Genomic DNA, 288,358 nt, shown 5'->3' on the forward strand with positions numbered 1-288,358 from the left:
GAAGATGTTCTTCAGTGGTGCAGTCAGTGACAACAATGTCGTCCATGTAATTTATACATCCTGGGACAGGGAGCAGTAATTGTTCCAAGAATCACTGAAAGTGAGCAGGGGGCTGGCAACCCTGAATGGAATTGTTGGTATTAATAGAGGCCAAAAGGCTTGTTAAGGACCAGCAACTGCTGGGAAGCAGCGTCAAGAGGAAGTTGATGATAAGCTTCTGGCAGGTCAAGTTTAGAAAAATACTGGCAAGTTTAGTGAACAATTCTTCAGGTCAGGGCATAGGGTAAGTGTCGATGAGGCATTGGGCATTTACAGTGGCCTTGAAATTGCCACAGAGATGAATATCACCATTGGGCTTAGCAATGACAATGACAGAAGAATACCACTCACTTGAAGTGACAGGAAGCAAGACCCCTGAAGCAGTGAGACGATCCAGCTCCCATCTGACCCGATCATGAAGGGCCGCAGGAATGGGCCAAGCCCGAAAAAACTTAGGCCGAGCAGTGGGTTTGAGCGTGATGTGAGCTTCTAAGTCATTTGCATGGCATAACCCAGGAGAGAAAAGGGACAAAAATGTTATCAACAAGGAATCCAATTGAGCATAAGGAATGGCATCAGAGACGATATTGACAGTGTCATCTATGGAGAACCAAAAATGTGAAAGGCATCAAAACCAAAAAGATTCTCTGCGTTTATATGGTCAACCACAAATATGGGAACAGTGTGAATGACGGATTTGTAAGAGACCTCATCATCAAATTGTCCCAAGAGAGAAATCTTCTGTTTGTTGTACGTCCGTAATTGCCTAGTGACAGGTGATAGGGTTGGAGAACCCAAATGAAGATACGTCTGAGAATTGATGATATTGGCAGCAGAACCTGTATCCACCTGCATGCAAACATCCCAACCAAGTATTTGGACAGTGAGGAATAACTTCCCTGAAAGGGAAGAGGTACCATTGACAGACAACACAGAAGCAGAATCAGCATTGTGGTCATGAACATCAGGTATGCGGTCGGATTTGCAAACGGATGACACATGACCCTTCTTTTTGCAATTGTGACACATGGCCCAACATTAGGGACAATCCTCCCGTGAATGTTTCATAAAACACCGTGGACATGAAGGAAGTTGCTGGGTATTTTGCTGCAGTTTCTTAGAGGTTTGTTTACGGTTAGGCCGAGGCTGTGCTTGGGAGCGTACTGTGGCCACGTCAGCCGGCGGGGACACACCACATGCGTCTTCAACAGCGCACAGAGGTTGTATTTCCCCGACGTCACCCCATGCCTCTATTTGCGCACTAGCGGCGCGAGAAATTTCAAAAGACTCTGCGATGGATAGGACTTCATCTAGAGTCAGATTTGCCAACTGAAGGGCATGTTGCCTAACTTCTTTGTCGGGGGCCGACCGGATAGTAGCATCCCGTACCATGGACTCAGCATAGGATTCTTTGTGAACTTCAGTAACATATTGACACTTCCTACAGATGCTGTGAAGTTCAGCAGCCCAAGCACGATAGGATTGATGCGGTTGTTTTTGACAACAATAAAAGGCAACACGAGAGGCTACCGTATGCATATGCTTTTGAAAATATACGGACAGAAGTGAGCACATTTCAGCAGAGAACAAAGACGCAGGATCTTTCAAAGGAGCCAATAACTGATGATGGTCGAAGTAGAGAGGATATAAAATGTAGACTGGCAATGGCAAGGAAAGCGTTTCTGAAGAAGAGAAATTTGTTAACATCGAGTATAGATTTAAGTGTCAGGAAGTCGTTTCTGAAAGTATTTGTATGGAGTGTAGCCATGCATGGAAGTGAAACATGGATGATAAATAGTTTGGACAAGAAGAGTATAGAAGCTTTTCAAATGTGGTGCTACAGAAGAATGCTGAAGATTAGATGGGTAGATCACATAACTAATGAGGAGATATTGATTAGGACTGGGGAGAAGAGAAGTTTGTGGCACAACTTGACTAGAAGAAGGGATTGGTTGGTAGGACATGTTCTGAGGCATCAAGGGCTCACCAATTTAGTATTGGAGGGCAGCGCGGAGGGTAAAAATTGTAGAGTGAGACCAAGAGATGAATACACTAAGTAGATTCAGAAAGATGTAGGTTGCAGTGGTTACTGGGAGATGAAGAAGCTTGCACAGAATAGAGTAGCATGGAGAGCTGCATCAAACCAGTCTCAGGACTGAAGACCACAACAACAACAGATGTTCAACAGTAAACTATTGTAGCAGTATATTGATGTTTGCTTGCAACCTATTAATGAGACTTATCAAATGTTAAACAATAGTGCACTGGCCATATAACTGTGTATTATTGGGAGGGAGAGGGGGGGGGGGGGAGGGAAACTTGTGAGCAGTCAAAGTAAAGAACTGTGAAACACAAATGTGCACCTGTCAGCTACATCACTTAAAGTAGCCAGTGGTGTACTCCCCCTCCACAATTTTTCACCCAGTGTAACAACGCAGTACGTTGACACTGAGGACAACTAACGAAGAAATAAAGCAGTCGAATGCCACAAGCTCACTCATTGTACGGTTAAGCTCTGAATTTTTTCTTCTCTTTTGATAATTTTGAAGGTGTGACTTTATAGCTATAAACCTGCAATTTGTAATTCTAGCATTTTACATTGCTTCTGCACTTATTTCTACTGTTTAGTGTTGTAATGTTGTAGTTTTCACTTTGCATCATTTGTGTCAGGACAGAATGTTCCACAGAAGCGAAAATTTGAATGCCATGTCCTCATATATTTATAGATTATGATTTATATAGCAGATATTTTTCTTATGTTTCCTGTAAAATATTAAGATTTTGGTTTTGGGATCACTGTAATTATGTTCTGTAATACATTAATCTAAACCTCTATAGAACTAAAACTATACGTGATTCTTAAGTTGCAGATTTGAAGCAGTGTTTCTAGCATAACTTCATTTTCAATTAACAGGCTGTTACTCACACTCATAAAGATCATTCAGTTTTAAGTATGTTGGATAATGAGGTCTATAAGCTGGTGTAATCAATATTCTTGTAGTTAATATGATATGTATCAGATACTTCTAGACATCTGAATTCTTCTTTGTGATGGTTAATGTGCTTACACTTGTGGTGTTTACTACATTTGTAGGAATAATGTTTCACTTTTGTGTTATGTTCACTTACATTGAGTTATGGTAAAATTTTTCTATAATATTTTAGTATTATTTTTACATAACATTAACAGACACTTAAACCTCATTCATTGCAATTTAAAGATTACACTACATTAGACTGTGGTGACTATTGACCAAGTCACATATTCAACATCTTTGTCCTCTAAGCTCTTTGGGGACAGTCTGTGGTCTCTCATGAAACTGTAAACATGTGTGTATACAGGGTGTTACAAAAAGGTACAGCCAAACTTTCAGCAAACATTCCTCACACACAAAGAAAGAAAATATGTTAAGTGGACATGTGTCTGGAAACACTTACTTTCCATGTTAGAGCTAATTTTATTACTTCTCTTCAAATCACATTAATCATGGAATGGAAACACACAGCAACAGAACGTACCAGCATGACTTCAAACACTTTGTTACTGGAAATGTTCAAAATGTCTTCCGTTAGTGAGGATACATGCATTCACCCTCCACTGCATGGAATCCCTGATGCGCTGATGCAGCCCTGGAGAATGGCGTATTGTATCACAGCCGTCCACAATACAAGCACGAAGAGTCTCTACATTTGGTACCAGGGTTGCGTAGACAAGAGCTTTCAAATTCTCCCATAAATGAAAGTCAAGAGGGTTGAGATCAGGAGAGCGTGGAGGCCATGGAATTGGTCTGCCTCTACCAATCCATCGGTCACTGAATTGTTGTTGAGAAGTGTACGAACACTTCGACTGAAATGTGCAGGAGCTCCATCATGCATGAACCACATGTTGTGTCGTACTTGTAAAGGCACATGTTCTAGCAGCACAGGTAGAGTATCCCGTATGAAATCATGATAACGTGCTCCATTGAGCATAGGTTGAAGAACATGGGGCCCAATCAAGACATCACCAACAATGCCTGCCCAAACGTTCACAGAAAATCTGTGTTGATGACGTGATTGCACAATTGTGTGCGGATTCTCGTCAGCCCACACATGTTGATTGTGAAAATTTACAATTTGATCACGTTGGAATTAAGCCTCATCGGTAAAGAGAACATTTGCACTGAAATGAGGATTGACACATTGTTGGATGAACCATTTGCAGAAGTGTACCCGTGGAGGCCAATCAGCTGCTGATAGTGGCTGCACACGCTGTACATGGTACCACTACTGCACCCAAGGAAGTTACGCTGCAGTGCTACAGACAGAGAGTGGCAGACTCTGACATACCGTTATGCCAAGACTCCTCCATCCATTAGGCTAAACTACTACTTCTTTGCAAAGACCACCCATGCACACGGTTTGCCTCAGTTGACCACATCCTGCAACTGCAGCATGTCACTGATGACAACTCTAAATTTCTTTGCTTACTGTGTCACCTCCATGGTGAACCGGGCCTGATCTGTGATTTTGTGGCTTCGCCTCCTGCTATAGACAAATATGCATTCACCCAATGCATCATCCTCGAGCACCTATCCAGATCTACAGAGGAAGCTATCTGCCTTATCATCAGTAACGAGTCACTGGGTTCCAGATCCCCATCGCAGCTCCGGCGTCATCTCCACGCTCCGATTGACACACATCAAATGCCGGATGCTACGTTTTGGACCACCTGGTTGTTCGAGCAGTCTCCGGAAGTTCAAATTTCCCTTCTCCATCTAGCTTTGGTCCCACTGGATGCTAAACTGAAGATCAAAGACCAGGTTAACAACATCCTGCCACCCCTGCTAACCACCATGGGAGGCTCTCAGGCCTCAGGGGTTGGCACACCTGCACTGCAGTTTCCATCATCCAGTACAGAGTGCTCACAACTTGCTCCGTGAATGCAAGCAGACCCAACACCGCCTGGCAGCAATGACCATTACTCCTCACCTACCAACTCTACTGCAGCACTGCCGTTGGAGGTACCTACAAACACAACACCCTCCACTGCCACTTCGGCCTCAGGCAGCTCGATGGATGATGCTACGTGCCACTCTGCTTGGTATTATTTCCATTCCCACTTTGTCGTTCCCCATGCTCATTCCCAAACTAATAGCGCAACCCCACGCAGGCGCTAAGGTCTAACGAGTGTTTGAGCTAAGGGGAGGGATATGTAGTGCACCCAGAATTTTATGAAAGTCTGGAGACACTTGTGTTCCAGCCATTTCGAACACGCATTGTTTTAAAGCAGGGCGTAAGGATGAGCATGGGATACTGCATCCATTTATTTTTTGAGCAGGCGAAACTGGAAGGGAGATAATTTGTCGGCACTGGCAAGTGTTCAGTGCGACCTGCCAAGAATAATTAAATATGGCCTGGAAGCTCCATGGCCGGCTGCAAAGAGTAATGTAGCTTTGTATTGTTGAAAACCAAATGGAGGGACTCGAGATAGTGACTGTTTTATTAGACATTGAACTGCTGTTGAGAGTACGTGGACTGGATGTGGGTGTCTGGTGCTAGCAGAAGACATCGGCGCTGCAAGAAAGCAGAACCAGCATTCTTCAACAAGTAAGTCCACAAAAACGCTTAAGCTGTATAGAGAGAGCTTAACATTACACCGGGCCAGCACAAGAACGTGGCGACCGTAAAGAAAGTAACTGAGAAAGAGGGGGAAATATTAAAGAAGAAGCTATAAAATAAAAAAAAACAGTTGGGAGTTGCCATAGCAACTGATAACAGCAAGGCTGAAGAGCGATTCCACAATACTTATCCAGAAATATCATGTTGATAAATGGTGAAATGATTAAGGGAATCAAGAAAATTGCACAATGCTGCAGTTAGTCTCAATTCGCTGCAGCCACCGCACACCAATGCCGACGCTGCCGTACACCAATGCCAACGTCGCATCACACCAACGCTGACGCAGCTGTCCAGAAAAGCCGACGCCGTCACCCACCTATGCCGATGCTGCCGTCCATAGATGCTGATGCCGTCATACACCAGTGCCGACGCCGCCTTCCACCGACACCGGGCGAGCTACTACTGACCTTTGATTGTTTGTGAAGTGTGGGTGGTCGTGGAAATAAGTGAGTGTACTTTTAATGATAACTAGATTAAAGGCAAAACAAAACACAATGGAAAAGGAACATCAATTCATAGAGTCTGTTGGGACTATGGGAATTGAAAAACAGGGGCCAGATTTAGGCGAATTAATGAGGTTTATCAAAGCACAGTTTGAATCACAGAACACAAAACAGAACGAACTGAAGACAGAATTAAACTCTAAGTTAGATTTGCAAAACACAAAACTAGAGGCTCAAGTTAATATCCTAAGTAATCAGATGCAAGAATGGGAAAAAGAATTGAGAAAAGAATTGTCCGATTCCCTGAGTGAACAGGGAAATATTTTATTTAAGGTTTTAGAACAAAGAAATGAAGCTAATCTAAAAGGTTTAGTTCAAAAATCAGAATATAATGTAGACTGTAAATGTAGTAATTTGGAAACACAATTTAACGAAAAATACAACTCTTTGAAAAATGTATGTAATGTTACATTTGAGGTGGTTGAACGAGAATTAACTATGCTAAAAACCAATGTCCAGAAACAAGAGAAGTTGCTCCCCCTAGTACAGGCACAAATTTCAGGGGTCAAGTCACGGGTGGAAACTGTAGAACAGAGCTTCAAAGAAAAGTTAATGACTGCAGAGCTTATAAATTTGAATGGCTTAGAAGAACAAGTAGAAGAATTACTAGGACGAAAGGTTGAAGAGAAAGTAAGTGTTGATATCTCTTTGCCTATAGTAACTTCTGATTTAGATAACACCAAGAAAGACTTAGAAACGTTGAGGAAAGAATTCAAGCTTATGCAGGAAAAATTAGAGAAAGGCACAGTTTCCCAAAATATTATATTAAATAAGGACATGATAACTGATTTGCAATGGGGATCAAATTAAGCCTTGTCAAGACAGTTTCCTAAATTCAAACCAGATGGGGAGGTACACCCCACCCATTTCTTAAAACGGTTTAACCAAGCCATACCTAAAAGTTGGGAGTATACTAAGAAAATAGAGTTTGCGGTAGGTTATTTGGAGGGTGAAGCTTCAGAATGGGGCACAGTAAATATTGAAAACTTCACATCCTGGGAAGATTTTCAGAGAAAGTTTAAGGAAAAATATGGTCTTCAAGTGCACAAGAGAAGTTGATCTCAGATTTGTGGGATCCTAAATACCTGGGGAACAATACGCAAATATTTTGACTAGCATTTGACAAGGGTGAAATATTTATAAGATCCTGTGATGGGAGAGGAAAAGGGAATGTATAATGTTAAGGATATAAAACGATATGTACAAAACCCCCAGGGACGTTGATGTTCTGTGTCAATGGGTGGAGTGACATCCGCCGGTTCCCGAGTTGGGTTCGGTGTTGCTTCCACATTAGTTTTCCTACACCGAACTCTCTTCAAATCTTTGACTATCCTGTAATCTATTTATAGCCCTTAAGCTATCCTATCATATTAGTATTAAAAGAGACCAATTATGACTACACGATTATGACTAATTTAAGGAGTCACAATAAACATGAGATAAAACTAACAGGGTCACATTCTAACAGGAGATATAATATGATGGTACTGTTTAGGAAGAATGATACCTAGATGACATAAACTGAACATGTGTATGAAATATATAGTGAAGTGACTAACTGAATAACTATTTGATTATAGTGTATATAATTTCTATTTTTATAGAATGTTTTATATTTTTTGTAAAGTGTGATGTGATTGGGGAGGGTTTATATCTAATTTTGAAAGGGGTGGGTAGCATAGGCACAGACACGACCTACACACCACGCCCTTCATACAACCCTCGCAAACAAGTGTGACTGGTTCTTCATCATTTGCCATTCCATAGGAGTTGCTAAGATCTTCTCTTCGTGAACATCAAAGGTGACGGTGAGAATGTCCATTCTGCAGGAGACACCGAATGTCATACCTCCTCCGGCTTCTCACTTAAGTACCGGCGAAGTGGGAATCCTGGGGAAGGGGTTGGGAAGGGTTTCCTGTCTTTGGGACTGTCTTCTTTCTTTCTTCGATCTTAGCAACCAGTTCTTTTATTTCCTTTCTTACTTCTCTTAAGAGTACCAATCTATCTTTCCCTCTGTCCACATTCATATACTTCTATTGCTGAAGTTCTTCTCTTTTCTGTGGTTTCTAAAAATCTTTAACAAAGAACCTTATTGGGCCGAAGAATCAGGACACACAATCACAATTCCACACTCAAACAATTAAATACAAAGACGCAGACAAGTAATACACAGGGAGATGTAACAACCGTCACAGATAGGGGGGGAGGTACTGCTCAAGTAGGGCTCGAGGACATGTGCTAAGTAATGACGGCTGCACATCTCAAGTGAAATGGTATAGTAAGCTTAAGCTAAAGGAACAATGGGGGATGAAGTGTATATCCACCTGTGTTCATAGCTATAGTACAAAGTAATACGAATGGAGATAAAAAGAAATAGATATTAAGCCAGAGACATCGAGTCAAATAAGTTTCTGATTAATAATAGGATTGTGCAGACCGAATAGCCCAAAGAAAAGAAATAAAGTTACAACCATGGACGAAACATATTTAGTTATTAAGGCTATATAAGTCAGCTGTAAGCAATGAACAAGCAAAGAATTTAAGCAGGTAGGCTGAAGGACTCAGGAGGAGGAAAGGAGAGGTAGATAGAAATGTTACCAGGAAATTTAAATAAATAGTGTGCAGAGGAGTTTGAAAGAGGCAAGACTATGAATATTGTTAGAGAACATAGGGAGGGCGCATCCGATATAGATGAAATGAGAGAAAGAGAGGCAGGTAGGCAGACCCAGAGAAGGCTGACCTGAACTGTGCGGGCAGGGGCAGCAAAAAGGGGATTGACCTGTACCAAAGTTTAGTATAAATGGAAGGGGCGTACCTACCCAAAGATGAGGAAGAAGATGTTTCCATAGTATCAACCCTTACGTAGATTGGAACCCAAAGGGAAAGGGTGGTATAGTGACCTCAGATTGTAGTGGAAAGCTTCTCCTGGTAAATTTGAATTCTAAAATTTTTTAATTAGAAAAGACGGGTCCTGTGTGAGGAGATAGAAAAATGTGAAAACCCCCAGTACAACTAATTTTTTTTTCAGACCCGGAAAACCGGTGGAAGAGTAGATAAATCTATTGGAAATAGCTAATACTTGTTGTACTATTAGTTTATCATACTACTATGTCTATGGAAGATATTACCAACAGCTTAATTGTTATAACTTCAAGTTGAACAAATATATTTCAAGGACGACACAATACATGAAAGTCACAGATCAAGTCAACAGAGTCAGACATGTGTCACTTTAACAGTCAAATCATAACTGAGTACGAGTCTAGCGGGCGCTAGCTGGCTGGCCGCTTAGGTGGCGCTGCTGCTGCCTGACTGGCAGACAGCACCGCATGTAGAGGACGCACGTAACTGCGCAGCGGCACTTTGAAAGATCGGCGAGTCACAACACATTTCCCCCTTTTGAACTTTTTGCACAGGTCTTGATGGAGGTGGCCTGTAGATTGCTAACATCCATAGGTGTTGTTTGACTGGCCGTAAAGTCTCGAGGAGGAGGCTTCCTGTAAGGACGGAAGTGACCCCGATGATAACGCATCGAGATGACAGGAGACGTAGGGGTCGAATCTGCTGGGGCCCTGTGCACCAATCTGCCCATTGTGGCAAGTCCAGTTGTTATAACAGGAGACATGGGTGATGTGTCTGCGTCTGTAGGAGAACGAGGCGAGTAGATTTGCTCCGACAGATGATGGTCATCTGGTTCCTGCATGGGCACGTCTCCTGTTGCGTCTGTTCTTGTGCTGGCACCGATATGATGGTGAGAGGACTGCGTTGTGAGTGATGAGAGATTCCAGGATCCCGTGCATCAGGTAGAGCCGCATGTGGTGTAGCGGCATCCGGAACAGGTGTTGCCGGCACACGAGGCTGAAGCTGGTTCGAATGACGCACTGCAACACCCGTGTCCATCTGGATTTCATACAGGCGTCGGCCACGGTGTTGTAAGATGCGGCCAGGACTCCATTTTGGCCTCCTGCCACATCCCCGTACCCATACAAGGTCGCCGACGGTGAACCGGCCAAGCAAAGGCACCTGCTGCCGTGAGGTGGAAGGCCGCAGAAGATGAAGTAGCGTGCGGGGCTGTCGGCCATGTAAGAGCTCAGTCGGGCTGTGGTCGCCCATGGGGGTGAAACAGTAAGAAGCCAGAAATTGGAGAAGTGCATAATCAGCAGCAGAAGAAGTCAGGAGTTTCCTCATCTGAGCCTTAAATGTGCGGACCAGTCGTTCAGCCTCATCGTTTGACTGTGGATGGAACGGAGGGGCCGTGACATGCATGACGCCGTGACGGGCATAAAAATCCACAAAATCGGAAGAGGCAAATTGCGGACCATTATCAGTAACAAGAGTAGAGGGAAGTCCTTCCAAAGAGAAAATATGAGCTAGAGCATTGGTGGTTGCCGCGGTGGTAGGCGACGTGCAATGGACAATGAAAGGAAATTTAGAGTAGGCATCAATAGCGATAAGCCAATAAGTACCTAAAAAAGGTCCCACGAAGTCAGCAAGAATATGCTCCCCAGGCTTCTCAGGCGTAGGCCACGGTGACGAAAGATGACTTCAGGGCGGCGGCCTGAGATGCACAAGGGTCGCAGGCAGTGACCATGTGTGCGATTTCAGTCGATGCTGGGCCAGTACACATGACGGCGCGCCAGGGATTTTGTGCGAGAAATACCCCAGTGTCCTTGGTGAAGGAGGCACAAGACCAAAGCACGCAAAGACACAGGTACCACAAGACATGGCGAAGCATTTTCAGTGGAAAGGAGGATAACACCATCCCTAGCCGTGAGGCAGTAACGTAAAGCATAGTAGTTCCGCAACGGGTTAGAAGTTTTAGCAGATGGACGATCTGGCCAACCCTTCTTAATTCAGCGTAAAACCCAGGAGAGGGTAAGGTCAGAACCTGTAGCAGCTGCCAGCCGGTCCCCGGTGATGGGGATCCCATCGACAACCCACTGCTCAGCAACATCCACGTGGAAACACAAAAGTTCTTCCCCATCGAATGCCAGATCAGGACCCATGGGAAGGCGAGACAGTGCATCAGCATTCGCATGTTGAGCTGTCAGCCGGGAATGAATCTCATAATTGAAATGAGACAAGTAAAGAGCCCAACGTTGGATGTGGTGTGCTGCCTTATCAGGAAGCAACGTTGATAAATGAAATAAGGAAACAGGTGGTTTGTGGTCCATAACAAGGTGAAATTTGGATCCATAAAGAAAAACATCAAACTTATGAAGAGCATAAATAATGGCCAAAGCTTCTTTTTCAATTTGAGAATACTTTTGTTGGGCATCCATGAGAGTTTTGGAGGCATAAGCAATGGGTTGTTCACAACCGTTAGAAAAACGGTGCGCAAGGACTGCACCAACCCCATATTGAGAGGTGTCCGTGGCAAGAACAAGATGTTGGCCAGATCGATAAGAAGCCAGGCACGGGGCCTGTTTCACCATAGTATTCAATTTCTGGAAAGCCGCATCGCATGATGCGGACCAGTGAAAAGCCACGTTTTTATGCAACAGGCGATGCAATGGCTGAGGCACCGAAGCAGCAGATGGTAAAAACCTGTGGTAGTATGCTATTTTCCCCAAGAAGGCCTGCAGTTCCGTAACAGGTGTAGGGCAAAGAAGGGCATCGATCACAATGACAGTTTGCTGAAGCAGACAAATACCATCCTGAGAGAGTTGAAACCCCAAGTACGTGATGGATGCCTGAAAAAATTTTGATTTCTTAAGGTTACACTTAAGACCGGCAGTCTGTAAGACATGAAAAAGTGTGCAGAGATTCTGAAGATGTTCTTCAGTGGTGGAGCTAGTGACAACAATGTTGTCCATGTAATTTATACACCCAGGGACAGGGAGCAATAATTGTTCCAAGACTTCCTGAAAGAGAGCAGGGGCATTGGCAGCCCCGGATGGCAATCGTTGGTATTGATAGAGGCCGAAAGGCATGTTAAGGACCAGAGACTGCTGGGAAGCAGCGTCAAGAGGAAGTTGATGATAAGCTTCTGACGGGTCAAGTTTAGAAAATACTGGCCTCCAGCAAGTTTAGTGAACAATTCTTCAGGTTGAGGCATAGGGTAAGTGTCGATAAGGCATTGAGCATTTACAGTGGCTTTGAAATTGCCACAGAGACGAATATCACCATTTGGCTTAGCAACGACAATGACAGGAGAGGACCACTCACTGGAAGTGACAGGAAGCAAGACCCCTGAAGCAGTGAGACGATCCAGCTCCCATTTGACCTGATCACAAAGGGCCACAGGAATGGGCCAAGCCCGAAAAAACTTAGGCTGAGCAGTGGGTTTGAGCATGATATGTGCTTCAAAGTTGTTTGTACAGCCTAACCCAGGAGAAAAAAGGGACGAAAATGTCATCAAAAAGGAATCCAATTGAGCATAAGGAATGGCATCAGAGACGATATTGACAGAGTCATCTATGGAGAACCCAAAAACGAGCAAGGCATCAAAACCAAAAAGATTCTCCGGGTTACTATGGTCGTCCACAAATATGGGAACAGTGTGGATGACGGATTTGTAAGATACCTCAGCATCAAATTGTCCCAAGAGAGAAATCTTCTGTTTATTGTAAGTCCGTAATTGCCTAGTGACAGGTAACAGGATTGGAGAACCCAACTGAAGATACGTCTGAGAATTGATGATAGTGGCAGCAGAACCAGTATCCACCTGCATGCGATCATCTCGACCAAGTATTTGGTCAGTGAGGAATAATTTTCCTGAAAAGGAAGAGGTACAATTGACAGACAACACAGAATCAGAATCAGCATCATGTTCATGAACATCATGTATGCGGTCAGATTTGCAAACGGATGACACATGACCCTTTTTTTTTGCATTTGTGACACACGGCCCAACGTTTCTGGACAATCTTCTCGTGAATGTTTAGTAAAACACCGCGGACATGAAGGAAGTTGCCGGGGGTTTTGCTGCAGTTTCTTGGAGGTTTGTTTACGGTTAGGCGGAGGCTGCGCTTAGGAGTGTACTGCGGCTACATCGGCCGGTAGGGACACGCCACACGCTTCATCAACATCGCACAGAGATTGTATTTCCCCAATGTTGCCCCATGCTTCTATTTGCGTTCCAGTGGTGCGAGAAATTTCAAAAGACTGAGCGATGGATAGGACTTCATCTAGAGCCAGATTTGCCAATTGAAGGGCATGTTGCCTAACTTCTTTGTCGGACACCGACCGGGTAATAGCATCCCGTACCATGGAATCAGCGTAGGATTCGTTGTGAACTTCAGTAACAAATTGACACTTTTTACTGAGGCTGTGAACTTCAGCAGCCCAAGCGCGATTGGATTGATGCGGTTGTTTTTGACAACAATAAAAGGCAACATGAGAGGCTACTACATTCATATGCTTTTGAAAATATACGGACAGAAGTGAGCACATTTCAGCAAAGGGTAAAGACGCAGGATCTTTCAAAGGAGCCAATTGCAACAACAACCAATACATTTGAGGTGAAATCCATGAAAGGAACAGAGACTTACATGTTTGGTCATCCGTGACATGAAATGCCAAGAAGTGCTGCCGAAAACGTTTTTCGTAATCAGACCAGTCTTCCACCATCTCGTCGTAAGGAGGAAAAGGAAGTATAGACGATGACGAGAGACGCCTCGCATTTGAAGCCGCGACAAAATCACAAATGAGAAGCGTTTGCTGTTCTATGAGACTTTACAATAGTTGGTCTAAAGTAGCCATGGAGACACGTGGGTCAACAATGAAAAATAAAAATTCACTACCTCATCGCCAATTGTTATAACTTCAAGTTGAACAAATATATTTCAAGGATGACACAATACATGAAAGTCACAGATCAAGTGAACAGAGTCAGACGTGTGTCACTTTAACAGTCAAATCATAACTGAGTCCGAGTCTAGCGTCCACTGGCTGGCTGGCCACTTAGGTGGCACTGCTGCTGCATGGCTGGCAGACAGCGCCGCATGTAGAGGATGCACGTAACTGCGTGGCGGCACTTCGAAAGATCGGTGAGTCACAACATTAATGAAATACCGGAGATGGAAGAGAGTTTTTGTACCTAATGTTTTTATGTAGTACAAAGTAAAAAGATAAGTGTTAAGAAAAAAATTATTAAAATATATGTTGTGTGCAAAATAATGAGTGTTTGAGCTAAGAGGAGGGATATGTAGTGCCCCCAGAATTTTGCGAAAGTCTGGAGACACTTGTGTTCCAGCCGTTTCGAATAAGCGTTATTTTGAAGTAGGGCGTAAGGATGAGCATGGGATACTGCATCCATTTATTGTTTGTGCAGGTGAAACTGGAAGGGAGATAATTCGTTGGCACTGGCAAGTGTTCAGCGCGACCTGCCAAGAATAATTAAATTCGGCCCAGAAGCTCTGTGGCTGGCTGCAAAGAGTAATGTAGCTTTGTATTGTTGAAAAACAAATAGAGTGACTCGAGATAGTGACTGTTTTATTAGACGTTGAACTGCTGTTGAGAGTACGTGGACTGGACGTGGATAGTCAGCCACGATAAAAGCTTATGTTTTAATTGTGTTAAAAAATGTGTAATTAATTGTTTTTGGGTGCCCGGTAATGTGTGGGCTTACATCATAAAGTTTAGTTGTTTTTTTGTACAAATTGGAAATAAATATGTTCTGGTGCATTGAATGATATTCCAAGAGTAGCGTATTGTTTAAATAAGAAGAGAGAGAGCGAGAGAGCGTAAATTTCCCCTTCCTAGCAGTGAAATCTTCGGAGAAGGGTCTGGTGCTAGCAGAAGACATCGGCGCTGCAAGAAAGCAGAACCAGCATTCTTCAACAAGTAAGTCCACGAAAACGGTTAAGTTGTATAGAGAAAACTTAACATTACACTGGGCCACTGTGCTGTATAGAGAGAGCTTAACATTACATCGGGTGTCCGCAGTCTTCGTTGCAACTCACAGACTCCTGTCTCTTAATACTTCTTCATCTCATACTCCAGGATGCTTATACGTGAAAGTCATAGTGTCTTGTCTTTCATTTTTAGTCAACACGGGAGCTGAGGTCAGTGCCATATCTTTGGCTGCAGGTATTAAATTTGAGCTGCCAATAATTCTTTGCTCCAATCTCATGTCATAACTAATTTAAATCTTAAACTGCAGGACATAAACACTCCCTTACTGTGGACTTTCATTATCGCCGAAGTGGATGTACCCGTGCTCGGGGTAGATTTTCCCTTAGCCAATGCTCTTTCATCTAACCCACAATGAGGTAAACTAATCTTTAACTCGCTCTCTCTTAAATCACAAAATGATGAGCTTTGGGACAACAACAAAGCCCTCCACTTATACACTATCACTATGCAAGCCAAGCTCACGGATGCTCGTAAAGTCGCCCAGCTGTCACACATGGTCATTCCCACAGCCCCCAAGCCACCTCCTTGCACTTGCCGCTGATGCCACATGACTTTTCTACTGCTGGACAGAGGCTGTGTTCCTGACACCACAAAGTATCCCACCGAGTTCCATAACAGGGACTATCAGTGGATTACCGTCACTGCTGCTCATCCGCCATTGTGGGAGGTTTGTCGTATGCCATCAGGTGTGGGTCCATCATCCCAGTCGGTGTTTGTGATCAACAATGATACTGTCCATAGAATCAATACTATCGGAGGACTACCGGTGTGTGCAAAAGCTAGGCGTTTAAACACTAAACATGCCTAAGCTATTATTCAGGAACTTCCAGACAGTAAGACTATTTGCCCTTCCTCTAGTAGTTGGTTCTCACCCACTCATTTAGTGCCTAAGAAAGATGACGCCTTCTGTCTCTGCAGAGACTATCGAGCACCTATCATCAGAACAATTTTGAATAAGTATCCCATCCCTAATATTCAAGATTTTGCTTCCCAACTGCATGGGGCACAAATTTTCAGTGTAATCAACTGTCACAGGGCGTGCCACCAACAACCAATGGCATTTGAGGACATTGAAAAAACTGCTATCATCACCCCATTTGGACTGTTCGAGTATCTGTGTATGCCATTCGGTCTTAAAAACGTCACACAGACATGGCAATGGCTCATTGACTCATTGGCTGGAAAACTGGACTTTGTGTATACATACCTGGATGACTTGTTAATTTTTTCTTCCTCACTCAACGAACATGAACTCCAGTTAAATACAGTGTTACAACTCTTAAAGCATATGGTGTTGCGGTGAACAAAGCTAAGTCCCAGTTCCACTATACTAGTCTATACTAGTGTCACTTTTCTCACTTTTCTGGGCCACGTGATTTCTGCTGACAGCATCCACCCCTACCCAAATGGGGAATGAGGCTATTAGTACGGTACCTTTGCCCAAAGACTTTCAGGGCCTCCACCACTTCCTAGGAACTGTAAATTACTACCACAAACACATTCTCCAGCTGCCAACATAGATGCCCCACTAACAGACCCTCTCGCAGACAAAAACACTTCAGGGTCTTGGGCGGTCACGTGGACTCCCGACTTGCAACATGCATTCGATAACCTCTAGTCAGCCTTACAGATGGTCATTATGCTCACTCACTCCATCCCTGATGCTTCAATCTCGCTTACTACAGACACGAGTGATACAGAAGTGCGGGCGGTACTGTTGTACAGCCGCTCAGATGTTTCTCCCACAAACTGTCCGCTTCTCAATGTTCGACCTTCAACTGGGAACTATTTGCTATTTACACCACTATCAAACATTTCCAAGGCGATATCAAAGGTCGCCATCTCGTGGTATTGACCAACTATGAACTGCCCATAAATGCTTTCCACAACCCAGGCAAGGACTCGTCCCCGAGATATTTCCATCATATGGACCTCATATGCCAGTTTATGAATGACATACATTACATCAGTGGGGCAACAGCATCATTGCCAATTTTTTAACTCATATGTCGGTATTATCTTATAACCGGACCTCAGCAAACTCCCTAGATTGCAAACGGGTGATACTGAACTTGCCGCATAGTGCTCCAATACTAAAACAGGACTCAAACTCGAGTTACAGACACTTCCCAGGTTCTTGTCACCCATCTGGTGCAACATTTCAACAGGACGCATATGTCTGATGATTCCCGCACCCCCTCCACTGGGACATTTTTAATAGTACTAATGACCTGGCACACACTGGCATACACACCACTGCACGTCTGGCATCCAAGTGTTTTGTTTGACCTGGGGTAATAAAACAATGTCACAGTTGGGCACGAGTGTGTATGGCTTATCTGTGTACAAAAGTAGGATGTCATGCACAGCTCCCCATGGGTACATTCAACATGGCAAGATTTCAACACATACACATTCATATCCTTTGGCCCTTACCCTGCTTGGCCCCCTTTTGTTACATACTGTCTGCCATCAACAGGTTTACCTGCTGGGTAGAGGCAATTCCCCTCACTACTATCACAGCTGACACAGTGGCCAGAGCCCTTTTATTAATGAGGGTCTTGCACTTCAGCTGCCCAGCTTCTATCACCACTGACCAGGGCTGCCAGTTTGAGTCGGCCCTCTTCCAGCAGCTTGGTGAACTGTGCGAGGTGAAACAATTTAGGACAACAGCAAACCACCCCCAGAGTAACAGGCTTGTAGAATGCTGGAACCGAATGCTTAAAGCTTCACTGATCTGCCACGGAGACAAGTGGGCTGATGCCCTACCAGGGGTTATATTAGGCATTCGGGGCATGTATAGAGAGAGCCTTGGTGCATCTGTGGCAGAAGTACTGTGCAGAGAACCCCTCACACTCCCAGCAGTTAGTCGAGCCTTCCCTCCCTCCAGATCAAATCTGTGAGTTGACTTTCATTGGTCTTGTTAAGCAGATAATCACTAACATTCGTGTGTCCCCACCTCGGCCACACTCACTTGCCCCTGTGTTCCTGCACAGGACTTAGCATCATGCACTCATGTCATGGTGCATGATGACACCATCTGACGGACGCTCAGCCCTCCATACTCAGGCCCACACAGAGTCACCCATAACAACATGTTCGAAGTGCTCATTAAAGGCACACCTCAAACTATATCTGTCTGCCGCCTCAAACGGGCATGGTCTCTAAGAGAACTGCTCAATACTCCACCCAGTCAGCTCCCACCTCCTGCTAGACCCGCCTTGCATGAGGTATCTATTGACGGTCCACGGGTGAGTGATGACCATTCCTGCACGTTTGTTGTTACCTACTCCCAATTATGTGACAGTGCTACAGGTTTGTGTGACATCACCCTACAGAGTGATGTGCGTGATGACTCCCTCTCCTACAGGAAACCCCCCGCCTCTCCCACGTATTCAGTGACGTATCAGGGGCCAGCCTCAGAATGTGTGACGTTGTCGATGATGATTTGTGTGGAGATTCTGTCACCCCCTCTATGAAAGTGGAAAGTGGTAGTTAATGTCAACACTGATTTCATTTGTAGCTCTAAAGTATTTTTTGCTGTGCATCCTGATAATGTGTTTGTATTCTATGAATGAGCTAGCATCCACAATGACAACTTGACCCAGATTCACCTTCCCCAGTCTGTCCCCTTGCCTGTTTGTTCTAACCTGACAATGGTCAAAGTCCTCTGTACTGCAAAAGGCATTCAGGTCCACTACCCAGCTCCTCACAATCCACTGGTGCTCCCCGAATTCCTCCACTGCTGTATGATGATTTGCCCATTTGGGCAGGACCATCTGCCCCCCCCCCCCCCCCCCCCGCCCTGCTGGCTCAAGGACTTCACTTACTTATGTCATGTATTGTTTCTGTTTAAACATCCCCCTCTCCCCCAGGTGCTTCCTTTACATGTATATGCACTTTGGACCAATAAAATCATACTTATTACACAGTGTATAGTGTACATCATTGGATCTGGCAATCCTACCACACTGAACCCCATAAGACCATTTTGTATGAAGCTAGATATGTTAGAGCAACTTCATGTGAATTTGTCCATAATTTTGGAAATTGTCACCATATGTTAATTTTGCCATTTCACTACTCAGGTTTACACTTATTTGGACTGTAGACAAGTTGTAAGCAAGAACTCTTGTTTGTTGTAATCAGAAATTTGTCAGATGCTATGTATTTCCTTCTATACCTTTTGCAGTTTTCTGTAAGCAAACCTATACTTTTGTTCATAGGGAAGTGATGACCTTGCAACCTAAAATTTTCTTGTAATTCTATCTTTTGGTATCATTTTGTACACTATTTCACAAACCTTATAGTAGGTCACAGAATATTGTAAGCACATTATTTCCTGTTACATGAGTGGGATGTTGTAATGGGACTTCCTCGTCTAGCATTACCTTTGGTCAACAGTAGTTGTTGATACCAGTATTATTTTTTGAGAGGTCATCATCTCAGTTGCTTTTCTGGAAACTGTCACATAATTTTATACGCAGTATGTTATACTTAAAGGTAAAAATTATGAAAAGGAATTACTTTATACAACATTTTAGTTTCAATGTTATAATCGATAAGTACTAGTTCTGTACATACAGTTAAAATTATTTTTTGTTGTTTTAGAAACATTTGAAACTATAAATTATTTACACACTTTAAGTTTTTATTATTAATTATGTTATCCTGTACTGTTTGCTATCTTTATTTCTGAATTCATTTATGAAATAATACTCAAAATTAATAATGTAACGAAAAATAGTAGGAATTCATTTGTTAAGAAAAATTGTAAACCCTATGGAATACTGTTATTTTTGCAGAGAGTGAGGGTCATAAGCTTGCCTCTGATGTGATCGGACATATTTTTGTATAATAGATGTAAAACAATGTAATTTCAGCTTTGTTAATGTGAAAAATCAAACTACTGTATGATATACTAAAATGTGAGAATGTCAGTGGAAAATATATTTATGTAAAAAATTCTGCAACAACAATCTTCCAATTTATTTAGTTCAAATCAACCATGAGGACCTGATGTTAGATTTTCAGCTTCAAGAATCAGACCCATAAACAAGAACTGGAGTCATCTCAACATGACCAGCTGAGTCATCTTACAAAACTTACCATTATATAAAAAGTAGATGACCTTCACAATATGGCATAATAGTTTGTTAGTTTCAGGAGGAAAGTGGTACCGAGAAGCTAATAACTTTAATGTGCCTGCAATAATGTGAATCTTACCATGTCCGTACTGCACTTTGGAATATGTTGCATAACTGTAAAATTATGCTTTGTTACCTTAATGCTATTTGGTGACTGAAAGGAATTGCTGAAAGCTAGATTGTGATTCCAGTCACAAGGTGTCAATTCTGACACTTTACTAAGTACTTATTTACATAATTGTAGACAGAGATAATTTTTTTGGCATGACACTAACTTTTCACTTACATACCAAATGACTCACGACCTATGCTGTGGAACAAATGAATTCAGAATGGGAATATTTCTGTCTTATGTCGGTTACTGAACCTTTTGGGCTGTGGTGACAGAAGCTGTAAGAAGATGCAAGTTTAACTGCTTTTAACTCCTCAGACTATCGTGCCACCTGACGTGGGAGTAAATAAGTAGGGTGTTTCCAGAGCCAAGGTCACTGGTACTGTTGGTGTTGGGGGTATACACAGCAAGTTTTCAGTGCTTGTGGCAACACAGCTCGAAGTCTTGTCCACTCATTATGATTTAGCTGCACATGCAAATATATCTGTTCATCTTGTAGATGCATGCGATAAAGCTTCAGTTTTCTGCTAACCTACGAAAAAACTTTTAGTGGTAACTGGCTTCACTCTTGCAAACCATATTTTACTAGTGGCCTGATCCAGCTTCACATTGGTAATATTATGTATCTAATGCCAAAAAAAAATATGTGGTGTAGCATATTTTGTTTGCTGGCCATCACGGAGAGTTATGAATAAATTTCAGAGACAAACATTAAGTAACTGAGTATCATTACCTTCATATAACTTACATGATGTGAGCAGCACACTTCAGACAGGTTGTTTGGAGGTGACTGTTAGGTGTTCCATATTGAATTGGTATTTGGAGTGACATCTCATGGCAATGTTTGGAGCACGTCATGTTGTAAATAATATGTTTGAAACAAATGTAAATATTGTTTGCAAATCATGGGTGTATGTGTGTGTGAGTGATTCAATATGTACTGGAGACTGGCTGAGATGGTACAAACAAAAGAAAAAATAAGAAAAGAATACGAATGATGTACATGTTTAGCTTGAGTTAAGCAATCCTCTTGTGACTTTTAGTGCAACCTGTGATACATCTTTGAGACTCACTACCACAATTCTTTGTCCTGGACTCTTAATGACAGAATTCTTTGCCAAGGCATACAAAGAAGTGTGTCCACATCTAGGTGTGATTCAAGGAAGCCAGAAAGCTGATTGCTAAGTCATCTGCTGCACTGCTGAAAGAATGTACTGTATGTAAACAAAGCAAAGTTGCTGAAATTCCTAAAGTAGATTTTCAGAAAATACTTTCCTTGTAGCATAAAAAATAAAACACAGCCTATTTGGGATACAAATGTTTTACGCTATGCAATTGTTCTCAAATGATTGCAAGGAAACTATTGGTTAACAATATTTGATTATTTCAAACTGTAAGTCTCACATCACATTCTGATAATGAGGTGGTTATCTTTTCATTATTAGTCATGTCTGTTACGATAATCCAAAGTTGAGTAATTCACTCCCCATTGTTTGAAAGTTTTTCACTGAATTAAAAATGCGAGTTGTGATTGATAATCTGAGGCAAGCAGAAATTAACAGTCTGATACTGTTGTGATATTTCTTCTCTTCATTGACAGATGAATGCCAGGTTTGTGGCAGAGCAAAAAAAAAAAAAAAGTTTTTTCCTACTTCAAAGGAACCTCCCTGTCATCCAAAAGGAGGGGTAGGAGCAAAGGGGAGAGGTCATAACCCAAGGCCTGGTCACCGTGTCCTGTTTGCTCCTCCAGAAACCAAAGAAAACACACGGTACATGGAGTAGAGGCACAAAGGACATCAATGGTTTTTTTTAAATTTTTGTTTTATTTTGTCTTTTTATTTATTTTTGTTATTGTAATACCACCAAGCATAGCAGGAAAACAACATAGCAAGGAGGAGGGTGTTGCAAATCACCACACTTGGTGAGGTTTTATGATGACCAGAGAATAACTGATATTAAGAGTGGAAAATGTGTGGATCAACTCCTAATTGCAGTAATTGCAATAATTCCCCAACTTTGAGGTGAGTTAAGAAAGACACTATAAAGAAAACTAAAGCAAAAATTGTCTGTATTTTGGATTGCGGACAACTGCACAGAGTCAGGACATTTTTCTCGCCATCAGCAAACAAGTAGTGAACTGCATGTCCACAAACCCATGTCATGGTGTGTGTCTTCATATGTGAGAAGTATCATGAGTCTGGTAAGAGGAGCAGACAAGGAGGTATCTCATGAGGAGTCATACTGGTAATTGAGACCAGCATCTGTTGCACCAATTACCAGACACCTATCACTGATCCTAACACCAGGCAATGCTCGTCCATGTCCAAAACATTACAAGCAGGATGATGAATCCTGGAAACTTGCTTCTCATTGACCGTAAGGTCCCACGCAGACTGGACATCAGTGGCTAGATAAGGAGTGCACACCAGTTCCCAGACAGAATACCAGTCAACATGGGGATGCTTCGCCTCAACCTGCCCCGCTGAAGAAAGCCACAGACTGCCTTTGTTGATATCAAGTACACTGGCAAGACCACAGTACAGACATAGCCCAGATTGAGGAAAAAAATGGCAGAAGTAAAAGAAGGGCGATGGGATGTCCAAAAGCTGGACAGGGACTGAGAGAAAGCATGGTGCTAGGGACTCCAGCAACAGCTTGGTAAGGCACATGAGACAACAGTGCAGCAGCACCATTTGGGAGCTGACAAAAAGGGCTATTGAAGAGATAGAGGGGCTGGCCAGTACTTACCTCAGCTCAGTACAGCCGATAGATACACATAAAACAGAACCGAAAATTTACATTCCTAGCTTTCGGAACAAATGTTCCTTCATCAGGGAGGAGAGAGGGGAAAGAAAGGGAAGAAGGGAAAGGAGATTCAGTTACTCACAACCCAGGCTATGAAGCAACAGGGAAAGGAAAATAGGGAGGGTAGCAAGGATGGAGGCATGGTTGTCAGAGGGAAGCAAAAGATATTCTACTGTAAGTACTGTGCCAGCTTCAAACCAAAGAGGATGCATACAGAAGTAAAGAGGTATATAGTATAAAGATAAACACAACTATGTAGGATGAAAAGATGCGTGAATGGCTAAAGAGGAAAGGGAAAGAGGAGAAGACTGAAGAGTAAATGGGAGTGAGGTTGTTTAACGTAGGTTCAGTCCAGGGGGATGGCGGAATGAAAGGATGTGTTGGAGTGCAAGTTCCCATCTCCGCAGTTCAGAGGGACTGGTGTTGGGTGGGAGAAGCCAAATGGCACATATGGTGTAGCAGGTTCCTAGGTCCCTAGAATTATGCTGGAGGGCATGCTCCGCTACTGGGTATTGGGCATCTCCTAGGCGGACAGTTCGTCTGTGTCCGTTCATGCGCTCAGCCAGTTTAGTTGTTGTCATACCAACGTAAAAGGCTGTGCAGTGCAGGCATGTCAGTTGATAAATGACATGTGTAGTTTCACACGTGGCCCTGCCTTGAATTGTGTATGTTTTACCAGTAGCAGGGCTGGAGTAGGTGACTGTGGGGGGATGCATGGGACAGGTTTTGCAGCGGGGTCGGTTACAGGGGTAGGAACCGCTGGGTAGAGAAGGTAGTCTGGGAATATTGTAGGGTTTAACAAGGATGTTACGGAGGTTAGGGGGGTGACGAAAGGCAACTCTGGGTGGTGTGGGGAGAATTTTGTCAAGGGATGATCTCATTTCGGGGGTTGACTTGAGAAAGTCATATCCCTGGCGGAGTAATTTGTTGATGTTTTCGAGGCCAGGATAATACTGGGTTACAAGGGGGATGCTTCTGTGTGGTCTGGGGGTAGGAACATTGTTGTTGGATGGGGAGGAATGTATTGCTCGGGAGATCTGTTTGTGGACAAGGTCTGCAGGATAGTTGCGGGAGAGGAAAGCACTGGTCAGGTTATTGGTGTAATTGTTGAAGGATTCATCACTGGAGCAGATGCGTTTGCCACGAATACCTAGGCTGTAGGGAAGGGAGCGTTTGATGTAGAATGGATGGCAGCTATCAAAGTGAAGGTACTGTTGTTTGTTTGTGGGTTTGATATGGACAGAGGTGTGGATGTGAGCTTCAACAAGATGAAGGTCAACATCCAGGAAGGTGGCTTGGGTTTTGGAGAAGGACCAGGTGAAATTCAGATTCGAAAAGGAGTTGAGGTTATGGAGGAAATTAAGGAGTGTTTCTTCACCATGAGTCCAGACCACAAAGATGTCATCTATAAACCTACACCAGGCCAGGCGAAGCAGCTGTTGGGTCTTCAGGAAAGCTTCCTCCATGCGGCCCATGAAGAGGTTGGCATAGGACGGAGCCATCCTGGTTCCCATGGCCGTTCCCCTGATTTGTTTGTAGGTCTGGCCTTCAAAAGTGAAGTAGTTATGGGTGAGGATGAAGTTGGTAAGTGTGTTAAGGAACGAGGTTTTTGGAAGATCTTCGGGTGGGCGTTGGGAGAGGTAGTGCTCAAGGGCAGAGAGACCATGGGTATGTGGGATGTTTGTGTAAAGGGATGTAGCATCTATGGTGACAAGAAAGGTTTCAGGTGGGAGAGGAGTGGGAATGGATTTGAGGCGTTCTAGGAAGTGGTTTGTGTCTTTGATGTAGGATGGGAGTCTGCGGGTGATAGGTTGGAGGTGCTGGTCTACCAGAGCTGAGATACGTTCGGTTGGGGCTTTGAAGCCTGCTACAATGGGACGGCCAGGATGGTTCTCTTTGTGGATTTTGGGTAATAGGTACAAGGTAGGGGTACGTGGCTCAGGTGGAATGAGTAAGTCTATGGAAGCCGTTGTGAGGGACCTTGGATTTTTAGGATTTTTTGCAGCTCAGTCTGGATGGAGGGAATGGGATCCTGGGTAACAGCTTTGTAGGTTGAGGTGTCGGAGAGTTGACGCAGTCCTTCTGCCACATACTCCACACGGTCAAGTACGACAGTTGTGGAGCCTTTATCCGCCGGGAGGATGACAATAGAGCGGTCTATTTTCAGCTCCTTGATGGCACGGGATTCAGCTGGGGTGATGTTGGGGGTTGTCGGGATGTTCTTCAAGAAGGACTGGGAGGCAACACTGGATGTGAGGAATTCCTGAAATGTCTGCAAGGGATGGTTTTGGGGGAGGGGAGGAGGATCCCTTTGGGAAGGCAGTCGGAACTGTTCTAGACAGGGTTCAACACTGGGTCTAGTATTTGGGGGCTGTGTTTGGGTAGTGAAGTGATATTCCCAGTTGAGGTTCCGGGTGAATGAGAGGAGATCTTTAACCAGGGCAGTGTGGTTGAATTTAGGCTTGGGGCTAAAGGTTAAGCTTTTTGATAGAACAGATGTCTCTGGAGGAGAGAGGGATCTGGATGAGAGGTTTAGGACTGAATTGGGACTAGTGATATGTGGCATTTGACTGTGGTTATAGTTGAGATTTGGTCTGTGTGGGGTATGTGCTGGGATGGGGAGATTGAGTAGGGTGGCTAGGCTAGGTTTGTTGGCTATGAGGGGGGTTTGTTGAAGGTTCTGTTGTGGTTGGTGTTTGTGAGGGATAGGGAGAGGGACCCCACTTCTTAGGTGTTGCACTAGCACTGTGGATAGTTTTTTCAGGTGGTGTGTGGCATGGAACTCAAGTTTGCAGCTGGCTTCTAGGATGATGTTCCTGAGTGTGTTCTCCAAGCAAGGGTTTGAGAGGTGAAGGACTTTGAAGAGAGGTAGGAGCTGTTGGGAGTGGTGGTTACATGAAGTAGTGTAGAGATTCAGGACAAGTTGGGTAAGGGCTAAGGATTGAAGGTTCTGGAAGTCCAGGAGAGACTGGTGGAAGGAGGAATTGCACCCGGAGATGGGAACTTTTAAGGTAAGCCCTTTAGGGATAATTCCAAAGGTTAAGCAGGACCGGAGGAAAAGTATGTGGGATTGCAGTTTGGCTACGGTGAATGCATGTTTCCGGAATGAATGTAAATAATGTGGTATAGGATTAGGGTACATAGTGGGTAACTGGTGGGTAGGGAAATTAAATAACTAAAGTTGAAATAGTAATCATAAGAAGGAATAAAACGGAATAAAACGGGGAGGGAGGACGAGAAAGAAAGAAATTGTGTTGGTAATGTTCAATACCAAAGGAAGACCACTAAATAAGAAAAATACGGAAAAAGTTGACCAGACCAAGCAAGTATGTCCAGATCAGGGGAAAAGAACACACGTTGCCCAAAAACAGAGATAGCGAGTGGCGAAAAAAGGTCGCGCGTGCCGCAAAAGCGATCCCGCGTGCCGCAAAAGCGATCGCGCGTGCCGCAAAAAAGATCGCGCGTGCCGCAAAAAAGATCGCGATTGCCGCAAAAAAGATCGCGAGTGCCGCAAAAAAGATCGCGGGTGGCGCAGAAATGTCCCAAAAAATTTTCTTGTGGCAGAGAAAGATAGCCAATGGCACAAAAATATCGCCAGCAACAAGAAATCGATGGAAATGGATGATACTGGCCTCGAAAACATCAACAAATTACTCCGCCAGGGATATGACTTTCTCAAGTCAACCCCTGAAATGAGATCATCCCTTGACAAAATTCTCCCCACACCACCCAGAGTTGCCTTTCGTCGCCCCCCCTAACTTCCGTAACATCCTTGTTAAACCCTACAATATTCCCAGACTACCTTCTCTACCCAGCGGTTCCTACCCCTGTAACCGACCCCGCTGCAAAACCTGTCCCATGCATCCCCCCACAGTCACCTACTCCAGCCCCGCTACTGGTAAAACATACACAATTCAAGGCAGGGCCACGTGTGAAACTACACATGTCATTTATCAACTGACATGCCTGCACTGTACAGCCTTTTACATCGGCATGACAACAACTAAACTGGCTGAGCGCATGAACGGACACAGACGAACTGTCCGCCTAGGAGATGCCCAATACCCAGTAGCGGAGCATGCGCTCCAGCATAATTCTAGGGACCTAGGAACCTGCTACACCGTATGTGCCATTTGGCTTCTCCCACCCAACACCAGTCCCTCTGAACTGCGGAGATGGGAACTTGCACTCCAACACATCCTTTCATCCCGCCATCCCCCTGGACTGAACCTACGTTAAACAACCTCACTCCCATTTACTCTTCAGTCTTCTCCTCTTTCCCTTTCCTCTTTAGCCATTCACGCATCTTTTCATCCTACATAGTTGTGTTTATCTTTATACTATATACCTCTTTACTTCTGTATGCATCCTCTTTGGTTTGAAGCTGGCACAGTACTTACAGTAGAATATCTTTTGCTTCCCTCTGACAACCATGCCTCCATCCTTGCTACCCTCCCTATTTTCCTTTCCCTGTTGCTTCATAGCCTGGGTTGTGAGTAACTGAATCTCCTTTCCCTTCTTCCCTTTCTTTCCCCTCTCTCCTCCCTGATGAAGGAACATTTGTTCCGAAAGCTAGGAATGTGTATCTATCAGCTGTACTGAGCTGAGGTAAGTACTGTCCAGCCCCTCTATCTCTTTGTTAGTATTTGTTTCACATCTTTATATGAGATTTTCCATTAATCATTTAAAAAGGGCTATTGCTTTGTCAGAGAGATGATACAGGTGTAAATCATCCCTACACTGCAAGAGGGTGAGGGTCTCATACCATGACTTGAAAAGCAAGCCACGGCAAACATTTGAACCCAATGCCACTAGCATGTGGCAATCCATGGATGGTGGAAAGCAGAGTGTCTGTGTCTACTGATTAATTAATAATTTTAGGAATAATAATTACAATGGTGATTTCCTGGCTCCACACAAGAGGTGCAACAGTAGTGAGCTTGCTTGGGAGTGTGTGTCTCAGCTAATTTACACACAGTGACACTCACTCAAAACAGTCAGGCTTATGATTTTTTGTATATGCAAAAAAATCTGTAACATACAATATTCTATTATTTGCTGATAGTTGATCAAGCCTTGAAATTATTTATCCTTTCAATTTCTTTCCCCATAGCCTCTGTTTTTGCCCAAGGACTTGTATATGGAGAAAAGCAAAATGTCTCATGTGGGTAAATGTCTATTTTATGCACTTAACCCTTTATTACCATGGGGCACCTTATAAATAGTTGTGCATACCAAAGAATTACTTCTGGTAACTCCTCCTTCCAATCCTCTGATGCACATGCAGATTCACTTACCTTGGTTTGGACAGTCTCCAGGTTCATGTCTTCTTCAGACAGTTGCTCATCCTTTTGTGTATCAAGAAACAGTACATTTGGATATGACAAGTGTACTCTGAGTTTTGTACTTGGTTTGAGTGTATTTTCAGTTGTGCTGGTTTTATTTAAATTGACTGATAACCTCTGTTCATTGATTGTAAAGAAACATTTACCTAGTCTCCCAATCTGTAATTTGTATTATCTAAAGGTACCCATTCAACCAATCAGTTTTCTACAAATTTTTCCACTACCAGAAAAATACACTTTGGAGAAAAATTGCTGATGGTAATGGGTATTAATGCTTGAAGTTTAACCCCTTTTGACTGGCTTCCCACTGTGGTCAGAATATGAAAATTCTGTACCGGAAAAGGTGGTACATAACATCATCTTTGCAGCTTGTTAAGCTGACCTTGTGATACTACATTTGTTGCCGCACCCATGTCAAGTACCACAGGTACACTTAGATCACATATCTGGGCATTAATTATAGCTTGCACTAACTCCTCATTATCCTTGTTTAAGTTGTTTACATCTTCCCAACACAGTTCTTCTTTCATTTCCAACACTTGGTCGTATCTGAGAAAGTAATTTGGAATAAACTGCATGCCCCCATCCCTTTTATTGATCTGTGAATGGACGCTTATTGCAACCTGTTTGAGCTTTCCTGATTGGTTGAGCGTTAGCCTTTTCATTGCTAGTAACTTGAACTATCTGGTGTCGTGGGTTTGACCTTGCCAATTTGTGTCCTGTATTTCACTGGAATAAAATTCTCTTTGACCTTGATCCCCACTGGATACATATTTGTTATTCCTTTGATTGTAGCTGCCAGGTGGAGGACTGCCAGATGACCATCCATTTTATCATACACATGGTATAGGAATTGTCATATAGAAAGAAAAAGAGAGAGAATGATTTATATTTTTAACAATTAATGGAAATAACATTTTCTTAATTACACCTTACATATTTTGTCTTCTTTTTACATGCAAGATGAAAAAAAAATTACAAGGTTTATAAAAAAAAAAATCCATGAAGGGAAATAACATTTTCTTAGTTACACTTTAATATTTTCTTAATTACACTTTACATACTTTGTCTTCTTTTTATATACAATTTGTAAAAAAATGAAGGTTTATGCAGAAAAATCAAAAGGTGAGCAGTATCTGTTTAGATACCAAAGAAATTAATCAACATTATAGAAACTTTGACCTAATAGTAGCCTCTTTAACTTTTTTTTTAAATATATATGTAAGTTTTGTATGCTTTTTATTCCTTTTGGTAAGGCATTGAACATTATTTTGGGTAGATATATCACACTATTTTGGTACAGGGATTTTGAATGCATGTTTCTATGGAAATCATACCTGTTTCTGGTTTGATAGTTGTGTACTTCACTGTTTAGAGAATAGAATTCTTTACTTGACTTCAAGAAACATACGGATTCATAGATGAATAAACTAGAGAGGGTCAAAATTTTCAACTCCTTAAAGAGTCCTCTACGTGGATCTCTGTAGGTGACACCCTTCAGAGTATTAATAGCTCTCTTTTGGAGCTTAAAACAACTTTTTGCGAAATCTGTATTCCCCCCAAATATAATACCATATCTTAGATCACTATATATGTAAGAGTAGTAGGCACATACCGGCAGTACTGTTTCAAAATTGCAGTTTTCTTTAAGTTTTCTTAATATACAACAGTATTTACTAAGTTTTTATTCAATAGTTCAACATGTTTGTCCCATCTCAACCAGTTGTCCAGAATACACCTAAAATTTTTGCAAAAGAAGTTTGTTCTATCAGACATTTCCCAATCTCTATTCTTATGTTATTTTTTACTTTGTTCCTTATGTACCTAAAATTCATCCAAGTGGTTTTTTGTCATTTATAATGAAGTAATTGTCCTTGAGCCCTTCAGCTGCCTCATTCATTGTTGAAGTTATTTTTTCTCGTAGGTCAGCTTCACTAATTCTCTTGATAAAAAGGCTCATATCGTCTGCAAAAAGTACTGATTCTGCTCTTGTTAGATGGTTAGGAAAGTGTTTAATAAAAACTAAGAAGAGCAGAGGACCTAGAACAGAACCCTGGGGTACACCACAGTTGACTTTCAGATTTGTTGAGTAATACTTTGTGTCATTATGTATTATTTCAACACTTTGATATCTGTTGCACAGACACAATTGAAACCAGCTGTATGCTTTTCCACGTACTCCATAGCAAGAGATCCTCTAGCAAAATATCATGGCTGATGAGGTCAAATGCCTTGGATCGATCTAAAAATATTCCACAGTTTAAGTCCTCATTATCCATTGCAGTTAAAACCTGTTCCAATAAGTGATATACATCTGTTTCTGTAGACCTGTTTTTCCTGATCCCATTCTGTACATGGGTTAGAATTTTGCATTTGTTTAGGAAACTCAACAGTCTCTCATACTTAACCCCCTGAATTACTTTAGCAAAACCTGACAGTTGTGACAATGGTCTATAATTTTGTATGATATATGGACAGTCTTTTTTATAAAGTGACGTTATTATAGATTTTTTTAAGTGCAGAAGGGAATTCACCAGTTTTAAATGATGTATTAATAATATCAACTAGTTGAGTTATTATTTTGTTTGCACTATGTTTTATGACCTAGTTAGGAATACCATCACATACACAGGACATTTTATTTTTCAGCTTATTAATTGCATTTCTTACTTCTGAAAGCGTAACTGGGTATAAAAACATTGTTTTTTTCATTTGCTGGAACTTTTCACTTACTACCTTTTGAGTTCCCCAGGTTCTAAATAAGATTTCAAGCACTGTTAATGTAGTAGTCATTGAACATATTGGCAACACACTGAGTGTCTTCAACAATTTTTCCTTCCTTTTTATGATAAGATTATTGTTTGTCACTTTACTAATGTTATGGTTTATGATCTTCCAAACTAATTTGGTTTTATTGCTGCCTTTATTGATAGTTAAATCATTGTTCAGTTTTTTGCTGCATGAATAACTTTTCTGTAGACTTTCCTGTAGCATCTAAGATATGGCTTTAATGCTGCATTAAGCTTTGAATGCCAAGCCAGATTTCTAAGAGTATCTGCAGATTTCTTAATTCCTGCAGTTAACCACAAATTAGATTTGAGAGAGATTTTTAATTTTTTGAGGAGGAAAGCAAAATCAAAGCAGTATTTATAATCAGAGGAAAATGACTCATAGTTAGAGTCTACAGTTTTGTTTAGTTCTCTGTCCCATGGTGGCAGGAAGTTGCAAACATCCGGCAGTTCACTCGAAATGTTGTGGAACAATATGTATGCTGGAAAAGTTTCAAATCTCACATCAAGCATCTCTATGGGAAGGAACTGATGCAGTGTATTCGAAGGTTCAATAAGTTATGGGAAAAAAGAGCAAGGCTACTGAGCTCTCTGATATTTTTATTAAGTTGGAGACAAGGGTAGTATTCCAAAGTTTGCAAAAATTGTGCATTTTAGTAATAGCACTGCTGCAAATAACATCAAACATAAGGCAAGTATGGCATTAGTGAGAGAAAGGAATCATTTCAGTCGGCATGAACTGGATTCCATATTGAAGGACATGTATTACCTTCATTTAGAATTGGCAGCAAGACTTTCTATGTTGTCTTGGGGCTGGGTGGATGGTGTGACATGGGCCAAGGTGAAGTGGAGCCATGACAAAGCTACGACGAAACAAATAGCAAAGTTCAACTGACTTTCGACACAGATGCTGGAGAAAGTTTCTACTCGATGATCTGTTATTAACTTGATGGGAAAACCTATAGATGATGTGACTATGTCTGTGCTAGCAAGAGGTCTCAATTTTGCCCCTACACCTGTTTCACCACCACTACTGGACTTCATCAGTTCCATCGAAGAAGCTGTGCATTGTCTTGCTACAGGTGAAGCTCAGGAAGTGTGCCGGGAGTCTTGTCATGTGTTGACAAAAGCTACACCACCGAAGAGCAACATCTCGCCTATGGAGAGGGCAGCCCTATGGAACTTGCAAGCAGATCTGGATACAGTGGTACTTAAATTGAACAAAGGTAATGCTACTCTACATCATATAAATAATTCTAGTGATTTTATCAGCAGACTTACGTTACTGCAGCTGCAAAGTCATGACTTGTTGGTCAGTTTTGATGTAGTTTCACTTTTTACAAATATACCTCTTGTGGACTCACTACATCTCATTGGCAATAGGTTTGGAGCTGACATTACAGCGCTGTTTGAGCACACTCTCTCCTCTTCATATTTTTTATATAACAATGAGTTTTATGAGCAATCAGACGGTGTTGCCATGGGGGGTCCTTTATCTCCCCTGGTGGCCAATCTTTTTATGGAAGATTTTGAGGAGCAAGCACTCGCCTCAGCCACTTTTAAACCAACAGTATTTTGGCCATATGTTGATGATACTTTTATAGTTTGGCCTCATGGTTTGGATCATCTGCAAGAGTTCCTACAACATCTGAATTCCATGCACAAAAATATAAAATTTACTATGGAGTTAGAGAATGAGGGTTGCCTGTCATTTTTAGATGTATTGGTGCGACGTAAGAACGATGGCATGCTTGGTCATTTGGTATATAGAAAGCCCACTCACACAGATCTTTACTTGCAAGCTGCTAGTTGCTACCATCCTGCACAAATGATGGGTGTTTTGAAGACATTGGTTCACTGAGCCCATGTTATCTCTGACACTGATAGTTTGCAAACGTAAATGGAACACCTGCAGACTGTATTTCTGAAGAATGGGTACTCATCCCAGTAAGTGGAGAGATCGCTGTAGACCTGTAAATGACGGAACAAAGAAGAGGAAGAGCCTTTTAAAATGACTGCCTATTTACCTTATACTGGTAATATTTCAGTGAAAATAGGCAGAATACTAAGAAAATATAAAGTGAAAGATATCTTTCGTCCCTCATGCAGAAATTTTGTTGCTGTTGGGATCTGTCAAAGATGACCTAGAGCTGCGCAGTTTACAGGATTCCGTGTGAATGCGGCAAATCTTATACAGGGCAAATGACACGTACTGTGCAGGATCACATTGTAGAACATCAGTGGCATACTCGTCTTCTTCAGACTTGTAAGTCTGCCATCGCCGAACGCTGTATTTCCACTGGTCATGCCATGAATTACAGTGAAACAAAAATTGTGGCCCATAGTCTAACTTTTGGAGTTCTATTCTTAATGAATCTGTGGAAATATGGCTGTCTGACAATGAGTCTCTTATTAATTGTGACAGCGGTTACCAATTGCATTCAGCATGGAACCCAATAGTCGAAAAACTTCGTATCCTCTGTAGCTGGCATAGGTCTGTGATGGAACCACATGGAGACAATTGAATTAATATTGAGGCGACGAGTTTTCGCCATGGAGGGCGTGTGACGTAGCAGAATCGAACGCGCTCAAGTAGCGCATGTGTAACGCCAAGTGAATCCACCATGCATGTGCCAGAGGAGCCTTAAATAACAGAGCTTAGGGAGTTTTCGCCAGTATCACCTGAAGATGGCCAGAAGACTCTGTACTGAAATATTCTTGCTGGAAGTTGCAAACATCTGGCATTTTGCACAAAATTTTGTGGAACAATATGTATCTACATCTACACCTACATCTACATCCATACTCCGCAAGCCACCTGACGGTGTGTGGCGGAGGGTACTTTCAGTACCTATCGGTTCTCCCTTCTATTCCAGTCTCGTATTGTTCGTGGAAAGAAGGATTGTCGGTATGCCTCTGTGTGGGCTCTAATCTCTCTGATTTTATCCTCATGGTCTCTTCGCGAGATATACGTAGGAGGGAGCAATATACTGCTTGACTCTTCGGTGAAGGTATGTTCTCGAAACTTTGACAAAAGCCCGTACCGAGCTACTGAGCGTCTCTCCTGCAGAGTCTTCCACTGGAGTTTATCTATCATCTCCGTAATGCTTTCGCGATTACTAAATGATCCTGTAACGAAGCGCGCTGCTCTCCGTTGGATCTTCTCTATGTCTTGTATCAACCCTATCTGGTACGGATCCCACACTGCTGAGCAGTATTCAAGCAGTGGGCGAACAAGCGTACTGTAACCTACTTCCTTTGTTTTCGGATTGCATTTCCTTAGGATTCTTCCAATGAATCTCAGTCTGGCATCTGCTTTACCGACAATCAACATTATATGATCATTCCATTTTAAATCACTCCTAATGCGTACTCCCAGATAATTTATGGTATTAACTGCTTCCAGTTGCTGACCTGCTATTTTGTAGCTAAATGATAAAGGATCTATCTTTCTGTGTATTCGCAGCACATTACACTTGTCTACATTGAGATTCAGTTGCCATTTCCTGCACCATGCGTCAATTCGCTGCAGATCCTCCTGCATTTCAGTACAATTTTCCATTGTTACAACCTCTCGATACACCACAGCATCATCTGCAAAAAGCCTCAGTAAACTTCCGATGTCATCCACCAGGTCATTTATGTATATTGTGAATAGCAACGGTCCTATGACACTCCCCAGCGGCACACCTGAAATTACTCTTACTTCGGAAGACTTCTCTCATTGAGAATAACATGCTGCGTCCTGTTATCTAGGAACTCCTCAATCCTATCACACAATTGGTCTGATAGTCCATATGCTCTTACTTTGTTCATTAAACGACTGTGGGGAACTGTATCGAACGCCTTGCGGAAGTCAAGAAACACGGCATCTACCTGTGAACCCGTGTCTATGGTCTTTTATGTATGCAGGGAAAGTTTTAAATCTCACTCGGTTGCAGTGTTGTTTGGGCTTCTGCTGTTGTTGCTAAGACTGTTGCCTAAGACTGTTGTGGTGGTTCCTGGATTACTCATTGCTGACACTGTTGGTGGTGCTGTAGATGAAGCTGGTTGCAGTGTTGGTTGGGTTCTGCTGTTTGTGCTGTTACTGGACTGGGTACTGCTGCTGATGTTGGAGTACCCACTACAGCAATGGTCTCTCTATTCTTTTTTTTGTCTAGCAATTGTACAATTTTGTGACCAAAGAGTGACTTTCCACTTGCATGCAAATGCAAATCGTGTTTAGTAAAGTCTTCCCTCTGCAAGAAATCAACAGATAAGAAATTTGTGTTGAGGAATGCTTTACATATATTTTTGAACTGTCTGTTTGCCTTAGCAATTTCTACATTCAAACAAGAACTTTCTATCAGGTCATGTCTGTGTGGAATTCCAATGACAACTACTGATGCATTCTTGTTGCAACTCAAGGTTTCTTTCAAGTTATTTGTGTCTTTAATTAATTCATTTTTATGTACGTCATTGGCACCCCCAATTATTACAGTACAGAATTAGATGTTTTTGCATCTTTTATGTTTCTTGTTGCCTCAGCCATTGGTGCACTCAGCTTTACAGAAGAAGTAGCATTTATTCCATGTTCAGTACATAAAATGTCTATTTGTGGTCGGTTCCTGCCAATTGCTGTATTGGTTATTACCACCTGCTGGTGATGCATTGTGAATTTATTGACCATCTGTTCGGCACAACCTTTTCACCTTGTTACATTTTGTAAATCTTTTTTAAAGTTAGAAATATGAAATAAAATTTAATTTTTATCTTAAAATTGATTGTGACGATTTTCCCGATCAGTACATAATGTATTCTACGCCAGTATTCCAGCTTATTGTTGTCAGTCAATAGACCTATTGCAATTCGGTTTGTGATTTCCTTTGAAACCTTGTTTGTACTTTTGGTTTCCCCCATTACCATAATTATTTCTTGTCTTATTGTTGTTGCACGGAGCATACAGTTGCCAACTGTGTTGGATATCACCACTATTGCCATTCTGCTGTTGTCTATTTTGCAGAGGCACACACTGCTTATTAATTGTCTCTGGTTATGACAGCCCCTCTTCATATATTAGGTCAATCGAGTTGAGTGTGGATAAGAAATACTCTTATACCATTTTCAGTTGTTGTGTCAGCTTTTCCCTAGTATGGGCAGGCAGGCAACTTGGCAGTACTTTCAATACGTTCATGTGGGAAACTGGGTTTTTCCAATAGCTGGTGTTGTTTAACTATTTTTTGAAATACTTCCTCAGTCCCCCTTGTTTACTATTGAATGGTGACAGGTTGAAAACCTCTCAATGTGGCCTCTCTTGGACTGCTGTGGACCAATATTTGTCCAAGAAAGCCCATTCAAATTGCTCATAGGTATGGCATCTCTCAGCCATATCTGTTGCCCACAATAAAACCTCGCTCTGTGTGTACCCCACAATGAACTGGATCTTCTGTGCAGTTGTGGGGTGAATTGTTGTGAAAAGCTCTTATAAACGCTACATGACTCATTCTCTTACCCTCTGTTGAAAAAATCCAAAACTGCCTATGACAAAGCAGACTATCATCCACTAATAATGTAGACAAACATGCAGTATTGGCTGTTGCTGTCATGGTGTTGTTCAGGTGCAGATGATTATACTCTGGATATGTTTGTGCAATTGGTATTGAATTTGGCAGTGCCTGTTGCATTCCTTTCTTCTCCATCTGAAGGGCTGGTAGCAAATCGTTCATAAATATTACCACTATCTGTCCTGCCCGACTGCAATTGATTGCTTACTACAGGCGTCTCTGTAGTGACATCCGCAACATTAATTAGCTGCTCTGCAACTTTGCTTTCATTGCCTTTAAGCCTAGCTCACTCCTAGCAATCAATTCATTCTCCCTTTCCTTTACTACTTCTTCAGCTGCTTCAACATAGGTTTTCTGCTCTTGTATGACCTGTGCATTCCCACTTTGGCTCTGTCCTTTAAATTCTTTACCTCCTTTTTGATTTTTTCTTATGCTTTCTTTAAGAGCTTAGTGCCTAAATTTAAATAACTCAATTTTACCGACAGCTCCTATACTTCTTCTGGCAAATCTTTATATTAAGATTGCAGCTCATTAACAGTACCTGTCATAGTTTCTAAATTTTTACAAATTTCCAACTAAGACTCTTGCATCTGAGTTTGCACATCACTCACAATCTTTAGATTACCCACCATTTCCTCTTGTGCCTTGTCTATGGACACTTGATCTAGGTGGTTTATCTCCTGAGACAAATTGGCAAATAATTCCACCTTTAATTTCTTCCCCATACCTGCCAATTGGCATCTTAAATCATTAAAAAAGTCAGTGTGTATATTTTGACTTAAATTTTGGACCTTTGTGATAGGCTATTCTTAAAACCAACAAATTTTTGCTTTCGTTCATTTTTAAAAATCACAAAATTTTTCATCAAGTTTTTCAGTTTGTTGTGTAAAAAAATTATTAGATAAATTCTTCATTAGATCAGTAAGGTCTTTGTACATGTCCTGCACTGAATGTATTAATGACAAATTAATGTCTTGTGTAACTACGTCTTTTTCCATCATATTTGGAAAAAAGTCTCATGACTTGGAGAATTTGAAATTTACTGATTCCACTCTAGAGCATCTTTCACTGGCTTCAAGTGACAAAATACTTCTTGATGTGATTTGTGAACTAATTTTGTCTACTGTGAGCATGGTAGCATCATGAGATAAGACATTATTGCCATTAGCATAAACTGAATTTGTGTAATATTCCCGGCTGCCTCCAATATGATCAACATTTTAGGTGTCACTATCATTTGTCATCACACCCACTGTGGTATCTCTACACTATTTCCATGAGTCAGCACAACCTTTTCACCTTGTTCCATTTTGTAAATCTTTTTTAAAGTTAGAAATATGAAATAAAATTTAATTTTTATCTTAAAATTGATTGTGACAATTTTCCCGATCAGTAAATAATGTATTCTATGCCAGTATTGCAGCATATTGTTGTTATTTACAGTTTTTACATTTGCAACCAAAAAATAAAAATATTGATAACTCACATCTCTATTGCTTAAAAAATACTTCAAATTTATGACTGGATAGGGTAAGGTACTGATAACCCGGTTAACTGAGACATTTCCAAGCACAGTCATACGAGCTGTAAGTTGGAGTTCTTTCCTACTTTACAGATGATCTTCTTAAATGCCGTTGGTACAATTTCTGAGGTTAACCATTTGTAATTTATGCATACCATGTGGTGCTTGACCTTGATTTTCTCTTAGCAATATTACAGCCATGAAGCAAAGTAAATATAAAACCAATTAGTGCAATAGAATGCTACATAAAATGTTTTATATTATTTAATTATTGGACCTGTCTGATCTACCTAGCACCATCCTAGGAACAGTGACCAGTTCTCTTGATTAATAGTACTTTTAAGAATAATAATTATGATGGAAATTTGCTGGCACAGCACACACAGAGACACACTTTCCTGATAGTCAAGTTTATGAGTTTTCATACACCCAAAAAATCTGTAACATACATATTGCATTATTAACTGATACATGTCTGAGGCTTGAAGTTACACTGAAGCGCCAAAGAAAGACATGCATATTCAAATACAGATATATGAAAACAGATAGAATATGGCGCTGTGGTCGGCAACTTACATATAAGACAATAAGTGTCTGGTGCAGTTGTTAGATCAGTTAGTGCTGCTACAATGTGCATTATCAAGATTTAAGTGAGTCTGAACATGGTGTTATAGTCAGCACATGAGCAATCTCCGAGGTAGCAATGAAGTGTGGATTTTCCTGTACACCCATTTTCCAGGTGTACTGTGAATATCAGGAATTCCATAAAACATCAAATCTCTGACATCAGAGCGGCCAGAAAAAGATCCTGCAAGAATAGGACCAATGACAACTAAAGAGAATCGTTCAATGTGACAGAAGCACAACCCTTTTGCTAATTGGTGCAGATTTCAATGCTAGGTTGGTTGATTGGTTTAAAAGAGGGGAGGGGGGGGGGGGGGGGGGGAAGGGACCAAACTGCATGGCCATTGGTCTCAATGGTAGGCCATCAACAAGTGTCATCATGTAAATCACTCAATGAAACATCTACATATACATGGATACTCTGCAAATGACATTTAAGTGCCTGGCAGAGGGTTCATCAAATGACCTTCACATTTCTATATTGTTCCAATCTCATATAGCGGGGGAAGAACGAACAACTATATCTCTCTGTACGGGCTCTGACTTCCCTTATTTTATCATGGTGATCATTTCTCCCAATGTAGGTTGGTGTCAACAAAATATTTATACATTCAGAGGGGAAAGTTGGTGATTGGACTTTCGTGAGAAGACTCTGCCACAACAAAAAATGCCTTTGTTTTAATGATGTATCATTTCAGTGACACTCTTTCCCCTGTTTCATGATAACATCAAACATTCTGCCCTTCTCTGAACTTTTTCGATATACTCTGTCAATCCTATCTGGTAAAGATTCGGCATTGTGCAGCAGTATTCTAAAAGAGGACAGACAAGTATAGTGTAGGCAGTCTCCTTAGTAGATCTGTTACATTTTCTAAGACAATGCAGTCTTTGGTTAGCTTTCCCCACAACATTTTCTATGTGTTCCTTCCAGTTTAAGTTGTTAATAATTGTAATTCCTAGGTATTAAGTTGAATTTACAGCCTTTATATTTCACTAATTTATCATGTAACTGATGTTCAGTGGATTCCTTTTAGCAGTCATGTGAATGACTTCACACTTTTCATTATTTAGGGTCAATTGCCAATTTTCGACCATACAGATATCTGCAAGTTTTTTGATCTTCTGATGACTTTATTAGTCAATAAACGATAGTGTCATCTGCAAACAACCTAAGACAGCTACTCAGATTGTCTCCCAGATCATTTATATAGATAAGGAACAGCAAAGGGTCTATAACACTACGTTGGGGAATGCCAGAAATCACTTCTGTTTTACTCGAAGACTTTCTGTCACTTGCTATAAACTGTGACCTGTCTGACAGGAAATCACAAATCCTGTCAAATAACTGAGATGATATTCCATAAGCATGCAATTTCACTACAAGTCGCCTGTGTGGTACAGTGTCAAAAGCATTGTGGATATGGCTTTCAAAGCCAAAGGGCCACTCACGTATCCTTGATGACTGCACAACACTATGCTTCATGCCTCCCCTGGGCCCGTCAACACTGACATTGGGCTGTTGCCTGGTCAGACAAGTCTTGTTTCAAATTGGGTATTGAGTGGATTGACATTTATAGTTATGGAGACAAGCTCATGAATCCATGGATATGGCTTTCAAAGCCAAAGGGCCACTCACGTATCCTTGATGACTGCACAACACTATGCTTCATGCCTCCCCTGGGCCCGTCAACACTGACATTGGGCTGTTGCCTGGTCAGACAAGTCTTGTTTCAAATTGGGTATTGAGTGGATTGACATTTATGGTTATGGAGACAAGCTCATGAATCCATGGGCCCTGCATGTCAGCAGGGAACTGTTCAAGCTGGTGGAGGCTCTGTAATGGTGTGGGCCTGTGCAGTTGGAGTAATATGGCAACCCTAGATACGTCTCTGACAGGTGATTCATACATAAGCATCCTGTCTGGTCAACTGAATCTATTCATGTCCATTGTGAATTACCATGGACTTGGGCAATTCCAGCAGCACTGCTGCAATGCTAGCACTTGATGTCTTCTGTGGTTTGTCTAAAGCGTTTGACTGTGTTGATCACCTGATTCTCTTGCAAAAAAGCAAAATTAGTAGGAATAAGTAGTGTTGCAGGCTATTGGCTACTGTCGTATCTCCAAGAGAGAAAACAAAAAGTTGTCTTGAATAGCTCAGGTGGAGTATGTGAGGTTTCCTCACATTCTGAATGGAGTTCCATTACATGTGGAATGCCTCAGGGCTCAATTCTTAGCCCACTATTATTCCTAATTTTTATAAATGATCTACCATCATGCACAAGCCTGCCCTGTAAATTTACATTATTTGCTGATGATACCACAATTTTTATGAGCAGTAGAACATATAGAAATTCTAACACTTTCTTGGATGACAAGATACAGAGCAGTGTTGGGTTGCATGACTCACATGTCTCTTCCAGTTGACTTACACATTGTGCGTACAGTCGATCCTCTTCTTTGGGTTATCAGATACATTGCTCTTAAATATTATTAACCAGCTCTATATTCTTGCAATAAATTATGTACTCATTGGCTCTCATCAGTTAAACAACAATATATTTTCGACTCTCATCCCAAAGTAACGATTACTATGTACAAACTCCAGCAAACCCACTGGTTCCAAGATAAATGTTAGAATCTACTATACATTCATACAGTTACATATGTTCTGCCACGTGCAGAGCCAAGACATAAAGTAAAAGTTCGTTTCGCCAATAATTATCTGATAATTTCACCCGATGTTGGAGTGAGTACTTTTACATCTAGGGATCATGCAGACCACATTTTGGATTTCCAATCACAAACTCCAGGTGTCATAGACCCTTAATTATGTTGTTCTTTACTCTACACCTCCGTACTGTTTTTTCTTTAGTATGTATCAACTTCACTAACCACCATTTCTTGTAGTCTGTAGGAACTCTGGGCAAATGAAAAGGTTCTCTCTGACACTTATGAAGATGAAACTTGACAATGCTAGTGGAATAGAGAGTTTAATCTTACCAGAATAATCTCTCCAAAATGTGTGACTTTTGTCATGATACTGCCCTTTTCCTTTTAGGCCCAGTACCTGTACCTTACATATGGGTTGATGCTCTTCCTTCTTCTGTTTTGGTGGGTACGCCCCTTTAAACTTTCTAATCTACTATGGTACAGGTCAATCCCCTTCTTGGTGCCCCTGCCCACACAGTATAGGTCAGCCTCTCGTGGGTCTGCCTATCTGCCCTTTTCATCCAATAAATGCTTGGTGCACCCTCCTTCTCCTTCCTGAGCATGCTTCATAGTTCCTTGCCCTAATATACCTCTCTATGTATACTATAATTCAAAACTACTTGGAAATATTAAAATCCACCTCACTCTCCACTCGTGCTTCTTAATACATCCTAGAGTCCTCCATTACGCTTCCATTCCTACACTTCCAGTGGACGCCACACATATATACGTAGATTTAAATATATAATATTCTTACATATGCTGTACTTGTCCCACTATCCTACAATTCATCAGAATAGTTATTGTGCTGACATTCCTTGATTGATTATCACAATCCATTCTCCTCTGGCTTGCTCTACTTATGTATGCAATGTAGCATGTCCATAAAGACCCACAACGTGTACCACCTCCTCCAATGTACACATACCCATGTAATACTGTCATAATAAACATTAACCTTCATAGTTCTTACATATATAAGCATATCCCTGTACATGCCTATATGCAATGTGGAACCATCACCAAAACTAACTACACTCCTGGAAATGGAAAAAAGAACACATTGACACCGGTGTGCCAGACCCACCATACTTGCTCCAGACACTGCGAGAGGGCTGTACGAGCAATGATCACACGCACGGCACAGCGGACACACCAGGAACCACGGTGTTGGCCGTCGAATGGCGCTAGCTGCGCAGCATTTGTGCACCGCCGCCGTCAGTGTCAGCCAGTTTGCCATGGCATACGGAGCTCCATCACAGTCTTTAACACTGGTAGCATGCCGCGACAGCGTGGACGTGAACCGTATGTGCAGTTGACGGACTTTGAGCGAGGGCGTATAGTGGGCATGCGGGAGGCCGGGTGGACGTACCGCCGAATTGCTCAACACGTGGGGCGTGAGGTCTCCACAGTACATTGATGTTGTCGCCAGTGGTCGGCGGAAGGTGCACATGCCCGTCGACCTGGGACCGGTCCGCAGCGACGCACGGATGCACGCCAAGACCGTAGGATCCTACGCAGTGCCATAGGGGACCGCACCGCCACTTCCCAGCAAATTAAGGACACTGTTGCTCCTGGGGTATCGGCGAGGACCATTCGCAACCGTCTCCATGAAGCTGGGCTACGGTCCCGCACACCGTTAGGCCGTCTTCCGCTCACGCCCCAACATCGTGCAGCCCGCCTCCAGTGGTGTCGCGACAGGCGTGAATGGAGGGACGAATGGAGACGTGTCGTCTTCAGCGATGAGAGTCGCTTCTGCCTTGGTGCCAATGATGGTCGTATGCGTGTTTGGCGCCGTGCAGGTGAGAGCCACAATCAGGACTGCATACGACTGAGGCACACAGGGCCAACACCCGGCATCATGGTGTGGGGAGCGATCTCCTACACTGGCCGTACACCACTGGTGATCGTTGAGGGGACACTGAATAGTGCACGGTACATCCAAACCGTCATCGAACCCATCGTTCTACCATTCCTAGACCGGCAAGGGAACTTGCTGTTCCAACAGGACAATGCACGTCCGCATGTATCCCGTGCCACCCAACGTGCTCTAGAAGGTGTAAGTCAACTACCCTGGCCAGCAAGATCTCCGGATCTGTCCCCCATTGAGCATGTTTGGGACTGGATGAAGCGTCGTCTCACGCAGTCTGCACGTCCAGCACGAACGCTGGTCCAACTGAGGCGCCAGGTGGAAATGGCATGGCAAGCCGTTCCACAGGACTACATCCAGCATCTCTATGATCGTCTCCATGGGAGAATAGCAGTCTGCATTGCTGCGAAAGGTGGATATACACTGTACTAGTGCCGACATTGTGCATGCTCTGTTGCCTGTGTCTATGTGCCTGTGGTTCTGTCAGTGTGATCATGTGATGTATCTGACCACAGGAATGTGTCAATAAAGTTTCCCCTTCCTGGGACAATGAATTCACGGTGTTCTTATTTCAATTTCCAGGAGTGTATATGACATTAATCCTCATAGTTCTAACATATATAACCATATTCCTGTACATGCCTAACCATGTGCTTATACTTCCTTATATGCATGTACTTCCCCCTACAACACCTCATGATTCTCACATCATCTCAAACTGACCTTTTCTTGTTTGTGTCTTTGTGTGTATGCATATGGGTAGTTGTGTAGCCTGATTCTTTGGCCTACTTATGTAAAATAAGTTAAAGGTCACAGAAAACCATGGAAACTGAGAAGGACTTCAACAGTAGAAGTGAATGCATATGGAAAGAGGAAAAGATAGACTGGTACTCAGACGAGAAGTAAGAAAGGAAAAAATAGAAACGGTTGCTAAGATCAAAGAAGTGAAAGATAAAAACCACAAAGACAGGAAACCCTTCCCCCCCACCCCTTCCCCAGGATTCCTACTTCGCTGGTACTTGAGTGAGAAGCCGGAGGGGGTATGATGTTAAATGTCTCCTGCAGAACAGACATTCTCACTTTCACCTATGAAGCCCCTGGAGAAAGATCTTAGCAACTGCTATGGAATGGCAAATGGTGAAGAATCTTGTCTGCAAGGGTTGTCTGAAAGGTGGGGTGTGTGATTAGTGTTAGTTATGCTTGTACTTACACTTCCCACCCTTTTCAAAATCGATATAAACCCTCCCTGTCTACATCACATCTCATAAAAGGTATAATATTCAATACTAAATAGAAAACTATACACTATAATCAAATAGTTAATTCATCAGTCTCTTCATATTATATTATTCTTAAATATAATACCCTATTCTGATCACTTGAAGATCAAGGCTGAGTTTTAATATAGCAAATCCTGGCAGTATCCATCCACAATCCAACATTCCTCCACCACATGCCAACATCTACATTTGGCAGTGACAGCTAAGTATCTAAAAAGTGTTATCTTTCTAGTTTGGGACTCACATGTAATTCTTGTTGGAAAGTTTAGTACCAATATCTGATTATATAAGGTCATCACAATGTCAAAGTCAATTTTATTCTTATTTTCTGTCATGAAGTTTATATTGAAATCATCTAAAACTACAATATTGTTTGCTTTTCCATGTAACCCTGCCAGCAGCAGTTCCATTATATGTAGAAAAGTTTTTATGTCACTTGAAGGTGCCCTGTCAACAGGCAGCACTATTATTGTGTACGAATTAGTTATTATTTCAGTTGCACGTGCCACAAATTGTTGTTCCATACAATATTTCTTAATATCTATAGCTTTGTATGCTACACTATTCTTAACATAAATTGCTACTCCACCTTGTCTTTACTTTCCCTACAGTAGTATGTTACTAAACTATAACTTACTATGGATGGCAAGGCACATTTATCCATAACATGGTGCTCAGTTAAGCACAAAATCTAAGCATTACTTAAATAATCCTTTTCATTAATGTTAATAAGAAGTTGATCTGTTTTGCTTAAGATGCCTCTTATATTTTGATGGAAGAAAGAGATGCCTTCCCTTGGTTTTTGAACTGTCATTACCTGACTGAGATACCACTGGAGTCTGCCTTGAGACAGGAGGGAGGAGACTCTTGACACTACCTTCTGTTTTTCCTTCTTTTTCTTCAGGCCAACACATTAAAATATCGTTGAGATGTGAAGGAGGCTCAGCATTTCTTCTGCCCAACAACCTTTTATTTGGATTGCTTGATGAAGATTTCTTACCATTTGTTGAATGTGGAATTTCCATTTTTCCTGTAGATGCCACATCTTCTTCTTCTGCAAGTGATGACACAGCTTCTTCTGCTGGTGATGACACTGCTTCTTTTCTGCTGGTGATGACACTGCTTTTCCCCCCTTGCAGGGCAAAGTGATGTTTCCTCTTCTGTTCTTTCATCTTGTGGTTGTTTTGGGTCTGTTACTGGATACAGTATTGTATCTTCTATTTCTTCCCTCATTGACAGTGGTATAGGTCTACATACCTGTTCTTGTCTGCCGCTAATTTTTTCTAATATGTCTTTGCACAGAATTTGTTTACCATGGTTGTTCCTGTCATAAGGAAGATATGGATCTGACATGGAAAATTACAATAGCCGTATGGGAGATGAAGGATTTTTTCACGTGGGAAATTGTGTCCATTCATAAGAATGATACAGAAATTTATATTTCCAGAGCTACATTGTCAGGAGAGGGTATTTCTAATACTTCGCTCATTGTCAGTTGTCAGACTGAGGCTGCAATTGCAATATTTAATTGTAAGTACAGTGATAAAATATATGCTGCTGATTTCTTAGGACGATTCTGCCTATGAGGTGTGGGGCACGTGGCAGCTGTAGCCTGTGGCCAGAATGATTGACATTTCCAGTTTGCAGCAGGAGCTGTCTGAACTGGACAAGAATGCAACTGATCTAACCATGTCACCATCTGGGTGGGTGAGTAGTGAACTGATACTCAGTATGTGTTCCCCCCTTCTGCCATGCACTATGCAGTGTCGCTTTCTGCACCGACAATGACCGTGGACTTCATTGTGCCTGATATCCAGTATGGTAGCCAGTTCGTTGTGGTGGGGCCGCTGTGTACCCTGTTAGTTGTAGCCCCCTGACAACACAGGGATCACTCTGCTGATGCCTGCGCCATTAACTCCCCATGTATGCCAAGGAGTAGATGCTTGTCTCCCTGGGGCATTGGGACTCCTGGCAATGGCCATCCTGCCAGGTGGCCCTTGCTATGGCTGGGTGGCACCTGTGGGGAGCATCCATGGTCAGAGTGGGTGGCATCAGGGTGGATGACACACAGTGAAGTGCGGCACATCTTCTTATGTTGGTCGCCAACCACCAGCAGTCTCTAAGTGTTCGAGGGCTCGGTTCAGTGCCCAGAAGTATGACCCCAAATTGTTTCCCTCCCTGGCCACACCATGGGAGGAATGTAAGGCTAAGGTTGGCAGTGAAGCTTACTAGCCCTTGTACATAGTATGTACGAGAGCGGATGGTGAGTCTTTCATGATGATGAAGCCTCAGTTCTTTGTAGAGCATTTAGAGGACAATTTTGGGGAGGTGGTGGGCTTGTCCAAAATTCGCTCTGGGTCAGTTTTGATAAAAACAATATCCTCTTCCCAGTCACAGGCATTACTTGCTTGTGATAAGTTGGGCGATGTTTCTGTTACCATCACGTCCCTATTATATCCCACAGGGAGCTTCTTTTACAGTCTGATGATGAACTGTCTGCCAGTTTGAGCGGAGCAGTGTTCATTTCATCTGGTGCATTCATCAGGGTCTGAGGGATAATCAGGTTGCCACCGGTGCCTTCATCTTGGCCTTCGATGGTGATACATTGCCTGAGAAGGTCAATGTGATGGTCTATCATTGTGATGTCAAGCTCTATACCCCTCCCTGATGTGGTGCTTTAAGTGCTGGAAGTTTGGCCATATGTCTTCCCACTGTACTTCCAGCCTCACATTTCGATATTGCAAACGCCCATCGCATCCCAATATTCCATGCACCCTACCTCCCATTTGTATCAACTGCAGAGAGCATCATTCACCTTGCTTGCCAGACTGCAGGATTTTAAAAAAAGAGAGGAAAATTATAGAATATAAAACCCTGGACTGACTGTCCTACACTGAGGCTAAGCGGAAGTTTGAACGCCGCGATCCTGTTCGTATGACCTGTGCCCCCTTGATGGTGGGGGGCAATTCCCTCCCTGTTGCTTTTGCACCACCTGCTTTGGGAGGAACACCCCCAACCATCAGGAACATCCGTCCTCACTTCTAAGACAGAGAAGTGTCCACCTTCTTTGGCTCCTCTCACTCGGAAGGGGTCCCTCCCTTCCCAGGTACCCACCAGTGGAAAAGATGACGTCCGCCAGTTTCTGAAGTGCCCAAAAACATCTGGTCATAGGGCTTCACCATCCTCCTCTGTTCTAGAGTCTGACTCACTGAAGCCTTCCCAGCCAGGGAAACCCAAGGAGCAGCAAGACAAGTCCAAGAAGAAGGCCCCTGAGACCAAGGACCTTGCAGTGGCACCCACCCCACCGCTACCTACAAGCTCTGCATCTAAGGATTAGGTGGACATTCTGGCATCTGCTGAGGACCTGGATCTCACCGGGCCCTCAGACACAATGGATATCATCTCCTCAGGAAATCAGTCAGTGGCAGCAGGTGACCCTGATGCATAAGCCGTCTCATTGAATGTTCAGTGCCTTCCCAGCCTCACGATCATAGCATCCACCAGTGGCATTGTGGCTGTTTTTTCCACCACCTTGCTGAGCTCCAACAACTTATCAGTGTTCACCCGTTCTTCTGCACTGCTCTCCAGGAAACTTGGTTTCCGATGATGCAAACCCCCACCCCCCATGGCTATTGGTGTTATTATAAGAATCGGGAAGCTTATCTGAGGATATCTGGTGGAGTCTGCATCTACATTCTTAATTCTCTTTACAATGAGTGTGTACCTTTTCAAACACCTTTAGAGGCTGTTGCTGTTTGGGTGTGGATGCCTCAGGCTGTTATTGTCTGCAGTATCTATCTTCAACCAGATGGTGATGTCCCACAGCATGTATTGGCTCTGCTGATAGCCTAACTGCCGCCACCTTTTCTGTTACTGTGCGACTTTAATGCCCATAACACTTTGTGGGGTGGATTGGTTGCAACAGGCCTAGACTCTATTGTTGAGCAAGTGGTGGCATAGCTAGACCTTTCTCTCTTAAATAATTGTGCCTCCACACATTTCAGTATGGCGCATGGCATGTACTCTGCCATTGACCTTTCGGTCTGCAGCCCTAGCCTTCTACCATCTGTCCAATGGAGTGTACATGACGACTTGTGTGGTAGTGGCCAGTTTGTGATGTTTCTGTCACTGCCACAGCAGCACTCTTCTTGGCACCTCCCCAAATGGGATTTGAATAAGGCTGACTGGGACTCGTTCATCTCCATTGCCACTATTAAGCCTCTTTCTCGTGACACCATTGATGTGGTGGTTCATGCAATAACCACCAGCAGAATCTGCAATTCACTGTTCTTCTGGGTTCCCTTGGCGGAGGACCGTGCCATGGTGGTCACCAGAGATCGCTGAGGTGATTAGAGATTGCAGGCAGGCCCTCCAATGACATAAGTAGCATCCATCACTGGAACACCTTATTACCTTTAAGTGACTCTGTGCCCGAGCCCGACGCCTTATTCGTCGGACGGAAGCAGGCATTCTAGGAATGGTATGTCTCCACCATTGTCATCCATCCCTCTCCATCGCAGGTTCGGACCAAGATTAGGCGACTCTATGGGTATTAGACCCCCATCAGCGTACCTGGGCTTTCCCTGAATGGAGCAGCCTGTACTGAATCAGACACGATTGCAGAACTCTTAGCAGAGTGTTATGTTCAGAGTTCCAGAGTTCCGCTTCTATAAATTACCCGCTGGCCTTCCGCTCCCTGAAAGAGCGATTGGAAAGTTGGAGCCTTTCATTCCATATGCACCAGCCCGAATCGTACAATGCTCCATTCAGTGAGTGGGAATTCTGAAGTGCCCTAGCTGCTTGCCCTGATACAGCTCCCAGGTCGGATCGCACCACTATCAAATGCTCGAACACCTCTCGGTGGACTGCCAAAGACACCTCCTAGACCTTTTCGACCATATCTGGGTTGAGGATGAGTTCCCATCTCAGTGGCAGGAAAGCATTACCATACCAGTGTTGAAGCCTGCCTAGAACCCTCACCAACATTCTGTGCAAGTTGTTCAAATGAGTGGTGAGCCAGACGTTGAGTTGGCTACTTGAGTCTCAGGGCCTTCTGGCTCCATCTCAGGGTGGGTTCCATAAGGGCCGCTCTGCCATGGATAATCTGGTCTGCCTGGAGTCTGCCATCTGTATGGCCTTTTCCCACTGTCAGCATCTGGTTGCCATCTTTTTTGACATGCGGAAGGCATACAATATGGCATGCCAACATCACATCCTCACCATGCTTCATTGGGGTCTTAGGGGCCCGCTCTCGACTTTTATTCAAAATTTTCTATCACTTCGTTCCTTCTGCATGCAAGTTGGTCCCTCCCATTGTTCCTCCCAAGTCCAGGAGAATGGGGTCCCGCAAGGCTCTGTCTTGAGTGTCTGCCTCTTTTTAGTTGCTATCAATAGGCTCGCTACAGCTGTAGGAATGTCAGTATCAGCTACCTTGTATGCTGATGACTTTTGCCTGTACTACAGCTTCGCTGTCATTGCAGTTGCAAGGTGCAGTCTTGGGCCGTAGCACGCGGCTTCCAGTTTTCAGCCCTCAAGACTTGCGTCATGTATTTCTGCCTACGCCGCACTGTTCATCCTGAGCCATGGCTTTATCTAGCTGGCGAACCTCTTGCTGTGGTGGAGACGCATAGGTTTTTGGGATTGCTTTTTGATACCCAGTTGACTTGGCTCCCTCATATTCGGCAGCTTAAACAAACATGCTGGCGCATCTTAACGCTCTTCTTTCCTTGAATCACACCGGCTGGGGTGCCGATCGGTGTACCCTTCTCCAACTGTATCAGATGTTGAATCAGTCTCATCTTGATTATGGGAGCCTGGCTTACGGTTCGGCATCACCCTCTGCATTGCGGTTGCTTGATCCCATACTTCACTGCAGGATCCAACTCCAAACTGGAGCTTTCCGCACAAGCCCTGTAAACAGCATACTTGTGGAGGCTGGTGTCCCTCCATTACAGATCCGGCTCCAACTACTGGCCGCTTATGCTGCACATATTTGTAGCTTACCCAGGCATTCAAATTACCATGTTCTGTTCCCCAACTCGGTCATCCATCTCCTCGAACTGCAGCCCCAGTCAGTTTGTCTGATTGCGGTTCGTGTGCTATCTCTTCTCTCTGGGCTTGAGTTTTTCCCTCTCCTACCTCTTTTCCGGGCCCATATACGTATACCCCATGGTGTGTGCCCCACCCATGCCTTCAGCTGGATGTGGCACAAGGCTCAAAAGACTCAGTCCCTCTTGAGGCCCTCTGCCAACGCTTTCTTTCCATCCTTGCTTCGTTTCCCGGTTCTGCCATAGTCTATACCGACAGTTTGATGGTTGCTGGTCGAGTTGGGTATGCTTTTACTCTTGGGGATCAATCTGAAGAACGCTCATTGTCAGATGAATGCAGTGTTTTTACTGCAGAGCTCGTAGCCATCTCTCGTGCCCTAGAGTATATCCACTCCTGCTCAGGTGAGTCCTTCGTTATCTGTAGTGACTCCCTGAGCGGTTTACAAGCTATCGACCAGTGTTTTCCTCACTCTCGTCTGGTGATGGCTGTCCAGGAGTCTATCCACACTCTTGCCCGTTGCGGCACTCCACGGTTTTTGTGTGGACCCCGGGCGATGTCGGCATCCTGGGTAATGAACGTGTTGACAGGTTGGCCAAACAGGCTATTGGTGAACTGGCCCTGGAGTCTGGCCATCCAGAATGTGATCTCCAGTCAGCATTGTGGTAGAAAGTCCTTGGTACCTGGGATGCTGAATGGCGCACCCTGTCTTCACCCAACAAACTTCGGGTCATCAAGGAGATTACAGATGTTTGGCACTCTACCATGTGAACTCCTCACAGGGACCCATTTGTTCTCTGCCGGCTATGCATTGACCTTACCTGGCTGAGGTACGGTCATATATTGCTCTGTGAGGACCCACCTTATGTCGCTGTGGATCAGCAGTGACAGTGGTCCACATCGTGTTGGACTGTCCGCTTTTAACTGCGCTCAGACAGATGTTTGCGCTGCCTGATACGCGCCCTGCTCTTTTAACAGATGACACTGCCATGGCAGGCTTATTTTTGAGTTTTATTCGCGCAGAGGGATTTTATCGCTCAATCTGAGCGTTTGTCTCTTTTCTGTGTTGCGTCTGGCCTTTGGTCTATGGTCTTAGATTGGGGCTCTTAGTGTGTCTCTTGGTGGTTGGCTTTTCCTTTCTTTGTTTCCATGGTCGGCCAACCACTGTAACACTCTGTGTGCTTTTAACTCCTTTTTTCTGGTCTTTGTCTGTGTCTTTCTTGTTCTGTGTTGTCCCTTGTCATCACCGTTGCGTGTTTTCATTCCCAGTGGGTGTTTCATGGTTATGGAAAAAGAGACCGATGGCATTTGTAGTCTGGTCCCTTCAACCCCCACAAACCAACGAATTATCAGTATGTGTTGGACAACCTTCATTATCGTGAGTATTCTCCATGGAAATTTGAGAAGATTCAATATGGGCATGTGTTTGCGCTGGACAATTATTCTCTCACATATGAATTGTGCAGTTGACTGCTTCTATATATTTCCTGTCTTTATTTGGTTGGGGAAACATCAGTTTTCGTCAGTGTTACATGTGTCTATATGGTAAAAGGCAGGCGGAAGAGACGTTTCCTGGTTCACTAGATATGAGATACACCTTAGTGACTTTATAAAGTAGAAGGATGATTTGAAATCTGTTGTATCATTGATATCAGTATTCGTGAAAAAAATACTAGCAGAACTACCAGTTTCCTTTACTTTCTAGCTTTTGCTCAAAGATCTTTACAGACGAGATAAATGTCGAATTACTCAGTGGTTTGCAGCATGTTCCACCTCGCTGCACCTTGCTAACGTTTAGGGTTTCTAGGGAAATAATTTCCATTCTTTATCTTCAGAATTATATTGTGCAAGCAATCAGTAGCATACTGTTATGTGCTTGATATGGAAAACTATCATGTAAATGATATGATAACCTGGTGAAAATACTGATGTTGTTGTTATCGCAGAGTCAGTAGATGGCTGTAGAAAGCATGGCAGCAAGCAAGCAAGCAGGTTTTGGGCTGAAAACAGTAATGGCTTTGTGCTGGGGGGGGGGGGGGGGGGGAGACCAGCCCAGCCTTTGTACACCAGTTCGTTGAGTGACTCTGGTCCACTGAGGGCACTCACATCGCGTGTCAGGGCAGCATATCAGCATATGTGGGGGCAGTTGAGTTGTGACCACTGGCCGTGGTGGATGACCAACTGATATCACAGGAAATATCTAGTGCTGTGAGGACTGTATACAGTGCATCTGCTTATGTTATTTTGGGATCTGTCTGTCTTCATGGTATATGTACAAGTGTTTGGTGGCTGATAGCTATGAGGGTTGAAATTAAATAGTGGCTACTATTTATTCACAACCGATACAAAAGAGTTACATGTTTGTACCTGTTACTGTCACCAGCGTTGTGTAGAACCCATTGAAATGATGTTGAAGACATACCGTTAGCAGTGCCTGTTCTGTTGATGATCTGAATGGAATGGTCTACTGCCTGTCGAATCTCTGGAACAGTTCTGAAGCGAATGCCTCGAAGTGATTCCTTCATCTTTGGAATCAAATCAAAGTCACAAGGGCTGAAGACTGGGCAGTATAGTGGATGGTACAATACTTCCCACTCCCATCGATCACAGCCACAGCTTGCGCTGTATGCGCCAGCGCATTGTTGTGCAAAATGATGGGGGGGGGGGGGTTTACGCAGAGAGTGTCGTCACTTCTTTCACAAAGCTGGTCGCAGGTGATGCTCCAAAAATGAACAGTATATTTCTGTGTTTGCTTGAATTTCATTTCATTTTGTTTCAAGTGGAGCATAAGCCAAGCTGTGACCAGCACAGTCAAGTACGGTCATAAGGATACATTTTATGCTGTGTTACACGCACATAGACTGAGAGATAATGCGGGACAACAGCATCAGTGGCGCATTAAACTTGGACAGCACTGGCCAGCCAGCAGTCCAACTACGGTACCCTGCAATGATGTGATCAATTGTAAAAATGGTTCAAATTGCTCTGAGCGCTATGGGACCTAACATCTGAGGTCATCAGTCCCCTAGACTTAGAACTACTTAACCCTCCGTTACACACACCGCTGTGAGTCCGCAGTTTTATCTTTCCATCAACAATCACTTATAAATTCAAGATTTCCATTAGCGGCTTTTTCTACCTTCCCCTCCTTCCGTAACGAATTATTGGCAACAATTGAAGTTAGTCATTACTGCCACTTCTCGTGAGGTGCAGAATGACAGTCCGCGTGTATGCATTCGTGTGGCGCTGTTCTATCATCAGTTCTTTTACGATGTATTGCAGGTAAGGAGGTTTCTTCCCTTATAATATTACAAAACATAGACAATTATGTTTAGAAACTTTATTTATTTATTTATTATCCAAACTGTCATACAATTATGAGCCTTTTCATTGACCAAAACTAATTAGTGAAATAAGTTATACACTTTTTTTTTAGAAGAACGGTGGATGACGATCATGTTTTGCAGTGGTTGGACGAAGAGCTTGGTAATGAAGAATGTAGTGATTTGGAGTCAATATTCGAAAGTGATCACTATTCAGATAGTGAACAGTCGCTGGACGAAAGTTATTCTATCGAAAAATTTGACTTGTATTTTGGGAAAGATGGTATGCAATGGAGCCATCGACCTCTAATCCAAAACAGAAGAGTAAGAAGACCTCAACACAATATTGTCAAGCGTTTACCGGGAGTCATAGGCGAAGCAAAAAATGCCAAGCGTCCAGTTGATTGTTTACAACTTTTCTTCACAGATGACATTTTAGAAGAAATTGTTCGCTGCACTAATATTTACATTGCTACCATCCGTTATAAATATTCCAGAGAAAGAGATGCTGCAGACACTAACATTACAGAAATCAAAGCTTGTTTAGGACTCCTTTTCTAGGCGGGTGTGCTACGAACATCACACACAAAATTTACTAGATGTCTGGGCTGCAGGTGGTACTGGAGTGGAGTACTTCAGACTTTCAATGGGCATAAACCGTTTTGTTTCTTGCTGACATGTCTGAGATTTGATGAGTCAGAAAAAGAGCTCATCGGAAGGAAACAGACAAATTAGCTGCTGTCCGATTATTGATAGATCAGTTCAATGAAAACTGCAAGAAAAATTTTAGTTTATCAGAACTAGTTACAGTAGATGAAATGCTGGATGCATTCAGGGGCAGATGTGGATTTATACGATACATTCCATCAAAACTGGCAAAATATGGTATAAAAATGTTTGTACTTACAGATGCAAGAATGTTCTATAGTAGCCATTTAGAAATATACTGTGGAAAGCAAGTGGATGGGCCTTATCTCTGTGATAACACCTCATGCTATTGTCAAAGGAATGGTGAAATGCATATCCAAATCTGGCAGAAATGTAACATGTGATAATTGGTTAACATCAATTCCACTTGCGGCTGACTTGTTGGAAAATGACAAGCTGACAATGGTTGGAACAATTCGAAAAAATAAACGTGAAATTCCTCCATTTTTGACAGTAGCAAAAGATCGTCCTGTGGAATCCAGCATTTTTGCATTTAGGAAGAATAGGACACTGGTTTCATATAAACCTAAGAAAGACAAGGTTGTTCTGGTACTGTCTACTTTCTATGATGATGACAGTATTGACAGTGATTCGGACAAGTGCAAGCCGGAAATAATAACATTTTACAACGAGACTAAATCTGATGTGGATAAAGTTGATTAGATGGAATGTACATACTCTGTGACAAGAATTACCAGAAGATGGCCATTTATAATTTTTTCCTCTTTTCTAAATATTGCTGGAATCAATGGGTACATAATTTACAAGAGCAATTCGGATTCAACAATTCCCAGAGAAGACACTCTAAAAGTTCTTGCTAAAGAACTGTTGCATGATTATATGACAATGAAGGTCAATCATCTAAGTTCACCGGTGAACATCAAGAACCGTATCAAGGAAATTTTGGGATTACCAACAGCTGAAGCTCTTCCTAGACCTCCACAAAAAACAGCTTAAGGAATATGCAACTTCTGTGATCGGAAAAAAAACAGACCGACGAGATCTTCCTGCAATGTATGCAATAAATTTGTATGCCTGGAACATGTCGGTGCATACCTGTGCAGTGAAAATGCCAACCACCACGAGTGATTTACTCGAATTGACAGTGAGGCTGTAAACTATATTTTCTGAAAAAGTTTCTGAACTAATTTACTTAAGATAAGTATTGGTTAATATTCATTTGGGAAAACAATGAAAAAACAGAATGAACGTAAATTTCAGCGAGTACAATAAATGTTCTTATTGGTTTACAGGTAAATTATGAGTTAAAATATTTTATGTATACTACTGACGCTGAAATACATTGTGTTTACGAATTCATTGTTTTATTTATGTTATCCAGATTCGAATACATTATATTTGCCAACTGTAATGTCAGAATTGTTCATGAAAATGGTATAAAAAGCAATGTGGACACTCAGTCCGCGCGCGTGTAGCGGAGGTAAAAAAAATTGCGCGTGTAGCGGAGGGTTAAATATAACTACCTAAGGACATCACACACATCCATGCCCGAGGCAGGATTCGAACCTGCGATCGTAGCAGCAGCACGGTTCCAGACTGAAGCGCTTAGATCCGCTCGGCCACAACAGCCGGCGATCAATTGCAGTTCAGACGTAAAAAGAGACAAGCAAAGAAACAATACAGCTTCGAATGTCATTTAATTTATAAAGAAAATGGAATTATATTCGGAAAAACTCCAGTACTATCACACGCTTCTTAGGTGACCAGACGGAAAGCATAAAATGCACTCGTTCTCACTTGACATAGTATTCTAATTACAAACAAGAGTGATGAAAATTTCAAAACTTAAACCTAGGGTAATTTTTCTTAGCAAGCTGTGTGTAATGCAATAGCATACTGGTATTGCAAGGATTTCACCGCACCGTTGAATACTGAAGCCACTGTAGGTATTAACAGTCTAATAATCCCTTAGCTCCTTCCTTATACGAATCCGAGAAATACATTTCAGTTCTGTAAGTGTCAGCTGCTACGTTGATAACGAGCTTATCGACAACAAAACCCATGAAGCCAACCAGGCGCCATATTTTCTCTTCTTCTTTTCTAACGAGTGTTCTATATACCGCCAGTGTTCGGCAGTGACATGTGAAAAAGCTGCATGCGTTAAGCCGAGTTCACACAGGCAACAAAATTATCGCCACTGCTAATGGCGAACTGCAGTTGCTTTGTAGTTGCATATGTGAAATCCTAGTTTTCGGTGGCGCCATTTAAGAAGCGCAACTTTTGTCACGCCACAAAATGTTGAACTTGGTTCTACTTTGTTGCGCCATTTTGCCTTCTCCACAATCGAATACTGTCATTCGATTGCTACCTCGCGGCTGGATTCAAACCCTTCTAGTGTGTATTCGGTCGCAGATAGTGCTTTTGTTTGTGCGTTTGCTATTAATATGTCGAAAAAGTGGTCAACAGCGACAATTATGAGATTCTTGGAGGTGTATCAAGAACGAGAATGCCTTTGGAACCACAAAAGCGAATCATACAAAGACAGAAATTTGAGAGATGCTGCATTAATTGAAATAGTAAACAGTATGCGTGAATATGTACCTGGAATTGATGTAGCTACAACAAAATTAAAAATTCGAAGCATTCGAAATGCTTACATGAATGAACATAAAAAAGTACTGAAATCACTTTAGAGTGGTGCGTCTACAGACGGTATTTATAAACCCAGCCTTGCTTGATTTGAAGCTGCAGACCAGTTCTTAAAACATGTAGTCGAGACAAGAGAGACGGGAAACACTTGGTAAGTAATACGAGGGCAGTTCAATAAGTAATGCAACACATTTTTTTTTCTGAAGCAGGGGTTGTTTTATTCAGCATTGAAATACACCAGGTTATTCCCCAATCTTTTAGCTACACAACACTATTTTTCAACGTAATCTCCATTCAATGCTACGGCCTTACGCCACCTTGAAATGAGGGCCTGTATGCCTGCACGGTACCATTCCACTGGTCGATGTCGGAGCCAATGTCGTACTGCATCAATAACTTCTTCATCATCCGCGTAGTGCCTCCCACAGATTGCGTCCTTCATTGGGCCAAACATATGGAAATCCGACGGTGCGAGATCGGGGCTGTTGGGTGCATGAGGAAGAACAGTCCACTGAAGTTTTGTGAACTCCTCTCGGGTGCGAAGACTTGTGTGAGGTCTTGCGTTGTCATGAAGAAGGAGAAGTTCGTTCAGATTTTTGTGCCTACGAACATGCTGAAGTCGTTTCTTCAATTTCTGAAGAGTAGCACAATACACTTCAGAGTTGATCGTTTGACCATGGGGAAGGACATCGAACAGAATAACCCCTTCAGCGTCCCAGAAGACTGTAACCATGACTTTACCGGCTGAGGGTATGGCTTTAAGCTTTTTCTTGGTAGGGGAGTGGGTGTGGCGCCATTCCATTGATTTCAGGTTCGAAGTGATGAACCCATGTTTCATCGCCTGTAACAATCTTTGACAAGAAATTGTCACCCTCAGCCACATGACGAGCAAGCAATTCCGCACAGATGGTTCTCCTTTGCTCTTTATGGTGTTCGGTTAGACAACGAGGGACCCAGCGGGAACAAACCTTTGAATATCCCAACTGGTGAACAATTGTGACAGCACTACCAACAGAGATGTCAAGTTGAGCACTGAGTTGTTTGATGGTGATCCGTCGATCATCTCGAACGAGTGTGTTCGCACGCTCCGCCATTGCAGGAGTCACAGCTGTGCACGGCCGGCCCGCACGCAGGAGATCAGACAGTCTTGCTTGATCTTGCGGCGATGATGACACACGCTTTGCCCAACGACTCACCATGCTTTTGTTCACTGCCAGATCACCGTAGACATTCTGCAAGCGCCTATGAATATCTGAGATGCCCTGGTTTTCCGCCAAAAGAAACTCGATCACTGCCCGTTTTTTGCAACGCACATCCGTTACAGACGCCATTTTAACAGCTCCACCTGTCGGAAGTCAATGAAACTATACGAGACGAAGCGGGAATGTTTGAAAATATTCCACAAGAAATTTCCGGTTTTTTCAACCAAAATTGGCCGTGAAAAAAAATGTGTTGCATTACTTATTGAACTGCCCTCGTATTTTACATTTATTATCTTTCCAAAACATCTTTTTTAGTCATATGTACAGTCGTTTAATCAGCTGAGACAGGTGACGCCATTTTGCAAACTGCGCAATTACGAAGAATTTGTGGCGTCCTGTGTGAACGGTAGTACACAGCGCCACTCCAGAATGACTTGACTTGTGGCGATACTTTCGTTGCGTGTGTGAACCCGGCATTAGTTCCAGTATGTGTGGCAGGTTTACAGTCTTGTTACTTATCGGGCCAAATCCCGCAAGTTGGCTCCAGATCAGTTCTGTTGGGTTCATATTGTAATGGTACAGTAGCAAATGTAAAAATGCAGCATCTGTATGATGTGTTCGATGCTGTGAAAATGATACTTGTCTACCTCTGTGGTATAAAACGACGAACATAGCCCAGATGAAGAGAATTTGGTTTTTCATTTTTGCCTTAAAAATTAAATTGTTATGTTTTCTTAATTTAAAGCAACTTTTATGAACAGTCTTTCATAAAACATCGATAACTAAGAATTTGTATTTGAAATGGAAAGATGAACTTCGAGTCCAACAAGTAATTAGAAACAAGAAGAAGTGTATTACTCATAAAAATGATGATGAGTTTTATAATTACGAGATGCAGGTATTTCAAATTGAACGAGGAAAAAAAATGACACTGGGAAGATCTGAACTCATGAACCATTAGCTATGACGTAGAATTATGTTGTAACTGTAATATATTCAGAGAATGGGGAAACTTCAAAGCCGATTATCTCCGTAAATTTATGAAAAACACTAAGAACAACGTATTTCTCGGCATTTTTTAACCGTATTCCCATACGCCTGTTTCACTACGGAACAGAAAGCAGCTTCGACCATTTTCATACTGCGCAATAACATTGCGACAATCAGAGCACAAAGCTGCATAGGCTGTGACTGTACATGATTTTTTAAAGTAAAAACTGTGTAGCTAAAGGGTATTAAGAAAAGCGTTGATGGCTGTTAACACATTTGAATACCTGAAAGTTTCATTTAATGGAACTTAGTAATAACATATCTAATACGTAAGTAGGAGATACTTCCAAGAGTGTAACGAGACCAGTGTGCGTGTGCTACAACTTCTGACCAGTCACTGCGTTTGCGGTTGTCAGGTTTATTCTTATGATGAATGGATTATAGATATTTTTATTGTGTGAGGAATGGATAAACTTGTGTGTGAGTAAGCAAGAATTATTTAATTAACAGAAAGTAGATTTGCAGTTTTACAGCAACTGACTTTATCCTAGAAATGGTGTGTATTAATGTGATGTTGGCAGTAGGTACCGGTATATTCAGATAATCAGCTTTCAGTACTAAAAGTTTCATGGCTCTTTGATCACTTGCCCAAGGAATTTGAGAAAGGATGTATTAATAAAGAAAATTAAGTGTATTACAACGTCTTTTGCGGCACTTGCACGAAGCATAGCTCCAAAATTCGATATGGAATAAATTAAAAAATTCGTAGTATGTGTGTTGCAAGAGTGAAAATATTAGCTTTGTAATTAGTGTTTTGGGCGTGGTAAATAACATCCAATACATTACACAAAAACTTCGAAACTTTGCTTTTCAGAGCGCGGTATAGGCCTAATCATTGGAAAGATGTAATTGCCAGATGATGATGATGTCCCATACTCCGAGGAGCGTAGGGGACGATGCGGGGAAACCGCACTGCTGTACTAGGCAAGGTCCTAGCGGAGGTGGTTTGCCATTGCCTTCCTCCGACCATAATGGGGATGAATGATGATGATGAAGACGACACAACACCCAGTCATCTCGAGGCAGAGAAAATCTCTGACCCCACCAGGAATCGAACCCAGGACCCCGTGCGTGGGAGGCGAAAACGCTACCACGCAAGACCACGAGCTGCGGACAAAATGTCAGATATCAAATTGTCACTTCTACTTGTACTAAGGCCAGAATTTCATCTTCAACTGAGAATCGGATTTTTTAATAGAGCTCAAATCACACCTCCAGATTAGAAATCTGTTTTGCTGATTTATGTGAAGTTGTGCAGATGTATATCTGTTAACCTTCAGTGACTGTCACTCAGCATATGTGTAAAGACAAACACGAAATCTGGAATAAGATATTCTGAAACGTAAAGCACTGTGAACTGGAAAAATATACATGTACCACATTTGCAAACCACTTCATGGAACAGAATAACCAGCCTACCGCCATAAAATCGCCAGTTATGAGTAACAGTAATTTGAAGACAGCTAATGACCACCTACCACAACCCAAAAAGACCCACTACAGGAACTTTAATCGTAAAATACCCCATACTTTTCACTTGAACAAATTATTTTTCGAGGTTATAATCTACACTTAGTATTTCTGATAAAGATTTTACCTACTTGTGATTTCCAATAAACCTGCAATTACAAATCCTAGATTCCGAGTTATATCCCGACTATGATGTTTTTCATCCTCAGGATGCACGAACTACTCCTGTGACTAAACTTATTAGTTTCGTGCCGTGTCGTCCATTATTACCCGAAAAAGCAAATTGATTTGAATTTCACCGATTATCGTCCGAAATCCGTACGTTTGGTCGATGAGGTCGGTTATACTGAGATCACATATGTGGTGGCGTTCTGATTTGAAAAAATCGACTGTCTTCGGATGATGTCGGTCATCAGCGGAATTCACTGATATCGGTGCTACTGTGACGGCAGCCTAATTCGCGGCCGGACACGACGGGACGGAGCGAACAATCGACATATCTTCAGATTCGCGAAAGGTTACGTGGGGGACGCGTATTGTACTCGGCCGACTGGCGCGCCGCCGCCTATGCAATTCTGTGGTACAGCTAGGACAAGCAAAGTACGTCGGTCTGTTCGAACTGGCGCCAGAGACAGCCGAATACATAAACTAAGCTTGTGGTATTTTGATCTCCTGTACTTTCCGATCGACTAGGAAATACTGAGACTCAAAAGAACACTACTGAGACAGAAATTGGGGAAGAAGTGCTCTAGAAAATGGAATACAAGAGTTATAAGCTTTGGTGTATATCTGAAAGTCTCCATGTCCATTCACAAATAATTTCGCCGGTCATTGTGTTCGCCCGGTAACTAACTCGAGAGGTAAATTAATATGTGAAAACTATCGTTCCCGTTTTGACCGTTCTTTCTGCCTCTCACATGTTACTTACATTTCATTTATTTTGCAATATTTGTTGTGAGTACAGACGACAGATGAATTTCCATCGAATATATTAGCAGTTGCATTCGCCGTAACGTAATACAGAATAACAAAGGCACTGCAACATCGTATTTATCCGCCGACAACGGTCAAACGACTTTCAATTAAAATGTCTCCCCTATTTAGGAATATACATAATGTATGTGCGAATACAAATTGTAGACACGTGGTTGACGACGTATGGAGGTTTGTGTCTGAACCTCAGTCGTGCTCGGGTAGTCAAATTGTAAGGCGACCACTCGCGATAAGCAGAAAATCAGGGTTCGAATCCCAATGCAGCACAAATTTTCAATTTCGTCGTTCCCTTATACAGCTGATGGTTGTCCACATTCGCAACTGCGAATCTATTTCAGGTATTTCATATCAGCTGTAGTCGCCGCAGTGCGTTTTCCTTCAGACAAGCATGCATCTTAAGTCGGAGTAACACAGGAACTGCAGTATCACACCATGAATTTCCTACTTTACGAGTCAACTTGTCGAACTGAAATATCACTTATTACTAAACCTGCGTCGTTTACCAGTCTTGACTGGACATATTGTGTCAAAGTTATATTATTTACCATATTACATATAAGTTATTTACGATTATTCGTGTAGCATGTAAGAAAAGTTGTTCACAATCAGTACACAAGCATAAAGCCGGGTTCACACACGCAACGAAAGTATCGCCACAAATCAAGTCATTCTGGAGTGGCGCTGTATGCTACCGTTCACACAGGACGCCACAAATTCTTCGTAATTGCGCAGTTTGCAAAATGGCGTCACCTGTCTCAGCTGATTAAACGGCTGTACATATGACTAAATAAGATGTTTTGAAAGATAGTAAATGTAAAATATTACTTACCAAGTGTTTCTCGTCTCTCTTGTCTCGACTACATGTTTTAAGAACTGGTCTGCAGCTTCAAATCAAGCAAGGCTGGGTTTATAAATACCGTCTGTAGACGCACCACTCTAAAGTGATTTCAGTACTTTTTTATGTTCATTCATGTAAGCATTTCGAATGCTTCGAATTTTTAATTTTGTTGTAGCTACATCAATTCCAGGTACATATTCACGCATACTGTTTACTATTTCAATTAATGCAGCATCTCTCAAATTTCTGTCTTTGTATGATTCGCTTTTGTGGTTCCAAAGGCATTCTCGTTCTTGATACACCTCCAAGAATCTCATAATTGTCGCTGTTGACCACTTTTTCGACATATTAATAGCAAACGCACAAACAAAAGCACTATCTGCGACCGAATACACACTAGAAAGGTTTGAATCCAGCCGCGAGGTAGCAATCGAATGACAGTATTCGATTGTGGAGAATGCAAAATGGCGCAACAAAGTAGAACCAAGTTCAACTTTTTGTGGCGTGACAAAAGTTGCGCTTCTTAAATGGCGCCACCGAAAACTAGGAGTTCACAACTGCAGTTGCTTTGTAGTTGTACAAAGCAACTGCAGTTCGCCATTAGCAGTGGTGTTACTTTTGTTGCCTGTGTGAACCCGGCTTAACAGATGAAAACAATATTATTTTGTCCAAACACTTCAACCACTTTGCGAGGGCGTAGCCGCTTGTCGTTGAAATTTCATTCGTAGACGGATAGATAGCGCACCAGAAGTAGGTTGGAACTGTGTTCTTTGTACACTACAGATTTTCGCATATATCTGCATTAATAAATTGTTGCATCTGGACCAGCCTTAACGAGAACCGTTGACCAGAAAAGCCGGATTTGAGGTGTTTTTCAATCCACATGCTGCTATTTTTCTGGCCAGATGTAAGCTGTGCACTCACATTTGATTAATTTTGTTCGCAGTTCTCTGCTCAAATTCCCTGTCCATGCACTATGATCTGTCAGCGCAGATGTTTTTTTTTGCAGAGAAAATACTATCATGTTGCCTTGCCTTAGGCAGAGTGTCAAATGGTAATGAAAACTTGCGCAAACATTCCCTCTCACCGGTGTTTCCAACAAGTGTTGAGATGGAAACACAATTTGGCTCAATGTCATTCTACCTGTCGTAACAATCAGGTAAGTATTGAATCATAGACGGTATTTTTAATGGCGCTTCGACTCGTTGTCGGTATCATCTCTGATATGTTTGATTTGTGTCGTAGCCGTAATGGCGTATCGTGGGATCAAAGTTCCTGATCCTTTCACCTCTAAAACGACGCGAAATGAAAGGTTTGCCCAAATGTCAAAACAAGAGCAACTCATTGAACAGAAGAAACGTGAGATACAAGCTAAACTGGAAGAGCAAAAGAAGAAGGAAGCAGATGAAGCACTGAAAAAATTGCATGGCGTCTCGGGCAGTGGAAAAGCAGGAACAAACAATAAAGTGTCTGCTGCCGCATCACTAAACAAAAGCAGTCAGAAGCAGAGTGCAAAGAGGTACGGTGTTTATGCATTTTTTGTTGTGCTTATGTAAATAACCCGTAGTTGCTGTTTGGTGTGGAGCCAAACATTTTGAGTTCTTATGTTTATTTGTAACATATATCCAGTTTTAGTCTTCAGATACAGGCGTAGGAACATTAACCTTTGTAATCCAACATGGGTTGGTCATAATGTGTGAAGAATTCATGCGAACCCTCCACATAACGCGGTACAAATGTCACATTCTTGTGTTTCTTTGAATGTTACCTATCAACAGAGCTTGTTCTCGTCGTGTTTATGCCACCAGCACCTTTATTATTGGGGGTCGACAGAAGCGTCCGATCCCACGCGTCGGCTTTGACCCGTGACGTAAGGGTGTTGGGAAATACGGAAGCGTCCGATCCCGCCCGTCTGTTTTGACCCATCACGTCACAAATATGGCGGAAACAAAAACAAACACACACACTTTCCACAAGAAGCCTAATGACACTAACGGGACAAGCGCGGGAAATGGGGTGTTTTGGGTGGGGTGGGGGGGGGGGGCAAACTAAATATAAACAAATTTAGACGTCTTGCGTAGCTACAACATGTAAGTGAAGACAGCCATGCATGAATACCCACCCACCTCCCCAGGGGTCGTAACCCCTGCAACCCATAGAAGATAAAGATGCTTCAGTAGCTGATTAGTGTTTTTTATCTTTTTTTTAAAAAAAAATCTACGGGATACAACGAACAGATCAGAAAGATAAATATAATAAACTAAAACAGAAATTGGAGGAAACAGATGATTAAAATAAGTAATAAGCGTTTTTAAATTAAAAAAAAAATCTCACGAGATAGAACGAACAGATCAGAAAAGTAAACAAAATAAGATAAAACAGAACGGGTCGAAAGAAGCGTCCGATCCCACGCGTCGGCTTTGACCCGTGATGTAAGGGTGTTGTCGTGTGTGACGTCATGACGGCGCGGAGTTTGGTTTGAGTGTGGCAGTCTCCAGTTCTGTTTTATCTTATTTTGTTTACTTTTCTGATCTGTTCGTTCTATCTCGTGAGATTTTTTTTTTTTAATTTAAAAACGCTTATTGCTTATTTTAATTATCTGTTTCCTCCGATTTCTGTTTTAGTTTATTATATTTATCTTTCTGATCTGTTCGTTGTATCCCATAGATTTTTTTTTTTTTAAAAAGACAAAAAACACTAATCAGCTACTGAAGCATCTTTATCTTCTATGGGTTGCAGGGGTTACGACCCCTGGGGAGATGGGTGGGTATTCATGCATGGCTGTCTTCACTTACACGTTGTAGCTACGCAAGACGTCTAAATTTGTTTATATTTAGTTTGCCCCCCCCCCCCCCACCCAAAACACCCCATTTCTCGCACTTGTCCCGTTAGTGTCATTAGGCTTCTTGTGGAAAGTGTGTGTGTTTGTTTTTGTTTTCGCCATATTTGTGACGTCATGGGTCAAAGCAGACAGGCGGGATTGGACGCTTCCGTATTTCCATTATTGGAAATGTAAACCCCATTGAAGGATTTGACTTAGTGGCTGGATTTAATTCTGTTAAAGCTATGTTGAATTGATTAAAGATTTTTGACACCATCTCTTGTAAATATTTCACAAACCATTGCTGCTTTGTCAGCCTATGATGTATGGTAGTTATGTAGTGCTATCAAAGTAATGTAAATCAACACATCGGAAGTAATGTTCAACATATCATGCGTATTTAGTAAATAATGCACATGGCATATGTATCTCTATTATATTAGGACATTATGTTACACACTGTCTTATTTTATTCATTTATTTGTCTTTATTCATCCAAAATCACCTCACATTGGGGGAGGATTTGGCAAGGTAATACAGTGCAAATCAGTAAGCCAAAATATACAATACACCGCATACATAATATTCTTAATGAGGAAAGGGCAGATAGCCTATGGGAATAAGACTGGTGGTCAGTGTGGCATTAATTAAGAAACCTTACTGTGATTTGCCTTAGGGAACCAGAAGAACCCAAATCAGGATTGCCGGATAGAAACTCCATCCTCCCAAATGTGATGTCAGTATCTTAACAGCTGCATTGCTTCATTCAGTAATCCTCATTGTATAATTTTCCTTGATTTATACACAGTTTGCTTCAGATAATTTGCTTCATGGATAACTTTGACTTGATTTTTATAGATAACATTGACTTGTTTTGTAATCATTTCCCTCAGTTAATGCAATACATCAACTATCTGAAATTTAACTTGTAATAAATCTCATTATTGTCTTCATTGATGTGCATAACTACATAATAGAATGGGTTGATAATTAGCTAAACAGTAAATCTGCAGTGCCATATAATCAACTGCTCTGTGAGTAGCAGCCTTACATATTCCCTCAACTATCCCAAATCTCCAAAATTATTCCATTACACATTTACTTGTCAGCCAGTGTTCAGTAAAGGAGTCTGTGGCTATCTCAGTGCATTCAAATAGCTTGTGTTTGTGAATTTAGGAAATTTGGTAGTGCAAATTCTTGTGTAAAAGACGACAAATGTCATATTTGTTGTTTTCATTCTTTATAGGATTTAGTTTTTGTAGTGTAGCTTCGCACCAGGAGCACCTCAGTTGTGCAATTTTGAAGAAGGGTCAGTGGAAGTGTCCAATTCCAACTGTTTGCTTTGACCCGTGATGCAAGGACATTGTGGTGTGTGACGTCATTATGGCGTCAAGTTTATTAGTTGGTTGTGTTTGAAGATGTCTGTTGTATTTGATGGTGCTCTCTGGAGGTGTGTTTGTATTAGGTTCATTCAAATGGAACCTGGTCAGTGCGTCTACCGTTGCCTTACACATAAGGTGGCACCATCTGTTGGTAGAGAGACTGAGCCATGCACACCGTGTGATGTTGCGTAGTGCCCCAGTGTGGTTTCATGTCGAAGAGAAGGTGATCACACAAGTTATCATCCACTATTGAACCACAAGGTCTCACTGCTTGTCAAGTTCCTAAAACGGGGAACTACCATTAGTACCCAGCATTATCAAGCCACTTTACAGAACCTTAGACAAGCTATCAAGTCGAAACACTGAGGATGTTGTCCAGTGGCATTATCCTCCTGCATAATAATGCCCGCCCACACACAGCCAATGTGGTGAAGACAACATTGCATCAGTTTCAGTGAAAAACTCTGGAACATCTGCCATACAGTCCTGACCTTGCACCGTGTGACTTTAATGTGTTTGGACCTCTAAAACAAGCTATTCGCAGACATCGATTCACAATGGATGACAAATTGTGTTACTGAGTTCAGGCCTGGATCCGACAGCAGCCTGCTAGCTTCCTCAAGGATGGAATCGACCGACTGCTGTCACAATAGGGTAAATGTACCAACAATTGCTGTGTTGTATTGGGTTCATTTGAGCCTTGGTGTTGGATGTGAATTCTTTGGCAGTGTTAGTAGTTCGACATGTGAGGTTTGGAAGTTTATTCAGTGAGTTATGTATTAATATTTTTTATGTATGTGTTTGGTGTTTTCATTAGGTATTAATGGTTTGCTGTTTGTGGTGTGGTAAGACTGTTAATTTATTGTGTGGCTATACATATGACAATGAAATATAACAGTGCTATGTTGCATTCAGAGATGGGGAGGACATGTCCATTCTTAAATTCTTCCAGTTACTTGGACTGATCGCTGAGATTGTGAAGGGTAGTTTTTGTCGCGAGAACATGAGGTTCACCAGAGTTCTGTCAGACCAGGGATGTATACATGTGGCTTAGTGTGTGTGTGGGGGGGGGGGGGGGGTTGGTTGGGGTTGCCAACCTAGTTTGCAGCACTCGAATTTGTTGGTGGTAAGATATTTTTTTTTTTTTATCTATTCGTCTCAATTTGTGATGTTTTATGTATTTATGGTGTATTGAGTGTGTTTTAATTTATGTAGGGATGTTTGATTATTAGATTTTTGAGATGGTGGTGTTTTGGGTTTGTTTTTCGTAGTTGTAGGTGTTGGTTTTTTGGTATCTGTAGTTGTCGTTGACCAGTATAGGTCACGGGAAATTACTGATTCCAGTTTTCGTAGTTTTAGCTGTAGGTATTGGTGTTTTGGTATCGTCAGCTGTGGTTGACCTATATAGGTCAAGGGAAGTGCCAGACTCCTGTGGATTTTGTTGGTTTAGTGGAATGTTGTAATTTCGTTTTTTCATCATTTTGTGTGATTTGGGATCGTGGTATTTTTTACTGTTAATTTAGCTTTTCCCCACCCTAAAACCCCAAATTTCCCGTAGTTGTCCCTTTAGTTTGAGTGTATTTTTGGAGGGAGATGTTATTGTTTTATCTATATGTATTTTCATGTTTGCTGCTGTGTGTATGTAATGATGTCATAGGCTCCATATTGGAGATGATTAGAATAGCCATTTCCGCTGTATTGATGTTGTCATGGGTCAAAGCAGACAGATGGAATCGGACACTTCTGTAATCCTGTTTTGAACATAGTAACGTAACCACCCACACTCACATTTCCTTGAGAGGTGCCAGTGTCCATTTGTGAACTGCCACGAGAGCAGATTCGTTCTCTCTGCTAGTGTGCAGTAAACTAGTGTCAGTGACAGACTTATTTTTGTCTAATGGCATGTGTTTCTTTTTAACTAGTTTGATAGTGCAAATCCTTGTCTAAAAGACAGGAGGGTTGAGTTTTATCTTTTTTATATCTATGGTTTTCATTTGAATTTTAACAGTAGGCTGTATAGGGAGTGTGGATGCTGTCTGTGGCAGGAGGAGCTGGCCTAGTTCACACAAACACCCAGAAGACTATTGGCTGCAATCAGCAGGCTGAAGTTTCTGGGTGTAGTGGTGATACAGAAACTGGTGTGTCACAAGCGACACTTCAATTGTTGCTTATTTCACCCATGGGCTCTGCTCGCAATGAACCTTCCAGCATAACCGATGCAGGCCAATCGTGCTCATTGCAGAGTGATTGGCTTATTGTAGCATGTTTGCTTTGTATTGGGTGGAGAGTCAATGTGGTGCTTGGCCTTGCCCACATACTCTGTGAATGACAGGGGATCACTGTTTCAGCAGGGTCCGAACATACTCATGGGGAGGAGTTTGCTAGTTGTTATGAGCTCCATTGTTAGGTGCACTACCAATTCCCATCGGAAAATAGCATCCAGGTTTGGAAAGAAGTCAGTTGTGCACTCGGTTTGTCTGTATCAGGGCCTTTCGTCTGAGACTTAGAGGATGCCTGCCTGTGGCTATCCAGGTGCAGTCATATCCAAGTTGTGAACTATCTTGGCACCAATGATGATTGTTGGTTTGGTTCTGGGGAGGAGGAGATCAGTGTTTAACGTTACAATGACAACAAATTATTAGAGATAAAGCACAAACTCAGATTAGGGAGGGATGTAGAAGGAAATCAGCCATGCCCTTTTGAAGGAACCATCCTGTCATTTGCCTTAGGCGATTTAGGGAAATCGTGGAAAACCTGAATCGGGATGGTCGGACATGGGTTTCAACTATCGTCATCCTGATTGTGTGTCCGATGTGCTAAACACTGTGCTGTACCGCTCAGTGATTGGGAACTGAGACCTTCCATAATTTGTACAGGCAGCTGGTAGAAGTGGCAAAGTCTACTGGGCTCAGTCTGGAATGCAAGCAGAGCTTATAGTTCGCAGTGTAGTACCTAAAGTTGATTGAGGCTTTTTTTGGAGCCGACTGGAGGGCCTCAACCAAAGACTCAGTCGGTGCTGTTAAAGTCTTGGTTACAGATTTGTGTTGTGGGGTGTTGGATTGTAGAACTACTCTTGATAGTAGGTCAGACATACAGTACACAGAGGAAGCAGCTACTCTGCTAGCAGAGTACTTCAGACCATTCACAGAAAACCAGTCAGTGATGCTTTTAAGAACATTGTTTACCATATCTTCTGTTTCTGTATGCATGATTAGGTAATGCTAGTGTTATCTGCTGAAAGAACTACTTCTGCACCTGAGCACAAGTTGTCAGGTCTTTGAAGTAAACGCTCCAAAAAAGAATTCACAGAATACACATATTGATGGCTCCAGTTATGCAAGTATCAATGTATTTGATTGTCTTTTCATGGAGTGCATAGGGGCCTGAAGGTGGAATTAATGAGATGCTGAAACTGGTTGTCTAAATAAAATAACTTCTTGAAAAATACAGCTGTTTGGCGATTTTCCTTGGTAGCTATTTGACCGACCGCTGTCCCTTATCCACAATGAATGAACAGAGATTGAATTTGTTTGGTGTGATGAATGGTAGCTTGCTGTAGATGCAGAAAAATGTAGTTTAATACAAATGAGTAGAAAAAAACAAGCCTGTGGTACAGTGCCAGTATACAGGTCCAAAGGGCTTGAGTTTGATTTCCAGTTAGTCCTGAGATTTTTCTTGCTTATCAGTTATTTCACCTTTGCAGTGTTTGTTGTTGTGAGAAATGCTCGGATTGGAATCCATGTTAAGCCGTAGGTCCCCATATAACTGGCCGGGTAAGTCGGTTCAAAGGTGGGTGGAAGGCAATGGCAATGTCGTCTAATAGCTCGTATTTGTTTTTAACAGGTTTGAGAGTGCAGATCCTTTCCTAAAAGACAACAGGGTTCAGTTTTATCTTTTTTGTGTCTATTGTTTTCATTCAAATTTCAACAGTAAGCTGGGTAGGCAGTGTGCATGCTATGTGTGAACACAGTAGGAGTTGGCCTAGTTCACACAAACAGTTGAAGACTGTTGACCGCAATCAGCTGGCTGAAGTCAGTGGGTGTAGTGGTGGCATATAAACAGGTACATGACACACTTCAATTGTCACTTATTTCACCCATGAACTCTGTTACCAAGGCACCTGTTTGTGGTCCAGCAGGATCACACCTAGTACAGCACTGTGGTGTTCAAAACTATCTCCAGATTGCTGAATGCTTTACGAGGTGCATTCAAGTTCTAAGGCCTCCGATTTTTTTTCTAATTAACTACTCACCCGAAATCGATGAAACTGGCGTTACTTCTCGATGTAATCGCCCTGCAGACGTACACATTTTTCACAACGCTGACGCCATGATTCCATGGCAGCGGCGAAGGCTTCTTTAGGAGTCTGTTTTGACCACTGGAAAATCGCTGAGGCAATAGCAGCACGGCTAGTGAATGTGCGGCCACGGAGAGTGTCTTTCATTGTTGGAAAAAGCCAAAAGTCACTAGGAGCCAGGTCAGGTGAGTAGGGAGCATGAGGAATCACTTCAAAGTTGTTATCACGAAGAAACTGTTGTGTAACGTTAGCTCAATGTGCTGGTGCGTTGTCTTGGTGAAACAGCACACGTGCAGCCCTTCCTGGACGTTTTTGTTGCAATGCAGGAAGGAATTTGTTCTTCAAAACATTTTCGTAGGATGCACCTGTTACCGTAGTGCCCTTTGGAACGCAATGGGTAAGGATTATGCCCTCGCTGTCCCAGAACATGGACACCATCATTTTTTCAGCACTGGCGGTTAGCCGAAATTTTTTTGGTGGCAGTGAATCTGTGTGCTTCCATTGAGCTGACTGGCGCTTTGTTTCTGGATTGAAAAATGGCATCCACGTCTCATCCATTGTCACAACCGATGAAAAGAAAGTCCCATTCATGCTGTCGTTGCTTGGCAACATGCCACACGGGCAGCCATGTGGTCGTCCGTCAGCATTCGTGGCACCCACCTGGATGACACTTTCCGCATTTTCAGGTCGTCATGCAGGATTGTGTGCACAGAACCCACAGAAATGCCAACTCTGGAGGCGATTCCCGAGGTTGTTTCGGTTTGTTGTCACACGATGTTCTGCCTTCATTAAACTGTCGCACCCACGAACGCACTTTCGACAAATCCATAACTCCATCACCACGTCTCCTTCAACTGTCGATGAATTTCAATTGGTTTCACACCACGCAAATTCAGAAAACGAATGATTGCACGCTGTTCACGTAAGGAAAACGTCGCCATTTTAAGTATTTAAAACGGTTCTCATTCTTGCTGCTGGCGGTAAAATTCCATCTGCCGTACGGTGCTGCCATCTCTGGGACGTATTGACAATGAATGCGGCCTCATTTTAAAACAATGCGCATGTTTCTATCTCTTTCCAGTCCGGAGAAAAAAAAATCGGAGGCCTTAGAACTTGAATGCACCTCGTACTAACAGTGTTTGATGCTGTACTGGTGACGTGCTATGTAATACAGTCAAGCTAATTAAATATGTAGGTGAAACATTGCAATACTATATGTAATGGAACGAACATGTAATGTTGGTTGTAGGCAGTGCGAATGGTAAACTTTGGTTTATTGGCAGAGTTTTAGTTTAGTGTAGCTCGTCTATTAAGGAGATTCTGTATAGGAAACTAGTGTGATCTGTTCTTGAGTACTGCATGAGTGTAAAGTGTATCCACCAGATCGGATTAAAGGAAAACACTGAAGCAGTTCAGAGGCATGTTGCTAGATTTATTACTGAGACGTTTGATTAACATCCGAGTATCACAGAGATGTTTTTTGAGCTCAAATAGAGATTTTTGGAGGGAAGACAACATTCATTTTTCGAAGCAGTATGTTGAGAAAATTTAGAGAACCAGCATTTCCAGCCAACTGAAAATTATTGTACTGCTGCCAGTTTACATTTAGTGTAAGGACCATGCAGATAACACAAATTAAGGCTCTTACAGAGGCATATAGATAGTTGTTTCTCCCTCACTATTTGTGAATGGAACAGGAAGGGGACTGGCGAGTAGTGATAAGAGTACCCTCTGCCATGCACCGTATGGGTGCTTGTGAAGTATGGTTGTAGGGCGTAGCAGATGACAAACAGAAGGTATATGATCATTAACCAATGTACACTTCCATCCAAATGTATCCAAAGTAATCGGAAAAAAATTGTGTACACACACTCTTTTTAAAAGTAACTTCTTACTGACAGAACAGCAGTTCTGCTTTCAAAGAAATAAATCCCTCCCTAAAATGCTTTTTGTTTGCTGGCCAGATAATAAATACATGTAATGAAAATCAGGTAGAAGTTATGTGTGGACCCCTTTCATTTTTCATAGTTTATCTATGGTATTTGTTCATCAAATGCATCAAAATACTTGTCAGTGGACCCCAGGGGCTCATAACTCTTTGTGTATGTGTGTGTGTGTGTGTGTGTGTGTGTGTGTGTGTGTGTGTGTGTGTGTGTGTGTCCCCTCCCCTCACCATACTCATCTCTTTTCCATGCTACATGTCTTATCCTCCTCCTATTCTTTCTCCTGTCCTCCTCCTCCTCCTTTGGTGTTTGTGGTCTACCTTTTTGTCTTTCTTCCTCCCTGTACATGCCTGAATGCTGGCTCACACATTTGATGCGTAAGGGTGACTGGGTAATGCGTAACTCCCAGCATATGGGTCAACAGGTAGGGCTCGCACATACCCCCTGATATAGGCCAGGCCCAGGGGGAGGGGTGATTGCCTGAGGTGTTACCTTCCCAACTGCCAACTGGTCCCTCTGTCTGGAGCTGGGGAGGTGTGGCCTGAGGTGTGAACAATCACCTAAGGTATGTTTGCTCTCCTCTTTGGGGACTACCAGTAGGAAGGAGTGCACCACTGGAGAGACGCTGCCAGTCATGGGGGATTCATCTGCGATGAGTACATCAACTCCATCAATGCAACCTACACCTAATAAACAGAAATGGAATGAGGATAAAGACATGATGAATCTTCCAGTTGCACTGTGCTGCCTCATGATGTCGCACACAGAAGGAGGTAAAATTTTTTCTACAGTGAACTTGTTTGTAATTCAAAAAGATGAGGACATAGTTACAGGCCCCCTAAAGTCCTGCACTTGCTTATGCAGTGGAACTTTGCTTCTAGAGACAGGCAGCACCTTTCAAGCCCAAAAATGTTTAAAGCTTCACTCCTCCACAGGTACCATGTTCATGCAGAGGCTCATCGAACACTGAATTCTTCACATGGTGTCATGTACATTTTGCTGCATGTTGGTATGACTGAGGTAGATGTACAACATTATCTGTCCAATCAGGGCATAACTGCAATCCATCGGGTCATGAAGATGGTTTATCCGGAATTCATGCCTATTCACACACTTTTCTTAGCTCTGAAGTCATCAATGCCGGACTGTACATACCAATCCCAATGCATTGCTACCAACGTAAGTGTTATAACCATACTTGCATGTCCTGTAAAAACGCTTCCAAATGTGTTACTTATTGCAAGGATGTTGATGAGGGAGGTTGCCTCTCCCCTTCTTCCCACTGCATTAACTGCACTGGCAACCATGCCGCAATGCCCTGTGTACTTAGATGAGCGAGCCATTCAAGAGATAAAGGTAAAGGTACCCCTCAATGTTACTTGCAAAATGTTAGCTAGCCAAAGCCTTGCACACCACTATCTGACAGATACAGTACCGTTGTTGTTATGTCATGGCCCACGAAAGATACGGCCACATAGACCAGTCTTCCAGTACAGTGCTACAATTATGAAATCGCCTAGCTCTGAGGTGACATCCTTACTTCCATCCACTACAGTTGCTCAACCTACCAAAAAACAACTTCACCCACACCAGTGAAGTCACTTGTGATACACTCAGAAAAACAGAAATTTAAAAAGAAATACTTCTGAGCTGACTTTTTTTTGCACTCCTCAAGTCAGAAAACGTCTGGCTCCACATCTGACAAATGAAAAGGTGCTAAGAAGTCGAACAAAAACATACTCTCTTCCATTTCTCCAACTTGGAGATTCTCTACAACAGTGACACTGTACGACACCTCTATCCGGTTGACCTCCATTTCGCCAGTGTGAATCACCAATGGATTTTCCAGCCTCAGAACCTTGTAGTAGTATGCAGTTAATACCTTGCACTTGAAAGCCACCGAATTAATTGTCTTGTGTAAGGGAAACATCTCCTATCTTCTACAACAACTGTTCTCGAATGGAACATTTGTGGCATCAGACCATAGAGGACAGACTTACAGCTGCAATTGCAATCACAATGCCCAGTTGTTTTATACCTCCAAGAAATGAAATAATGGCCTCTCAAGATCACTTTGGCTTCTTACACTTCACTCCAATATGTTTCAACCAACCCTTCAAGGATAGAACTCCAGCTCATAGCGGAGTCACAATGCTCATTTGGGATGTCATCCATAGCCAATTCATTTCATTGAACACCCAGCTACAAGCTGTTGCTGTCTGTCTTCCTCTCCCCAGTTACACCTTTTCTCTTTACAGTGTATCTACTTATCCCCGTCACCTGACCTGACCAGGGCAGTCATACTGCAGCTCACCACTCAGCTTCCTCAACCCTTTTTGCTACTCAGTGACTTCAGTGCCCACCATCCCATTTGGGACTGTCTGAAAACCTGCATGAGAGGCTCTCTCTTCACAGATATCCTCAGCTTGCACTGGTGAACCCACATTTCTTTCAGCTTCCACACACACCCTTTCTCGCACCTGGATCTCTTATTCTGTAATGCACAGCTTGCCCACCATCTAGAGTGGTCCATCCTCTGAGACACGCAATTGAGCGACCATTTTCTGCGTGTAATTCATATGCCAACTCCTGTCCTATCTGTGTGCAAGACCAATTGGCACCTATCTAAAGCTGACTAGTGGCTCTGCTTCGATGAACAACATATCCACAGCAGTGATGATAAGACGGAATACCTTATGAATGATATCCTTAGTGCCACAGAATGTACCATCCTCCAAACCTCTTGCTTACTGCGATGTATCCCAGTTACCGAGTGGTCGGAGGAATGCCACAATGCGATTCGTGCATGAAGACATGTTCTCCATTTCTTTGAACACCATCTCACAAAGCAGTGCTATATTAATTATAAACAGTTGCATTCAAAGTGTCATCGCATTATCAGGGATAGCAAAAAAGCTAGTTGGTTCTCTCTTACTAATTCTGTTAACTGTTTCACTCACTCTTCTGTCGTTTGGGGTAACCTATGTCAGATTTCTGGAAACGAGGTATATCTCCCGATTCATTGCCTGACTGTAGCGAACAATGTCTGTGTGAACCCTAGTGATATTTCCGACACCTTGTGTTGGTACTTTGATGAGATCTCGAGCTCTGCCTGCTACCATCCCTCCATCCTATCTCGGAAACAAGCAGAGTAGACTTGGTAGATATCTGTCCCCCCCAGAATCTTGAATGTTACAATACTGTTTCTACTATGTGGGAGTTTGAACATGCTCTCAGCTCATCATGATCCTCTGTTCCAGGACTGGACGATTGGTGCCTTCAGTCTCAGTATTTGCTAACAAATACACAATGTGGATTTTGTAATCACCACTCCCCAGTTGATCATCTCGTCACTCTCAACCCACATTATGAACAATTTTCTGCAGAAATGCCAGGTTGTAGCTGTGTTTTTAGATTTGGAGAAGGTTTAGGATATCTGTTGGAGGACAAGCATCCTCCCTACAATTCACATGTGGGGCTTCTGAGGTCACCTGCGTCATACCATTCAAGAGTTTTTAAAAGACTGGGTTTTTAAGGTATTTGTGGGTTTGACTTTGACGAACACTTTTATTCAGGAGAATGTGGTGCCTCAGGCCTCTGTGCTGGGTGTAGCTCTACTTGCCATAGCAATTAACCCTATAATAGACAGTCTCACAAGAGTCATCTCAGGGTCTCTCTTTGTCAGTGACTTTGCAGTCTATTGCAGCTCTTAGCTGAACTGTTTACTTGAGCAACAATTTCAGTGATGACTCGGCCATCTTTACTCATAGAGCATCAACAACAGCTTCCCTTTCGGCACAGTCCACCATCTGGGCATACATTTGGCCACTGGAGTTTTGTACACTATCTCAGTTGTGAGTGTCTGTGAAGATGCTACCAAGCTGTCGTCATACTGGCATGGTGTTCTCCTCAGCAGACAAGCAAGCTGTCTGTCCTCTATGCTTAATCATCCGTCTTATGCATCCTCTTTTGATGACTCCCTTGACTGCCAATACAAGATAAGCCCAACTTTTATGTTGCATCCTAGAGTTTGCTTTCCTATTCTGCTTTGGAAACTTAACCTTACATTACCTGCCACTTTCCCAAAGGGTGAGAGCCCTTCACAACCTTGGCTTTGTGCAGAGATCTGCATTCATCTTGGACTTAGTTGGCTTCGCAAGTACACTACTATAGATTTGATCTATCACTGTAAGTTTCTCGAAGTTTGCATGCAACTTGGAGATAGCACCTTTGTCTACAGTGATGGCTCAAAGACCGATCATGGTGTCAGTTGTGCCTTTGTTGTTAGCAAAAAAAACACTTGTTACCGGATTTGAGACCAGTGCTTGATTTTCACTGCAGGGCTTTCCTCCCTCTATTAGGCCACCCAGTACACCTGACGGCACAGGCTTCTGAAGTGTGTATTATGTTCAGATTCGCTTACTGCCCTCCATAGCGTCTGTGTACTGTATACATACTATCCCTTAATACAATGAATCAATGAATGCCTCCACTCACTTGCTGATGTTGGAGCCAATGTGATGTTTATGTAGGTCCCTGGTCACATCGTAGTGTCAAGGAATGAACCTGCTGATGCTGCTGTCAAGGCTACAGTCCGACTACCTAGCCCTTTTAGCTATTCTGTCCCTTCAGATGATATCTGTGTTTCTGCACTTGGGAACATTGTTCCTTTCTGGCATGAACACTGATCTTTGCTAAATGGGAGCAACCCTCCAGGGTGCTCACTGTTTTTTCGTGAGTTTGTGCATGGTGTACATGTGGCCCAAGCTATTGCAGACTGTTTTTCCTTCCCAGGTTGAATTTCCTTCCCTGTGCCCCTCCCTCCCGGTCCTTGCTTCTCCCCCTCTGCCATCTCCTTCCCCTCAATCGGTGTTCTTACTAACATTGACCTGGCTATCTACCTGGTTTTCCTGTACTCATTTCAGTTTTGTTCCCCTTGCATTTTCTCTGTCTCCATTTGGGGTTTGACCTCCACTTCTAAATTTTCTCTTCATAGTGTGAGCCATTTAGGAAGAACTCACTCCCTAGCATCTACAGTGTGGATTCTTCTCCCTCTCTTCCTTCCTTCCCCTCTTCCTTCTCTGATGTAGCCCGCTCACACCTCACTATGTCACCAGCATTTGTAGCAGTCCATTGGTGGAACTGTTATCGGCCACCATGCCAGACACCTCTTGTTGTAGCGGGAAGGCACCCGTGGGGAGAGCCCCTGATTGAAGTGGGTCGTATTCGGGTGGATGCTTTGCACATGAAGGGTATCAAGCTCCAAAAATCTGGCCATTCTCCTATGGCTGTCTCTTTGAGTAATAACAGATCATTGAATGCTGCTTTCTTTTAACCCTGTGGCGTTCTCTTCCCTGGTTACACCCTTGGAGGAGGGCCGGGCTCTTCGGCTTGGGGTTAAACACTTACCACTACCTGGTCTGTACTAGGACAGACAGGGACACATTCACTACCACAAAACCGTTATTTTTTGTGTAAAATAGCAAAGACAAGTTTGGGGAAGTGGAGTCTCACAGCAAGGTGCAGTGGGTTCCCTGTTGATCAAAATGTCTTCTGCCACCCAATCTGCAGCTCATCATGCTTATGATCATCTTGGTGATGTCTTCATGTCCATTACACCTCACCAGTGTTTGGATATGGTCCATGGAGTCATTTATCATAAGGATCTCAGCCTTCAAACTGATGAGGGGGAACCCTTTGCCAATCTGGAATAATGGGGTGTTCATTTTGTGCGGCATGTGCAGAAAGGTCGTAAGTACAACCACACCAACACCAGTGCTTGTATTCTCGCTTTCGAAGGAGATACCCTCCTAGAGAAGGCCAAGGTTATGTGTTGTCAGTATGATGTGAAGCCGTTTGTTCCACCACCCATGAGATGCTTTAGGTGCTTGCGTTTCTAGCATGTCTTCGCGGTGTATGGGGGACGCTCTTTGTGGTGACTGTGGACAACCATTCCATGAGGAGAGTGCCAGTGCTCCACCACCCATGTGTAAATTGTCACAACCCTCACGCTCCAACGCTCATCAGTTTGCCCGGCTTATAAGAAGATGCAAGAGTAGAAGACACTGGATCATTTATCTTACACTGAGGCTTGTCAGAAATTTGAGCAACTTCATCCGTATCAATGACTTTTACTTTTGCCTCTGTAGCATTGTTTCCCCCTCTTTCCTCTTCCTTACCCAGGTCTCGCCCCCCTCTTCTCTCCCTCTCCCCTGTGGTTCCCTGCCCTCCCCTCTGCATGCCTCTCCCCTTCTCCATCCAAAGAAGTTGCTCCATTCTTTGGCACCTGCCAGTGGTGGGGCTCCCTTCCAGGACCCCTCCCACCTGCGTTTCTCAGATTCTCAGACTGGAGGCCTGCTACAACTCGGCCATGAGACACATAGTCTTTGCACCCAAAGTTTGTCAGATTTCTTTTGGTTCATGATCTTGCAGAAGTCTGCTCTCCCTCTGTGCCCTGCCCTCCTCTACATATGAAAGAGAAGAAAAAGAAACATAAGTCACAGGACAAGGCCCCTGCTAGCCCCCCCCCCCCCCCCCCCTACCGAGTGCCATCTCCGCCCTAGCAATCTGAGTCCGACATCTTATTTATGAGTGTCACTGTGTCATTGGTGATAATGGATGGTGACCTGGCAGTGTAGTTAGCTCCAGCCCATTCGCCTCCCATTTGGATACCTGCTCCACGCTTATTCAGTGGAACTGTAATGGATACCAGTGTCACCTCCCAGAGTTGCAATCCCTTACTGCCTTTTACTCGGCAGCTTTCATTCTCCAGGAATCTCATTTTACTGATGATCACTCACTGACACTTCGTGAGTTCCGTGCTTTCTGTTGGGAACGTGTCGGCCCTTTGAGTGCTTCTGGTGGCATCTGCATATTGGTCCTTAAGGATATTGTTAGTACATGTGTCCCACCTCGTATCCCATTGGAAGCAGTTGGACTCTGCCATTACAGTTTGAAATCTCTATCTCCTTCCTGACAGACCACCTACATCTGTTGCCCCAACTGCCCTCCTTCAGCAGCTTCCCCCTTCCTCCCTTCTTCCTCTTTGGAGATTTTGGTATGCATCATCCTTTGTGGGGCAATGCTTCGTCATCTAGTCGTGGGCTTGTCATTGACCAATTACTTGTGGACCACGATGGGTGCCTTCTTAATGATGGTTTCCCTTCTTATTTTAGTGCTGCATATGGCTCTTTTTCTGCCATTGATCTTTCACTCTCTTCCCCTCTCCTTGTTCCTTCCTTACACTGGTTGCCTTACAGTGACATCTGTGATAGTTACCACATCCCATTGATTCTCTTGTTCCCTTCCCACCTGTGCTAACCAGGTTACCCCACTGGATTTTCCATCATGCTGATTGGTCTCTATATAGATGCCAGGTCATGTTTCCACCCTCTTTGTCAGATTGTATTGATGAAGTTGTTCGTGATCTGTCCAATAAGATAATCTGTGCTGCCAGTATTGCTGTTCCCCACTTGACAGGCCTCTTTCTCTGTCAGCCAGCTCCGTGGTGGAACATGGCCATTGCGACTGCTACCCATTATCGTCATCGTGCCTTGCAACATCTTAAGTGACACCAATCCTCCACCGGTCTTATTACCTTTAAATGTCTGTGTGCCAAATCAAACAGAGCAAACAGGTGTTATGGGAATGCTTTGTTTCCTCTCTAGTTACTCCTGTTCCTTCGTCATGGGTGTGGGCTACACCCCCTACCTTCCAAGGTTCTAAGCAGTAGTCTTCCATTCTAGGCCTTGCCCTTCCAGTTGGCCTTTGTTCAGATCCATCCTTTCTCATGGAACACCTCATGACCCATTTTGCAATGGCATTGGTATCAGCCTCCTATCCAGCTGCCTTCCTCCTCTGGAAACAGTGAGCTGTAGCTTCCCACTTATGTTTTACCTCTTGTCAGATGGAATCGTACAATGAACCTTTCACTGAATGTGAGTTTCTTCTGACACACTCTTCTTCCCACAATTCAGCTCCTGCTCCTGACTCCAGTCATAATGAATTGCTTCAACACCTCAGTCCTCCATAATGCCAATATCTCCTCCAGGTGTTTAACTGTGTGTGGCGCCAAGATATTTTCCCCTCTCGGCGGAGGGGACTGTATTGTGGTTCCTGTCCTTAAGCTTGTCAAGGATCCATTGTCCCTTGATAGTTACCAGTCCATTAGCATGACCAGTGTTCCCTGCTCATTGGCGCAGTTAGGACTTGTTATCTCGGGACCTTTTATCTCCTTATGAGTGCGACTTTTGAGAGGGACGGTATCTGATTGACCATCTGCTTTGATTGGAAACCACAGTTCGGTAGGCATTTTCTTATTGCCATCTTGTTGCAATCTTGTTGCAGTCTTCTTCCATCTTCGTAAGGCCTACGACACACTTGGTACCATCACTTCCTACTTACACGTTCCATGAGTGGGGTCTTCAGGACACCATCCTTATTTTTGTTTGTCACTTCCTGTCCCACCAGTTCTTTGGAACTGTTCTCAGCTGTCTGCAGATCCAGGAGAATGGCTTTTCACAGGGCTCCATATTACATGTCCTTTTCTAATCGCTATTCATAGACTTGTGGTTTCTGCTGGACTGTTGGTCACCCCTGCTCTGTATGTGGATGACTTCTGCATTTGGGCTAGCTCCCACGCAGTGCCCTCTACAGAACGACAGCTCCAAGGTGCCATCCAGTGTGCTTCCATGTGGACACACTCGCACAGTTTTCATTTCTCTCTCCTTCAGTCTAGGGTGGCACATTTCTATTGCTGTACTATTCTCTGTCCTGATCGAGAGCTCTACCTTGATGCACAACACCTGACCGTGATTCCCCAGTTTCATTTCTTGGGTCTTCTTTTTGGCAACAAGCTTACTTGGTTGCCTCATATCCATCATTTGAAGCCCTTCCATGCTGCTCCTCTTGGAATTGGTTCACCAATTTGGTATCTGTTTAGCCACCAATGCCTTTCTCACCAGTCCTGTTGATAGTCTTCTGGTTGAACTTGGGATCCCTCCCCTTTAGATTTGGTGGTCCCAGCTCCTGGTTTCCGATGCCATTACTATTCGCGCCTCCCCTGATTACCCTCCTATTCTATTTTTTTTGCAGCTTTGAGCCATTGCCCACCTGCTTCCTGCCCTCGGGTGGGTTTATCAGTTGGGCTTCACCTCACTTCTCTCCCCTGTGACTTCCATCCTCTCTCCGACCCCCACCCCCTCACCCCCCTCCCTTGATTAGTTCCTCAGCCACAGATTCATATGGGCCTCTTCTGGGTATGAAAGCCTCCATCACTCCAGTGGTGTTCCGTTGTTTGTTCTGAATGCTGTTATGGCGTTTTATTATGGAGCTGTTTTTTACACTGATGGCTCTAAATTCGCTGATCAGATGGGATGTGCCTTCACATCTTCCGTTGGCACGGAACATTAGCTGTTGCCTGCCACACATGGGGTATTTACTGCAGAATTCATGGCTATCTATAGGGCCCTCTGTTTTATTAAATGGTCCTCCCTGACCCGCATTTTGTTATGTACAGACTCAATGAGCAGCCTTCAGGCTATTGCTTGGTGTTTTTCGTGCCATCACTTGATGTGTGCCATCAATGACCTTCTCACTGATCTTGGTGATGCTGCATATTTGGTCGACTTCCTTTGGGTTCCTGGCCATGTGAGTGTCCCGGGTAATGAACGTGATGATCATCATGCGGGGGTGGGGATCCCAGTGGCAGCCACCTACTCCCCGTTCTCCCTCACCCCTCTGTGGCAGATTTGCGGCTTTACATTAAATCCCTTTTTGCTCAATCATGGGCTGACTCTTGGGCAGCTACCCCCATGTCTAATGAAGTTCGCCCCATCACGGAGATTCCCACCGTGTGGTGCTCTTCCCTCTGCCTCTCCCAGCGGGAATCTACCATCCTTTACCATCTTTCTATTGGACGTCGAGCCACCCCCACCCCCACCCCCCTCCCGTGTTGTAGTTGTGGGTCTCAGTTCATGGTGATCCATATTTTGATGGACTGCCCCACCCTTTGGCCCTTCACACTAAGTGTGCCATCCCACCTTTCTTGTTTCGGGTGTTAGCCGACAACCCTCACCAGGTTACATCTGTTCTCAATTTGTTTCTTCTTTTTAAGTGATTTACACTTACAGGTGTAAGTCCTTGAATTTTTTCCTGGAATTTGAGTCTCTGTTAGTATAGGCATTGTTTATGGAGGCCTTGACCTTTCCTCCCCATCGGCCAGGTTCTCGTCTCCTTTTCAATACTTTTTTTCCAGTCTGTTGTGCTGTTTTGTTTCCCCCTTTTATTGTGTCTTCTTCTCCTGGTGTTGTCCCCGTTGTATCATGATAGTGGTATGGTACAGTGTGGGTGTCGTGCCACACTGCGTGTAGCTTTTCTGGGGCATCCCTGCTCTCCCCATTTCCACCCACCCCCTCCTGTTCTTTTCTCTTCTTGCTGCCCTGATGTCCCTCTTCCCCCTTTGTTTGCACGTTATCCCTTCCCCATGACTGGACTGTGCTGTTTGTGCTGTTTTCCCTTGATTTCTTCCATCCTAGATCATGGGATTGCCGACCTTGCTGTTTGGTCCCCTCCCCTCAATCAACCACCCAACCTATATGGGAAAAGTCTCCGGGAAATTAAACCCCTTCCACTGGCTTGGATGACTTCCTCTTGCCCCTCTCGTTGTGAGGAGAAACTTTTAGTTCAGCTGCATATTGGGCACTGTCACTTCAGTCACTGTTATTTGTTAAGTGAGACCCCCCACCACTCTGTGCCTACTGCAAACAACCATTGACAGTACACCTTTTTCTGAACCAATGCCGATTTTATAACCATTTACGTTTTAATGTATGTTTGCCATCTGAATTATCAGATATTCTAGCAGGTACAGCTTGAGCTGTACATTATGTTTTTCTATTTATTCTTCGTGGTAGGATGGCGAAGGAAATTTAATTTTCTATCATTTGAACATCCACCTCAAAGGGGAAGTGATCATTTTTGGCTGTCTCCCTATTCCACTCAGTTAGGCGCTGAGTATTATCGACTTCAGTTTCATCTGGGAATTGACCATTTTAAGTGATGACATCAACTCTCAACCAAACTGTCACCTGTCAGTGCATCCTAGTCGTCGGACTACAGTACAGATCATTGTGTCGCCACAATCTAGATTTCAGTTGATGGGGGAGGGAGGGGGGTTAAATATTTCACTTTAGCCAAAAATCACAGCTTTTGCTGTTTCTGGTAACCTCACCAAGACATTTGATAGTCAGTTATTTCTGCTCATACAAAAACAGGATGCTTACGGCATAAGAGGGATTACCATGACTGATTTATGCCAGAGAGCAACTGGTAGACTCTCTCTCTCTCTCTCTCTCTCTCTCTCTCTCTCTCTCTCTCTCTCATATATAAGGACTTACCTTGGGGAGAAAAAGGACAGGTATACACTCGCGCGCGCACACACACACATATCCATCTGCACATATACAGACACAAGCAGACATATGTAAAGGCAAAGAGTTTGGGTAGAGATGTCAGTCGAGGCGGAAATACAGAGGCAAAGATGTTATTGAATGACAGGTGAGGTATGAGCGGCGGCGGAGGTTGAGGCCTGGTGGGTAACGGGAAGAGAGGATATATTGAAGGGCAAGTTCCCATTTTGTAATAGAGGGAACCATTCCACGTGGGAAAAATATATCTAAAAACAAAGATTTTGAGATTTACCAAACAAAAGTGCTGGCAGGTCGATAGACACACAAACAAACACAAACATAAACACAAAATTCAAGCTTTCGCAACAAACGGTTGCTTCATCAGGAAAGAGGGAAGGAGAGGGAAAGACGAAAGGATGTGGGTTTTAAGGGAGAGGGTAAGGAGTCATTCCAATCCCGGGAGCGGAAAGACTTACCTTAGGGGGAAAAAAGGACAGGTATACACTCGCGCGCACACACACACACACACACACACACACACACACACACACACACACACATATCCATCCACACATATACAGGCACAAGCAGACATTTGTAAAGGCAAAGAGTTTGGGCCGGATGGATATATATATACAGGGTGTTTCAAAAATGACCGGTATATTTGAAACGGCAATAAAAACTAAACGAGCAGCGATAGAAATACACCATTTGTTGCAATATGCTTGGGACAACAGTACATTTTCAGGTGGACAAACTTTCGAAATTACAGTAGTTACAATTTTCAACAATAGATGGCGCTGCAAGTGATGTGAAAGATATAGAAGACAACGCAGTCTGTGGGTGCGCCATTCTGTACGTCGTCTTTCTGCTGTAAGCGTGTGCTGTTCACAACGTGCAAGTGTGCTGTAGACAACATGGTTTATTCCTTAGAACAGAGGATTTTTCCGGTGTTGGAATTCCACCGCCTAGAACACAGTGTTGTTGCAACAAGACGAAGTTTTCAACGGAGGTTTAATGTAACCAAAGGACCGAAAAGCGATACAATAAAGGATCTGCTTGAAAAATTTCAACGGACTGGGAACGTGACGGATGAACGTGCTGGAAAGGTAGGGCGACCGCGTACGGCAACCACAGAGGGCAACGCGCAGCTAGTGCAGCAGGTGATCCAACAGCGGCCTCGGGTTTCCGTTCGCCGTGTTGCAGCTGCGGTCCAAATGACGCCAACGTCCACGTATCGTCTCATGCGCCAGAGTTTACACCTCTATCCATACAAAATTCAAACGCGGCAACCCCTCAGCGCCGCTACCATTGCTGCACGAGAGACATTCGCTAATGATATAGTGCACAGGATTGATGACGGCGATATGCATGTGGGCAGCATTTGGTTTACTGACGAAGCTTATTTTTACCTGGACGGCTTCGCCAATAAACAGAACTGGCGCATATGGGGAACCGAAAAGCCCCATGTTGCAGTCCCATCGTCCCTGCATCCTCAAAAAGTACTGGTCTGGGCCGCCATTACTTCCAAAGGAATCATTGGCCCATTTTTCAGATCCGAAACGATTACTGCAACACGCTATCTGGACATTCTTCGTGAATTTGTGGCGGTACAAACTGCCTTAGACGACACTGTGAACACCTCGTGGTTTATGCAAGATGGTGCCCGGCCACATCGCACGGCCGACGTCTGTAATTTCCTGAATGAATATTTCGATGATCGTGTGATTGCTTTGGGCTATCCGAAACATACAGGAGGCGGCGTGGATTGGCCTCCCTATTCGCCAGACATGAACCCCTGTGACTTCTTTCTGTGGGGACACTTGAAAGACCAGGTGTACTGCCAGAATCCAGAAACAATTGAACAGCTGAAGCAGTACATCTCATCTGCATGTGAAGCCATTCCGCCAGACACGTTGTCAAAGGTTTCGGGTAATTTCATTCAGAGACTACGCCATATTATTGCTACGCATGGTGGATATGTGGAAAATATCGTACTATAGAGTTTCCCAGACCGCAGCGCCATCTGTTGTTGAAAATTGTAACTACTGTAATTTCGAAAGTTTGTCCGACTGAAAATGTACTGTTGTCCCAAGCATATTGCAACAAATGGTGTATTTCTATCGCTGCTCGTTTAGTTTTTATTGCCGTTTCAAATATACCGGTCATTTTTGAAACACCCTGTATATATATATATATATATATATATATATATATATATATATATATATATATATATATATATAGTTATAATAGAAGGAAACATTCCACGAAGGAAAAATATATCTAAAAACAAAGATGATGTGACTTACCAAATGAAAGTGCTGGCAGGTCGACAGACACACAAACGAACACAAACATACACACAAAATTCAAGCTTTCGCAACAAACTGTTGCCTCATCAGGAAAGAGGGAAGGAGAGGGAAAGACGAAAGGATGTGGGTTTTAAGGGAGAGGGTAAGGAGTCATTCCAGTCCCGGGAGCGGAAAGACTTACCTTAGGGGGAAAAAGGACAGGTATACACTCGCGCGCGCGCGCGCGCGCACACACACACACACACACACACACACACACACACACACACACATACACACAAGCAGACATATTTAAAGGCCTTTCCCGTTTGGTAAGTCATGGAATCTTTGTTTTTAATATATTTTTCCCATGTGGAATGTTTCTTTAAGCTTTCGCAACCCAAAGTTGCTTCATCAGGAAAGAGGGAAGGAGAGGGAAAGACGAAAGGATGTGGGTTTTAAGGGAAAGGGTAAGGAGTCATTCCCAGTGGAAAAAGTCATTTGTCGGTGCATTGTCCATCTACCTGTCAGTAAGTTATTATCTATTCCTCCATATTACCGAAATTGACAAATTGTGCATTATGTTACATTGCATGTTGTAAAATTGATGTCTTTGATTTTGCAATATTTTACTCCACTTAAAAGAGCACATTTAAATTTATCAGAAATACTTATTTCATTTTGGTGCCATTTAAGTTAAGATGCAAAAATTTGACTTAAATTTTTTATTGTTTCAGCAGTGCATTTAAATTCTGTTTCCCATTTTGCAAAACATGTTTGAACTATTGTAATTCTACAGATCCTATGTTTTATTGAATATATGAAACAAGGAGTTAATGATTCCAAGACAGACTGCTGCCCTTCATTGTAGTGACTGAAACTAGCAGCAGTGAATTTGTTGTATGAAATTGAAAGAATTGAATCATTGCGGGTTTGAAAATGTTAATTAATCTCTATGCCTTTTAACTGTGTGTTAGGTTTACAGAGGCCTAAAAGCTGAGAGACTTTTCTTCAGAACATGTACTACATAATGCTGGGATGAAGATATACTTTCACCATGAAGCACTAATCTTAACATTACGTCAGGAACAGTGACTTGTCAAAATTGATATTTTTGTATGTTTCTAGTTCTGAAGAAAGTGGCCTATGTGAAAACAAATCTAGTACCTATATCAAGTTTCAGATGGAACTGAAACTTGGTTAAGTTCATATTCGTCCATTAGGTACATTCTGTATAAATTTCAACAGAATTGAAGGTGGATGACCTGGAAGAATCTTTCACTGTGTGCATGTGTATGGAAAGGGGAGTGTAATACTGAGTAATGTTATGGCTGCTCCTTCAGTGGACTCTATATTCACTGTGGCCTTTTCTAATAGAATTGCCCCCATAGCTTGGTACAAGTTGCATAAAGAGAATGCTTCTTGCATATGAGGGTTAAATCGTTGAACACACCAGTAACTTCTACCATCAAAGAAAAATGCAGTTTAATTTGACAACTCCGTAGCCAAAGGCACTTGATAATATTCCACAGTAAGAGCCATGGTGCTCTTGTATTTCTCCCCAGAAAATTGTTGTAATAATTATTACCATTTTGTTGTTGAGCTCTGTGCCTCGTTAATTAGCTATTATCCTTTGATACAATTCACAGTATTTTGTCAGCTTTTCTAACTGCCTAAACTTAACCTGCCCTCACCCAAAAGTTTAATTTGAACACCACAAAGCTGTACTCTGCATGATCCTGTTGTAGTTGATATGCACATGCCTTTTTCTGACCTTTCGAACTAACACCCACCCAGTTTTAGAGGGACCTGTAGTTTAATGTGGGCTCCAAACCATTTGAGCAACTTAAGTGACTTGAGTCATTTCACATGTACATTTCATTGGTAGAGATGAAATACATCTTTGGACTAACAGGGAAATTTCAGATTTGTTGTGTGACACTGAACCAATCCGTTTCTCACAACTGTCAAGGTGGTATTATAATTTTGGGAGCTTGGAGAAGTGGAGGGAAAGGAGGCTGAAGGCTGAGAGGGAGATCCAGCAAGTGAGTGGGATATGAATGTGGCACCAATGAGCATGCCTTGGTGCAGACGGGGGGAGGAGCTTGTATCATGTAATGGCTGATTCAACTGCAATTCAAACTGTTCAAAAATTGCAGCATAGTGCTCAATATTGATAGTTTCTTGCATGGAAAAGTGCCAGTAATGCCTTTGCTCTATACCTCAGCCCAAACTGTAGCTTTGGGAGAACACATCGGTTTTGCTTCACAGAAATGGTGGTATCGAGAACCCCAAAATAGCCAGTTTTGTTGTTCACGACTGTATTCAGGTGGAAGTGTGCTTTGTCTGTGAACCAGATGCAGCCAGCATCAAGTCCTTCATTATCAATTGCTTTGAGACAATGGTGTACAAATTCAGCCCTTTGTTGCACAGTTCATATAGGTATGGCCTGGTGGCTTTGTAATTTGAATAGAACCATGTAGGCTCTGTCTTAGTATTTTCTTCATGCTGGAATGCTTCAAACCAGTCTGTGCTACACTTCATCAGATGGATTCCTTTGGGTTTTGTTAAATAATTCCAGAAACCGTGGCGACATTCTCAGGAGTAAATAAAGTCGGCCTTGGGCCAAAATTCTCCACTAGGTCAATAGCAAAGCTGCCAGTCCATTGGAATTTGGTGAAGAGCTTGCAGATCCTTTTGGATATTAAATAATGTTTGAAAACTACACCTTGTTGTTGTAGGACAGTGTTTTAACTTGTGGCATTCCAGTACCAGAAAAACACTTTCAGTGGAATACATGATTTCAACCTTTTCCTTCGGTACGCTAACCTTATTTCAAGTTTAAACAGTGGAACTGATTGCTCTGAGATGCACCACACTATGAATGTGGCATCAATGAGCATGCCTTGGTGCAGACGGGGGGAGGAGCTTGTATCATGTAATGGCTGATTCAACTGCAATTCAAACTGTTCAAAAATTGCAGCATAGTTTTAAAGGCAGTGTGTATTCCGACTGCAATTCAAACTGTTCAAAAATTGCAGCATAGTTTTAAAGGCAGTGTGTATTCCGACTTCAGTACCATCTGTTAACAGCTTTCTGTATTAAATTTTTAAAGCCTTCACAATAAATGTACCTCTTGTGGCACCTGTCTGTTGGTCAAGTTGTCGAGATATTTAACTTTGACTGGACATTGTGTATGTAATTCAGAAAAGCTGCTATTTTGTGTAGGATTTAGATGATAAAGGTTGTGAAGTGGGACTGCATTCTCCAGTCAGGTTGTATTCTTTTAATGCATATAAAAATGATGATGTGCACGTCTAAGGTTACTGTTTAAAAAATGTAAGACATTAGTTCTGATAACACCAGTATCTGTAACGTTCTCATAATTTGGTGGATACTGTAACTGTTGTTCTGTGAGATCACAGATGTCGCATTGTGCAATTCACATGTATTTCCAACTTAACATGGAAGCACGGAATTCTTAATTGCATCAGTGGTTCTATTCCATTTTTGCTTTATGGGGTCTTGTTCGCTTTTGACCGCAGTCTTCCAACCAAACTCTAAACTTACTTTTTCCGTTTGAACAAGAATTATGGTACCTCTTTGACTGATTTACTAATTACACGGCAATACCAGCGTATCATACTTAGAAACTTCCCTGTTTAAAACACCATCTTACTGAAAAATGGCGTATTTCAGTATAACTCTTAAAAATCTTGTATACTGAAGTATGTCAACTTTTAAAATATTTTGGATGTGTAAGTATTAAAATAATTTCACTCATGAAAGGGAATAATTGAAATTTACATTATTGAGAACAGGAAAAAATTCCAGCTTCACAGAAAAGTTTAAATAAACAATGTTCTAATATTGTGAGATTCTAAATAGTATCCTGTTGGTAATTTTTAAAGGTGAACTACAATTAATGTACACAGTTTTATTGTGAACTAGTTACAGCCACTGTAATTCTGTCAAACAGTTATTTGCTTGCTAATTCAAGTCATGCTGCTCAGAATGGTAGGTCTACAACTATATAATATTGTGGAAAATTTGGTAAATTTCTATTTTGTCCCTCTCAGTTGCATGACTATACAATTTATTGATGCAGTGGTTACCAGTTTCGGGCTGACTCGCCCATTCTCAAACCACACACTTTGTTAGTAATTGTAAATAGCTGCACAACATGGTGCCAAAAGGTCTGAACTGCTGCATACAAGAAAGTGAAACTGTGAGCAGCAAATACGCTCATTGATATGACAAACTGAAGTTTGGTTGTGTCATTTAGGTGAAAAAGCAGACACACAGGCCATCACATATTAGTGAGCATATTTGTTGCTCACAGTGTGACTTTCTTGTATGAAGCAGTGCATGCCTTTTGGCCTCATGTTGTGTAACTAGTTATGGCTAATAACAAGACATGTGATTTGAGAATGGGCAAGTCAATCCAAAGCCAGTAACCATTGCAGCAATAAATTGTATATTTGTGCAACTGAGATGGATGAAATAAAAATTTATCATGTTTTCCTCATGCATATTATACAGCATTTTCATCACTACCACCACCACCACCACCACCACCACCACCACCACCACCACCACCAGCATTCACACCACCACCACCACCAACAACAACAACACACCACTACTTCTCTGCCAATGGTAGGGTCTGCTTGGAACGCAATCATTTTCACATTCTTCAGTCTTCCTCAACCTCTGTTGTCACTCTGATCCAGTCTTCTCCTCACTTCCAAATGCTTTCTTCCCTTTTTTTTAGCCACTTGGCATGAAGCAAGGGGCTGCCTGTATGGGTAAAGTACAACAAAGGCCTGTGTGCTTTGACTGCTTTACTAACTGTGCAGGCCCTACAGGAACCCTGAAAAATGCCAATAAATGGGAGCACTGGTGAAGCTGTGTTAGGCCCATCAGGCCCACAGTGGATAAAAATGAAAAGTCAACATTTCCCAAATTCTAAAATTGCCTACATATTTTGCCCATAATAATGATCCAGTGGAATTTATCTTCCATTATTGTGTAACAGCATCTATTTTATTTATTTAACACATTGCACATGGCAAATGTAAATATCATAAACATTCATTAGTGAAACAGTTTTATACACTCTGTAGATGTATTTCTTTTGTAAATAAAAATAACTTATTGCAAGGTCTATTTACAGCAACCTTGATAGCAGATGGAAGAAAGAACAATCACATACAGAGCGTAACTCTTCTCAGCAGAAAACCTCTGGTGCTTTGAACATTTTCTCAAATGATGGAAGCTTCTTGGATCAGTTCAAGAAGATGTCTGGTGTTAAAGGTAAAATAATAGTACTAAGAAATGTTTTGAAGCATATTTCTTTTGGTTTTTGAAATGACTGTTTTTCTTTCAGAAGGTAAACAGAGAAGAGAGGATGCCGTCAGCAGTATTATTGACATAAAGAATACTCCTCAAGCCACTGATACTCATGCATCTGACAAAAGGGATAGAGGTGAGAATGTACATACTTATGGTCTTCTGTGCCAAATGTCTTCACAAAGAATTTGGGGTTGTGCTTTGCAGCTGACACACAGTTTGCTGAATTATGTATATGGTCTAAAATTTTGGAATGTCACAACTACAGGCTAGAACATTTCAGAGTGAAGATATGCAAGAAAAGAAAAAAAGAAAAAAAATGTAAGTAATGTAAGTAAATGATTATTATTAATAATGTACACAATTTATTATTAATAATAATAATTTGTTTACATCACTTAAATCGTCATGAGGCACAATTGCAATTAAAAAGACGTTGTCTCACATCTTGTTTTGGTTGTAGGGCATCACCACCCCAGGGAAGTTTTGTCAGGTGGGGAAACAAAACACGAAATCTAATGTAAAATGTGAACTAGCCACCTGAAGATGAACCTATCGATTTGAAACCGGTTATGGCACTGTTTAATATTAATAGATAGCTATGTAAAAAGTGGCAGGTTGCTGTAACATTTTGTGTAATATTCAACCTATATTAAATAAATCAGATTCAGTAGAGGGTGGGATGTTATGGTTTATTTTGTCAGATTTGAAATAAAAGTTCACTTTAATCAGCATTGCATTTACTCCCAGGCCCTCAGTCTGTAGTATGTAAGGCAAGTTCAAGCTTTTGCATCCTTGTACTAGTCAGCACTACAACTCCTCTGTGACTAGAAGTTCTATAAGATCTTTAGCAACCAATGTTAGGTGCTGTGCATTGCACATATGAGTGTGGAGGACTTCACTTAATTACTGGATTTTGAATAAGTTTGAATCTTCTACTAAGAAGTGAATCTCTAGGTGTGCATCTAGTTTATGGGGTAGATATGAGGGTTGGAACTTAAATAGTGGCAACTATTTATTCACAACCGATACAAAAGGGTTACATGTTTGCACCTGTTACTGTCCTTCAAAGTAGTCACCAGCATTGTGTAGAACCTGTTGCCAGTGATGTGAAAGGCATTGTATACCATTAGTAGTGCCTGTTCTGTTGATGGTCCGAATTGAGCCGTCTAATGCCTGTCGAATCTCTGGAACAGTTCTGAAGTGAATGCCACGAAGCCAAAACTGAAATGCCAATCAAGCAAATGGCTTCATTATGGGTTGCCACGAAAGTCAGTGCGTCAGAGCCCCAGTATGGTGAAAGTTATGGTGATTCTCGTGTACGACTGTGATGGCGTTATCCTAATGCATTACATTCCTCCACGGCAGACCAGTGATGCACAGTATTACTGTTTGTTTTTGGGGCATCACCTGTGACCAGCTTTGCGCAAGAAGCAGTGACGCTTTCTGTGCAACCCACCCTTCATTTTGCATGACAATGCGTGGGTGCATACAGTGCAAGCTGTGGCTGCTCTGTTCACTCGATGGGACTGTGAAGTGCTGTACTGTCCACCATACTCCATGGACTTAAGTCCTTGTGACTTTGATTTGATTCCGAAGATGGAGGAACCACTTTGTGGCATTCGCTTCAGAGCTGTGGTGCCAGTTCAGTTCTCTCCAGTGACCTACCAAGGCCTCATTGCTTCCATGCCACAACGTGTCGCTGTTGTTATTCATGCCAAATGTGGACATACTGCATATTAGACAGATGGTCATAATGTTCTGCCTGATAAGAGTGTGCTGTAGGTATCTAGAAGCATGGCAGTATGCACTACTTTTGAATGACGTCAGTTCTTGCTGTTTTATGAAAGGATGTATTTTATTACGGGTAAGTAGAATAATGAGGATCATGTGTGAATACATGATACTTGAGCACATTGTAATTTGTATAATTATACTTTCAGTATTGTGCACTGTAGTTTTCTGCTGCCACAACCAAACTTTGATCATCTCAAGAAATGCATGTCATAATGTATAAGGGTACCTTTTGTTTGACACATCATATTATTGCTTTTCATAGTTTTTACTGTATTGAGTTTATGTATGGTTTATTTTATTTGTTTTGAGGATATATTTAGTGTATGTAGATTTTTAATGGTCATTGCAGAATGATTTTAGATTTTTCCATTTACATGTTATCGATGGACAGGACTGCTGGCCACATGGATGTTCCATTGCCTTTAGAAAACCAGTGCTAGTATGCAATTGACTGCCTCCTTAGGCAATGCACGTGGTTCACTCCCAACTCCTTTCTTACCTGAGGTTAACCCCCGTCCCCTCTCCCTCCTCCTTTCAGTTTCTGTGCTAAACGACAACTACTCTTACCCACACTGTTACTGTCTGTGTCTGGTGCATAGTATTCGCCTACCTGAAAATTCTGTCATCTAAAGGAAGCTTCCAGGTGAAAATCAGCAGGGTGATCTGGATAGTGTGCAGCTGATTGGCTACATTTAAGGCCGGTAACGCATGAGGCAGCCAGGCTGTGGCAGCCGATAAAACAATGACAGTTGATTGCGGGCTGCACACTAGGCAGCGAGGATTTTGTGGCCGCGGCAGCTGACAGAACACGGGTGACTGCACGGCAGCCAGGCAGCTGTGCGCAGCCAGTGGCGAGCTGTGGGTCCCACAAAGAGTGTGTGTGGCTGCCTCAGTCTCCGCGCACATTTGTCCGAGCAGCTACACCTTTTTTGCACCTCGAGCCAAAAGTTACAATGGCTTTCAACACTGAGAAATTTATTCAAGAAATTGAAAGATAAAGAGCAATCTGGGACTTATCTTGTGAGGAGTACAGTGACCGTGACGTGAAGAGGAGGAGATGGGAGGAAATCACAAATATAATGTATGAGGAGAATATGACGAAAAATGAAAAGAATGAATTCGGTAAGTCATTTATTATTTATTACATAATAAAAATGGTTATGCATACAGTAATCAAGAAGAGGGTATCATTGTACACTTAACAATAATTCACGTGAAAGCAGTAATAGTCACGTCCACAATTCAATTAACACATATAATTATTACCCCAATGGAATTCTGTTTTGCCATTCCAGCAGATTTCCATCTGTAAAATAATCCACAAATAAATCTCTGTATGCTGATGCTGATGCTGATGAACGGCACCCTGCTTTTGTAGGACCTGGGGAAATTTCCAGTTCTGGAGGGATGTACAGTGTGTCTTCAAATTTGTAGCCATCTCTTTCTCACACATAATTATGTAAAACACAGCATGCTTTTATCATGGCAATTGCAAATTCTTCCCGAACATCCATAGGGTGATGAAAAATGTCTCCATTTATTTGCCAGAATGCCAAACGTGCATTCTATAAATCGCCTAGCCCGAGACAGTCAGTAGTTAAAGATACTTTTTTTGTCTGTTAAACGCCTTCCTCCATAAGGACGCATTAAATTTTCAGACATACCAAACGCCTCATCTCCAACAATGACGTATGGCATCAGTATTCCATTGTTTGATATTGAGCTTTTCTCTGGTATTTGTAAATTTTTATTTAGGAGTTTTTCATACAGAACCGATTTCTTAAAAATAGATGAGTCACTACATTTTCCATATTCTCAAACATCAATGTAAGTGAATTTCTAATCTGCAGCACATAAAGCAAGTAAAATGATCGAAAAATAATTTTTGTAATAATAGTAAGGTGAACCTGAATGACAGGGTTTTATTACTCTGATATGTTGCACGTCGATAGCACCGATGCAATTGGGAAAGTTTGCATATCTATTAAATCCATTTGCTATTTCAATACATCTTGCCTCATTTAATTCTGGAAACACAGTCTGTCTCATTTTGTCCCAAATCGCCAAGCAAGTTTCATATATGACTTCTCGGACAGTAGTACGTCCGATCCGAAAATTGTGACTCAGTGCTGCTGTAGATATCTGAAATGAAATATATGTTCATATCAAAAAATGAAACCCACGCACTTCTGCCCGGAATTTTATTAAATTATTATAATAGATTAGTCATATAAAATATAAACATCCCTAATTTCATCCCATCGGCGCCGCTAACACAGACTTTTTTGCAGGCAAATCTCTACAGCAGAAGTGGAAGACTATTCGGACAAGTTTCAGCAAGGAATTAAAACGCATAGCAGGTGCCAAAAGTGGATCAGCAGCTTTGCGTAAAAGCCCTAATGTGTATTTCGAGCAATTACAGTTTCTTAAGGAAACTGTTGTAGACAATATAACTCAAGGTAGCCTGGATGAAACTGACATTGCTGAAAGTAACTATGGGAGCTGTGGCATACAAAGTCCTTCAATGCCCAGAAAGAAGCAGAAAAGTAATGACGACAGATTGATTGATGTACTACAACAGAGTATCGCACTGAAGGAGGAGTGTGAAAGGCATCCAGAATCTGATTCAGATAGACTATTTCTGCTTTCATTACTAGAAGACATGAAAAAGATTCCGGTACATTGCAAGCTTACTACCAAAATGGAGGTTATTGACATCATAAAAAGAGTACAAATGCTTCCACTGCGGGCTTATCACCCAAGGCAATTTTGATCATGCGTCAGAAACAACAGAGGCTGGAGCATATAGCCGTAGGTATGAACCAGAAGCCTCGAGTAGACAGCCGTTTCAGCATGGATGCATACTACAGCCAAATGATGGTCGAGCAGACTTCAGCAGAGGGCAGAAGGAAAGTCGCCGTGATTATTCTACGCCTATTACATACAGACAGGACACTGCCGCCAAGTACAGTGAGCTGTCATTGCCCACTAACTCAACTGTGTCAACTCAGAATTCTGAAATACTTGATCTATTCCAGTCATCAGTACAACTACTACTTTAATATTAATATTCTTTCCAAATGTTGTTATAATTTAGCATATAAAATTAAAATAATAATGTCAAATCATCAAACATGTTGTATTATTTTCAAACTATCACTTCTGTTTTCTGATTTCGTCCCTTTTCAGTTCCTTCAAATTCGTAACTTTAGAATCGAAGGGCCAGGGGAGAAACCGATGATAATTCAATAATTCAATAATTTTTCATGCAAATTTGGCGTTTTACTGCTTTGAAGTTTTTTAATTGTACATTTTCTAACACGAGCGACCATTGTTAGTCAGCAACATAAATCTTTGGTGTTGATGGTTGCTGCAGAATTTGGAAAGGGCAATTTTTTTTTTCTCTAAAAAGAAATAAATAAATTGTGACTTATCATTTTAACTGCTGGCCAATTATTTTCAAATATTATTAAAATGAACTATCATATTTGTTTTTGAACTCACCTCAAAGTAATCAACAATTTTTCTTCCGAAGTTACACAAGCTCGCATACAAGTATCAGTACCCATTATGGAAATTCTTATATTTTCCACAAGGTTATCAAAAGATTCCATTGATATTCTTGCCTTCCACATCCATCTCGCTCAGCCCATACGTCACGGATAGCCGTCGTCTGGCTGCTCAAAATTGCGGCTGCCGCAGCTTGGCTGCTTAGTGCGTTACTGGCCTAACACTGTGACCTGACCGGTGCTAACATGATCAGCTACATTACTAGTGTGATTCACCAAGTAATTGAAACAGTCAACCCTAAAGTTGTCTAGTCAGCTTAGAAGACACACTGTGGAGTGAGGAATGTGACTCTGCAGCTTTGGATAGGCAGGCAACTCTGTAAAGATTTGGACATCATGATGGCAGGCTTTAATGAATTCAGTCAATTGTGCATCTTCAAAATCATAATATGGTTATTAGTCAGCAGTATGTCTAGTAAAGATTGATCATTGCTACTTCATGATACACTGAAAGAGGAGAATACTTTAATTTCTTCAAATGAAGCGACCAAGGAATGGTAGGCTGTTTTTCCCCACATAGCATCTAGTGATACATAGGATCACACTTCCTGGTGTGAGAATGTGTTACAGGGAGCAGTCTGACTTCAATTCCACAAACTTTAACTTAATCAAAGGAGACAGTCATGACCACTACAGTTTAACATAAAAAGAAATATTTGTCAGTTATGTAGGGAATCGCAATTGTCAGACATGGAAGAGTCAGTAGGTATGAAAAAGTTTCAAGTATTAACTGCATAGCAAAATAATCATCCTTTAGCTTATTATCATTTGCCAAACAACTTATTTTGATATTTGAAACTGATTAGGAAATATTTAGGATGTTGTGACTTCTATGACTTATAATGTAGATAAATATGCCACTTGAATTGTAATTGACTCTTAATCAGAGTGCAGAATGAAAACAACTATTACTGCAAAGTAAACTTATGTCTCTTGGTTGATCAGCCAACTGATAGCCTGAGTGACTTGATGGACCATATACAACAGAGAAATACTGAACACACAGATGAATTCAGAGATTTGTACAAGGGTTTCAAACATGATGCAACACAGTATTTTGCTACTATATTAAAAATATTTTCAACATTTGTGTGAGATGTTTCTGTTTTTGCAGCTCTGTACACAAGCTGCGATGTGTGTGTATGATGTGAAAGATTCAAATTTTTGACTGAATTGTTTGACTTGTTTGAAAAAGACTATGTAGTGAAAAATGTGACTAAAAATACTATTTTCTACAGAAAGGAAAAATTTATAGCAACAAAGACTTAAATTGGAAGTGGGTGTAGATTTGCTTCATTTACTTTAAAATGTATCTGTAGGGGCAAAAGAGGGCACTCAGATTCCATTAGTATTTTGCTTTTTGTCCTCCAACCAAGCAGCTTTCCGAGTTTTGTAAGATGCTGCATGGACAAGTGAAATGAGACAATGAGCATATGGCATATGAGAAAGAATTATACTTCGGTGATGTTTGTAAACCACCACACATTTCACAGAAACATCAAAATGACGAAGTTACTTTAATCTATATACAAGGTGGGCAGAATGGACTTCCTAGTTTCAAACAATCACTGAAGAGCATGCAGGTGCGGTAGCAGAGTGAAAGTAGCGGCGTTAGGTGGAGGAAATGGTGCCATTTTCAAAAGTTGCCTTGCTGTGGTTAGTGAGCATCGGGGCTTTGTCGTAGAAACATTTGTTAAAAACAATGGCGGCGCAGAGGGCTCTTCACAGTTGGTTTGGTTTGAATTGTCGTGACAGGGTTTCTGATGCTAAAACCATTAGGAAATGGATTACTAGTGTTACGGTGACAGGATGTGCACTTCCTTGAAAACCAGTTGGCTGACCGAAAACTGTGAGGACACCGGAAAACATGGCAGTTGGAGTGTCCATTGAATAGCCTGCATCACACTCTATGTGGAGACATGCTGCTGCTCTTGGAATATCGTCCGGAGTGGTAAGGCAAATTTTACACTATGACCTTCACTTACATCCCTACAAGTTGATGGTTGTTCAAGTTCTTAGTCCAGAAGACTAGGTGAAACATACAGATGCTTGCAGTGCAATCTTAGCATCTGTGGAACTCTACACTATTCTGTGGTCTAGCGATGAAGCACATTTTGACCTTTCCAGATCAGTAAAAAAAAAAAGGAAAAATTTCGTCACTGGCCAACTGAAACCCATGTGAACTTCACCAAATACCTCTACACAGTCTCAAAATGATAGGTTGGTGCACTGTATCCTCCATAGGCATTATTGTACCTTACTTTTTTGAATCTCAAGGTGCAACTGTTACTGTGAAATCTCCGCGCTATTATGAGATGCTGGAGAAATTTTTACTCCCCAAAATGGAAGAGTATGGTGAGGAATATGACATAGAAACCTTTTGGTTTCAACATGATGGTGCCACAGCTCATACTGCCGATCGTTCATGCCAAATTTTGCAAGAACAGTTTCCTGGCAGCCTGATCTCCTTATGAGGGGATGTTCCATGGTCCCCTCACTCCCCGGATTTGAGACCAAGTGATTTTTTTATTGGGGGGGGGGGGGATACCTCAAAGCAAAAGTTCAACCAAGGATCTTGGAAGCTCATAAGAGGGCAATTACAGATGTCATCACTGGAACAACACAAGATATGCTGAGAAGAGTTTTCGGAAACTTTTGTGAGTGACTCAATATGTGTGTCGTTCACTAAGGTCGTCACCTGGCTGGTATAAGTTTCAAAACCTAATGAAAATAAAATGGGACTGAATGTAGTTTTCAAAAATAAAACCTTTTTTAATTATCTTTGTTGGTTTTTTTACAGTTGATCTGTCAAATCAGGGAGTCCATTCTACCTCACTTTGTATAACGATTAATTCCTAAGGCTGTAAATGCCTAGTTGCCTTGAAATGTTTCCACTCCTTGTGTGGGTTAATTTGTGAATAACTTATCAGTCACCATTGTAATTAATAGTTTTGAACCTGCTGTACTTCCAATGCAGATCCAAAAGAACCGTGTAGCTCAGCATAGATAGGAATTTCTTACCCTCTGCACCGTCTTCTGTGCTGTAAACTGTAAATTCAAATAGTTTTGCAACTTTCTACAGAGTGATGTAAAACACATCTTCAATAATCAGAGTATACTGAACTTCGCTTGTGACACAGTGGAAACACTTCACACAGAGATGAACTGAAACATTGTATTTGCTCAGTACATAAAGCTTAAACAGTTTGTGACAGATGATGTATGTCAAAATGACCAAAAGTTGCAGAATGATGCCCAAGACTCTACAGATATTGATGACATCATTATGTTTGTCACCTATGTCCTTCTATGAAGCGCACCTTATCTCCAAGGCAGAACCTGATGACAAAGAATGAACCACTGACCACTGACCAGCCCCAAAACTTATCAGTACAACTCTTGTTGTTTCCGCTTGCAGATACGTGCATCCATTCCACAGCAGATCGCATATAAAAAAAAAAAAAAAAAAAAAAAAAACCACACACACACACACACACACACACACACACACACACACACACACACACACAGCATACCCTTTTAAATTCATTAAAAAAATTTGTTGGTTTGAGAGATGCCGTGTGACATGTCGTTTCACCAAATGATATGCTACACTATATATCTCTCTCCTTAGACGAATGAGACTGTCACTATTACAAAATTCAAATAAACAATGGACATTTGAAGTTTAGAACCAACATCTACATTTTTAAAGTAGTTTATTCACAACTTGTGCATTTTGTTCTCCCTTTTCAGGCTTCATGACAAACACTATTTCATTTCAGTGACTGCTTCACAGCCTGTGCCATCTGGGCCGTTCCTAACAACACCAGCCTTTCTAAGCTGAGAAGGTGGGAACTCACCCATCAATATATCCTACATTCATGTAACCCTCGTGGCCTCAACCTTCATTAGTCACTGTCCTTCACCCACGTATCCCTACCCTTATTCCCATTCCGGCACTACACAGCCTTCTATTCCACCAATGCACCTGTAGTCTTTTTACTTCTCTTCTTCTCCCCCCCCCCCCCCCCTCCCTCTCCACTCTCTGTCTAACCTCCGGCCTGCTGCACCTAGCTTCCCTACCTTCTCTCCACCTCATCCCCTGTATGCTCCCAAAAGCAGCACTTTACCACCTCCCACTCATACCCTGCAATCCCTCCCATTCCCCACCCCAGTCTTCTCCTTACCCCACCACCCAGATTGCTTCTCCTGTGCTGTTGCTTGAAGTCTGGCTACAGCAGCCAGGGAAAGTGGTCATGTGAATGTGTGTTGCATTTGTGTGAGTGCGTGCGTGCGTGTTGTCTAATTCAGAAGAAAGCCTTTTGGCCAAAAGCATACATGTTAACAGTCTCTTTTGTTGTGCCGGTCTGTGACTGAACTTCACTATATGGTGAGTAGCAATCCATCCTTTTCATAATATTGTCATCATTCCATTCTGGATTTTCCATTGTTTGATTTTAAAACTATTGACGTATGTCCTTCGCCGAAGTGATATGTTGTGCAAGAGTGTCAGAGATTTTAGTGTCTACACCACATAGTACTGTAATATTTGAGTATTTGAGCATTTGAGCAGTTATGGAAATCGTGATAGGTATCAGTGTACATTCAAGATTTTTTTTTTAACCAATAAATTATTCTTTTTTCAATAAATGTGTTTCTGAGATTGTTTTACATCTACACCTGTACGCTGCAAACCACTTTATGGTGGAGGGTAGTTTAGTGTACTATGGTTTCCTCCTCCCTTTCTCCTGTTCTGTTTGTGAATGGTGCATGGGAAGACCTGTTGGCAAGCTTCTGTGCTTCTGTATGAGCTATAATTTTCTAATTACAGTAATTTTGGGAGACATATGTGGGAAGAATGTATCGTCAAATGATTTTAACACTAAGTCTGTTTGATATTCAATGCTTCTTGTTGCATCTACCATGGGTGTTGAATGAGCATTCCTATGATGTATGACACTTATTAAATGAACCTCTGATGAAACACACTGCTCTTTTTTGTTTTTTGACCTTTCGTTGGGCTCAGGCTGATATGCAGTACTCAAGAATCAATTGAATGAATATTTTACAAACCTTATTGTGCATGTTTTGCATCTTCTCTGGATGCTACCAGTGAATCTCAACCTGCATCTCCTCTTGGTAGTCCAGTGTTAGTTTTATGTGGTTGATCCACTTTGCTCTCTGGATGGATACTCTTAGGTATTGCATAACTGTTACTGTTACTAGTGATTTATGGCCAATAATGTAATCAAAGAATAATAGACCTTTCCACCTAATTGCATGCAGTATGTTTCATGTATTTATGTTGAGGGTCAAGTGCCAGTTCCTAAGTGTTGATTTTCTGGAGGTCTTCCTGCAGTTTATGATAATTTTCTGCCATTGAAACCCTCCTATATAAAACCACCTCAAAGAACATCTTACATTATCCACGTATCTTTTATATATGTCCTGAACAATAGTGGCACTTTATAACTCTTTCATGTGATACACCAGAAGTTACTTTTAGAGCTTACAATTTTGCCTTGCCAAGGATGACATCTTCAGTTCCATCTGTTAGGAAATCTCAAATTCCATTACAAAACCAGCATAACGTTCCATGAGCAGTTCTTCATTCTTTCTCTTGGGACACTGTGAAGATTTATCTGATATCTCCAGAAGTTAGTGAACATGGCATTAACCTGGGAGCCATTATCAACTGCCTTCTGAATCTCACGGAGAGGCAGAGCAAACTGAGCTTCTCAAGACTGCCATTTATGGGAGCCATATTGATTGTTACAATGGAGATATCCATTCTCATAAGTCATGTTTTTGAATGACTTCAAACACTATTCGATGACCTATGATGATGGTTTGCTAGAAGGGGTGCAATGTGTTTTACAGATTCATACTTCACCAGTTTTATGTTGGAATGATTTTCTGTTCATAAATCAGAGATTTCTCAGTATGTCATTTCAGTGTTTGTGTGGCAAGAGTTGGTTTTCTACACGGTACCATGAGGTAGGCTGTTGACAGCCACATAAGTATTCTCCCCCTTGAATATTATTCTTTCTGACTGCTTCAAAATTTCATCATTCTTAATTATGCAACAGTTTGTGTACTGAACTGCTTTAAACTTAGCTATTTGTTAATATCACTTCAAGGAAAGTAGGTATAATTCTGTAGTAGTGTTTTGGTTGCTTCCTTCTTTGTTCATGTAAGCCTTGAAGTGCCTGTGACTTTTAATTATGAGCTCACTTCATTTTGTTTTCTGTAAATATTTATCTGTAACTAGGTTCTATTTAGTAGGTTTCTTAGCTCCAGGAATTGAAGATATTGTGACTGCTGTTCATTTTGTGCTCCAGCAAATTAAATATCTTTTGTTTGAAGATCTTTTGTTTACTTGAACTATTGTCATGTCGACTAGTTGAAATTGGAACTTTGATGTGTGTGATTCAAGTATTTAGGATAAGGTGCCCTGAAACTGATGTAGCCAAAATTTTCCAAAAAATGATATACTCAGTGTATTTATAAGAAAATCGTGAATGTTCCTACTGTTATTTATGCTGCCATTGTGTAGGAACAGTTAAGTCATAATTTGTTTTTCCATTACAAATTTCATTTTTAAATAAGTAAACAATTTTGACAAACAACGTTTTTGGATTGAACATAATTGTGTACATGGTTCTAGAATTGTTGCCATATTCTTGAAATTAATGACTTTGTTTCTACCAAATACCCGAATGCAGAAAATGGTGCTCTGTCTGCTGAGTTATTCATTATCATCATATTTATTATATGGAGATAATTATCAAGCAGTCAATATAATCCTTAAATACCTCACACTCTGCCCCAAAATGTGAAACAGGTAGTTTCCAAAAGTGATGGCCAAAAGTTTTTTTATCGTGTGGTCCTATACACTGAAATATGTATTTCTTGCTGCTTTTGGCAATAATGCACCAGGTAATATAGACTGTGCTCTAAGCCTTGTTGCTGTTGGCATTAATGTGCCAGAAAATATAGACTGTTAGGTTTTAAAGCTTCAGCTACATAGCACATTTTATTCCAATGCAGTTTACGGTGCCATGATGTGATCCATCTTTTCAATCTACTTTAGTCATTCCTGTGATACTATAGAAGTATGACTTTACCTTTATCACTGTACGGTCGCCTTACTTATTTCGATCCCAAATTCACTGAAAAAATAAGGAAGGGAAAAGTTACAATTGCAAAACTGCCGCTACTCACACCTAACCAGCTGCAATTTTTATTTAAGTGTTGCTGCAAGTCATTCACGGTCACTTGGAATACTGTGTTGATCCAGTGGCAAAGAAGCAATCATAGAACACCATCTAAATCAGAGTTTGATGATATGGTCTGCAGAGCACAACTACATGCTTTGAAGTCTAAAAAATATAATTTCATAATTAAAGAAAACAATAATCTGACCCTTTTATAGGTCACAGTATCATCCTATTCTACTGGATAACAATATGTCCCTACAACGGATCATAGTAACCTCTTCTACTGGATCCTGAAAAAGTTCAGAGATAAATTATGTAAGACGAAACAGAATGAGCTCATAAACGTCACTTGTGGTAGGTGTGAGTCATTTCACAACATTTCTGAAGATGCCTTGTGTTGATGGAAATAAAGTTGAAACTAATGATTTTGAAAGAAAAAATGTAACCTCTGTTTGCAGCAGTGAAACTTCAGCAAGTTTTTAGAATTTACTCCTTGAGGGGAAAGGGAGACTGATAAACATGTGACCAAATGTAGGATATATCCTTTGTCATAGATCAGATAAGAACAGAAGAATACGGCAAACTCCTTGCTGAAAAAGAAAAACCTCCAAACAAGAGAGGGGGAGGGGGGGGGGGGGGAGCAGAAGTAGCAGAGCTTGTGCCTGTGACCAAAGCTGTGGCAAGATAAGGGAAACTGAGAAGTCCGATTCCAGTGTCTCACTGAAGAGTGATAGCAGCATGTATGGTGTCAATCCCTTTGAAGAATTCACACCAGGTTCTATTTAAATGACTGATCCAGCAGCTGTAGGTGGAGGAGCTTATATCTTGGCTAAATTTCAAAGGGGAAAGAGGAATTCATACAGCCACAGATGTCTGCACCATGCAAAAAGTACTTTGTCAGTCTGTCTGTGTCTAGAGTCTGCAGGCAAGGACAAAATATATTTTGGATCTGCTATGTCATATTTAAAATTTTCAGTCCAAAAATTTTTCCTAGTCTACATTTGTAACTTTAAAGAAATAGATGCAGTGTCATTTTAGAGGATCTATACTCCCTTACATACCCAATTTTATCTCAAAAAATACTCTTTTTCTTTAAAAAACTTCGAAAAATTTGGTGATTTTTTTTTTTTATCGTATTTAATTCTGCTCACCCTATTTTTAATTATAGTATCATTTTTAAAATTATTTTTAACAGTTTGTAAATAGGGACACTATGATTATGATCTGGCAAAATGAACTGATTATCTGGCCATGGTGGCAGCACCATCATGTTTGCATCTGAGAAGTATGGAGGAGAGGTAGTAATAGCATACAGCTGTGTGAAGACCTACCTGCAAACCTTTATTCTGCCCTCAGCCTCTCATCGAAGAACGTTCGTAGTGTAGCTGTGAAATTGGTGATACGAAAAGTATTCCAATAATGTGCCCCACACAACTTTTAGTGTGACTTATCCAACATTTATTGCCACTATAACATAGATGACCAAACTTTGTGGCAGATTAAAACTGTGTGGCAGACCAATACTCGAACTTGTGACCATTGCTTTTCACAGGCAAGTGCTCTACCAACTGAGTTGCCATGTATGACTCACGACTCTTCCTCACAGCTTTACTTCCCCCGTACTTTATATCCTATTCCGCACTTCACAAAAAATTGTGGGGCTAGCACTCCTGGAAGAAAGATATTGCAGAGACATGGACTAGCCACAACTTGGGGATGTTTCCAGAGTATCCTTCCTTCCAAAAATCCTAGTCCCACAAGTTTCAGGTGAGAACTTCTGTGAAGTTTGGAAGGTAGGAAATGAGCTACTGGTGGAAGCAAAGCTGTGGGGATGGGCTGGGAGTCATGCTAGTGTAGCACAGTTGTAGAGTACTTGTCTGCGAAAGGCAGAGGTCCCAAGTTTGAGTCTTGGTCTAGCATACAGTTTGAATCTGCCAGGAAGTTTTATATCAGCGCACACTCCACTGCAGAGTGAAAATTTCATTCTAGTACGATGACCTGTTCTAGTTTTCAGGTGAAAAGTTTGTTTACAGGCAGAGATTTTCACATAGGAAACAGTTTGACAATTGCAAATACAGTGCACTCTCATGCTTGAAGTCTGAAACATGGACATTCTGAAGTTGGTATCAGAATAAACAGTTGTGGGCATTAAGTTTGATGATGGCTGGTAATAATGTACAGAAATGGATATTGTTGAAACTGAGATGTTAGTTGTGTGATTACCATGATTACCAGCTGCAAAATTTAACATAACATTGACTAACTGTGAGTTTTCAAACTTCTGCATAGATGTTGTCTCTAAGATTTACAACACACTACTTTATAAAGACTGGTAAATGAACATATTGCGATTTCAGAAACTGAGAGGATCATTTCAAAAGTCCTGCATACTGCACGTTTGCAACTGTTTTGGCGATGTGATCAAGTTGAAATTCATGTCAGTTGTGAACGAGACTTGAGGTGTGACAGTCGTATATATGTTTGCTGGTTTGCATGTCTATCATGAGTAATTCAGTGTAAAATGGAAGCTGAAACAGTCAGGTTGGATTACATGCAGCGAGCAGCAGTCCTACATCAAAATCTAATCCATACAAGAACACAACAGAAATCCACAATGCTTTGAGAGAGGTATGTGGGAATAATGTACTGGATCATAGCACAGTATCACAGTGGTCTGCTCATTTCTGTGAAGGTCAGATAAGCACTGAGGACAGTCCAAGAAGTGGAAAGCCATCAACTGCAACAGACTACATCTCTCAGGTTATTGTTAATGACATTTTGAGAGAGGATCAGTGAAAAATGTGGGGAAATTGCATACGAGGCCAGAATGTCTTGTCACTTTAGTTTACAGAATCATAAATTAAAAAGTTAAAAAATGAAAAAATTTGCTGCCAGATGAATTCCTCATGATCTGAGTGAAGAGCAGAAGGCAGGTCGCAGAATAATCGCAGGAGTATTGCCTCATCATTATCAAACAGAAGAACAGTTTCTGAAAAGGATTATTGCACTTGATGAAGTCTGCATATGAGATCTTGAGCCAGAACTCAAGTCTGTTCTCACAGTGGAGAAATTCAGGTTCGCAGTGCCTGAAAAAATTTTGCTGCCAAGAATCAAAGGTGAAACTACTGATGATCTTTGCATATGGCATGAATGGAGTTGTAGCTTCAAGTATTGCACCAGGGGACATCTGTAACAGGCACGTACTACAAGCTGTTCTGCAAAATGTTTTGCTGCCGATAATTTGTGAAAGAAGCCCTGACATGCTTGCAACTGGTGTCCTCATTTTGCACAACAACCCAAGACCTTGTAGGCCCTACAAGTGAGAGAAAAGCTCAACAAATATGGATGGCTAATACTTCCCCACCCACTGAATGGTCGTGATATGAGCCCAGCAGACTTCAATCTTTCTCTCCATGGAAAATGTTTTGAGACAATTGATGAAGCTTCCAGGGAGGTAAACAGAGTAATCAGACAGCTCAACAATGAAGGTGCCCTATAAGGTATATGGAAGACACCAGAATGTTGGGAAGGTGTCATAAGCAAGAATAGACATTATACTGAAGGCTTGTAAAGGTATTTTGTAAAATAAATTATTTTCTTCAGTTCTGTCTTACAGTGTGTAGGACTTTGAAATGATCCTCATACATAGAAGTTTGAAAAATGGCTAGGTTAGATTTTAATTTGTATGAGTTCTGTGTTATAGCAGTAACTTGGTTTACAAAACATGTAGTCATTTAGGAAAACACAAAAGATCATGTAACCATTTGATACATTTGCATTGCGAATGACATGTTTTCGAGTATAGGAACCACTTTAGATCTAATCATTGATACAAATTTATAAGAAACCTTACTCACTACCTACTTAATTTGTGAAAGGTGTTACTACCTTAATAAAAAGTGGAGCAACAAAAGTATAGCGATAAAGTCTGAAATCTAACAAATACAATGACTAAACCTGAGCTGAAAAATATAGGTACTTCTCACGTTGTTGAATGTGCCGTCCCCCTCCATGCTGTTACCTCCCTCCTGCGTTTTTGTGTTATGCGTCAGTGGGAAGAGGAGTGGCTGGCAGTCGGTGAAAATAAGCTGCGTCTGGTCAAGGCCACCACGCGGCCATGGCGTACGTCCTACCAGTCATGCAGGCGGGATGAGGTTCTCCTCACTCGCCTCCGCATCAGGCACAGTCCCTTAACGCATGGTTTTTTACTCCGGCGGGAATCCCCCCCAATGTGCAGTGCTTGTGGCATCCAGATTACTGTCCGCCACATTTACTTGACTGTCTTTTATTCTCTGACCAGAGGGCGGTGGTTTCTTTGCCACCGGATTTGCCCTCTATTTTGCAAGATGATGCAACGACTGTGGTTAAGGTCTTACGCTTTTGTGTCCTGTCCAATTTGTTGCCTCGGATTTTAGGGAGAGGGTTTTAAAGTGCTGCTGGGTGACTGGCTCACCCAGGTTTTAGGTAAGAGGTCCACCAGTCACGATTACCTCCTTGTTTCCCTTCGGTTTCTGTTCTCTTTTCCTTGTGTTTCCTTTCCTTTTTTAGTGCGTTCCTTCTCCTCTTGTTTTGCCTGTGTATGAGGATTTGGAACTGCGTCAGGTCTGTGTCTTTTAGCTGTTCTCCTTGTTCGCTGTTTATCTTAGTCCCTTCACTGCATGTGTTCCTGTTTTTATGTGTTTGGGCGCTGATGACCACGCTGTTTAGCGCCCGTAAACCTCAAACGCACACAAATATAGGTACTTCCCCACTTTAACATTAATTACAGTATCTGATATGTTAGTTAGTTTCAGGATAATCAAACTATTAGGTTGGCGCATAAGTTCATAGCATTTTTCTATAAGTTTAAAAAAACAACAGAGGCACATAAAAGAGACTTCAGTCATCAAAAATATATTCCCCTTCACTATTTACAACAGTCTGCCTATGCTGGTGCAACTGTTCGATTCCACAACTTTAAAAAACATGGTTTTGAAGTGAAGAATGCAACAAGCCTTGTTTGGAGCATATTTTCATCAGGAAAGGAAGTTTCTTGAAGGTTGTGTAATAGAGTGTAGAGAAGGTGAAAATCTGAGTGTGCAATATCAGCTGAGTAAGTTGGGTGCAGAATGACTTTCCAACCCGACTTCTGAGTATTGTTTCTTGTTAGTGTAGCAGAATGCGGATGGGCATTATCATGGAGTAGCACAACTTCACACCGTCTTCCTGGTGGTGGATTGTGTCTGCAAGATGTCTCAGTTTTTGACAGTTAATGTCAGCTGTGATGGTTACACCTGAGGGAAGCACTTCAATATGCACCACCCTGTTGGTGTTCCATCAGGCGCAAACAGTTATATATTATGGATGTGTGCAGATCTTTGTATGAGAAGTTGCTGCTTTCTTTTCCATATTTTAGAATAACACCACCATTTCTCGTCACCAATAACGATACAGAATACGGATGGTCGGTGTTGTTTATGAGCCAATTGTTGATCAGCAAGCAGAGATGCACATATAGCCACTCACAGATTTTTGTGAGTTTGCCTTAGTGCACGAAGTACCCATATACCTGATTTTTGAACCTTCCTCATTGCATGCAAGATACTCCTTAAAACAAGAAAACTATTTGCTGCCATTCTCTACTCAGTGGCATTATTCTCATATATGACACAATTTTTCTAGCTGCCATTGCTCCTCTCCCACCTCTGTTAAACTCAAACAGAAGAATATGTCAAAAATGTTCAGATTTTTCAACTTTGGTTTCCATTTTTTAGTGTCTATAGCTCCACTGTCTCCAAATGACAGTACATAAACAAATAGCAACAGTGAACTACGAATAAAAAATATCAGTCGATAAATAAAGCCACGACTGCCAGAATACCAATATGCGAAACAAAATGCTATGAACTTATCACCAATCTAATACAATACTATAACATCTGGATGCCACTGTTTCTAGTGAATGACATCAGTTTCCACCTTGTATTATTGTAAAATTTTCCGTTGTTAATCATTTTTAATTAATGTGGTTTCCAGCAAAACTAATTACACTAATGGAATCAGCACATTGAAAAGGAAAGCCCGAATAATAAATCTAAATGAGGTACAAACTGATCGAAGTTTGGATAGATCCAGGCGTATGTTACACATGCACATAGGACATACGTAAGTGAAAAGATTAGATGGAAGACCCAGCTTGCTCTGTATTACACTCTGGTACTCTTACAAGTGGAGTGATGTCATAAGTGCCACTGAATGAAGTGCCCATTGAAAACCAGAACAGAAAGAGGAGATGCACATTTTGGCTGCTTACGATCCTTTGTTGGCCATAGGAGCTTAGCTATGAAATTTCTTTCGCTGGTGATGTTGCTCTTTCCCACAGGTGTGCCTATTGATTTGTCATCTTCCATCCGTCTAAATTGAGCAATCTTATCACATTTTCAGTTCCATTGTCTCTTCCAGTAATCGTGTACTTCTTTGGCATGATACACAGCACTTCTAGTCTTCTAATATCACAGCATAAAAATTAAACTGACAATGTAATCTAGTGGTTAGTGTTACTACCCAGTAATGATGAGGGTCCAGGTTTAAACTCCTGATGACTACCTTAAATTTTTTCTCTTGTGGAAAGATCTGCAGTGACGTTCACTCAGCCCTGTGAGGCCAACTGAAAAGTTGCTTGGGGAGGGAAAAAAAGAGCAAAATTACTCGCAAATCGCTGAAGTAGCATTATGTCAAAAAGGCTTGCACCATGCTAGGCACCTCACAGAGGTTATTTACTATCAATAAAAGCATTCACTGTTATTTTTTCTGGTTAGAAAATGTGATGATTGCTTTGTTATGATTATGGATGTTGTTATTTGTGAGACTCTCAATCAGTTCTGTAAGTTGAAGGACTAGATGGCATGGATACAGTAGAAAAGTAAACATTTTGTTCAAAAATGTTGTGGATAGATTAAAGAGGAGAAGGTTGGCACTCCTTAATTAATGCCAAATTTTGACTTGCCTTCTCTCTACAAATTTTTAACTTTATTCTGTCCATTTCTACACGATACTCTGAAGTTTTCCTATTATAGAGGAGAAGTGAACATGAAACAGAACTTTGCATTTACAACAATGAAAAATTGCCTGGCATTGTTCTTTTTTTGCATAAAAAACCCAATGTAGATGCTCTTTTCACAATGATTTCTTCTTGTCCACACGTAACTCATTTCATTTTGGCACTTTTAAAATCAAATACTGTAGATGAAGCAGAATTTCTCAGTTTCTTTGCTAGCATGGAAATCTACTCATTTGTGATGAAAACTGTGAAGTTTGTGCAAAGATGATATTTTCTTGTAATGTTCATAATGTTGCATGAATGTTGTCTAATAACACATTTATCTAAATTGTCAGTTAAATATTTGTTGTGTGTATTTTACTCTTTTGCTTCGAGGCAAATATTTTAATTCTATTCCATACTGATTTACTTAACCATTGCTTGTCTACGTTTTGGCTCTGTCACACCGTTCTCTTCCTCATTGTCAGTAAAATTAGTGACTTCATGGAAAGTTGTTGTTGCTTTCTGTGAAGGTATTTTCCATGGTTACTTTTGTGATCACTTTTTGCACTCACACTGTGAGGTAACAATACTCTCTACTTTGAATTGGAAAGCTACTGTTTCTAGTGACCATTATGGCTGAGTAACCAATTTGCCGTGCTAAGTAATGCGTCTTTCTGAATTAACAATACTATATTGCTAACTGAGATCGTAGAGAATGCAAATATATTCTGTGGTCTCTAAATATTGCCTAAATTATCGCTTTATCTATTAGTTTTTATTTATTAGTCAGAAATATTTGTGGAGAGTTTCAAAGCAAGCTGTTAAATCTGAGAATGTTACTTTTTTTTTTAACAGAAACAATAGATCGACACGAGAGGAGTGAACGCAGCAGGAATAACAGCGGTTGGGAAAGCTGGCAGTCTCATCAAGTTCGACCATCATCCCCTTATTCTCCCACCAGAGGCACTTCACCTGTCAGTGATTTTTCACAGCCACCTCCACCACCAGTTCAACAGGCACAGCCTCTGCAGCAAATGCAGATTCCAACACTTCCTCTAACAATGGCTCACTGCCTGACTGCTGTGGAACACCCTCCTCAATTAGTACAAACTCCAGCACCACCTCTGGTTTCACCTGAAGCCGCTCCAGCATTGGTGCTGGCTCCACAGTCACATTCAGTAACCTCAGTGGCTGCCCCAGTCAGTGGAGCCCCTAATATTGCTCCTCTGGGCATCACACCTTCTGTTCCTCCTCCAACTGTGGTTCTGTCACATCCTCCTCCCATGGCACCACAGTACATGCAGTACCCTCCACCACCGCCAGCACCGGTCCAACTCCAGACACTGCCACCGACAGTACAGACTCCGGCAGCTGCGTCCTTGCCAGTGCAGGGCCCTCCCCCTCCTCAGACTTTGCTTGTACCACCACCTCAGCTGGTCTCCCTCCAGCAGCAGCCTCCGCCGACCTCAGCCCCGATGCCGCATCTCGTGGCCGCCGCTCAGCCGCCCCCGACTGGAGGTAACTACTCCACACAGCTGCAGTTGCTACTGCTACAGGTGTAATCAAAACACGGTGCTCATAAGAGTTTCCTAGTCTCCTCAGCTGCAGAGCCCCATGTACCATCGACAGAAGAGTCTATGAGGGAAGTTGCACGGATGGTGGCGCAGTGTGGGGATGATATTGAAGAAATCATAAAGATACGAAATCCTGATGACCAGTCCGTATGGTAAGTTTCTGTTGAGATGTCGTCAATTTGATTTTGGTAATAATGCATGAGAGTAGCTAGTATGTTTGACATTCAGTTGTAAAACTGCCAAACAGATATGTTTATATATACGTCTTACTTTTGGAATGTTGGCTAGCTGTTGCTTTATTGATTTACTAAACAAATCAGGGTAAGCAGAATGCAGAGGAGCTGGAAAAGGTGACTTTTTGTTTTGTTTCGACTTCATCAATATTTTGGAGAACATAACTTTAAATGACTCATTTAAATAGCATAGCAGTCGAAGTAAGCAAAATTGTTGCTATGCCTGTATGCAGCTGTTCTGATAGTGTAGAACACAGGGCATCTGGATAGTTGAAATTTCGTGTTGCATTAATTGAACTATAGTGGTGTATCTACTGTGGACTGAAACTGAATTTATCATCTTGTGAGATCATATACTGGATTTGTATGAATTCTTCGCTTATGGTGCAGGTGTGCAGGAATCCGTTGAGAACTTTCTCAGTTAGCAGAATTTGTTTACTTTTGTCTCGATATCTTTGAGACCGTGGCAGTTTCTCACACTTTCTTTACACTTTAATGGAGAAAGCAATCCCTACACCATAGCTGCTACAGTTATATTATTGAAATCAGAAAATCACAGTTATTGGAGTTTGGTTATATTTTTTATACTACCAGAGTAACTCATGGCACTTTGTTGTACTCAGTGAGCTGTAAGCTGTATTTGAAACTTACGAAAACTTCAATTATTGGAGGTCTTTTGACAGTTCAGATTTTTAAAGCTGGTCTCTCTCTCTCTCTCTCTCTCTCTCTCTCTCTCTCTCTCTGTGTGTGTGTGTGTGTGTGTGTGTGTGTGTGTGTGTGTAATATTCTTTGCATAAAGATTTGTGTATTATCCTACGCATTTGACCTAAGGCTGTAGAAAATTTTATATTGTTGAATTGTTGAGGATTAACAATTTGCTTTGATGTCAATCTCAGTTTTACGTAATACTTTTTGCCCTTCGCTTTTTGGTGAAACTTAATGCCATGGAATGACTTCTTGTTTTTATTATTGCAAATGGGATAGTAACAACTAGCAATGTATCAGACATATTGTTATATCACCCCTTATTAACTAAATATCCATATGCAATTTACGTTGGTAAACACACAACATAGTGTGGTAAACACATAACATAGTGTGATAAAAATATACAGTTGAAAAATTGGTGAACTGGGAACCTGACTGACAAGCAGGTTTGAAGTATAGTGATCGATGCAGACCTAACATCGGGAATGAAGAAGCCTACATGCAGTTTGTTCAGAAAATACAAGGGGTGATAACTTACTGGATGTTTTTCTGATAAAACCTGGTGACATATGGTAGAAAATATATGTCATTAATGAGTAAATGGCCGAAAGGCAGTAGTGTTGAAGTACACTTGGAGAGCAAAAAGCAGACAAACACAGTAGTTGCTTTTTTTTTAAAGGATGGGGCCCCTCCACGCCCGCACCAACGTGGTGACCAAACCAAAAGTTCTACTGTCACCTCCGTAAACATGTTAGTTTTTGAATCAGGCGTCACAGGATGCAGGCTGTGATGTTATCCATGCGTCTGGGTAAGATTACTCATTAACATGGTCGATCAGGAGATAGAAGTGGTCGAAAACGATTGAAGGGTAGCGGTTGTAAGGGCAGAGGAAAAAAAGTGCCAAGGCCAGCGCCAAGGGAAAAAAACCTCTGCGACAGTAGGACGGGTAGTAAGGGCAGTAGCGGCTTGCTAGCTGTGACAGAGCATGCAAGTTGAGGGAAGGTTAGCGTGAGGTGTCATGCAACGTTACCTATGTGCTGCGTAGTCTTTAGCTGGGTCAGTCCGGGTGCTGTGGCTGGGCTCGCTTGTAGTCTCCTGGGCCGGCCGCAGTGGCTTCCTCCCTGTAACATAAGAGTCCGGCACGGCAACGCATGCGTTGCTGTTAGGCCCTCTGCTACGCCTTGTCGTCAGTGACTTGGTGCAGCTTCATCAGGCTGGTGCAGAACGGCGGCAGCGATAGGCTACCGTTCAGCGTCCTCCTCTACTGCACGGCGCAGGACTTCTGCAGCGTAGCTTCGAGCAGCTCCGCATGTTCAGTGAGCTGCGCCGCTTGAGCGTCGGAGAGATGCACGCCGTTCGCTCGCGCTTCCGCTGTGATGGCTGCATTTTTGTCTTCATGGGTCCTTGGAGGGGCCGCTCCCGCAGCGGTCGGCGTCGCCACTGGTTCCGCTGTGGTGGCGATTTTCTTCTTTGCGCCCTTCACCTGAGATGCTGCTGGGGCGACCACTGGGATAGGCGCGCGAACGTCCTTCTGTGAGGTCGCAGGAGTGTTCGCAGGCACGACTGCGCTGAGGCCTTGGGCGAAGACTGCTCGCAGTTGCCTCAAGGCCTCTTCCTTCTCTGCAGCCACGGCGGCTGCGAAGGCAGCCCTCTCCGCCGCCATGATGGCTTTGAGGGCCGCTGTGGCCTCCTTCACAGCGGTGCCGAGTTCAAGGTCACACTTCTTCACGGGAGAGCGAGCTGCGTCCTGGCTGCCCGTTTCCGAGCGGTCGTCCCTGCCCCTTCGCGAGCTCTCAATGGCCGAGTAAGCGAAGTGCGCAACGGCAGCGATGCGCTCGCCTCGCCAGCTCAGGCCGCTCTGGTGCAGTTGCTGAATATCACATAATTAATACGGGTGCAAATAGAAAAGTATCTAGCTGAAACATTCAGTCAGTGATTGACTACAGTAGATGATGCTAACAATATGTTATCAGACTGTAGCAGATTATATCAGAGTAGGAAGCAAAACATATTCCACTAAAAGTAATGAAGCACATCACCAGATCTGTTTCATTACTATAGAGCAGTGATGACAGAAAAAAGGATTATGCTTCCTGGAACAGCTAGCATTACCAAGAGAAAAGGAGAATCGTGTATGGGTATATAAGAAGTCATACAGGAGCATTAAGGATTATTCCTATGTTCAAGCAGGTAACAAAATAATACCAAGAGATCCAGAAAAAGCAAGCTACTTAATTAGAAATACAGCAGCGTAGCGGATACAGCTGGGAAGTGTGTTGGGAGAAGTCGAGGGATAAGAGGGATGTAGTCAACAGATTCACATATAACAACAGGGAAATATATCCTACCATAAAGGGGATAGATGAAAAGAATTGTTGTGATGTTTGTTGCTACCTCTGGTGCATGATAATTTGTCATGCAGCTATGAATTTATCATTCACACAAAAGCAAAAGTGCCGTTTTCACTTTCATAAAAAATGTAAACATAGATCTGTATTTGAATGTGCAGGTTTTATGTATTAGCAATGAATATTCACGCTTCAGTTCTTTATCCACCTTTATCCACCACATCCAATGGGATGTAATACTTCCCCAACTTACAGTGTCAAGTTTCCTCAGTAACTGCGAAAAGTGGCAGGTTTGAAACAACATGTTGTTGCAATCAAACTTTCAATATCACAGCCCATTGGCAACGTTTCAAAGTGTATTCATGTAAGCATTCCTTGTTTACTTGAATTTATCCCAGAATCACATGGCATGGCATGGCATGGCATGGCACGGCACAAAATGGTGGTGATGGACAACAGTAAAGAATGAATTTCCAGGTGTGGCCAACTTATAAAACACGGAATTGTTGACAAAACTGTAAGTCCTAGCCGAATTTGGGATAAGTGTAGTGGCCACTAAAAAAGTGGCCATAAAAATTGCTAAAATAGTACCTGCTCTTAAATAAAAACAAAGAAAATCTTTTGATGAAAGAAAGTCACCAAAGTGTATAGGGTATTGGCTTGTCTTGATGAGGTATATAAAGCAAGAAATGACAATCAACACCAAATAAGTGCGAAATCATGGAACAGTGAAGTTGAATATTCTTGTTTTGGTAGAGGGTTAAAAGGGTGAAACAGTTAACAAAATATCTTCACTCAGTTTCCAGAAAGTATCACTAAATTTAAATATCTGGTACAATAGTGGCAAAACACACAAGATTATGGAAAATAGGATAAGTGTAAATTAAGTATCATCTATTGCATGGTATATTATTGTTTAATAACATTAGGGATTTAATGTAATTGTGTGATGTAAAATGTCAAGTTCACCACCTTGATTACATTAAGTTACTAGCTGTTCAAGAAACAAGAGAAAATTTTAATTGTGGATAGTTATTGAGTACTGAAGGAAGAACGTACCATCAAAGTAAACAATTCAGGGAATATGCACCAGCCTTCTGTGTCTGAATAAACTTTTCTAGGTGTACAAGTTGTTGCATCATTTTAAATAAAACACTGGAGCTTTTGACAGCTGTCACTGCCATCATCGTCAAGTGCAAAAAACCACTGACTGCCAGTGCTAGCACGGTATTCCACTTACAAGAGGACGATTGCAAAATCTGGGAGGTGATGTGTGTGTGGACGGCGAGTTGTGAATTTGCAGCCAATTGATCTATGATGGAACCAATTATGTAAGGTGCCCGAAGGTACCAGTGCCACATTTGAAACTGCCACTTTCATCTTTCTTAGAGTGTTGAGCATCAGTTCAGTTACAGAATCTATAGTAGATTTCACATCTCCATCTCTCTGACTCTTTGTACTGACCCTAAAATATGGAGAATTTAGAGGGAATACACAATTTCGATTGTAACATGTAGAATTGTTTAGGACTCTTGCTAAGTATGTAAGACTTCTAAGAAGAGTTTTCAGAGATCAGTTTTGAAATGAAAAGAAGTTAAGGAAAGTGATATGAAACTTTTCAGCTCACAAAATAAAGATTTACAGATGTCCAATTTGTAAATTATGTCCACACAGTACAAGACGACCTAAAGTATATGAAGATATGATGGTTGCCAAACTCTGTGTTAGGAATGTTTCATGTTAATTATGTAGCAACCATCAGCCCAAGAGACATAATGTATGACTGAAGAGTATCCAAGCTTAACTCAGAGCATCATCCAACAAGAATTGAAATGAAATCAGACTTATATCAAATCTTTTCTGTTAAAACTTTGAGGCTATCCACCGATGAACATCTCTTATGAAATTGGTTGTGGTAAATTACTTTTGAGCAACAAACAGAAATGTAACTATATGGCGAAATGTTTTAAATATTTCATCAGCTGTGAGACTGCACAGAATTGTGACCTTTTAAGATCTGCTGATTAAACGTCGTGACTTGACCCTGCCAGTTAAAAAGGAAAGAAAAAGATCATAAAAACATCATCATTAACAAAACATCAGGCAAAGAATGTATCCAGTAAAAAGAAATGTCATTGGGGAAAGACACGATTAGTCAGGGAAGTTCACATGATTTGCAGTTGTGTTTAAAGTGATGCCTAGCTTACTATACACTGTGTTTTGTATCATACTTTACAGAGAGGGAACAATGCTCACTGTATTTGAATTTTTAAAGAGAGGGAACAATGCTCACAGTATTTGAATTTTTAATCAGCTTTGTCAGCTTGAATTGCAGAATCATCTGATATGATATTACAGACCTTCACAGCTTATTCTATACAGAGCAACACATTAGTTCTTATCCAAATGCTACCTTTTAAGTGGAAAGTACATTTCACATTTGAAGATACAAAAGTGTAGAACAGTCCACAGATCTATGTAAGATGAAACTCACTATGGTTGGACTGCAGTAAAATCTGGCAGTGTTTTACGTTATTGCTTTAAATTGGAAGTGAAAAACTGCTGATGCAAAATATACAATTAAGTTTGTAGTTATTTCTACATATAAAGCACTAATAATTTGGGTGTTCCTTCTTTCAATTTTTGATTTCATACTTCTGGGGGAATGCACTACCACAAGCTGAAAAAAGTTCGTGTTTTATATCACCACCATCTCTAGCTCCACAGAATTGTGCATACCTATTAAGAATCAAATTTCTGTTAGGTAATCCATATATAGTGAAACCAGTAGCTGTGTTTTGAAGGATCTTTCCTTGGACCACCCGATCTCTCTCTGTCAAGCTTTTAAAGTTCTTCTATATAACAGTGTGTAATATTTATAGTTTCATTTTGCTATTTAAACTGAAAGAACAATAAAAGGATACAAGAAAATGTGGATTCTTAGTTCCCTGTTACTACAGATTACTACAGACCAACGAAAAGAGGTGGACTAAGGGAAAACACACTCACGAAAATGCAACTCACACACATGAGTCGTGTGTGTGTGTGTGTGTGTGTGTGTGTGTGTGTTGTTGACAAAGGCCATTGGCCAAAAGCTTTAATTGTGAAAATCTTTATGTTGTGCCTATCTGCGACTCAGCATCTCTGCTATATGGTGAGTAGCAACTTTCCTTCTGATAATATTGTTACATTCCATCCTGGATTTTCCATTGTTGGACTACGGGAATGTATTTATCATGCATCAGTTTGCTTACCAATGGTGACGTTTTTCTTGATTTAAATACGTCATTAGTGAAAAATATGTGAAAGGGGTTCGTAAAACTAAGTAGTTTGTCTAGCTGAAAGGACGTGTATACAGTGTTCTAAAAATTCTCTTGGGATGCTCTAATAAAATCACAAACAATATTAATCTGTCATATTCCAAGCAGTTGCTGACATCTACTATTAGTTCTGGGTGCTGGTTCCTGTGGCAAAAAACATGGTAGGGGTGTGTTCACACAACATACGTTGTACAGAAAACTGAAAAATACTGAATTTGCTACGAGCGCATACTATATTTCTAAGTATGCAAAATAAAATGCCATGTGTCACTTTGGGAGGTACTTACCTCCTTGTTATATAACTTAATAGACAGCCTTCTGTTCAGAAAAGTTTGGACTGTGGGAAAAGTTAATACAGTTGTATGCCCTTGAGAAAAAGATTTGTTAAATAAACATTTGGGATAACGGCAAATAAAGGGAGACCATACTCTTCAGAGTGCCTCATTTCCTAATCTAATTCTCTCAGCATCACCTGATTTTATTCGACTACATTCCATTACCCTTATTTTACTTCTGTTGATATTCAACTTACAATCATTTTTAAAGACACTGTCCATCCCATTCAGTTGCTCTTCCATGGCCTGTGTCATCTCTGACTTAATTACAATGTCATTGGCAAACCTCAAAAGTTCGTATTTCTTGTTTTAGAACATTATTTCCTACGCCAAATTTCTCCTTGCTGAGTGTAAAAAACAAATAACATTGGGAGTAGGCTACAGTCCTTTCTCACTTTCTTCTCAACCACTGCTTTCCTTTCAGGCCTTTCAACTGTTAGAACTGCAGACTGGTTTCTGTACAAGTAATAAATAACCTTTTGCTCCTGTGTTTTATCCCTGTTACCTTCAAAATTTCAAAGACTGTGGTCCAGACAACATTGTCAAAACCGTTTCTCTAAATATATAAAAGCTATAAATATAGAGTGTAGTTTCAGCTCTCTGAGACTGCAGATGTGTGTGTAAGTTGCACTTGCGTGAGAGAGAGAGAGAATGTGTGTGTGTGTGTGTGTGTGTGTGTGTGTGTGTGTACTGCTGACAAAGGCCTTAACTATGATGTATTAAACTGATGGTTTAGTGGTATCATTTAAATCTTTCAGCACCTGTCTTCTTTTGATCTGGAATTATTCCTTAAACCTTTCAACACCCGCCTTCTTTTGATCTGGAATTATTCCATTCTTTTTGAAGTCTAGGAGTATTTAACACATTTTTTACATCTTGCACACCAAGCGTAGCAGCTGTTCCAGTGGCGTTGTTTCCACCTAGGTCTTTCAGTGCTCTGTCAGATTCTTAAACAAAGTGTTAGCAATGATTAAATTACACTGTGCAGAAAATTCTACCAGCTCGCTTCCTCTTTCAATCCTTTCCCTCAGTCCATGTTCTACTATGGTTCCTTCTCTGCCTTTTCTGACTACCAAATTCCAGTCACCTAACACAAATAAATTTCCATATCCATTAACAATGTGAATAATTTCCTCTGTCTCATAAATTCTTTCAATCTTTTCATCTGTGGAGCTAGAGGGCATGTAGACTGGTAATAGTCCAGTGAATACTGGATTTGTGCTTATCAATCCATTCATGTTTTTGTTCATAGTAGCTTTCCTGCATTTTTATTTTCTTATTTGTTATTAGGCCTATTCCTGCATTACCCCTATTTAATTTTGTGTTGATAACCGTAAAAAAATTGAGGATGTGTTAGACGATGATCAATTTGGCTTTAGGAAAGCTAAAGGTACCAGAGAGGCAATTCTGACATTTCGGTTGATAATGGAAGTAAGACTAAACAAAAATCAAGACACATTCATAGGATTTGTTGAGCTTAGAAAAAGCATTCAACAGTGAAAAAGGTGCAAGATATTCAACATTCTGAGAAAAATAGGAATAAACTGTAGGGAAAGACAGGTGATATACAATTTGTACAAGGACTAAGAGGGAACAATGAGAGTATGAGGTACAGAATGAATTGCTTGGATTAAAAAGGGCATAAGACAGGGGTGTAGTCTTTTGCCTCTGCTGTTCAATGACTACATAGAAGAAGCAATTAGGGAAATAAAAGAAAGGTCGAATTAAAATTCAAGATGAAAGGATATTAATAAAAATAATCACTGATTACATTTCTATCCTTAGTGAAAGTGAAGAAGAATTGCAGAATCTGGTGAATGGAATAAGCAGTCTAATGATTATAGAATAATAATTGAAAGTAAACTGAAGAAAAATGAAAGTAATGAGAAGTGGCAGAGATGAGAACAGCAAGAAACTTAGCATCTGGATTAATGATCACGAAGTAGGTCAAACTAAGGAATTCTGCTGCCTAGGCAGCAAAATAACCCATGACGGATGGAGAAAATAGGACGTAAGAAGCAGACGAGCAATTGTGAAAAGGGCGTTGTTGGCCAAGAGAAGTCTACTAGTATCAAACATAAGACCTTAATTTGAGGAAGAAATTTCTGAGCATGTGTGTTTGGATGACAGCATTGTGTAATAGTGAAACATGGACAGTGAGAAAACCAGAAAAGATGAGAATCAAAGCATTTGAGATGTGGTATTACAGAAGAGTGTTGAAAATTAGGTGGCCTGATGTGATAAGGAATGAGGAGGTTCTCCAAAGAATCGTTGAGGAAAGGAATATATGGAAAGCACTGACAAAAGGAGGTGACAGTATGGTAGGACATCTGTTTAAAAAACCTATACTGACGTGTTCTTCTTGCCACCATAATGCCCCAATTCCCATTATATCTAGGGCTACCTCAAATCTATCTATTTCCCCATTTTAAATTGTCTAATCGACCTATCCACTAAAGGAATCTAACGTTTCACTTTTGGTCCCTTGGAGTGATAGTTTTTTCCCCCTAATGACAAGATTCTGCTGATTAGTACCCTCCTAGAGATCTGAATGGGGACTATTTTATCCCCAGAATATTTTATCCCCAGAATATTTTATCCCCAGAATATTTTATCCAACTTTTGGTCAGGTGAATACAGGGTTATAAATACAAAATCAAATATAGGTAATGCAGGTGTAGGTTTAATAATGAATAAAAAAATAGGAGTGCAGGTAAGCTACTACAAACAGAATAGTGACGCATTATTGTGGCCAAGATACACACGAAGCCCACGGCTACTACAGTAGTACAAGTTTTTTATGCCAACTAGCTCTGCAGATGATGAAGAAATTGATGAAATGTATGATGAGATAAAAGAAATTATTCAGGTAGTGAAGGGAGACGGAAATTTACTAGTCATGGGTGACTGGAATTCGAGAGTAGGAAAAGGGAGAGAAGGAAACATAGTAGGTGAATATCGATTGGGGGTAGGAAATGAAAGAGGAAGTTGTCTGGTAGAATTTTGCACAGAACATAACTTAATCTTAGCTAACACTTGGTTCAAGAATCATAAAAGAAGGTTGTATACATGGAAGAATCCTGGAGATACTATAAGGTATCAGATAGATTATATAATGGTAATGCAGAGATTTAGGAACCAGGTTTTAAATTGTAAGACATTTCCAGGCAGATGTGGACTCTGACCACCATCTATTGGTTATGAACTGTAGATTAAAACTGAAGAAACTGCAAAAAGGTGGGAATTTAAGGAGATAGGACCTGGATCCCCCCATGAACCATGGACCTTGCCGTTGGTGGGGAGGCTTGCGTGCCTCAGCGATACAGATGGCCGTACCGTAGGTGCAACCACAACGGAGGGGTATCTGTTGAGAGGCCAGACAAACATGTGGTTCCTGAAGAGGGGCAGCAGCCTTTTCAGTAGTTGCAGGGGCAACAGTCTGGATGATTGACTGATCTGGCCTTGTAACATTAACCAAAACGGCCTTGCTGTGCTGGTACTGCGAACGGCTGAAAGCAAGGGGAAACTACAGCCGTAATTTTTCCCGAGGACATGCAGCTCTACTGTATGATTAAATGATGATGGCGTCCTCTTGGGTAAAATATTCCGGAGGTAAAATAGTCCCCTATTCGGATCTCCGGGCGGGGACTACTCAGGAGGACGTCGTTATCAGGAGAAAGAAAACTGGCGTTCTACGGATCGGAGCGTGGAATGTCAGATCCCTTAATCGGGCAGGTAGGTTAGAAAATTTATAAAGGGAAATGGATAGGTTAAAGTTAGATATAGTGGGAATTAGTGAAGTTCGGTGGCAGGAGGAACAAGACTTTTGGACAGGTGATTACAGGGTTATAAATACAAAATCAAATAGGGGTAATGCAGGAGTAGGTTTAATAATGAATAAAAAAATAGGAGTGCGGGTTAGCTACTACAAACAGCATAGTGAACGCATTATTGTGGCCAAGATAGACACAAAGCCCATGCCTACTACAGTAGTACAAGTTTATATGCCAACTACCTCTGCAGATGACGAAGAAATCGATGAAATGTATGATGAAATAAAAGAAATTATTCAGGTAGTGAAGGGAGACGAAAATTTAATAGTTCTGGGTGACTGGAATTCGTCAGTAGGAAAAGGGAGAGAAGGAAACATAGTAGGTGAATATGGATTGGGGGGAAGGAATGAAAGAGGAAGCCGCCTTGTAGAATTTTTCACAGAGCATAACTTAATCATAGCCAACACTTGGTTCAAGAATCATAAAAGAAGGTTGTATACCTGGAAGAATCCTGGAGATACTAAAAGGTATCAGATAGATTATATAATGGTAAGACAGAGATTTAGGAACCAGGTTTTAAATTGTAAGACATTTCCTGGGGCAGATGTGGATTTTGACCGCAATCTATTGGTTATGAACTGCAGATTGAAACTAAAGAAACTGCAAAAAGGTGGGAATTTAAGGAGATGGGACCTGGATAAACTGAAAGAACCAGAGGTTGTAGAGAGTTTCAGGGAGAGCATAAGGGAACAATTGACAGGAATGGGGGAAAGAAATACAGTAGAAGAAGAATGGGTAGCTCTGAGGGATGAAGTAGTGAAGGCAGCGGAGGATCAAGTAGGTAAAAAGACGAGGGCTAATAGAAATCCTTGGGTAACAGAAGAAATATTGAATTTAATTGATGAAAGGAGAAAATATAAAAATGCAGTAAATGAAGCAGGAAAAAAGGAATACAAACGTCTCAAAAATGATGTCGACAGGAAGTGCAAAATGGCTAAGCAGGGATGGCTAGAGGACAAATGCAAGGCTGTAGAGGCATATATCATTTGGGGTAAGATAGATACTGCCTACAGGAAAATTAAAGAGACCCCTGGAGAAAAGAGAACCACTTGTATCAATATCAAGAGCTCAGATGGCAACCCAGTTCTAAGCAAAGAAGGGAAGGCAGAAAGGTGGAAGGAGTATATAGAGGGTTTATACAAGGGCGATGTACTTGAGGACAATATTATGGAAATGGAAGAGGATGTAGATGAAGACGAAATGGGAGATAAGATACTGCGTGAAGAGTTTGACAGAGCACTGAAAGACCTGAGTCGAAACAAGGCCCCGGGAGTAGACAACATTCCATTTGAACTACTGATGGCCTCGGGAGAGCCAGTCATGACAAAACTCTACCACCTGGTGAGCACGATGTATGAGACAGGCGAAATACCCTCAGACTTCAAGAAGAATATAATAATCCCAATCCCAAAGAAAGCAGATGTTGACAGATGTGAAAATTACCGAACTATCAGTTTAATAAGTCACAGCTGCAAAATACTAACGCGAATTCTTTACAGACGAATGGAAAAACTGGTAGAAGCCGACCTCGGGGAAGATCAGTTTGGATTCCGTAGAAATGTTGGAACACGTGAGGCAATACTGACCTTACGACTTATCTTAGAAGAAAGATTAAGAAAAGGCAAACCTACGTTTCTAGCATTTGTAGATTTAGAGAAAGCTTTTGACAATGTTAACTGGAATACTCTCTTTCAAATTCTGAAGGTGGCAGGAGTAAAATACAGGGAGCGAAAGGCTATTTACAGTTTGTACAGAAACCAGATGGGAGTTATAAGAGTCGAGGGGCATGAAAGGGAAGCAGTGGTTGGGAAAGGAGTAAGACAGGGTTGTAGCCTCTCCCCGATGTTATTCAATCTGTATATTGAGCAAGCAGTAAAGGAAACAAAAGAAAAATTCGGAGTTGGAATTAAAATCTATGGAGAAGAAATAAAAACTTTGAGGTTCGCCGATGACATTGTAATTCTGTCAGAGACAGCAAAGGACTTGGAAGAGCAGTTGAACGGAATGGACAGTGTCTTGAAAGGAGGATATAAGATGAACATCAACAAAAGTAAAACGAGGATAATGGAACGTAGTCAAATTAAGTCGGGTGATGCTGAGGGAATTAGATTAGGAAATGAGAAACTTAAAGTAGTAAAGGAGTTTTGCTATTTAGGGAGTAAAATAACCGATTATGGTCGAAGTAGAGAGGATATAAAATGTAGACTGGCAATGGCAAGGAAAGCGTTTCTCAAGAAGAGGAATTTGTTAACATCGAGTATAGATTTAAGTGTCAGGAAGTCGTTTCTGAAAGTATTTGTATGGAGTGTAGCCATGTATGGAAGTGAAACATGGACGATAACTAGTTTGGACAAGAAGAGAATAGAAGCTTTCGAAATGTGGTGCTACAGAAGAACGCTGAAGATAAGGTGGGTAGATCACATAACTAATGAGAAGGTATTGAATAGGATTGGGGAGAAGAGAAGTTTGTGGCACAACTTGACTAGAAGAAGGGATCGGTTGGTAGGACATGTTTTGAGACATCAAGGGATCACAAATTTAGCATTGGAGGGCAGTGTGGAGGGTAAAAATCGTAGAGGGAGACCAAGAGATGAATACACTAAGCAGATTCAGAAGGATGTAGGTTGCAGTAGATACTGGGAGATGAAGAAGCTTGCACAGGATAGAGTAGCATGGAGAGCTGCATCAAACCAGCCTCAGGACTGAAGACCACAACAACAACAACAACAGGACCTGGATAAACTGACTAAACCAGAGGTTGTACAGAGTTTCAGGGAGAGCATAAGGGAACAATTGACAGGAATGGAGGAAAGAAATACAATAGAAGAAGAATGGGTAGCTCTGAGGGACGAAGTAGTGAAGGCAGCAGAGGATCTTATAGGTAAAAAGACGAGGGCTAGTAGAAACCGTTGGATAACAGAAGAAATATTGAATTTAATTGATGAAAGGAGAAAATATAAAAATGCAGTAAATGAGGCAGGAAAAAAGGAATACAAACGTCTCAAAAATGAGATCGACAGGAAGTGCAAAATGGCTAAGCAGGGATGGCTAGAGGACAAATGTAAGGATGTAGAGGCTTATCTCACTAGGGGTAAGATAGATACTGCCTGCAGCAAAATTAGAGAGACCTTTGGAGAAAAGAGAACCACTTGTATGAATATCAAGAGCTCAGATGGAAAGCCAGTTCTAAGCAAAAAAGGGAAAGCAGAAAGGTGGAAGGAGTGTATAGAGGGCCCATACAAGGGCAATATACTTGAGGACAATATTATGGAAATGGAAGAGGATGTAGATGAAGATGAAAAAGGAGATACGATACTGCGTGAAGAGTTTGACAGAGCACTGAAAGACCTGACAACATTCCATTAGAACTACTGACGGCCTTGGGAGAGCTAGTCCTGACAAAACTCTACCATCTGGTGAGCAAGATGTATGAGACAGCCAAAATACCCTTAGACTTCAAGAAGAATATAATAATTCCAATCCCAAAGAAAGCAGGTGTTGACAGATGTGAAAATTACCGAACTATCAGTTTAATAAGTCACAGCTGCAAAATACTAATGCGAATTCTTTACAGTCAAATGGAAAAACTGGTAGAAACTGACCTCGGGGAAGATCAGTTTGGATCCGTAGAAATGTTGGAACACGTGAGGCATTACTGACCTTACGACTTATCGTAGAAGAAAGATTAAGGAAAGGCAAACCTACATTTCTAGCATTTGTAGATTTAGAGAAAGCTTTTGACAATGTTGACTGGAATACTCTTTTTCAAATTCTAAAGATGGCAGGGGTAAAATACAGGGAGCGAAAGGCTATTTACAATTTGTACAGAAATCAGATGGCAGTTATAAGAGTTGAGGGGCATGAAAGGGAAGCAGTGGTTGGGATGGGAGTGAGACAGGGTTGCAGCCTCTCCCCGATGTTATTAAATCTGTATATTGAGCAAGTAGTAAAGGAAACAAAAGAAAAGTTCAGAGTAGGTATTAAAATCCATGGATGACATTGTAATTCTGTCAGAGACAGCAAAGGACTTGGAAGAGCAGTTGAACGCAATGGACAGTGTCTTGAAAGGAGGATATAAGATGAACATCAACACAAGCAAAACGAGGATAATGGAATGTAGTCGAATTAAGTCGGGTGATGCTGAGGGAATTAGATTAGGAAATGAGACGCTTAAAGTAGTAAAGGAGTTTTGCTATTTGGGGAGCAAAATAACTGATTATGGTCGCAGTAGAGAGGATATAAAATGTAGACTGGCAATGGCAAAGAAAGCGTTTCTGAAGAAGAGAAATTTGTTAACATTGAGTGGAGATTGAAGCGTCAGGAGGTCGTTTCTGAAAGTATTTGTATGGAGTGTAGCCATGTATGGAAGTGAAACATGGACGATAAATAGTTTGGACGAGAAGAGAATAGAAGCTTTCGAAATGTGGTGTGCTATAGAAGAATGCTGAAGATTAGATGGGTAGATCACATAACTAATGAGGAGGTATTGAATAGAATTAGGGAGAAGAGGAGTTTGTGGCACAACTTGACAAGAAGAAGGGACCGGTTGGTATGACATGTTCTGAAGCATCAAGGGATCACAAATTTAGCATTGGAGGACAGCGTGGAGGGTAAAAATTGTAGAGGGAGACCAAGAGATGAATACATTAAGCAGATTCAGAAGAATGTAGGTTGCAGTAGGTACTGGGAGATGAAGAAGCTTGCACAGGATAGAGTAGCATGGAGAGCTGCATCAAACCAGTCTCTGGACTGAAGACCACAAAAACAACAACATTTTATCCAAGAGGAGGCTCTCACCATTAAGCCATACAGTAGATCTACATTGGAAATGTTAGTGTCACTCTCTTGGCCATGGGATTCCTGTACAAGATCAGTCAAGGGAAATGTTTTTGCATGTTATGTGCCTACTTTGAGAAAATAAAACATAATGGTGGGCCAGTTCTCTCCATTGATCAAAATAACTGCTGCATATCTGAACGTAAACAAAAACACTGCTATGAAGATTGCCGAGCAAATGGGCTGGGAAGAAGATAAGCTAGAACATCTATGGAAAAAGATTGTATGGCCAGGTGGATTACTATCATAGATTTGTTTGTGAAGTATACAGTAAGTTGTCATGTTTACTATTAATATTACAGAAAGGAACAGCAACACACAAAATTATTGAGCTCTTAATGTAGCTGTTCCTTTTCCAGGGAGGCATGAATTGCTCTTTTACTGTTCTACAGAACAGTGTATTCACTGTGGACACTTTTGTTGCTGAAAGCCATTTATCAAGAAGTTCCAACCTGTATTTGGGTGACGATGGCAACATACTTGATTTAGGACCAAATTGTTACATTGACAGGAATAATAATAAAATCCACTCTTTCTGCAGTTGAAGTGCTCACCCATGAAGCTGTTGGTAGTGCCACCTCTTCTGACAGGAAGAAAGCCACCAGTCATATATAATGCATCATGAAAAATGGCAGAATTAAGCTCTTTTGAAAAATTTGTTGAATGAAATAATCACATCATTAAATAAAGATACTTGACAGTGTCACTTCAAGGATTTGAGTTAGTGATGATTTTAATATCAGTACTTTCCCCATTTTCACCACAAAAAAGATGCATACACAGATTGAGCTTAATATTTTTTTTAGTGCATGGGTTAAGGAACTGCATTGAAAAAGTATATTTTTGTCAGCTCTAATACAAAAGTTATTGTGAGCAATTAAGTCAGAGTGAAGTTAATCACAGGAATTCAGTCATTACCATGCAAAAGTACTCACTCTTATTATTTACATTATAATTGCTACAGTACACAAGATGTGTCATTTGTAATGCTACTCATTGTTCTTCCAAACCAATAAGATAAGTATTATCATGTCAGTTAATATGTATAAATTTTGTTGTTTAAGGAATAAGTACAGAGGCTGATCCGAAAAGTAATAAGTTTATATAAACTTAGCCTTATGTTTATTGTAATGAAACCAAACTGGTGACTGCTTAGCATTTGATGTGCATGCAGAGTGTTATGCGTAACACTTGACTGAAATTGCCTCTGGATCATGGGATCCTGGGTTAGATTCCATGCCAGGTAGGGGACCAGGTGTTTGTATTGTCCTCATCATTTCAAGATCATTCATATAGGTTAAGAAGAACAGACCTACTAATTGTCATTGTGGGACACCATGTGTTACATAGCTTATCTTGAGGGTAGTTTAAAGCCTCTGACACGATTTCAGTGACTTTACTAGTCTCATACAGATATGATGTTATCTACACTACTGGAAATTGAAATAAGAACACCGTGAATTCATTGGCCCAGGAAGGGGAAACTTTATTGACACATTCCTGGGGTCAGATACATCACATGATCACACAGACAGAACCACAGGCACATAGACACAGGCAACAGAGCATGCACAATGTCGGCACTAGTACAGTGTATATCCACCTTTCGCAGCAATGCAGGCTGCTATTCTCCCATGGAGACGATCGTAGAGATGCTGGATGTAGTCCTGTGGAACGGCTTGCCATGCCATTTCCACCTGGCGCCTCAGTTGGACTAGTGTTCGTGCTGGACGTGCAGACCGCGTGAGACGACGCTTCATCCAGTCCCAAACATGCTCAATGGGGGACAGATTCGGAGATCTTGCTGGCCAGGGTAGTTGACTTACACCTTCTAGAGCACGTTGGGTGGCACGGGATACATGCGGACGTGCATTGTCCTGTTGGAACAGCAAGTTCCCTTGCCGGTCTAGGAATGGTAGAACGATGGGTTCGATGACAGTTTGGATGTACCGTGCACTATTCAGTGTCCCCTCGACGATCACCAGTGGTGTACGGCCAGTGTAGGAGATCGCTCCCCACACCATGATGCCGGGTGTTGGCCCTGTGTGCCTCGGTCGTATGCAGTCCTGATTGTGGCGCTCACCTGCACGGCGCCAAACACGCATACGACCATCATTGGCACCAAGGCAGAAGCGACTCTCATCGCTGAAGACGACACGTCTCCATTCGTCCCTCCATTCACGCCTGTCGCGACACCACTGGAGGCGGGCTGCACGATGTTGGGGCATGAGTGGAAGACGGCCTAACGGTGTGCGGGACCGTAGCCCAGCTTCATGGAGATGGTTGCGAATGGTCCTCGCCGATACCCCAGGAGCAACAGTGTCCCTAATTTGCTGGGAAGTGGCGGTGCGGTCCCCTACGGCACTGCGTAGGATCCTACGGTCTTGGCGTGCATCCGTGCGTCGCTTCGGTTTGGTCCCAGGTCGACGGGCACGTGCACCTTCCGCCGACCACTGGCGACAACATCGATGTACTGTGGAGACCTCACGCCCCATGTGTTGAGCAATTCGGCGGTACGTCCACCCGGCCTCCCGCATGCCCACTATACGCCCTCGCTCAAAGTCCGTCAACTGCACATACGGTTCACGTCCACGCTGTCGCGGCATGCTACCAGTGTTGAAGACTGCGATGGAGCTCCGTATGCCACGGCAAACTGGCTGACACTGACGGCGGCGGTGCACAAATGCTGCGCAGCTAGCGCCATTCGACGGCCAACACCGCGGTTCCTGGTGTGTCCGCTGTGCCGTGCGTGTGATCATTGCTTGTACAGCCCTCTCGCAGTGTCCGGAGCAAGTATGGTGGGTCTGACACACCGGTGTCAATGTGTTCTTTTTTCCATTTCCAGGAGTGTATATAGATTGTGTATATGTAAACTATATGAAACCAGAAAAGTCTCTGAAATTGTGTCATTTCATTTGTATGGGTACCCTTCCCTGGGTTTCAGGCTGGATCACCCATTTATGTTCGACGCTATTCCAGAACGTGGAGCGCAACAGCAATTTTGTTCCTGTGTAAGGGGGTTAAAGTAGACTGGGGTGGCAGTGAGAATTTGAATCGAGGAGGGAGGCATGCTAGGGTAATCTGTGCAGTTGTGTGAACCACTGTACCAAGATGGTTCAGTGGCTAATGCACCTGCCTAGTAAGCAGGAGACCCAGGTTTGGATTTTTGCAGATCTTATAACCTGATATCTTTGCTTCATAAATGACTGAATTTCTTTTGATTATATGATATAGTCATTGTGTTGCATGAAGTTAAGTAAAACATTGTGCAAAATTTTAAAATATCTCGCAGGGTTAAAACGCACGGCAGGTAGATTGATTTTTGCTCATACATTGCAGTGAATGAAATATAGATAAGGTATTGAAACTTCATTTACAATTGAGAGCACCTATTGGGTTTCGTATCCAAAGACACACCCTTTCACATCCTTGTGCATTGCGAATCATGTGGTCATGACAATCATCATGTCATGAATGATTCAACATAGGGTCATTCCATGTCAAATCAAAACACTTTAAATAAAAATTTGACCTCACCCTCTCAGATTTTACTGAAAGTTGGTACACTTATAGTGGGTACTGAAACTAAGAAAAGTACCAAATTTCAATTTTTTACCTCAAATCATTCCTGAAAATGGCTATGTAAACTTTTCAAAAACTGGCCAAAAATGTGTGAACGGACTTTTTTTTTTTTTTAATTGCCCTAGGAGCTGCCCTAATTGAGCTATAGAGCTGTGAAAGGTGTAATTTTTCATGCTCTTTTCAGTGATATACAAAAAAATGTAGCTTCTAAGTAATAACCTTTTTCAAAATACTAATTAATATTTTGATTTAATTTTTTTACAAAAAGTACATAATTGAAAATTTTCAAAATATTTCCATAACTACTTCATACTGTTGTAAATCACATGGCAAAATATAAATGTGGGATGATGATGGGTTCATTGTTAAAAGAAAATTATCCCGGACTCTTGTTTTTCACTAACAGCTGTAGTTTGACCAAACTGATCTTTAACAAACAGGAATTTCATTAAAATATACCAAAAGGTAAGTAAAAAAGTACTAGAAATATCAAAATATCACCTTCTTGAAACAAAACTAAACAATATTTTCTATAATTGATTGCTTATTTTTTTAGTTTCTTACAAAACTAATAGTCTATTAACTGGCAAAACGAAATGTTGAGTGTGGGACCTATAGCTAAGATTTAAATAAGGTGTGATGTAATACTTCTGGTCAAAAAATTCACATTTCATTAGCACAGATTTTAGCCACTGTATGAAGGCTGAGCATGCTTGTGTTCCTGTCTATGTAGGCAGCAGGCTGTGAACAAGTTGAAACAAACACAGCTCTTGATGTCTGTGCATTCATTCAGAGACTGGAGCCATTGTTGAGAGGATACAAGACTGTTACCTTCTAAGGCTTAGTGTGCCTATAGCATTATTGTGCACTGTGGTTTTAGTGCAAATCAATTGTTACCTCTGCGTTGACCAGTTTGTATCTAGTATATTTAATAGTTCATTTACAAGTAAATCTATAAATTGAAGGAGAGTTTATAAGTGGTTTTTGTAACAATATGCAACCAAGTAAAAAGTGCAGTGCTCTTAAGAGTGCAGTGTTGTAATCCATTGAAGAAGTCAAATCATTTTACTAGAGACAGGAAAAAAAAAAGAGAGATGTCACAGCATGGATTCCCAAATTATTTCCACAAATACCTAGTGGTGGCAGGATTTGTGATAAATGTAGTAAACATGTAACCACATCGAAAAATACATCAGAGCCCATCAGTGATAAAAGTGTTGAAGATTCTTCTGGATCAGAGATAATCATCCCGGACCAAGACCCTGACTTCACTGCAACTTCAGTGGTTGTTCAAACACTTAACTCATCACTTCAAGAACTAGGTGAGTCCCCAACTGATAAGAAAAAATTAACACCTAGGCGTTACGCCAAATCAAAAGTGAACAAAATCTCCTCATCAGTGACACGTAAACTTTTTGTTGCTGTTGAAACTTCTTCGTCAGATGCTGATGCTGATGAATCCGTTCTTCTAAATCTCAAAACAAACTTTAATAATTCTATAAATAGAGCAAAAAAACTAACAATTCTTACAAGTTTACCTGAAAAGTGGAGTGTCAGGAAAATAATGAGGGAATTTAATGCTCCTAATTACATTGTTTGGCAGTCCAAAAAACTTTTGAAAGAGAAAGGATTCATGGAAGGTCCAAACCTAAAACCAGGGACGTATTTACGAACAGAAACTGTCAAAACTTTACATTCATTTTATGAAAATGATGAAGTTAGCTGGGCAATGCCAGGTATTAAAGATTTTGTGACAATTACAGAAACAAGTGGAAGTAAAACAAAAATATCAAAAAGATTTATTTTCTGTAACCTTAAAGAAGCTTACAAACATTTTAAAGACAAGTTTCCTAACATAAAAATAGGTTTCTCTACATTTACTAAGTTGAGACCGAAACCTTGTGTATTTGCTAGGTGGAGTGGCACACACACTGTCTGTGTGTGCACAACTCACCAAAACATAAAATTAATGATAGAAAATGCCAAACTAAATACAGTAACACACAGCAGTTTAAACAATTATAAGCAGTGCATTGCAAAAATGCTTTACAACCCATCATCAGTTGATTACAGCATGGGAAACTGTGAATATTGTCCAGGAGAAATTGTCATGTGTAAAATTTTACAAGACTATTGATGAAAACTTATTTGAAAGAGTTCAGTTCCGACATTGGATGTCAGTTGACCACTGTATTCTAAATATTGTTCAGAAAACTTCTGAAGAAGTCATAGATTTATTTTGTAATAGGATGTCTACTTTGATTCGGCATGACTTCATTGCCAAGCAGCAATGAAAATTCCTTAACTCCACAAGAGTAAATCTTATGGAATCTGAATTTGTTGTCATATGTGATTTTCCAGAAAATTATAGTATAGTTCTACAGGATGAAGCTCAGAGTTACCACTGGACAAGACAACAGATTACCATTCATCCTTTTGTTATCTATTACAAACAGGAAGACAAAATTGAGCATATGAGCTTTGTCATTGTTTCCAATTGTCTGGAGCACAGTACAGTTGTGGTTTACACCTTTCAAAAGCAGCTTATTTTTTATCTAACAAATAAATTTCAAAAGCTTCCGAAAAAGATATACTATTATTCTGACGGTTCTGCTGCTCAGTAGAAAAATAAGAAAAACTTCCTGAACCTTTGCCTTCATGAGGAAGAGTTCAACATAAAAGCTGAGTGGCACTTTTCAGCCACAGCACATGGGAAAGGGCCTTGTGGTGGAGTAGAGGGTTCAGTTAAGAGACTGGCAGCTCGTGCAAGTTTGCAAAGGCCATACCAAAATCAGATCCAAACTCCACGAGATCTATTTGAGTGGGCAGTAGATAATATCAAAATGTTGATTTTGCGTTTTCCACTCAAGAAGACTATGCTGCTTCAGAAATATTTTTAAAAAGCCGGCTTGAAGAGGCATTGACAATCATAGGAACACAGCAATTTCATGCTTTCATTCCCAACACTAAATCAAAATTAATAGTCAAATACTTTTCAGGTGATATGCAAATTTGGGAGATGGAAGTAACTATATCACCAGACAAACTGAAGTTACAAGATGTATCAGGCTATGTCACCACTGTATATGGCAGAAACTGGTGGCTTGGGTACATTTTAGAAAAAACAAAGAACTTGATGAACTGAAAATAACTTTTCTTCGTCCAATTGGACCAGCTAAGTCATTCTCCTATCCTGCACATGCAGATGTCCTGTGGGTGTCATTTGTGGATGTTCTCACAAAAGTAAATCCATTTACTCCGACAGGGAGAACATACATTCTTAATGAAAGTGATGTAAACAAAACCCAGTCGGCTTTATTAAGATGTAATCTGTGAAGTTTCAAGACAATTTTTTGGGAAACTGTTTTCAACCCAAAACTTAATTTTTGTCTCAGGTTAGTGCTAATGTACATTTTATAGAAAGTTGCTTCAAAATTACTGCTAGTACCTATTGTGTTAAATAGATACCTGTTATGCAAAAACAAGCGTTATGTATTTAATTTTTTTAAGAGTTTCATTCCAAACATCATGGACCAGAACTATTATGTAAATACTTGTACTTTTTCATACTTTATTTCAGTTTGTAGTTAAATGCTCAAACTTTTTGTTTTATTAGTTAATATACTGTTAGTTAAGTTGTATGAAATTAAAATAAGCAATCAATTATAAAATATGCTGATTAGTTTTGTTTTAATAAGGTGATGTTCTGATATTTCTAATACCTTTTTTTTTACTTACCTTTCAGTATATTTTAATGAAATTCCTGTTTTTTAAAGGTCACTTTGGTCAAACTATGGCTGTTAGTGAAAAACAAGAGCCCGGAATAATTTTTTTTGTCAATGAACCCATCATCATCCCACATTTATATTCTACCATGTGATTTACAACATTGTGAAGTAGTTGTGCAAATGTTTTGAAAATTTTCAATTATGTACTTTTTGTAAAAAAGTTAAATCAAAATATTAATTAGTATTTTGAAAAAGGTTATTAATTAGAAGCTATGTTTTGTTGTATATCCCTGGGAAGAGCATGCAAAAGGCTGTAAAGTGACACCTTTCTCAGCTCTCTAGCTCAATTAGAGCAGCTCCTAGGGCGGTTTAAAAAAAAAAGTCCGTTCACACGTTTTTGGCTGGTTTTTGAAAAGTTTACATAGCCATATTTCAGGAATGGTTTGAGATAAAAAAAATTGATATTTGGAATTTTTCGTAGTCTCGGCACTCACTATAAGTATACTCAATTTTAGCAAAATCTAAAATGGTGAGGTGAAATAGGTGTGCTGATTTGAGATGGAATGACCTCGTATCAAAATAAAGTTTTTTCGCAAATTTTTTGTATTCATCAAGATATGCAAGTACTCATCTGCAGCAGTGAGGTCTGTGGCTCAGAGCACTGTCTGACATCCATAGCACTGTAGGAAAACCCAAACATGCATGTATACATGCCCACAACACCTGGGAAATGGTGTATCAGGACCTGTATACATGCCCACAGCACCAAAAGGGTTAATCTTTGTAAGAGTTGTATTATCGAAACTAGTGTCGGTTCGTGGTGAAAACAGTGCCTGCATGACTAAAACTAATGCAGCTGTATTTGGTTGTTTAATAATGGGTGCAGTGAACTGGCAGGTGTTAAACAGACCATTAAAATCAGAAAATTTTTCATGTTATACAAGTATTCCTGCACAGTTGCCCTCTGAACTGCAGAAAAGTAAAGATGTTGCGTGTTGTTATTTAGTAATTTGCAGAACTCTTTTAATTACCAATGAGGACAAATATTAGTCCTGAAAGGTGAAACTTCAAAGCCGCACCAAATGTGCCTTCCCTAGTCACCTAAAGCAGTGGCATTCAACCTGTATGCCATGGCTCCCTGGCGAATCATGAATGACGATCTGTGACATCATGGATTTGTTTTGTCGTTGGTGGCAAGGAAGACAGTTGTTATTTCTTGTGTCAAACTGAGTGGTCTCTCACCATTTTAGATGATGGTTAGCATCAGCACTGAGTGTTGTGTTTTCAACCAGTCTTTTTTTATATTGTGACTTTGTTATAAATTTGATAAAGGTGATGAACTATGGGAAAGTTTTTAAATTTGTCAAGTGGAAGTAAAAAGTGAGAACTTGCTGAGGACGGCAAGAAAAGTGGCAATGAAGAGAGGAAATGCAAGTGTAGAAAATACGCCGATACCTACTTGGATTCTGGTTTCGTGTGCTTTGTTGTGAAAAAATGAAAACTGTGTAAAGTGTGTTTTGTGTTGGAAAGTACTTTCTGTTGAATATATGCTACCTAGAAAATTAAAATGTCTTTCAGAATGTGTCCATAAGAATGACACAGTGAAACCAGTGGCATATGTTTATATAAAAGTTTATCAAATGAACGAACAAAAATCATCATTTTCTAAGCAGGCAGAATTCTCAAGTAAAGCATTTCTAGCTTCTTGCAGTGTAGCTTACTGTGTAGCAAAATGCAAGAAAGCCCATACGATCGCAGAAGAATTAATTCTATTGTGTGTTGTTGCCACAGCAAAATTTTAAAAACAGAATCTGTGCAAATACTGAAAGAAGTATGCCAGGGCTATATACAATGTTCAGTTTGTATCTGGACAAGATTTTTCAATCCAGTCAAGACTCAGAATTATTTGGTATAAAAGTAAATGGCGTGAAGATCTGGAACTTGTCGTATGCCGACGAAAGCTGGTCAGCATTTTGCTGTCAGAATAAATGGCAAGAAAACTAAGTAGATATCAATTGAAAGAACCCCTGGTCAAATCGAGTGCCTAGTCATTAATGGTAGTAAAATTGAGAAAGTAACCAAATTTAAATGCCTAGAATCTGTGATAAACTCAAAACTTGATTGTTATGAGAAAATTAAGATTCGCAGTGGGATTGCCAAAGAAACATTCTGAAAGATACGAAATGTGCTGATATACACAGACATGTCGCTCCATCTGAGAATAGGGGTGGTACAGTGCTACATTATCCCCACCCTACTCTGTGGAGTGGAAACTTGGTCAATTAAAGCAGCTTCTGTAAAGAGATTAGAAGCAACAGAAATGTGGTTCTTGCACCGATTACTAAAAATACCATGGATTGAGAAAGGGAGCAATGCTGAAGTGCTGCATAGAGCCGGGGTGAATAGATAGCCATCTGTGAGCAGCCAATGCACTAAAAGTGTGTGACACCAAGAAGAAGAAGAAGAAGAAGAAGAAGAAGTGTGCTGTTGCCATGGTGCCCATAGCAAAACAGCTTTTGCTCATTCCGTTGTCATCAAATTCAAGATTTATGAGAGCATATTCCTGAACTAATTATAGAACAATTAGAGGGATGAATATTGTTATGCAGTTTGATGAAGCCTTTGATAGCAATAGGGATGCTCATTTAATTTGCTCTGTGTAATTTGTTGATGAAAAAGTAACAAAACAATGGAATAGCTTACTTTTTGTAAGGAAATAAATGCATAAATGACAGTCAAGGATCTGTTTGAGATGTGGACAATGTCATAACAGAAAATCAAATTAACTGGTCTCATTGTGTTGGTGTATGTACTGATGGTGCGCAATCCATGTTGGGATATTACTGTGGTCTATTAGCACTTATCCTTGACAAAACTCCTAATATTATTTGGACCCATTTCATTATCCATAGAGAAGTGCTTGCTTTGGAACATTTGAGTGTTGATTTGAATCAAGTACTGCAAACTGTCTTAATGTGGAGAACTTTATAACAACTCATTCTCAGAAAGCTAGATTTTTTTTTTAGACAGACATGTTAAGATATAGGGGCTGAACATAAATCTCTCTTATTTTATAGCAGCACTCATTTGTTTTCTAACAGAGAGTTTCAATTTGCTTGTAAGTTTCTAAATGGCACACACTCCACTGTAAATTAATTCAACTTGGAATACAAACTGTTTGTATGACTTTGGTATAGGCACATTCATAAGCATGATAAGGGAAGGAAGTCCCCCACCCACACCTCTTTTTTCCCCTTCAAGCCAGTGAGAAGATCCTGGTAACATACTTAATTTTAAAGGTTTGTGTCTTCACAAGAAAACATGTGAGCCATAACATATTATTCTTACACTTGAATGTAATTGATTTAAGGAACTAGCTTACTCTATATTCATTGAAAATGTTTTACATCAGTGCTTTGTCTTCAGAATGACTGGTTAGTTCTGGATTCTTCTGGTGTAATACCCTAACAGAATCTTGTGGTATGATGTGAAAGTTACTCATTACTGACTATTTGCACTATTCCATTCTAGCGTGAGCCAATTTGAACATCAAGTTACTTTTAAAAATAAAAATAAAAAGTCAGAATGGGTACGGTAGTGAAAGTAATCAATCAAGTATCCATGGTATGGTTATTACAGATAATGTCCCTCATCAGCAAATGCTAAATTCAAGACTGCTGATGTTTGTGCTCTAGGAACTTCAGCAAGCACTGTCTTACATTGGAACTACACCTCAATGCCTGGAGTCATTTGAAATAATTGATGTCTCACTGTTGCATTAAGAAGTATGAATTTTGATTATATGTTCATGAATAGCGAAGGCTGAAACAATCAGTTCAGTATTCTGAAATTGTTTCACTGCAGAGGGCAGGAAATATGGTTCCTTCTTTCATCTACATCTACATTTATACTCCGCAAGCCCCCCAACGGTGTGTGGCGGAGAGCACTTTACATGCCACTGTCATTACCTCCCTTTTCTGTTCCAGTTGCGTATGGTTCGCGGGAAGAACGACTGTCTGAAAGCCTCTGTGCGCGCTCGAATCTCTCTAATTTTACATTCGTGATCTCCTCGGGAGGTATAAGTAGGGGGAAGCAATATATTCGATACCTCATCCAGAAACCCTCCCTCTCGAAACCTGGCGAGCAAGCTACATCTCGATGCAGAGCGCCTCTCTTGCAGAGTCTGCCACTTGAGTTTGCTAAACATCTCCGTAACGCTATCACGGTTACCAAATAACCCTGTGACGAAATGCGCCGCTCTTCTTTGGATCTTCTCTATCTCCTCCGTCAACCCGATCTGGTACAGATCCCACACTGATCAAGTATAGGTCGAACGAGTGTTTTGTAAGCCACCTCCTTTGTTGATGGACTACATTTTCTAAGGACTCTCCCAATGAATCTCAACCTGGTACCTGCCTTACCAACAATTAATTTTATGTGATCATTCCACTTCAATTCGTTCTGCACGCATACTCCCAGATATTTTACAGAAGTAACTGCTACCAGTGTTTGTTCCGCTATCATATAATCATACAATAAAGGATCCTTCTTTCTATGTATTCGCAATACATTACATTTGTCTATGTTAAGGGTCAGTTGCCACTCGCTGCACCAAGTGCCTATCCCCTGCAGATATTCCTGCATTTCGCTACAATTTTCTAATGCTGCAACTTCTCTGTATACTACAGCATCATCTGTGAAAAGCCGCATGGAACTTCCAACACTATCTACTAGGTCATTTAAATATATTGTGAAAAGCAATGGTCCCATAACACTCCCCTGTGGCACGCCAAAGGTTACTTTAACGTCTGTAGACGTCTCTCCATTGGTAACAACATGCTGTGTTCTGTTTGCTAAAAACGCTTCAATCCAGCCACACAGCTGGTCTGATATTCTGTAGGCTCTTACTTTGTTTATCAGGCAACCGTGCGGAACTGTATCGAATGCCTTCCGGAAGTCAAGGAAAATAGAATCTACCTGGGAGCCTGTATCTAATATTTTCTGGGTCTCATGAACAAATAAAGCGAGTTGGGTCTCACACAATCGCTGTTTCCAGAATCCATGTTGATTCCCACAGAGTAGATTCTGGGTTTCCAAAAACGACATGATACGCCAGCAAAAAACATGTTCTAAAATTCTACAACAGATCGACGTCAGAGATATAGTTTTGCGCATCTGCTCGACGACCTTTCTTGAAGACTGGGACTACCTGTGCTCTTTTCCAATCATTTGGAACCTTCCGTTCCTCTAGAGACTTGTGGTACATGGCTGTTAGAAGGGGGGGGCAAGTTCTTTTGCGTACTCCGTGTAGAATCGAATTGGTATCCCGTCAGGTCCAGTGGACTTTCCTCTGTTGAGTGATTCCAGTTGCTTTTCTATTCCTTGGACACTTATTTTGATGTTAGCCATTTTTTCGTTTGTGCGAGGATTTAGAGAAGGAACTGCAGTGCGGTCCTCCTCTGTGAAACAGCTTTGGAAAAAGGTGTTTAGTATTTCAGCTTTACGCGTGTCATCCTCTGTTTCAATGCCTTCATCATCCCGGAGTGTCTGGATATGCTGTTTCCAGCCACTTACTGATTTAACGTAGGACCAGAACTTCCTAGGATTTTCTGTCAAGTCAGTACATAGAATTTTACTTTCGAATTCACGACGCATAGCCCTCCTTACGCTAACTTTGACATTGTTTAGCTTCTGTTTGTCTGAGAGGTTATGGCTGCGTGTACACTTGGACTGAAGCTCTCTTTGCTTTCGCAGTAGTTTCCTAACTTTGTTGTTGAACCACGGTGGGTTTTTCCCGTCCCTCACAGTTTTACTCGGCACGTACCTGTCTAAAACGCATTTTACGATTGCCTTGAACTTTTTCCATAAACACTCAACATTGTCAGTGTCTGAACAGAAATTTTCGTTTTGATGTGTTAGGTAGTCTGAAATCTGCCTTCTATTACTCTTGCTAAACAGATAAACCTTCCTCCCTTTTTTTATATTCCTATTAACTTCCATATTCAGGGGTGCTGCAATGGCCTTATGATCACTGATTCCCTGTTCTGCACTTACAGAGTCGAAAAGTTCGGGTCTGTTTGTTATCAGTAGGTCCAAGATGTTATTTCCACGAGTCGGTTCTCTGTTTAATTGCTCGAGGTAATTTTCGGATAGTGCACTCAGTATAAAGTCACTCGATGCTCTGTCCCTACCACCCGTCCTAAACATCTGAGTGTCCCAGTCTATATCTGGTAAATTGAAATCTCCACCTAAGACTATAACATGCTGAGAAAATTTATGTGAAATGTATTCCAAATTTTCTCTCAGTTTTTCTGCCACTAATGCTGCTGAGTCGGGAGGTCGGTAAAAGGAGCCAACTATTAACCTAGCTCGGTTGTTGAGTGTAACCTCCACCCATAATAATTGACAGGAACTATCCACTTCTACTGCACTACAACATAAACTACTACTAACAGCGACAAACAAGCCACCACCAGTTGCATGCAATCTATCCTTTCTAAACACCGTCTGTACCTTTGTAAAAATTTCGGCAGAATTTATCTCTGGCTTCAGCCAGTTTTCTGTACCTATAATGATTTCAGCTTCGGTGCTTTCTATCAGTGCTTGAAGTTCCGGTACTTTACCAATGCAGCTTTGACAGTTTACAATTACAATACCAATTGCTGCTTGGCCCCCGCATGTCCTGACTTTGCCCCGCACCCTTTGAGGCTGCTGCCCTTTCTGTACTTGCCCGAGGCCATATAACCTAAAAAACCGCCCAGTCCACGCCACACAACCCCTGCTACCCGTGTAGCCGCTCTGATTCAGACCCTCCACTCAGCTCTGTACTAAAGGTCCGCAGTCAGTCCTGTCGACGATGCTGCAGATGGTGAGCTCTGCTTTCATCCCGCTAGCGAGATTGGCAGTCTTCACCAGATCAGATAGCCGCCGGAAGCCAGAGAGGATTTCCTCCGATCCATAGCGACACACATCATTGGTGCCGACATAAGCGACCACCTGCAGATGGGTGCACCCTGTACCCTTCATGGCATCCAGAAGGGCCCTTTCCACATCTAGAATGTCTCCCCCCGGTATGCACACGGAGTGCACATTGGTTTTCTTCCCCTCTCTTGCTGCCATATCCCTAAGGGGCCCCATTACGCGCCTGACGTTGGAGCTCCCAACTACCAGTAAGCCCACACTTGTGACCGCCCGGATCTTGCAGACTGAGGGGCAACCTCTGGAACAGGACAAGCAGCCATGTCCGGCCGAAGCTCAGTATCAGCCTGAAACCGGTTCGTCAGACAAACTGGAGAGGCCTTCCGTTTCAGTCACCGTAGGAGCTCCGAAACGGCAGATATTAAAAAAATTGACTGCGAAACAGAGCACTAAAAGCACAATGGAGGATAGGCAGTGGGAACTAATGATATACCTGTAAGATTCTGTACAGATGATTCTAAATAACTTTTCTCCATTTCTAGCAGCAGTGTAATGCATGTTACTCAAATAACGAGTGATTCTAAGTGATTGGAAAAAGATACATTTCATTCTAGTTTTCAGGTGGAGTAGTTTGACAGTTTATCATAATTATAGGCATATAACACTGATGGCAGTCAGTGTACATTGTGCCATGGTCAGACCTTATATTCCTCATGCCTCAAAATCCATTCACAAAAGAACAGCTGAACATCAAGTACCGCAGTTAACAGTGCATGATCACATTAAAAAAATATTAGAAAAAGATTTATTGAAAAAGTTCACGATGCCTTCAGGTGCCGTTCTTTTTATTTAAGTACAATTGTACAATTTTGGCCTTAGACCACCTTCAAGTATCTAAAAAGACAACATTAAATGTTGGATATATTAGTGACACTTGTGGTTTTGTTGTTGGAACAAGTCATATCAGATATACTAAGTGCATTATAACTTACTTTATGGATTATTTTTTGTGCCATGTAAGTTGCTGCTCTTATGATTCCATTTTGTACTCATAAAGTAAATCTGAGATGTTTTACGCTATTGTAGGAGCACATTACTTTCGAGCAGTTGTTGAAAAACTCTTATATATAAAAGACCCATGTATTAACTAGAAAGATCATAATTATTTTAAAGAAATTTGTTAATTCATCTGCATATGCTTTTGTTCTCAATTATATTTAATTACCACTCATCATTGGTGGAAATATGGCTGTATGTAATTTCTTTAAAATAATTTGTAAATAATCATTCTTGATTGTGGGAGAACAACATTTTTGAATAGTTGGTACAAAGATCTTATATACAAAATCTATAGTAGTACTCTAATGAAACAGTACTGAAAACTGAGAGTCGACTAAAAACTGTTGTATGGATGCATGGTGTTTGGTTTGCAATGATATTTATTAATGAATGTAGCAGTTTTACATTCTATGGTTCTGTAATGCTCTGTCGTAGAACTGGTAAAAAGTTGTCTAAGAATTTCTCATTTCACAGGTCTTTTTGCTCATTTAAAACTCTGACTGACTGTTACGTTAGATGGATGTAAATTTCAATTTCTTCCATTACATCCACGATTTTTCCATTCTGTAACTTTGTAATATAAAGAATAATATACGGAAAGGAAAAATCGCAGATTCTATGGAAGGAATTGAAATTTGCATCCATCTAAAAGATCGGTCAGAATTTTAAATGAGCAAAAAGACCTGCAAAGTGGGAAATTCGTAGAAAACTTTTTACCAAATCTATGACAAAGCATTTCATAACCATAGAATGTAAAATTATCACTACATTCATTAATAAATATGACTGTAATGCAAAACACCATGCAACCATACAACAATTTTTATTCGCCTATCATATTACATCAATGATGAGCGATAATTAAATATGATTGAGAACAAAAGCATATGCAGGTTAATTAACAAATTTCTGTAAATTAATTATAATCTTCCTAGTTCATACATGGGTCTTATATATGAGAGCTTTCCAACAACTGCTCGAAAGTAACATGCTCCTATAATAGTGGAAAACATCTCTGATTTATTTTATGAGCATAACATGGAGTCATAGGAATGACATACATGGCATAAAAAATAATCCATAAAGTAATTCCTACATCAAAATCACAAGTGTCACTAATGTATCCAATGTATAATACTGTCTTTTAGATACTTGAAGATGGCCTAGGGCCAAAATTGTACAATTGTACTTAAATAAAAAGAACGGCAGCTGAAGGCATCATGAACTCTTTCAAAAAGTTCGTTGCAGCTGCAGACCCTATTGTATTGAAAATTACGAAAAGATTTAGACCGACATTTGTGAATGAATTATCTGAGGACAACACGGAGCAATAAATACCTGTTTGTCTTGCATTGTTGTCACTATTTCCAAATTCTGTCTCTCGCTTAAGCATATTATTTACTGGTGAATGTGTGATGTATTTCAATTCACATGGGGGAATGCTCACATCGTCCATGAGATCCAGAGGACTGTACATAGTGATGTCTGGATTGGTACTGTAAATTCTAGGAGGTACTCACTAGTTTTCCACTGTTGCCTAATGAAGAAAATATGAGTTTATGGAAAATCAAATGAGTTGTGTGACTGGATTTGGAACTTCCTAACAGATGGAATTCAATGTATCACTCTTTAACAGGAACAACCATCAGAAGTAGTAGAGGGTAATGCATGCTGCAGCCATGGTATTTTTGATAAAGCCATATGTGGCCCCTGGTTGTTCTAAATGGGAGACACCTCAAGGAGTTCAGCTGTTGTTTGCTGGGTATGGGCTAGGTGAAAACCTGGGTTTCCTGAGCTGCGGGGGCCTGGGGCTGGGAAGTGCCACCAGTCCTCTTTAACCGTAAGCTGTGTGGGTGCTCCAGCAAGAACTGTGTAGTGTGGTGGTGGAACGTTGTGTCCTACAGGGAATAGGGATTTTGGCTTAATATATAATAATATTTATCCCTATCTCATCACAGCAGAAGGAGTGTGCCATACATCACGTGTATTCTCAAAGAGGAACTGAAGACAAGTGGGCTCAACTATCTGTGCAAAATATCAAAAAATGAGTAGTATACAAACTGGTAAAATCAGAAGCCTCGCTTCTTGCATTTATTAGCACAACACTTCTACATCAAAATAGGCACTTCTAAAGCCACCACATGGTTAGTGGAGGGTACCTTATACAAGGATGCAAAATTCTCATTCTATTGTCACTAGCCACTCTAAAAACTTTATCCCCCCCCTCCCTCCTCCCCTTCCCCCCTCTCTCCTCCCCTTCCCCCATCTCTCCTCCCCTTCCCCCCTCTCTCCTCCCGTTCCCCCCTCTCTCCTCCCCTTCCCCCCTCTCTCCTCCCCTTCCCCCCTCTCTCCTCCCCTTCCCCCCTCTCTCCTCCCCTTCCCCCCTCTCTCCTCCCCTTCCCCCCTCTCTACTCTCCCTCTCCCTCCCCCTCTCTCCACAGAGACTGTTTGACAGACAAACTGTTTGAATGGTATCTTCGCACATAACACAAAATCAAATTGTTTAACAGAGTACTATGGTACAACATAATAATTGCAAACATATATAAATACCGGTACCGTAGTCTAGTGGTTTAGCACTTCATGTTTGTGTAGTTTTGTCTTTCTGCAGAGAAGTACTGCTTATCAATGGCAGCTCTTGGGTCAGACTCACAGAGAAGGTCCATTTACAGATGTTGTTGTTGTGGTCTCCAGTCCTGAGACTGGTTTGATGCAGCTTTCCATGCTACTCTATCCTGTGCAAGCTTCTTCATCTTCCAGTACTTACTGCAACCTACATCCTTCTGAATCTGTTTAGTGTATTCATCTCTTGGTCTCCTTCTACGATTTTTACCCTCCACGCTGCCCTCCAATGCTAAATTTGTGATCCCTTGATGCCTCAGAACATGCCCTACCAACCGGTCCCTTCTTCTTGTCAAGTTGTGCCACAAACTCCTCTTCTCCCTAATTCTATTCAATACCTCCTCATTAGTTATGTGATCTACCCATCTATAATCTTCAGCATTCTTCTGTAGCACCACATTTCGAAAGCTTCTATTCTCTTCTTGTCCAAACTATTTATCATCCATGTTTCACTTCCATACATGGCTACACTCCATACAAATACTTTCAGAAACGACTTCCTGACACTTATATCTATACTCGATGTTAACAAATTCCTCTTCTTCAGAAACGCTTTCCTTGCCATTGCCAGTCTACATTTTATATCCTCTCTACTTCGACCATCATCAGTAATTTTGCTCCCCAAATAATAAAACTCCTTTACTACTTTAAGTGTGTCATTTCCTAATCTAATTTCCTCAGCATCACCCGACTTAATTCGACTACATTCCATTATCCTCGTTTTGCTTTTGTTGATGTTCATCTTATATCCTCCTTTCAAGACACAATCAATTCCGTTCAACTGCTCTTCCAAGTCCTTTGCTGTCTCTGACAGAATTACAATGTCATCGGCAAACCTCAAAGTTTTTATTTCTTCTCCATGGATTTTAATACCTACTCCGAATTTTTCTTTTGTTTCCTTCACTGCTTGCTCAATATACAGATTGAATAACATTGGGGATAGGCTACAACCCTGTCTCACTCCCTTCCCAACAATGTCAGATATCAACATCAAGTCCTCCTGTATGCCTGTCTTGAGCCAAGTTCTGTATAGGGTACACAGTTTTTAGTCTGTTGTGACAACTGAAACGTCTCTGACATGAAGCTCTGCTTATTGACAGAACAGCACAGAATGTGAGAACCTGAAGCAAGTTTGACAGTCTTGTAGAAAAATTTTCATTGTAAATTTTCTAAAGCATCTGATTCAGTGTTTGTGAGGGAAAAAAAGTTTGTATTCTACCACACTGCCAATAGAACATCCACTTTCTCATCAAAGAGAGTAGGATTCAAATACATGAAGAGAATTTTTATTTCGTTATTTCTAAACTGAAGAATTTGTCTTTGTGAGGCCAGCCTAAAGAGTGCAAAGTGTGAAAAACATGCCGAGAGGTAATAACATTTGATGAGACAGACTGCAAAATTTTTGTGATGTTCACCTTTGCATTTTTATCGAGTTTCTTTCACAGTCTGGTACTCTTACTCCCCAGTTTGAGTGTTTGTCAGCTAAACATGGTTCATTTTTCCTGAAATGGATACTTGTTCCCAGAAACCTTTGTTCATTTGCTCCAACAGTAGAATGCAGGTCCTCAAAACCTGAGATGCAATGTTCAGTTTTCATTTTCATGGATGAAAAAAGGAGTTCCTTTGTTTGTAGTGCCACACTCAGTGGTTTCAATTTCTGGTAGACGTCGAAGAGTAAGTTGAGAGGCCTGACAAATTTAAATTGCTTTAGACTTTTCAGCAAACGCTTCTCTTTAGCAGCATTTTCGTTATAGCCGTGGGCTACCGGTTCAAGGTAGGTCACAACAACTTTCCATGATTGCAGGAGAGCTCGAATGGCACTTTATTTGCTGGCTAACCACATGATGGTGTGAATATTGCTCAATTTATGAATTTCTTCACCTACAGCTTGTGTTGTTGATACATTGTAGAATTTGAAAATATTTCTAACCACAGAGTCAAATGTTTTGGGATTTTCACATTCCCAATAGGCATGCAACACAGCTAACTGCAAGTGATGTGCAAGGCAATTAATGCGTATCAGTTTTGGGCAAAGAGCTTTCATTTGCACATGTAATCCTGATTTGTGCCCAACCGTATTTGCAACACTGTTAGTACCTAAGCCTATAGTAAACATTTTTCTCTTTATTCACTTGGGCCTACAGTCTTATCTAAATAATCAGTCAAAGCTGTGAAGTAACCAGAGAAAGTGGAGTTTGGTAGTTTTATTACACTTTAACTGTCCTTCTTTATGTGACTGTCATTTGTATCCATGTGTCTAACATACACATTTGCATGATCAATTGCAGATTGATCAGTGGAACCATCAGTTCAAATTGTGTGCGAGATCCTGCTTCACAGTACTCACTATAAAATAAATGAATTCTCTGTATTGTTGTTCATTGCCCTACTGTGCTAATGTAGTCACATTTAATTTTCCTGCCAAACACAGAAGGTGCCCGAAGTCTTCAAATGGAAGACACAATATAGGTAACCATAAAAGTTGAATACCAGAGGGTGCCACATTATCAAGAAATGGATCATATGGTACCAGCTTTTTTTAATGGGTGGTGGTGCTTTCTTGTTTCACAAACTAGGACATTTTTTTGTTGTTGCCGACACTTGGCATGGCTTACATACTATAGTGTACTATAGTACTATAGTACACTAACTGTGCCCAGGTTTGTGTTGTCTGTACTATTCTGAGCCTAGCCCTAGTGTTTTTAGAAAACAAAATAAAATTTGCATGTAAGCCTGAGTTGTGAGCTGCCAATTTTCGGTTGCCAGTGGTGAGCTGGCGACCGTAAATTACGCACCCTGCATTATACTTCTACTAGTAGTTTCCTATCCTTTTCCATTTTCAAATAGAGCAAGGGAAAACTGCTGTCCGTATGCTTCCGTACAAGCCCTAATTTCACTTATCTTACCTTTGTGAGCTTCCAGAGCATAACTATGCAGATTTCATTTGCTTAAACATGAGACCTTATATCGCTGACTCAGTGCCAGCACTTTTTGGGCACACCACTGTAGCGTGTAAGAGAGAAGCTACTTGGGGCAAATGTGGTAGCCATCCATGGTGTTTGTTTCCTCCAAAATGTGTTAATTAGCTGGGTTCACTCCATCTAGAATAGAGACTGTGCTGTGAAAGTAAGATGCAGGAGCTAAAAACGACCAAATGTACCCCATAGGTGAGGCCAAAAAGATCTGCAAGGCCTTGCAACATCCCACTTTCACTACTTTGTTTGCTTCAGGTGTCACAAAGCCTGTTCAATGTACACTCCTGGAAATTGAAATAAGAACACCGTGAATTCATTGTCCCAGGAAGGGGAAACTTTATTGACACATTCCTGGGGTCAGATACATCACATGATCACACTGACAGAACCACAGGAACATAGACACAGGCAACAGAGCATGCACAATGTCGGCACTAGTACAGTGTATATCCACCTTTCGCAGCAATGCAGGCTGCTATTCTCCCATGGAGACGATCGTAGAGATGCTGGATGTAGTCCTGTGGAACGGCTTGCCATGCCATTTCCACCTGGCGCCTCAGTTGGACCAGCGTTCGTGCTGGACGTGCAGACCGCGTGAGACGACGCTTCATCCAGTCCCAAACATGCTCAATGGGGGACAGATCCGGAGATCTTGCTGGCCAGGGTAGTTGACTTACACCTTCTAGAGCACGTTGGGTGGCACGGGATCCATGCGGACGTGCATTGTCCTGTTGGAACAGCAAGTTCCCTTGCCGGTCTAGGAATGGTAGAACGATGGGTTCGATGACGGTTTGGATGTACCGTGCACTATTCAGTGTCCCCTCGATGATCACCAGTGGTGTACGGCCAGTGTAGGAGATCGCTCCCCACACCATGATGCCGGGTGTTGGCCCTGTGTGCCTCGGTCGTATGCAGTCCTGATTGTGGCGCTCACCTGCACGGCGCCAAACACGCATACGACCATCATTGGCACCAAGGCAGAAGCGACTCTCATCTCTGAAGACGACACGTCTCCATTCGTCCCTCCATTCACGCCTGTCGCGACAACACTGGAGGCGGGCTGCACGATGTTGGGGCGTGAGCGGAAGACGGCCTAACGGTGTGCGGGACCGTAGCCCAGCTTCATGCAGACGGTTGCGAATGGTCCTCGCCGATACCCCAGGAGCAACAGTGTCCCTAATTTGCTGGGAAGTGGCGGTGCGGTCCCCTACGGCACTGCGTTGGATCCTACGGTCTCGGCGTGCATCCGTGCGTCGCTGCGGTCCGGTCCCAGGTCGACGGGCACGTGCACCTTCCGCCGACCACTGGCGACAACATCGATGTACTGTGGAGACCTCACGCCCCACGTGTTGAGCAATTCGGCGGTACGTCCACCCGGCCTCCCGCATGCCCACTATACGCCCTCGCTCAAAGTCCGTCAACTGCACATACGGTTCACGTCCACGCTGTCGCGGCATGCTACCAGTGTTAAAGACTGCGATGGAGCTCCATATGCCACGGCAAACTGGCTGACACTGACGGCGGCGGTGCACAAATGCTGCGCAGCTAGCGCCATTAGACGGCCAACACCGCGGTTCCTGGTGTGTCCGCTGTGCCGTGCGTGTGATCATTGCTTGTACAGCCCTCTCGCAGTGTCCGGAGCAAGTATGGTGGGTCTGACACACCGGTGTCAATGTGTTCTTTTTTCCATTTCCAGGAGTGTATTTGCAAAGATGCTGTTATTATGAAGCCTGTAGCTCCCTCTAACAAATCAAAAAAGGCCATGATTGCCCACATTTTAGAGTTTCTGGCACCTCAACAGGCAGACTTCAGTAAACAGGCCAGCACTGATGCTGCGGCTACTACGAAGTCTTCTCTGACAAACAAGACAATTGTAAAATGTTAGACCATGTAGATGTCATTCTCTCTGACAGTTCTAATGTTCTCACTTCTGAGACAGTGGAATACAAACTATGCCTGAAACAAACATCTAGCCCATCGACTAAACCTCCCACCATCATGGGATCCACGCAACAACAGAGGAACAAGGCGAGAGAATAATCTTACCAATCAAATGGCTCCCACACTACAGCAGAACAGAATTTAGGGCAGTTATGGAGGAAGTGAAACTCCTATCACAAGAATGTTCCTTTGCTTGTGTTTACAAGAGATACATTTTAAACTTGCTGATTCCCCTGTATTATAGGGCTATACCTGACTAAAGAAAGGGCTGTGGTTGTCAGTAATACACACTACTCATTTACTCTATTCCTAATTACTGACTTGCTAGCAGTTTCAGTTGAAGTTCATATGGGTTAAAGGATCACTATATGCTCTGTGCGTGTACCATTCTGAGGTTCTTATAGAACAACTCCTGACCCATGACCTTTTCTCGTACTGGAAGACTTCAATGTTCGTTATGTACCATGGGGCTCAAGCCCTACTTGCTCAGTAACAGGGTTTTAGAGAGCCTTGTGATGTCTCAAGAGATGTACACCCTCAGCAACGGCAGTCTCACTCATTTCAACATTCCTACTGGAAAATCTCCAGCAGGAGACCTCTCTTTCTGCTCCCTAGCCTTCACAGATTCTGCTGAGTGTGAAGTACCTATTGACCTACATTCCGGTGACCATTTCCAATTCTGGATTCACCTGCCAGGCAGAGAAGTCCTTGAATGGAAGCCACCAAGATGGCTGATTAGGAGTGCTAACTGGACACTCTTCAGTCAGCTGCATGTGTTTGTTTTGATCTTTCATTTGCTTATTTGAGCTGTTTTCAATCAAGATGATGTCTCAGAGTGCCTCTCCTCACTTTGCTACTTTTTCTCAGGAATGTGATAACATAACTGAATCATTTTTAATCGTTTGCAATCTTCTCATGAAGGTCAGTGCACACGTTTCTTTAATTGTCAGTGCACACGTTTCTTTAATTGTCATTCTGCCCAGTTGTGAAGATTTCCAGCACCATTTTGGCACAGACTTTTTGCATATGCAAATCTTCAGTCAAAATTTGATGTACGGAGAAAGTATTTTTTTTAGGGCACCCATCATCCTTATTGTTAGACATCGGCCTGATCTCACAAGAGTACCCACACATTCAACATTTTCACTAGTTTTTGAAGTTGGAGAGAGGGGTTCATCTTCAACATGTTCTTGGTCTTCCAAAAATGATTTGTGCCAGTGAAAAACTTGTGCTCTTGATAAGGAATGTTCTCCATAGACCTGTTTTCAACTTTTCAGAGGTCACACACACATTTTTCCCAAGTTTAAGGGATGAATAGATCGCTATACGCAGCATTGCCAGATCATTTGCAGTGTTGTCAGTCGCATCACTTTTATCACACACATTGTACATTCTGAGAAGTTTCTTTCTCAGGTTAAGACCTATATTTTGTACTGAGACACTTCTTTTAGTGCGCAATGGTCTCCTGTGCTAGATTACGTATTATAGGCTTCTTGCTTTGCCTATATGTTATTTTGCTTCAGATGTAACAGAATTCCTTCACTTTATCTGCTGCATGGTCCCTATATTTGGTGTTTAAGTTTATTACAAATATTCCTGCTGCTGCTCACTACTTCAGTCTTTCTTCAGTTTACTCACGACCTGTATTTTGTGCTCAGTAGATGGTTGTGATCCCTTTCAGCAGTTGCTATATTCTTCCCCTTTTTCACAGAGGACAGAAATGTCATTAACTAATATCACTGGGGACCTTTCATGCTGAAGTTTAATCTCACTTCTGGAGCTTTCTTTGAATTCCTTCGTTGCTTCTTTGGTGTTCATGCTGAACAGTCGAGAGCAAAGACTGTATCCTTGCCGTATGCACTTCTTAATCTGAATGTTTCTGTACCTTTGTCTTTCATCCTTATTGCCTTCATCCCCCCCCTCTGGAACACCTTGGTTTTTGTAGATATTATATATTATGCATCTTTCTCTATAGTGTATACATTTTTTTCTGAAGATTTCAAACATTTTACACCTCTTTCTGTTGCCAAACACATTTTCCATATTGACAAATCCTGGGTTATTCTCTGACAGTTCAAACAGGGAAAAAAAATCCTCACTTACTATCTCAGATTTAGATGAAGTACGGTTTACTTGTTCTCTTTATGAAGACAAGTAACTATAGCAAATTTTAGCAATTTGTCTCTCTCTGTTTCCATTTTATGGTACTTCAAAGTCCATAAGTTTTTTCATTTTTTAAAATTACGATAGCAGAAGATGACACTTGCTAACATTTTGAAAATAAATTACCATTGCTTGTATTCATCACATAATCAATGTGAAATTTAGAGGTTTTACACCATCCATCCAAAAACGTAAGAGACTGATTTTGTTCCTGGCACATATGGAACATCAGTGCAATAACCATTGTGGCACTTTGAACTGAAATATGTAAACAGTAGGTGTGAGTTTGACTAGTCAACTGTGTGCAGGCAGTGTTAAGTAGTGTATGTTCGACCATTGTTGTGTCTCAAACCACAGTGGAGCAACATATCTACATCAGAAGTTTCGAAGAAGAAAGAAGTTTGTGGAAAAGGTGACCGTCCCCCTCCCTGACTCCTGAAGAAAAATGACGATGTGTGGATACCTGCCATGACTTGAGTGAAATGCAAGATGCAGACAATTCTTTTCTGCAAAAAATTGTCATGAGTGACGAGACTTGGCCTTATCAATATGAACCTACCACGAAATGACAAAATGCAGAAATTCAAATGAAGCTTCAGCATGATGACATAAAAGACATTCAAGCCAATGTGATGCATGAGGTGAGATGAACAACATCTCAAAAAAAAAAAAAAGGACCAGTATCACATAGTTGTATGAATGTTCCATTTGTTGTACTCAAGTGGGAGGAGACTGTAAAACACCTGATGGACCAAGAAGCCCCATCGTAACTTTTCTCATTATGTTCGCCAAGCACCAATGAAAAATTCAGTTAATGTTTTCTCTTTCTCTTAGTAATCCAGTCCCAAAATTTTTTACCTGACAGGGTATACTCTGTAGTATAAGGAGAGTAGAAAAAATATCTTATATATTTAAGTGTAACCACCTGGACAGGAAAAGATTTGTATACTTACATTTTTGTATTTCATTCTGTAAAAGACACAGTTCTAATGGAGTGTTTGCTCTTTTTTTTATAACAAAAAATAGTATTTTCATTCCTTGAAAAATTACAGCAAACTATTGAAATTTGAACGGTCTTGAATAACATACTTTCGACTATATTGAAAAGTTGAGTGATGAAATAAAACAGCCTCATCCAACAGTATTTTTAAAAGCTCAAGCTGATTCAATTTTTTTAACATCAGTACATGTATTAGATATTATAAATAATAGTAATTTTTTTCTGAATAGAGCATGCACACGTGCATGAGCATGCACAGCGATGCCCATGCCCATATGTGGCTGCGTGCCCCCCCCCCCCCCCCCCCCCCCCCCCCCCCACACACACACACACACACCTCTGAAAATTTGTAAGTTCTTGTACAAAGTTTTCTGTTTTAGGACATTCAAAAACAGGAAGCACATGAGGTAGGGGAACAGGGTGAATATTATTTCATGTGGCCAATGGAATGACAGTGAAGGTCCTGAATAATGTATAAACGATATGCAAACACCATTTTCTGTCAGCTTTATTTCAAAGATTGTCCCAAAGTACCACATATTGGAATATTTACAAGCTAAATATCTTGAGAGTCAATTTTTTTTTCCTCACAAAGAATGCCAAATTATTCCTTAAAATGTTATTCAAGGTGGTCTCTATATCACTACTGATCCTCGTTTCTTCCAGTTTCCCTGAACGATATAATGACTTAAACTTATTTAAACTCTGAAGTTCTGCAAATCATTGTTAGGTCAGAATGTGTATGATCTATAGACTCTTCAGAAATAAAATAAAACTGGACTTCGCTGATGTTAACATTTCAAGACTGAAACAAATCTGATGCAGTTAGTATTTGATTTATTAGGAGTCTTTGTAAAATTTCCTTTTGTACTAATCCTTTAACTGATATTCCTGTGCCATCACACTCAGATTTCCCATGGATTGTTGCAAAGAGTGATCACTCAGCACTGATTTTAAAGTAGTTTTGATAAAGACAGGTTAATAAAAGTTTGTTTTTATTTGTCTGTACACCTCCACAAAAATGACGGATTCATTTGACATTTGAACATGTTTCTTTGATGAATTTAGTCAGAGTTTCTTGCATTTTTACACCATACAGACACGTTTCATGTTGTCAGATATGGAACAGATATTTAACTAATCTTTCAGCTTCAGCATTTTTTAAATTAACCATAATAGCATGCACAGAGTCAAATATCCAAGGGCATCATTAGGCTTCATTGTGGATAATAAAAGAGTAATTTCACGTACATCCATTGATACTGTGGCAATATTTACCTCAGATGTAAGTCTATAAATCAGATGAAAGTCTATAAATGTTATCCAGTGGGCAACCACACAAAAGGGGGTCATTGCATGAATATTTGAAGTTATGTACACCCACTGCTAGAGCTCCAGATAGGGGATGCTTGCATCTTATCGGCAGTGCTTGCATCTTATCAGCAGTGGCATAATTGTTCGTGGCAGTGCCCTCGTGCCACGGTGGCAGCTGTAGGAAACTCAGTGGCACAACTGGCGGCATGCTTATTTGAAAGTGCGGCAGAACAGATAGCAGCCGATACCGCAGTACCAACCAGACAAACAAACCTGTCAGAAACTTCACAGCACCATTCTGAACATTTTAGTTTCTTTAGTCAGTCCAACATGTTGTGGATATTAGATAGACAAATGATGGTGAAGAGTGGATAGCTTGGGCATTTAGTAAGCAATTTTGTTTGTGAGGAAGCAACGCTTCTCAAGAATTCTCCCAATGAAACACACCGGTGCTGATAACTTTGTTCTGAATGACCACCATATTGAGGTATTTGTATAAGGTTACTCATTTCAGATTTATTTTTATGCTGTATTCCATAAGAAGAGATGACTTTCGTCTACTTATATACATTATTTTCAATTTACTCATGTTTAAAGATCTTTTTTCCTTTATCTTCATTTTAGAATACTGATCTCCAAATTCTCATGCTCATATAAGAGTTTACTGCTTTATAAGTAACAGGATTGTCCACAATCAATGTTAGAGGCTGTTGATTTCAACTAAACCTATTGTGGCTGTATCTCTAAGGCACACTGTGTTAACTTTCATGTTTTATGATGTATCTATCCAGAACTTATTATTAAACAATGAAAAGTCCAGGATGGAATATAACAACTACTTTGCCCGCATCTCGTGGTCGTGCGGTAGCGTTCTCGCTTCCCACGCCCGGGTTCCCGGGTTCGATTCCCGGCGGGGTCAGGGATTTTCTCTGCCTCGTGATGGCTGGGTGTTGTGTGCTGTCCTTAGGTTAGTTAGGTTTAAGTAGTTCTAAGTTCTAGGGGACTTATGACCACAGCAGTTGAGTCCCATAGTGCTCAGAGCCATTTTTGAACAACTACTTTATGAAAGGGATGGATTGCTATGCACCGTATAGAGGAACTGTTGAGTCGCAGACAGGCACAACAAAAAGACTGCTGTACATTTAAGCCTTGCGCCATGGTTTCTCTCTCTCTCTCTCTCTCTCTCTCTCTCTCTCTCTCTCTCTCTCACTGTGTGTGTGTGTATGTGTGTGTGTGTGTGAGAGAGAGAGAGAGAGAGAGAGAGAGAGAGAGAGAGAGTGCTTTCTACTTCAGAAGGAGGTCTTTTAACAGAAAGCTTAAATGTATAGCAATCTTTCCATTGTGGCTGTCTGTGACTCAGTGTCTCCTCTACATGGTGAGTAGCAATCTATCCTTTTAATAACATTGTCATCAGAGCTCATTATAGAGTTCTGCCTCGTGAGTTACATATGTTAATGGATATTCTGCAAGTGCACATGGTATGGGTTAATGAATAGGAGTATTGGCTAATGAATAGTGCAGCACAGATTCAAAGAACATTGATAGTGTACTATAGCAATCAACCATAATTTCATTGCAAACTGTTGATGAAATACAGCTAATGTGCTGGAACATTTGTTTTCATTTTCATTCCCCAACAATATTTTCACATTGACTCCGTGTTCTTCATTATTATTAAAGTTCGCTCAGAAACAACACAGTATCAAAATGCACAAGTCTCTGTTCTAACTTCCACAATGGTATAAATCATCTGGTACTGGGTCAGTTGGATCCATAAGCAAGTGGACCAACAATTTCAGTTCACTCACCAGTTGTACAACTTAATGTTATTTGATGGGTTTATGGATAGTTTGGTCTTCAACTTTCTCAAAGACATCTTCTGAGCTTAACTGTGGTTCTTATGCTGCAATTTTAAGGGTTCTATTGAACCTAGAATAACCTCTTTAGTAGTTTCATGAAGTAATTTGCAGTCTTGAGAGTCTTTTATTGTATCTCTTTGTCGTGATTGTTATATATTCATTAGTTACCTGTTGAATGACACACTTTGACATAAAAACAAGATTCCTGTAGCCTTTTTTTTTTCTTCTGAAATTGGGTGTCTGGATTAGCTACTTTGATTTGGGTTTGTAAACAAGAAAACATTTCTTATCATTAATAGTTTCATTAATCATTTGTATTGTCTCTTGTTGCTGATAACTGCACCTATGCTAATTATATTGAGAATGTCAAGTGGCTAATTACTGCAAAGTCAGAAATCTTACCTCCATAGTGTTTGTGAAACATGCTGTTACAGATAATGTTCTTTTTTCCTCCTGAGCGCAATATTCCATTAGCCTCTGTTTCCCTGTTATGAACACATTCATCTATATAAATAAAAATATAAATGTTCATTTGTTCAAAATCATGTATCTCTGAATGTTCTTAACTGATTGCTTTGAAATTTTGACACAATGCACGTTTTTATTTACCTGAGTTTTAAATATATTTAATACGTGAGCTTAATAACATGAAAACATTATGAAATACTATAGTGAATTGTCATTAGCAAACAGGAAAGTTGTATTTATGGCTTATTGTTTTTTGATTAGAATACTACTACAGAATCTGAATTTAAAATAAAAATAAACAAGGCTCAAGGTTGTGGTGGGAAAAGGGGGAAGGGGGGGGGGAGAGAGGATATGGGCAGAGGGTGTGAAGAATTGGATGTGGAAAACAGGCAGGAGAAGATAGACAGAGGGGGGGAGCAGGAGGAGATGGAGAGAGAGGGGGGGGGGAGAAGGTGATGGACAGAGAGAGTGGGAGAGAGGGGAGGGAGGAGAAGATGGAGAGAGAGAGGGGGGGAAGGTTGGCACACAGAGAGGGGGTGAGGAGAAGGAGATGGACAAAAAAATGGTGGAGGGGGGAAGATGGACAGAGACAGGGGAGAGAAGGAAATTAGGACAGATATCCAATTCCCGTACATATTATAAATGTGTGCTTTCTCTTGCCTTTCTTTTCCATTTAAGCAGACTGAACCACAGCCAAGTGTGGCTGGGTACAGCTAGTTGATAATATTTTCTCAGTTTTCTTGCTCCATTGGGTTTGAATGATACAACAATCTTTCAGTTATCTTCTTCATAATTATCAGGAGCTGATCATTGTGGTGAAATTTCGGATTTAACATTCAGCTTAATTATGTGATAGTAGCAGTCTTTAAGAAATGGAACTGCTCATATACCATAACCTGCAGCTAGCTGTCTTGCAAGGCAGGGATGTGAGCCAAACTTGGATCAAGTTCGCAAGGTGGATTAGTGACCGTGGGCTGGTACACTGGCCGGTGTTCAGGCAGTTTCCCGTACTAGTTTTGGCAAATGCTGGGCTGGTCCCTAAATTGGAAGTCAGAGAATACAGCAGACTGACAGTTAAAATACAGGGTGAGTCAGTGTAGTGGAGGGTCATACTTGGGCTCATTGTTTTGCACTACTGCAGCAGTTTTGTTGCAATGGACAGGTGGACTGCACCATACCGAGCCTGCATCGTAGATACATTCCTTAAAAATGCATAATCTGTGACCACCACTCAGAGGAAGTTCCATCTCCAACTCAATGTTACATGTAATGGTGCAGTTCTGATCCACAGTACCATTCTGCTGTGGGTTAAGAACTGTCATGAGGCAGGTTTTGAATTGAAGAAAAAGCAGGGAGGCAGTGCAAAGATGGCCACGTCATCTGAAAACATTGAAATTGTGCATCATGTAGTTCAACAGAGCCCCAGCCAATCTGCAGGATGGCATCATAGTCTCTCAGATTATCAGAGTCATCCATTTGACACATTTTACACCATCTAAATTTTCATCACTACAAAACTGCGACTGTTTGGGAGTTGAAGTCTCTCAAGATTTTGTGAGGAGACATTTTGCTGAAATAATGAAAGAGCTGCTGGAGGAAGAACTTGGAATTGTGATTTTAATGTCAGATGAGGCTCATTTTTACCTAAACAGCACTGTTAATAAACAAAACTGTCGTTAGTGGTCTCCAAACTGCCCTCAGCAACTGCACGAATGCCCACTGCATTGTAACAGGGTAACAGTGTGGGCTGGATTATGGAAATTTGGTGTCTAGGGCCTTTTTTTCTTTGAAGGAAGTCGGAATGTTATTTGACCATGTTACGCGAATTTCTCATCCCAGACCTTCGTTGCCATGGCACATATTGTTTAAATATTTGGTTTCAGAAAGGCGGTGTGACGGCTCTCACTTCCAATATGTGAATGTCTGAAGTAAGTCAGCTGTTTCCAGGGAAAGTGGTATCCAACAGAGATGTTGTCTGGCTGCACTGCTCTCCAGACATTACTCCATGTGATTTTTTCTTGTGGGGCTTCCTCAATACCCCATAACATGTTGGAGAGTGTGATGACAAACTTCATTCAGAGGGTCAATGGGTGTGCCAAAAAAGAGGGCCAGTAGTTGAGGGACATTATCTTTCACAAATAATTAATTTCTGTAAAAATTAACATGAGACATTAATTATTATTCATTGTGTATCTTTTGAAATAAAATAAGTTGTTACATCTTTAAACAACAGTTTGTACTATAAAGTCAAAACCCATCAGACAACACTGACTTACCCTATATGATGACGCACAGAACAAAGTTTACACAAGTCACATACAGAAGGAAAACAACATCCCTCCCTTAGGTTACCTTGATTATTGTGTCGTCAGGACGGGTGTCTATCCACAAAATTTAATAATAAAATAAAGTGTTCCAAGTCCTGAAAAAGTGGACCCACTAGTGAAAAGAGGAGGAAACACTCTTTAAGAAGAAAAAAAGTCGTAGGTATAAACTCACTGCAAAATAATTCACCACATTATTTTCTTTCTGAGAGGGACTGCACATACCAAAATAGACCTAGTATTTTTTCCCCCCTCACGATTCATTTAAAATATTTTTTAACCACACAAGGGGGAAAAATTCTCTCTCTCTCTCTCTCTCTCTCTCTCTCTCTCTCTCACCCTCTCGCCCGTCCGTCCGGTGTGTGTGTGTGTGTGTGTGTGTGTGTGTGTGTGTGTGTGTGTGTGCTCTCAAATAGGTATTGAATTATATTTCATGAAACAGAAGTATTTGCCGTGCACAGACCATCAGAAATTCTGTCGTCAAGGAAGCCATTGAGATCGGAAATTGCAACAAGTTTAATATGGGTAGCAGCTATACCCGTAAGTGGTACTTGGAAGTGTGAACTCGGTGCTTAGAGACTGTAGAGAAAAGTGTCAATTTCTTTACTTCATGGGTCATGTGATGGAGCAGTGGCACCACTACTAACTTGTCATCACAGACATCATCATCATCTCTGTAGCATATGTAAACTCCTTGACAGTTGCATGACATCACAACAAAATAAGCTAGCTGGCTGATAAATGCATGTGTGTCAAACCTTTTAGATCAAATTGAAACAAGTGGTAGTGGGTCCACAACCGATTATACTGAAGTAAGGAACCAGCTGTTGGAAATGCATATTTATTTTGTTAAGGACATGCATAGCTTACACTTCATAACAGTAACGTAGTTCATAGTAATTGTTCAGAGTGACAACTGCCAGTCTCAATGCATGCGTAGCCATGGTGTTTGAAGTCTGTCACACTCTCTCAGAGATCCTTGGTACCTAATTTTACCAGGAGATAAGCAGCTTTTACCCAAGCGAGCAGGTCTTCATCCAGTTCTACTGTGGTTTCATACACCAGCATCTTGATGTAACCCCATAGGACTGAGGTGTGAGATCCAGCAGTCTTGCTGGCCACGGGACAGGAATTCCCCTTCCAATCTGGTGATGAGGGTATGTGTTCAGGTGCTCAAACATATTAACAGAGAAGTGTGCTGGTGTACTGTCATATTGAAACCACATACTTTTGTGGACAACGAAGGATGCAGTCTTCAAAAATTGTGGTAACACATCTTGGAGGAACACCAGGTAACATAGTCAAATGGGGAGTTAGCAAAAAGGTTGTGTTATGTGATCTTGGACAACGCATGTCCGTACGCTATTTATTACCTGCTGCCTCTTCCATTGTTCAACAGACACCCGGGATCTTTGTGAGAGTGTGGCAGAACTGCATGCATTATTGCAGTGTATGCATTGAGACTGCCGGTTGTTGTTTTGACACTTGTTATGAGCTACTTTGTTATTACGTAGTGCTCACTGTGTATATCCATAACACAATAAATATACATTTCTGGCCATTTGTTACTTGTCTCAGTATAATCGGCTGTGGACCTGCTATCACTGTTTCAGTTTGACCCAAAAGTTTTGATACACACTGTATAAGATATTGCCACAGTTCCATTCAAACCTTGAATTATCACTGAAACCGGATGCTGAAAGAAACTGAAGAAAATTTTGTTCATCATCTAATCTCAGAGGGTAATCACAAAATTTGCGTGCTAGGTTTTCCAAGATCTTACAGAAACAGTTCACAACTTTTGATGATAAATCATATGGGAAACCATTTCCTGTTGACAAGTCTTGAGCAGTCTTTAAGTTGTTACTGTGAAGGCTAAATTATTGTTTCCTTTTTTAGTTAATAAACTTGCTTATTTGTCAAACATAGGTTAATTCATGAGCACTCCATGCTTTAAATTTTATGTGGCTGTTGTATCCCAATTGCTAGCTACCTTAACTTTGGATTACATTTTGTTAATATGTCAACTAAGTATACTTGTAAAACTTGGAACTTCATCCCTTGAATCTTGGTTGTTTACAATCATTTACTGAAATAATGTGGTGCAGTTTGGTCTTTTATAAAATTCATCACAAACTGTTCGAAATTACTGAAATCAGATTACTATTTACAGTTCAGACATGTCACTGCCATGGTGTCATTATTTGGCTTGCTGGTCATTCGTAGAGAAATAACTTGCACTGTTCTTGTAATTTAGACTATACATAATTGTATATTGAAAGTGTATAGCAGGGTGTGTAGTTAGTTTGTAACTGTATTATAATTGGAATTTGATCACATAATGTATAAAAAGTGCAGGCTTTAGGTAAGTTACCTTATTTCATATCAAGTGTAACATTACAAAATATAATGCTTCCATCTGCTTTTTTAAACTTAAAGTAACTTATTTTGTTTGCAAGGTTCTTACGAGATAAGACAGACACTGCATATATGCAGTATCGTTGCTTGGTGGAGAAGTTCAAATCTGAAATGGAAGAAGAGAGAAAACGCGAAAACAATGAACCTAAAGTAAAGACAGAAGTAGATACTGACAATAGTAGGGATAGTGTGAAAACAGAACCTTCAGAGACTGATAACAGGGTGGCGGAGAGTACAGTAAAGCAGGAGCAACTTGATGACGAGAACTCTTGTGCTAGTGAAGGTAAGAAATTTGTGCCAGATGTTTCAGTATACTTGTCTGTTGTGATGTCTTGTATGTGTGAAGTAGATTAGCAGAGGATTGTTGAATAGAGTGTTGACTTCACTATGTTTAAGTGTGTGCAAGAGGGAGGGGGGGGGGGGGGAGAGTCATATTAGAGTCAAGAATTCGTTACTGCGTACTTAAAATATTCAGAGGGAAAACACCATTGAATGCTGCAGAGTATAAAGTAACACAATTGGACAATTTGATGTTTTTTTGGTGTCAAAATTTTGAAGTGAAATAAGAAAAAATTACAGCATACAAAATTTTTATGAAAAAAATTGGTCACCAAAATGATAGCAGAATTAAATATAAATAGAAAAAGCTTTCTGCTTACAAAGTGACAGCAGTGACAAGCATGAATAGGAGTCTTCTGAACATTAAACTAAAAACCAGTTTCCAAAAAAAAAAAATAGGAAATGATTGGAACAAACAGTACTAATAAAAGATTAATATAAACATCATCAAGAAACTTCAGTCCATTGATCAAGAGAAGTGATGCAGTAATGAAGACACTCAACAAGTATAGCTGAAATAACCATTCATCTAATCTGAAAAATTTTGTTACCAATTATCTTTTTCATTTTTACCAAACTGATCCACTGGTCCCAACTCTGATGCCATTGATGCTAATGAGATATTAAAATCTAACCCTCCCCCCATGGTACTCTGGTTCAGCAGAGTACAGCAACACAAAAGTAGAGTGAATCTATGATAAAATGCTGCCAGTGTATGAGGGTTGAAAATTTGGGAAATTGAAGTAATTGGAGAGTGAAGATCGATAAGAACCCAAAAGGATAAAGTCAGGCAAGAAAAAAATTGGCAATAACAGAGTAAATGAGACCAATAGGCAATAATTGACGAAGGAAGGACAAAGGTGGGGAGCCTGACTTACAAGAGATATATGAAAGAAATATGTAACTGCAAAATAATGGTAGAAATGGTGAGGTTAACATAAATTGAAAAAAGACCATGACAGGAATAAGAAATTGCTTCTTGTACCATATGTCTGTGCAGTTGCTGTGATGTTTACTTAGATTTGGAGTCATGAGTAATTTGACTGAATAACCTATGATTTCCAGAATGAATGCTTCATTCTCCAGTGGAATGTTTGCAATTTGTAGCGTCTGGCAAAATTAAATAAGTCCCCCAGCCTGGATGTTCACGTGGAGCCTTGCCATCTCTGGGCAATGCTTTACCAACTGAGCTGTCCAGACATAATTCATGACATGTCCTCACAGCTTCAACTCTGCCAGCACCTCGATCTTGCTTTCTAAATTTCACTCCTGGAAGAAAGGATATTGTGAAAATATCTCAGTAAGACCATTATACATGAAAGACATCTGAATTTGCTCCTAGTCAGCACAGTTTTAGCCATAAAGTTCGAAAATGGTGCACAATCTGCTGCAGGGTGAAAGATTTGTTCTGGAAATTGTGAACTATGTAGGTTGGTCACTCAGGAGACCAAATAAAGGTAGACATCACAGCAGTTGCTGAAGATAGGAAAGATAAGAGAAACCAGAACTATAAGCATTTGCGTCATTGTCTTTTCTGGATGCAGTCCCATAGGCTGTGATTAAGCCATTTCTCTGAATCATTATTTTTCCATGAGTGATAGTTTTGCAAGCAGAGCTTCTGTGAAGTTTGAGAAGTATGAGAGATTGTCTGGTGAAGCCATACATTTTAAATAACCTTTGTGTGTGTTCCTATTTATACATGTCTTCTGATTTTTAGAAATAGAAAGTATTTGAATTCAGTGTTAAACACTTAACCAGATAATAAAATTTAGAGATTTCTTTGGTACTGATTTGAAACTGTAAAATATGTAAAGTACCTGTCTGACTGTTGTAACTTCTGTCATGGAAGTCATCAGGGTTGGGAGTGACTTACATCATACTTTAAATTCAGAATTGTATTTCTGTTGTATTCGTGTTTGTCAAAGTTTTTGTAAGTAATTGCAGCATCCAATATATTTCATAAGAAAGTAAGTTTGAACTGTGTGTGGTCAGTTGTACATAGAATGTCATTGTTCCTGCAACTTTTCCATATTTGCATATAACAATAGGTATTTTAAATATGAGGGACTACCTTGTGCCATTCTGTGGCATCAGCAGTGAGTGTAGTGTTTATTTAGAGATTATCAATGCTCATAGAATATTTTGTTTATCTTTTTTAGACAAGTGGTTTTCCTATTTGTTTGTCTTACCTGTTACATTACAGTCTGGTGTGAAGATACTGGGTAGTAATAATTAAAGTGCAGCTACTAACAGGAAGTCAGTGTGGGCTGTAATTTCTAAGACAACTTAACTTGTTAGATAATCCAATATATTAATGCAGAACCGATTTATGCTGGTGAAAAAAACTTTAGTGTCAATTTTGCCTACCAGTTGCAAGTCTGGTGTTGTGAATGCAAGAAAAAGTATATAAATGTTTCCGTGTGTAATGGATTAGGAACAGGACATGGGCAGGAAAGGTTATAGAATTGAAAAAGGTATAATGTTGATTTCATTATTAATGACTGCTTACACAATTTGTTCAATATGAGCACCAGAGACTTCGATGAGATGCTACATCTGTAAAACAACATGAACAACAGCTGCTCGGAGCAGTTTTGGTGGAATCCAAGCAACGTGTTCTTGTAAACTGCTCTTGAGATCACATAGAGATCGACATGCCCTTGGTAAACACATTCTATTAGATATCCTGAGAGCCAAAAGTCACATGGATTCAGATCAAGTGGTCTTGCAGCGCATGCATCTGGAAACCCTCTGGAGAAAACATGTTTGTGGAAGGTTGCATTAAGCAGATATTTCATTGGGTGAGCAACGTAAAGTGTTGTCCCATCTTGCATGAAAGCAGTGGTTTCCACACAGTTGTACTCTACTGAACCAGGAATCAAATGCTGTATAAGATTGTTTCAATAACGTGCAAGTGGTACGGTACACCTGGCATGCCCTCTGAGTGTATTCTCTTCAAAGAAGAACGGACTGAGAATAAAGGTGCTTGTAAATCCACACCACACAGTCACATACAGCAAGTGCAGTGGCTCTTCATGCACAACGTGCAGTTTAACAATACCCCAGATTCAGCAATTCTTTGTATTCACTGCACCTTTATTGTAAAATGTACCTTGCCACTCCATGGAATATTGCCTGGTCACATGTCATCAACTTTGCTCTTGCCAGTTACAGAAGAGTAAAATCCGAATGTTGTTGTGGATCAAGAGGTTTCAGTTGCTGCGCGATCTGGATCTTGTATGGGTACCAGTGGAAAATAGATCACAAAACTTTTCGTTTTATTGACCATGGGATGGACAATTCCCATGACACTGTGTGAACACTAGCACTATCCATGGCACGTGCTGCATGGTCAGATACAATAACAGCAACCTCTTCAATAACTTTCACTGGGATAGGACTCCTTCCTCTACCAGATGCCACACCAAGCTCACACCTGTTATCAAATTTCAGTATGATCTTTTTTAAACCATTAAATGATGTTGGGTCTCTCCTCAGACGTGTCAGTTGGCGACAGCCTCTAAGTGCGGTACTGTAATTGGTGCAGTTCCAATAAAACAGTTTCATTAACAGCGCATTGTTTCTCTTTTCGATAGCTGTATTATCCACTTGCATTATGACTTGTCAAATGAAAGCATGAATGTCATACCATCATACAAACAATTTATAGAACCAGATTTGCAGGTGATGTCCACAATTGGAACTAATTCCTCCTTCCCATGTAAATTGGTTCTGCATTAATGTACTAGCATGTCTACAGAGTTTCACTGCCATATGATAATTGCAGCCCATACTGGACCTCCCTGAGTAGCTGCACTGCGATTAAAACCACCTGGTATTTTCCCGATTCATAATTTTCGTGTGTATAGCAACAATGTGGAAAAAAGAAGATACAAGTAGGGAAAACTCTTAAACTTGTACTAAACTCAAACATCAAAAAATTACTAGAGTTAATGCAAAAATATGCAAATGGAAAAGAAGTTGATAATGTGAGAATAAATAATGAAAATTCAGTGATAATGCTACAGTATTAAAAGAAAAGGTTTGGATGAACATAAACAGAACAGTATTTGCATAATGCAGAACCAGTATTCAAAATACAGGGTGTACATAAATTATCTTTATAACTTACGACTTTAATACCTTTAAATTATATTGGATATTGACAAATGGTGTTCAGTATGTGATAACTCAAAAGTTTTGTTTCCTCATTTATACGCATCAATGTGTGCATCCTTAGTGGCACAGATAAGTCCAGTTGGAATTACATTTCCCTCCACATACGATTCAGAAGCTCCACGGTGACATGTTCAAATGCATTACCAGTGTGTGTCTTAAAGTCCTGTAGGTTTCTAACTTCGTTTGATGCATCAGGTCCTTTAGGAAACCTCACAGGAAGAAGTCCATTAGTGTGAGGTCAGGGGTTCGTGGTCTCCTCACACATGCCTGCTGTACCTTGCCCAACTCAGCATTTGAAACAGATGGGTGGCCCATCCCCCTTTTATGGAGAACAGTATCTGTTTCCATAAATGACGTACACCCAGTCTGAGTAGTTGGTCAAGACAGTGGTTGCCTTCCATACCGTGTTTGAAAGTTTCATTGCATTTGAGTATCAGATATTGTCTGTATGAACCAGGCCACACTTTGAGCTTCCTCCTGTGGCATCCACATTTTATCAGGTTTTCAAATTCAATTTTGCATTAAAATTGCATTGACTGGAAGGTAAAAAACTGTTTGAGTTATTTTTTCACATGTTGAAAACCATTAGTTAATATCTAGCATAGTTTTAAAATTATTAAAGTCTTAATTTGTAAAGATAATTTATGGACACTCTGTATTATGTTCTTCAGTTTCCAAAAATTTAGATGTTGTACACAGCTTGCTAGAAACTTCAAGCTAGGATGAAAAGCTGAAGTAATTATTTTAATTGACTGTTCATTGATTTGCTGTTGGGTTTCTTTTTACCAGTTTAAAAAATATTGAAGTTTTTTCTACCTTTATAAGCAGCAGTGGTGGCACTTCTAATTTTACAGAATACCAATAGCTTTAATTACTACAGAGACAAAAACAATGACTTTTATTTTGTTTTTTTCATAACAGGAAGAAAGTCTGGAGATGAAAGTGATAGTAGTCGTCGTAAAAGGAAGAGACGTAGTCGCTGGGCCCCAGAAACTGAAAAAGTGGAAATTGCTCCTCCTGTTACTCAAGGTATTCTGGAAACATATTGGATGAAGTTCATTTTTGTTTTATCGCACAGAACTGCAGGTGAAGTTATTTGAAAACTATACGAGCAGCAACAGAAAAATATTATTTTTGTGGCTTAAGTAATTAATACTAATTTAGATAGTACTGTAAAAGTATTGTCAAAAAGTACATATTTCCAGAAACAGCTGTAGGCATTTAGAGACACGGACTTAACTTACATGGAGGAGAGAGACTAGGTAAGTGCGAGAAGTCAGGAAACAGAAAGGGGAGGGGGATAAAATAATATTGCAAGAAATGTAATACAATCAGAGAAATTTGTGAAAGAAAAAAAGTAACTTTGATGAACACATCAAATCCTGAGTTGTAGTTGTCAAGCTGAAACAGAAAATTGAGTAGTGTGTTTTTATATTTTGCAATTTGCAAATAAATGTGCTGATGCTTTTATCATATAAGAAATATGTCAGCTTGAGCTTATTTTTTTAAGTAAAGGATGTTTTAGAAAATGTGCTGTACTTCATAGCATTTCAATCATTTTAATTTAAATAGAAAAGAAACCTGTCATCATTTAATGTTTGTCATTTACTATGTTCAGATGTGGAAAACAATATCTGGTATGCACTGTAATACATCTAGAAGCTCTCACTACATCTGTGAAATTCACACTCTTATACATTGATTTGTTTTATCTTGCTTCTTCTGCTAAAGCCAAGTCATAGTTTGATCTTTGTTACTGTAAACTAGTGATTTAATATACCACTTAGAAAAATCACAAATAATTAAATCGCAGTGCTGAGCGAACTTTTGTTAACTATGAAGAGAACTTTTCCGTGCAGCAGAGCAAGTGTCTGGACAGCTTGTGATGAGTGCCGTTGTACTGCTAGTATATACAGGGAGGGCAAAATGAAACTAACCGCCAGTATATTTATAAAACATGATACTGACCCTTGCTAATAAACACAACATCTGCCCATCAGAGAAAATGCTGAAAGGCATGATTTCAATGCAACAATCAGTTGCTGTAATATGCGTATCTTGTGCTTGCTGTCACCATATCACTTCTCGTTGTCATTACGTTTGAGTGAGAAGTGCAGATGTGTTTGGACACCAATTGAATACAATACAAAATGATGATTTGTTAGTGATAAAATGGTATTTGCGATTCTTCATAGTCTCCTGGTATAATTCATGACAAAATAGTTCATAGTTGAATAGCCAGATATCAGTGTCCAATGGGCATGATATTTCGGTAAGCAATGACATTGGCATCAGGTAAGCTGATGAACTGAGTGCTTAGGGGCTGGTGCAATGCTTTCATCTCTTCCCCTGTCCTTCCCTCCAATAACCCACTCACTCCGTGGTCCATACCCAGCACCTTCTTCCACTCCTCTCGTTGACTCATTGCTCTGTACTCATTTTGCACCCAGAGATGCCTGCTTGCAGCGTCTCTGCTCTTGCTCAATCTGCCCCCAAAGTGAGTTCAGTGTGTGATAGCTCTTTCTCTTTTAATCAGACTAAGCGTTGTGCTAAGGGTGTAGCCAGTATCATGATTGGTCAGTGGTTCCCTTACTCGAATCCATTTAGATTCTTTAATTACACAGTCCCACATGTTAGACATCTGTGTCAGAATTGTAGTGAACCCGTAATCAATTCTATGTAATTCTGAAAGGCTGCCAACTTGTTAAACTGTTGCAATCTAATGTGCCATCAATGTTCTCAGCAAAGGTCTTAGACAGTATGCACTATCTGACCTATATGTGTCTTGCACATTGGCTTTGTATCTGGTAGATGCCAGATTTCCGTAGTCCAAGGTCATTTTGGACACTACCAAGCAAATGCCTGCGTTTTAATTGGTTGGTGGAAGACTGTCTTCAATTTATATTTCCGGACCATTTATCCTATCTTCCCAGATAATGCACCACAAAATGGAATAAACACAGTAGCCACATCCTCCTGAAGTTCTCCTGTTTCTGCTGGTTGTACAATGGGTGCAGGACCGAGGGCTCTCCAAATTTGTCACCCGAAGAATCCAAATTTGTCACCCGAAGAAGCTGTCACTGCAGAACACTGTCTTCAAATGTTGAAGTTCTTATTTGAGACTTACAGTGTCTGAGAGGGTGCAAGCACTGTGTACCAATGTTTTTAGCACCCCATTCCTCTATGTCAGATGTTGCCAGCTGTCAGCTTGTAGGTATATGTCAGTGTGCACCTTCATCCTGTACAGGCTGTGGCCCAATGTGCTGTCTGCCCTTTTTACCAGGAAAGGGAATCAATTGATCCACATTGACTCCCATGGTAAAACTGATTTTCTGTTGCATGAAATTATTCAGCTTGTCTCTTCCATGTGGCCAGACAACGAAGGTGTTGCCTATGTACTGGAAAAAAACAGGTAGGTTTCCACTGGGCTCATTAGAATGCTTCCTTCTCAAAACGTCCGGTATACACGTCGGCGACAGCAGTTGAAAGTTGAATCCCCACAGCTATTCTTTCCGTCAGCTCATAGTAACCATCATTGAAATAAAAGTGTGTAGTTGTCAAAACATGCCTGTAAAGGTTTCTCATCACTGTCAAATTTCTGGCAAATAAGTTCTAAGGATTCTTATAAAGGCACGCTAGTGAAAAGAGAGGTAACATTGAAGCTCACAAGGATATCGCTATTCTTAAGCTTAAAGTTGTTAAGGTGTCCAACAAAATTCAGAGAGTTATACTTATAATCACCTACCGACATTAGGGCTAAGCAAATCGTGGAGGTACTTGGCAGGTGAGTATGTCGGGTCACCAATGTTTTGGCAACAATTGGGTGTAAAGGCACCCCATCTTTGTGAACTTTTGGAAGTCCATGTAGGTTTGGGGAACTGGTGCTCTCTGTCATAGATTCTTAACAACTTTGTCTGGCGAGCTGGATTCTTTGAGAAGCACATAGTCTTCCTCTCCACCCTCTTGGTGGTACCAGTGTGGATCTTCCATTATGCACAGTCTTCTAGCGTGCCATGCATCTTCACAGTCTAATCCTGGTGAGACAGGGCCACAGGTGCATTGCCTTTATCAGCTAATAAGACAACAATGTCTATATCTCCTCTTAGTTCTTGTATGGCTGCCCTCTCTCTGCTGGAGATGTTTGGTTTCACAGGTTTTGTTCGTATGAAAACGACAGGTTTCACAATGTATTCTACGGCTGCTTCAGGTGGTAGTCGTGCAGCTGCCTGTTTCATGTCCCTGATGATGTCTGTGATATGTGCAGATTTAGGAGTGGCTGCAAAATGTAGTCCTTTCTAAAAACTGAAACTATATCCTCATGCAACTGCTTGACTGAGGGACTGAAGATAGTTTTGCAGGCAGCATCTTTGATATACTCTTGAATTTTGCTGTTTGCTGTCTGATGGCCTGCCTTTGTGCTGAACCCATGCACCATGTGACACCATCAGTCCATTACCACATCAAGAAATTTAACTGGTTGGCCAGTCGTAGATGTAATTTCAATAGTTTTTTGTTAGTGGATTCCAGGCACCAATGCATGAAATGTACTCTTTTCCCCTACCAGGGATGGGCTGGCAAATTTCTTGATTCTTCAGGCCGCTGCTGACTCTGTAATGCATTACATGGCAAAGTTTGATGCCACATGTTCTTCATACCATTTCATAAGGAATGCAGAGGCACTCAGCAAACAGCTCCTGTGTGGTGCAGCTTGTCAAGTCTTTCCATGCTGCTGAAGGAATAACTTCATTTTCTTCACAATTGTTGTCATTATTATTAGTATTATAATTAATTATTATTATTATTACTACTATTATTAGCGACTAGCACTATGGAAATCAGATGTGCAACCTACCAGTGTAAGCACACTTTTAAGTGAACAAAAATTTAAACAAATAACATATAATAATACAAAACACTGAGAGTAACACATACGCCATTTTGTGTGATCTCATGGGCATAGAGGTGAAACATACAGTTGCTTTTGATGAAAGTAATCTCAGCTTTATTCTAAAGAACTAGTTTCCACCACACAACTGGAAGGTTAGAAGAAAATATATTTAATTTGCGGAATTAAATAGAGTCTTGGCTCGTATCCTGTAGTTCAGAAACGGGTAGATTTTAGCAACAGATTACAGTGTTTGATGAGACAGTGCCTCACACTCTAAGTCTCTCTCTAAGGCAATGTACATCAATAGATGCTGATTAAAACCATCAAGAAGATATCATTGGAGAAATGTTCATGTTCCAAAATTAAACGCTAAGAAACATTAAAGAAATCATTGTACAGGAAACCTATTATGTTAGCACAGATAGGAGATTCTTCGGGTAGCATCCGTTCCTTGCGTCCAACAGCAGGGTATAAACGACGGATAATGAAAAGAGGAGATATCCAAGTTATCAAGTGAAATTGACTCGTCTGACAGTGAAGGGAGCCAGCACAGTCAGAAAAGGATTTCTCTCTGGGCACAGTTGGCAGTAAAGGTGTGCAGTAAAGGTGTGGACAAATGGCCAGACGTGAAATGGGTAAAAGAGTCATTTGCTACTTCTGGTACTTGCTTGTAATTAAATTGAACAAATGCTCACTGCACTCGCTTATTAATCCAGTGCAGATAAAGCGGCATTAGACTGTACTGCAGAACTGTGAAGCCTACTGAGAAAGTGTAGTTCAAAACTGGGGCAAGGAAGATGGGACTGAATGTCTGTGAGAATCTATGGTAAACTGGTTCCAAATATGAAACTTCACTGATAAAAAAAAATCTCTGGGCGAAGTGTGTTAGCGAAGCTCCCAAGCCACATTACGTTGTGCAATTTCAGCTGCCAAGAATGCAATCAGGAGCTGTTTACTGAAGCAGGAGCAAAGACTAGGTCTCATGGTGGTTAAGAGTGCATGCGCCTTCCTGAAGGTATGGGGTTCAAAGTTACCAGCATGGATGCACTGGAGTAAGATGATGGTACACTTGCTGACGGGAGCTTTGCTGGCCACCGATGTATGGTGAGTGCAGCACGTCTGTGGAGACAAATGAAAGGAGTTGCCACACCGAGAGACAACTTCTCCTTGTAGAGGCATGAGATGCAATTCTTCAGCTTCTACCATCGTAATTCGTAACAGAATAGTTCACAGGTGAATGCTGATTTCAGTGTCTAAATGGCACAGTATTTCAGCGAGCATTCATGTTGCCATTATCAGGTGTGCTGTTGAACTGACTGCTCAGGGGACGGTGTGACGTTTTTCTCTCTCCTCCCTCCAACCACCTGTTCTCTACTCAGTCTGTGCCCACTATCTTCTCCCCCATCATGTGATTTGCTGGAAGTCCCTTTGATCCCCACATCCGCTCCCCCTTTGGCAACAGTGTCAAGCTGCATGACCGAAGTCAGCACCACCTCAAGCTGTGGTGGAGGATAACCAAATCAGCTCACATCCAAACACATCAATCAGTGTCCCTATACATACTAAAGCCGGCTGAATTATATACTAGGCAATTATTAAAAATGGGACTGTGCTTATAAACACACAAACGTGCAAGAAATTTAAGAATTTAAACTAAAAACCATACAGAAAAATCAAAATAAGTTGCTTCTGGTTAAAAGCTCATAACAGTTCACAAGCAAAATGGTGTGCTCTGTTATGGTGCTACATGGACGGAAGTAGCTGCCTAATGCTGTGCAAAACAAATTTGATCCACAGGAAGTAGGTAACTGCAAGAAAAATAATACTGAACAATAATTGCATAAAGGTGTTAATGAATGTGTTTATCTGGAGCATATAATGGATATAAAGGACATTTGGAAAGACTATGGGAAGGTTGTTCGTAGATCTCACTAAGAATGATTGGGAAAGAAATGAAGAATAGGAGTCATAAAGGAGTTCAGGATGTTGTGGAAAGGGCAGAGGCTCTAAAACAGAAATGAGCAGAATATATTACACAAAAAATGACAGCAGAGGGACAAAGACTGTACTAAAATGGAGTCAGAGAGAGAGAGAGAGAGAGAGAGAGAGAGAGAGAGAGAGAGAGAGAGAGAGAGACCACAAGGGAGACCACCTGACCACTGGGATAGAGCACTGAAGAAAATCTTAGGCTTCAGCTGGCAGAGGACAGCAGGAGACAGAGAGGCATGGAAACAACGATCAAAATTGTATTTGTTAGTGTCCACAATTTATTATCAAAAATAAGAAGTGTATTAGCATTCCCTCAGTAGCTTGTGCTGGATATGCTTCTACTCATTCACCATAGTTCTGAGACTGTATATCTCAAATAAACACTTTTCCCACAAATAATGTTTGAATATTTGCAACAAGAGAAATAGTAGTAAGAAAATCCTGTGAAACCACAGACAATGATTGTCCCACTACAATCATGCTCAATAATGTTGCATACCAATCATAACAAATATATGCAAATTGAATGCATCCCACTGAATGGAAATAAAGTTTAATCTCACCTATCCCAAAGAGTAATAATCACAACAATCTTATGATTACCAGCCAATCACAATACACCTTTCACCCGCTGTATCCAAAGGGTTGGAATATAATGGCTACAAAGAACTGACTGATTGCAAAGGCACTTTCAGCATATATGACAGAGCGTCTCATTTGTGTAAATGTTAATGGACTGAATACTGCACTATCTAAGGTAAGTGATAGCCTGAAATACACAATAGACTATCGACATCTGTAAGCTACACTTTAGAAAAGTTTTGGAAACACCAACTTTGACTTCCTGCTTGCAGAATTGTTACTCCTAGAATTTTCAGACAGAGAGGTGAAATGGTTTTAAATCTGCTTGAGGAACAGAAAGTAGTTTGCTGTCTGGACTGCCATAGGACACACTCTTAGGTCTGCTGTAGTTCCCCCTTGTATGTCAATGACATCTTAGTACTGTTTTCCTGTACAAAATTTATGACTGTAATGACGACTTCCAGCTCTACTGTAATGGCAGATCTGAGAATACCAGTACAGGCATCATGTGTTAATGATATATTCATTGTTCTGATGAGCACAGAATCTGAGTCCAAATAGTGCACAGATATTCACAGCCATTTAAGTTTACCACTGTACACTTATTGGTACTTTCCACTCAGATGGACAATCCAATTTTCTCTTGGCCACAGTTGAATGGTGAGTGTTCATTTGGTTAGTTGATCCATGCTGTTGCTCTATTTACAACTCAGAGCTGTGGTCACAGTGAAGTGTTTAGTTGGGGGACGAAACTTTAGTTACAGTGGTGTAGTAGGAGATGGAAGGCAGATGTGTGGAAAATGTATTTCAGCTGTTTAATCATAATTTTCTAAATACTTATCTCTTGCAACATTTTCTTCCTATTTTATGATCAGCTTAACATGAATCATTTCATTGAGCTGCAAACTTGATTCTAAAGTTTTATATTTTTTGCCAACAGCAATCACAGGTACCAGCCCATTACTTACAAAAATATCACGCAATCATCCTGCTCTTATTCAGTATGCAGTTCAAGCGTTTGGAACTAGCAGTCTATCAGAAGAGGACTGGAAGAAGGCAGAGGACCATTACAAGGTAGTATATGTTATCATATAATTATGAGAGTGAGGTGATCATGTATTTATTTTTGCTTCTAATTGTTGATTACTGCACTGCCACATTGATTCATTGCCCATTTATGCAGCATACTGATATTCACTTTTTTTTTTATAAAGTGCTTGAGCAACATCATTTCTACTTTTTTCCTTCCCCCCCCCCCCCCCCCCCCCCCCCCCCCACCCCCCAAATAGTTTTACACAATGATCGGTAAGTAAAAAGTGTTGTCAGGAATTAATGCAAGAAATGCAGTAGAAGGTGTACAATTTTGCTTTTGCCGATAGGCGGTGACAATGGTAAGTAGCGGTCGAAGGAAACAGATCCCATACGTTGAGCAGTTAGCTTGGAGCTCGTTCAACATAACCTCATTCAAACATAGTTGATTTTTGTCTGCATCATAAAGTTGTTCTTGATTGAAAATTACAGTTTACGAGCCTAATTCTTGTCATTTGCTGGAGGTGTTACTGTTTTGTTTCAGTATGAAGAAAACAGCGGCTGAGTCACATCGAATGCTCTCAAGTACGTATGATAAGGACACTAATAGTGAAAGAACGTGTTGTGAGTGGTTTCAATGCTTCAAGAACAGTGATTTTAATGCCGAAGACCAGCATAGTGGTGGAAGAGAGAATATGCAGAATTGGAGACATTGCAGAGTGAAGACTCGTGCCAAACTCGAGAAGAATTGACATGATTAGTGGGAGTGACACAGCAAGCATTTCAAAGCGTCTCAAGGCTATGGGCATGATTCGGGAAGAAGGAGCTTGGGTCGCGTATGAGCTGAAACCAAGAGACGTTGAACGGCATTTGCGTGTTTGTGAACAGTTGCTTCAGAGGCAGAACGGAGGGATTTGTGCATCGCATTGTGTCCGGGGACGAAAAAATGGGTTCATTACGATAACCATAAACGCAAAAATCATGGGGATATCCCGGCCATGCTTCCATGTCGACAGCCAAACCGAATATTCACAGCTTCAAGATCATGCTCTGCATTTGGTGGGACCAGCTCATCGTCATGTACTATGAGGTGTTTAAAACCAAGTGAAACAGACACAGGTGCTCATCGAATGCAATTAATGCATTTGAGCAGAGCGTTAAAAGACAAACGGCCGCAATACAGCGAGAGGCACAATAAAGTGATGTGTAATAATTACGAAACATGGGACATGCAGGCAAGAAAATGTGTGCTGAATGGGTGTCTCCTAGAGTTTCAGAAAGTCGCCATTAGAAGTCAGTGAATGTGTCTTCTCATCTGCAACAAAACTCAGCGCCACATTGCGAAAAGAGGTCAAAACGTACTTGGAAACGTTAAAATGGGAAGTCCTACCCCACCCGCCGTTTTCTCCAGACATTGCTCCCTCTATCACCTTTTGAGATCAATCGTGCATGGCCTGGCTGACCAACACTTCCGATCCTCATGAAGAAGTCACAAACTGGATCGATTCGTGGATCTCTTCAAAAGATGAACAATTTTTTTGACATGGGATTCGTACACTGCCCAAAAGATGGGAGAAAGTAGTGGCCAGTGATTCAAAATATGTTGAATGATACATGTGTAACCAGTTTGTTTCATTAAAACCTCAAATGTAGGGGGGGAAATGGTGGAGGCAAAGTTGTACACCTTGTAGAATTTATGGTAATTAAGTGATGATAATTGTGGAAGACTCACTTTTAGTGAAATATTTCGGTTTAATAGTGTGTAGCTTATACCTGCAGGCAAAGAAGGAACACTGTTAATCTTGTATAGCAGAAGAAGCAAGAAAAATGAAACAGACCTCAAACTGTTGTAGAATGTTTTTTCAAATAAATATAATTCACTTTATATGTATGGGGTGTTTCAAAAAGAATGGCCTTATTTTGGACAGTAATAATTACAAAACATGGACATGCAGGCAAGAAAATGTGTGCTGTTTGAATGGGTGTGGCCTAGAGTTTCAGAAAATCGCCATTAGATGACAGTCAGTGCGTCATCTCACTCTGCAATCAGTCAGAAGTAAGATGGCGTCAGCTCAACAGAAGGCATTTTGTGTGTGGCAGTTGGGAAAGAGTGAGTCAATGGTTTGGTCCAGTGTGCTTTTCATTGGCATCTTGCCATTGATTCATCTGCACCCAAAAACATTCATCATCGGTATCAATTTGAAGAGACAGGATGCTTGTGCCGAAGTAAGAGCCCAGGTCAACCTCACACTTCTGATGACATGGTGCAGAGACTCTGCAGGCTTTTGGGCAGAGTCCATGAAAGTCTGCTTGCCGCGCAGACAGTGAACTGGGAATGCTTCATGCCTTATGTGACTGACTGGTGAATGTTAAGGCATTGTTTGATCTGTAAACCATACAGACTATGATTAGTGCAAGCTCATCTGTTTGGTGATAAATGGAAACAGATTGACTTCAGCAATGCTCTGGTAGAGGACACGAAAGATGATACATTTTTACCGTGGTTAGTTTTAAATGATGCAACATTTCATGTTAGCAGTAAAGTAACCCAATATAACATGAGTGTATGGGGACTTTAGAACCCTTGTGACATTATTGGGCATGAAGAGGCTCAGCTGAAGTGAACATTTTTTTATGCCATTTCTTGTGAAAAAGTGTACAGCCCCTTTGTTTTTTAGGAAAACAGTGACTGGAAAGAGCTATATTCAAATGCTGCAGAATTGGCTTTTTCCACAACTTGAGGAGTACTCTGATGACTCCGTTTTCCAACAGGATGAGCTCCACCACACTGGCACAACAAACGTATGTAAAGTAGGGGATAATGTGGCGGCAATGGGGTACTCAGTTTGCCTTCATGGAGGTGATCCACACACATATTGTAAAAACTGTGTGTGGAACACTGCCATCATAATTCAGGCTTGGTGACCACTGCCACTATTTTATATGGCCCTCGAAAAATTGATTCTGAGAGTTTCAAAGAATAACAAGATAAACAGAATGTGGTTATAACTCACTCCTAGAGATCCAAATGATTAAGTAGCCCACTTCCCTATATGATACATCGACGACTTGGGTCTTAAAAACAAAATTGAAAAAAAGCGTTTTTGAGAGCTCCTGCAGTTCATCGAAGTTCATAACGTGCCTCTTACGAATGAAAATGTTTCTTATATGGTGCTACAGTCTAAAATATTATGGCGGAGATCTTTCTTCGCTGTCTACTGTTGTTGAGGATTCGATTACAGATAAATACTTGTGACAAGCAAAAATATGGAGATGACTGCTGTTTAAGTTGTGTTCTTAGATTCATGAGGAACTGCATACTTGGAAATCACTACATATTCGGAAAAAATGGTGAATTATTTCTGACAAGAAAAAAATAAAGGTCACTGTCAGTTGTTTCACTCACAATAATTTGATCTCCAGCAATTTCATATGTAGTGTTTTAAACACACAGAAATCACAAAATCATTATTGAGGAAGTGTGCTCTTACATGTAAGTAATAATGAATATTGCAGAAAAATCTTAACTTACATGAATAACAATGTCTCAGAACATGTTGCATATATGAAGATGAAAAAAATTTTTTTTCACCCATCCATGCGCAAACCTGTGTCCTTTCGTATTGCATTCCGGCGTGCTAACCTCTTGGCCATGCCAAACAACAGAAGCACAGTGCTCAATTCTCATACTATTGTGTAGAGGAACGTAATCTGATTTCGTTGACAAATTGTGCTGTGTTAAGTCATAGATGCATTATAGTTTGGAAGGTTTCCAATATCAGGCTTCACATAACTGCTTTCCATTGTTACTTGAAAGTTGTAAACACATTTCGATAATTACTAACTAAACCATTTGTGGGGAAAAGTACATAAAGTCACTAGTAACGTCAGTTCACACTCATGCAATATACATAAGCAGAGCCGATATCTTGATATTTAATGATCTTTAAACTCTTATTTGCATTAAAAAACATGTATTTTGAAAGAATATTGACCGAGAACATTTTTTTTATGTAATCATTCACAGTAACAACCTAACCATATTTCTAACAGAGGAAAATAGTCTATTATGAATTCACTTTCCAACCGGATACGTCCTCTGGCGATTCTTTAGTAACACAATCACTAAATCCAAAGCTAAGACTACTAAATATGTTTAAAATAACAAATTATAGTTATACATAAACCACAGCTCACCGATCGACAGGGCCACACCGAAATCCAAAACCACTCGGTACAATTGTCGTAAAATCTGTGGGAGGACCATTCGGTAACAGGTCTCAGAAGCTTACTGAATAGGATACTTCGATAAAGAACCAAAAATGACATCACTACCGAGAGTAAACTACTACACCGCTCGGTATGAACGATACAGAATAGGGCCCCAAGTAGGGCTAACGGAAGTTATTGAATGTATTCAAAGAAGGGCAGCATGAATGGTCAAGGTTTTTTTGATCCATGGGAAAGCGTCACAGCGATTCTGAAGGATCTGAACCCACAGACTCTTGAAGACAGATGTAAACTATGCTGAAAAAGTCTAGTAACAAAGTTTCAAGAGCTGGCTTTGAATTATGACTCTAGGAATATACAACAACATGAGATTAGAATAACTGCAATATGCATCAAGGCATTCAGACAATCATTCTTCCTGCACTCCATACATGAATGGAATGGTAAGAAACCCTAATAACTGATATAACGGGACATAACTTCTGCTGTGCACTTCACAGTGGTATGCATAGTGTGGATGTAGAAGTAGATATAATAGTTCAGATGATCATGAAAAAGTAAAACTCAGTAAAGAAAATGAAATAGTTGACTAAAATAAAAATGGTTGAACTTAATTAAAGAATATGAAATTGAAGGCTATTTAAAGAGAAAGATTCATTAATTTATTTAAAAATTGCTTGTACATTAAGAGGTTTTCTTATTTTTATACTGGGTGGCTATAATTAAAGTGCAGCTACTCACAGAAGTCCAGTGCAAGCTGTAACTATCTTATTGCAGTGACACTTGGGAGAGATTCTAATGCATTAATGCAGAACTTCTTTTGCTGGAAAAAAATTAGTTCCAATTTTTGCCACCAGGTGCAAATTTGGCTCTGTGAATGCAAGAGGTGTATAGAAATATTTCCATATTTGATTGATTACGAATGGGATTGGGCAGAAAAGGTCAAACAAATGAGAAAGGCATAAAGTTAATTGTATTATTAACCACTGCTTACACAGTTTGTTTGATATGAGTGTTGGAGGTGGTGGTGAAATGCTGTATGGTGCCAGATGTACACCTGGTGACCAAAATTGGAGCATTTTTTGTGTGCATAAATCAGTCCTGCATTAATGGATTAGCATATCTATCAAGTTTCTCAGTCATATGATAATTACAGGCTACACTTTACCTCTGTGAGTAGCTGAACTTTAATTATAACCATCCAGTACAACTACACAGTTCAGAAAAGCTGGTGGGGAGGGGAAAGATCCAGGGGGGCTCGGGTAATGAAGCAACCATTGAAATCAAGTGTGTTATCTTCAGATGGCTGTTGTACCACAGGGTGGTCTACTTTGCTCTTGGTCACAGAGTGTACTGCATTTGACTGCTGTTATCCCATTCACACCAAAAAATCACTCCCGCAGAGCCTGGCCACCCGGTTAGTGTGTAACTGCAATGACAAAATGCCCTTGCTCAGTATGTTGAGGGTCTCACCAAAACCTGCACAGACGGGCTTTATCCCCCAGACTTAGTCCACTGTTTCCCCTCAAACCCCCAATCCTCCCACTGGCCCCAAGAATGAGACACAAAGGAGTGTCCCCTTGATCACCCAGTACCACCCTGGACTGGAACAACTGAACCACATCCTTCGCTAGGGCTTTGATTGCCTATCATCATGCCATGAAATGAAGGACATTCCGCCCGAGATACCTCCCACCCCTCCTAAAATGGGGTTCTGTCACCCACCCAACCTCAACAGCATTGCTATGGTAGCAGCCCTGTAAACAGCTTGAGGTACCATGGGATACAAAATGAGCTATTACCTCCTAGTCTGTGCACAATATGTCCATGACATACACACATCAGCAGTACCATTTGTGCAATGGTGCCATGAGTGTAGGGAGTGGACCAATGAGGAATGGGGTCACATGCTCTTCTTGGATGAGAACAAATTCAGGCTGAGGAGTGATTCTGAATGTACCCTCATATGGTGGAGGTGGGAATGCGTAATGCACTCAGGAACATTGTCGAACATGGTTGTTTTGGTGGTCCAGCTGTTAAGGAGTGGGGAGGTATATTGTCACTTGGGGATACTGACTTCCCAATCTTTGAAAATGATACACTGATCGGACAACATTATTGTGACACTGTATCCCTTACCCACATACCTCTTTTCGGTGTTTCATTCGGCCCTGACTTCTTTTTAATGCATGACAGTGTCCAACCACATCAAACAGTGGAGATGGAGCAGCTCTTGGAACAAGAGGATATTCGACCAGTTTCCCCAACTTAAAGCACATCGAGCACATGTGGGATGCATTGGGGAGATGTATTGCAACATCTCCACATTCACAGCAACCATCCAACAGTTGTCAGCTGCATTGGTGGAGGAATGCAATGCCCTACCACAAGAACTCCTTCCCAACATTGTGGCCAGTGTGGAAGCACATTGCAGTGACATGCATTGCTGTCTGTGGTGATCATACAACCTATTAAGATCCATGTCCCACCTTTTGTAATGTCCAAGGGACCATCGTAAAGTACGGTGACTTAGTGTAGTTATTGTTTTCGAATAAAAATTTTCAGTTTGTCTCACCAGATATTTTGTTCAGTTACCTTCGGTAATGTATTTTAGCATTTCTTTCCCTGTATGTTCCAAGTTTCATTGAGCTATATTGTTTGCCTGTGACACAATGTGCAAGTTACTTCCGCCAAGTTTCGTACACCAGTGTACAAGTATGTAGGGGTAATACTGAGGAGCTGTATGAAATAGGACTGTCACATCAAATCATTAGAATGGAGGGGGAATGGAAGACAGATTTGTCACACCTCGAAATGAAAGTCTATAAGATATGTAACTGGTGACTTCTTCTAGAATTTTGTGTTAGTGTTGGGAGTCAAGGAGGCATGACAATAGAAACTGAACAAATTAGAAGAGAGCCTGCTAGGATCATAATAGGTCAATATAGATCATACAAAAGTGTAACAGAATTGTTCAGGGAACTTGAATGATGATGATGTATTCTTGCAAAATTGTGTTGGGAAAATTTAGAGAATCTGTGTTTGGAGAAGACCATGCGACCAGTATGCTTGCCATTACCGTATATCCCATATAGGGATCATGAGAATAAGATATGAGAGATTAGAGCAGGTAGAGAGACAGTCATTTTTCCCTCTCTTGATATGCAAATGGAATATGACAGAAAATCAGTAACATTTGTATGAAATACTTTCTTCCACACACTGTACAGTGGAGAATATATGTAGATGCAGATATCTCACACTGAAAATTTGTTAATTTGTGGATCCTTGTGTATTAAAACTTTTTGTAATTAAAATTTGTTTGATTGTCTGTGTGAAGGCTAATTTTAAAGAAACTACTATTATTGTATTGATGTTTTTGTTTGATACTTCTCATGATCACTGTGGATTCTTTTGTGTAAATCTTATGTATTAATGATGTGTTCTTTTGAAACAGATAAATTTGCTTTATCAAGATATGCTGCGTAAGCGACAAGAAATTGAACGCCTTGCACGCGCTGGGAAGTTTAAGTATGAATATGATAGTGATGAGGAGACTGATGGAGGCACATGGGAGCATAGATTACGGATGGCTGAAATGGAAGCTACGCAGTTGTGGGCTGAAGAACTGACTAAAAAGGCTGAAGGAAAGCATCATATTGGTGATTTCTTGCCACCAGATGAACTGGAACGCTTTATGGAAAAGGTTTGTAATTGATTTAGCTCCTAAAACATATGACGAGCAATTGTTAAGAGTTCTCACCTTTCAGAGTTAATGCTATGAGGATGTTGAGCTGCTACTCCTGCTGTTTTGGCAGTTCTAAAACTGTAAAGAAACACACATTGTAATTTTGGTACACTAATAATTTGTATCACTAACAAATAGCAACAAGTTGGTATTTAAATGATACTGATTTTTCTCAAGATGTAAATATGTCACTGCTAAACATTATTCTAAAATGAACTTTGTATTTATTGTCTCCTGCTCTCTTATTTGTTTATGGATTTTGCAGTACAAATAGTACAAAATATATCTCTGTGAAAACAGTTTACAGGGTTGATTGGGTTTGAAAGTGGCTTTTCATAACTGAAGACTAATATGTATTACAACATAAGATTGGGTTATTCACCTTCATATGATTCTTTTGTGACTTAAGTTTAACAATATGGCATGTTTTATGTTCAGTGGGTTCACAGCATGACATGTAGAAAGTAATGAGAAACAATCCTTTAAAAAACAATACTTTTAGAGATAGTTTCCAGGAGTACCAATTATTATTTGTCCAGTAACTTGTTCACTTCCTCAACCCCCCCCCCCCCCCCTCCATCTTGAAGACCCCTTCCTCCTTTGCTCCCTTGGATGTCCGTACATTCCCTGACTGCCCCCTCATGAGCACACGTGGCTGCTAACCCCCCCCCCCCCTCTCCTCCCCAACTTAATGTGCCTGGACGCCCCGTCATTGCTCTTTTGCCCCCAACCCCTCCCAGTTGCTCGCATACCCCTTCCCTGCCTCTCGTAGCTTGCACGCACCCTCTGTGCCTTTCATAGCTCACACACCCCTCCCTCCCTGTAGTTGCCCGCACACCCCCTCCACGCCCCTTATTGCTCGCACACCTCCTCCCTGCTCCTCGTTGCTCATGCGTCCCTGCCCCACCTCTCATTACTCGCACGTCCCTTCCCCCCCTCGGTGCTCACATGCCCCCTCCCCACCCTAATGGCACGTTGTTCCAAAGGAACATTGGCCGCATATTTTAGGTGAAGGTACAGCTACAGAACAGTTTAATATTGGATATTTTACAGTGTGACGCATACTATAAATACATGTACATGTACGTTTTTAAAAATTTTTGTAAGAAGTTTTCTTTACTATTATATAAGGCTGCAGCATAGTAACATTTAATGGGAATTTTTTTTTAAAAAAGTGACAAACATAAATCAATAATAGAGGAAGCATTGAACCACAGACAGGCTCAATGAAAAGATTGCTAAACATTTAAGCCTTCAGCCAGAGGGCCTTCAGAAATAGAAAACACAAGCACATCTCACACACACGTTGGATACAATCTGTGGCCACTGTGAACACTATGAAAAACTGTGATCACAATTACTTAATTTTGACAATATTCTGCTGTTCTGTTAGCGATGAACAGCCTGTATCCTGAGGATGGAAAAAATATCGGCGGTATTTGGTTGAGAATCACCTGAAAGTTTACTGTGCATTTCATGTTGAGGGCAGGATGATAAATATGTTGAGGCTGTTAAGCTTCATTCTGACATAAATGTCTGGCAGGACAAACTTAACTGTCACGCATTGAATCACTGTACGTAAAAACCACACACACACACACACACACACACACACACACACACACACACAGAGAGAGAGAGAGAGAGAGAGAGAGAGAGAGAGAGGGGAGGGGGGGGGGGGAGAGGGTTCCTCGTGATTGTCACCACTATTAGATTCTGAGCATGTGGCTTCCTTATACTTGTATACAGATTATTCTTATGTTTATTGGAAATTTTCTGTGAACCACGTAATGGATTAAATCAACACATTCATTTATAAACTGCTTCAGTTTAAATGGAAAGCTGACCAGCATAGCAGAGTGCCATAAAAGGGCTTTTCATGGGTCAAATATAATGCTAGGTTTCTTTTTTAGTTTCAGGCTTTGAAGGAAGGTCGAGAACCAGATTTATCTGATTACAAAGAATACAAACTTAAGGAAGACAACATAGGTTTCCAGATGTTGCAGAAACTTGGTTGGACGGAAGGCCAAGGTCTTGGCTCTGATGGAACTGGAATAGTTGATCCCGTTAACAAGTATGTTGAAATATATATTGAGGTACTGTAGTGTATGCATTTTGAAATACAAGTACACCTAAATGGATTATTTACAATATACTAGTGGTTTACTTATATTCTAACATAAACAAACCTTGTGTATTTACATGGTACAATGTACACCCGACACTTATATGGGAAGACACTCTGACCACAAAACCTTATGCTCCTACATGATTCAGTGACTATTTTATTTATTTATTTACTCTACATTATAATCATTTATATAATTTTCTGTACAAGGTCATATTTGCTGCCTAATTTGTGTTTCTAGATTTAGTTTAAATAAAGTAATAACTCTGTGGCTACAATATAGCAAAAATTATTATTAGTATTGTTGCTATCCCTATTTAATGCTGCTACTATATCTACCTCCGCCATTATTATCTGTTATATGTAATTATAGAAAATGTTCTTGCTGTTTAACAGCTTTTGCATTGTAGATTCTTCCGTCATTCAGTGGCCCCCTAGTCCATTCACTGTTGGCTCAGTGGGCACTGCAGAGGACACTGGGAAGGAATCTGAAATCTTCATCCATTTCAATTAAGGATGCAGTCTTTCTTTGCCTGCCCATTTTCCTCCTGGATGCAGTCTTTCTTTGCCTGCCCCATTTCCCTCCTGGATGCAGTCTTTCTTTGCCTGCCCATTTTCCTCCTGAGCTCCCTGGTCACTTTTGAAAATCCTTTCGATGGTAGGCAGTGCAAACTTCGTTAATCCATTTTGTTAAATTTTAGATGAGCAACAAAACAGTTTCTTAAAAGAATAGTAGAAAGTCATACAGGTAAAGGTGCTAAATGCATAACTACGTTGTAGAAGACATGTTATTGACAGATTGGGGAAATACTTGCACTTCCAAATCTCTCTTTGATAATGGAGTTATTTGTTATTGGAATTAAGGGGTTTCCACAAACAGACGGAGTTTGATGTTTTCATTGCCTACCATCACCTTGTTCCTAGGGCACATTGTCATATTCAGTGTCGATCTTTGCTGTGTGACAATCCATGTCATCCTGATATCTAGGATTCTTTCAGCATGGAGACCTGTACTTCAATATTGGTGCTGTTCCAGTAGTGCAGGGGGAATATATTGGTTCAGATGATGATGTGCCTCCCAACCCATTTTGGACACAGCGTCATCAATATTGTTGAGGATCTGCTAGGTTAACTTGTGGTTAGGGTTCCCAAATTATTTTTAACCAAATTCAATACCTTTTCCAAATGCCACTCAAAAATTAAGGACCAATGAGTCAAACTCAGGACACATTGAATTACTGTTGATATAGGCTTAATAATAATTTATTTTCACATAAACTACCACACCACTGATGAGAAATTAAAAACAGAATTGCTTATTCAAGTTAGATGTAAATAAAAACAGATGTCACACATTCTGCATTGAAGATGATGATACAGGCTCCTGGTCCTTCAGTTCTTTGTAATGGTGTGTATTTGCTCTAAGAATTTATTTTTGCTAAGTATCAAATTGTAGAAGCCCATATAAATGAGGCTAACGAACACAGTTTTTATCTTTGTCAAAGCTTTTGTTATTTCTAATTTGAGTCTGTTTTCATCTGCTCACAAGCTTTAATTGTATTTCAATAGTTGCATTAGAACCTAGAATAGCTAGTGAAAATTTGATTGAGCTTTTAAAACGTTCATTTTGCTTTTTGTGAAAATCAGTGAAAATTCCATGCTATTTTTCATTGAACCTAACATTTGATTTAATATTACATCCAGCAGCTAACTCCCTCCCCTGCGGATCCGGGAATAAGAATAGGCACGCTGTATTCCTGCCTGTCATAACAGGCCTTTATGTAATGGTCCCCTGTAGGGTTTGACCTCCATACTTCCAAATTTTTCTGAAGAGCAAGCCAGTTGGGGAAGGGAGCCTTCATGGTGTATCGTGCATTGAGATGTTTCACCCCCTTGTTCATTTTCGTATTGGAGTCCTGCTCATTCTCCATCTCTTGGGTGAGGATATATTCCTGGGTGCGGTTTCTGCCATGCACTATGCAGTGTCGCTTTCTGCACTGATGATGACCATGGACTTCTTTGCGCCTGATATCCAGCACGGTAGCCAGTCCAAGGACTCGCTTCAATGCGCAGAAGAATGACCACCAATCATTCCCCTCCCTGTCCACACCATGGAAGGGGTAGGGGGGGAGGGTGAAAGGCTAAGGATGGCAGAGAGACTTATTCACCCCAGTTCCTAGTTTGTACAAAAGCTGATGGAGAGTCTTTCATGATGATGAAGCCTCAGTTATTTGTTGAGCATTTAGAGGACAAGTTTGGGGACGTGGAGGGTTGGTCCAAAATGCGCTCTGGGGCAGTTTTGTTAAAAACAGCATCCTCCACCCAGTCAAGGGCATTACTCGCTTGTGACAGGTTGGGGGATATTTCTCTTACCATCACGCCCCATAAGAGCTTACATATGGTCCAGGGCATTATATTCCGCAAGGATCTTATTTTGCAGTCTGATGACGAGAAAGATTTTGACAATGTTGACTGGAATACTCTCTTTCAAATTCTGAAAGTGGCAGGGGTAAAATACAGGGAGCGAAAGCCTATTTACAATTTGTACAGAAACCAGATGGCAGTTACAAGAGTCGAGGGGTATGAAAGGGAAGCAGTGGTTGGGAAGGGAGTGAGACAGGGTTGTAGCCTCTCCCCGATGTTATTCAATCTGTATATTGAGCAAGCAATAAAGGAAACAAAAGAAAAGTTCGGAGTAGGTATTAAAATCCATGGAGAAGAAACAAAAACTTTGAGGTTTGCCGATAACATTGTAATTCTGTCAGAGACAGCAAAGGACTTGGAAGAGCAGTTGAACGCAATGGACAGTGTCTTGAAAGGAGGATATAAGATGAACATCAACAAAAGCAAAACGAGGATAATGGAATGTAGTCGAATTAAGTCGGGTGATGCTGAGGGAATTAGATTAGGAAATGAGACACTTAAAGTAGTTAAGGAGTTTTGCTATTTGGGGAGCAAAATAACTGATGATGGTCAAAGTAAAGAGGATATAAAATGTAGACTAGCAATGGCAAGGAAAGCGTTTCTGAAGAAGAGAAATTTGTTAACTTCGAGTATAGATTTAAGTGTCAGGAAATCGTTTCTGAAAGTATTTGTATGGAGTGTAGCCATGTATGGAAGTGAAACATGGATGATAAATAGTTTGGACAAGAAGAGAATAGAAGCTTTTGAAATGTGGTGCTACAGAAGAATGCTGAAGATAAGGTGGGTAGATCACGTAACTAATGAGGAGGTATTGAATAGGATTGGGGAGAAGAGAAGTTTGTGGCACAACTTGACTAGAAGAAGGGATAGGTTGGTAGGACATATTCTGAGGCATCAAGTGATCACCAATTTAGTATTGGAGGGCAGCGTGGAGGGTAAAAATTGTAGAGGGAGACCAAGAGATGAATACACTAAACAGATTCAGAAGGATGTAGGTTGCAGTAGGTACTGGGAGATGAAGGAGCTTGCACAGGATAGAGTAGCACAGAGAGCTGCATCAAACCAGTCTCTGGACTGAAGACCACAACAACAACATGACGAACTGCGCGCCAGTTTGAGTGGAGAGTTGTTCATTTCGTCCAGCATGTTCATTGGGGTCTGAGGGATAATCAGGTTGCCACCGGTGCCTTCATCTTGGCCTTCAAGGGTGATATATTGCCTGAGAAAGCAAGGTGATGGTCTACAGCTGTGACATCAAGCCTATATCCCTCCCCCAATGCGGTGCTTTAAGTGCTGGAGGTTCGGCCATATGTCTTCCCACTGTAATTCCATTGTCACATGTCGAGATTGCGGACGCCCATCTCATCCCAATACTCCATGTGCCTCGCCTACCATCTGTGTAAACTGCAGAAAGCATCATTCACCTTGCTCACCATACTGGAGGATTTTACAGAAAGAGAGGAAAATCATGGATTATAAGACCCTGGACCAACTGTCCTACACTGAGGCAAAAAGAAAATCTGGAAGGCTCCATCCGATGTGCATGACAATGTCTCTTATGCCGGCGCTATAACTGCAGTTCCAGCCCCATCCGTTGCACCAATTCTGGTCAACTCTCAGCACTGTAAGACTACACCTGTCTCCTTGATGGTGGGGTGCGCTTCCCTCACTAATGCTCCTCCACTACTACTTCGAGAGCAATTACCCCCCCCCCCCCCCCCCCACCATCCTGGACGTCCGTCCCCACTTATAAGCTGGAGAAGCTTTGGCTCCTCTTGCTCGGAATGGGTCCCTTGGATCCCTTCCTTCCCAGGGTTCTCCTAGTGGGAAGTATGACGCCCGCCAGTGGCTGAAGTGCCCAGAAGCAGCTGGTTGTAGGGCTTCACAATTCTCCTCAGTTCCAGAGACTGGATCCGTGAAGCCCTCCCAGCCAGAGAAACCAAAGGAGCAGCAAGAAAAGTAAGAAGGGAATACCCCTAAGACCAAGGAGATTGCGGTCGCATCCTCACCACCACTGTTACCCACCAGCTCTGCGTCTGAGGATGAGATGAAGATTCTGGCACCCACCGATGACCTCAATCTCACCTCTACCTCAGACGTGGTGGTTCTAGATTCAGGCTCTCCTTCGGTGGCAGTAGATGACCCAGTGGCATAATCTGCCTACTCGATCCCCACATGCCTTTTTTGGCTGCGGACGATGTCGTTCTTCAGTGGAATTGCAGCTGTTTTTTTTCCACCACCTTGCTGAGCTCCAACAAGTTATCAGCCTTCACCATTTCTTTTACATTGCTCTCCAGGAAACTTGGTTTCCAGTAATGCGAACCCCCACCCTCTGTGGCTCTTGGGGTTGTTATAAGAATCGGGCAGCTTATGGGAGGGTATCTGGTGGAGTCTGCTTCTACGTCCTTAACTCTATTTACAGCGAGTGTGTGTCCCTCTTGAAACACCTTTAGAGGCTGTCGTTGTTAGGGAGTGCACACCTCAGGCTGTTACTGTCTGCAGTCTCTATCTTCCATCAGATGGTGATGTCCCACAGCATTTATTGGCTGTGCTGATAGCCCAACTGCCGCCACTTTTTCTGTTAATGGGGAAACTTTAATGCCCATAACCCTTTGTGGGGTGAATTGGTGGCAACAGGCCGAGGCACTGTCCTTGAGCAAGTGTTGGCACAGCTCGACATTTCTCTCTTAAATAATGGTGCCTCCACACATTTTTGTGTGGTGCATGGCACGTACTCAACCATCGACCTTTCAGTCTGCAGCACTGGCGTTCTACCATCCGTCCACTGGCAGTTTGCATGGCAACTTGTGTGGTAGTGACTACTTTCCGATCATTCTGTCGGCTTCACTCTTCTAGGTGCCTTCCCAGATGGGCTTTGAATAAGGCTGATTAGGACTCGTTCGCCTCCATTGCCACTGTAGAGCCTCTTTCTCATGACGCCCTTAATGTGGTGGTTCACATGGTCACCACTGGCATTGTTTCTGCAGCAGAATCTGCAATTCCCTGTTCTTCTGGGTTTCCTCGGTGGAGGACTGTGCATTGGTGGTCACCAGAGATCGCTGAGGTGATTCGCGATCGCAGGTGGGCATTCCAACATCATAAGCGACACCCATCACTGGACCACCTCATTGAATTTAAGCGGCTCCGTGCCCGATCCCAATGCCTGATTCGCTGATGGAAGCAGGAGTGCTGAGGAAGGTATGTCTCCACCATTGGCATCCGTACCTCTCCATCACAGGTATGGGCCAAGATTAGGCGACTCTATGGCTATCGGAATCCCGTAAGTGTACCTGGGCTTTTCCTAAATGGAACAGTCTGTACTGACTCCAACATGATTGCAGAACGCTTAGCAGAGCATTATGCTCAGAGTTCCGCTTCTACAAATTACCCGCTGGCCTTCCGCTCCCTGAAAAAGCGGTTGGAACGTCCGAGCCTTTCATTCCATACGTGCTACCCAGAATTATACAATGCTCCATTCAGTGAGTGGGAATTCCAAAGTGCGCTAGCCACTTGCCCTGAAATGTCTCCCGGGCCAGATCGCATCCATTATCAGATGCTCAAACATCTCTCGGTGGACTGCCAGTGACATCTCCTAGACCTTTTCAACCATATCTGGGTCGAGGGTGAGTTCCATTCTTAGTGGTGGGAAAGCATTATCACACCAGTGTTGAAGCCTGGCAAATACCCACTGGAGGTGGACAGCTACCGCCCCATTAGCCTCACCAACAATCTGTGCAAGTTGCTCGAGCGTACGGTGAGTGGAGGTTGAGTTGGCTACTTGAGTCTCAGAGCCTTCTGGCTCTGTCTTAGGATGGGCTCTTTAAGGGCCACTGTGCCACCGATAATCTGGTCTGCCTGGAGTCTGCCATCCGTATGGTCTTTGCCTGCCATCAGCATCTGGTTGCCGTCTTTTTTGACATGCGGAAGGCATACGATACAACATGGCGACATGACATCCTAACCACGCTTCATGGGTGGGGTCTTAGGGGCCTGCTCCCGATTTTTATTCAGAATTTTCTGTTGCTCCGTTCCTTCCTTACGCAAGTTGGTCCCTCCCAAAAGTTCCTCCCGAGTCGAGGAGCATGGGGTCTTGCAAGGCTCTGTCTTGAGTGTCTCTTTTTGGTTGCTATCAATGGGCTAGCTGCAGCTGTTGGAACGTCCATATCGGCTTCTGTATATGCTGATGACTTTTGCCTGTACTATAGCTCCACTGGGATTGCGGTTGCTGAATGGCAGCTGCAGGGTGCTGTCTGCAAGGTGCAGTTGTGGGCCATCACGCATGGCTTCCAGTTTTCGGCTGCCAAGACTTGCGTCATACATTTTTGCCGGCGTCTCACTGTTCACCCTGAACCTTGGCTTTATCTTGACGGCAAATCTCTTGCTGTTTTGGAGACGCATTGGTTTTTGGGATTGCTTTTTGATGCCCGGTTGACTCATATTCAGCAGCTTAAACAAACATGCTGGCCGTATCTTAACACACTACGTTGCTTGAGTCACACCAGCTGGGGTGCCGATCAGTCTACCTGTCTCCGACTGTATCAGGTGTTGAGTCTGTCCTGTCTCGATTATGGGAGCCTGGCCTACGGTTCAGCATCATCTTCCGCATTGCAGTTGCTTGACCCCATACTTCACTGCGGGATCCAGCTCGCAGCTGGTGCTTTCCACACAAGCCCTGTAAACTGCCTACTTGTGGAAGCTGGTGTCCCTTCATTGTGGATCAGGCGCCAACAACTACTGGCTGCTTATGCTGCACATGTTTGTAGCTTGCCCGGGGATCCAAATTACAGATTCGTATTCCCGAACTCGGTTGCCCATCTTCCAGAACGGCGGCCCCAGTCAGAGTGTACGATCGCGGTTCGCGTCCAGGCTCTTCTCTCTGGGCTTGAGTTTTTCCGTCTCCCACCTCTTTTCCGGGCCCATATACATATACCCTCGTGGTGTGTGCCCTGCCCATGCCTTCGGGTGGATTTGGCACAGGGCCCAAAGGACTGAGTCCCTCCTGAAGCCCTCTGCCACTACTTTCTTTGTGTCCTTGACACGTTTCATGGCTCTGATGTAGTCTATGCCAATGGTTCGATGGTTGTTGGTTTAGTTGGTTATGCTATTACTCTTGGGGATCATTCTGAACAATGCACATTGCCAGCTGGTTGCAGTGTTGTCACTGCAGAGCTGGTTGCCATCTCTCACGCACTAGGGTATATCTAGTATATCTGCTCCTACTCAGGTAAGTCCTTCGTCGTCTGTAGTGGCTCTCTGAGCGGTTTCCGAGCTGTCGACCAGTGTTTTCCTTGCTCTCGTCTGTTGATGGCTATCCAGGTGTCCATCCATACTCTTGACCGTTGGGGCCGCTCCGTGGTTTTTGTGTGGACCCCGGGTCTTGTTGGCATCCTGTGTAATGAACGTGTTGACACTCTGGCCAAGCAGGCTATCGGTGCACTGGCCCTGGAGATTGGCCTTTCGGAATGTGATCTCCAGTCTGTATTGCAGCAGGAAGTTGGTACCTGGGGTGATGAATGGCGCACCCTGCCTTCACCCAACGAACTTTGGGTTATCAAGGTGTGTGGCGCTCCTCCATGCAAGCCTCTAGCAAGAACTCAGTTGTTCTCTCCCGCTTCCGCATTGGCCATACCTGGCTGACGCATGGTCATAAACTGCACCCCAAGGACCCGCCTCTATGTCACTGTGGATCAGCGTTGACAGTGGTCTACATCTTGTTGGACTGTCCGCTCGTAACTGCGCTCAGGCAGACATTTGTGCTGCCTGATATGCTCCCAGCACTTTTAACAGATGATGCTGCAGTGGCAGCCTAGCTTTGAGTTTTATTCATGCAAGGTGCTTTTATCGCTTAGTCTGAGGGTTTGTCTCTTTTGTGTGTTGAGCCTGGCCTTGGCCTACGGTTTTAGATTGGGGTTTTTAGTGTGTCTCTTGGTGATTGGCTTTTCCTTTTTTTGTTTCCATCATTGGCCAACCACTGTAACACTCTGTGTGTTTTTAATTCCTCTTTTCTGGTCTTTGTCTATGTCTTTCTTGTTCTGTGTTGTCCATTGTCATCTCCATTGCTTGTTTTTCTTCCTTGTGAGTGTTTAATGATCGTGGAAAAAGGGACTGATGGCCTTTGTAGTCTGTTCCCTTCAACCCCCACAAACCAACCAACCAGCAGTTAACCTTCAAGGTATTTACTTATGCAACAGTAGTCATCAAAACATTCTCCCTCATCTACAGTTAATTTCATGACATTATATTTTACACAACATTTACACAACATTGGTAGTTTGAGCTAAATGCATGGGACATTCCATCTCAGAAATTGTTAGGGAATTTAATATTTTGAGACCCACATTGTCAAGAGTGTGCTGAGAATACCACGTTTCAGGCATTTCCTCATACCACAGACAATGCATTGGCCAACGGCCTTCACTTAACAACCGGGAACATCGGTGTTTGCGCAGAGTTATCAGTGCTAACAGACAAGTGACACTGCATGAAGTAACTGCAGAAATCAATGTGGGATGTATGAGGTATGTATCCGTTAGGAAAAGAGGCAAAATTTTGCATTAATGGGCTATAGCAGCAGACAATTGATGTGAGTGCCATAGCTAACAGCATGAGATCACCTGTAGTGCTTCTCCTGGGTGCACAACCAGAGGCGTGCACAGAGCCTGAGTGTCACGCCCTGGTACTGTAGTGTTGGCTGTCGGGCGAGCCTCAGTGTAAGCTGTCCAGTCAAGCCGCACAAAGCCCAGCTGGGCTGTGTGTTACCCCACCAGAACCCGAGTCCACCTGCATGCACCCGTGTAACTCGGCTGCTCGGCGAGTTGCACGCCAGCCAGGCATAACAGTATTGCAAGTGTGAAACGAAATCTTTGTGGCCTGTTTGCAAGAGTTTTTTACTTTGCACAGTACTTCACCTCTTGTCTTATATTAAAACAAGGGATGGCAACACTAGCAACAAGAAGTTACTTAAATATCGACTGTTGCTGGTAATTCTTAATTCAACTTACCATTATATGCTTATGAGAAACCTCTGTACCTTACAGTGAAGTGAAAATAGTTACTTTTATTTATGGTCATCCTACTAATTAGCGAATTTTTGTAATACTGACCTAAGTTTTTGTTGACTAATACGGGTGTAAGATGGTTATATCACAGCAGAAATGTTCTCATATTGTACAGGGTGATTCAAAAAGAATACCACAACTTTAGGAATTTAAAACTCTGCAACGACAAAAGGCAGAGCTAAGCACTATCTGTCGGCGAATTAAGGGAGCTATAAAGTTTCATTTAGTTGTACATTTGTTCGCTTGAGGCGCTGTTGACTAGGCGTCAGCGTCAGTTGATGCTAAGATGGCGACCGCTCAACAGAAAGCTTTTTGTGTTATTGAGTACAGCAGAAGTGAATCGACGACAGTTGTTCAGCGTGCATTTCGAACGAAGTATGGTGTTAAACCTCCTGATAGGTGGTGTATTAAACATTGGTATAAACAGTTTACAGAGAATGGGTGTTTGTGCAAAGGGAAAAGTTCTGGATGGCCGAGAACGAGTGATGAAAATGTAGCACGCATCCAGCAAGCATTTGTTCGCAGCCCAGGAAAATCGACTCGCAGAGCTAGCAGAGAGCTGCAAATTCCACAGTCAACTGTATGGAGAGTCCTACGAAAAAGGTTAGTTATGAAATCTGAACGTCGACTACCCGAGGCGATGGATCGGCCGCCAGGCAGCCCGTGACAGAGCACTTCATCACTGGCCTCCAAGAAGCCCTGATCTTACCCCCTGTGATTTTTTCTTATGGGGGTATGTTAAGGATATGGTGTTTCGGCGACCTCTCCCAGCCACCATTGATGATTTGAAACGAGAAATAACAGCAGCTATCCAAACTGTTACGCCTGATATGCTACAGAGTGTGTGGAACGAGTTGGAGTATCGGGTTGATATTGCTCGAGTGTCTGGAGGGGGCCATATTGAACATCTCTGAACTTGTTTTTGAGTGAAAAAAAAAAAACTTTTTAAATACTCTTTGTAATGATGTATAACAGAAGGTTATATTATGTTTCTTTCATTAAATACACATTTGTAAAGTTGTGGTATTCTTTTTGAATCACCCTGTATGACATTTATCTTTTTCTCACCTGGTACACCTTTTCCTAGACAAAATCTGGCTTCCGGCTGTAGCTTATTTGACAGAAATTTTGTTAAAAATGAACAGTCAAAATTTATCACCTCACAGACCAAACAGAAACCAGTGTGACCTGCGAGACCACCCTGGAGTTTGGGAAATCTGTCTAAATTTCTATCAGATTGAGCACTTTGATACCCATCACTATTTTCTTGTAGAAATTTGTCTTACTTCAAACATAAATGTCAAGTATAAAGTCAAGGAACATTTGAAGGGATTTGGAAAAGTTTCAAACTCTATTTCTGTGCTCTGTCTAGTAATGACAACTGGTTTTTCAGTCACTGGGAAGAGACAATAATTTTGGAATCCACATAAAGTGCAAATGTAATCGAACAGCTATATGAAACTTCCAGTGACTAAGTTTTAGAAAATAAATCTTTCTCACCTATAAATTTCTGGTTAAGCTTAAAGATGGAGTTTCCAGTGCCATCAAATAAAGCAGTAACAAGTTTATTACGTGTCTCGTCCACATATCTGTACAAAAAGGCCTTTCCTTCTTACATGTATATAAAAAATAAAACCAGAAACAAACTTAAAAGTGCATAATCTGAAACTGTCTTTACCTTTTGTGGTTCCTGATTTCAAAGTTATGTCACATGCAAAGCAGACGGATCTTCCTCAACAAATTCCGAGGAAATGTTGATGTGGTACAGGTGAAATATAAAGCATTATGGCTGTTAAACTCTTTGTTTTGTATCCAGTTACTTCCATGTTACAGTAAGTTCTTTTTTGTGCTACGTCCATGATTTCACATTACACATTATTTTTCTTTGTAAAGGATCAAGAGCACCTTATTCCTAGCATATCAAACCTTCATGATTATTAAAGGAGTGCCAATGATTCAGAAAGCAATTCCATGCTTGTTTGGCCAGTCTTCCCAGCGCTGCCTGTTTCCCTGTTTCGCCAAGTCCTGTTGACATCCCGGCTTGGCCATGTACCCAAACGAACCGTGTGTCTCGATGGCACATTGCTGCCCATGCACTCTGTTGCTGATACACTTGAACTTGACTACCCAAGGTGTGGACAACAGGACAGAGGAGTCAGCCACAGCTGGGCTCGAGCAGAGAAATGTGGCACGATTCACGACTCTGTTAACAATCATATCGTTTGGACCTTAGGTGATTGGAAAACAATGACCTGCCAGATGAGTCCTTGTTTCAGTTGGTAAGAGCTGATGGTAGGGTTTATGTGTGGTGCAGACCCCACAAGCCAGGGATCCTGGTTGTCAACAAGGCACTGTGTAAGCTGGTGGTAGTCCATAATGGTGTGGGCTGTATTTACCTATAATGGACTGGGTCTTCTGTTCCAACTGAATCAATCATTGACTGGAAATGGTAATGTTTGGCTACTTGGAGACCATTTGCATCCATTCATGGACTTCATGTTTCCATGACAGTGCACCATGTTACTAGACCGCATTTGTTCACTATTAGTTTGAAGAACATTCAGGACAATTCAAATGAATGATTGCCCACCCAGATTGCGCGACATGAATCTCTTCAAACATTTATGGGACGTGATCAAGAAGTCAGTTCATGCACAAAATCCTGCACTGGCAATACTTTCACAATTATGGATAGCTATAGATGCAGTGTGGCTCATTATTTCTGCAGGAGACTCCCAATGACATTTTGAGTCCATGCAATGTCAAGTTGCTGCACTATGTCAGGCAGGAGGAAGTCTGCCATGATATTAGGAGGTGTCCCATGACTTTCGTCACCTCAATGTAAAAAGCTGTGGTGATAGCGTTAAATTGAGTAAGATCCACTCACTTTCCACCTCACTTACACAGTGAATACTGTTGGATGAAGTATTTAACTGGCTTGAAAGGAATTGAAGGATGATAAAGGAGAGTAGATTTTTTGAAAAAACCTTCAGGTTGATAGGACACTTATCAAGGGATAGGAGGTAGGATTTTAATGCTTGGGAAAAATCAGTGACTCTTTCAACAGCTGGTTTTATCACAACTTAAAAGTCTCTTGCATTTTACTTCAGTGAACTCACAGAAAGCTGTTAAGTTTTAAACACCTGCAGCATAAATATGTAAATGTTGGTAGATTTAACCAATTATGGTTGGTATGTCAGTGGGTGAACCCACTGTTGACAGTTTGAGTTGCATTGAGCACAGTATGAACATGACATCCTACACCTATTAATCATCATCACTCTTTATGCACCTTAAAATAAAGACGGTTTTTACCTTTCCTTCTCTTCCCTCCATAATTAATATTTGTGGTGTCAGCCAACATTATCAATTGAGATGGCCAAGTAGTTTGCACACTGGATTCGTATTCAGAAGGACAGTAATTCAAATCCCTGTCCATCCATCCAGATTTAGGTTTTTTCTGGTCTCCCTACAGCACTTAAAGCAAAAGCCAGTTTTTGACTTATTTTCCCCATGTTGCCCTATTCTGAGTTTGTTGTTCCATCTCTAATTGTTATCAGCTTCATGATAATCACTAATCTTTCTTCCTTTCTTCGTCCTTTCAGCTAGAATCACTACAACCTCTTTCTTAAGATAGAACTTTTCCAACACCTCTAAGATATATGAAGTCAGATGCTTTGCACCTCCAACACCATGGTTCACCAACTCCAACACTCACAGTATGATGCCTTCCACGAACTTGAAACACAAGTTATGCAACATTTTGTAATATGCAAATCTGGTGTCTTACACCAACAGTTTCTGATCCATATCTGAATCTATCACAGTTTCTGATCCATATCTGAATCTATCACAGTTTCTGATCCATATCTGAATCTATCACTGACAAGTGATTAACTTTTGATCTTGAAGAGTTAACTTCAAATCAGGTCTATGCTTGTTGGACTTACTTTTATTGAAGATATCAATCACAGCCATTGTCCCTGTGCGGTAACCTGAGCAGCCTCAGATTAAGACACTTGTATCACCACTTTTTCCTATATTGGAGGCACCTCTGGAACTCACTTTTCATTATGGTGTTCGGCTCCTTCAGGGATCATGTTTTTACCTCGTCAGTGGTGACAAAACGACGCCATTTAATGGGTGTCTTCAGCCTCAAGAGTAGAAAGAAATCACAGGGGATTGTCGGGTGAATATAGTGCTGAGGCAACATAACAGTTTCATTTTTTCCGAAAAATCATGAACAGTCATTGAGGTGTGAGTGGGAGCATTAACAAATGGAATTTCCACACGTGGTTTTTCCAGAATTCTAGTAGTTTTCTTCAGGTTGCTTTGTGTGAACAGTGCACAACTTTCAGGTAGTATTCCTTATTGACCATAGGACCATAAGGTAGAAACTCATTGAACACTGTCCCGTTGTAATCAAAGAAAAAAGTCAGAAGAACCTTAACATGCGATCAAACTTGTCATTTTTCTTTCCCCCCCCAGGCCGTTTCCATTGGGATAATTGGGCTTTGGTTTCAAAGTCATATCAAATCATTTTCTTAATTTCTTTCACATCGTCATCAGTAATTGCTGCGCTAGGGCATCCAGGGCAGTCTTGGTCTTTGACATCTTCTCAACCTTTTTTGAAAAGTTTATACCACTCATAAACTCTTACTCACAGTAGATCTGCCAAAAGCCACAGTCAGCATTCCGAATGCTGTGCTGCACTTCGTTTCATTTTTCAAGCAAAATTTAATGCACATTCTAGGATCCATTTTTTTTAGAAAGTAAAAATTTATGGAGAGCTTGAAAACACTCAAACCTTTCCGACTGTCAACAATAAACTAAATATTCAGAACAGCTGAAAATGCAAACGTACATCAGCAACATGTGTTCCAACAAGATAAAAAAATTGGATGTCAGATGTATAAAGCTCGCAAAATCAATTCCCTTGTGATTTTCAGTTGTCAACTATTCTGATTGCTCTACAATCAGATTGTACTGGGGTGCTCCTGTGGCATCAGTCAGCAATTATCAAAGGGTGGTGCACTTTGATACGGTGACACGGCAGTATTGGGCTCTTTCTCCTATGAAGAGATTTCTGTTCAGATTTGTCTTATCTCATAAGTTGTTTGTGGGTGTAAGGTGTTTAGTGCCATAGATGGACACATCACATTGTTCACCAACTGCAGCTGACGTTTACCAAGCTGTGCCTTGGTATGTTGCATATTTGTTTGACAAATCTTTCTCATTACTGCCTAGAATTGCACTCTGGCTTCTTGTGTGGGTAAAGTGTGTTTGTAGCTGTCCATAGCTAGACTTCTTGTAAATCGCTACAGGCAAAGACTCTCATAGTACCTTCAAAAAGACTACAGCTGATTTCCTGCCCATCTGTCTCCACTTATACTTTATATACAATGGTCTTTGTTAACTGTACATTAAACAGTGAACTCTATCTTCTTTGAGAGCTGCACAGTCTGTAATGGTATATTGGCCAAATGCCTATTATGTGCTTTGAGGTATCATCAGGCACAATCAGCTGTCCTACTAGGTCTCCTGTGACTAAACTTTCACTTTAAAAAAAATATATTGAGCATAACACTGTTCTGACAAGAAGTAACTCAAGAGTCTCTTGGTTTGTCCCAAGTCAAGCAAACTACAAAGGTACCTGCCATTGACATATTCCTCAGTCCTGACTTACACTTGATATGTGACTCATTGAGCAAGGATACCACCAATTGTATTACACATGTAATCAGTCCTAAATTATGTATCACTTTAGGAGAGTGTCTGATGTTCACAATTGAGATAGTTTCTGTATTGCCAACTTACTTTGTCATGTAACATCATGATTGAAATTTGCATCATAACACCATTTTTCATGGAAAAGGCTGCGAGTTAAATAGATACATAATAAGGAACTTTAGATTGTTTACCTTTGTTTCAAGCCTGAAGGAGTGAGTGAGACATGCTTGAGAAAAATTTAATTTTGTGTTTTTTCCCCAAAAACAAGTGAAATTTAAATTTCCTTACAGAATTTGATCAGCATATTACCATAATAAGACAATTACAAGTTCAAAGTCAGAATAATTTTGAGTGATAACTGTCTATTTATTCAAAATAGATCCTACTCAATGCAATATGTTAATCGGCATGAGTTTTCACTTTTTCTCCTTTCAAAATTTCGTTCGAATTTTTATGTCGCGGCCTTCAGGATCTCCTTAAAAGAAGTTGGGCATCCGATTCTGGGAAGAGTAAATAACCCAGAGAGGTAAAAAACATCGTGAATAAGATGGATGGTGCCACAATGAGACGTTTTTTTCACCAAGGATCTGGCAATTCATTGCTGCCAAATGAACCAGGTATTATAAAAAATAAACCACACAATTTAAGAGACTTTACTAGTCTTACACAGGTATGATTTTTTTATATACACACTTACTGGATGTTGAGATGTGATTCCTGAACATGGAGAGCCTTGGTAATTCTGTTCGTGTGTAAGGGGGAATTTAAAGTAGACTGAAGCAGCAGTGAGAATTTGGATTGAGGAGGGAGGCATGCCAGGGTAATCCATGCAGTTGTGTGAACTGCTGTGCCAAGTTGGCTTAGTAGCTAATGCACCTTCTTAGTAAGCAGGAGACCTGGGTTCAATTCCCAGGCTTGGTACAAATTTTCACTCGCCACTTAAGTCTATATATGTAAAAAATATTATTGCAGAAGTAGGAAAAAATCAAGAGAGGTGAAGAGGTTGAAGTGAACTCATTGAATTCAACCTAACATGTCTACCATTTTGGTTCTGGGGATGTTTTAGTTACCCATATGGAGTTCTGACATTTTCCAGAGGTTATAAGTAGGGACCTGAAAAATTTGCACTTTGCAATAAATGCAAACATAGATGTGAATTCCATGTGAAAATGTGAAATTACGTGTTAGATGTCGTTTCATGGTTGAATGTATCCAGGTGAACTATTTTATCAGAGATAATTTGAAATAGCTTTATTTTATGCAAATGAATATAGAGAATCTAACCAATTTTAGGTTACTGGTGTTGCACATCATCTGGTGAAGTCCATTTTGGAAAAATAATGTGCATATGAAAATTTTTGCAAAATAGAAAGGACACAAATACTACATCTGCGTATCAGTGCACTCAGTTCTACGGAGCCATGCCAATTCTGTGCGGCAGAATTGTCTATAAAATACATGCCATGTAATAGAGTGTAGTGCTTATCCATGGGACCTAGCTTCTTAGAACAAAGAAATACTTCAGCTTGTCTGCTAGCTTTAGTTCAAAAGTTGATATAATGCGAAAACTTTTAACCGACAGTTGCAGGTGGCAGGTGTTTCGAACAGCGATTGCATCAGGTACAGTGCGAGATCAGGCCTGAACTGCCTCATTTACAGCACACTACCAAACTCAGTATGAAAATGCACAGTAGCTGTTCCCTTGCTCATTGTTTTCTTTTCTTATTTTTAAATGAGTGAAAAAGAGTAATCCGGTCGCTCAGAATGACCACACTATAGCAGGATGTATATGCCCTGAGACAACTGGGATATTTCGGAAAAACCCAGGAATTTTTCATTGTTTTAGTTTTCAGTTAAATTTTTGTAATTTTGAATGGTAAGAACTGATACTGTAACAAATAATTTTATGTTAGCCCACTACTGCAGAATAAAATTGAATCCACAAAACATAGCGAGAGAGTAACACCGAAATAAAACTTCAATAAAATGAAAATGCACCATATACAACAACAAAACACAGTGCACACACAAGCATCTGCTAACAGCAAAATACGTCAAAGACTACGCAAAAAACTTCAGAACAACAAACTTCCTTTGAATGTCTTTTTCGTGGGACTCGTTTCGATGAGCATGATGTCACAACTATATACATTTCTAACAGGTCACGGGAAAATATTTTGAATGGTGGTTTGAGAAGCATTATATTTCACAAGATGAATTATGTTATATGTGAGAATGTGCGATGAATTTCTTAAATCATGGAGCGGTAGACCCTCATTCAAAACTTAACATTGAGGACCAGGCACTTGAAAAATTTTAGGCCCAAAAGACCTGCCATTTATATCATTACTTAAAATTTTACTGGCACATAATCGTGCTTGTCAGAAATATTCAGCTGCTGCAGTTTAAGCTGTGCTCGTAGGATCCTGCCTAAGTGTAACCTTGGAAAAAAAAACCTTTTTGACAATCAAAATTATATGTGAGAGCTTATCTTTTCTTGTAGCTATATGATTGGATATTTATTTAAACCATAAGTTTTCCTTATTTATGTTAGCACTACTAACAATGATGCTGCTATTGGCTAACTACGTCACATGCCTTTGCTCTGAATATGTGCAGTCATTGGCTGGTGAGATCACATGACATGAATTGTGATTGACCAACAAGTGTGTAGTAAATTATATTTCAGTGCTTCGGAAGCTTCCCAGCTATATTTGGTGGAATTTGTGTTTATACTTCATAATATGAAAATATGCAGTGTAAATGTTGCCACTCATTAAATATCTTTACAAAACATGTTATTTTCTGTTGGGTTTCATTTTCTAAAGTGTCAGGAAGTATTATGTCAATGTAGAAAACCATCACTATTCAAAGGACTGGTAAGCTTTACAGCTCAGATGAAAAGTATATTGTCACTTAACATGGAAAAAGTGAACTTTCACCAGGGAAGAAGCGAATTTTCATCTGAGAACAAGTGTATTTTTAACTGGGAAATCAGGGAAAAATTAGGGAGAATGCTCTTGAGAACCCAGTCTATTTGTCTCCCTTATCCTCACAACACATATGTCCTTCTCATTACAGGTCCTAGTGATCTGTCCCTCCTTTCCAAACTTGACAAACCTATCACTGTTGACTCCCTGAGGAAGGAACTAATAGTTCTGTAAGCTAGGGTAGATCTTATTGTTTTTATATCTCTCAGTGATACAGGAATTTTGCCTCCTGAAGGTAAGTTCAATCAGCCACGGTCTCTCAGTATAATTTTAAATGACATAATTAAAAAAGTTATCAGGTGTACAGTGTTATTAGGAGCACTGCACATCAGCTCCATGGCATACTGAAAAACTTCCACCTGTTCACCACATCAAATCAGAGCACAGACAGAGAGAGAGAGAGAGAGAGAGAGAGAGAGAGAGAGAGAGAGAGAGAGAGCAGAGGAAAGGCCAACCAGCATTTTGTAAACTGTATAATGTATTTATTTTTATTATTAGTGTCAGTTTCTTGAATAATGCGAAACAGATTGTGTAATGTTGTAGTGAGCATAGTTTGTGGTCTTTAATGTGTGGATTATGTAGTTTGGTTACTAGAGTTTTGCTCTAGTCTAAAAAAAAGAGAAAAAAAAATGGTAGAATTGTGCTCGTCTGTAGAGGGAATTAATATGGGTATGACAGTTCATTTTGTGGCCTTAAACCTCTTTGCAAATCTTCAGATATAACACGTTTGGTTCATTGGATTCCATTGTCATTCTGCAATGCTGTTTTCAAAAATTAAAGCTGTCAGGTGGTTCAATATTTTTTATTGCATGGAGTCATCTATAGAACAACATTATGGTTGACTCTGGCAGGACACTCAGACCACACAGTATAGGTATAATGTTCCTAAAATACAACTTAGTTATGGTATCAGTGTTGTGATATCCTTCACAGATCTTCAGAAAAAGCTTTTAGGAATAATTCCTTAAAGCCTGGAAAGCAGAGATAATCAGTTTGCGACCGAACCGCTGAATCTTTCCATCAGTAAATGGGGTATGTTCTCCACTGACTCGGTTGTTTTAACCCCCTCCACTGACGGAATGACCCACTTCCCAATTCCGTATGTATAAAACCAATACAGACTTGTAGCTGTCACGCCTTTGCGCTTACTGCTACGTATTTTAACTGTAAATAGCTCAGTCCCAATGGTAAGAGGCAGTAGTGAATTCACGTAGTTAATATTTGAATCCAGCACAGCTGCCACAAGCTCAGCTCACTTTTACTCCACTCCTACCCTCGCCATTGCACCACATTAACTAGGTGCTACGTGGACCTTGCTAAATTCACTTGCGTATACATTTTTGACCGTTACTCGCCAGTATTTACCTAATGATTAGTACACTCCTAACCGGACTATTTCCCTAAGAGCTGTGATGATTGAACGGGTTCGATCCACGGCCTACAGTGCCCTACAGTTCACACGGTAACACTGCCTACCTGACCCACGTAACTTGGTAGTGAGCTTATGTATCCAATCACCACTGCTAGCAGCAGTGGATAATCCTATCAGCACGACGAGAGCAGCAGACTTACCGTCGAATCCTCCTGAAAATACTTATAACTACGGTCGCCAGCTCTGAAGGACCAAAAGAATAAATCAATTTTTGGCTCGTTTCAAAGTGAAATGGCTTGAGTTGAATTTAAACTTAATTCTGAATATTACTATTTCTGATCATTCTAGATGATTCTACAAAGCAAATACTCTCTCAATTTCTGTGAGGTGGCTTGGTAATTACTACCAAGACAGGTTATGCAACTTCGGTTAACAAAATTCTATCCTTCAACTTATTTAATGATTTTGGATATTACTCTTTGGACCATTGATACAGAATTAGTTAAGTGACTTTACTTGAAAGGTTGCTCAGAAAAATTTAAGTAACTGTAAATAGGCGACTCATTCTGGTGTGACCATTGCTCTTTTCAACATTCTTATACGCTAAAGTATTCTACAACCAAAAGAATTGTAAATGAAAGAGGCGATGGTGGCCTCAGTCTGATTTCACTATACTATGTTTGAGGTTACTACACTTTACAATGAACAACATGCGTCGTAATTTTACTCATTACTATATTCTGTCCTCTGCACTTGCATAAAAGAAAACTGGTATTCTCCTTTTACATGTATACAAAGTTCGACTTAACAATTGCAAGCAGTCTTGCCTTGGGTAGACGTGTCGGTGCTGGTGGTGAGATGCATGTGGCTAACGCAGCTCTTCATGCCTCATGCCCTTAATGGCGGCTGGAACTACGAGCTGTAGCACTCGTATAAGCTACTGCACGTCTGCCATAAAATCTGGGCACAGGAACTCTTACAATCAGCCCCAGTGGCATAGAGGCGGCTTCAACACCCATTCGTCGCGTTTTACTCCAAAAACGGCGACGATATTCGCCTCTTCGCTGTTGCACAATCACTTTTGCGTGAGCACAGTTACGCACGTCCGATCACGTCAACACTCCCCAGGCCATTCCTTGTTCAGTCCCTGTGTCTCCAGCTACCCCTAGCTACGCTCGTATCACCAAAGAGTGGGGGCGTTCCCCTACCACCTTTTTACCGAAATCATTTAGTATTTAAGAATATTTATATTTACTACCCTGGAGTTCATACCAGTCATAATAATTTACTACTAGCGCTTTACAACATTAAATTATACAGTAATAACTTATAATTACCAAGAAAAAGAATACATTTGACTCTGAGAGCTTAGTGCATTGTCTGACAGGCAGCGCTAATTCCCAGTTTCGCCAATAGATGGCATCAGGGTGCACTCCCTGGCAGTCTCACACAAGCGCGCCCGTTTCAGACGCGCGGGCTCCAAATTACTGTCAGCCCACCATCATTTCAGTTCCGTTACACATGCCCCACTTCTTATTGAAGTATCTTACAGTGATAATTCAATAAGAAGTCTCTCCTATAATGAATCTGAAATGTTCGATAAGCTTTTTACCAAGGGTTTTCCCTTTCTTACTGATACACCTCGATACTTATATTACATATTTAAAATTAAACACCAATTCTTTCTCTCTTTCCTGCTAAACATTACATAAATGATTTACATATATTATTTCCAATTTTCTTACTTCTAAACACAGTACACTTTAAACATCTTTTTTTTACAAAGTTTTAAATACACTTCTTTTATCTCAGGCAAGTAAAACACACGTTATGCGCCTATTACTTTGTAGCCCGTCCTTTTCACTTTACCTCCTCACTTTTCTACCTCTTCCACAACACTTATTTACACATCTATTAAGACTTTCTTAGAAGCTCAGTCTTTCCCAGTCCGTTTAGTCTCTACTAAAACTAGAAGTTTCATTAGAATACTGCAATATATTTTAGTGAGCATTTACCTTTCACATAGAACAAAAGAAACACAACTATTTACATATTGGTTTACTTTAATATTTATATATATATTTATTTTCAATCTGGTAGAATTCGTGGTTCATACCTTTTGAGATCCACTATGTTTCTTACTCCCAGGCATTTGCCTGTTAATGGGTACTCTAAATAATAAGCATTCACATTGGGTATGGACACTATTTTAAATGGTCCATTATATATATATTTAAATTTGCTGATCTCGTTATTAATTTCACTTGACTTTTCATGTGTTTTTACACGAACGAAATCACCTATTTTGAATTTGGGATTCCTTACTTTTTCGGCGTGATGACGAATTCTCGCATCTGCTTGTTTTCTCATCTTGTCTTTTACTAAGTTCTTTTTACTATCATAATCTAATTCAACTCTATTTGGAAATTCTAGTAGGTCTTCTACTAGACTTTTACTTCTTGTATTTTTCAGGATTTCTTCTGGAGTAAATCCAGTGCTCTCGTTTGTTAATGAATTCATGATTTCTTCGAATTCACTCACATACATGCCCCACTTCTTGTGGTTACTGTGGCAGTACGTCCTAAATAACCGACCTATCTCACGCATATATCTTTCTGCTGGATTGCTTGATGGGTGATAAGCTGAGATATGTACCACTTCTACCTGTTTCTCAGTTACCCCATCCTTCCACATTTTTGAGCAAAACTGAACACCATTATCTGATAGTATTCTCTTTGGCTTCCCTACTTTCACAAAATAATCACACACCATTTTATCATACACAGCTCTGGCAGTAGCTTTTCTCAAGGGATAAAGCTTTATATACTTTGAGAAAAGTTCAACTGCTACAAATATGTACACAAAACCCCCCATGGTTTTGGGTAATGGTCCAAAGATATCTACTGCTACTATTTCTAATACTTCATCAGGTTTTATTGATTGCATGGGCCCTTGATTAGTTGCATTTGTTACTTTCACCTTTTGGCATAGATCACAAGATCTTATCCTCTGTGCTACCCTTCATGCCATGTTGTTAAAGGTAATGCATTCATCTAACTTATCGGTACACTTCCGTGCACCACAATGGCCATATGCCAAGTGAACATAATCTATCAGCACTTCAGTGTGTTGTTCCGGCCAACATACTCTCCACTTCCCTGGATTATTTAATCTTTGAAGATACAGTACACCTTTATGTATTTTATATGAAGCCCTTATGTTAGTTGCGTCCGGATTGTCAAACTTGACCTTTACCGACTTGAGTGCATCATCATCACTTTGATATCTTCACATATTCCGACATATTTCCCTAATTTTTTCTCTTCCTTCCGCTTTTTTGAAGTAATTCACCTCAAAAACATCTTCCCTATTCTTTACACTTTCTAGTGTCTCACATCCTTCCGGTAATCTCGACAAAGCATCCGGTACTGCATGTTCTTTCCCTTTAACATACTTGATCTCTATGTCAAATTGTTGTAAAAACAGCGCCCATCTGGTCAACCTGTTATGTAACAATCTGCAGTCCTTCAAAAATATTAAAGCTTTGTGGTCTGTATGGACCACAGTCTTATGTCCCCATAAGAAAAGTTGAAATTTCCTAAAACCCCATACTATAGCTAAAGCCTCCTTCTCTGAAACTGTATAGTTTCTTTCGTACTTAGACATGGTTCTACTCGCAAATGCTATTTGTCTATGAGTTTTTTCCCCATATATCATTACCTCCTGAAATATGGATACTCCCAATCCATAATCTGAACTATCTGTTGCCATGTGGAATGGTTCACACAGGTCAGGGTGCCATAACTTTATGTTTTTAGCCAAACTGCTTCTTTCCTAGACAAGGGTACATTATATGGTGGTTTAAAGAAAGGTTCATGCTCCTCTACCTCCATGCAGTACTCATAATTTATCACTCGTCCTGGTTTGTCCGAAAATACCTCCTGATTTTCTTTCAGAATTTGCCATAGATCCTCCCTTTGGGCATCAGATAGTCCTTCCGTTTTATCCACTACATTTCGAAGGAGTGTCTCCTTATTTCCATCTTCAACTATCTGCCTCACCAGAAACCAATCGAATTTTTTACCTATTCCTGAATCATGATCATCTCTAAATTCTACCCATCTCAGCTGGTTCTCTTCCATTACTCTAGATGATTCAAATGGTATTTCTAATACTGCACTATCAACTTTACAAACTATTATCCCTTTGTCACAATCTATAATTACTTTTTGTTTTATTAACCAGTCAATGCCTAAAATGATCTCGGCACTGAGCTCTGGAACTACTAAAAATGCATTAGAAAATAGCTTGTTTTTTATCTTAAATTCCATCATCACTTGATGTTTAACAGGTTTACTACATTTCCCTGTCGCCCCTATCACTTTTAACACCTGTTACTGGCATCATGACTACTCCTCGTTGCTCTTTGATCATCTCAAAAAATGCGTGCGAAATAGCACTTATTTGAGCACCCGTATCCAACAATACATATAAATCGTACCCACATACATTAATAGGTAGGATTGTTTGCATCCTATTGTCCTCTTTCATACTTTCTTTATCTTCCCATAATAAATCCTTTTCCACCGCCAAGTCTTGCCATATTATTTTTCCGGTTTTTATACTGACCATTCCATCCGGAGGTTTCTTTCTCCTTTTCATCCTAAATTCTTTCCCCACTTTTTCCAATAGTCCTTCGTCTAGGCTCTTTAATGCCATCGCGTTCTCATTCGAATCTGTCATGCCTGAACTCTCGGTTGCGGAATCGGAAACTTCCTCTATTTCTTTTTCTCCCTGGATGCTTTCTGATGATTCTGACGATAATTCCTCCTCCTTAGAAATATGACCTTCTTCGGGTTCAAACAATTCTCGCAAATTATAATCCATTTCAATACTTTCCCTTTGTTGGATAGTGCATTCGCCACTCTTACTTTCATTATTTTCCCCTACTAATGGAATTCCAGTCTCACTCAACTCATTTGCTTCAGTACTACAGGGATCACAACACTCTTTCTCTTGGTTAGATACACTTTCTCTAATTTCTTTAAAAGAATCTTCATCACAGTCATGTACTCTTGCTGTCACTAGGTACACATCATAATCGGTATGGCTCTCTAACACTGTCATATTCGGGTCCCAATTAATCACTTGAGTGGAAGATCTTTCTAATTGTGCTGGCTGGCTTTTGAGCTGATGTATATATTCTGCATACGAGGTAATTTCTGAATCGGCATGCGTCTCTGCACTATGCCCCTTTTTCTTATCCACCCTTTCCTCTTTAATTACTTCTCGATGCGATTCATCGACTATTCGTACGAACCTTTTACCATAAGTCACATCACTCCTCCCTTGCCCCTGCCTCTCTGCACAGTTGCCATCCCTACCGGCAAACAACGCCTTCTCTGACTCTTCCTTCATCAATTCGTCACTCTGACCGCGAATTGTACTTATTTCATTCACGTGAGCCTTCACATCCGACCGATATTCTTTTCCTACTTCATTTCCCTTAATAATTCCTCCCTGCTCTCTCTCCTCTGTTTGTATCCCTGCATTATACTTCGCAAAGTTTCGTTTATGTAACTGCTCTTCAGGCGAACGACACACTATCCTACTATAGTACTGCCTACTCCGATCTTCCCTATATTTGGGCCATTTCTTTCTTTCCGCGCGCGTTAGGCCCTTGACCTGCGCGGTATTTAGTTTTCTTGATTTTGATAATGCATCCTGTTTCCCTGATAGTGTCCTCTCCCTCGCTGAGAGTTACCTTCTTGACCTCTTCCTCTCATCATGTTAATTTGCGGTTCATTCCTACCACCTTTTACTATTCCAATCTGATTTCTGAAACCTCGAAACTCTCTAGTTTCACGCCACCTATCTTCATTCTCGATTTTTTCTAAAAATTCATCGAATGTTCGATGAGTGCCTCCTACATAACGCTTTGAATCGTCAGGTAGCTTTTTCCACAACTCCCACACTATCTCCGATTCTGATCTACGATCTTTAAGATGCTCCAAACGCTTGAACCATCCTTCACAGTATTCTTTCATGAGCCCACGCCCATGTTCTGGCATTCTGGCGACAACGAATTCTATCCACAACCTATCTCTCTGTTGTGTGCTCCAGAATTCCTCAAGGAACTTTTCTTTGAAGTCTGTAAACTTCAAATTGTCGATATCCAAATTCAATCCCCAACGTTTAGCATGACCTGCTAAAGCGTCTATTACTAAATTAATTTTTTCTTTATTCGACATGTCTGTTGGTAAGACACGTTCACAATTTTTTATAAAATCCATTGGATGCCATCCACCTTGTTTCTTTTGAGGATCGTATTTTTCCTCCCTACTCAGTATTTCCGATTTTTTTATTACCAATGGGATACCAATACAGTTAAGAAACGTCTGATTCTGAACTTGCTGACTTAATAATTTTATCTCATTATGCAGTGTATTTTCCTGCTCCTGCACACATGCATCAAAACTCAACATGGTATTGCGCAGTGTTTCAATATCAGCTGCCGTTTCTTTAACAATCTCTTTCTTTAGAACTGGTACTATCACCTGTAATTTACTTTCAATTATCGGTTCTAATTTTTCACTAACCAAAGGTTCCACTGATTTCTCTATTCTCTGAATTTCGGTATCAAATCTTTTCTCTATTTCTGTGACTTTTCTCTGAACATTTGTTATTTCAGCCCTAATGCTATTTACTGATTTGTTTCCCTCTGTGATACGTTGGCTTTGCGTATTCAAAATATCTAAATTGGCTTTTATTTTACCAGATAGGTTTTCATCCAATTGGGATATATGACTAGCCATTTCTGCTTTCAAACTAGCATTCCCTTCTTGAATTTGCGCCATCATCCTATTTAACAAACTTGTTAATTCCATATCCTCTCCCTTGTGACTTGCATCCACAGATACATTGGATTCACTTTTCACTACCTTTGGTTTCACTTCCCGTTCCTCCTGTCTTTTGGGTGTGGATTCATCTATAAGATTTTCCAACCCTACAACAGTATCTATGGTCCCTAATTCTGGGTCTGACCTTGTAATGTTTTCGTCTTGCTTGTTACTATTCGACTCCATCTTATGCTGCTGTATTTCGTGCCTAATAGAAATGTTTATTAAACCAAGTATTACTTGTTTAACTCCTACTATTGGACTTTCTTTTGCTGCTTTGCAGGTTGTCGTCTTGAACTTACCAATTGTGGTATATTTGTCTACAACAGAATTTTAAATTTAAAATTTTCTTGAAACTACAAGTTTATATAAAACACTTTTATTGCAGCCATTATTCTACAAACTTGGTTAGTCCTGTCACGGTCGCCACATGCGACCGAACCGCTGAATCTTTCCATCAGTAAATGGGGTATGTTCTCCACTGACTCGGTTGTTTTAACCCCTTCCACTGACGGAATGACCCACTTCCCAATTCCGTGTGTATAAAACCAATACAGACTTGTAGCTGTCACGCCTTTGCGCTTACTGCTACGTATTTTAACTGTAAATAGCTCAGTCCCAATGGTAAGAGGCAGTAGTGAATTCACGTAGTTAATATTTGAATCCAGCACAGCTGCCACAAGCTCAGCTCACTTTTACTCCACTCCTACCCTCGCCATTGCACCACATTAACTAGGTGCTACGTGGACCTTGCTAAATTCACTTGCGTATACATTTTTGACCGTAACTCGCCAGTATTTACCTAATGATTAGTACACTCCTAACCGGACTATTTCCCTAAGAGCTGTGATGATTGAACGGGTTCGATCCACGGCCTACAGTGCCCTACAGTTCACACGGTAACACTGCCTACCTGACCCACTTAACTTGGTAGTGAGCTTATGTATCCAATCACCACTGCTAGCAGCAGTGGATAATCCTATCAGCACGACGAGAGCAGCAGACTTACCGTCGAATCCTCCTGAAAATACTTATAACTACGGTCGCCAGCTCTGAAGGAGCAAAAGAATAAATCAATTTTTGGCTCGTTTCAAAGTGAAATGGCTTGAGTTGAATTTAAACTTAATTCTGAATATTACTATTTCTGATCATTCTAGATGATTCTACAAAGCAAATACTCTCTCAATTTCTGTGAGGTGGCTTGGTAATTACTACCAAGACAGGTTATGCAACTTCGGTTAACAAAATTCTATCCTTCAACTTATTTAATGATTTTGGATATTACTCTTTGGACCATTGATACAGAATTAGTTAAGTGACTTTACTTGAAAGGTTGCTCAGAAAAATTTAAGTAACTGTAAATAGGCGACTCATTCTGGTGTGACCATTGCTCTTTTCAACATTCTTATACGCTAAAGTATTCTACAACCAAAAGAATTGTAAATGAAAGAGGCGATGGTGGCCTCAGTCTGATTTCACTATACTATGTTTGAGGTTACTACACTTTACAATGAACAACATGCGTCGTAATTTTACTCATTACTATATTCTGTCCTCTGCACTTGCATAAAAGAAAACTGGTATTCTCCTTTTACATGTACACAAAGTTTGACTTAACAATTGCAAGCAGTCTTGCCTTGGGTAGACGTGTCGGTGCTGGTGGTGAGATGCATGTGGCTAACGCAGCTCTTCATGCCTCATGCCCTTAATGGCGGCTGGAACTACGAGCTGTAGCACTCGTATAAGCTACTGCACGTCTGCCATAAAATCTGGGCACAGGAACTCTTACAATCAGCCCCAGTGGCATAGAGGCGGCTTCAACACCCATTCGTCGCGTTTTACTCCAAAAACGGCGACGATATTCGCCTCTTCGCTGTTGCACAATCACTTTTGCGTGAGCACAGTTACGCACGTCCGATCACGTCAACACTCCCCAGGCCATTCCTTGTTCAGTCCCTGTGTCTCCAGCTACCCCTAGCTACGCTCGTATCACCAAGAGTGGGGCCGCTCCTCTACCACCTTTTTACCGAAATCATTTATTATTTAAGAATATTTATATTTACTACCCTGGAGTTCATACCAGTCATAATAATTTACTACTAGCGCTTTACAACATTAAATTATACAGTAATAACTTATAATTACCAAGAAAAAGAATACATTTGACTCCGAGAGCTTAGTGCATTGTCTGACAGGCAGCGCTAATTCCCAGTTTCGCCAATAGATGGCATCAGGGTGCACTCCCTGGCAGTCTCACACAAGCGCGCCCGTTTCAGACGCGCGGGCTCCAAATTACTGTCAGCCCACCATCATTTCAGTTCCGTTACAAGTTAAAAACAATTTGTAATGATTCCTTAAAGGGACTTTTCCTTCTGCAGTTCTTCACATGCGTCACAGCCAATTGAAACTGAAATTGTTAGCTTCTTATGGTCTTTCCCTTATGGTCTTTTCTCCCAATATCTTGGCACGATATTTTCTTTCTGCTCGTACTGCTAGTTTATCCCTTTCTGCCTGGTTCCCCCTTTCTCTGCCTTACTTTTTATTTCCTTTATACATCTTTTTATTATTATTGTTATTATTATTATGCGTCTTCCTCTCTGTTTCACAATTCATCATCAGTCAATTAATTTGCCAGTTTTGGAGTTAATTAGTTCTTGCCTTTGGCCTTAGTATATTATTGATAATGTGAAATGTAAATCTACTGGTCCATTTAATGTGACAACTTGGATTTCATCATCATACTGCTAATAAGTAGATAGTGTTTTGGAAGAGCTACATAATTCACATCTTTCTGGTTTTCTTAGTGAAGCTATTGATTTACAAGTTTTTGGATTTGTTGCCAAGTTCGTATTTTTACACAATAATTCAACAGTTTTCGTAGTTGTCTTCTTCATGGATCGAGCACATATTTTGCTGCTCACTATAGGACTCCAACCAAATGATGTACTCGGTATACTACATGCCACCTTAGAAATTGTTTCCTGGTGGTATCAAAAGAATAAAACAGTCTCATAGAAATTTAAGACCAACCAAAAGGACATGGAAAATATGTATAAAAAATGTGATAAGCAAGGAATAGTCAATATCTGTACCCTTCACCTAAAAATGTTGTAATAGATATTTATCTAGGACCGGAGAGAGGGCATTGATATGTTTGCCTACATGTTTTAAGCAAATTAAGCTCCAGATCCCAATTTATTTGCTTAAAACATGTAGGCAAACATATCAGTGCCCTCTCTCTGGTCCTAGATAAATGTCTATTAAGCTCCAGATCCCACTTTACCCCCCCCCCCCCCCAATGGACCTTGCCGTTGGTGGGGAGGCTTGCGTGCCTCAGCGATACAGATAGCCGTACCATAGGTGCAACCACAACGGAGGAGTATCTGTTGAGCACAACGGAGGGGTATCTGTTGAGCACAATGGAGGGGTATCTGTTGAGAGGCCAGACAAACGTGTGGTTCCTGAAGAGGGGCAGCAGCCTTTTCAGTAGTTGCAAGGGCAACAGTCTGGATGATTGACTGATCTGGCCTTGTAACACTAACCAAAACGGCCTTGCTGTGCTGGTACTGCGAACGGCTGAAAGCAAGGGGAAACTATGGCCGTAATTTTTCCCGAGGGCATGCAGCTTTACTGTATGGTTAAATGATGATGGCGTCCTCTTGGGTAAAATATTCCGGAGGTAAAATAGTCCCCCTTTCGGATCTCTGGGCGGGGACTACTCAAGAGGATGTCAGGAGAAAGAAAACTGGCGTTCTATGGATCGGAGCGTGGAATGTCAGATCCCTTAATCGGGCAGGTAGGTTAGAAAATTTAAAAAGGGAAATAGATAGGTTAAAGTTAGATACAGTGGGAATTAGTGAAGTTCGGTGGCTGGAGGAACAAGACTTCTGGTCAGGTGACTACAGGGTTATAAACACAAAATCAAATAGGGGTAATGCAGGAGTAAGTTTAATAATGAATAGGAAAATAGGAATGCGGGTCAACTACTACAAACAGCATAGTGAACACATTATTGTGGCAAAGATAGATACGAAGCCCACACCTACCACAGTAATACAAGTTTATATGCCAACTAGCTCTGCAGATGACGAAGAAATTGAAGAAATGTATGATGAAATAAAAGAAATTATTCAGATAGTGAAGGGTGACGAAAATTTAATAGTCATGGGTGACTGGAATTCGGTAGTAGGAAAAGGGAGAGAGGGAAATGGATTGGGGCTAAGAAATGAAAGAGGAAGCCGCTTGGTAGAATTTTGCACAGAGCATAAGTTAATCATAGCTAACACTTGGTTCAAGAATCATAAAAGAAGGTTGTATACATGGAAGAATCTTGGAGATAGTAAAAGGTATCAGATAGATTATATAATGGTAAGACAGAGATTCAGGAACCAGGTTTTAAATTGTAAGACATTTCCAGGAGCAGATGTGGACTCTGACCACAATCTATTGGTTATGATCTGTAGATTAAAACTGAAGAAACTGTAAAAAGGTGGGAATTTGAGGAGATGGGACCTGGATAAACTGAAAGAACCAGAGGTTGTACAGAGTTTCTGGGAGAGCATAAGGGAACAATTGACAGAAATGGGGGAAAGAAATACAATAGAAGAAGAATGGGTAGCTCTGAGGGATGAAGTAGTGAAGGCAGCAGAGGATCAAGTAGGTAAAAAGACAAGGGCTAGTAGAAATCGTTGGGTAACAGAAGATATATTGAATTTAATTGATGAAAGGAGAAAATATAAAAATGCAGTAAGTGAAGCAGGCAAAAAGGAATACAAACGTCTCAAAAATGAGATCGACAGGAAGTGCAAAATGGCTAAGCAGGAATGGCTAGAGGACAAATGTAAGGATGTAGAAGCGAGTATCACTAGGTGTAAGATAGATACTGCCTACAGGAAAATTAAAGAGACCTTTGGAGGTAAGAGAACCACTTGCATGAACATCAAGAGCTCAGATGGAAACCCAGCTCTAAGCAAAGAAGGGAAAGCAGAAAGGTGGAAGGAGTATATACAAGGGTGATGTACTTGAGGACAATATTATGGAAATGGAAGAGGATGTAGATGAAGATGAAATGGGAGATACGATACTGCGTGAAGAGTTTGACAGAGCACTGAAAGACCTGAGTCGAAACAAAGCCCCCGGAGTAGACAACATTCCATTAGAACTACTGACGGCCTTGGGAGAGCCTGTCCTGACAAAACTCTACCATCTGGTGAGCAAGATGTATGAAACAGGCGAAATACCCTCAGACTTCAAGAAGAATATAATAATTCCAATCCCAAAGAAAGCAGATTTTGACAGATGTGAAAATTACTAAACTATCAGTTTAATAAGTCACAACTGCAAAATACTAAAATGAATTCTTTACAGACGAATGGAAAAACTGGTAGAAGCCGACCTCGGGGAAGATCAGTTTGGATTCCGTAGAAGTGTTGGAATACATGAGGCAATACTGACCCTACGACTTATCTTAGAAGCTAGATTACCGTAAGGAAGGGCACCCCTACGTTTCTAGCATTTGTAGACGTAGAGAAAGCTTTTGACAATGTTGACTGGAATACTCTCTTTCAAATTCTGAAGGTGGCAGGGGTAAAATACAGGGAGCGAAAGGCTATTTATAATTTGTACAGAAACCAGATGGCAGTTATAAGAGTTGAGGGACATGAAAGGGAAGCAGCGGTTGGGAAGGGAGGGAGACAGGGTTGTAGCCTCTCCCCGATGTTATTCAATCTGTATATTGAGCAAGCAGTGAAGGAAACAAAAGAAAAATTCGTAGCAGGTATTAAAATCCATGGGGAAGAAACAAAAACTTTGAGGTTCGCCGATGACATTGTAATTCTGTCAGAGACAGCAAAGGACTTGGAAGAGCAGTTGAACGGAATGGATAGTGTCTTGAAAGGAGGATATAAGATGAACATCAACAAAAGCAAAACGAGGATAATGGAATGTAGTCGAATTAAGTCGGGTGATGCTGAGGGAATTAGATTAGGAAATGAGACACTTAAAGTAGTTAAGGAGTTTTGCTGTTTGGGGAGCAAAATAACTGATGATGGTCAAAGTAGAGAGGATATAAAATGTAGACTGGCAATGGCAAGGAAAGCGTTTCTGAAGAAGAGAAATTTGTTAACATCCAGTATAGATTTAAATGTCAGGAAGTTGTTTCTGAAAGTATTCGTATGGAGTGTAGCCGTGTATGGAAGTGAAACATGGATGATAAATAGTTTGGACAAGAAGAGAATAGAAGCTTTTGAAATGTGGTGCTACAGAAGAATGCTGAAGATTAGATGGGTAGATCACATAACTAATGAGGAGATATTGAATAGAATTGGGAAGAAGAGGAGGTTGTGGCACAACTTGACTAGAAGAAGGGATCGGTTGGTAGGACATGTTCTGAGGCGTCAAGGGATCACCAATTTAGTATTGGAGGGCAGCGTGGAGGGTAAAAATTGTAGAGGGAGACCAAGAGATGAATTCACTAAGCAGATTCAGAAGGATGTATGTTGCAGTAGGTACTGGGAGATGAAGCAGCTTGCACAGGATAGAGTAGCATGGAGAGCTCCATCAAACCAGTCTCAGGACTGAAGACCACAACAACAAACAACATCCCACTTTACTCTGATGAAATACCTTATTTTTAATTATATTTTACAGGGCAACAACACGACCAGAAAACCATGGTTTGGGCTTGGAACGGCCAGAAGATGTGTCTAAGGGAGATGACGAGTATGACGCTTACAGGAAAAGAATGATGTTAGCATACAGGTTCCGACCTAATCCATTGGTAGGTATATAAACTTGTGGCATAAAAAGTATTTCACTGTGCTATTACAGGCAATGTATTGTGTATACAAAGTTTTAAAGTCGTAAATAGATTTGATATGTCTTGTTGCTGAGAATCCCCAAACACACTCTTAAAAACAATAAACCTTCCCATCCATAAATGCTTAGACAAAATTGTAAATTAAGTTTTACACACAAAAAATGTTGTTATAATGTAGCAGTCACGATTTACAGAACTGAGACAGTGATTTATGTGAATACATGTGTGTGTACGCGAGCGCGTGCGTGCGCGCGCGCGCGTGTGTGTGTGTGTGTGTGTGTGTGTGTGTGTGTGTGTCTTCTGCTTCAGAAGAAGACCTTTTGGCTGAAGACTCAAAGGTATAGCAATCTTTTTTTATGAGAGATTGCATGAAAGATGTAATAAGGCTCCACCGCAAAAGGCAGCACTTTTGGATTGGGAAAGACATTCTTTTGCTTTTAGTGTTGTTGAAGATGGGCTGCAGAGTGGAAGAAAGAAGACATGAGAAGAAACATATACTGGAGTCTCTGCTTTAGTCGAACGATCTCCTATGAAGTCAATTAAATTCAATTCAATCAACACACAAGTGTGCTTCAGAAATTGGTATATTGAGAATGACTGTGCGATATCACATGGAAAAAAGACCGTAAGCCATAAGGTCAGACCTGTTCGACTGATGTTTGTAAACAAGTTACTAGGTACAGAGAGGAATGAGCGCATTTTAACATGCTGTGCTTTGTTGACTCAATTTGCAAATGCAGTGAACCATGCCAAGATTATGTTTACAGATTAATGTGCCTTTTGTTGCAGATCATGTGCTAGAAATAATATCATTTGGGCCAAAGAGAATCCTCATTACACAGTATGGTTGGAAAGGAATTTGCTTCGCATTATGTTATGGGCAGTGATGATATCACTTTTTTAAAGGGACTGTTAATGGCCTAACTTACTTATACGTGTTTCAAACATGGCTAATACTACAGCTTGAGGAAAGGGACCTCACAGAACACATATGGTTGCAGCAAGATGGTGTTCCTCCTCACTACACTCTTTCAGTGCGTGAATTCGTAAATGAACACTTTCCAGGGCGGTGGTTAGGCCATGGTTCATCAGGAAAAGTGGCTCCCTTGAAATGGCCACCAAGAAGGCCTGCCTCACCACACTTGAAAACTCATTATGGGAGTAATTAAGGCACATGTATCTGCACATCATTAAGCTAGAAACAAAGAACTGTGCCATGCTGTTGAGGATGTATTTCGCACCGTAACACTGGACATGCTCAAAATATGTCAGGAAGATCATGGAGGTGTATGGAAATGTGTGTGCAGCATGATGGGGAACATATCAATATGTTGGACGTTTAAGGCATAAGTATGTACTTGTGCTAAAATAGATCAAACCCATTATAGCATTCTATATTAAGAGGTATGCGGACTTTTGCCCACTATGTAGATGGAGACACTTTTTTATTTTTTAGGACCAGCAGCATAATATGTGACTGATAACAACATGATTGTTACAGTAGGTACACCAAATAGCTGCTTATAATAAGTAATATTTATTTTCATTTATGACTGTTTCAGCTTAATCGCCATTTTCAAGTACGTCTACATTGATGTGTCGTCCATATTGCGTCATAAGTAGGCTGTTGTGTAACTGTCACTGCCTTAACGAGATTGTAAATATTGTTAAGATGTTGAAATTAAATGTTAATTACTACATGACAGCAGTTTGACAGTTCCACTATTACAACACTATATGTTTACAGCGTCGTGTAATAGTGGAACTGTCAAAACAGTTGTCATGTAGTAATTAATATTTAATTTCAATATCTTAACAACATTAACGATCTTGTTAAAGCAGTGATAGTTACACAACGGTCCACTATCAACGCAATATGGGTGTCATATCAATGTAGACGTACTTGAAAATGATAACTTAAGCCGAAACAGATTGATTTAAATGAACATAAAGATTACTAATTATAAGCAGCTATTTGGTGTATCTACAGTAACAATCGTGTCATTGACATCTTGGGTTGTCGGGTGTTCTGCCGGATATCAGCGTCGTACTTGCACGATATTTCGGTCACGTAGCTCGTGACCTTCATCAGGTGCGACCTGAGACTGCTCCTCGAGTGGACCTGGTCCAGTATTTATGCCTATGGCCTTCCCCCTCCACCAATGGCTGCAGGCGCTTCCTCTGTGGTCCGCGCCCATTCCCTGCGACCTGCTGGAGCGTTGCTGCTCCGTTTTCCGTCCGCTGCGGTTCTAGGTGTTCCCTCTGCGGTCCGCGCCCACCAAACCCGCTCCTGGGGGTTTCACCTACGGTCTGGGGTACCAAGCGTTCCCCCTGTGGTCTGCGCCCGCTCACCACGACCTGTTGGAGCGTTGCCGCTCCGTTTTTCGTCCGCTGCGGCTCTGGATGTTGCCTGTGCGGTCCGCGCCCACCAGTCCCACTTCTGCATGCTCCATCTTCGGTCTGGTGCACCTGGCAGTCCGTCAGGGGCTCGTTTTCCATCTCCATGTCTCTGGTTCTTGTGTTTGTGTAGTGTTGCAGCTGGCCCCGTTGCTCCTTTAACAATACCAGAGCTGGATCCCAGGCTCTGCTTAGCTGGTACCCTGTGTCACGGTTCATAAGATCGTCAGTCATTTTAATTTCTATCGATTCTCTTATAACACTGTCCCGAAATCTGAGTGTTTGTGCTAGAATCTTGGTATCCTCATACTTCATGGCATGATCTAGTTCTAGACAGTGTTCAGCAATGGCTGACTTAGTCACCTGTCTTAATCTAGTGTGCCTCTGATGTTCTTTGCACCTGATCTCCACAGTTCTTGTCCTACATTGGCCAGACGACAAGAACTGTGGAGATTGAAACCCACATCCTTTCGTCTTTCCCTCTCCTTCCCTCTTTCCTGACGAAGCAACCGTTGGTTGCGAAAGCTTGAATTTTGTGTGCATGTTTGTGTTTGTTTGTGTGTCTATCGACCTGCCAGTACTTTCGATTGGTAAGTCACATCATCTTTGTTTTTAGCTATATTTTTCCCATGTGGAATGTTTCAACAAAGATGATGAGACTTACCAAACAAAAGCGCCGGCAGGTCGATAGACACACAAACACACACAAAATTCAAGCTTTCGCAACAAACGGTTGATTCATCCGGAAAGAGGGAAGGAGAGGGAAAGACGAAAGGATGTGGGTTTTAAGGGAGAGAGTAAGGAGTCATTCCAATCCCGGGAGCGGAAAGACTTACCTTAGGGGGGAAAAAAGGACAGGTATACACTTGCGCGCGCGCGCGCACACACACACACACACACACACACACACACACACACACACACACACATATCCATCCGCACATATGGGGTATGTGGTATATTGGGGTATATATAGAGGGAAACATTCCACGTGGGAAAAATATGTCTAAAAACAAAGATGATGTGACTTACCAAACGAAAGTGCCGGCAGGTTGATACAAACACAAACACACACACAAAATTCAAGCTTTCAGAACCAGCCGTTGCTTCGTCAGCAAAGAGGGAAGGAGAGAGAAAGACGAATTGGGCAGAGGTGTCAGTCGAGGCGGAAGTAAAGAGGCAAAGATGATGTTGAATGACAGGTGAGATATGAGTGTCGGCAACTTGAAATTAGCAGAGATTGAGGCCTGGTGGATAACGGGAAGAGAGGATATATTGAAGGGCAAGTTCCCATCTCCGGAGTTCGGATAGGTTGGTGTTAATGGGAAGTATCCAGATAACCCGGACGGTGTAACACTGTGCCAAGATGTGCTGGCCGTGCACCAAGGCATGTTTAGCCACAGGGTAATCCTCATTACCAACAAACACTGTCTGCCTGTGTCCATTCATGCCAATGGACAGTTTGTTGCTGGTCATTCCCACATAGAATGCGTCACAGTGTAGACAGGTCAGTTGGTAAATCACGTGGGTGCTTTCACACGTGGCTCTGCCTTTGATCGTGTACACCTTCCAGGTTACAGGACTGGAGTAGGTGGTGGTGGGAGGGTGCATGGGACAGGTTTTACACCGGGGGTGGTTACAAGGGTAGGAGCCAGAGGGTAGGGAAGGTGGTTTGGGGATTTCATAGGGATGAACTAAGAGGTTACGAAGGTTAGGTGGACGGCGGAAAGACACTCTTGGTGGAGTGGGGAGGATTTCATGAAGGATGGATCTAATTTCAGGGCAGGATTTGAGGAAGTCGTATCCCTGCTGGAGAGCCACATTCAGAGTCTGATCCAGTCCCGGAACTATCCTGTCACAAGTGGGGCACTTTTGTGGTTCTTCTGTGGGAGGTTCTGGGTTTGAGAGGATGAGGAAGTGGCTCTGGTTATTTGCTTCTGTACCAGGTCGGGAGGGTAGTTGCGGGATGCGAAAGCTGTTGTCAGGTTGTTGGTGTAATGGTTCAGGGATTCCGGACTGGAGCAGATTCGTTTGCCACGAAGACCTAGGCTGTAGGGAAGGGACCGTTTGATGTGGAATGGGTGGCAGCTGTCATAATGGAGGTACTGTTGCTTGTTGGTGGGTTTGATGTGGACGGACGTGTGAAGCTGGCCATTGGACAGGTGGAGGTCAACATCAAGGAAAGTGGCATGGGATTTGGAGTAGGACCAGGTGAATCTGATGGAACCAAAGGAGTTGAGGTTGGAGAGGAAATTCTGGAGTTCTTCTTCACTGTGAGTCCAGATCATGAAGATGTCATCAATAAATCTGTACCAAACTTTGGGTTGGCAGGCTTGGGTAACCAAGAAGGCTTCCTCTAAGCGACCCATGAATAGGTTGGCGTACGAGGGGGCCATCCTGGTATCCATGGCTGTTCCCTTTAATTGTTGGTATGTCTAGCCTTCAAAAGTGAAGAAGTTGTGGGTCAGGATGAAGCTGGCTAAGGTAATGAGGAAAGGGGTTTTAGGTAGGGTGGCAGGTGATCGGCGTGAAAGGAAGTGCTCCATCGCAGCGAGGCCCTGGACGTGCGGGATATTTGTGTATAGGGAAGTGGTATCAATGGTTACAAGGATGGTTTCCGGGGGTAACAGATTGGGTAAGGATTCCAGGCGTTCGTGAAAGTGGTTGGTGTCTTTGATGAAGGATGGGAGACTGCATGTAATGGGTGGAAGGTGTTGATCTATGTAGGCAGAGATACGTTCTGTGGGGGCTTGGTAACCAGCTACAATGGGGCGGCCGGGATGATTGGGTTTGTGAATTTTAGGAAGAAGGTAGAAGGTAGGGGTGCGGGGTGTCGGTGGGGTCAGGAGGTTGATGGAGTCAGGTGAAAGGTTTTGTAGGGGGTCTAAGGTTCTGAGGATTCCTTGAAGCTCCGTCTGGACTTCAGGAATGGGATTACCTTGGCAAACTTTGTATGTGGTGTTGTCTGAAAGCTGACGCGGTCCCTCAGCCACATACTCCCGACGATCAAGTACCACGGTCGTGGAACCCTTGTCCGCCGGAAGAATGACGATGGATCGGTCAGCCTTTAGGTCACGGATAGCCTGGATGTCAGCAGTGGTGATGTTGGGAGCAGGGTTAAGGTTTTTTAAGAAGGATTGAGAGGCAAGGCTGGAAGTCAGAAATTCCTGGAAGGTTTGGAGAGGGTGATTTTGAGGGAAAGGAGGTGGGTCCCGCTGTGACGGAGGATGGAACTGTTCCAGGCAGGGCTCAATTTGGATAGTATCTTGGGGAGTTGGCTCATTACAAGTAGGATTAGGATCATTTTTCTTTGTGGCAAAGTGATATTTCCAGCAGAGAGTACGAGTGTAGGACAGTAAATCTTTGACGAGGGCTGTTTGGTTGAATCTGGGAGTGGGGCTGAAGGTGAGGCCTTTGGATAGGACAGAGGTTTCGGATTGGGAGAGAGGTTTAGGGGAAAGGTTAACTACTGAATTAGGGTGTTGTTCCAGATTGTGTTGATTGGAATTTTGAGGTTTTGGAGGGAGTGGAGCTGGAAGTGGGAGATTGAGTAGATGGGAGAGACTGGGTTTGTGTGCGATGAGAGGAGGTTGAGGTTTGCTGGAAAGGTTGTGAAGGGTGAGTGAGTTACCTTTCTGGAGCTGTGAAACCAGGAGATTGAATAGTTTTTTGAGGTGAAGTGTGGCATGCTGTTCTAATTTGCGGTTGGCCTGTAGGAGGATGCTCTGAACAGCCGGTGTAAATGTGGGAGAGGAAAGATTGAGGACTTTTATTAAGGATAGGAGTTGCTGGGTGTGTTCATTGGCTGAGTTGATGTGTAGGTGAAGGATTAGGTGGGTGAGGGCAATGGATTGTTCAGTTTGGAACTGGTATAGGGACTGATGGAAAGAAGGGTTGCAGCCAGAGATGGGAACTTTAAGTGTGAGGCCTTTGGGGGCAATGCCAAATGTCAGACAAGCCTGAGAAAATAAAATATGCGAGTGTAATCTGGCTAGGGTGAAGGCATGTTTGCGGAGGGAATGTAAATACAGGGTTATTACAAATGATTGAAGCGATTTCACAGCTCTACAATAACTTTATTATTTGAGATATTTTCACAATGCTTTGCACACACATACAAAAACTCAAAAAGTTTTTTTAGGCATTCACAAATGTTCGATATGTGCCCCTTTAGTGATTCGGCAGACATCAAGCCGATAATCAAGTTCCTCCCACACTCGGCGCAGCATGTCCCCATCAATGAGTTCGAAAGCATTGTTGATGCGAGCTCGCAGTTCTGGCACGTTTCTTGGTAGAGGTGGTTTAAACACTGAATCTTTCACATAACCCCACAGAAAGAAATCGCATGGGGTTAAGTCGGGAGAGCGTGGAGGTCATGACATGAATTGCTGATCATGATCTCCACCTCGACCGATCCATCGGTTTTCCAATCTCCTGTTTAAGAAATGCCGAACATCATGATGGAAGTGCGGTGGAGCACCATCCTGTTGAAAGATGAAGTCAGTGCTGTCGGTCTCCAGTCGTGGCATGAGCCAATTTTCTGCGGGCTACGCGTGAAACTTGCCCGCACGCGTTCAACCGTTTCCTCGCTCACTGCAAGCCGACCTGTTGATTTCCCCTTACAGAGGCATCCAGAAGCTTTAAACTGCGCATACCATCGCCGGAATGGAGTTAGCAGTTGGTGGATCTTTGTTGAACTTTGTCCTGAAGTGTCGTTGCACTGTTATGACTGACTGATGTGAGTGCATTTCAAGCACGACATATGCTTTCTTGGCTCCTGTCGCCATTTCATCTCACTGCGCTCTCGAGCGCTCTGACGACAGAAACCTGAAGTGCGGCTTCAGCCGAACAAAACTTTATGAGTTTTCCTACATATCTGTAGTGTGTCTTGACCATATGTCAATGAATGGAGGTACAGTGAATTTATGAAATCGCTTCAATCATTTGTAATAGCCCTGTAAAACTTAATGGAGTCGTAGTGGGGATGTTGTGAGGGTGACATGGTATTAGAAGGTGGAAAGTGTAACATGAGGTTGAAATGAAAATGAAAATAAAAATATATGGGGAGAGATAAAGGTGAACTAGAAAGTAACTGGAGATCTGCTGTGAAAAAAGGCGAAAAAGTGTTGGTTAAAGCTGGGCTATGTTGATCCTGTGGTGAACTTGGGTTGGTAGACAACGATGTGCACAAAGGTTAGGTGGTTGTGTTGCCACCAAAACACGTTAAAGGATGGAGAAATTCGGGAAAATTTCGAAAAAACTGCGTGTAAATGTATTAAAAGGAGTGGTTTTGTGGTGGCAGATTATGAAAATGAGGCTAACAATTGTCTGTCAAAGAAATAATGAAAAAATATATATATATATATATATATGTGGTGTTGTCTGAAAGCTGAAAGACCTGTCCTTTTTTCCCCCTAAGGTAAGTCTTTCCGCTCCCGGGATTGGAATGACTCCTTACCCTCTCCCTTAAAACCCATATCCTTTTGTCTTTCCTTCTCCTTCCCTCTTTCCTGACGAGGCAACCGTTGGTTGCGAAAGCTAGAATTTTGTGTGTATGTTTGTGTATGTTTGTGAGTCTATCGACCTGCCAGTGCTTTTGTTTGGTAAGTCTCATCATCTTTCTTTTTATATATATATATATATATATATATATATATATATATATATAATAGAGGGAAACATTCCACATGGGAAAAATATATTTAAAAAGAAAGATGATGAGACTTACCACACAAAAGCGCTGGCAGGTCGATAGACACACAAACAAACACAAACATACACACAAAAATCTAGCTTTCGCAACCAACGGTTGCCTCGTCAGGAAAGAGGGAAGGAGAAGGAAAGACAAAAGGATATGGGTTTTAAGGGAGAGGGTAAGGAGTCATTCCAATCCCGGGAGCGGAAAGACTTACCTTAGGGGGAAAAAAGGACAGGTATACACTCGCACACACACACATATCCATCCGCATATACACAGACACAAGCAGACATTTTGCTTGTCTGCTTGTGTCTATGTATATGCGGATGGATATGTGTGTGTGTGCGAGTGTATACCTGTCCTTTTTTCCCCCTAAGGTAAGTCTTTCCGCTCCCGGGATTGGAATGACTCCTTACCCTCTCCCTTAAAACCCATATCCTTTTGTCTTTCCTTCTCCTTCCCTCTTTCCTGACGAGGCAACCGTTGGTTGCGAAAGCTTGGATTTTGTGTGTATGTTTGTGTTTGTTTGTGTGTCTGTCGACCTGCCAGCACTTTCATTTGGTAAGTCACATCATCTTTGTTTTTAAATATATTTTTCCTTCGTGGAATGTTTCCTTTTATTATAACCGTATCATATATATATATATATATATATATATATATATATTACAGTACAGTCTATTATTTACCCCATTCCCTTAAATGGCACAACATGCATATATTATATTAATAGATTTATTTATTCCTATTCAAGAATTCATCTATGGTATAGGAGGAGTTGTCAAGGAGATATGATTTCAGTTTATTTTTGAAGCTATTACTGCTGTCTGTCAGACATTTTATTTCATCTGGTAATTTGTCAAAAAATTTTATAGCAGCATATTTTACCCCTTTCTGTGCCAAAGATAGGTTGAGTAAAGAATAGTGTAATTCTTTCTTTTTTTCTGGTATTATAATCATGAATGTCACTGTTGCTTTTAAACTGGTCCATGTTGTTGAGAACAAATTTCATTAGTGAATAAATGTACTGTGAGGCTGTTGTAAGAATTCCCAATCTTTTAAAAAGATACCTACAAGATGTGCAGCTATGAACCTCACACATTATTCTAACCACTTTTTTTGAGCAGTGAATACTTTTTGTCTAAGTGTTGAGTTACCCCAAAAAAAATTATTTCATATGACATCAGAGTGTGAAAGTATGTGCAAAGTTATGTTAACTTACTAATTTCTGTAGCCTCAAAATTATCAATTACTCTGATTGCAAAAGTTGCCGAACCTAGTCGCTTCAGAAGATCCAGTAAGTGTAACCAGGTTTTTGCATTTAAAGGAAACTTCCCCAGCTGCAGTGATAGATCAACTAATGAAAGTTAATGGCGAGAGAGAACAGCCACAAAAATAGGTGTGGTTTTGATTCCAAGAATTTGATAATGCAGAACTGTTGAGCAAGAAGAGCAAAGATCAGGGTGAGAAGCACATTCACCTCAGTTGAAAGTGTGTGCCATGTTGGGGGGTTAATTCAAGCCAGTATTCACATTCATGAGAGGCAGACTGCACATACACGCTCAAGATCTTCGTTGGTTTTGTAATGGATATTGTGCACTATATATTAGACTACTGAAATATTTGTTCTTTTTGGGTACCCCCGGACAAGAATTAAATCAAGTGATTGGTGTTGTGTTAACAGCACTTATACAGTAACAGTTGGAATGTGCTCCATTCCTGGACCATATCATCAAGGGAACAAAATGTGGGTGCGTCATGCAACACATGAGATGATGGAAGCACCAGTGTCATTCCACTCCCACATCCACACTCCACCCCCATCCCCAAATGTGCTGTCAGCCCAATAAAAAGTTCTAGACAACAGTATTTGTGAAGAAAGTTACGGACACACTGGTTTGGGGCACACAGGGTATATGCTGGTTGATTTCCTCATCCCTCAATGCTGTCAGTTATTGCTCCATGCTGGAACAGTTGAAGTAAGCTATTAGGAGGAAATGACAAAGATTGCTTTTGGGGGTATCATGTTGTTGCACAACAACACTCAGCCACAGATGACCTATCTCAATGTATGTTTTGGTCCACCATTTTCAATGGACTGTTTTGTAATGCACTTCATATGGGCTATATCTCACACCAAGCGATTATGATCTCCTCAGACCATTATAGAAGCACCTAACCAGTCTGCACTTCTAAACTGTTGCCAGACTTCTGGAGGTTCCTCGTCCTGGGCCCTATTTTCTTGTATGCCAGTTTCAACTGACCAGTTTACCAGTGAAACAAATGCTTTGACAAACATGGTGATTATATGGGAAAGTAATACGTACCTCTACATTAGTAACTTTATGGACTACTTTGATATCCTGAGTGAAGGACTTGTGACCTTACCTTTTACCGAGTTAAGTGGCACAGTGGTTATCTATCACACTGGACTCACATTCGGGAGTATGTCAGTTCAAACCCACCTCCGGCCATCCTGATTTAGATTTTCCTTAAATCACTTCAGGCAGATGCCGGGATGGTTCCTTTGAAAGAGCACGGCCGACTTCCTTCCCCATCCTTTCCTAATTCCTGGGACCAGTGACCTCAGGGTTTGGTCCCCTCACCCAAACCAACCAACCAACGTACTTTTTGATCACTCTCATGGGTTGTGATGATGCTGGCAGTATTACACACATACATTAAATAGAACAATCTTTATCTCCATTGGAATTAGTGTGTAATTCACCTCCATAGTTTAGTGACCAGTATATTTGACTGCCATGTGGAGCCTTAGGAAACCAGTTGCAGAAAAACTTGAATGGGAAACTGTGGCTGCAAGTTGTAGAAAGCTGAAAAGTCAGGAGATCACTGTGGTGACCCTATTCCCTCCATACTGCATTTGAATGATGATATGTGGCAGAGGATGACATGGCAGCCATTTGGCATTATGTGATCCGATGAATGAAGGAAAAACAAATATGCCACTGAAAGTCTACATACTTTCTTGGACACAAATTTCTTGCAGTTCGGTATAATTGCTCCAAAGTTACAGGATTTTTAAAAGAGCTCCTTTGTCGAACTCTGTTGAATCAGAAGAATAAAGTAAGTAAGTAAGAATAGAGTAATTTCAAATTCCACCCCTGTTTGCTACTGTGCTGTTCCCCCCATAGATGTCAATAGGGCATTTAACCCTAAACATACTTACCTCCTATTCTATCTAGTCCTTGACAAAAACCAAATAAGATCAGTAAGCAAGATCTTGACTGTGAAAAGGATGCTTGATTATTTCCCTTTCACATTTATTTGGTTTGTTTGTAAAATGTAAACTTTCCTAGCCAGAGATGTTACAATTAATATCATGTTCTGAGCTATTATGCCGTGGTTGAATAGATTTCACTTAAAAATCCAGTTTTTTGTCCTCACTTGCGGAGGACATTTTCAAGGGGGAGCGTAGCTTTGTTGAACATACAGTTCACACCCTGGCTCGCCACTGACTAGCCCTCTGCAGATGGGGACAACATGTCAGATTTTAAAGTGAAATCCATTCAATCACGGCATAATAGTCCGGAAAGTTTTATTAATTGTGACTTATTTCGTTTGTTCCTTCATGAATAGGCTATATAAGGACATCGGTTTGTATTGATAACTATACACATTTTACAGTAGACAATGGATATCTGCTATGAAAACATCTTTTCTTAAATGAATTCAGTCACTAAATATTTTGAAGTTGTATGTCACAGTGACCCATTGTCTCATAATGCATGTTATTCTTCTGTTTAAAAAAGGAATTGTCATTCTGAGTTCAACATGCTATCAGTAGATGGTTAAGATGAAATAACGTTAATTGAGAAATAAATTTCATTGGCATCTTTTATTATACGCCTCAGGTAATTTTGTAGTAAATACATGGAAAGGGTAGACTGTTACTCACCACATAGAGGAGACGGTGAGCCACAGGGTGACACAATGTAAATGACTGGTAAAATATTAAGATTTTGGACAAAGTCCTTCTTTTGGAGTTGTGTTGGTCTCCAGTGCCAGAGACAGTGACCATGTGTGAGTGAGTTGTGCCTTTGTGTGTGTGTGTGTGGGGGGGGGGGGGGGGGGGGAAGGGTGCACCACCGCCCCTTCCCCACCCACATACCCACATTAAAACTGTGTTCCGGACCAAGACTCGAATTTGGGACCTTTGCCTTTCGCAGGCACGTGCTTTACCAGGAAGCTTCATATCAAGTTCTTTGTTTGTTAAGGAATGATACCATGTCATTTTTAACACTGAAATGGAACTTAGAATTTCGGCCCATTGATTACAATAAGTAATTTGTGGGTATAAAGTGTGTACTGAAAAGTCTCTAAATTTTGAGTTTTTTACATAATTTTTGATGTAAAATGTGATAGATAATAGTCATAAGATGCTGTGGTAGTGTTTCCTGAATTGTACAATTACTATTTTTCAGAACAATCCAAGGCGGCCATACTACTGAAGACCTGCAACAAAAGTTTTCAAGATGTGTGCCACTGCTTGTACAGTAGACTGTCAAGAGAATTTGTACTTCAGGCTGGGAAATGTGTATGAATTAAGATGCTTTGACCTGCCACTGACGCACATAAAACATCCATGCATCAAGTGGTTAGATTTTTGTATGAACTGTTGAGAAAGCTGTGTTGCTTTGCCTTGTGCTGCAGATATACTTTTTATAACATAAACTCTTTACTGTATTTGAGAGATTTACTTTGTGTACCAATAAATGTCTATTTGTATGCTAGTCATCATAATTGGAAGTTCATGGAAGACTGGAAGAAGCTTGCACATTACATTTCATTATAAGTATCTGTCATGTGTAACTATTTTCCCCACTTGGTTGTATTCTTGTGAATTGCGAGGTTTGTCACAAAATCTGAAAACTTTTTTTTCATGAAGGGGGAAGAAAATCAGTTACATTAATGCATCTGACAATTAATTTTTTTACTGTTTTAAATCTATTTTGGAAATTCTTACTGGTCCTACAATGGGTGAAACTTCTTACCTTCATAAAGTAGTAGCAACCTATTGAACTATCATTTCTTTGTTTTTGTTTAAACAGTTTATAGATTGTCCAACCATTGGTATAACATGTATGAATTTGCTGGCTGTTCACTAAATTGTCATTTTCATATCCAAGTCTATTTTTCATATAAATATTAAGAGTGTGGTGATAACAGTAACAGTGGGCATGAAAAGGTGTTGTGGCTGAAGATCTTTTTTGTGTAAATACTGAAAGGATGATATTTGTGGAAATTGTTTTTGTGGTACTTCTTATTTGCATCAAATTGTGAAGTTATAACCACTAATAAATAAATATTGCATTAGCATTTCCATTTTTTGTTTAATATCTCATATCTCTCTCTCTCTCTCTCTCTCTCTCTCTCTCTCTCTCTGTGTGTGTGTGTGTGTGTGTGTGTGTGTGTGTGTTTGTTTTGCAGTTAAACGTAAAGCTGAAAGTAAAACATGAGATATGCAGATAATGTTGTTGGTATTAGCTGAATGTGCAGATGATTGAGATTTGACCAATAGAAGTACTTTAAAAATATGTTTTCTCTGCAGATTGCACATTGGGCAGGAAAATGGCTTATAATCAGTTCAGGAATACAAAAAATTTGTTGAGAAAACAAAGAATGAATGAAACTGCATTTATCTGCATCATTATCTGCTTGTTAGGCTCAGGTCTCCCCCCCCCCCCCCCACACACACACACACACACACACAAAATAGTTTTGTTTGTTTGTTACATTGAGTTAACTTTCTTCGAAATAAGACCTTGATACTTTAATATACTGCTGCTGCTAACATTTTTTTCCCCAGTCTCCTCCTGCTCTCTGGAATCTGGCAACTTCAGATCCACTCAGACATTCCATTGAAGTTTCTTGGAACACCTCACTCATTCAAAAATTATATCCTTTGCAGATCTGTGTAAGTGTTACAAATCATATAAAAGTAATTCAAATTTTCTAAAATGGCTATTTCCTAAATTACATGTTTGATTATTTACTGATAATTACAAAAAGAGATGATATTCGTTGAAATCATTCATAACACTGCTGAGGCAGGTCATTTATTCCTCTTAGGCTTTATGTTGGAAATCAACTAGTGTAACATCTGTGTAAAGGAATATTTTACAACAAAGAGACAAAATCTTTGAGACCTGCCAACTTTTATGGTTTATCTATAAAATTTACGAAAATTGCAACATTTTATGATTTTGTGGACGAAAATATGAAACAATAACATTCGATAATCGTCAAAATTTGTACAACTGTTTCTTTGGGTGGCTCAAAGGCAAATCTACGATAGTTGATAACTCACTCTTTGATATGATTGGTACTTTTAACCATGTGATGTTTGTGTCATCATTGGAATTGAATTTAAACCAGGGATAACAGTTCCTCCATGTGAATCTTATGTGTCAACAGGCTATGCTCTGCAAATTGTTTGTTCCACTCCATAAGCTTGTTGTGATTTAACCCACATTCTTTGACCGTGTATGGACTAATTACAGTCGGTCCGCATGTGTGTGTGTGTGTGTGTGTGTGTGTGTGTGTGTGTGTTATTTTTCGTTGTTGTTGTTGTTGTTGTTGTTACTACTACTACCATGTGCATTTTCTTTGTTCACGAGTTTGGCATTGTATTTATTTAGTGGCTTACGACTTTGTGTGCTTTGACCTGTTTCAATGAACTGTTTCACTGCCTTGAGACTTTGTTATAAATTTATGCAACATTCAATGATCCAGATTCCTTTCGCTATTTCAGTACATATTGAGACATTTGTTCTCAGGCACAGAGCCCTGATTATGTCACTGTCAACATTTCCAGACTTGGCAAAAAAGGTGTAGATTTTCTTGTCATCTTCCTTCTATCTAACATAACTTATGGGCTTACCGCACTTCACATGATTACTTAAATCGTTTCTTCCACCATGTGGAATATTAACAACACACCTACGTACCATGCAAAAGGCAATTTTTTCTCCCTTTCCAGCTCAACTGCAGCTGTCAGTGCTGAATATCCAACATCTACCATTCCAAAAAGTGCAATCAGACATTTCCCTTGACCTATATATAGGAGATAGGTAAAATATTGTGAACACCTGTACTTTCTTCGGAATGGTTTATTAATAAGGGATTGGATGTCCATTTACCTGCAATACAGCTAAATTTCTTCTTGGAATACTGGCATGTAATAATTGTATAGTCATCAGTGGAGTGTTATGCCACTCTTTGATCAAAACTTCTTCTAACTCTCATATTGACGAGGGAGGCAGAAATCTGCTTCAGAGTCTGTGCTTCAACACAACCCACAGGGGTTTGACAGTGTTCAAATCCGGGGACAGTGGTGGCCAAGGGAGACGCTGCATTTTAGTTGCATGCTCCTCATACCACGGTTGTACTTTCCTGTCTGTGTGAATGGTGCATTATCATCCTGAAATATAGCATCATTATTGGGCATCATCATTTGAGTCGTGGGAAGCATCTGATCACCTAAAATGTTCACATAATCGTTGGCTGTAACAAGGCCTTTGAAAGTAATGGTGGGACCAGCAGAATACCATCATATGGCTGCCAGGACCATCACACTTCCACCTTCATGTTTAACCATTGGAATCAAGGAATCAGGATTGCAGGCTTCTTTTGGCATTCTCCAGACATAAACCGAGCCCAGTGTTGGATATAACATATGATGTGTTTCCACTGATCAGCCGTCCAGGGTTTATGCTCCTGACACCATGTTGTACGTTTCTTTGCATTGGTTGTCATCACTAATGGTTTCAGTATAGCAACTCGTCCACAAATATTCGCTTTATGGAGTTCTTGGCAGACAGTGTCAATAGATACAGGGTTTCATAGATGGCTACTGACCTCTGCAGTCACTTTAGCTTCCGTAGTTTTGTTTGTTTTGACACAGTTCGCATTAGCGTATGATGGTCTTTGTCATTTAGTTTTGATTTGCGCCCACTGTTACGTTTACATGAAGATGTCTTTCCATGTTTTGTGTAGGCTGTCATGACTGTTGAAACAGTTGCTCTTAAAACATTCAATAAGTTGGCTGTCTTGGTAACTGATGCTCCAGCTAATCAGGCCCCCACAATCTACCTTCTTTGGAACTCTGTAAGGTCTTTCATTACATGTCGACCTCAGCCTCTGAATACAAGTACGAAGTGTGCACTACTTGTAAACAACCTGCACTAGTGCCTAGTCCGCACTGAACACACACAGTACAGTGCGACACGTGCCTTACCTGTGTTGTTGACCATCAAACACAACCATCCCGTTACTACCACTGTTCACATTATTTTGCCTATCCTCTGTAGCTCAATCGCAGCTATCGATTCCAAATAACCAACACCGACAGTTCCAAACAATGGAACGAAAACAACAGCACTTATAAAACTCCTTGTTCCCTACGTCAATTAAAACACAAAACAACACAGTTACTACAGAATAAAACCAAACCGAAACTTACTTACCAACAGAAGCCTCCAACAGTACCATCTTGGCCACCACCTGCACACACCAAAACAAAAAAATTTGCTAAAATAGCCACAGCCTGCCATCCGTCAATCAACCAACCTTAAATCACTTGAATCACCCCCCCCCCACACATACACACACACACACACACACACACACACACACACACACACACACAAACACAAATAAACCAAAATCAATCACACCTTATAAAAAAAACAAAAATCACAACCAAACGGGTCCCCTCCAACATAATCTCAAAACAACCCCCCCCCTCCTCCAACCCATAACCTGCCCCACTGACCTCACAACAAATACCCATAACCCCCTCCCCAAACACCCAACCCCCTTAACTCATCACCCACCTATACATCCTTCCCACAGCCCTCAAAAATCGTGTGAAAAATACAGTAATTCTCAGGGTGCTCTTCCACCAGCACTACTCATCTAAAAGAGATTGCAGGTTGGAAGAGCACCTCTACCCCCTATCTGTAACTGATTTAATTGTCCCCCAAAACCCTCTATCATGTTAGTACAAGCCCCAGTTTCATAATCCTTAAAATCAATACAGTGATTAACTACTAAATGATTACAACACCTTGTCCCCAAACACCTAGAAGATGAAAATGCTTTAAAAACTATAATGATACCCTCCTCAGTATATTTTTCAATCAAATCCACCAGTTCCCCCTGACTATGATCCTACAAAATACTAAAAACACAATCGGTATCCCCCCCACCCCCGCCGATAACAGCTCCCACACCCACAGACCAACCTCCAACCTGAGAACTGCCCCTCCAATACTTCCTCTTACCAAACTGTGATACAATCAATTTAACAACCACCCCCGACCCAACCAACTTCCCCCTATACTTGACATACTCCGAACAACCCTCTCGACAAAACGAAAATGAATCCAAAACAGTTCTCTCACTGTCACTAGTCTTGTGCGCACAAAAACTTAGAGGACCTATAACAAAAAGTAATAGGCGAGCAAGACAATCTCTCTCATGGCCAACCTAGCTTTCTCAAACAAGGTACCACACCTGATCATACACCAGATATTATCGCGCCGACTATGCCACATATATGGATCCCAGGTTTGTGCCGCAGGAACTCTTGTCAGCCTCATGTTGTTGCCAAAAATGTGACACCTTACATATTCTGCAATAAGACCAAACATCTGCAGAAATTTCGTGACAGGCACCATATCACCTCCGATTGTATGATACGCTCGTGAACTTTGCTGTCATGTCCATACCTAACAAAAAAGTAATAAAACGTCTTTCCGCACAACAAACACCAAACTAATAAGATCTAACAAAACCAGAAAACACAGAAACAAAAAAAAAACCTTGGTAACTCACTGAAAACACTTTCACAACCTGTGTCCCCAGTCGGTGAGATCCTTGTTGATATATTTTATTTCTTAGAGAAGAGTGTCAAAAGAAAAGAATGCCTTCAGAACTTGCACAATAAAGAGGCAAAGAAAATTCTGAAGACTGTATGTACTAGGTGGTTATCTTTAGGCAGATTTTTGGATATACTACTGGAGCAGTGGGACATGCTTCTTTCTTTGTTCAAGGATGAAGTGATATGTACCCAAAACAATTCCATAAGCTTGACATCTTTCAGAATACATAGAGTTGAACAAAGTGGATCCAAAGAGTACACATGTTCCTAAAAGAATAGCATTTCCTTTCAGATTTGACAAACCCATCATAAAAAGTAAGACTTATGTTCAACACATGAGGAAAAACTGTTTATGTTCTGCACTGTCCTTCATGTGAATGTTCCTTTATTTGACAAGTTGAATGTTGCCCTTCAGACTACTTCTACACAAGTTCACTTTTCATTAGAACTTCTAATGGGTTTGCTAAAGCAGTTACTCACCAAGTTTGTTAAGCCCAAAATTGTCAAAAGCTCATCACTGCTTGAAGTTGAGTACAACTTGATTCAAAATCAAAGAGGTGATGAAGAGTTAGATATTTCAGACTACAAACATAGTGAATGATCTCCAGGATAAAGATAAATCCCTTTTCTTTTCATCAGTGAGAAACTACTTTTGTACTGCTTGTGACCACATCATCAAGTTTACTCTCAAGGATGATGTGATAAAACATGCCCAAGTTGCTAGGTTAGACAAAATTGAAGATACACAGTTTTCTTCAATCTGTTTTTTCTTGGAAAAGTTTCCTTTCATGTTAGATAAGGAAGAGAATGAAACTACAGATGAGGTTGTGAATGAGCTTCAGAGGCATTTCACAACTCTTCAGGCAGATGACATTTTGGCTGCAAATCAAGATGCTGCAAGTGATTCCAGTTTGGCACAAATATCAAGAATTTGTGGAGCCAATGCACTTCTTAAGTATAACCAAATTTCTAATGCTCTTTATTCTCACCATTCCTCACAGCAATGCAGAATGTGAGCATGTTTTCAGCCTTGTGAAGAAAAATAGAACAAAGTTCAGATCATCCATGTCCAAGGAATCTCTGAAATGCATTTCTATTTTTAAGACAAGGAGTTCTGGTCCCTGTTACGACAAAACATTTTCTCAAGACTTTTTGCAGGAAGCTAAAAAGGCCACAACCCTCCTGGCCTCAATCTTCATTAGTCACTGTCCTCACCCATCCAGCCCCCTCCCTGTTCCCATTCTAGCACTACACAGCTGTCATTTCACCGCCACATCCAGTCTTTTAATTTCTTTTTATTTCTCTCCTCTCTGCTACTTACCCCCTCCCCCCTCCGCACCTTCTCTCCTATCCTCCGTCTATACTGCAACATTTCATTGTCCACCACTCCCACCATACTATCCCTCCCCCTCCCTGCCCCAGCCTCCTCCTTATCCCCACCCAGTTGTCACTCCCATCATGCACTGGTGCTGCTGCCCGCCGTGTAGTTTCAGCTCTTTGAGACTGCAGACGTGTGCAAGTTGTGTTTACGTGTGTGTGTGTGTGTGTGTGTGTGTGTGTGTGTGTGTGTGTGTTCTCTGGTATTGTTACATTCCATCCTGGATTTTCGATTGTTTGATGTAATCATCAGCCTACGATTTAAGTAGAAGTGATTAGGCGAATTGAAAACTTACATCTGTGATCAGCTTAGGTCTGTAACCAAGAAAAGTAGAACACACTTTATGTGGAATCTTCTGTTTGAATTAGTATATAGTGCCACCTCCTAAAACATTTAGTATTCCTCCTGAAATACCTTGTATAATAAGGAAAAGTTTCTCTAGTGTGGAATCTTAAGGCACATCGCACTTAACATCAGTGGTTTCAGTTTTAAGCGTTACAAAATGTTTCCCATTAAGTAGATAAGATATAATAAAATCATGTGTAATACCTCTTACACCAGTATTCAACAATTAATTTACAATGTGCTATTACAAAATGGAAACTCCTGGTAGGAACATCACCAATGTAGGAAAAGACAGATTGCAACTTACCGGAAAGGTGACACGTTAAGTTGCAGACAGGCACAATGAAAAGACATTTGCACAAAGCTTTTGGCCACAGCCTTCATTCACACAAGCAAGCACACCTCGCGCACACTTGTTCGCCAACTCCAGCAGCTCGGACCAGAATAATGTCGGCATTGTGGCCCAAACTGCTGGAGTTGGTGGTCATGTGTGCCTGGGGTGTGCTTGCTTGTGTGAATGATTGTGTGAGATTCTCTTTTGTGGATGAAGGCTGGGGCCGAAAACTTTGTATAAGTGTCTTTTAATAGTGCCTGTCTGCAACTTAATGTGTCATCTTTATGGTAAGTAGCAATCAATCTTTTTACTACATTGTTAATATGCTATTAATATTAACACAGCTAAAAGCTTTTCCAAGATCTACCATGTGTTACTTGCTTCCCATAACATTCATCAAGGAACTGATTAGTTGCTCCTCTGGTGGATTTATTTTTTAAGAAGCTGTTAAAATTTCTTAGTATTCCATTTACTAAAGAGTTACAAAGTCTTCTCACAGTTTATAAGACAAAGCAAATCCTAATAGAAGATCATAGGTTGAGGGAACTTATGAAGGTGGAGTGAAGCTAGTCTGTGTTCTGGTCCTCTGGGTTTGGTGTTAAGATGTTGGAACCACAATCCACTACATTGCAGTGGAGAAGGATTATTATACAAAAATCTATGGCTTGGGAGAGGGAAAGTTCAAATGTTGAATGTACGAGGTGTCTGAAACAAATTTTGGGAATACAGTTTTTATGTGGTCACCTTGCAAAAGGTCAGATAGAAGAGGAAGATGCACAAAAGGGAAAGAACTATCCCATCTTCCAAAGAGGAACTGGAAAAAAGAAAGAACAATGAGGGACAGTTATGGCAACCGACAGTACAACAATGTATGCTGTACTTAAATTTGAAGTAGTCATTGAAAAACTCTGCTACATTAAAATAAAAGGGCAGTTGAAGAAAGTATCCATCCTCATTTTAAATGTCCTTACAGAAGAACAGGATTATTTTTATGAAATGGTGGAACAAGTATGTGGCAGGACGCCACATTTCAACATGAAGATGGTAACAGAAGATGCAAATGGGAAAGTCAATGGAGAACTTGCAAACAGATCAGTTAGTAGACTATATACCTTACACAAAGGGTATGTGAGGTAAGACTGATTATGTTTGCTGCAGCAAAGAATTTTGGAGATAACCAGTACAATATTCCCATCCAAAAATGTATATTTAGTAACATAGATTGTTTTGGAGAGAAGAATACAAATTAGATTGACCCTCTATTAGTGCAGTCAAGACTTGAAACTGGAATCAAGGAGCAGACATTGGAAGTGATCACAACTTGGTTGTAACTAAATCAAACAAAAGAAAAGATTACAAGAGCCAGCACAGCAAAAGAAACATAGATGTAATATACAGGGAAATAGAGGAGAGGAAGTAAATACCAGTTAATTTTAAAGATCCAATTTTAAATCCTGGAGGAACTAGAAGAAAATGTATAAGAAAATATGGAGGGAAGAAAAACTGTTAGGAAAACCTAAAATCAGTAGTAAACTAGACTAAAGTAGCATGTAAGGTGGAAAGCAGACAAGTAATATGAAAAGAAGCATTTCACCAACAAGCAATGAAAAAAGGCTGTGGGAGACAGAAGTAAAAATAATAATATTCTACAGGTGTAAAAGGTTGTTCAAAACAAAGTATAGATCACAAATCACAATGATGGAAACTATTATAAAGTGGCTTGGAGACCATCCAAGAAGAAAATACAAAATTGTGGAAGGGTTACTGAATGTTTCCTAGAAAACAAGATGATGGAAAATATTTAACGAGTCCTGGAACATCTATGAGAAAGACATATTACTAATCATTGCAGGGGGAATGTTCATTTCAGTTGACAAAAGTGCTGTCTCTAATAAGGTCACTTTTGAGTGCAACTGTGAAGTTACCTGTATGTGTAAAACAGGTCTACATGAAATCAAGTTAATCACTAGATGTTTCTACCAACCATTTCATTCCACCATTGACAGTTTTCAAATCACTCACAAAGAAAGACTATATTTGGTAGTGTAGAAATACCCAGGTCATGCAATATTAGTTGGACATGACTTTAAACTACCAAATATAGAATGGGACATCCATATATTCATTGCATACTTTTGAATACATTTTCTGAAAAACGGGTCTTGAGCAGCTAGATGAATCTGGAGTGGCAATAGAAGATAGGAAAAGAAAGCTGAAGTTTTAAATTTCAAGTTTAAGAAATCGTTCACACAGGGGGTCTTACAAACATATCATCATTTGACCAGCGCACAGACTCCCATATGGAAGACATAGTAATAGGCATCCCTGGCATAGAGAAACAGCGCTGAAAACAAACAAATCACCACGCCCAGATGAAATCCCAATTCTGCTTTACAAAGAGTACTCTACAGCATTGGCCCCTTACTTAGCTTTCATTCGTCATTAATCTCTCATCCAGTGTAAAGTACCAAGTGATTGGAGAAAAGCACAGGTGACTCCTGTATATAAGGAGGATAAAAGAACTGAACTGCAAAATTACAGACCAATGTCCTTAACTTTGGTTTGCTGGAGACTTCTTGAACTTATTCTCAGTTTAAATATAATAAAGTTCCTTGAGAAGGAAAAGCTTGTGTAAAAACCATCAGTTTTAGAAAGCTTTGCTCATACAAAACTCTACTATCCCTTTTCTCACATGATATCTTGTGAACTGTGGATGAAGTGCAACAGACATATTACATATTCCTAGATTATCAAAGAGCATGCCCCACTGCAAGCTGTTAATGAAGGTAGAATAGCTTCCCAGATATATGAGTGGCTCGAAGGCTTCTTAAGTGATAGGACTCAGTATGTCATCCTCGATGGCGAGTGTTCATCTGAGTGCCCCAGGGAAGTGTGATAGGACCACTTTCATTCTCTATATACATGATGGACAAAGTGAGCAGCAATCTGTGGCTGTTTGCTGATAATGCTGTGGTGCATGGAAAGGTGTCAATGAGTGACTGTAGGAGGATACAAGATCACTTGGGCAAAGTTTCTAGTTGGTATGATAAATGGCAGCTAGCCCTAAATATACAAAAATGTAAGCTAATGGAGTTGAGTTGGAAAAAATTCCTCAATGTTCGAATACAGCATTAGTAGTGTGCTACTTTAAGGAAGTTTTGGAAAGTGTAGTTCACCTGAGACTGCATATAGAACACTAATACAACCCATTCTTAAGTAGTGCTTGAATGTTTGGGATCCACATGAGGTCAGATTAAAGGAAGACATCAAAGAAATTCAGGAGCAGGCTGCTAGATTTTGTACCATTAGGTTCAATTGGCACACAAGTATTACAGAGACCCTTCTGGAACTCGAATGGGGATCCCTGGAGGGAAGGCAATGTTCTTTTCGAAGAACGATATTGAGAAAATTAGAGAACCATTTGAAGCTGACTGTGGAGCAGTTTTATTGCTGTCAACGTACATTTTGCATAATGTCTACGAACATAAGAGTAATTAGGGTTGTTACGGAGGCATATAGACAGTCATTTTTCCCTCACTATTTATGAGTGGAACTAAAAGGAAAATAACTAGTAGTGGTAAAACGTACCCTCCGCCATGCACCATATGGTGGCTTGCGGAGTATGTATGTAGAGATACATGTGGGACCTATGAACGACATGAACCAAAATTGTAAGAGCATATAGTAAGAGAAGTGGACAATGTTATGGCAAATGAAGAACAATAAAACATCAGGAACTGACGGCATTGCAGTAGTACTAGAACAAGTTGGTGTGTGCAGAAAAGCACTATATGGTTTGATTCTCCAGGTTTGAAAGACTGAAAAAAATGCTGGATGAATGTGGAGAAGAAATAGTATATCAAATACACTCCTGGAAATGGAAAAAAGAACACTTTGACACCGGTGTGTCAGACCCACCATACTTGCTCCGGACACTGCGAGAGGGCTGTACAAGCAATGATCACACGCACGGCACAGCGGACACACCAGGAACCGCGGTGTTGGCCGTCGAATGGCGCTAGCTGCGCAGCATTTGTGCACCGCCGCCGTCAGTGTCAGCCAGTTTGCCGTGGCATACGGAGCTCCATCGCAGTCTTTAACACTGGTAGCATGCCGCGACAGCGTGGACGTGAACCGTATGTGCAGTTGACGGACTTTGAGCGAGGGCGTATAGTGGGCATGCGGGAGGCCGGGTGGACGTACCGCCGAATTGCTCAACACGTGGGGCGTGAGGTCTCCACAGTACATCGATGTTGTCGCCAGTGGTCGGCGGAAGGTGCACGTGCCCGTCGACCTGGGACCGGACCGCAGCGACGCACGGATGCACGCCAAGACCGTAGGATCCTATGCAGTGCCGTAGGGGACCGCACCGCCACTTCCCAGCAAATTAGGGACACTGTTGCTCCTGGGGTATCGGCGAGGACCATTCGCAACCGTCTCCATGAAGCTGGGCTACGGTCCCGCACACCATTAGGCCGTCTTCCGCTCACGCCCCAACATCGTGCAGCCCGCCTCCAGTGGTGTCGCGACAGGCGTGAATGGAGGGACGAATGGAGACGTGTCGTCTTCAGCGATGAGAGTCGCTTCTGCCTTGGTGCCAATGATGGTCGTATGCGTGTTTGGCGCCGTGCAGGTGAGCGCCACAATCAGGACTACATACGACCGAGGCACACAGGGCCAACACCCGGCATCATGGTGTGGGGAGCGATCTCCTACACTGGCCGTACACCACTGGTGATCGTCGAGGGGACACTGAATAGTGCACGGTACATCCAAACCGTCATCGAACCCATCGTTCTACCATTCCTAGACCGGCAAGGGAACTTGCTGTTCCAACAGGACAATGCACGTCCGCATATATCCCGTGCCACCCAACGTGCTCTAGAAGGTGTAAGTCAACTACCCTGGCCAGCAAGATCTCCGGATCTGTCCCCCATTGAGCATGTTTGGGACTGGATGAAGCGTCGTCTCACGCGGTCTGCACGTCCAGCATGAACGCTGGTCCAACTGAGGCGCCAGGTGGAAATGGCATGGCAAGCCGTTCCACAGGACTACATCCAGCATCTCTACGATCGTCTCCATGGGAGAATAGCAGCCTGCATTGCTGCGAAAGGTGGATATACACTGTACTAGTGCCGACATTGTGCATGCTCTGTTGCCTGTGTCTATGTGCCTGTGGTTCTGTCAGTGTGATCATGTGATGTATCTGACCCCAGGAATGTGTCAATAAAGTTTCCCCTTCCTGGGACAATGAATTCACGGTGTTCTTATTTCAATTTCCAGGAGTGTATATACGAAAGGGAAAAGACCCAAATATGAGAGAATTACAGGGAAGGAGGGGGGTAGGGGAGTGGGATGGAGATCATCACCCTAAGATATTGGTGCACCCTCTCCTACAAAAACCATTTCTTTATACAGGGGTAAACTTTGAATAACACCAGACCACCTTTCTGAAGTCATGTTAGTGACAGACCATATATTTATAGAATGAGATTTTCTCTCTGCAGCGGAGTGTGGACTGATATGAAACTTCCTGGCAGATTAAAACTGTGTGCCGGGCCGAGACTCGAACTCGGGACCTCTGCCTTTCGTGGGCAAGTGCTCTACCAACTGAGCTACCCTAGCACGACTCACTCCCCAGCCCACAAAAGGCAAAGGTCCCGAGTTCAAGTCTGGGCCCGGCACACAGTTTTAATCTGCCAGGAAGTTTCATATCAGCGCACTCTCCGCTGCAGAGTGAAAATCTCATTCTGGAAACATCCCCCAGGCTGTGGCTAAGCCATGTCTCTGCAATATCCTTTCTTTCAGGAGTGCTAGTTCTGCAAGGTTCGCAGAAGATCTTCTGTTAAGTTTGGAAGGTAGGAGACGAGGTATTGGCAGAAGTAAAGCTGTGAGGATGGGGCGTGAGTCGTGCTTGGGTAGCTCAGTTGGTAGAGCACTTGCCCGCGAAAGGCAAAGGTCCCGAGTTCGAGTCTTGGCCTGGCACACAGTTTTAATCTGCCAGGAAGTTTCATATATTTATACTCCAACAAATGACATAATATTTGGGAATTTGGTAAGAAGGTATACAGTCTATTTATAGATTTCGAGAAAGCATGTAACAGTGTAAAATGGGAAAGCGTGTGGAAGACAACTAAATAACCAGGACTTTATTTGAAACTGACCATACGGTGTAGTACGTCCACTGAGGAACCTAAGGGCTAAAGAGAACGTTAAACTAAGGGAAGATGAATGTTTCACTATGGAGAGAGCTGTGAAATAAGGAAATTGGATCTCCTCCAACCTGATTAGTCTCATGTTGGGAAAAGGCTTGAAAAATAGCAGCATCAGTTGGTACATGTGAGCAATGGGTTATGAGGTGAAATTCTCAGTCTCTGCCAATATTCTTGTTCTTGTAGCATAAGGGTAAGAGAAACCAAAAAGGACAGCTAGTCAAGAAGTGGGTTTAAAGAGCAACAAACAGAAAAGAACTGACTATGATAGCAATAATGGAAGATAAAAAAAGTGGGGGGGTACATTGGTGATGTAAAGCTTTTTGGTCCTTCATATATCTAGGGAAGTGTGTTAACTGGCATAATAACAGAGAGATGCAAGTTTGTAATGAGTGAACTAATCACTGCTAAGAAGAATATCAAAACTCCAAATTTACACACTATGACTATGATTGGTCTTAACATATGGGGCCGAGAGGTGGACACTTAGCAAGGAAGAGAGCACATTTATTATTTTTCAAAATGAGGTGGTAAAAAAATAGGTCTATGTTTGAATGTGGAAGTTACAGAAGGAAAACACAGAAGCCCATGCACTGTTTAATGAGCCATATGTGACAGCACTAATACAGGGCAGGAGAAGAGTGGAACACCTCAGGCAGGCAAGGAGCACCAGTCATGAACAGAGTAGATAACACCAAAGCCAGGACTGCTGAATGGTAGAATGAGGGGGTAATCAGCTTATGTGAAGTGAAGGTAGTCAGTCACCCTGATGCTTCAGGACAGTGGAGAGCACCTGATGATAATGAGAAGATATAACAATTCAGCAGCATACGTAACATTATACATCAACATCAGAAAAATATATCACATTATGAATGGTTAGAGTTCCTCTCCCTGTTGACATACATTTTTTATTTCAAAGGGTCTAGAGAAACATCCTTGAAATTTTAATTTTTGTTTCATGGTAGGACAGTTATTTATAATCCCTGACAGTTTTTCACCAACTCCAATTTCTGCCAGTATGGTAGTCCATTATGGTCAATGGTCATATGCCTTTTTAAGATCTGCTGGGGTATATATACACATTCTCGCTCTCTCAGCCTCAGCAATAATATCATATTAATTTTTTCAGATTCAGTTTCTTTTTCCTACTGTCAGCTGACCTTTCCGGAATCATCCTTTACATTATTCCAGTTTATGTTTAACTTGTTGTTCTAGTTGTTTTTCAGATGAGTAGTGGCAGTAATCTTGTTCGCTACTGGCAATAATGAGTTGCTGTGGTAATTATTCACCTCTACTTTTTCTTTTCGTATACAAACATTGAATCAAGGGTAATTTCCTGTCATCATATAGTTCTTTCTCCCATGTTTTCTGTGAGATGTGAAACATCAATTCCTTATTCAGATGCAAGCTTCCATAATTCTGCAGCCTCGTTTTTTAGTCTGGGTATTGCATTTGATCTCATGGCTACATGGGCAAGGAGACAGCTGATTTTGATTTCCTGGTTATTAGTTCTGATTGGATCAACTGATTTTCACAACTTAGAAATTTCTTAATTCAGCAAGAATTTCAATGTTTCCTTCACTGGCTGTTGCTAATGTTCCATCTTTCCTTTAAAAATAGAGGAAGGTGGGTTGGTTGTGTCCCTTTTTAATATTTCCATTTCTGGGACTCATTTCATTGAACTATTGGACAAGATAGATTCAAACTATCATTTCCAAATTTCCGCTTCTCACTACACATTTGATTTGCTGTTTTTGCTCCTTGGGTTATATACATCTCAGACTTTTTTCTTGTTGGACATATGGTATTTTCTCCAAGCAGTTAAATGATCCTTCAATGCCTCTTCACAGTAATTGCATATATGTTCTTTCTCTTTTTGATTCCTGGTATTTCGGTATTTTCTCCAAGCAGTTAAATGATCCATCAATGCCACTGTACAGTATCTGCACATACGTTCTTTCTCTTTTTGATTCCTGGCATTTCTTTTGTAGCCTTTTTGTATTTTTGAAGTCTTTCTTATTGGCTTCTTTATCTAGACTAAGGGTTTCAATCCAGTATCTTTTGCTTTTAGTTTCTTGGTGTTGCCTCAGGACAAAGCTGTTGTGCTGCTCTCTCTGTTAAGAGTAGGTCTGAACTTTATTAGTCAAACTTAATGGTCAAATCTTTTAGACTCCGACATTCATTGTTTCTGGGCTGTGTCTTTGACAATGTCAACATGCTCTATTTGGAACTCTCCTATTGCTGCGTTGCGTGATTATGATGTTGTCTGCTTTCTGAATGGGTGCTGGATGTGGATGGAGATTAGTTGATAATTATAGTTTTCATGTAATTCAATACATTAGATTACATAATTCAATACATTACATAATTGAATAAATTACATTACATTGCAGTCAGCTCAAGACAGATAACCTATAACAACAGATGTTAACAGCTGTTGCAGAAGATGGTCCTCACAAACGTCTTAATTCAATAAGGCATTTTCCATTTTTGTTGACCTTCAAAAACTTATTAATTCTAGAAAAGGATGGATATCTGATTGGTGAAGATACCAAAATACCAACGAGCTTCTTACTGGTGATATAATGATCAAATTGGGGGGGGAATTAGGTATACGAAGAACTGGGTAGCTTCCAACAATATTCCTATACTTAATCCCCGCACCCAATTTGAGGATTATATTCACTTAGTAAGATGTTCATGGTCGTTTTGGGATCTTCGCGATTCTGATATCCACTGTATTCTTGAATTAATCAGTTTTCAAAGACCTTATGATTTTTCATCTTCCATTGAGGCATGGAAATTAATAAAGATGTATGAAAATGGCAATGAAAAGTCCTGGCGTGTAATGTAAATTATTTAAGGACTAAAGGTAACAACTCACCAAACAGTAGGAGTGCTGAGTCATTGAAAATCACATAAACAAGACAGAATTTCGCTAATTTTTGGATCAATCCTATTACAGAGTTACAAGACTGGTAGTCCACTGGAAGCGAAGTGCTAGGCAACTATACCCGATTATGAATCGGGCAACTATACGTGGTTGGTGTTGTCAATTGCAAGTGACTTCTTATTACTATCAGTCCACGCTTTTGCTACACAGATCAGTGAGCTGTAAGTCTACCGGTTTTTGCAGTTTTTCAGTGATTTTTTTGAAATGTATGATGTGAGGACTTCATGTACTTTTGGGAGAGCCCCTACCTCATGAGGTGTCACATATGAATCCGTAACAGAACAAAGTCAATGGGAGATTTCCATCATCTGCATGAATTTGCAGATTTATACTTACAATCCTCTGATTATTACAGGATGCATCCAGAAGTTTACTACATTTTGAATATTATACAGCCATCATTCACCAAAATGTGGAATTCAGGGGACAGTGTCAGCATGGAGCAGCTAACTGTCACTCTGAAGTAAGTGAAATTAACAATAAAAAGGAAGAATAGATTGCTATTCACCACAAAGAGGAGATATCAAACAATGGAAACTCCAGGATGGAATGTAACAATATTAGAGAAGGAAAGTTGCTACTCACCATGTAGCGGAGATGCCGAGTCGCGATAGGCGTAACAAAGAGATTCACACAATTATAGCTTTCAGCCATTAAGGCCTTTATCAGCAATAGACACACACACACACACCCACACAAATGTGCACGCACTCACTCATGCAAACGCAACTTGCACACACATCTGCAGTCTCAGACAACTGAAACCACACTGTGAGCAGCAGCACCATTGCATGATGGGAGTGATGACTGGGTGGGGTAAGGAGGAGGCTAGGGTGGGGAGGGGGAGGGTTAGTATGGTGGGCAGTGAAATGCTGTAGTTTAGATGGAGAGGGGGGGGGGGGGGGTTTAAGTAGCGGAAAGGAGAGAAATCAAGAGACTGGGTGTGGTGGTGAAATGATGGCAAAGTACTGTTGTTACATTAGGCATATTTCATCAGGTTATCTGTAAGTAAATGATACTTAATTTTGGGAAAAGGGCTATTGATTATAAAACATTATTATAAAATTTGTTATATATGTCAGATGGGTTCAACATCCGTACATAACCATGGTTCTGTACTTGACTAGAAGAAGGGATCGGTTGGTAGGACATGTTCTGAAGCATCAAGGGATCACCAATTTAGTATTGGAGGGCAGCGTGGAGGGTAAAAATCATAGAGGGAGACCAAGAGATGAATAAACTAAACAGATACAGAAGGATGTAGATTGCAGTAGGTACTGGGAGATGAAGAAGCTTGCACAGGATAGAGTAGCATGGAGAGCTGCATCAAACTAGTCTCAGGACTGAAGACCGCAACAACAACAACAACATGGTTCTGTTGCTTTCTCTATGTTTTAATTACACTGCATTAGCGTTCTTGAAGCAATAATGGTTGGTTACAGTAGATATGACTTGTTATCTGATATAATTTCCAGACTGTCTTCCTTTTCTTTAGAGCGATAATTATGCGATTGCTTATTCGACAGATGTACCAAAATTACAGCATGTTAAACAAAACTTGATTGTAACCATACACTGTCACTAGTAAATCTGTCAAATAAGCTGTCACATAATTATTGCTCTCAAGGAAAAGGAAGACAATCTGAATATTATAACAGATAACAAGTCATATCTAACAATGGAAAATCCAGGATGGAATAATGATAATGTTATGAAAAAGGTAGTTGCTACTCACCATACAGCAGAGATGCTAAGTCGCAGATAAGCGCAACAGAAACTCTGTCAAACAAGTAAACTTTCAGCCAAACAGGCCTTCATTGGAATTAGAAAACACACACACGAGGCCAGGTCTTGGCAGCCAGAGACTATGGTCATGTGTATGTGAGTTGCAGTTTGCGCGCACTTGTGTGTGTGTGTGTGTGTGTGTGTGTGTGTGTGCGTGTGTGTGTGTGTGTGTGAAATTCTGATGAAGGCCTTTTTGGTCAAAAGCTTACTTGTTTCGACAGTCATTCTGTTGTGCCCATCTGCAACTCATCATCTCTGCTATACAGTGACTAGCAGCTATCCTTTCATAATATTGTCAACAAGTCATAGCTAGTATAACCAACCATTGTTACTCCAAGAACATTAATGGAGTGTAATTAAAACATAGAGACAGAGACAGAAGCACAATAATGTATGGATCTCAAATTCATCTGAAGTATGTAACCAACATCCTTTCGTCTTTCCCTCTCCTTCCCTCTTTCCTGACGAAGCAGCCGTTGGTTGCGAAAGCTAGAATTTTGTGTGTATGTTTGTGTTTGTTTATGTGTCTATTGACCTGCCAGCGCTTTCTTTTGGTAAGTCACATCTTCTTTGTTTACAGATATATTTTTCCCACGTGGAATGTTTCCCTCTCTTATATTCATATCATCAATTTTATAGTAATGTTTACCTATAATGTTAGAAATGCTGTACCAAAACTGTGTACAGATAATGTGATGGTGAAAATTTGCCGAAATAGTCTATTGTTATGAATAAAATGATCCAACTTAGCAGTATTTTTGAAATTGTAATTACATAATGTCCCTAAAAGACATGTACCATGCAGTGGGCTCAAAAGACTGCAAACAGACAGGATGTTAGTTCAAGGCAATAGAAGCTCAGATATAGCTGTTGTAAGAGTAGTTTAAGGTACACAAAAGGCAAATTGGGAGCAACTGCATATTATATGTAGTTCCTCCCAAAGATGAGCAGCTGTATTTCATAGTTAACCAGTTATGGAGTCAGTGGAAATTCCTTAATTGTGTTGACTGGATCAATGGGAAACACGTATTCATACAAAATCTGTGTCATGCTGGCAGCATGTGCAGAAATTGTAAACAGTTTTACTATATCATGTTACAAGGTGGCATGAGATCTGCTAAAAAGCACAGGATTAATTATAACTCAATTTATAAATGCTGTTCTAGAAGTACAGGGTTATTACAAATGATTGAAGCGATTTCACAGCTCTACAATAACTTTATTATTTGAGATATTTTCACAATGCTTTGCACACACATACAAAAACTCAAAAAGTTTTTTTAGGCATTCACAAATGTTCGATATGTGCCCCTTTAGTGATTCGGCAGACATCAAGCCGATAATCAAGTTCCTCCCACACTCGGTGCAGCATGTCCCCATCAATGAGTTCGAAAGCATCGTTGATGCAAGCTCGCAGTTCTGGCACGTTTCTTGGTAGAGGAGGTTTAAACACTGAATCTTTCACATAACCCCACAGAAAGAAATCGCATGGGGTTAAGTCAGGAGAGCGTGGAGGCCATGACATGAATTGCTGATCATGATCTCCACCACGACCGATCCATCGGTTTGTAGCAATTGTAAACGGTAAGGCTTCTGCTTTAGCCTTTTCCGTAAGATTTTCCAAACCGTCGGCTGTGGTACATTTAGCTCCCTGCTTGCTTTATTCGTTGACTTCCGCGGGCTACGCGTGAAACTTGCCCGCACGTGTTCAACCGTTTCTTCGCTCACTGCAGGCCGTACAGAGGCATCCAGAAGCTTTAAACTGCGCATACTATCACCGAATGGAGTTAGCAGTTGGTGGATCTTTGTTGAACTTTGTCCTGAAGTGTCGTTGCACTGTTATGACTGACTGATGTGAGTGCATTTCAAGCACGACATACGCTTTCTCGGCTCCTGTCGCCATTTTGTCTCACTGCACTCTCGAGCGCTCTGGTGGCAGAAACCTGAAGTGCGGCTTCAGCCGAACAAAACTTTATGAGTTTTTCTACGTATCTGTAGTGTGTCGTGACCATATGTCAATGAATAGAGCTACAGTGAATTTATGAAATCACTCCAATCATTTGTAATAGCCCTGTATTAGACAAAGGATATCAAGTTACAGAGATTTTTCTTGATTTCACCAAAGCTTTTGATATAGTGGACCACAAAATACTGATAAATATCTGGATGCACTAGAAATAAGGAACATAATAAATAAGTGGTTTCATTTCTATCTAAAAAACAGAGTTCAGTGGATGGAAGTCTCACGAACGATCTTTAGTCATACCATGAAACATCTTTCGAACCCAGAATAAGTTAAAGATTTGAGTCCCCCAAGAGAGTCTGCTGGGCCCAGTTCTCTTACATCATCTTTTAAAAATGGATTAAAAACTGTCTTGACTCCAATAAAATATTTGTTTCCAATGGTTACCGTTTACAGTCAGAACATGGCCATCTTCAGACCATTTACACCATGTTGGCAGGTAGTGAACAAAACAGCATATGTGACTCCACAAATGTCAACTGCCCAAGCAGTTTCAACGAAAATCTTCTTTATTGTTCCAACTACTTGATGCAAATTCTTTGATCCATCTTTTTGGATAAAGCCCACAAAATTAAAAAATTTCTGTTACTTTTTGATCACACCTTGTATGTCAACAAATTTCTTCAGAGGGCAACATGGTGATGACAGTAATATCCCAATAAATTTTAAGTTATCAAGAGTACTAAAGAACAATGCTGAAGAAAAACTCATGATTCTAATCATCTTAGGGTTGAAGCTCTTTTTTTCCCCTGTTTGCTTTAACAGTACATATGTTTTTGGATAGGGTCCACCTTTAGCAAAACACAATTTTGTTTTTTAACCCAAAAATGTTTCACTGCTGTTGCAGCATCTTCAGGTTTGAGCATATGTGAAAGTTCTTCTCACTGTTTTCTTTGTTTACAATGGGATAGTGCATCATGAGTTCCTGCCAGTCATACAGTCAATAAGGAATACTACCAGGAAGTTATACCCCATTTGTGTGATGCAATGCAAAGAAAATAACCAGAACTGCAGCAAATCCCATGGAAAGTGTATCACAATAATGCTCCCAATCACAACTCAATGCCTATTCATGATTTTTCGGCAAGAAACAGAACTGTTATTTTGCCTCAGGCACTCTCTTTGCCAGACATGGTCTTCTGCAACTTCTTTCTAGTCCTGAGACTGAAGAAGGTCACAAAAGGACATTAATTAATTGTTTGTGTGTGTGTGTGTGTTTATATTATGTTTCACTTACACATGTAAGTGAACACACTGTCAAACACTATATATTGAGCTGTCACTGTCCCAGTTTCACAGTTTACCGCTGTAAACAGTGAAACAGTGACAGTGACAGCTCAATACATATTGTTTGACAGTGATGAAGATAAGAAAAAGGAAATGTAAGTGAAACATAATGTAAATACACACACACACCATTGAACCCTTCTGCCTGAAGAAGGAGCCACCGGCTCCAAAAGCTTCCTTTGCAACCGTTTTTATGTGTGTGTTCTGTTGCCACTTGGTGAGTACATCTATACTCTGCAAACCACCTTACAGTGTGTGGCAGAGGGTATTTTGTGTATCAGTGTTACTTCCCTGTTTCCCTGTTCCAGTCATATATGGTTTGTGGGAAGAACGATTGCTGGTAAGCCTCCATGTAGGCTCAAATCTCTCTAATTTTATCTTGATGGCCTTTTTGCAAGATACATGTAGGAGGAAGCAACATATTGGTTGACTCTTCTAGGAATGCACACTCTCCAAATTTTAACAGTAGACCGTACCTCTTTTGCAGCATCTGTCACTGGAACAGCTTGAGTGCCTCCATAACACTTTGGTGCTTACTAAATGAACCTTTAATAAAATGTGCTGTTCTTTGGACCTTCTCTATTTTCTTTATCGCTCCTGTCAGGTACATAAGCCATATTGAAGAGAAATTTTAAGCTACCTTCTTTGTTATTGGACTACATTTCCTGAGGATTCTTCCAATGAATCTCAGTCTGGCATCTGCCTTATCACAATTAATTTTATGTGGTCGTTCCACTTCAGATCACTCCATATGCGTACTCCTAGCTATTTTATGGAAGTAACTGCTTCCAGTGATTGTTCTACAATTTTGTAACCATACAATAAAGGGTCTTTCTGTATATGTATTAACAATGTGTTACATTTGTTTATGTTGAGGGTCAATTGCCATTCACTCCACCAAATACTGATTGTCTTCTGGTTTCCTGCATTTTGCTACAATTTTCTAGCATTGTGACTTCCTTGTATACAGCAGAATCTCTGCAAAAAGCCTCGTGGAATGTCTGAGATCATCTACTAGGTCATTTATTTTTATTTTGTGCAAAGTAATGGTCCTATAACACACTCTTTGGGCATGTCCAAAGTTACTTTTATGTTTGAAGATTTCTCTCTGTTCACAATAACATGCTGTGTTCTGTTTGCTAGGAAAATGCAATTACTGGAGTTGAAAGTGGGCAATTTGTGCCACAGATGTCTAGGAAATATTTGTGAAATTCTGTATACAGACAATGATAAGTCTACATTCCTTGGTCGGCATTAGGATGGCAATTGTAAAGAAGAAAACCATGTTAACTATGTGTGCAGGAAAATAAGCATGCATTATGCTTGCTTGGCCAACTGTTCAAAGTTGTAAGTAATAAAATGCTAAAAACAGGGTACTACGGGATGATTTTCCCATTTATAAGCTATGGGGTAGAGTTGCAGGGATGTGCCACTGATGAGCACTTGAACAGAATATTGCTGGTACAAAAGAGAGCTATTAAGTTGATACATTGTTTGGGATACAAGGAAACCTGTCACGATATCTTTATCAAAAATAAATATCTCACTGTGTACTCATTATATGTATATAGACTTATCACACTTTTGTAACCCATTAGAGTCACACACAAATAACATGATGTACATAGTAATAACAAAAGAATAAGAACAGTTGTTATAGACAAAGTACAAAATTAAAAGTAATGGAGTGCATTCTGTCAGTAGCTCACTGTGGTACTATAGCATCCCTTTTTTCATATACAACATATATATTTCATAATACAGATATCATACAACAGTAATCAGGGTAATACACCCAAAGAGAGAATAAAAAATTAAAGTACATGTAATTACACCACAATAATTAATCTTTGTTTTTGGTTTACAAAAATGGTAATAATATCAAAGTTGGGCTCGCTCTGACTGTGCCACTGATGAGCACTTGAACAGAATATTGCTGGTACAAAAGAGAGCTATTAAGTTGATACATTGTTTGGGATACAAGGAAACCTGTCACGATATCTTTATCAAAAATAAATATCTCACTGTGTACTCATTATATGTATATAGACTTATCACACTTTTGTAACCCATTAGAGTCACACACAAATAACATGATGTACATAGTAATAACAAAAGAATAAGAACAGTTGTTATAGACAAAGTACAAAATTAAAAGTAATGGAGTGCATTCTGTCAGTAGCTCACTGTGGTACTATAGCATCCCTTTTTTCATATACAACATATATATTTCATAATACAGATATCATACAACAGTAATCAGGGTAATACACCCAAAGAGAGAATAAAAAATTAAAGTACATGTAATTACACCACAATAATTAATCTTTGTTTTTGGTTTACAAAAATGGTAATAATATCAAAGTTGGGCTCGCTCTGACTGTGAAGCTGATTAAACTTTTGTACTGTCTTGGAGGTCATCCCTTGTGTAAGTGTTTAATATTGTTGAGATAATAATCAAGTTGGTTTAAATGTGTTACTGATTTAAAGTTACCTTTCCCTCAAGTCCCACAGTTTTTGAATAAATGTAAATGAGGCCACCTGTCATAAATGGAATTGATCTGTGTTTTTTAACAAAGTTGGTGTTGATCACCATTTCGTCGATTTTGATTTTCTCACTATTTGCGAAATATAATCTGCCGAATTTTGTAAAGAAGTCCAATTGATTTTCAGATTAAATTCATTTCCAGATTATCATTTAGAAATCCTGTGCACACAATTTCAAAATGAATCAACAAAATACAGTTGACGAGCCTACCTATGAATGTGAATATTCACTAAAAGAGACTTTTGAGTAAATAAAGACTTTATTAAAATGATTAAAAGCATTTACATGCCACTGCACATCAGCAAAGAGAGGGGAGCATTATGTTTTATCTATTTTTGGCTGAACTCCTCAACGTGAATTTCAGTTAGAAAAGGATGGACACTACAGATCTTGTAGCATATGGGTGAAACACAGTACAAAATATTGCCAGAGTCAATAAGAAAATATATTGGGTACCCATTTAAAACAAAATTAAAAACTTTTCTTGTAAATAAATGTCCCTATTCACTGAAAGAATTCAAAGCTGTATATATTACGTATTAATCTTTGCAGTTAAGTATATTATGTATGAAACCTTTGTGTGCAAATGTGACATGTACTATGCCTTTATAACAACATGGAATTTCCAAAAGCCATCATTTGATGACTATATGCAAAATCAAATATTAATAAATAATTGGTGGCGCATGCCTTCTCTAATACTGTGTTCAAAATTTCTGAAAAACAATACACATTGTTAAATTAAAACTGCCCTCAGACATTGCAATCAATCATTTTATCCTGTTGATTTGATTGGTACCATAACAAAGTCCCCTTCTCAATAGAACGTTAATACAAAAACACCACCAGTTGTTCATATTTTGCCCTTATAGACTTCAGAGATTTTATTCATTCTGCTCATCTGTAAAATAAAAATATGTGTGGGCCTTACCCTCCAAATGAGAAATTATTTTATATGAACTCAGTGTCAGACACTATTTGAGTTTAGCAATATATTTGAAGTATTGCATGAGATATCAGTTTGTTCTTAGCTGTTTGATAGTGCTAGTTTCTTGTAAATGTGCTCCACAATTCTGTGAATAAATACTGTTAATACTTCCCATGCAACCAACATCATTCCTGCCAACTAGCTACCTGGAATCCACATTGGTTACCTGAGGCAAGTAAGCAAATTATTTTCGGCAAAATTTGAGATATGCAATGGAGTGCTTTGCAATGACAAAGGCCTGTTGTAATGCACAACATTTACTTGGACAATTTTATGAGCTTGATGACTTTAATTGTGGCTCTCCAAATGCATTCAACAAATCTGCACAGAAAATAAATGTTATGAAACTGGAAAATGACAAACTTGGTCAGTCTCCTCCTAGTGTCAACAATACAAAACATTTGCACAGACAATGTTCAGCATAGTTTGATCTTCTCAGTGACTTTAGAAATAACTCATTCCAAAACTACAGGGCACTATTCACATAGAAAATTCTGTGTGCCCTGGTAATTCACACCAGTGCAATAATGCTCCATTTACTGTTATTAGTGCATGTGCACTGCGATTATTGCAGCTAAACCCATTAACACAAAAATGCAAGCCCAGCCAGCTAGGCTATGTGAAAAAATTTCCTGTGATGCTTGCACATTGTGCACAATTGATGAGGCTTTATTTGCCAAAACTCCCCAATGGACAGGATCAATGCCAAACAGAAAGTATTTTTGCAAAGTACATGCGAGGCAGTCCTTTCAGCCTACACACTGTCTGGCAATCATGGCATAGTGAAAGATGATTCTGTTTTACTGCACTCCTCAGCAAAGTCAGAGAATATGCTTACATTATTAGTGATGTGATACTGTCACTGCCTGCCACCAGCAAATTTGATATGGCAAAAGCAATGTTGTTCAATCAGTTAGCTGGATCACCAGAACACCATACACAGCGAGTGGTATATACAGAAAAATTGGGCAGCAGAATGCTTTCAGAGTTTTCGAGGCAATTACGTAAACCAATAGATCCAAATAACATGTCAGACACCACACTTTGGGCACTTTTGGTAAATAAGTTATCACCACATATTCAAACAGTGATGATTTTGCATAAAAATCACTTGTGAGAAATTAGATTACAAGTAGCATATAGAAATTTTGCAATTCATTGACAACAGCAATACTATTGTGGATGGGGCAACAATTAAAGGCAGCAGCAGTTCCCAGTCCACTTGCCACAACAACTGAGAACTCATGGAAATTTATAACAGTGACATCACAGGTAAACACTAGGTTGCATCAACCAGTGAGAGTACCAAGTGCTAGTTGTTTACGTCAAACATGCCCTCAGCTGACGGGGTGAGGAATACTAACTAGGAGAAAGAATAGACATCATTGTCTTGGTTTCATACACTCTTTGGGAATCAAGTAAATGAATTTTCTGTGCCATCCATTCACCCAAACACGAGGCGTTGCTTACAACAAGTACTAAGGGTCATGACACATCAAAAATACACCACCAATACAGATGGATTGGCCAAACAACCTACGCAGTACAGTTGCAGATCATACATCCTGGACAAGATAGCAAAACCAGTATTTTCTTATTGACACCAGCTCAGAGGTGAGCACCCTTCCCAAAGAAGCATCTCAAGTACAGATTCTGGATACCGTACTCCATTTGCTTGCCCAATGACATGCACATCAAATTATATGGAACAGTCACACACGCACAATTGACCTTAGATTGCGAGAAAATTTCACCTGCCACTTCATAACTGCTCGCATAAATGAACCAATAATGGGAGCAGACATTTTAAGAAGTTCCACCTCTCTTCTGGTCTAGCAGACGGCACACTTCGACACACCAGCAGTGAAGATTTGGTAAGAGGAGTCATCAGCAGACCACCTACACATACAAGCATGCAGTCTACAACTGTGGAACAGTGAGTAAGAGCAACAAGAAAATGAAAAAAGCAAGGATAAGGTTCCTCCTGCTTGTGCAAAACAATGGTCAGAGCAAATACACAACAGTGCAAGCAACGGAAAATTTGAAAGATAGTATGAAGATATACCAGATTTGAGTAAGAACACAGAAAACAATGTCACCTCATCTGAGATTTTCCATACAAATACAGTGAAGCTACACGCAGTCAAGGTGAAACCTGAATCCTCAGAATTTAATCTGAGGACCTTTCATAATTAAAAAATATGTATAGTGCTTTGAAATCTAATCCCAGTGTCATGAAAAAGAAGTAGGAAACTAAAACAAAAGGAAAAGAAGAATTATATGAAGAAAACAAATATTTAAAATCCAAGTTGTCTACCATAGAAAGGGAACAGAAAGCTACTAAAATGGAGTTAAAAAATTGAAGAGGGGAAAGTATTCGCCACAAAAAATAAATTGAGGGTCACAAGATGACGCCATTACGAACTGAAAGAAATGTGGTTGACTAGTGTGAGAACCCAATGCAAAAGCATCAGATGAAATCAAATGTTAGGAAATGGAGCAAAATTTTGTTCAGAACAATGCACAAGGAACTCACGAGGAACCATGCTTGCAGATTGATACAGGGAACATACATAACAGTGCACATGCCCATCTCCCAATGTTATCAGTGTTACAAATGTTTCTAGAACAAAGAGACGCATTAGACATGATATGGTATATAGGGTAAATTTTATGTAAGGCCCACCAGTTTTTCACAGGTCTCGCTGGCTAGTCACAGACAGGTTACTATTGATGATTTTTACAGCCTTCAGGCAAATTGTGGGTAACCCACATACATTTTGTGCCATAAAAAAATGATTTGTACCACCCATGTGGGTATTACCAGTCTTTTAATTTCTGAATAGTATCTGGTAAGTAACCAATACCTAATACACAAGAGTTTGCACACAAGTCAGCAAGTGATAATTGGACTGCCAGACAGTATATTTGTAAATCCCAATGGCCCCCACAGAAATACCAAAAACCATGATAATTATGCTGTTTAGGGGCTAGATGAGTTCCTGTTTATGCCCTAAGGATTAAAAAAAGCCATTCAGACATGGCAATGTCTTAGAGATAAAATCCTCCATAAATTTCCATTTTGATTTTCTTACCTGGATGACATTGCTATGTCCGACACAAAGGAATTACAAACATTGTTTGTGAGTGGGTATTGATTTAAATCTATGGAGAAAGTCGAAATTTTTGCTGTACTGGGACTCAAACCCAGGTCTCCTGCTTACTAAACAGATGCCCTGACCATTGAGACATCTAGATACAGTGCTCATCACAAGCACATGATGTGCAACTGCACTGAAGAGATAATTGGCCGGAACCTTGGAGCAATTTGTAGCAGTCGTAAATGAGGAAAAATGTCCATTCCCATAAACAAGAAGTCATCTTTCTTGGACACTCTGTGACAAAGAAGGGGATTAGACACACACAACATCATACAGATATTGTCCATCAGATGCCTAGGCCAACAAAATTCCATGAATTGAGACACTTCCTCAGCATGATCAGCTTCTACCATCAACACAACCTCAGGGTGTGGAAATACAAGCAATGTTAACTGACGCTTTGGCAGGAAAATATGCTCTTGGCAAACAAACATTGTCACGGACCAGTGAAATGTAACTTGCATTTGACCAAATAAAAGACAGTGTATGCCAAGCCATTACATTGCTTTATGTGATATCTTCAGCACCATTTGGTTGCAACAACTGCTACAGTTTTTATTTCCCCCAAAGCTCAGGTCATCGCAGCCTAAGTGGCCAGCTTACAACTGGGAACTGTTAACACTTTACAAGGCAGTCAAGCATTTCCAAGAAGACATCTATGACAGACCAGTCACAATTTTTACAGACCACTGGTCACTAGTGGACAGTTAAACATACATACCAATTTCAAAAACATATTGAACAGATCAGTAACACAACTCATTGTTCATCGAGGGCAAGACAGTTAACAAGTTAATTATAATGTCACAACCAGTAATATCTACCTCCTGCATGATGTAATACGTAAATGATTAGGGAATACCAATATAATAAACCTGTGGAACTCAGTCATATGGTAGGAACATCTGAAATTGTCATATTATGTTTTGATTAACACATAATGAAATCGTGTTATACCACATCAGCCAAAATACTTTATGTAATGTTTGGAATAACATGAGAACCGCTGTTATCCATCTTTGTACCTAATGTATATTAAAAAAATTACTAATTTTTTGAAATAATGGTGAGGCTTTGTGAAATAATGGAACCCACTGCATGTAAACAAATTGTCAAAAGATACTTTCAATATAAAAGACAGAATTACTGTTAATATCGGGAAAAAGCTCTAATCAAAGATATATCAAAAACAAGGTAGGAATACAGCTTAATGTTTTATTGTGTAATTCATGAAATTGTTAAGTTAATTGTTTGTTCTGAATATCTTATGCAAATTCAAATGATAACATTGTTTTCTGGCTGATTTGTATTTACCAAGGGAATATTAGCAATTGTAACATTTCTGCACATATGTCAAATGAACTTGAAGAGATACTTTTTAACTGTAATAACTAAAAAAACTGAATACTGACAATGAAGTAATTGTTTGAAAATGTATATAAGAGTGGAGTTTGGGGTTCACTGTTGATCCAATATTCACAACAGACTGCCTATGTCATTCTGAGTAATAAAATGTCATGTTTACTTACATCACTTAGCATGCTGAATGGATATACATCCATATCCTGTTCCTGGGAAGAATTCCAGGACATCATATAAGAACGGGGCAAGTACTTGAGCTGCACTGCCCATCTGAACTGTTCATGTTTCATGGATTCGAAACTGCAATCAGGTTATATCATTTCAGTGTCAAGAAATAAAATACATTGGTTGAAGAAGTTTACATCTTAGCATCATTCTTAACCCAGGCAAGGACTGTATCCTGTACTGATTGCATCACCTAGATTTTACTGACCAGTTTGCTAGAGATGTTCGGCGTCTTAAGGGCACAGACAATGTTGTGGCTAATTTTCTCTAGGGAATAAATGCAGTAACAGTCAGCATCCATTATGAAGAGCCCTCTGCAGCACAACAGCAATTCCCACAAATCAAGGAATTACTACAAGATTCTGCTAAAGAACTTGACTTAGAGCAAGTGACAATCCCCAGAACTGCTAATCAATTATGGTGTGATGTCTCCCCATGTTACACCTGGTAGTTCCACAAACATGTCAGAAGACTGATTTTGAGAATCTGTACATAGTGACTCACCCAGGCATACAACCAATTCTATTATTAATAAGATAAAGTTTCATCTGTCCAAAAGTGAAGATGGACTGCAAGCTGTGGATCCAAGCTTGTATCAAGAATCATGAAGTAAAGTAGGGTGCACATCAAATATCACATACCGAAAGGCTGGCTGCAACACGTCCAGCTTGATCTTGTAGGACCTATGCCTGAGTAAGAAGGTTATCACTACATACTTTCAGCAATAGATTGCATTACTCACTGGGTAGGAGCAGTGCCACTACCTGATATTACAGCCGAAACAGAAACAGCATTCCTGCAAACCTGGATTTTCGGCTGTCATGTATCTGTTGCAATGAGCAAGGGCTGTCAGTTCCAGTCAGTCCTGTTTTGAGAGATTTTGTAATCTTTGTGGTGTCCAACATTTGAGAATGACAGTTTATCACCCAGAAAACAATGGGCTCCAGAGAGTTGGCACCGTACCCTCAAGGCAGCAATTATATGCCACAAAGAGCAATGTACAGAAACCTTGCCATGGGTGCTCTTAAGACAACTTACAGGTATCATTATATTTACACCTACAGCTGTACTACGCAAAAACTACCATGAGATGCATCACAGAGGGTACATCACATTGTACCAGTTATTAGGGTTTGTTGCTGTTCCATTCACGTATGGAGTGCTGTAAGAATGATTGTTTGAATGCCTCTGTGTGTGTGCAGTAATTATTCTAATCTTATCCTCATGATCCTTATGTGAGTGATATGCAGGGCATTGCAATATATCCCTAGAGTAATTGTTTAAAACTGGTTCTTCTTGAAACTTTGCTAATAGACTTCCTCAGGATGTTTATGACTATCTTCAAGAGTCTGCCATTTAAGTTCCTTCAGTATTTATGTGACACTCTCCCATGGATTAAACAAACCTGTGACCATTCATGCTGCCCTTTTCTGTATACATTCAGTATCTGCTGTTAGTCCTGCATGTTACAGGTCCCAACACTTGAGCAATATTCTAGAACTAGTCGTATGAGTGATTTGTAAGCAATCTGTTTTGTAGACTGATTGCACTTCCACAGTATTCTACCAATAAACCAAAGTCTACCACATGCTTTATTGTAGGGCAAAGCCTCAACTGTGCAGTAGAATTTATCATCCCTGCACCTTTACCAGCTGTACTAATGTACAAGTTTTGGTTCATTGACTATTGTCTGTGCAAGCTGCCAGCCACACGACTGGTCAGAACAGGGTGTCAACTAAATAGTTCAGTCATGCTCTGATTTTCTGACTGCCGCAATATGGCCAGTCATGATCAGGCAGCTGAGTGAAGAGAAAAGGAGGTTCCAATAGTATCCCCAGTCTTTCCTACTGGTGCCCCACAATGGAAGGAGGGGGGGGGGGGGGGGCGCTCAATGGGGACTTCTCCCTTCAAGTGTTCAAGTGACACATCATTGTGTACAAATGCAGTGTATAATTATCTTTGAAGTGTTTCATGAGAGGTCAGTTTGTTCGCAGCTGTTTGGTAGTGTGAATGTCGTGTGAACGTTCTCCGCAATTCTATGAATAAATATTATTAATACTTTATTTGCAATGAACAAAAGTATCATTCCTGCTACCTGCCTACCTGGAATCCACAAGAAAACATAAATATAAACATAAAACATCAACCACAATTCAGTAACATTTTTAATAAAAATATATACATTGTTGGAGAACAGGGGACTGATAAAAAAGAAGGTAACATTTTTCATTTTCTTTCTCGGCTTCAGTCTGTTGCTCTTTGAATTGAGCACAGCACTTCAGTGAGTCCTGTACAAAGCTTATTAAATGTTTCATTATTCCAAAACTGATCTTGCTGGTAAAACTTTTTCAATTCCCTCCTGCATGACGAGATTAAAATGACGAATGTTTCAGTGAACAAACAAGGCTCGAGGCTTTTCTTTGCATATTTGCAACTACAATCCTGAGATTTTATTTGACTAAAAATGGAATTGTCATTGTCTGCTTCTAGTTCAAATATCCCTGATTTTTTGCAAATGAAATGACAATGTTGACTGAACAACATTGGCAGTTTCATCATTTTTTTAATGCTTCAGAGCAATTAACATGAAAATAATTTCTTGCATGAGTCCTTATCCAATCTTGTATGTCTTTCTCATTTGAAAATCCACTGTCGAACTGAGCTTTCTTTGATTTATTGGCCTGCATACTGAAACTATTAACTTTTGTTCATGCACTTCAGTACAGATTTGAAAGATATCTTCATTATCTTTGTTGAGCCGAATTATGGTTCATCCAGTTTTTAAAAACAGAAGGCACTGAAGAGTTCTTTGCAGCTGGTGCTAAAAATTAAAATCTGCTCTTATGTTATAAAAAAAAGCATGTGAAAAAATCAATGTAAAAATATAAAAACTACAGAATGATATGGATGTTCTGTATTACTATGTATTTTTCATTTATACATTACCTGACAAGGAAAGTGAAGTGCCAAGAAGATACAGTCACACTGTCAGTGCGTATGTAAATTATTAGAGTTGCAAGTCTCTGTGACTGGTAGAACGATCACCAGAGTGCCTTAGCATTGTTCATTTGTACTGTTGTTATCAGGTCTGGTAGGTGTGCAAGGGGTATGAACAGTGTCTGATGTTGAGTGACCACTGTGAAGGACATGGATATGGCAAGTACTCATGCGAGACAGCATTATCAGTATCTGACAGAGTTTGAAATACACCTCATTCTGAATCTCCATTCAGCAAGCTGGTCAAGTCATGTAATATCCAGATTTGGGGAACATTCTGGTGTGACAGTGCTCTGATGTCGGATTGCTTGGGGGTGTGAGGGCAGGAACACTCATCGCCAAGGTTCAGGTAGAGAACTTCTGATGACTACAAGGGAGGAATGCCATATTGTGCACCAAGCACTTCACAACCCTTTCGCATCTGCAGGTGCCATTTGAGAACAGGTAATGACTTCCTGCAACATTCTGTGTCATCATACACTATTGGTCAGAAATCAGCAGCAGCTGGGCTAGGGAATTACTGTCCTTTATGAAGACTGTCAAAACCAGCACAACACAAACTTTTCTTTCTGGAGTGGTGCTACAAATGGGAAGCATAACCTGCTGTTTAATGGTATTGCATTGTGTTCGGTGATGAATCACAATTTTGCACTACCTTGGATGACCATTGTTAGCTAGTACAACAATGACATGAGGAGAGGACCCTTTCTTCCAATGATCAGGAGAGGAACAGCAGTCTTACAGCTCGCATTATGGTGTGGGTAACCCATCAGGTATGATTTCAGATCGTGGCTGATAGTGACTGATGGAACTATGACTGCTTAACAGTATGCATCCTCATGTGTTACCTTGTATGTGACAGTATCATGATGCTATTTTACAGTAGGCCAATACTTGTACACATATACTGTTTCTGTGAACTGTCTGTGTGATGTTGAGGTACTTCCACTTCCACTGTCTACAGTTGCCATAGTTATAGCCAGGAGCTGTCAATGAATGATATTGATTATTGGATAATCAGACTTGAGTGGCGCTATTTATCATTATTTGAGCCTGAACTATAAACTGTCAAACAGAAGTCCAAACTGAACAACTATTAGATTGGCTGGCCAATGTTCACTGAGTATGGTTGGACCAGGTACAAAACTTTTACTACAGTGTCATTTCCTCAGTCAGCACCCACATGATTCCGAACCTATGACATCCTTCCTGCTCACCTTAATCAACTTTATTCTTACCAACAACTATTTCATCTTTGGGGAGCAGACGTACAAACAGATCAGGGGTATGACTGTGGGAACCAGGATGACTCCTTCCTATGCCAACCTTTTCATGGGTAACTTGGAGGGGTTTTTGTTGGGATCTGTAGGCCTTCAGCCCCTGGTTTGATTTAGATACATTGATGACATCTTTGTGATACAGACTCATGGTGAGGCTGAACTTTGAAATTCCTGGCATCTCTAAATACCTTCACCCAATTAAATTTCACATGGTCCTATTCTGAAACCCGTGTCACTTTCCTTGATGTTAATCTCATTCTCACCAAAGGACAGTTAAACAATTCTGTCTATATTAAACCTACTAACAAATAATAGCACTTACATTTTGACAGTTGCCATCCTTTCCACGTCAAACGTTCCCTCGCATACGGCTTTGGCATATGAGGCAAACATATTTGTTGGAATGCAGAGTCTTTACACCATTCTCACCTCAGCCTTTATTAGACATAATTATCCCACTGATACTGATACTGTTCATCCCTCCAAAAAAACAACTTCGGAGCGCTCCATTTGTCACTCAGTATTATCCTGCTCTTGAATGTATTAACCAGTTACTTTTGACAAGGCCATGACTTCTTAAAATAATGCCCTGAAATGAGATCCATTCGATATGAGATTTTGCCCACCACACCTAGAATAGCTTTTCCTCACCCTCCCAATCTCCGCAATACCCTTGTCAGATCCTATGCTCCTGCTGCAACCATCTCCCACTCTATGGCTCTGACCTGAGTGACCATCCCCACTGCAAGACTTGTCCTATGCGCCTTCCTGCCACCATCTACACCAGCCCTGTAACTGGCAAAACATATACTATCAAAGGGAGAGCCACCTGTGAAATGACACAGCTGTTATGTAAACACTGCTCGGCCTTTTACATCAGCATGACTACCACAAAGTTATCAGTTAGGATGAATGGGCATAGGTAGATGATGTATACCAGTAATACACCATATCCTGTTGCAGAGCATGCTCTACAACATGACAGTTGTGACCTCGGTGCCTGTTTCACTACATGCACCATTTGGGTTCTTCCCTCAGATCTCCGCAAGTGGGAACCAGTGCTACAACATGCCCTTGGTTCTCACCACCCACTCTCTTGCTGCCAATGTACATTTTGCATAACAACTGTGACAATGAGATCAAAGAAATCATAGAGGCATATACACTGAAAAGCCAAGGAAATTGGTATAGGCATGCATATTCAAATACAGAGATAAGTAAGCAGGTAGAACACAATGCTGTGGTTGGCAATGCCTATATAAGACAACAAGTGTCTGGCACAGTTGTTAAGATTGGTTACTGCTGCTACAGTGGCGGGTTGTCAGGATTTAAGTGTGTTTGAATGTGGTGTTATAATCGGTGCTCAAGTAATGGGACACAGTGTCTCAGAGGTAGCAATGATTTGGGGATTTTCCCATACAGTCTTTTCACAAGTGTTCCTTGAGTATCAGGAACCCAATAAAACATCAAATCTCTGACATCAATGCGGCTGGAACAAGATCCTGGAAGGATGGGACCAACGACAACTGAAGAGAATCATTCAATGTCACAGAAGTGCAACCCTTCCACAAATTGCTGTAGATTTCAATGCTGAGCCATCAACAAGTGTCAGCATGTGAACCATTCAACAAAACATCATTGATATGGGCTTTCAGAGCCAAAGGCCCACTCATGTACCCTTGATGACTCCATGACACAAAACTATATGCCCTGTCTGGGCTCATCACCACTGACATTGGACTATCGATGACTGGAAACATATTGTGAGGTCAGACAAGTCTTGTTTCAAATTGTATCGAGTGCATGGACATGTACAGGTATGGAGACAACCTCATGAATCCATGGACCCTGCATGTCAGTAGGAGACTGTTCAAGCTGGTGGAGAGTCTGTAATGGTGTGGGTTGTGTGCAGCTGGAGTGATATGGGACCCCTGATACGCCTAGATACCACTCTGATAGGTAATATGTACGTACGCATCCTGTTTGATCACCTGCATCCATTCATATTCATTGTGCATTCTGACAGACTTGGGCAATTCCACCAGGACAATGCGACACCCCACATGTCCAGAATTGCTACAGAGTGGCTGCAAGAACACTATTCTGAATTTAAACACTTCCCCTGTCTACCAAACTCCCCACACATGAACATTACTGAGCATATCTGGGATGCCTTGCAATGTGCCGTTCAGAACAGATCTCCACCTCCTCATACTCTTACAGATTTATGGACAGGCCTGCAGGATTCATAGTGTCAGTTCCCTCCAACACTACTTCAGACATTAGTTGAGTCCATGACATGTCATGTTGTGGCACATCTGCATGCTTGTGGGGGGGGGGGGGGGGGCTACACAAAATTAGGCAGGTGTACCAATTTCTTTGGCTCTTCAGTGTAGATAGTCATTTTTCCCTCACTTTTTTGCATGTGGAATAGACAAGGGAATTACTGGTAGTAGTACACGGTACTCTCTACCATATGCGATATGGTGACTAGGGGAGTATGTATGTAGCTGTACATGTAGAAGAAAATTCAGAGTGGGTAAAATATGCAATTGTGATAAGTGCAGTTACAATGATGTAATTATTTCTTAAGGCACATTCTCTCCTGCTTTTGGGAAAGCTACTTTCCTAAATAGTGACCTGTCTGCTCCAAAACACCAGACAACAGCTGTATCTTGTTTGGTAGAGCTGCTCTCTCAAACAGTAGCGGAGCCATTCCAAAGTGGAGCAACAGCATCACAAATGTGTGGTCATGTTACTGACTGAACATACTGGTGTAGCTGCTGCTGCATTCTTGGGAATGCTGCAGTCCCAAATGGGAGAGCAGCATAAACAAGCAATGAGATTGCTGCTAAGCATTGTGAAGCCTAGCAACTATTCTGTGTGGGAAAGCAGCTCCACCAGTTTTATGTTGTATTCACCACATAAGTTTGGTGCCAGACATAAATTGTATAGCAGGGAGCAAATACCCTACAAAAAATCTACTCGAGAAGCGATGGCAGGAGAAGACACATATAAAAAATGGTTTTACATATGCAAGCTTTTGGAGCCAGAGGCTCCTTCTTCAATCATAAAGGTTGAAGGAGAAGGAAGAGGGGTGAAGGAAAACCCACTGGAGAGGTTTAGGAAAAAGGGTAGAGTTAGGAAAAGCCACCCAGAACTCTGGGTCAGGGAAGACTTACAGGACGGAACGAGAAGGAAAGACTAATTGTTGGGAACTGCACCAGACAATATTTGAAAACCTAAGGGTGGAAGACAGGGTAACACGCAAGACAGAATTACTGCCAAAACATCATACACAAGTTAATAAAAGTGCATTATACATAACAGATGTGGGAGGAGCACGGAAAAAGACAAATAGGTCGTCAGAAAATGAAAGATGTAGAAAACTAAAACACAATGAAGAAAGGAGTAGTTACTGTGTAGAAATGGTGAGATGGAAGTAACAATATGAAATGGAATGAACTTGCAACTAGTCAAGCAACATATCACTAAACTGTATTTTAACATTTAACGAATTGTTTTCGCTATTCATCTGCATTACCTTACATTTTTCTAATTTAGAGCAAGTTCCCATCCATCACACCAAACAGAAGTTCTGTCTAAGTCAGCCTTCTAAAGTCATTCTACAATGATACTTTCCAGTACATTACAGCATCATCAGCAGACAGCTGCAGATTTCTGCTCACCATATCTATAAGTCCATATACAGGGTGTTTCAAAAATGACCGGTATATTTGAAACGGCAATACAAACTAAACGAGCAGCGATAGAAATACACCGTTTGTTGCAATATGCTTGGGACAACAGTACATTTTCAGGCAGACAAACTTTCGAAATTACAGTAGTTACAATTTTCAACAACAGATGGCGCTGCGATCTGGGAAACTCTATAGTACGATATTTTCCACATATCCACCATGCGTAGCAATAATATGGCGTAGTCTCTGAATGAAATTACCCGAAACCTTTGACAATGTGTCTGGCGGAATGGCTTCACATGCAGATGAGATGTACTGCTTCAGCTGTTCAATTGTTTCTGCATTCTGGCGGTACACCTGGTCTTTCAAGTGTCCCCACAGAAAGAAGTCACAGGGGTTCATGTCTGGCGAATCCACGCCGCCTCCTGTATGTTTCGGATAGCCCAAAGCAATCACAAGATCATCAAAATATTCATTCAGGAAATTAAAGACGTCGGCCGTGCGATGTGGCCGGGCACCATCTTGCATAAACCACGAGGTGTTCGCAGTGTCGTCTAAGGCAGTTTGTACCGCCACAAATTCACGAAGAATGTCCAGATAGCATGATTCAGTAATCGTTTCGGATCTGAAAAATGGGCCAATGATTCCTTTGGAAGAAATGGCGGCCCAGACCAGTACTTTTTGAGGATGCAGGGACGATGGGACTGCAACATGGGGCTTTTTGGTTCCCCATATGCGCCAGTTCTGTTTATTGACGAAGCCGTCTAGGTAAAAATAAGCTTCGTCAGTAAACCAAATGCTGCCCACATGCATATTGCCGTCATCAATCCTGTGCACTATATCGTTAGCGAATGTCTCTCGTGCAGCAATGGTAGCGGCGCTGAGGGGTTGCCGCGTTTGAATTTTGTATGGATAGAGGTGTAAACTCTGGCGCATGAGACGATACGTGGACGTTGGCGTCATTTGGACCGCAGCTGCAACACGGTGAACGGAAACCCGAGGCCGCTGTTGGATCACCTGCTACACTAGCTGCGCGTTGCCCTCTGTGGTTGCCGTACGCGGTCGCCCTACCTTTCCAGCACGTTCATCCGTCACATTCCCAGTCCGTTGAAATTTTTCAAACAGATCCTTTATTGTATCGCTTTTCGGTCCTTTGGTTACATTAAACCTCCATTGAAAACTTCGTCTTGTTGCAACAACACTGTGTTCTAGGCGGTGGAATTCCAACACCAGAAAAATCCTCTGTTCTAAGGAATAAACCATGTTGTCCACAGCACACTTGCACGTTGTGAACAGCACATGCTTACAGCAGAAAGACGATGTACAGAATGGCGCACCCACAGACTGCGTTGTCTTCTATATCTTTCACATCACTTGCAGCGCCATCTGTTGTTGAAAATTGTAACTACTGTAATTTCGAAAGTTTCTCCGCCTGAAAATGTACTGTTGTCCCTAGCATATTGCAACAAACGGTGTATTTCTATCGCTGCTCGTTTAGTTTTTATTGCCGTTTCAAATATACCGGTCATTTTTGAAAAACCCTGTATGTATACAGAGAATAAGAGCAGTTCCTATCACACTTCTGTGGGGCACTCCTAACGATACCCTTGTCTCTAATGAACATTTGCCGTCAAGGAAAACATATTGGATTCTATTAATTAAGAAATCTTCAAGCCACTCATATATGTGGAACCTGTCGTATTGTACAGATATCACGTTGCCACATTAAAGTTGGCAATGTGAATCAATACTGCAGACGTTAGTAAGGGCTTGCTGCAATCCATAACTATGTACAGGAGGAGCTCCTGAAGACCACGCTTCCACTCTCAGTGAAGCAGTGCCCTCACACTGTGGTCAATATAGTGTTGAGCTAGAGCTCAACATCATCAAGTAGGACAGTGACAGTAAAATTTCTGATGACACGTACTGCGTAATGTTCGACATTGTACCTCAAGAGAGCAGTTGTTTATTAGAGCATTAAGTGATTCTTTGCCACTCCAGGGCAGTTAGCAGTCATCCAGTATTCCAGTGGCAAAGAAGTGTATCAAAGTTAAGTAAATCTTTTATTCATTTATGTAAAAAGTGAACCAAAATTTCATGTTATAATCTGATGTGTCATTTCACCGAGCAATTGAAAAACCCACAGTTGTGGCCAGATGGAAGTAGTTTCACCTGAGCAGCATTTAAGTGGCTCATAATTCATGCCAGCTGTCTGCTCTTGCATAGCTTTTTCTCTCAATATGTTGCTCTGCTTCTAGCCTGTTGTATTAGAGTATGTGTCCTACACTTCAACATGTCTGAACCAACACAGGAAATGTCTCTAACTGATATTGCACTGTTTCAGGTGCAGCAGACCGAATACCTGCTGTTCACTATCAGCCAACTGACAGCCTTGCTATAGAAATAAGCTGCTTCAAAATTTCAGCCATACCACAGCCTAGATGAAGAATGGTCAGACTACAGGGCACTATTAGAGCCACACTTCACCGCCTACAAAATAGCAGGTATGGAACAACGCTTATTTTTTTGCTCCCTCTGTATTACACTCTGTGGAGCAACTGTTCCCAGGACAGTCAAGTATGATGACCTTGTGAAATTGCTAGATGAATATTACGTTAGTCAAAACTATATAGCAGCTGCACAGTATAAATTTCTTCATTGGAAGCAGCAGCCTGCTCAATAGACAATCAATGGATAGTGGAACTCAGATGTCTCACCAGACATTGTTAGTTTAAATATTTGTGTGGAATCTGCTATACTGACAGGTTACGTGATACCATTACTCAGAATTGTCAGACACATGCATTCATGCTGCAAGTCTAAAACTTCCTGACCATAATTTGAAAACAGTTCTGTCTATAGTGGAATCTCAAATAATTGTTGAATCAACAGAGTTGATTTGTATTTCTTGTGTTCACAGTGCATTAGACACTCAGTCTATTGTACAGCACACAGCATTCAAGTAGTTCACAAAAGAGCTCAGACAAAGAGTAAGACCAGTAAGAACAGTGAAAGTAACAACTTAAACTTATGGAACATGAAGTGTGTTACCATACTCTGAGAAAAAATTCTGAAAATGATAGTTGAAACTCACTATAAAGCGGAGATGCTAGTCGCAGATAGGCACAACAAAAAGAGTCACAGAATGAGCTTTGGCCAACATTCCTTTGTTAAAAATAGACAACAATCACATATACACACTTATGAAAACATGACTCTCACACACACAATCACAGACTCGGGCACCTGAAACCAGACTGTTGTTGTTGTGGTCTTCAGGCCAGAGACTGGTTTGATGCAGCTCTCCATGCTACTCTATCCTGTGCAAGCTTCTTCATCTCCCAGTACCTACTGCAACCTACATCCTTCTGAATCTGTTTAGTGTATTCATCTCTTGGTCTACCTCTATAATTTTTACCCTCCGCACTGCTCTCCAGTACTAAATTGGTGATCTCTTGATGCCTCAGAATATGTCCTACCAACCGTTCCCTTCTTCTAGTCAAGTTGTGCCACAAATTTCTCTTCTCGACAATTCTATTCAATACCTCCTCATTAGTTATGTGATCTACCCATCTAATCCTCAGCATCCTTCTGTAGCACCACATTTAGAAAGCTTCTATTCTCTTTTTGTCTAAACTATTTATTGTCCACGTTTCACTTCCATACATGGCTACACTCCATACAAATACATTCAGAAGACTTCCTGACACCTAAATCTATACTCGATGTTAACAAACTTCTCTTCTTCAGAAATGCCTTCCTTGCCATTGCCAGTCTGCATTTTATATCCTCTCTACTTCAACCATCATCAATTATTTTGCTCCCCAAATAGCAAAACTCTTTTACTACTTTAAGTGTGTCATTTCCTAATCTAATACCCTCAGCATCACCCGATTTAATTCGACTACATTCCATTATCCTCATTTTGCTTTTGTTGATGTTCATCTTATATCCTCCTTTCAAGACACTGTCCATTCCATTCAACTGCTCTTCCAGGTCCTTTGCTGTCTCTGACAGAATTACAATGTCATCGGCAAACCTCAAAGTTTTTATTTCTTCTCCATGGATTTAATTCCTACTCCATATTTTTCTTTTATTTCTTTTACTGCTTGCTCAATATACAGATTGAATAACATCGGGGAAAGGCTACAATCCTGTCTCACTCCCTTCCCAACCACTGCTTCCCTTTCATGCCCCTCGTCTCTTATAACTGCCACCTGGTTTCTGTACAAATTGTAAATAACCTTTCGCTCCCTGTATTTTACCCCTGCCACCTTCAGAAATTGAAAGAGAGTATTCCAGTCAACATTGTCAAAAGCTTTCTCTACGTCACAAATGTTAGAAATGTAGGTTTGCCTTTCCTTAATCTATTTTCTAAGATAAGTCGTAGTGTCAGTATTGCCTCATGTGTTCCAACATTTCTACGGAATCCAAACTGATCTTCCCAAGGTCAGCTTCTACCAGTTTTTCCATTCGTCTGTAAAGAATTCGCATTAGTATTTTGCAGCTGTGGCTTATTAAAATGATAGTCAGTAATTTTCACATCTGTCAATCCCTGCTTTCTTTGGGATTGGAATTATTATATTCTTCTTGAAGTCTGGGGGTATTTTGCCTGTCTCATACATCTTGCTCACCAGATGGTAGAGTTTTGTCAGGGCTGGCTCTCCCAAGGCTATCAGTAGTTCTAATGGAATGTTGTCTACTCCTGGGGGCTTGTTTCGACTTAGGTCTTTCAGTGCTCTGTCAAACTCTTCACGCAGTATCATGTCTCCCATTTCATCTTCATCTACATCCTCTTCCATTTCCATAATATTGTAATCAAGAACATCGCCCTTGTATAGACCCTTTATATACTCCGTCCACCTTTCTGCTTTCCCTTCTTTGCTTAGAACTGGGTTTCCATCAGAGCTCTTTATATTCATGCAAGTGGTTCTCTTTTCTCCAAAGGTCTCTTTAATTTTGCTGTTGTTGTTGTTGTGGTCTTCAGTCCTGAGACTGGTTTGATGCAGCTTGTAATGTAATTAACTGTCATGAATATTTTCTTTTATGACAAATAATGGATTTGTTTGAGATTTAAATGTTGTATATTTATGTGTATTTATTTATATGTGTCTTTGGAGTCAGGAGACCAAAGAATCTGGAATGCAGGAATGTCTGCAACTTCCGGGCACATGTTGGCTTGCCCGCCACTTCTTTGTCAGTATTGGAGGGAGATGGACGTGTTTACGTGATTGTAGTGACTAAACAAAAAGTACGAATAAATATTATTTTTAGCCGAAAGTAATTCGAATCCGGTAGTGTTTATTTCAAACAAGAAGAAAACCCAGACCATGCCTGTTAGAACAATAATTTTGCAGACAAAACTTCGAAAACCCCTAGACAAACGAGATCTGCAGTGTGTAATCTTTCAGCAGCTACTAATAAATAAGCCTTGCTGAAATTGTGCTGGAACTACTCGTATTATTCTTTATTACAAACACGTGGTGCGAATGTGGTGCTACCACAATATACCGCGTAAGATTCCACATCATTCAGTTATCAAGAAACGAGATAGGTAACAACCAGTACAATATGGTGGCGTCGTCCGGGATTATTGAAAATGTTACCGAAATAAACTACCACCGAGATTGCGAAGAAAACGACAGAATTCGTACATCCTGGCTGAAAATGTTAACGGAAGTCGTATGCTGATACCTTCAAGACAAAGGAAGTCGAATGCTGATACCTTCAAGACAACGGGATGCAGTTACTGGAGCAAGAATAACGGCGCAATAAGTCACGAAAGAAGAAAAAAAGTGTAAAGTGTTGTGCAAACAAAAAAGCAATATTCATATAAGTGTAGTGTCTCAGTGTTGTGAATTACATCACGCACCAATCAACAAAGAAGACCTGATAAGAAAATAAGTAAACTGTGAGTAAAATAGTTTAGTATCCTTTAGAAAAGATAAATTTGTTGTGTTTTGTTTATTCCTGTGTAAAAAGATGACTATTGTAAAAGAGGAAAGTGTTGACGACGGTGTCGCCAACGCTAGTACAGATGTAAATTTATCATACGAAACTGAATGCAACAGTAATAGTCCGAATCCTGTAGACAAAGTTGAAACTCATACGGAAAGACAGAATGAAGTTAAAGACATGCTATCAAAAATAATGAATTATATGGAGGGAAAATTTAAGGCAATTGATGACACTAACAGACAAAACGGACAGTGGTTAGGAAATATTAAAGACAGACTCGATGCTAATGAGATTCGTTTGGATCAAATGGAGCAAAACAACGCTGCTCAGTTAGACCAGACTCTTAAGCTCATGAGTGATAAATTTGAAAAACAGTTCAAAGAATATGAAAAGAAAAATGACGATCACTTTCAAAAAGTAGAAGCAAAAATTTCTAGTTTGAGTCGTAATATGGTTAAGATCACGGGTAAGGTCAATTATGTCGGGAGAAAAGTTAAAAATGTAGATGCAAAAGTAAAAAATCTGAAAACTGAAGTTAGTACAGGTAGAGAGAAAATCCATAATGCGTTTAAAGTTGTGCATTCAGATATCAAACAAGTAGAAGAAACAGTATCAGATCGTATTTCCGTTGTAGACGATAAAATTGTTAAAGTAGAAAGCAAATTTGAACAAAAGATAGGAATTATTACTGAAAAAATAGATGTAAATAATCAGATAAACAAAAATGAAGTCAAGAGTTTAGAAAGTAGTATTAATGACATCACCAAGAAACTTGAAAGTGTTAGTAGCAATATGGTCACCAATAGTTTGCCGAACAATATTGGCACTTTGTGGTACAATATTCCAGTAAAAAACTTTTCAGATGAGAGCAGTATGCATCCGGTAGATTTCCTACAGCATTGCAAGGATAACTTTTTTCCAAATATGAATGATAATTTGAAAATTAAATTTGTGAAAAGATTTCTAGAAGGTGAAGCATTGTCATGGACTAATCATTATTTTACTGAGGGAATGTCTTTTGCAGAGTTCGAGGAGAGGTTCTTAAGTAAATTCTGGTCAGAGACAGAACAAGCAAGAATAAAAAGCGAATTCTTGAATGGACCCGTTTATAAACATGAATTTGGTAGCATGAAGCAATTTTGCAGAATTCAGTTAAGGAAACTCACTCACCTAAGCAAACCTTTTGACGAACTCACTCAAATTGATGCACTTAAAAGGAGGCTACCGTGTGAACTACAGTGGGAGTTAGCTTATGGCCCAGATGACACAATTGATCAGTTTTTGAAATATGTTGACAAACTAGACAGAATTATTGAGAAAACAGGTAAACCACCACACCATAGTCAAAACCATTTTCAAAAGACAGGGCATACAAATTGGGGAAACACACAACATGATAAAAAGGAACCACACAGTTTTGGAAGTAGTGATTCTCATCAGAGAAATCACCAGTACAACTTCAAGGGATCACAAGGACACAATTACCATTACAAGGGTCAATATGGAAATAGTCATAATCAATTTGGTAACAGGCACTTTGGAAATAAACCAAAGGAGTGGAATAATCATAATGGTATGGGGAGAACTGAACAAGAGTTAAAAAACTGAATAGGGCTCCATTGGCGGTCTGCAAGGTAGGAGCTACTTATACACAAATTGAAAGGGCCAACCCAAACTGTCTAACTAAACAGAAAGATACCTGTGACATAATGAGTAATTATTTTAAAGAGAAGTGTTATCCCATTAATGTAGTATCTGTTACAAATAATATGTGTCATACAAATAAACCAGAAACAAAAGGTAAGTTATTTAAAGACACTGATTGCTTAGAAAACTGTGAAGACTTAAACTTAGATTCATTCTATGAGTGGGCTGAGAGGAGCACCTTGCTGGAAAATAGTTGTTCAAATGATCAAAGTGTATTAGGACTTATGGAAGAGTCTGGTGGGCTAGGAATGAAAAGAGCACCTAGTAAGGATGATTTAAATATGTATCTGCATACTGAAGGTAAGGGTGCAGAGGATCAAGAGAATAATTTTTGTGATGTTGATTGGGAAGAAAAGGAGATTGAGGATAGTAGCGAAGATAGATGTTTTATTGGTGTAAGTGAGGAGTTGGAAGCTTTAGGGATTACTAATATAAAAGAGGATAGTAATGAAATTAGCGAGGTACACATGAACACAGTTGACAATTTGAATGATAAGGATGCCAGAATTTCAGCCAATGAGTTATTTGATCTTGATACATGGAAGAAAAATGAGAAGGAATTGACAGCAGGTAATCTTAACAGCATTAGGGGAGTAGATGATGAAATGTCAGATAGTGAGCAATTTTTGTTTAACTTATGGGTTAACAGTAGTGCCATTAAGGATGATGAAAATTTCAGAAAGGTAACACTTGATATATGTGAAACTTTGTATCCAGACTGGTGGCATAGAATTAAGTATCACATTGCACAAATGTTAAGAGAGAAATATAAAGGAGAGACACACAATAGCACAAACGAATGTAGTTGGATTAATGAAATATTCATAAATAGTAATCAGGCCAAAGAAAATGCAATTAGGGTAATAACAGCATATAACTCTGGTAGTAATGATACAGGTAAGGATACTGGAAAGGGATATGGGTTCAGTGAAATTGAAGATGACTTATTACATGAGAATATTAACAAAAAATTTGACTTTGATGTAAGCAGTCCGTTTATTGATGTGCAGATAGGATCATGGAAAGGAAAGTGTTTAGTAGACACAGGAAGTCAAGTATCTGGGATATCAGAATCATTAAGTAAAAAACTGAAAACTAATTTAAGGATTATGTCGAGTTACCCGTGGTAGGAATTAAAATAAGAGGTGCTACTGGGAAGCACAGTAAATCAATAAGGAGTCAGGCTTTTATTACTTTTGAAATTGAAGGAGTATCATGGTCACATGGGTGTCTCGTCATTCCTGATCTCACAGAGGATTTTATCCTAAGCATGTCTTGGATAACAAAAGTAAGTGCAGCATTTGATTGGGCAGGGCAGAAATTAATGATGACTCTACCAAGTGGTGAAGTCATCACTACGAAACTACTTCAATCAAATGTGTTTTGTATGAATAAGACTGTGAACAGTATTGAATTTACAAAAGAAGGTAAGTACATTGAAAGCCATGTCACAGATTTCGATACAGATGAGATAGAGTTTGAAAAGTTAGTAAATGAAAAAGTAGTCGAGGCTAGAGAACTAACTGAGAACCAAAAACAAGATTTGAAATTATTTTTGTGGGAATATAGTGATGTATTTAGCAATATACCAGGTAAAGTAATTGGATACCAATGTACTTTACAGTTGAAGCCACATGAACCTTTCTTTACAAAACCATACAGTATTCCAATCTCGAAAAGGGCAGCAGTGGAGAAAGAATTGCAAAAGATGGAAGTGTGTGAAATCATTGAGAGGAGTATAAGCCCTTATAATAATCCCTTAGTCACTGTAAATAAACCTAATGGACAAGTCAGATTAGTACTAGATTCCAGACAGTTAAACAAATGTTTATACAGAGAAACTGACCACCCAGAGAACATCGATGAGTTGTTATATAAATTTAAAAATATCCAAATTATGTCAAGCCTTGACCTAACTTCAGGTTTTCATCAAGTACCTCTTGCAATTAGTTCTAGAAAGTACACTGCTTTCTTATACAATGGGAGATGTTACCAGTATTGTGTAGTGCCTTTCGGATTAAACTCATCAGTCGCCGAATTTATAAGGGCACTAGACTATGTACTTGGCCAAGAAGTTGTGTCAGAATTAACAATTTATGTAGACGATATATTAGTTTCAAATCAAAGTTGGGAGGATCATTTGAAGTTACTGAAAAAGGTGTGTGAGAAACTCAGAAGAGGTGGTATGACATTAAAACTGGAAAAATGCAAATTTGGTGTGTCAGAACTCAAATTTTTAGGTCATGTCATTACTAAGGAAGGGATAAGTGCAGATCCTGAGAAAATAAAATCTATCGTAAACTTTCCATCTCCTAGAAACCGGAAACAATTAAAGTCTTTCTACGGACTCTGTGGATTCTATCGAAAATATATAAATGGACAATGCCTTAATGTAACATGTTTAAGCAACTTACTTAGAAAAAATACTCCATGGAATTGGTCTGAAGAGTGCCAGAAAGCATTTGATAAAATTAAGAATGAACTTTGTAAGAACAGTCTTTTACACAGACCAGATTTTAGTTTGCCATTTTGTCTTCACACTGACAGTAGTGATTATGGACTAGGAGCAGAACTATTTCAGGAGAAAATTGTGAATGAAAAAAATCTTCATTGTACAATTGCATTTGCCAGCAGAATGTTACTTAAACATGAGAGAACATACACTGTCACAGAAAAAGAATTACTCGCAGTACACTGGGCGTTTACAAAATTTAAAACATACCTGTTAGGACACAAGATAAAAGTCTATTCAGACCACAAAGCTTTAAGTTACTTGCAGGAGTGTAGACTATATCACAGTAGATTAACCAGGTGGGCAATGTTCATGCAACAGTTTGATTACGAAATTGTGTTTATTAAGGGATCAGAAAATGTAGTAGCTGATGCTTTATCCAGGTTACCAGTAGGAGGAGATCAAGAAATGTTTGATCAAGAGGAAGAAAAGGAATTTAAAATAAGATACATGAAGGGAATCCAAGATGAAAAGCTCATAAAGACACTTTGCAATAACATCAGGAGGGGACAGAATAACGATCCTAATTGGAAATTGGTTAAGGACTGTTTAGGCAAAAGAGGGTATGATAAACTTGACAAGTACTATAAGGTCTTTAAGGGAACACTCTTTAGAAGATCAGATGTGGACTCTGACAATTGGAAGCTATGTTGGCCAGAGTGTGAGGCAGACAAATTAATAAGGTACACCCATGAGAGTTATGGTCACTGTGGAATACAGAAATGTGTAAAAAAGTTACAAGAAAATATCTACTTTTATAACATGGTAAAGAAGGTGAGGAACGAAATATCAACATGTGACAAATGTCAAAGAGTAAAAGTAAGCAACAGAACATGTCAGGGAGAAATGCAGAACATCATTCCAGATAAACCATTAGATTTAGTAGCTGTAGACTTTTATGGACCTTTACCTAAAAGCAAAGGTGGCCATTGTTTTATATTCGTCATGGTTGATATATTTTCCAAACTAATTAAACTTTATTCTGTGCGAAAAGCTACAAGTAAAGAGATCATTGCAAAAATTGAGAGAGATTACTTCAAGAGTGTAGGGAAACCTAAAGCTATACTATCTGATAATGGTTCACAATTTGTTTCAAAAAACTGGAAAGCATTCATGGAAAAAACTAACACAAAACATATCTTGATATCCGTGTACAACCCATCTTCAAACCCAGCAGAAAGGTACATGAGAGAAATAGGGAGACTTTGTAGGACGTATTGTAGTCACAAACATCCTAGTTGGTCCGACCATGTAAACAACTTCGAGGATATCATGAACAGCTTGCAGCATAGCTCTACTGGGTTTTCACCATATGAAATTATGTTTCATCTCAGACCAGCAAATCTTATTTCTGAATTAATAGACTTTCCACAATGTAGCTTAATATCAATGAAAGAACGTGAAGAGATTGTAAAGAAAACCATGAAGAAACTAGGTGAAGCTAGGAAAAACAGACATAATAGGAAAATAAAGGCTACCACATTCAGAGTAGGTGACCATGTCTTAGTGAAATCCCACGAACGATCAAAGTTACTAACAGCAGAACTCAAGAAGTTCTTTGACATTTACATTGGGCCATTTGAGATTATTGAGAACCCCCATCCAAATGCGTACCGATTAGTATATCCCAAGTCGAGAAAGCTGTTTGGTCTTAGGAATGTTGTTTCTTTGAAGCCGTATATTGAGAAAAGAGCTAACTAAGCTTACAAACATGCCTTTATCTGGAAAGAATTTTGCTGGAAGAAAAAAGGAAAAAAAAAAATGCAGTCACCACACTATGCCATGTAAAGACAAAATGATGATGTATCTAGACTGATTGTCACATAATTCTATTATAAGATTAGATTTCATGATTCCTATGTGCTTGTTTAAGTAATTGTACAGTATTTAATGAATTGCAAAATATGTAAACTTGATAAATAAGGGATTTTATTTTACTGATGATGCTAGGAGACAAGACATGTCACCCACCCTAACAGTTTGAGAATAGCAAATCTCATAAATTTTGAAATCTTGTTCATTCACTTAAATAAACCATAATGCTTTAAAAAATTGCATAGTTAATAGACTATATATTCTTGTATAAGCAAGTGTGCTTTTGTTTTACATCATGCTCACCATAACTGTTTTTATTCAGCTCTGTTTATAACACAACACAGATACTTTCTTGGCTTATTTTGTTTCTTAATTTTGATATCACATAATTTACAAGTCTCATGAGAGAATAGTGTTGTTGAATTGAAATACTTTTGCAACCTCACTGATAATATAGGTACTATGTTTGTTCTACTATGAGAAAATGTTTTAACTTTAGTATTATTTTATAGTAAATTTCTGGGCAACAAATCGACATATGTATTTATGTAATCTATGTTGTGAGACAAAGGAGGAAGTCAATGGTTGATAAAAGAATAAACAGTTTACTACAATTGTGATAAAAAGTGGTATACAAGACAATGATGCAATTTCTGTATCGGACTGACAAGTGGACCAGGGTACACTTGTAAGTCCTGGTGGGCTATTGTAATGTAATTAACTGTCATGAATATTTTCTTTTATGACAAATAATGGATTTGTTTGAGATTTAAATGTTGTATATTTATGTGTATTTATTTATATGTGTCTTTGGAGTCAGGAGACCAAAGAATCTGGAATGCAGGAATGTCTGCAACTTCCGGGCACATGTTGGCTTGCCCGCCACTTCTTTGTCAGTATTGGAGGGAGATGGACGTGTTTACGTGATTGTAGTGACTAAACAAAAAGTACGAATAAATATTATTTTTAGCCGAAAGTAATTCGAATCCGGTAGTGTTTATTTCAAACAAGAAGAAAACCCAGACCATGCTTGTTAGAACAATAATTTTGCAGACAAAACTTCGAAAACCCCTAGACAAACGAGATCTGCAGTGTGTAATCTTTCAGCAGCTACTAATAAATAAGCCTTGCTGAAATTGTGCTGGAACTACTCGTATTATTCTTTATTACAAACACGTGGTGCGAATGTGGTGCTACCACAATATACCGCGTAAGATTCCACATCATTCAGTTATCAAGAAACGAGATAGGTAACAACCAGTACAAGCTCTCCATGCTACCCTATCCTGTGCCAGCCTCTTCATCTCCCATTATTTACTGCAACCTACATCCTTCTGAATCTGCTTAGTGTATTCATCTCTTGGTCTCCCTCTACGATTTTTAACCTCCACGCTGCCCTCCAATGCTAAATTTGTGATCCCTTGATGCCTCAGAACATGTCCTAACAACCGATCCCTTCTTGTAGTCAAGTTGTGCCACAAACTCCTCTTCTCCCCAATTCTATTCAATATCTCCTCATTAGTTATGTGATCTACCTATCTAATCTTCTTTCGTGTAGGCAGTATCTATCTTACCCCTTACATTTGTCCTCTAGCCATCCCCACTTAGCCATTTTGCACTTCCTGTTGATCTCATTTTTGAGACATTTGTATTCCTTTCTACCTGCTTCATTTACTGCATTTTTGTATTTTCTCCTCTCATCAATTAAACGCTGTATCTCTTATGTTACCCAAGGATTCCTATTAGCCCTCATCTTTTTACTTGCTTGATCCTCTGCTGCCTTCACTATTTCATCTCTCAAAGCTACCCATTCTTCTTCTACTGTATTTCTTTTCCAAATTCTTGTCAATCGTTCCCTAATGCTCTCCCTGAAACTCTCTACCATCAATGGTTCTGTCAGTTTATCCAGGTCCCATCTCTTTGAATTCCCACCTTTTTGCAGTTTCTTTAGTTTTAATCTACATTTCATAACCAATAGATTGTGGTCAGAGTCCACATCTGCCCCTGGAAATGTCTTACAATTTAAAACCTGGATCCTAAATCTCTGTCTCACCATTATATAATCTATCTGAAACATGTCAGTATCTCCAGGCTTCTTCCATGTATATAACCTTCTTTTACGATTCTTGAACCAAGTCTTAGCTATGATTAAGTTATGCTCTGTGCAAAATTCTACCAGGTGGCTTCCTCTTTCATTCCTTACCCCCATTCACCTACTACATTTCCTTCTCTTCCTTTTCCTATTATCGAATTCCAATCACCCGTGACTATTAAATTTTTGTCTCCCTTCACTATACGAATAATTTCTTTTATCTCATCATACATTTCATCAGTCTCTTCATCATCTGCGGAGCTAGGTGGCATATAAACTTGTACTACGGTGGTAGGGGTGGGCTTTGTATCTATCATGGCCACAATAATGCGTTCACTATGCTGTTTGTAGTAACTTACCTGCATTCCTATTTTTTTAATTCATTGTTAAACCTACTCCTACATTATCCCTATTTGATTTATAATCCTGTATTCACCTGGCCAGAAGTCTTGTTCCACCTGCCACCAAACTTCACTAATCCCCACTATATCTAACTTTAACCTATCCATATCCCTTTTTAAATTTTCTAACCTACCTGCCTGATTAAGGGATCTGAATTCCACGCTCCAACCCGTAAAACGCCAGTTTTCTTTCTCCTGATAGCAACATCCTCCTGAGTAGTCCCCACCCAAAGATCCGAATGGGGGGGGGGGGCTATTTTACCTCCAGAATATTTTACCCAAGAGGACGCCATCATCATTTAACCATACAGTAAAGCTGCATGCCCTCGAGAAAAATTATGGCTGTAGTTTCCCCTTGCTTCCAGCCGTTTGCAGTACCAGCACAGCAAGGCTGTTTTGGTTAGTGTTACAAAGCCAGATCAGTCAATCTGCTCCTGCAACTACTGAAAAGGCTCCTGCCCCTCTTCAGTAACCATGCATTTGTCTGGCCTCTCAACAGAATACCCTCCATTGTGGTTGCACTTACAGTACGACTATCTGTATCTGGGATGGGGAGGGAGAGGGATAGCAGGATAAGGGTGGAAGATGGTAAGCTTTTGCTAGTGCAAGGGTGCAGGACTGATGTGGAGAGTGGATGGGGCAGCTAGGTACAGTCAGTAGGTTAGACGGAGGGTGGAGGAGTGGGAGGGGGGGGGGGTGTAGTGGGAAAGGAGAGAAGTAAAAAGACTGGATGTGTGTTGGTGGAATAGAGGGCTATGTAGTCCTGGAATGGGAGCTGCCTTCTTCAGGTGTATGGGTCAGGTGTGAAGTTGAGGCAAATGGTGCAGAGATGGTGCCAGTTCAGTGATGGACGTCAGCAAGCATAGGACATACTGAGACCTGGATGGACATGCACGGCCACTACAGATGCAAATATCGGGAAGGTGGATGACATGATTAGAGCAAACTGGTGTATCATTATCGATGGAGTAGTGGCAGAACCTGGAATCATACATGAGTGAGCTCACAAGATCATCCACGACATTCTTCAATACAGGATGGTGTCAGCACGATGGGTGCCCTGCCAACTGACCCCGACTACACATGGAACAATGCATGGCATTCAGCCTGGAACAGCTTATGCGTTACCATGAATCTGGCACTGACCTTCTGTTTCGGATTGTGACGGGGGATGAAATGTGGGTCCACCATTACACGCCCGAATCGAAGGCCACATCCATGGAGTAGAAACATCCGTCATCACCTGAAGTTCAAAAGAAGTTCAAAAGCACTCCATTTGCAGGTGAAGTTTACAGACGTGCAAAATTTGGCATGGACTTCAATGCGAGATGCCTTTAATAGGTTCCACAACGAAACATTGCCTCGAAATTTGGTAGAAAATCTGAAGAAATTATGGTCGTATGTAAAGTACACAAGCGGCAAGACGCAGTCATACCTTCGCTGGGCAGTGCCAATGATACTGTTACCGACGACTGTGCCACTAAAGTGGAGTTATTGAATGCAGTTTTCCGAAATTCCTCCTCCAGAGAAGACGAATGGAATATTCCAGAATTCCAGAATTTGAAACATGAACAGCTGCTAGCATGAGTTTCTTAGAAGTAGATACCTTAGGGGTTGCGAAACAACTCAAATCGCTTGATACGGGCAAGTCTTCAGGTCCAGATTGTATACCGATTAGGTTCCTTTCAGATTATGCTGATACAATAGCTTCCTACTTAGCAATCATATACAACCACTCGCTCACCGATAGATCTGTACCTACAGACTGGAAAACTGCGCAGGTCGCACCAGTGTTTAAGAAGGGTAGTAGGAGTAATCCAACGAACTACAGACCTATATCATTGACATCGGTTTGCAGTAGGGTTTTGGAGCATATACTGTATTCAAACATTATCAATCACCTCAAAGGGAAGGATCTATTAATATGTAATCAGCATGGTTTCAGAAAACATTGTTCTTGTGCAACGCAGTTAGCTCTTTATTCGCACGAAGTAATGGCCGCTATCAACAGGGGATCTGAGGTTGATTCCATATTTCTGGATTTCCGGAAAGCTTTTGACACTGTTCCTCACAAGCAACTTCTAATCAAGCTGCGGGCCTATGGGGTATCATCTCAGTAGTGCGACTGGATTCGTGATTTCCTGTCAGGAAGGTCACAGTTCGTAGTAATAGACGGCAAATCATCGAGTAAAACTGAAGTGATATCAGGTGTTCCCCAGGGAAGCGTCCTGGGACCTCTGCTGTTCCTGATCTATATAAATGACCTGGGTGACAATCTGAGCAGTTCTCTTAGGTTGTTCGCAGATGATGCTGTAATTTACCGTCTAGTAAGGTCATCCGAAGACCAGTACCAGTTGCAAAGTGATTCAGAAAAGATTGCTGTATGGTGTGGCAGGCGGCAGTTGATGCTAAATAACGAAAAGTGTGAGGTGATCCACATGAGTTCCAAAAGAAATCCGTTGGAATTCGATTACTCGATAAATAGTACAATTCTCAAGGCTGTCAATTCAACTAAGTACCTGGGTGTAAAAATTACGAACAACTTCAGTTGGAAAGACCACATGATAATATTGTGGGGAAGGTGAGCAAAAGGTTGCGTTTCATTGGCAGGACACTTAGAAGATGCAACAAGTCCACTAAAGAGACAGCTTACACTAAACTCGTTAGTCCTCTGTTAGAATATTGCTGCGCGGTGTGGGATCCTTACCAGGTGGGATTGACGGAAGACATCAAAAGGGTGCAAAAAAGGGCAGCTCATTTTGTATTATCATGTAATAGGGGAGAGAGTGTGGTAGATATGATATGCAAGTCATTAAAGCAAAGACGTTTTTCGTCACGGCGAGATCTATTTACGAAATTTCAGTCACCAACTTTCTCTACCGAATGCGAAAATATTTTGTTGAGCCCAACCTACATAGGTAGGAATGATCATCAAAATAAAATAAGAGAAATCAGAGCTCGAACAGAAAGGTTTAGGTATTCGTTTATCCCGGGTGCTGTTCGGGAGTGGAATGGTAGGAAGATAGTATGATTGTGGTTCGATGAACCCTCTGCCAAGCACTTAAATGTGAATTGCAGAGTAGTCATGTAGATGTAGATGTAGATGTAGTGCTACTCACCATTTTCTGGGATGCCAAAGGAGTTTTGCTGCTGGACTTTCTGGAGGACGCAACCATC

The 288,358-nt window shown here is 40.9% G+C and overlaps 2 protein-coding genes and 1 non-coding gene across 4 annotated transcripts; 2 read left to right on the plus strand and 1 right to left on the minus strand.

The window, feature by feature from the left end:
* Positions 1 to 64,057: 64,057 nt before the first annotated feature.
* Positions 64,058 to 233,551, plus strand: LOC126094602 (SURP and G-patch domain-containing protein 1). 2 transcript variants are annotated; one of them, XM_049909075.1, is made up of 13 exons: positions 64,058 to 64,207; positions 64,294 to 64,567; positions 92,370 to 92,509; positions 92,583 to 92,681; positions 113,011 to 113,673; positions 113,749 to 113,881; positions 163,755 to 163,996; positions 169,153 to 169,260; positions 176,631 to 176,764; positions 184,407 to 184,655; positions 186,611 to 186,771; positions 219,947 to 220,076; positions 232,653 to 233,551. In XM_049909075.1, exons 2-13 carry the CDS (start codon positions 64,299 to 64,301, stop codon positions 232,677 to 232,679), a joined length of 2,355 nt encoding a protein of 784 aa, XP_049765032.1. In that variant the 5' UTR covers positions 64,058 to 64,207; positions 64,294 to 64,298; the 3' UTR covers positions 232,680 to 233,551. The 2 variants fall into 2 exon arrangements, with proteins under 2 accessions (XP_049765032.1, XP_049765034.1); XM_049909077.1 differs by having other exon boundaries at positions 92,586 to 92,681.
* LOC126094603 (uncharacterized) lies at positions 94,767 to 97,430 on the plus strand. Its single transcript, XM_049909078.1, has 2 exons — positions 94,767 to 95,464; positions 96,634 to 97,430. Exons 1-2 carry the CDS (start codon positions 95,422 to 95,424, stop codon positions 97,113 to 97,115), a joined length of 525 nt encoding a protein of 174 aa, XP_049765035.1. The 5' UTR covers positions 94,767 to 95,421; the 3' UTR covers positions 97,116 to 97,430.
* A 12,171-nt stretch (positions 233,552 to 245,722) lies between the features above and the next one.
* On the minus strand, positions 245,723 to 245,797 carry Trnas-cga (transfer RNA serine (anticodon CGA)). The gene has a single exon. It is a non-coding gene; the product is annotated as a tRNA-Ser (tRNA).
* Positions 245,798 to 288,358: the final 42,561 nt, after the last annotated feature.

This window comes from Schistocerca cancellata, chromosome 8 (assembly GCF_023864275.1).
Source record: "Schistocerca cancellata isolate TAMUIC-IGC-003103 chromosome 8, iqSchCanc2.1, whole genome shotgun sequence".
In the NCBI taxonomy this organism is placed as follows: domain Eukaryota; kingdom Metazoa; phylum Arthropoda; class Insecta; order Orthoptera; family Acrididae; genus Schistocerca; species Schistocerca cancellata.

Excerpts from the sequence above, each read along its gene's own strand:
- LOC126094602 (XM_049909075.1), top strand. The coding sequence starts at position 64,299 with ATGGCGTATCGTGGGATCAAAGTTCCTGATCCTTTCACCTCTAAAACG. Across the intron at positions 92,682-113,010 it reads ATCTGACAAAAGGGATAGAG|AAACAATAGATCGACACGAG; the intron begins GTGAGAATGTAC and ends TTTTTTTAACAG. Across the intron at positions 184,656-186,610 it reads TGGAACGCTTTATGGAAAAG|TTTCAGGCTTTGAAGGAAGG; the intron begins GTTTGTAATTGA and ends TTTCTTTTTTAG.
- LOC126094603 (XM_049909078.1), top strand. The coding sequence starts at position 95,422 with ATGTATGAGGAGAATATGACGAAAAATGAAAAGAATGAATTCG. Across the intron at positions 95,465-96,633 it reads AAATGAAAAGAATGAATTCG|GCAAATCTCTACAGCAGAAG; the intron begins GTAAGTCATTTA and ends ACTTTTTTGCAG.